Source organism: Lemur catta, chromosome 16, assembly GCF_020740605.2.
Source record: "Lemur catta isolate mLemCat1 chromosome 16, mLemCat1.pri, whole genome shotgun sequence".
Taxonomy (NCBI): Eukaryota; Metazoa; Chordata; class Mammalia; order Primates; family Lemuridae; genus Lemur; species Lemur catta.
This window is the reverse complement of record NC_059143.1, coordinates 13,910,653-14,140,398: the sequence shown is the minus strand read 5'-3', so window position 1 is coordinate 14,140,398 and position 229,746 is coordinate 13,910,653. Positions and strand designations below refer to the sequence as shown.

Below are 229,746 nucleotides of genomic sequence, written 5' to 3'. Positions count from 1 at the left end.
TCAAGAAGACAATACAGAGGGTTCCCCCAAACCCTGCACCCAGTTTCCCCTATTATTAACATTTATGAGAACTCCACCCCACGACCTAAGCACCTCCCAAAGGCCCCACCTCCTGATACCATCACCTTGGGATCCAGGATGTCACCATATGAATTTTGGGAGGACATAGACATTCACACCACAGTGCTAGGCTACAACTCTGTGGCCATGTTGGATGTGAGGCTTCTTCATAAGACTTGAATTCTCCTGAACTACTTCTTGGGAAGCAGGTTATGGTCTCACTGGCCCTGGAGGCCTTCTAAGGTCATCTGGGGTTTTTCTCTCCCCTTCTGCCCAAGGTCTTTGATCCATGGAAGGGCCCCTGTGCAGGGCACTTCTTAGAGACCTAAAATTTGGCTATAACCACGCTGATCCTTCTTTCCACAATCATTGAACTCTTCTTTTTAAGTAGAGAAAAATGTTTTTATATCATCCTATGTTTTTTCCCCTTTTCTTTAGTTCAGGGTGTAAACTCCGCTGAGTCCTCCAGGATCCTAGTCTGTTAGAAGTTCAATATTTTTTGCAAATATTTTCTTTCTCAAGTCCCTTGCCTGCTGCAGCAAAAAAAAAAAGAAAGAAAGAGAAAAAAACTTTGTTTTCTAGCTATTGTCTCCACTCTAGGCTCTAAATAGTCTAATTGGGAACTCACAGGTGAGCAGTGATTTCTTTGATTTCAGCATGTTTGACTTTCCTCTGAGAACAGTATGTATAGGAAACTGCTTTCATTCTGTTTGCTCATTTCTCCCTAGAAATTAGCATTATGAAAAGCTCGAGATCAGATTAAATACAGATGAGTTTAGAATTCTGTTTGTTTTTTTGTCTAAGTGACAAAGGAAAGGGAAAGGGCCCAAGAAAGCAGCGGGAGATGCGGCTTAGATAACATTTCAAACTCTTATCCATGCATCTTCACCTGTGAGCAAACGGGGTCCTGTGAGGCCAGAACGGAGCCTGAGACCACATGGGGGTGCAGCCAGGGGGCTCGGGGCTCCTGCCGGGCTGCCTGACTCCAAAACAAACACTGGGGCAGCAGGGAGTTTTAAAAGGAAGGAGTTTTTGGTTTTAGCAGTTTCAAATGCTGCGGAGAGATGCAGAAAGACAAGGATGAAGACAGAGATTTTGTGATCAGGGGTCTCTGGTAGCTTCTGCCAGGGCTGTGGTTTGCTCCAACGCTGGGCTGGGTACGACGCTGGACTTCCTCCCACCAGCACAAGATCGCAGGCTGAGAAGGTCTTGACCCCGCGGCCAGATGCACCACTATGGTGTTGCTGATTGTGAAGAACTCCCAAGGAGTGGTGTGTCCTAAGGACATTTTATTCTGAGTGTCCAGTAGTGGAAGGTTCTAAAGACTAGAACATCAGCAAGGACATACAGTACTTGACCATTTCAGGAGATGCCTGGGTAGTGGAAGGTGCCGACTGGAAGAAAATAACAAAAGAAGGTGTTGATTGAAGTGAGTGGATAAAGGGGTTTGAATGAGGGCATGATGGTGCCCCCAAATTCCTATAGTGAGAAGCACCCACAAAAGAGGAGACCCACAGTTGAAAGGGCTATTGACTCTGGAGACAGGGCCACCCATGAAAGAATTTTTTGTTGTTGTTGTTTAACTTTTGCAAACTTTTCTAAATAAGTGGTGTAAGTTTGCAAGCCCTCCCTAGCTGTCTGTGCAAACAGTGCCAAGCATGCAGTCTTTGTTATCTTACCCTGGGAGGGCTGGCTGCTGCCTTTGTCTTGGAGCAGTTGTCCCCAACCTTTTTGGCACCAGGGACTGGTTTCATGGAAGACAAGTTTTCCATGGTCGGGGGTATGTGGGGGAGATGGTTTTGGGGTGATTTATTATGCAGTCAAACCTCTCTGCTAATGATGATCTGTATTTGCAGCTGCTCCCCAGCACTAGCATCACTGCTTCAGCTCCTCCTCAGATCATCAGGCATTAGATTCTCATAAGGAGCGAGCAACCTACATCCCTCGCATGTGCAGTTTACAGTAGGGTTCGTGTTCCTAGGAGAATCTAATGCCACCGCTGATCTGACAGGAGGTGGAGCTTGTGGGGTGATATGAGCGATGGGGAGCAGCTGGAAATACAGATGAAGCTTCACTGGCTCAGCAGCCCCTGCTCACCTCCTGCTGTGCGGCCCAGTTGGTAATAAGCCACAGACTGGTATCGGTCCATGGCCCCTGGAGGACAGATTTTATTTTATTTATTTTTTTCTTTTTTTTTCCCCTGAAACTGTCTCCTAAATGCCTTCGGGTGAAGTATTACCCTCGCAGGCTTTTGGACAAAGTCTGCCTTCTCTCTCCCTATCCCTTTCCCATCTCTTCTGTCGGTGTTGTGGCTTTGGGGTTTTACTAGATGTGAGTGTTCTGCTGCAGGGCCCGTAGGGCAAGGCTGAAATCTTGCACAAAGGCTGCGGTCTGCGTTCGTGTTACTAACCTGAGACAGGTGCATTCTGCGTAGAAACGTGGACCTAGACGGGCAGGAGAGGGGCGCTTCTGGTGGGTGCTAGATGCATAAGGGGTGCTCCTGCATGGGGGCTGAGCTTTAAAGGTGACATCTGGAGGCAACTTGCAGCTAGGAAGGGATGAGTCCGAGAGACCTTTTTGTCCTGGGGTCCCCCCCAGTGGCAAGCTCTGGCATACTGGGTGCTCCTTACGACTGTTTGCCTTTTCCTGTGTCCCAGCCGTTCGTGCAAAGCCTTCTGCAAACCGCTAACCTTATCTCTGCTGTGCCTCAGAGAATTAGCAGGAAGGGATGCAGTCGCACTGGGGTGTGAGTGTTGAAGGATCGGCTCTTGGCTCCCTGCCTATGGTGACGGCGGGGATTTATCGGAGAACGTGACGCTCAGGGGATTATGGCAGGCCATGTGGTCCAGGACATTGTTCCTCAAGTGCTAATCTTGGGGATTGATATTTTTACTTATGAGAAGTAGCATTTTCTTACTTAGGAATAACACGTGGAATCCCCCACACTTGGCACGAGATCATTTCTCAGAAATAGCCAGGGGAGCTGGACCCGCAAGGATGAGACTCCAGGGCTCATGCAAACCTGGCGGTGTGGAGGCGGCAGCAGCAGGTCAGCCTGGCCTGCATTTCCGTGGTGCCGAGTCCCTTCTCACGGGGGAGCTCCTGCAGGGAGGTGCGTGTCCGACCCGTGTTTGGACACCACCAAGCACAGGGCTCCTGGCTTCCCCTGCTCTGTCTCTCCAGGTGCCCTTTTACTCCCGGGTGCCCATCCGTGAGCTGAATTACAGAGGGAGGAAAACTGTCCCCCGCAGGAGAAGGAAAGCAGCAGTCCCGGACATCAGGGCCAGTTGGCCAAGGAGCTAGTTCTTACTGCAGACTCCGGAAAAGGCAATGCGTGGGACCTTGTTGCCTGTGATGGAAAATGAAAAGAGGAAAAGTAATTTCTAGGGCTCTACAGTTTCCAACCATCATATTAATAGGTACAGAGTGGAAAAGTGAGCACAAATGATCTCGAGCAGGTGATTTTTTCACACCCTAAAAAGAGCGTGTGGTGTGGAGTCAGCTCTTCCAGATCTGTCGCGTTCTGAAACTCGGGCCCAGGAGGCAGGGGAGGACTCGAGTCGATTTCGAGGCAGTGCTTTATCCATCAGAAGAAGAACTCTTTCAAATGGACTCTGGGTCAAAAAGTAACACCTGCGTTCCTAGCTGGTCCTCATTCTCTCTCTCTCTTTTTCTAGGCTCTTTTTCTTTTTTGAAGAAACGCCAGGGCCTCTGTGAAGGTTCTGGTAATTTTTCCTTGTGCCTGTTGATTCAGAACTCTTGGTATCCTTCATCCAGTGAAGTTGAAACAGGCGAAGTTCCAGTATAAAATGGTTATCTCTTCACAGAGCTTCGATTAAATGGCATCATATAGGACCTGAAATCCTGTCTTATAAAATGGACCCCGAACTAAACATGTGCAGAAAGAACAGCTTCTTTTCGCATGGTATTGTCCAAATGGAGGCACAGCAAACAGTTCTTTAGAAACAAGTTCTCAGCACCATAAAAAACCAGGTAGTGGGAGAGCTACAGCACATATAATGTGGTGATTGCGTATGCTGATTAAGCAAGAGAAAATGATTATTATTATTATTTTTTGAGTCCCTCACTCTGTTGCCTGGGCTAGAGTGCCGTGGTGTCAGCCTAGCTCACAGCAACCTCAAACTCAAACTCTTGGGCTCAAGCAATCCTCCAGCCTCAGCCTCCCGAGTACTTGGGACTACAGGCACGCCACCATGCCCGGCTATTTTTTTCTATTTTTAGTTGCCCAGCTAATTTTTTTTTCCTATTTTTAGTAGAGACAGGGTCTCATTCTTGCTCAGGCTGGTCTTGAACTCCTGACCTCAAGCAATCCTCCTGCCTCAGCCTCCCAGAGTGCTAGGATTACAGGAGTGAGCCACCATACCTGGCCAAAAATGATTATTTTATTCATTTTACTGTCTATGAATGTGGTTGAAGATTGGAGGTAGGAAATCTTTCTTGGGAGGGGTAGAAATGATAGGTTTTTAAAACATGGTTGCAAGTCTACTGGGGACTCTTGCTTTCCGTGTGTTTGAGCATCACGCACTTCTGTGCCACGTCCTTTCAGGTCTCAGTAGGAGGGATTTACAGCTGCCAAGTGGAGCTGAATCCAGCCACTCTGTCCCACATCTCTTACGCCCTTCAGGCACCATTAGTTGGCCTTTTAAAGTTTGGTTGGAGTGCCAGAAAAGAGGCCGCCAGTGGGATTTGTGTAGACGCTGAGAAGTGGGCAGAACCGGTGAAGAAACTGCATATGAGAACCTGCCTACCTGTCCATGCACCCATTCATGCATCCGTCCGTCCGTCCTGCTGTCCTTCCATCTGTCCATCATTCATCTGCCCGTTACGTGCCCTAACAAAGAGAGAACATAAATTCCTTTATTTGGAAGAGATTTAAGTTCCTTTTATTCATTTTGGGTAGAAAAGATTTATACACATAAAAAGTTAAACATTAGTGTGCTGCATCAAAGTTTTCAAACTTTTTTAAAACGGTGAAGCTCAGATGAAATCACATATATGAGATAAATATGTCATGGTTCTGAATAGTGCCCTGGAATTCCACCTGCTCTGCAGGTACTCTCCTCCCAACCACTGTGGCGCCTTCTCAGGGTTCTGGGTCTCTGTGGGCACAGTCTGCAGCCTGCTGTGCTTTTGGATGACACAAAACCTTGGTGATGAGGTGTGGGTGCCGGATCTTGGGGAGGCTCACTGGGTCCTGGAGACTTTGGAGGAAATGTCTTGGAAGGGGGAGGCATCAACTGTGGTTTGAAAGGTGACTCACGTTTGGACTCATGAAGAGGAGGGTGACACACCACGTGGCAGGGTGGAGGCCAGGAATAAGATGAGCAAAGGCCCTGGGGCCAGGGAGGTGGGGGCGGGTGGAGGGGGGTGTCAGGCTCCAAGAAAAGGATGGCACGCTCAGGCTGGGTCATCGAGGAGAGTTTAATAAAGGGGCAACTAACAAGGGTGTGGGCAGAATTTAGGGACAACAATAAAGGGTCGTGCAGAATCCTGGGCTAGTGGCAGCTGTACGCATTCCTAGAGACAAGAGGAAGTTGCTCCTCCTGGAGCCAGAGAGTGAGTGAGCTGTTCAACCTGCTAGGAGATGTGGGTTTTGGAAGAGGGATGGAACCTATCCCTGGTGACCTGCAGGGAGGGAGCCAGGGAAATAAATACCCCAACTTCACTGCCTCTCCTGCCAGTGCATCTCACGGTCCAAACCCAGCTGGAAGCCAGAAGCCAACGGAGCCCATAACAGTCTATCTCCCAAAGCCCAGAGAATGGTGGGGCAGGGTGGGGAAAGGACTTGGAGGGACAAATACAAAGTAGCCATGTAGAGAGTTTCTGGGCATCAGACCCCAGTACTGCTGTGTAACAAACAACCCCTCACCTCCATGGAGTAGATACAGCACCAAGCATTTATTCTTTCCCAGTCTGGGGGTTGGCTGATCCCGGCTCGGCTTGGTGGGGCGGGTCTGCGCAGGCTCTGAAGGTCGGGCTGGCTCTGCTTCTCGACACAGGTCTGGTTGGGAGACATTTCATTCCCCTCCTAAGCCTACTGCCTGGAACGTGGCTGTGGTGCTGAGCCCTTTCAGACCGTGCAAATGAGGGTGACAGCCAAGGGATGGCAACAAGAGAGCAGTAGTGTGGCTCCCTGGGATGCTTGTGCACCTCTAGTTAGGTGCGAGGGAAAGACGCCTCCATCTTATTTAGGCTGCCATTAGTTGGGGTCTTTATTTCAGTAGCCAAACCTATAATTCATACAGATTGGTAGGAGCCTCTACTCTGATACCTAAGGAAGGGACGACACACAAAGAAGTACAAATTAGGGTTTTTTTTTTTTTTCAGCATTTACTGTACTAAAGGAGCAGAGATATCATGATTTTAGTTTATTCCCACATCACCCCTCTCTGCTATTTTGAAAGGAAGTGTTCTCAGTGAGATAATTGTCAAAGCAGTCTCCCAAAGGACATCAGGACAAGCAATGCCAGGACTTGTTCTTTTTGTGGGCAGAAGTCCTGGGGGAAAAGGAGAGAAAGGAGGGGAGAAAGATATTTGCCACTTGTTTGAATACAACTCACAACTGGAAGGAAGAGAGCAGGATTCAAACATGGGCCTGTTTGGCTCCAAAGCCCACGCTTCATTCATTCTACACTAGTCAGATCAGAGGACTGTGGGAGAGGCCCAGCGACCAAGAATCTAGGGTGGTTTCTCCAAAGCAGACGTCTTAGGACGTCCATGGCCTTGGAAGCTGAATAGATTCTTTCCCCTTTGCTCACTGACAGGGAAGGGACCGGTCTAGCGCTTCTGTCTGCAGTGTGCAAGCCAGGACTCCTACATGACCTCCCTGGTTCTGTTACAAAGCAAGGGTATTCTTGGTGGCTCATCTGATTTCTTGTGGTTGAGAAGAACAAAATACAATGCATAAAACCCAGGCAGTCTGTAAGATGCCAGTTAAAGCACAGGAGACAGCATGACAGAGAGGAAGCTAGAAGGCTATGGGTTCAAATCCCAGTTCTTGGGAAAATTATTATATTTAACCTTACAGGAAACTGAAGGAGTTATAGATAATATATGTCAAGTTCCTGATGTACAGCAGGTGCTATAATAGCTACTCTAGAGCCAGCACTTTGTACTTATCTATGTCGTGCCTGGCCTAGCTCCTTGGCTCTATGGTGTGATTAGTGGGGCACGGGCAACGAGTGACAAAGAATACAGCAAGCCCTGGCAGCAAGTGTTGGAAGACTGGGCAATGGACAATTCTCCAACCCTGGCCAAGACGACTAAATGGAGACCCTTTGGTTAAACCCATGTAATGACCTGTCTGGATGAACTGTTGGAAGGAGCCCCTGCCCTGGAAGCTGACTCCTGCCCAAGTTGCTCAGTGATCCCTGCTTTGCAAACCCAAGGCTAATACATCCTTGGAGGAGGCTGGAAGCTGGAATACAACCCTGGCTATAAAAGGCGGGGCTGGACAGACACACTTCATTCTTATACTCACTCACTGAAAAATGCGACACCCAGGTGAGACCTCTTGAGAATTAAAATTGGTTTTCTTAAGCCTGCTTTCTCCTGGCCCTTTGCTGGCATGCCACATACTTATTTGAACAAGGGCATGTAGGAGGAGAGGAAGAAAGATGGAAGAGTGGAAGAAAATGTTGTCAAAGTCTGCACTGTGATTTAAAAAATAAATATGCCATGCCATTAAGGCATTCTTCCCAGGAAAATGGAATTATTATACAGAGAAATAGCTTCTTAGAAAGACTGAAAAGCTTGCCTGTATTTCTAAAATTGTTAAATATGACAGTAAGAAACGAGATGCCCCATCACACTGCCATTTAGAAAGGGTTCTAACACTTTTCCCTGACTCAGGGCCGTGTTTTGGTAAAGAGAATGAATCTAGTTTACCATCTGATTCTTTTACTCAATCTTCTATCCATACATGTATATATATATATTACACTAACTATTAGCAACATGAATGCCTTCTTTTCTTCTGCTTGGCTTCTTTCACCTTTTAGTTCTTTTAAGATTTTGCAACTGACCAGCTACATTGACCTTTCTCTCTTCTAAATTCAGTATTTGTTAGGCCTTTCAACTACTCTGTAGATCATCGGGGGCAGTGGAGGAGCTGCCTCCTGTACTACCCAGGGCACCAGGTGCAGAGCTGTCGGCATGGAAGGCTCGGTTCTACCTTCAGGGCGGATTTGCTGGAAAGGACACGGTTGAGAAGTGATGTGTGAGCTGAGTCTTCAAGGAGGTAACTTCCAGGTCAGTAAGGCAGGGAAGGAAAATCCGGGTGGAGTGTGGAGGTAAGAGTGAGCTTGGTGGCAGGTGCAGGTGCCATGGTTCGGCTGTTCTAGTGTGTGGGTGAGGGAGGGTGGGGTCCCAGCTGGAGGGAAGACTGGAGAAGGTGCTGGGAACCAGGCATCATGGGACTGTCGCCCCTTCAGGCATGTCCTGCAGCCAACTGGGATCTTTGGAATATTTTAGGCTGGAGGTAAGGGGTAGGATGGACTCGGATTTGGGGCCATAAGAATGGGGAACCTGATCAGATTTGCATTTTCAAAAGCAACTGTGGGGCAAAGGACGTGAACAGAACCTTTTCAAAAGAAGACAGAATAATGGCCAGCAATCATAAGTGCTCAACATCTCTAATCACCAGGGAAATGCAAATCAAAACCAAAATGAGATATCACCTAACTCCAGTGAGAATGGCCTTTTATTAAAAAGTCCCAAAACAACAAATGCTGGCGTGGATGTGGAGAGATAGGAACACTCTTACACTGCTGGTGGGACTGCAAATTAGTACAACCCCTGTGGAAAGTAATTTGGAGATATCTCAAAGAACTAAAAATAGAAATACCATTTGATTTAGCAATCCCACTACTACCCAAAGGAAAAAAAGACATTCTATAATAAAGAAATTTGCACTTGAATGTTTTATGGCAGCACAATTCACAATTGCAAAGATGTGGAAACAACCCAAGTGCCCATCAATACATGAGTGGATTAATAAAATGTGGTATATGTATACCACGGAGTTCTACTCAGCTGCAGAAAACCATGGTGAACTAGCACCTCTTGTATTATCCTGGATAGAGCTAGAGCCCATCCTCCGAAGTGAGGTATCACAAGAACGGAAAAACAAGCACCATATGTACTCGCCATCAAATTGGTACTAACTGACCAACACTAAGGTGCTCACATGGAAGTAATATTCATTGGGTGCCGGATGGGGGGAGCAGGTAAACTCACAACTGATGGGTGTGGAGCGCACTGGATGGGGGAAGGGCACACTTGTAGCCCTGGCTTGGGTGAGGCAAAGGCATTATATGTAACCAAAATGTTTGTACCCCCATAAAATTCTGAAATTAAACAAAAAAAGCAACTGTGACAGGAACATGAGCCATGGGCAGTTCTTCAAGCTGAGCCTCAGTTTCCTCATTTCTCAAGCAGGGACAATAGGTTTGCATGAAGAGAACAGAGATAATGTATGTGAAAGTGGTATAATATATTTAAAGTATTACTATTATATGACTTTGGGTCATGAATGTTAACATGCTTACTCTCTCAAGAAGAGATGAGTTTTGCCATGTGAGGCAAAATCCGCATGCTTGGTATTGTTACCTGATCTACACAGCTGTCCACAGCCTTAAACATGTTGTCTTTTTCTTTTTCTTTAAATGGGAGCAGTTATACTATTTGTTGTCTGCTTCAGCTTAAACTTTAACCGATACAAATTGGAAGGATGGGCAGGGGTGAGTTGATAAACATTGATCACAGAAGAGGAAAAGAAAGTTGGTTTTTTTTTTTTTTTTTGCCTACTTTGCATTCATTCTTGCAAAAGCCATTTAGAGAGAAAAACGTTTTCCAATTTCCCATAATGCACAGCAAGTCAGGTGCCTGAAGCCCTCATCATACTTTACTAAAACTCTCCTGTCCAAAAGACCATCGGCTGTGACTAGGTGAATAGAAACCTGGCGTATAATAGCTAAGCATACAGAGACGTACAGGAGGCATCTCACAATGCGTGATATTCATCCGATTCTGTTCAGTGTGTGATTAAGAAGGACCCTGGTTCCTAAAGAAACTTAGAACATTTCCAAAGCTTGGGTATGAATCCTATCTCACTACTCAGTGGTGTTGTGACCCAGGAAATCATGTCACCTCCCAGAGTCCCAGACCCTGTGAAGTGGGGAGTATAGTAAGACCCACTGAAGAGGACTGTTGGGAGGATTACATGAGATAAGCAGATCGAAGCATTCAGTCTCAGTGTCTGATAAATAATAAATTATTATTAGGGCTAGGAGAGGAGCAACCTCAGCTGTGAAAGCTAGCACTAGTCTATTCTGGTGATGGCATCAGATATTTACTTTCAAGACAAATCTTAATTGACACTTGAAAAACAGGAAGAGCATGAAAAAGAGGACTGAAGGCATCTACAAAGGTTCTTGGGGCTGAAGAGGCATTGGAGTCCGGTGCCTGCCTTGTGTCACAGGCCTCAGCAGGGCAGGCCCAGATGACCATGGGTCCTGCCTGCCTGGCCACGCCGCGGACAGGCCAGCAGGGCACAAAGGAGCTGAGGAGATGGCCACGCCTGGGCTGCAGAAACGGCATGGACGGGATCATGGGCAAAGCAACACAGTCCACGGGGCTGCAGGAGTGAACGTCCAACTCTGTCTTTATTCTTTTGCCATTTTATTTGGGACAGGTAGCAGCATTGCCTGGGAAGACCCTTGGGAGGGAGGAGAGGGAATCTGTCAATAGACATCTTACCTTTGAGCATCAGTTATATTACTGTTTAATGCCTAATTTCAGCCCTTTTCATATTTGACTTTTCAATGGCAAGTCAAGGAGTAGAAGGAAGATGGGCTCAGTGGAAAGGTTCTTTGAAAGAGTTTAACAAAGCATCCAAAAGTTTATTCTTGCATTTTATCATGAATGTGCCTTGAAGTTATGTTTTTGAAACCTGACTTAACAAACTTTCCAGGTGGCATATAGCCGGTTCCCATCTTTCTAGCATCTCTGCCTTTGGCTGATGGGACGCCGTACTTCCCTGACAGTTGACATCAGTTCTGGTGTGGGTCCGATACCAAGCATAGTACGGTCGTATCTCAGCCATGCAAGGGGGCCTTCGAGATAGCCAGATTCAGGGGCTCTGCCCTTCCCAACAGACGCCTCTCCACGCCACCCCTGACTCCACCAAAATGAAGTCAAAGCACATTCTGAGTTGACCACTCCCCTGGGCTGGCCCAGCACACATCAACAGTGCTGGCTGGAGGTGGGCTCAGGGCACAGCCCACTTCACTGAGCCACGTATGTGCTCAGGCTTGATCGACACTGGCAAAGTCTGGATATTTCTAGATATTTCACGTGATTCACTCCTTTGAGGAAATGATACATTAAAAATATGTATATACACATGTATATTTAATTATTTTTTCAAAACCATGACTGAAAAAATTCTTTGCCACTGATAGAATTAAATTTGACAAAAAAACCCTATGAATTTTTATTAGTACCATTATTGTTTTCTTTGGCTCCATGTATTATACTGGTAAAATGAAAAAAAAAAAAAAAAAAAGGAAAAAAGGAAAATAATTGTAAAAGGCAAATATTTTGTACAAAAATACAAAGTTTTAAAAGCTCTTTAAGTATATTTCATATTATTACTAAAAGTTGGTGTATATATCTGTATGTCTGCATATTTTTCCTACATTTGGGATTTTAGAAATGTAAGGTACTGTTTACACAGTATATGCTTAAGTTCTTCCTATAGCTCAACAACCAATGATGGTCTTTTTCTGATTGGAGCATTCCATACTTTGGAAGATATAATTTGTATAACTGCATGGTTACTGGCTGAGAAAAATCCATGTGATTCAGTCTGTGTGCACACCAAAAGTCAGCATACCACACTGGGGGAACCTTTGAGTTCCCAAGTCCTTGGGTAATGGCAGATGGTAAGAAACACTGGTTGTCAATTTTTTTCAGTAATTGGTTTTCAGCGCTTTTTTTCCCCAATCTGGTGAGAAGGCGATGCAATCAGAGAGAAGTATCCATGGCTTTTGAGAGCCGTCTGAAAATTTGTTCATGATATTATATCATAGTCCATTATAATGTAGATGATAGTACTAAAAGAGAGGAATAAGGAAGGACATTAGTTTTTCTTAAAGAAAAAAGTGAATGTACAGTTCAAAAAAAGGACACATGTATTTTTATAGGGAAGATTCTAAAATATATCATTCAACAATGCTTATTTTTCAAAGCATTTTTCAAAGCAATGTCTAAAAGTTCTTATTCAGATTAAGCAAAAGCTAAATTTCATTTTGAAGGAGCCTAATCTGGGGAAGTCTAGTCCCTACTCAAATTCAGGATGGCCAAAAAGGGCAAAAAAATGACCAGTCAGGTTACTCGGCACCATCTATTAAAATCTCTTGTTTAGGTATCTGTGTTTCTCCCTCAACTGACCCAGCTGTGAGTTCCTTACATGTCTTGAGATTCCTATCTCCAGCACTTGGACCGATGCCCAACACGTCAAAGGTACTCAATAATTGTTTCTGGAATGGATTTAGGGATAATTTGTGCCCCAGTTACTTGAGGTTTTTGTTTACTACCAACTTTTTTTTAAAAATGGCTTTACTGTAATATAATTCACAAATCATACAATTCACCCATTTAAACTATATAATTCTTTAGTATATTCACAGAGTTGTGCAATTTAGAACAATCTAATTTCAAAACATTTTCATCACCTTAAAAAGAAACCCCATACCCATTAGAATTCATTCCCTATTTTCTACCTCCCCCGCCACAAATGTTTAAATCTAGTTCTGATGAAGGAAACTAAGATGCCCCATTCCATAGAGGGTCATGTATTAAATGCAGGTTTAGATAAGTATGTTTTGAAGGCAGGAAAATCTCCAAAGGCTGCTTTGGCTTATGAGCTTATAAGGAGCAGAGACTGTATCCCTCCAGTGTATGTAGCTCAGCATGTGGCTTTTGGTAGATGCTCAATAAATACGTGTGGAATCAAATGCCTGGCTGCCTGAATTGGCTGTGTATGGAAGTCTATGAGAAAGATAGCACTGGTGCCATATTTTAAAGAACAATTGGCTGCCAATTTTATAAGCTACTGACTTGGGCTGGAGTACTTCCTATATGTTAGGCACATTTATTAATTAAGTCCTCACCACAACCCCATGAAGAAGATACTATTATTATTCCCCTGAGGTTAATAACTTGCCCAGCTACTAGGCGGCAGAACCAGGACTAGAATGCAATTGCAGAGCCTGCACCCAGAGCCCTAAACTCACCACCTCTCACAAAGCTGGGACAGAAGCTCTGCAGCGCCCTCGTAAATCCCATCTACCGCTTACCGGTCTCCCTGTCTTTTTCGCAAATGAAGTTATTCACGTCTTCACATTGGAAATCGTTCCACTGCCCGGCATAAATCAACCCAGCGCAGTCTTCTCCTGGCCCATGGCCGTGACCCCAGTTATCTGGCTGTCCAGCTTTCCAATTTCTTTTAACAAAACAGAAATTGAGTATTACTGGCACAGTAATGCAGAGGTTTTCTTTACTCAAGAGCGGCAGAGAAATGTAAAAAACAAAACTGAAGCATGTTATTTGGCCTGGAATGAAAAGCAGTGTGCGCCCTTATTCAGAATAAACAGCAGCTGTTTTGCAGAGCGATGCATGATGAAGCATCTCCCCGCAGGCTTGTGATCTCTGCCACGAGGAAACCAACACATCGGGCTGCTTCATCACAATGCAGAGGGAGAAAATCCTCCTTTGACATCGTTAGATGAATGACTATCTAATGTCTACTGGAATGTTGACTTCTGGGCACGTGTGTGAGTTTATATGCCTTGTAAGGACATGAAATACACACCCGCCCCCCCCCTCCACACAGACATATACACACACTTGTGAGGACCCAGAGGGATCTTTGTACATTTTAATTTCTTGCCTCTAACAAGTAAGTCTGAGTCAGGAAGAGAAAGTAAGAGACCCTTTATACATTTTTAAGAACCTACAATTACAAACAACTGGTTATGACTGTCTGGCTAAGTTGTAGATGGTTGATTGCTCTAGAAAGAAACCGTAATTTAATCTTACTGAAAATGACTCATACATTTCACTGCCTTTTTTGGGAGAGAGATTCTTAAAAACAAGTTTTCTTTAGGATGAGTTCACTCGGGGCTTGTTAACGTGGATGCTGCTGCTCCAAATGGTACTTTGCCAGAGGTAACAGTTCTTGATTCTGTTTCCATGCAATGAATTAGATGTGCATCCAGACTCAGTTCTTGAAGGCTAAACCTTGTGGAGGAAGCAGGTTCATGCACAGAAGCTTGTGGTTACGGCCTGAGAGGATAAGCCTGCCTCGTGCAGGGTCTGGAAGAACATCTGCGGCCGGAGGTGCTTCCCATAAACGATGACTCATTACCCCATCTGCCACAGGGTATCCTCGGGTCACCCGAGGAGAGCACCCATACTGCCCTACATCTTTCGACGGTAAGACCAGCAAAACCAGAGGGCTGTGAGAAAGGACAGTTGAAGTCTATACTCAAAGGGTGAGGGAAGCAAGGTAGCATGGACTCCTCCACACCCAATGTGTATTTGGGCATTTTTAATAAAATGAATAAGAAGGCACAGGGGCTCACGCCTGTAACCCCAGCACTTTTGGAGGCCAAGTTGGGAGGATCACTTGAGGCCAGGAGTTTGAGACCAGCCTGGGCAACATAGCCAGACCCTCTCTCTACAAAAAATAAAAAAAATTAGCTAGGCATGGTGGCGAGTGTCTATAGTCCTAGCTATTCAGGAGGCTGAGGTGGGGGGATCGCCTAAGCCCAGGAGTTGGAGATTACAGGGAGCTATGATAGCACTACTGCACTCCAGCCTGGGCAACAGAGTGAGACCCTGTCTCATTAAAAAAAAAAAAAGAATATGAATGGAAAGACCTAAATTAAATAAATCTAGTGATGAAAAAATAGAGGAAACCATCAATTGATGAGAGTAAAAATGAGATAATATTTTGAAGGGAGTTAAAAAATGTTCATTCACTCACCCACATATACTTGGAGCACCCTATGATCTAGGACCTCTGCAGTCCCCAACCCCTGTGGGCTGGGGACTGATACCAGTCTGCAGAGCTCTGCCACCTTCCCACCCACTTCCATGGAAAAACTGTCTTCCATGAAATAGCAGGGGTAGGGTACACAGCAGGAGGTGGCAGTAGGCAAGTGAGTGAGGCGTCATCTGTATTTACAGCCATTCCCCATTGCTCGCATCACAACCTGAGCTCAGCCTCCCCCTCTCCTCTTGGCCCACCCGTGGAAGAACTGTCTTCCATGAAACCGGTCCCCGGTGCCAAAAAGATTGGGGACTGCTGATCTAGGTGTTAGCAGTATAGCAGTGCAGAGAACAGAGTCCTAACTCTCATGGAACACACATAACAAACAAGACAGACAAGTTCAAAATCTCAGGCTGTCACAGCGATGCCAGATAGAGAAAAAGTAGGAAGGAAAAATACTTTCACATATACTTTTCTGTCCACCTTGCAGGACTCCTCTGGAAATGTCGACAATGCCTGAGCATCGTTTGATCTTGTTGATGTATATTTTGTTCACTGCTGCCAGTAATATGAAGGGGTTTGATTCCAGTTTTGTTTATAAAATTTGATATCTATAATTCCTAAATGTATGATGGAACATTTGATATTCTTGATTTGCCAGCTAATTGAGAAATTATATAAATATGACTTCTTAGGGTTTAGAAGGCCTGCTTAATATTTTCTGCTTGCATTTCAAGTCATTTTAAGTTAAGTAAAAGAGACTTATCAGCTAGACAGAAAGATAACCCAGTGACAAGAGAGGAGATTATCACCTTTCTCCATTTGTTTTTCTAGGTCACTGGAACTTTTCACATCATTGCTCAAGGCTTTCCTTGGGACTAAAAGCAAAATGCAGGTCTGTGGCTGTGGGTGACTGGGGGGAGGTGGGGCGGCATGAGTGGGAGGTAGGTAGCCAGCCTGGGGCTGGGCTGCAGGGGCAACTCGGCCTGGAGACCGAGGACCCAGAGTCTCAAAGCGTCTCTTTGGCAAGGTAAAATCACAGGGAGTGACTTGTGGCAAAACCTCTCAGTCTGTGTGCTTATAATCAAACAGCAAAGAACATGTCAGATAAACAGAATATATATATTTTGGAGAAAAATGTCAGCTTAAATAGTGCCTTAACCTCATTCACAAGTAGATCCTGGCAAGAAGAATGGCTGAAGCCTGGGCTGAAAATCCCTGAATCCCATATTATAATATACACGTCACACTCTAAGTACACCAGGGACTTTGGGAACTCTCTAACTGATTGCTCCAGTGAGCTGGAAACACACAAGCGCATCAGCTGTGGGTGTGGAGCTCCTTCAGGATTTTGGGTTCATCCTAATGGAGGCAGAGGACATGCTCCCAATCTTGGAAACAGCTCCTCCCAACCTCGCAACTTGGTACTCTCTCAGTGACCACACGATTGACTGATGCTTCGTGGCCAAGAGACTTCTGCTCGTGAGGCCCTGGCTTAAAACAGAAAAATCTTAATAGTGAGTATGTCTTGCAGCAAACTTTTCTTCCGCTACAAGGGTCTGTATTGTAGAAGATTTCCTCCTGTGGCCTGAAACTAAGTGTGGACCAGTGTGGGTTATTACTGAATCAGAGGTTGCCAAAGGTTCTTTTCTGGTCCCCTCCATTCTATGGTCCTATATTCTGAAAACAGGAGGTGTAACACATGGAGCAGTCTGCATGGACAGAAAGGCCCCCTCATTTTATCTTTGTCAAGACGACATCACAGATGATATCAACTGTTACTTGACAGCGTCCTCCCACCAAATGACTTCCTGTGGACAGAACAGAGGAGGTGCAAGTGTGTTTGGGAGAGTCTCAGGAAGACTTTCACATCTCTAGGGATCTAAGGTGGGCAACTGCAAGGAGGATGAGCAAGAGGGCCCTTAGAAAGCTGCCCTAGAGCTCTGCTCTGAGCAGGTGGGCAGAGCCTACGTCTCATATGTATCCAATTCCCAGGCCTAGCCGGCTGCCTCCATTCACAGTGACAGTCTGCCAAACAACACACCGACACTTATTCTGTCAAGAGTAGAAAGATCGGCTGTGACATGCTCCTGGTTTCACAGATCCTCCTGATTGTTTGCCCGTTTTCTACTTCATTGCTCTCTAGTCTTTATTTCTTTCCTCCTACTTACTTAGGGATTAATTATTTGCTCTTCTTTTTCTACCCTGGTAAAGTAAAAGCTTAGATCATTGATTTCCAACCTTTAAAAAATGTTTCTAATATGTGTCTTTTTTTTTTTTTTTTTGAGACAGAGTCTCGCTCTGTTGCATGGGCTAGAGTGAGTGCCGTGGCATCAGCCTAGCTCACAGCAACCTCAAACTCCTGGGCTTAAGCAATCCTTCTGCCTCAGCCTCCCGAGTAGCTGGGACCACAGGCATGTGCCACCATGCCCGGCTAATTTTTTCTATATATATTTTTAGTTGGCCAGATAATTTTTATTTCTATTTTTAGTAGAGACGGGGTCTCGCTCAGGCTGGTCTGGAACTCCTGACCTCGAGCGATCCACCCGCCTCGGCCTCCCAGAGTGCCAGGATTACAGGCATGAGCCACCCCGCCCGGCCTTTTTTTTTTTTTTTTTTTGAGAAAGACTGTTGCTCTGTCACGCTGGCTAGAGTTCAGTGGCATTGTCATACATAGCTCACTGCAGCCCCAAACTCCTGGGTTCAAGTGATCCTCCTGCCTCAGCCTCCAGAATAGCTGGGACTACAGGCACGCGCCACCATGCCTGGCTAATTTTTCTAGTTTTAGAAGAGATAGGGTCTCGCTGTTGCTCAGGCTGGTCTTGAACTCCTGACCTCAAGTGATGGGCCTGGGCCTCGCAGAGTGCTAGGATTATAGGTGTGAGCCACCGAGCCCAGCCTAGTATATGTCTCTTAAAGCCATAAAATGTCCCTCTTTAAACACTCTTTTAGCTGAATCCTACACATTTTGATATGTTTTCATTTTCTTTGAAACATTTTCAGATTTCCTTTGTGATTTCTTTTTTCGTCCATGGATTATTTATAAGTGTGTCATTTAATTTCCAAATATTTAGGATTTTACAGATTATCTTTCTGTTACAGATTTTTAATTTAATTATTTTGGCCAGAGAACATACTCTGTATAGTTTCAGTTCTTTTAAATTTATCAAGACTTGGTTTATGGCTCAGCAAATGGTTTATCTTGGTGCACTTGAAAAGCACGTGGATTTGCAGTTGTTGGGTGAAATGTCCCACAAACATCAACCAAGTCAAGTTAGATGATAATGTCTACTGAATCCCTATTGACTTTTCTATTTGTTCTGTCAATGACTGAGCAGGGAATGTTGAAATCTCCTTTAAAGCCCTGCTCTTTGATGTATCTGCATTTAGGGGTGGTATGTCCTCTTGATGCTAACACGATCCTGGAACCCAGAGTTTTTTTACATGAGCCCAACAACAACCTCTTACTCACACTGCCACCTCCTAACTCTAGAAAAGTTCCCGCAGGTGGGCACCCCAGTGGGCACCCCAGGTTAATTCACTGAATGTTATTACAGGTCTGTGGGCAAATGGACCCCACTTTCCAGTCAACAGGCTGGTGCTGGCCAAGAATGAAGTTTCACAGGTCTGTGTGACATGCAAAGAATAAGGACAACATGTGTGTTTGTTTTGTGTGTATGTGTGTATTATTTTTTTAATGCTGAGATTTGCTGACAAGTGGTTTTTAAAAAACATGTCCTTAATTGGGAAGTAAAATCTTGACAGTGTATGTCAGCCCTCCAGTCTTTCTTTTGCACTTGCATTGGTGTGTAGACCCAAAGTATCTGAGGACCTGTCGCAGGCACCATCCTGAGCCATTGCAGATGGCATCTCATGCCATCCTTTTCCTTAGCTGGTCCCGTCCTGCTTCAGTGCAGCAATAGCTGTAAGATTCAGTGAGTCAGGATGCAGGTTTTATGGGACATAAACCTGAGTTCAGTCTGTGTGTGCCCTGAGCCTTGGCAACTATTCCACGTCACTGCTGCTCTCTGTTTGTTGTAGCGCTGTTATCTCTCCTCCAGGTCTCAGCATGACAAACGAGGTGAGGCCGAAAAGAGAGTCTGTTATCCCTTGTCTATTTGTTCTTTAGCAGTAATCATAAAACCCTTAATCAATTTGGAAAGGGCTGTGTGTGTTGGGGGAAAAGGGTAAGAGGGAAAGCTGTGGCACTTAATCCTTCTGTAGAAGAAGGAAGTACAAGGCAGGGGATGGCCTACCTACTTGCATTTTTTGGAAGAGTTTAAGAAAGTTTGGTATTCAATCTTCTTTGAATGGTCGGTAGAATTCAGCTGTGAGCCATTTGGTCTTGGGCTTTTCTTTTGGGGAAGGTTTTGATTAGTATCCAATTGCCTTATTTTTTATTGGCCTGTTCAGGTTTTCTATTTCTTCTTGATTCTGTCTTGGCAGGTTGTGTGTTTCTAGGATTTTATCCATTCTTCTAGGTTATCCAATTTGTTGGCATATAATTGTTCGTAATAGTCTCTTAGGATCACCAGCTCCAGAAATCATTGCTGGTGGCAGGGAAAGGAAGGTGGATGGGCCAATGCTTGGGGGCCACAGATGCAAAAAAGTAGAGGGGAAAAGGTGAGTGTGAAGGAGAAGAATTTGGGGTGGTTTATAATGATGAGAAACCCCTGAGACCCCGAAGCCCAGTCCCCATTCCCAGGCCACGCAGAGAACCTTTTTCTTGTCTTCTTCACAAACCGATTGTGAGACTTGAGTGAGACACTGTGTGTGACATCCCAATCAAGGTACTATAAAACATATACATTCTAGGTAGTATTAATCTGTGATTACTTACTAGCAGGACAATAATTATGACAATAATTGTAGCAGTAATACCAATACTAGCAGGTAATATTTCTCAAGCACTTCCCATGTGCCAAGCCCTCTTCCAAATGCTACATGTATAAACAATCTCATTTCATAACACTGGCGCAGGTACTTTGGTAAAATTCGTTTTATAAAGGGGGACATGGAGATTTTGCACGGGTGAATAATGCACATGAGGTCTTGCAGCTCTGAGTGTTGCTGGGTCAAGGCCCGGAACTCAGATCTCACTGACACCAGAGCATGTGCTACCCCCTCTCGACTGCACTGGCTCTTTTTCTAGTTTGTGCAATGTTTATTATTACATGTCAAATTAAATTAGCCTTCAGTTATTGAGACCTCATAATACGCCTGCCTAATTTATTCCTGCTTTTAAAATTTGATCCTGGGGATTTTTACGCGCATATGTACTCCTCTGGGTGGAAAATGAGAAGCATGTCTGTGGCTGGGGTGCACAAGCCGAGCCTCTCAGGAGGCTCCAGGGTGGCTGCGGCTGGGGACTGAGTTCCCAGGGAGGTGTCTGGTGACGTTGTCTTGCTCAGGTCCCATGTGCCAGTGCTGGCGCTCTCCTCCCAAACCGCGTCATTCTTGCTGGACTGCGTGGAACGTGGAAGAGGAGAAGAGTCTCCCCTTGGGAGAGCTGGTGTGAACAGTCCTGTTCCAGCTCAGTCCACTCCATAGGGGCCAATCCAGTTTTGTCTTGGGGGAAGGCTGAAGATTGAATTTCTCAGTGAGTCTAACCCAGACCTTTTGTGCATTTACAGCAGTGAGAGAAGTGGAGAAGATGGATTTTTGTTTAGTTCCCCTAACTCGCTTACAAAAAAAAAAAAAAAAAAAAAAAAAGATCCCAACACTCCAGACATTAAAAAAAACCAGAAAACCTCTCTCCCTCTCATCCCCACCTCCAACCCTCCATTGCTGCTATTTTAGACGCCAACTCCCCAATAGTTTTGAGTCTCCGAAGTGCATTCCTGCCGTGCTGGGCGCTTTCCTTGAACCTGTCAGGGGCGCTCCCGAGTGCCAGAGTGTGCCAGGTGTAGCCTCCTCTCCCCCAGGACAGGGGCAGAGGAGCAGACGGCACTGACGGCCCACAGCAGATGTGCACTCGCCTCTTGGGGGCAGTCTGAGCCTGAGCTCCAGCACACCTGAAATCTTCAAACGTTCCACCTCAACATTTGGCCACTGTTTTTTTTTTAAAGAGAGATGGCCTCGTTCAGGTGTTCATCAACATCCTCTAATCCTGCTTCTCACATGGAGAAGTACAGAGGAGCGTCTACCCATGTGCACACGCATGCGGAGAGATTTTAAAACTTCTGGCCAGGTGCGGTGGCTCATGCCTCTAATCCTAGCACTCTGGGAGGCCGAGGTGGGAGGATTGCTTGAGCTCAGGAGTTTGGGTCCAGCCTGAGCAAGAACAAGACCCCATTTCTACTAAAAATAGAAAAAATTAGCTGGCAGCTAAAAAAAAAAAAAATAGAAACAAAAAATTAGCTGGGTAGGATGGTGAGCTCCTGTAGTCCCAGCTACTTGGGAGGCTGAGGCAGGAGGATCATTTGAGCCAAGAGTATGAGGTTGCTGTGAGCTAGGCTGATACCATAGCACTCACTGTAGCCCAGACGACAGAGTGAGATTGTCTCAAAAAAAAAAAATTCTACCTGGCCTTTCCATTGCCTCTGACTACTCCCCTCTCCTCAACTGATACAGGTCTGTCCCTCAGACCTGTGAGACGGCCTCAGACCTGAAACACCCTCATTTTCTCCTCTGCCAGGACCGAACAGCCTCAGAGGCTGCGCCACGGACCCTGCGCCACTCTGGGAAGGCGCTATTGATGCTGGGATGCCCTCACACCTGGCAGAGCCTCTGCAGGCCCTGGCTTCTCTGCCTCCAGCAGACTAAAGTTACTCAGAGGTGGGTTTTTATAAATCCTGCTCCATTTGGTACAGTTTATTGCATAGTTTCACATCCATTTGAGGCGAGGCCAGAGTAGAGAGAAGTAAAATTCTAATGGGTACAATTTAGTGATCTTCAGACTTTGGGTAGGATAGAGGAAGGAGCTGACACCCCTGGGGTAGGATGAGGCGCTGGAGATTTCTGTGTCCCTACGAGGTCCAAGAAGGTACCGCCAAGTGCTTCTATTCTTTGACGCTGCTTTTATGGAACTCAGGTCACATCGGACTTATGGAGAATCTTCAAACCTTTAGGGGACAGTAATCCAAACAATGCAACCTTTTTGACGGTGCCCAATGTGTAGGAGAATCGTCAATTAGTAGTTGACAATCATACTCTACCCAGAAGCCCTGCCAGGGTCAGGGGCGCCCACAGTGTCATCCTGGAGGGAGCTTGCCAGTCCTCAGAAACTTGTCTGGGGTAATCGCTGAATGCGCACAAGGTTGTCTGGGCTCTGTTGTCCTTTGCTGTAGCATTTAAAGAAAGCGCCTTGGCCAGAAGTACCGTGCCTTGTGGTTTTATCAGACTTGTGATTTTTTTCTTACAAATGAAAAGAAATTCATTCCACGAAAAGAAGAAAGACAAACCCTACCGGATAGCGTACCGCCTGTCAACCACAATTTCCCCAGCGGGAATACACAGCTGGGTACGAGGAGCAGCCTCTGGGACACAAGGTCATTAAGGAAGAAATCGTAGGGAGTTGGACAAGAGGTGAGAACAGAACTGTGAGCGTCTGACTACCAATCTGGAAGTTTCTGAGTACTCACTTGTAGTCAGGAGTCGTCCCATCCAGCCACTTCCATTCGTTTTCTTTCTCGGAGTCCGTGAGGCCGATCCAGTGGCTGTCTCTGCCTACCATCTGCTTCTTTATCCATTGCTGAAAAACAAATTGGTGACGGTACGTTACTGTTTCTCAGAACAGATGTCTGCGGGACTATTTTTGTTTTTTTAACATTTGGAAAAAAAGAGGAACATTTCAAAGAGGACGTCAGTCAGAACTTGTATGCTGCTTTTGCTGTCTGCTTCTGTATTGCACTCGTTTTGTTTTGCACTGTTTGGGGGGCTTTGACGTTTTTCCCTCTTACAAGTTTCCAAGGGATGTTAAAGTGATGCTCTTCCTCCAAATCACTCAGACAGCTCAACGACTTCCCCTCACCCATTTCCTCCTACCACGCGTCCCTCCCACGTGCTAATGGCAGCAACAGCCACAGTGCTGTCGAGCTCCTCAGGGGTTGCACGCAGCGTGTCTTTAAGCCTTTGCAGCAACCCACGTGACAAAGATGAGACGTGGCTGATCTGGGTCTGGGCCAGGGGCTGTGCATTCTGAAGCCCACTCTCCTCCGTGTGCTCATTCCAGTCAGTTACTAAGGGAAACATCTGGTTTCAAGGTTGTGTCTGCTGCAGATACTTAGGGAAAAGGAAGGAGGTCGCCAGAACAGTGTGGCACCGAAGAAAGAGCATTGGCACTGTTGCTGGAGCGGCCTCGGTTTCAGTCTCAGCTCTACATTTACTGCACAGACCATGCTGGGCCTTAGTTTTCTTATCTGTGAAATGGGTTATAATAATACCTATGCTCTAGGGTTGCTGTGAGGTTTAAGGGAGAAAAATGCCTTGTACAGTGCCTGGCATATAGGAGTGGTCACTGTCATTATCATGTGTGGGCTGTGGCCTGTGGGATTTCTCTGCTCTTCCTGACCACACGTCTGGTCCTTTGGACCCCACACCAGCCCTACAGTGCTCACACCTCTGCCTCTGTGTCCTCTGTGTCTCCTGGTGGCAGCCCTGGAGCTTCTCCCCTGCGTTACAACTCTCCTGACAGCCACCGGGAGAAGCCACACATCTCTGAGCTTGACGAGCAGTACCTTCCAGGGGGAAGCATGAGGATATAATTCCAATGCCATGAATGCTTCTGGCCACTGGATAAAGCCCAAATCTCATAATGTCACCTTCCATGTTTATGTGACTAGGAATTCTTGATATCTTTGAATCCCCAAGAAGTATGCAATTTCCAGATGTAAAGTATCCTTAAATTACAGTTTTCACCAACCAAGTGTGTGGCAAACATACCTGTTCTTCTCTCGTGTTTATGAAAACGAGATGTGAAGACTTGTCTTCACAGGAAAGTTTTGCATCCTCGAAAATTTCTTTCTCAACCGAAAAATAGTAGCATTTGTCTGTGAAGTTCTTCCAGTGAGGCGGGCAGCCTAGGAATGCAAAAGTTTCAGACACTGATTAAAAAAAAAAAAACCAGAAAGCACTTGCCTTTCTTCAGCTACATGTAAGAGGCCAAAGCTACGGCCCTGCCGGGAGCAGCCCGAGTGTCCCTGTGCGGAGAGTCATGGACGTGCCCAGAGCACGGACTGGCCCAGGTGACTGCAGGCTTGGTTGCTAATCGAACATTCGAATTTTGCCTAAGGCTTAATTATCAGAAGACTAGAAGACACCATAAGATTTTGTGAAAAAGAAACTACATCTGGGCACCAACAGCAGAAAGCTCCATCTGCACACTGATGAGGTCACCTGAGGGCAGGGTCTGTCCCCAGAGAAAGAATATAAAATGAGGAAAAGACGGGTTGGGGACAGCCTGCTGCAGCCTTCCATGAAGGAAACGTTTTGGGATGCGTTTGTCTCCTGAGGGCCTGACTCCTCTAAACAGAAGAGTGCTAGAGAACTCACGGTGTTCAGAAACGTGCCCCTGCGGAGGCGGGTACGGGAGCTGGCCGTGTGCCACCCCCGGGGCCTTCACTGTCAAATGAATGGTGGGGGTGAGGCCGCTGGGGGCTGGCCCAGCCATGGGCACATACACTGCCTCGTCCCCGGAGGGAGGGAGGGTAGGACTTACCATTGGCCTCCGGCGCTGAGGTCGGCTCGTTCTGCAGGGCCAGGGGCACCACTGCCCCCGATGGGCCCGGGGGGCCGGGGGGTCCCTTGGGGCCCGGCATGCCTGGCACCCCAGGCAAGCCTGGCAGCCCCCGCGGTCCGGGCACCCCAGGCTCCCCCACTGTGCCCTGCAGTCCCTGGAAGCCGGGAGGGCCCTGTGGGCCGGGCAGTCCGTCCTTGCCTGGTGGGCCTGGGGGGCCTGGGTCCCCACTGGGGCCCTGCGGGCCGGGCTTCCCGGGGGACCCACGGGAGCCTTTGGGGCCCTGCGAGCCTTTGGAGCCTTTGCCGCCGCGCTCTCCAGGGGGGCCGACGGGTCCAATCGGGCCTCTCTCCCCGGCGGGGCCGGGAGGGCCAGGCTCCCCCTTCTCTCCTTTCTGTCCCTTGTTGCCAGTCGGGCCAGGGGGTCCCTGGGATCCTCTGTCACCTTTTGGACCCCTGGGGCCAGGAGGACCTAAAAATAAAAAAAGTAAATGGTATAAACATGAAATCAATTGTGACTGACAGTGTGTAAATAATTTAGCTTCTTTTTTTTTTTTTTTTGAGACAGCGTCTTGCTCTGTTGCCCTGGCTGGAGTGCAGTGGCATCGTCACAGCTTGCTGCAACCTCAAACTCCTGGGATAATTTATCTTCTTATAAAATCTCCAAATAAAAAAAGTCTAGCATACAAAACATATACATGAAGGAATGGTTATTTGTTTATTCTACTATTGTTGGCCGTTGCTATGGGCTGAATGATGCCCTTCCCCAAATTCATGTGCTGAAGTCCTAACCCCCAGAAAAAACCTCAGAATGTGACTGTATATGAAGACAGGGTCTTTATAGAGGTCAAGTTAAAACAAGGCCATTCGGGTGGGCCCTACTCCAGGATGACTGGTGTCCTCAAAGAAGAGGGGATTAGGGCACAGACACACACGGGGAGGACCTTGGAGGACACAGGGAGAAGACGGCCAAGCGCGAGCCAGAGAGACGCCTCAGAAGAACCACCCCACTAGCACCTCGCTCTCAGCCCTCCAGCCTCCAGGACTGCGGGGAGGTAAATTCCTGCCATTTGGGCCCCAGTCAGTGGTGCTTTGTTACAGCAGCCTGAGCAAACCGATACAACCGTGTGGCTTTTATTTTAAACAAAAAGGTTTCTTCAATCAGTTCACCCTTCCCGCTCCAAGCATTGAGAATGTATCTTAACCGTGTACAACTCCTAGCACCCACTGATGTCCTTCAGGTTGACGGTGGTGACAGCGGGCAGCTCACTAGTCACGGTGACTCACACTATTAATGTGGGTTCTCTGAGTCGACAGGGCCTATTTTGTCACCAGCAGAAATGTTGTGCAGGCTGGGGTCGGGCTTTCCTCTTGTTTATTTCCTGTTTTCATTAATTTGACCAATATTTATTAATGACCTCTTACATGGCAAGCACTGTGCTAAGGTGTTGTGGGATAAGGAGCTGGATGAGGCCAAAAAATGCCATCAGGTGTTGAGAGGCACTGACCCATTAATTCTCTCACCGCAACCAAGCCCCGCCTCTTCCTCTCTGTCACATCCCATCTTGCATTCCCGTCCCCTCCACCAGAGCTGTGGGGACACTGGTGTCCTTAGGGCTGAGTTTCACTCATGCATGGACCAGCTCAGAGGGCTGGCAGGTCTCTGCTGGGAGGCTGGGTGGGGCTTCACTGCCCGTCGTGGATGGGCCGGGACTCTCGGGGCTGTTAGTCTAATAATACAAATGTGGAAAGTGGCCTAGAGAAAAACATTAGCTGGCCCATCTAAATGACAGGGGTGGGAAGGAAGGCAAATACCTTCTCATCCTCATCATCCCATAAAAAGGCCCACTTAACACAGAATTGTTTTGTTTTCTTTAAATTCTCAAGGGCAACAGAGATCTTCACACATACATTCCAGAACCAGGATTTGTATAGCAAATGACAGTTTTCAAGGTACTTTCATCACACACATTATGTCATCTGACCTTGCCTATGACATATTATTCGCATGGCACAGACACATGTAGGCCAGAGACACCAAGCAGTTTGTTCAAGGCTACTTAGGTACTAGGAACAGATGTACCAAGGAGAATAAGACCTGGACAATTTCAACTGAGTAGCAGAGCTGGGCCATGAATCAGGTCTTCTGACGTTGAAATGAACATGTCTTAGAGTTTCTGAGATCTCACAATTCTATATGAATAAGAGGCCCACCCTGCCCACCATCCTGTGAAGACACCCTTCTCAGCTCTGCAGGGGGATTGCCCTCCACCCCCGCCCCACCCCAGGCCTTGACAGACATCGCCACACCCTCATTCTATCAACGGCCCCAAGTCCAACCCACCTCTCTCTGTCCTTGGCAGAAACCCGGCTCTGCACTTAGCTTCCTTACTCAAGGCCACCCATGATGTTGCACACAGATTCATCAGCAAAACCCTCCTCCAAGTTGTAAGAAAAGTTTATCCTAACAGCCGGGACTAGCTTAAACACATTCTTTCTAGGTTTATCTGCTCCATAAATGGGAGACTTTAGAAGACTTGGGGAAGACGCACGCTCTACCTGAACCCATCCCAGTGACCCCTGCCCACAGCTCCTGTTGGTTTCTGCCTGTGTCCAGCTCTCCTGGGCTCTGAGTCCTTATTTCCGTCCTCTAGTTGAATGGTCAGTTTTCCCCGAGATGTTCTGCCAGCACCTCCAACCCAGTATCTCTAGAACTGAACTTCTCATTCCTTTGCTGTCCATTTTCCTTCCATCATCACTCCTCCCACCATGTCGGCACAACCCTCTTTTCCCACCCATTACCCCTGTCAGGACCCCGGTGTCGCCTCTCTCCCTCCCACCTCTCAATCTGTCTTTTTTGGTGGATTTTTAGGGTAACTTTTTAAACTGACCTTCCGACCCATGATTCCTCTCCATTCATTCCACCTGCCTTTGTTTTCCTTAAGCCCAGCTCTCATCTCCACTTGCTCAAGAATATTCAGCCCCTACCTGATCAGTTGCTATCAAGGCTCTTCACCACCTGGTCTAATGCATGTTTTATTCCATCCTCCTCTGCACTTTCACATGTCTCTTCTCTTAGAATTTCCTCTGTCCATATCCTGCTGTAAGACCTGTCATCCTCTGAGGTCACTCCACATTTTCCCTCCTTCTCTAATCTTTTCGTCCTTGTTTGTTCTACAGGACCCTTCCCCATCCAGCACCTCAAGGGTCTGGCCCACAGTCATCACTCAGCAAGCACTTACCAAATACATGTGCATCCCTGTTAGAAAGTCCAGCACTCTCATACTAAAAACTTGGGCTCTAGAAGAGAGATCAGAAGAGACAGATTTTGGGGAAGGGGTGGCCTGCCCAGTGACTGTCACCTTATTCCAAGAGGAATAATCTACATATCAGGTGGGCTGTGGCTGCCAGTATGGAATAAATCATGAAGGGATCTGTCTTTCCTGACTCTACTGACACGAGTTGATGCAATGAGTCTCCTCATCGGCAAGCTGACTTTTTTCTGTTTAACCTAGGGAGGCTCACTAATTGCCCAGGCCAGTTGGTAAAGATAGGGAAGGTGGATTTTTCACAGCCAGATCTACCTCCTTTTAAAAATCAACTTAGTTCCTTTGTGTAGTTGAGAAATAGCATCCTAGATATTAATACTGGGGAAGGTGGCTGTGCATTCCCCCATAAAGGATGTAGCATTATGGAAAGTTCTAGTGAAAAAATACAATTTAGGCCAAAACAAAAAACCATATTCTAATATATGTAGAATAACAGCAAAATTAAAGGTAACTTTTCTTCTCAACTATTTCTGTTTAGTTTATGTTCTATTCAAGTCTTTTAGAAATTTTAATCTTTATTGTTTTCAAAAATTTTTGCCAATAATTAGTGTTTCTCAATCACTCCCCTCTGGGGTTGGTGCTCTACTCACAAGTTAAGGGAAGTGAGTTTACCTGCGACCATAAAACAGTGACTGTTCAGGGGCTTGTGTCCCTGTTCCAGCATATTGATGGACAGTTGGATTTCTTCCAGAACACCTTCCTCTGGTTTCTGACTGAGTTCCAAAGACATGCAACTCTCTCTTCCTCCTCTGCCATGAGTCTAAGACCTCCTTTGCCTGGGGTGACAGCTTCTCATTCATCTTCTTTCTTTCTGGGGTAGTTGATGGTGTCCAGCTATTTCCCTCTGGACTGGAAGTGGTTGTTGAACATCCCCACCCAGTCCACACGTAAGCCGTGGCTTATCTGAAGAGTGGTAATCAAACGTGGATCCCACAGACAGCACAAAATGCCAGCAGATGCAAATTTCCAGATCTTGTAAAGGAAGGGAGTAGATAGTGGGAGAAGATGCAAGTTTCTGCTTTTGATAATGATCTAAAATCCTACTTGTGGCCGGGTGTGGTGGCTCACACCTGCAATCCCAGCATTTTGGAAGGCTGAGATGGGAGGATCACTTGAGGCCAGGGGTTCAAGAACGGCCTGGGCAACAAAGGGAGACCCTGTCTCTCCCAAAATGAATGAATGAATGAATAAATAAATAAATAAATTCCTACTTGTGATGGATTTCCCAGCTGGATTAGTATAAAAACCAAATTTCCCCATACAAAGTATTAATACTACCATCCATCTTAAATAGGTTACCTGTCTCTCTCTTAATGAGATAGAGCTTAGCATTTATGGCTGGGGATAAACCGGCCAGCACGCTGTCACCCGTCTTCCTTCACAGCTGCCCCAGCTTTGCAAAAGCCACCAGGGAGCTGGCACTCGCTGCCCTCAGATGCTGGGTTACGGGAAAATGTGTGTCCTGTAAATAAGGCGGTTCATATAATGTACTTTGCTCATTAAGACAGGCTAGAAAAACAAAAAAAAGACAGGCTGGAAATTTGCTGTTTGTTTTTTTCTTTCTTTTAAAAAAATCATTGAGAAAAAGCTAGAGCCATTTTAAAAGTCAACACTGGATCCTCATAAAAAGTAGATTATTAATGCTAGAGTACATTTTCCTCTGGGACCTCGGGTACTGGTATTGCTTATTGGCATCTGGATAATCTCAGGCTTTTAGGTCTTACTTGAATCTTTTATTGGGCAGCTATGGAAGTGAAAATAAAATGAAATAAAATATAAGCTACCCTTATTGCCTTAAAACCAAAGAAAAAAAGAAAAGTTGTAGTATTAATGAGCTTGTGCAGTAATAACTTGAATTCAGGGTCGAGAAAATAGTAACGACACATGTGGAGGAGCATGTGGTGTCCCATGTGGAAGGACATTTGAGATTTGCTTTCAAACTGGCTGAAATTTTAAATGTCAAGGCCAAGTAGGTGGCTCGCTGGCTCAGGATTCTGAAATGCCAGGATACCCAAGTGGCTGGTAAAGCTGTCACAGGCCCCAGAAATGCCTGAATACGACCGATACCAGAACTCCGGGCAGCCCTGGCTTTGCACTGCCAGCCAAAGCCCCACCCTGTGTTCCCCACGTCCCCCTTGCTTTGGGAGCCTTGAAAACCTGAATTCTCTAAACAAGCAGTTCAAAGAGGACGGAAGGCTCTAAATCACTGTGCTGTTTCTGCTTTGGCAAACCAAACTGCAGGCCTTGACAAGTGCCCGGCCCTGTTTCCTACCCAAGATAAGTTTCAAATTTGTTTTTCAGCAAAACTGCTGGTGCTTAAGAGAAAGTGGAGAAACCGCTTTCATTCTTATTGCCATCCAGTAAGATGTTAATGCTCACTGGTGGTAAGACTGGAAGATAGACAAGGTAGGAAAAAAAAACCAAAAAACAGTGATAAAAGCCTCCTGCCGGATCCCCTGTGTGCTGTCCCCTGTCCTGCCAGCCTTCCTGTGCATCTTTCAAGCTTCAGCTCAAATGTCAACCCTTGTGGAAGCCTTAACGGTTGCTCTCCTGTAAATAAACTCCCTGTCATTTCAACCTCCCAAACATGTTATCTGTCCACGGTGTGAGCAGGGATTTGGGAACTAGACAGACCCGAGTTGGGCACTGTCTACCACTGACTAGCTGTCTGACCTTGGATAAGTTACTCAGGCTCTCTGTGCCTCAGTTTCCCTCCCTGCACATGAGGAATGCTAATAATTCCTACTTTAAAGAGATGTACCAATGAAAGCAGACAATTTCTCCAGGTGCTTAGCAGTGTGATCTAGCTGTCAGCAGCACTGGAGTCTGATTCATCTCCAGGGCTGGGCACGAGAAAGCCAGCATAAGTACTTTTAGGTCCAAATCAACCTTAACCCCATCTGTACGACTGTATTCTTTGTGTACATGAAGCTCTGTTTTGTTTTCCACCACAATGTACTGGCTACAGCTACAGCAGAAGGGAAATCTTTGATAGGAACTGAACTTATTCACACTTGGGTGTTACGCTGACCCCGTGCTAGGCACTGCCCTAAGTACTTTATATTGTCTCTTTGAGTCCTCATAGCTCTAAAGGGTACACACAGATGAGGAAACTGAGGCACATGGAGGATGAGGAACTTGGTACACAAATCCAGGCCTGTCCAATTCCAGAGCTCTTTTTCTTACTCATTAAATCTTATGCCTCTCTGGCTGGGCACAGTGGCTGACACCTGTAATCTCAGCACTTTGGGAGGCTGAGGCGGGAGGATTGCTTGAGGCCAGGAGTTTGGGACCAGCCTGGACAACACTGCAAGACCCAATCTCTAGAAAAAATAAAAAAAGTAGCCAGGCGTGGAGGTTGAGGCTGCAGTGAGCTATGATTATGCCATTGCACTCTAGCCCGGATGACAGAGCGAGATCTTGTCTCTTAAAAAACAAAAACAAAAAACGTATGCCTCTCTCAAAAGAGCAGAGAGGGAAAACATCTGATTGTACAGGAAGGATGCAACTGACACTCTCCCCAGCTTGCAGAGGAACAGCTCAGGATGTGGAGTAAACCGCCTATCCTGGAGTGTGTGTGAGAAGTCTTCTGTGTACCTAATTAGGACAAAAATCTTCACATTGTTTGTAACAGAAAAATAAGGCTTTCTTAACAAGGTTTTTTGGTTGGTGGATGTAGAGATGACTGTTGCCGGAATTCAACATGCAACTGAACATCTATTTCCACATTATCGCCCACCCCAGTACAGTCAGTCCACTTTGGCTCCCACTTCTGAGCAAGGCAAATGTCTCATGTGGCTGGACTGGACAGTGGGCACCGGTTCCTAAGCCAACAGGGATTTCCTGGAAAGCAGAGGATTCTGAATCTTGCAGAGGCCAGCCCCATACAAACTAATCCATCCTGTTTTGTCCCCCTTGCCCTCGTCCTCAGGGATGAGATCTGTACGTACAGAAGGAGGAAGGCGCTAGAGATGGAGAAGTGTGGAAGGAAACACTTGCATTCGGAACGGAGTTCTTCCCCTCAGTCTCTTGTTCTCTTGGAACACCGCGGGCACCCCTGCTCCGGGGACAGTTGAATAGACCGAATAGAAAGGGGGTAGCTTGGTGGGCTTGGGGAGTTTCTTACATCAACTCACAGAAAGTGCAGTGAACAAGACCAGGGATCAATGTAACATGGGAAAGCACAAACCAAGCTCTTAGGTGGTTCAGAGACACTGAGTCAGAAACCTCATTGTAATGGACACCCCCCACTTAGTGTGTCTACATGGGCCTTTTTCTGAACCTCCCTGGTCTTTACCAACATCCGTCTAGCTGCTCATGCCAACAACTTAGGAGACATCCCGTTCTTCTCTTTCCCTCACTCCCACAGGTGATCGGTCAGAGGGTCCTGCAGATCAGTCCCATCCAGCCACAGCCCCACCCCACACCCTGTGTTCCATTTCTGTCTACACCACCCCCAACTCCTCTGGCACACAGGTGCCTCCTGGCCGCCCCTTTGCATTTGGCACACTGGGTAGGGAGTTCCACAGCCCTGGGCACCAAACTTGGATAAGAAGGGGTTGGCACGGCCCCTTGAGTCTGTGCACCGCTCACCTCGGCAGAGGCTCGGCTGGAGGAGGCCAGTCAGGACCTCCCAAAGCAGGAGTCCTTGTTGTCAGGGCAACGGCAGGGCTGCCCTGGATTCCACGTGTAAGACTCCTCCTGAATGAGGAGACCCACCTCTCCCATGGCCACCGCTACCCTTCCATTCCAAGTCCCCGACGTCTGGTCCGTGCTCTCACTGCACCCCTGCCTCCACTGTCGCCCCCTGCAATCTACTGTCCTCCCAGCACCCAGAATGACCTTGTGAAAATACAAAGCAGATCATCTCACCACCTTGCTTCAAACTTCCCCCTCGCACTTAGGACAAAATCCCAACTCCCTGACCTTCGAGGCTCCTTCAGGGGTGGCCAGGTGCAGGGAGGAGGGCACACACTTTCAGTGACCACCCCCAGCGTTAACAGCACGGGCTTTGGCCCCAGACGGCTGGGCTCAAATTCTGTTTAGCTACTTTTTTTGTGTATAAACTTGAGCAAGTTACTTAAACCTCTCCAAGCCTTAATTTCCTCATCTATAAGCAGGAGATGGTATTATAAGTACCTCCTTCATAGAGTTGTCAGGATTCCCTAGGATGGTTTGCAAAAAGCACTCAGTACACTCACATTCCACATTAGCTGATAAAAAGAATCATAGTAGAAACATTAACTAATTTAAACACCAGGGTCTAATCTTCAACTACATGTACTTTTCTTGGCTGTAAAGCCATGTACTTTACTTAGCTGTAAAGCCATGCTGTCTACAAACTAAATATGTCAGAAGTTTCTCTGTAGAAGACAAGGTAACCATTAAGCTAATGGAATAATAAAAGTATGAAATTAACAGCTAGAAAATATCCAGAATACCATAATAAGATTGTCTAAAGGATCACAATTCCAAGAGACATTTAGAAAGCTCGTATTTTATGAAGTTGTACATCTGCTGCTGTCTGCCCTCCTTCTGAATTTAGATTGAGAAAGAATAGGGGAAAAAATCAAGCATGGAAGAATTTCCTGATCACCGGAAGGCCTATCCCTTATTCAGAGTATGGCTCATACCTACAATATCCCTGACCTGCAATTGTCTGGCCCCTCTAGAGTCGGGCACCTATATCACTCAGGGAAGCCATTATATTTTCAGGTAACATCCCTTTTTATAAAGAATATTCTATAAAACCAAAATTAATCTTCCTTTAACGAATACCCAGTGGTGATCCACAGACGGAGCAACTTTAAACAGTTGCAGACGGTTGTCCTGTTCCCTGCTAAGCAGGTGCTCTGATGGGTTAAAGCTCCCAGGCCCTCAACCCTTGTACATGGTTTCTAGACCTCATCACTCTGATCCTATTTTTCTGAGCATGCTGGTCTGTGAAAGTCTCTCCTGAAAGGGGCTTTCCAGAATAAACATTATCTTCCAGGGTTGGTCTTGGCATACTGAATGGAGTCAGATGTTACTTCCTTTATTTTGGATGTCAGATTCTTATGAACACACTTAAAGATCACATTCACTTCCCTGGAAGACACATTTAACTGCTTCCAATCAATTAAAACCATCATGCTTCATGCACGCTGCCTTCGGGCCATGTTCTCCCATCAACATTTGTCTGTTTGGTCTTACCCATTTATGAGCAGGGTTTTACATATATGCCTTATCTATTTCATTTGGTTGGCATCTTGTTACTATTGCAGCCTCTCTAGATCATTTTGGATTATGATTCTATCACCCACTCGTTAGCATATACAGTTTCATGTCACACAAGCTTTGGATTATCAGGTCATCCCCATCGTCCTGCTGTCACTGACAAAGCTGTGGAACAGAGTCCTGCCATACACCATCTGGACCAGCCTTCAGATTCATGGGGGCTCATTAACTAGCCACTCTCTGTACTTGGTTGTTTGACTAAATTGGCTCATGCTCTTGTGAATTCCTTCCCTTTGAATGTGGAAGCTATGACTTGCTTTTAACCCATAGAATCTGGCAAAGGTGATGGGCTGTCCTCTCGATTAGGCTGCAATATTTACGGCTCCATCTTAGCAGACTGGAGTGAGAAAGACTTCTTCGCTGGCCCTGAAGAAGCTGCAATATTGTGGGACGGCTGCATGGCAAGGACCTGGGGGTGGCCTCTATGAGCTGAGGGTGGTACCCAGCTAACAGCCAGAAGGAGAACAGGAACCTCAATCTCAGTCTTAAGAAGGTGAATTCTGCCAAGAACCTGAATGTGGAAATGAATCTTTCCCCAGTCGTGCTTCTGATGAAACTGCAGCCCCTCGATGAGTCTGCAGCCTGGTAAGACCCTGAGCAGAGGACCCCCCTAAGCTGCGCCTGAACTCCTGACCCACAGAAACTATTTGATAATAAATGGGTGTTGTGTTAAGCTACTGGGTTTGTGGTAATTTGGTATGCAGCATAGAAAACTAATACAAATAATAAATTCCCCAGCACCTACTTCCCCTTCTTGTTCTTAAGGGTATTGCTGACAAATGCCTTGGTGAAACCCAGACATGCTGTTTTTCATTCTCCTAGTTTAGCCAATTTAAAACTCTTCACATAAGGAAATAAGATTAGGTTCACCTGCCTTCTTAGTGAACTCATTCTGATGACTGCAGATTTCCTGAAAGCTCACAAATGACCCTTTGAATAATCTCTTCTCAAATTTTTCTTGGGCTTAAAGACCAATTTCCCATCTTATTTAGTGTGGAAAATCCACTTTAGCTTCTTATTTGAAAATCAGCACTACATTTGCTTGTAGCCTGTCTTCTGATGCCCTAAAATTCTCTTTATTTTAAGCTACCTAACGACAAGGACCAGATAGTCATCATTGTATACCCCAGAGTGTGAGCACAGCATCTTCCACACAGTACTTTCAACTTAAAACCTGTGAAAATAGCTTCAGGCTGAAAAATACTGTAAACATGGTTGCTGCAAATCCTGAAAAGGAGATGTAAGGCTAGGCATGGTGGCTCACGCCTGTAATCCCAGCACTTCAGGAGGCCAAGGTGGGAGGATTACTTGAGGTCATGAGTTCAAGACAAGCCACGGCAACATAGCAAAACCCTGTCTCTATAAAAAATAGAAAAATTAGTTGGGCATGAGCCTCTAGTCCCAGCTACTCTGGAGGCTGAGGTGGGAGGACTGCCGGAGCCCAGGAGTTTGAGGTTAGAGTGAGCTATGATCATGCCACTGTACTCCAACCTGCTGACAGAGTTTGACCCTGGCTCTAAATAAAAAAAGACAGAGTCAAGGACTTTCAATTTATATGGATGACCTGGATGATAGTAAAACTCAGATTTTATGTGCAAGTCACATTGTTTCCCTCCTCTGTGGTCTTATAGTTACTATGATGGCCATCCATCCATATGCTCATGACATGTGGAAATAGGACACCTTTAATGGTAGCTTTATGACCTAAAAGAATTAATCTTGCTTTCAGAGGAGTCCAATTTATATTGGCATTGAAATAGCTCAGGTACTGAAAAAATCCAAATAAACCAATCTTTTGTTCAACAAATAGGTGGAACACACTTGTTCTGGAGGTAGCCAGCTGCCATGTTGTCAGGATACTCAAGCAATTTCACCTGGTGAAGAACTGAGGCCTCCTGCCAAGAGCCATGTGAATAAGCCACATTGGAAGTATACCCTCCAGCCTCAGGCAAGCCTTCAGATCAGTGCAGCCCTGGCCAGTAACTGGACTATGAACTCATGAGAAATACTGAGTCAGGACCACTTGGCTAAGCCACTGCTAAATTCCTGATCCACAGAAACTAAGAGATAATAAATATTTAATGTTTAAATTGTGAAGTTTTAGCATAATTTGTTATGCAGCAATAGATAACTTATACAAACACAAATTCAGAATTTTGACTTACCTTGGAGTATTGTAAAATTCTTGATGAGCTGACCATGCTTGGAGTCCACCAGCTTCATTTCTTCCATAATCACCGATAAGTTGGCCACTTCAGTGTCTAACCTCGACCTCATCATATCTTGCTGCATCCTGAGAGAAACAGAATCCAAACGGATGTTGGCCAGTGTGTTATTCAAGAAGGTCAGATCATCCGTGTGTTTGGTTAGGGTATCCGTGCAAGTGGTCCTGACTTCATTCAGATTGCTGGTCAGCGTCCGCAGGTGGTGGGCTGTGTAACTGATGTTGCTAATGATGTTCACGATATCCGTCTCAAAGAGCTGGAAGCGTTCCTCCAGTTGGCTGAACTTGATGGCCGTTCTATTCTCCGCATCCTTGTGTGAGTCCTGAAGATCTTTCAGGTTCTGCTCGTTGGCCTGAGAGATAGTGGTGATGTTGTCCATCTGCCCTGTGAATGAGCTGAGCTGGCTGTTCATATCCTCCAGGGTGTCGTTGTTGGCTTTGGCCAAGGCGGAGTTGTTGGCAGCCAGCGTCTGCAAGCTCTGTACTTTCTCCTTCAGCCAATCGGTGTCCTTCTTGGCTTGAAGGAAAACCTGCTGCAGATTTTGGAAGTCGTTCTTGATTCGCTGGATAGCCTGACTTGTGTCATCCACAGACCGTTGCAGATTAGTGATGATGTTCCTCTGCTGCACCTGGGTCAGGTTCAGATTGTTGAGGTTCATAATGACCACGTTATGAGAATACATTTGATTCTGCAGATTGCCCTGGAGCACGCTGGTATCTTGCTGCAGATTCGTGACGTAGCCGTTATACGCCTGGAGGGTTTTGTTTACAGCGGTGATGAGGAAAGAGTTATTCTCCAAAGTTTCTTTCAGTTGACTCTGCCTGTCCACCAGTGCGTCCCCACTGGCCTGTAACTTCTCCAGCGTATCTTTGTTCTTGCTGGTTTTCTCTGTAATCTCACGAAGTTGCTGACGGAGGTCCAGAATGTCTGATCTGAAGGTGGAAAGTTCTGAATTGGTGCTTATAGCTTTCTTTCCAGTTTGGTCCCCTGGAATAAGAAATGTGTGTTACTTAGGTTGGTGGTATGGAGAAGTGTTCAGGGCAAGGTCAAAGATCCCAAAGACCATGCACTGTATTACAGATATAAAATTTGTGGTATTTGCAGATGGCTGTGCATTAGCAAAGTAGATATGTATCTATTAAAACTTACTGGTTCCTGGGAAATCAGAAAGGGTGCTCAGTACTAGGACCAACAAACTTGGGTGAACATTTTCTCAAAGAGGGAGGGGAAATGGACTGAATTCCCGGGCACTGGGCATGGTATCAAGAAGAAAACCTTTTAAATGTACTAAAATTCTTTTTTAAAAAGTGAAAACAAAAATCAAGGAAGAGAAAAGGCTGGGCTTTTTTATTTTTATAAATTAATTTCTACAATTCTTTCATGTAGTATAAAATATTTCAAAATAGGAATTTATTTGTGACTTTTTTTCAGTCAGGATTGATATTCAGATTTTATTTGGCCCATAATAGTTTTTTGGTTGGGATCTAACTCCAAAAATTGGTCCTTAACTTTGAAACGTAAAAGTCTGAATTAAATTGTGAGGGAAGGCTCAACACACAACAGAAAAACGGAATGTCCTTCTGGGTGAGTGGGAGTTTACAGCAACATCATTCTGAAAGGCTCTTGTCATTTACCCAAAGTAGAGTCAGGGGGTTCCACTTAAGGGTTCACTGTTATCATATTACCTAATTTCTTCAGGTCACTTTCCACAGCTGTGAGCTTGTCATCATAGGTTTGGCGAGATGTCTCCATGCCACCTGTGACATTGTCCATTTTCTCTACAACTAAGATTCGGAAAGTGATGCATTAGTACACATACCTGCTCATATTTTATTTTTTAGTTTCAAAACAGGAGATCATTTCACTACAGAATAAAGGAAACAGATTGAACAAAATGTATAACTGAAATCAAATATGGAAAAAAGGCCATTCTTTTAGAAAAACAAATAACTTACTTGTTACAAAGCCCAATGGCATAATTTACTTGGTGGAGAATTGTATGTTTTTAACTGTTCTTATGATTCTGTAATGCCTTGGATGTTTCAGAAATGGTTCGAAACAAATTTTAAAAACTTGCTGCATTTAGAAGTCCTCAATCTGCATTATTTCCTATGTTAATTTCCATGAATGGAGGCATACCACACTTTGATCATGTGTAAAACCTTGGCACTCACCATCCTCCCTCACATTCCTGGCAGGTGGGACTCAATCACCTAGACGGGGAGCCCATTGGCAAAGCACACCTAGCTCAAGTCTGTACACAAAGTCATCATAGAACGGACGCCAAGGGATGCCAGGAGCATTTGCCACTTTCTGTCACGAGTTCCACCAGGGGGCCCTGAAAATCTGCTTTTTGGTAGTGATAACTGAATCTGTGCCTTATCAGTTCTCAAGTAGATGCCTAAGTGGTGTTTCCAAACAACGATTTACCAAGTAGGTTTTTTTTTTTAAAAGCATTTTCTTGATTGTACACGATAGGGCAAGTTAGTGATGCAGTGCTCCATAAAAGCTTCATTCTCATCCATCCTGAGAAGGCAGTAAATCTCAACGGTTAAGAATTCAAGTGTATGTTTCTAAAATGTCTAACAAGAGGCTATTTCTCCAGAAGTGACTCCTGTGAGATCCAACTTCTAGCAGCCTGGGATCAAATCTGACTGTCCTTCTTGGTATCAATAAGTTTTACGAAAAAAAAAAAAAAAAGACTTTTTAAAAAGTGTGAATATGCTTTGCATATTAATTGTGAGCTAATGGATCCAATTTATTTTATTCATCAAGTGTTGTACCCACGCATGATTGTGTGAGAAGATTCTCCTGGCTCGTATCAGGAAGAAGAAGTAAGTTCCCATGTGTTTGTGTGACCCAAGATGAACCGGCTCTGTGGATCCTGGAACTGTCCCTAGAGAAGCTATGTTCTCCCTCAAGCATCTACATCCTGGCTGTCATGGAATGTGTGCACTGCACCAAATGTCCCCCCCCTCCCCCCCCCCCGAGCCTTCCCACGTGCTCTTCTCTGCACCTAGAATCTTCTTCACTGGCCTCTTCACCAAGGTAAGTCCCACTTGCTCTTCAACACTCTGCTCATCACTGGGCGGTCACCAGGACACTCTGCTGAGGTGCATCTTGCAGAATTCTCTTGGCAAGTAGTCCTTTCCCTGCTACGGGACTCACTGAACTGTGTTGTTGTGGCTTATTTACTATGAGACCATTTAGGGCAAGAAAATTTGTATTCAGTTTTATCTCCAGCTCTTAGCTCAGTGTGCAGCACTTAGTAGGTGTTCAAGGAATATTCATTTATTATGCCATTTATTCCAGTAAGTGACAATCTGCCTGCTGGCTGCCAAGGCCTGTGAAAAATCAGCTCAGCTGGTCATGCAAACGTACATACTAACCAACCACCACAGGGAGGCCTCAGCATTGGCAATGAGAATGACATTGAATAATTATTATTTTTAAAATTATTATTAATATAAGGACACAGAGGTATAGTTACAATAATCTGTACCCTCAGGGTTGTTTGACAGGCATGCATACTCCTAAATCCCTGGAAACCCTGAAGAATAAAATATTTTGTATATGTTTTTAGCAAAGCTAAAATTTTTAAAACCTAAAATACAGAATGTTTACAAGTTTAGGTTCAGTTTTGATTCTGAAATCAAAACATATGCCTCAGCCTGTCCTCAAACCACACACAGGATCTAAGTCCTGCCCTTCTTTCCTGGAAGCCAAAGAAACCTCTAAATATGCTGACACTCAGTCATTTTCTACCCTCTCTAATTTTTTCAACCATTTTTGTTTTAAAAAATACAGAACTGTCACAGACAGATAATTCAGGTTTGCATAGAACAAATACAAAAGGAATATATACATTCATTAAAAAAAGACCCAAAAGACCTGTTTACTGTGTCTTCTGTGCAGCAAAGACACTACCTACCCTGCCCACAAGTGCTAATGAACTAGTTAACACGTGCCGGAGTGTGTGTGTGTCTGTTTAAAATTAGGACCTGGATACAAAGCTGCACACTTTCAGGTTGCAATGCTCGAACTTGCACAACAATACCAGACGGGTGGAGATCCAGAACTAACACTTGCTGTGATAGCACGCTGCATTTTCACTGGGTTTTTTTTTTGTTTTATTTTTCTTCCTTTTCCCTCCTTTGTTCTGAATTTATTAGCACAAATGCTCAATTCGGAACACAGTGGCAGAGCCATCCTGTCTCATCCTGGAACTCCCAGTCTATCAACACGGACTGCGGTTTGTAGATCATTCCCGTCTGAGGACAATGAACAGGAGACACAGGGGTTACCAGCAGTCTGGTTCCTCATGGGCTCCCTTTCACTAGAAACTGTTTCTTGACATAGAATTTTTCTTCAGAATATCAGAATTTCAGGCATTATACCTGAAGAGTTGTCCCTCTTCAAGTACCCAAAGTGTACTTCTTCTCTAGGCTATTCCGACAATGACACTTTTCCTATAAAAGCTCTTAGCTGTTATCCCTTGGCCTGGGCTACTAACCTCCTCTTCCCTTGTCTCGATTCCACTCGTCCTTTAAGGTCCACTCCATGGCTCAGCACCCCATTGTACTCAGCCTCGGCTACGATTCCACCCCTTTGCACAGCAGCTCAAACTTTCTTTGACTAATGATAATAGCCTCGATTTACTGAGTGCCTGCTCTTTGCCAGATATACTGCACCACCACTGCAGTTAATCCTCACAATTGCAATTTTACACATGAAGAAATTGGGGTTTCCGCATCTATAAAAGAGATCTTCAGTGACGAAGTAGGAGGATACCAGGCTGGAAAATCCAACCCCAAAATCCATGCTCTTTCTACAACTTCACATTGCCTCATTTAGTACTTCCCCCCGCCCCAAATCTGGTTTCCTCCAATAAAGAATCTCTTGAAGGGAAAAATTATGCCTCTTTATGTTCTCTGTAAAGTCATCACCAGATGTGCCACTTAGGGGGCATCGTGCTAGACTCTGAGGATATGAGAGACTCAGGCTGTGGTCTCAGCCCTGAGGACAAGGAACAGGAACAGAGCACAGAGCTGCTACCTGGTGCTCACAGGTGTGTGTAGCAGACTGATCACGGTACTGTGGGATAAACATACCCTCTCACTGGTCCCTGGGACTTCCCGGTAACATCAGTTACATGCTTCTGGAATTTAGTAAAGGCATTTCTACCTTGAACAATATTTTAGGTTTTCTTACAGAAATACAGATAATTTGGTTGTAGGGTGTTACCCTGGATCCTACAGGGCTCTACATCGTGATGCGACGTGCACTTTGAAAGCCTATTTGTACAGTTGCGGCTGGTACCTTGGCAGAGGGTAGCAGCAAAGCAGCTATTCTATGGCTAGAAATGAAGAGTTAAGGGAGATATTTACTCAGAAAGATTCAGATTTCTGTCTTTTTACCTTATCCTAATTCCCTGACGAAGGCTGCCTGCTGGGCAGGGCAATGGAGTAGGATTTTCCTACTGTGGGAATATTCCGGAGAAAACATGACCCATTGAACTTAAGCCATGGCTCCTGCCGTGGAAGCTCCATCACTAATGATAAAAGCCCAGGGCAGAGGACGTCCCAAGCTGTAACCGTCCCAGAACATGTTTTCTGCAAAGTGGCTGACGTGCCTCACGGCCACCACCACCATACAGACCCTGTCTGGGTGACTAAGTGATTCTCTGGCTTGTTCAGCCAATTCTCTAGAAGGTACTTTGTTATATTCTAACTTGTAGCTGTGTAAGTGACATAAAAGGAGAAGAACAGTTTTGAGGAAAATGGTATAAATAAAGGAGTTTCTGTTCATTTCCTTTCAACTTCTCCTTCAGAGAAACACCTTATTGTGCTTCTGTCACTGAATATTCTCTTCTGTCTTTCTTTTCTTAATGGAGAGAGACTTCAAAGCGAGATGTGTGAAGGGAGAACGGTCTTATCTTTGTGTCTCTTACAAGGTTGGGTTACTAGAACCTTATCAGCAAGAGAGAGGAGTCAGGGTATAAGAAAGAGAAAGCACATCTGGAAAACATCAACATTTTAGTTCATTAATGCCGTGTTTGGAAACCAAAAGTGCATGTTGTATTATCTTCTCTCTGTCAGCAGAGGCCTGCGGGAGGGGGGCGCTGCAGGAGAGGAAAGAGGGACATCAGCTTGCCTCCTTGCACTGGCTCCCGCTTCTCTTCTCCCTTTGTTTTGGGGAGACTGCGCCCGCAGGGCAAGCCACCCTCTAACATTTTAGGTTTCAGGAGCAGCAATCCCCTACATGCAGTTGACTCAGAGGTCCAGGGGCATCTACAGTTTGTCTTAGTGGAAGTCATCCCTAATCCACAATCCATGCTCCATCCATCCTCCCATTACTTCATTCAGCAAACTTTCCTGGGGACTTGTTAAATGCCATGCGGCTAGGTGCTAGTGGGAGATATAATAAATAAAAGATAGTCTTCTGTCTTCATGGAAATGTATGGTTTGGGTGGTGAGGCGGACAAGCCCACCAGCCCTCACGATGCAAATGACAGCTCGGAGTCAATAAAGGCTGCCGAGAGAGCAAACAGGTGGGGCCTTCGCTCGGCCTTCAGGGCCTTCCTGCAGGACATATGTCCAACGGGACATGATGGGCAAGGAAGAGGCAGAGAACAGGTGTCTAGGCAAATGGACCAGCACACCCAAAACATGTCAGAGCTGCGAAGGACTTTCAAAAGTGGGTAAAAATGGAAGAAATATTTGTACCTTAAACAAACAAACAAACAAGGCCCTTTTCTTTGGATCTTTCTACATAATTCTGAAGGCATAAAGGTCCTGGATCTTATTTCCTAGTACTGTGGTTCCCAACTCCCAGTACTGGTCCATGGCCTGCCAGGAACTGGGCCACATAGCAGGAGGCCAGTGGGGGGTGGTGGCAGTGGGAGTGGGGGGCAAGCAAAGTCCCACCTGCACCCAGAGCTGCTCCCCATCACTCCCATCACTGCCTGAGCCCTCCCCGCCCCCTGTCAGATCAGCAGTGGCATCAGACCCTCATAGGAGCAGGAACCCCACTGCAAACTGGGCATGGGAGGGATCCAGGTTGTCCGCTCCCCATGAGAATCCAATGCCTGATGATCTGAGGTGGAGCCGAGGCGGTGACACCCCCACCTTCCCACCCTCCCACTCCCATCCATGGAAAAACTGTTTTCCATGAAACCTGTCTCCAGTGTCAAAAAGGTTGGGGACCACTGTCCTAGCAGAAGTAAAAATTACAAAATGTTATATATTCACCAAACCATTCTCATCTCTCTTTTAGTAGTAAATGTTATCACATAGTATAAGCCTTAAAGGTACTTATTAAATGGCTGTTTGATTTCAAGCTTTTCCTTTACGTTGGCTCACCAGGAAAAGTCATGGAGAGGTGAGTAATGACCTAAATAATCTACTAAAGGAAGAGAGAGAGTCTGAATTACCTGGGACATAGAAAACTGTCCTTTCCTCCACTGGGTTCCCACCCACCTCTCTGCCCAGCCTTAATCATGATTTAATAACCTTTCTTAATCACATACTGTTTGCTGCTTCATCTGAAAATGTAAGACACTGCAGGTTATGTTAACTCATCACAAACGAAGAAAATGATCTGGTAATTTTCCAGATTTCCATTGCCCCAATTCGTCAGTCAACACACTCTGTGATTCACATTGTTTACCATGTATATGGCCTTAGCGATGCGGGTAAAAAGCCTTAACTGTTCTGAGGATTTTTAGCATGTTTTGCCATTGTGACGGCTAGAGCTATGTAAATGCAATTAAGAAGCAAGGAACAGAGAAATATAGCTACTATCTACTGGGACCAACTATAGGACAGGTAGTTCATTATGTCATCTTTGCTTATCCACACCACCTTGAAAAGTGGCATTATTATTGCCATTTTACACATAAGAAATCAGAAAATCTAAGAGGTCATGAAGCCACATAGAAGACACAGCATGATGCCTGGCATGCTAGTAAGCACTTACTAAGCATGCACAATTGTATTAAAAATGGTAGGATCAGGAATTAAGCTTGGACTGTCTGGCTCTGAAGCCCATTGGGAATCCACTTTGAATCTGTCTCCTCCTAGGTCAGGCCTGTGAGCCACGGAACAGAGAAGGGAATGTGTGGGGAATTCTCCACTTGCGAATCTGTCAATTCCGAGGACAGGCAGCTGAGGGAAGACCGTGACGATCCGCAGACTCCACGCCTGCCTCTGTGCGGAAACCAGACGGACGTGTCTGTCTCCTGTGTCTCTGACAGCGGGGGCTTCCCCGGCTGTTTCTATAAAAGGGTTTATGTAGTTTGGGATTCTGAGTCATGACACCTTCTACCTGTGGTCTCTGAAAGGGGTGTTGGAGGCAGGGGAACCTCCTTTGTCTGCATGTCTGGAGGAATCAGGTGACGACCCTGCCCCTGCCATGAACCAGACACTTTTAGGAATTAGATGGCCAATCTCTGGGTGAAGTCGGTCTTGTGTTTTGTTGATCCTCCATCAATACGGGTTTTCCTGTGTGCTCACTCCAGGGTTTCCATAAAGCCTCATAGACATAAGATGGAAAAAAATACAAATAAAGGAAGAGGGAGTAGTAGCTAGAAATAGGTAGGAAAAAGCAGCAAAGAGGAAAAGATCTTTATAACTCTTAGAGGACCATTATTATTGTTGAAATGGATCAAAAGCAATTACTATTTCTCCCCTTTCTGATCCCATAGCTATAAGAATCTCAAGACACAGAGTTTATCATGTTGCTAAATTTTGCCTATGAGTTGTATGAGTGAAGTATTTCAGACTTGTAAAGGTGAATTTTTTCATGCTTAACTTGATAGAGGAACACTTGCTATTTGGAAGAAAAAAGGACAGCGTACTTACCTTTATATCCCAAAATGGCTACTGTGATCGTTAGCAAGGCACACAAAATATACAATAATATGATAGAAAACTTCAGCGCCCAGTTATTTTTACATTTGGTACATTGTGTTCCTTCCTGAATACCTGTAAGAAAAGTCAGATTTTAGTAATAGGAAACAAAAACACCATTTCAAAAAGTATCTTTTTGCATTTTGGTTCAAATACTGTGACTAAGAATAATTTTTAGTTATTCCTTACTATACTATAAGAAGCATTTTAAAATCAAATATATGACTTTAGCAACATGAGCACTTTAAGCATTATCATGTTATTTTAATTGGATTTAATGACTTAAAAATAGCACATAACTTTGTCTCATGAAATACAGTCATGTGTCCATTAACAACGCAGGGATACGTTCTAAGAAATGCATCCTTAGGGGATTTTGTTGTTGTGTGAGCATTATAGAGTGTACTTATACAAATCTAGATGGTATAGCTTACTACACACCTAGGCTTATGGTACAGCCTCTTGCTCTCATGCTACAAACCTGTACAGCATGTTACTGTATTGAATGTGGTAGGCAACTGTAACACAATGGTAAGTATTAGTGCATCTAAACGTAGAAAACATTCAGTAAAAATATAGTTTTATAATTTTATAGTACCACCATCGTATATGTAGTTCATTGTGGACTGAAATGTTGTTATGTGGCACATGACTGTAGTTTCAAATCAAATTCCATTATAACTGCAATTATTATTTCAATAAAAAATCTTTATATGACAAAAGACTTAAAACACCCAAATTTACTTGTTTCAGACATTATTGGACCTATGGAAATTCAAAGACAACCCCCAAAAATATGATTTGTCCCTTTATGTTTGTTTCAGTGGTGTGTTGGAGCTGGTTTCTACTGGCTTGTGAGAGCCAACTGTTAAAGTTGTAAGAATTTTGGGAGCTGGTTGTTAAACTACTAGTAGCCTGAAATCAGCCCTGGAGGGAGTATTTACACCATGGAAATTGGCAAACACTACAAGTTAGGACAACCTCCTCCCAGACAACTGGTTTACTAGCATGTCACTGGCTGCAATGTACTATATGAACTACAGCAGAAAATACACGTAATTTTATGATTAGGTGCTCAATATATAACCATTTTTGTGCATTACATGTATACAAAAAAAACAGACACTGACCCTTATTTATCACAGTGATTTGAATAATGACTATGGAACAAACAGAAACACCAGACATTTTTGATTAAGAGGAGGTAAATTTTTACTGCTTACAGTTCAACTTTCCGAAAAACATTCAAACCAGCATCATTGCTGCAAATGATTCCAAAAAATAACCCACAAAAGGGGAATTTCCATCTGATTGATTAGAAACACAGAAGACAAAGACCGTGGACATTTTGATGTGAAAATCACATTGCAGGGAGTATCGGGAGACTCCTGTTTTCCTGCGCTGTTTCCCTATCTGTGTCTTGCTAATAGCGTCCCCCAGGAGCAACAGCACATAAAGGACTGATCTCCTGTAATTGTGCTCAATAACTTTTGATGGGTAAGTCATGAAGATTAAGCCACAGTTGAAGTTTCTCTCCTCTGGTTTGTAATTTTACGCATAGTGCCCTTCCTCAGTGAAAAGAGTTCTTCAGCTGTGTTTAATGCAAAATGATGAGAGAAACAACATATAACAATGACTCGAATTTAGCTTCCAGGGCTCAGCCAATCCCTTTGGCTAAAGACACACGGGGAGGGGGTCTGCTCTGTCTGTTTCATGACTTAGAGCAGCGCTTCTCAAACTTTGAGGTGCATCAGAATCACTCCAAGAGCTTGTTAAAACACAACTTTCTGAACTCAGGAGGTCTGAGAAGGGGCCTGAGAATGTGCATTTCTAACAAGCTCCCAGGGGATGCTGAAGCGGCCGGTCGAGGGACCACACTTGAGAACGGTGCTTCTCAAACTCTAAAGTGCTTACGAATCACATTGTTGAAGGACAGGTTCTGGCTCAGCAGGACTTTGCAGACCATACTTCCAGGAGCAAGGGTTTAGTTTAGAAGATGGTCATGATGGATCAACCTTGGGTTAGCTGATTCCTTGAAGGTGACGCAGTAAAATCTCAGTGATCACACAGAGTAAATCAGCTTCTTAGTGTTACAATTTTCCCATTTTTTTAAACTCCCTTTCCTTTCTGTTCTACTTTTTTTTTTTTTTTTTTTTTTTTGAGACAGAGTCTCACTCTGTTGCCTAGGCTAGAGTGCGGTGGCGGCAGCCTAGCTCACAGCAACCTCCAACTCCTGGGCTCAAGCGATCCTTTTGCCTCAGCCTCCCGAGTAGCTGGGACTACAGGCATGCGCCACCATGCCCGGCTAATTTTTTCTATATAATTTTAGTTGTTCAGTTAATTTCTATTTTCTTAGTAGAGACGGGGTCTCGCTCTTGCTCAGGCTGGTCTTGAACTCCTGAGCTCAAACGATCCGCCCGCCTCGGCCTCCCAGAGTGCTAGGATTACAGGCCTGAGCCACCGCGCCCGGCCTGTTCTTTAATAGCCACCTGTATGTCTCGGTGCCACCTCTTATGTCCCAAATTGACCTCAGCACTAGCCCTGCCAAACCAGATCTCCAGCTCCCACCAAACTTTCCTATTTCCACCCAATTTAAATACTACTACCACCCCAATCCCGCAGATGGTTAAACTCAAAAGACACCATGAATTCTTCCCTCGTACTTACTCTCCAATTCAGTCACCATTCCCTGTTAATCTCCTGTGGGCTGTTTATCATGATCGTCATCACCTACAGTTTACCGATGTTCACTGACTGCCTACACTGCACCAGGTTCCAAGCTAGGCACTCCACACACAGCATCTCTCATCCATAAAGAACCCTGCAACCAGGCAAGTTAGTGGGAGCCGAACTGACATCCTATACATGTCACAGCCAGGATTTCGGCCTATGTCAGCCTCCAAAGGCCATGATTTATCTTTCCACTAGGCCAAGGTCCTCATCTCTGGTCATCCTTTCCCCTCCATTTCCACTGCCACCACCCTATTGTGAGATCTTTTAATCTCAATGGAAGCTTCCTCTTCCATTCCCACTGGAATTTAGCCTCACCCTGTACTAAAATACTGCTGTCCTCATGACATTTGCCAAAAAGGAAAAAGCAAAAACTTTCAATGGCTTACCTTTAACTAAAGGATGAAAACATACCCCCGCCCACACACACACACACACACACACACACACACACACACACACACACACACACACATTAACTCTTAAGCTCTTTACAATCTGGTGGTTTAAAATGAAACAAAGACCCCTTTCATTGGCCAGGCAAGGTGGCTCACACCTGTAATCCTAGCAGTCTGGGAGGCTGAGGCGGGAGGATTGCTTGAGGTCAAGAGTTTGAGATCAGCCTAAGCAAGAGAGAGACCTCGTCTCTACTAAAAATAGAAAAAATTAGCTGGGCACAGTGGTGCACACCTGTAGCCCCAGCTACTCGAGAGGCTGAGGCAAGAGGATCGCTTGAGCCCAGGAGTTTGCAGTTGCTGTGAGCTATGATGATACCACTGCACTCTAGCCCAGGAGACAAAGTGAGACTGTCTCAAAAAAACAAAAACAAAACCCTTACATTTAATAAGGGTGAAAATATTTTTTAAACTTGGAGAGGGAAAAGTATAGGTAGACCCACAAACATGACACGTTCCATGTTGAGAAATAATCAACTCATGGCCGGCACGATGGCTCACACCTGTAATCCTAGCACTCTGGGAGGCTGAGGCAGGAGGATCATTTGAGCTCAGGAGTTTGAGATCAGCCTGAGCAAGAGTGAGACCCCCGTCTCTACTAAAAATAGAAAGAAATTAGCTGGACAACTAAAAATACATAGAAAAAATTAGCCGGGCCTGGTGGCGCATGCCTGCAGTCCCAGATACTTGGGAGGCTGAGACAGAAGGATTCCTTGAGCCCAGGAGTTTGAGGTTGCTGTGAGCTAGGCTGACGCCACGGCACTCTAGCCCAGGCAACAGAGTGAGACTCTTGTCTCGAAAAAAAAAAAAAAAAAAAAAAAAAAAAAGAAATAATTGACCTGCTTTGAGGCAACTGTAAAACACAGAAGGGTGATAGACACGTGGATGCCAGGCCAACCCCCTGTTGAAGGACTGGGTGACGCTCTCATGGGCCATGAGGGGTTTCGTTCCTTTTGGATTTTGGCACTGTGGTCGATGATTTCTTACATTCCACCAAAGAGCCTACGAAGATCTGGTTGGAGCAGACCATGCAAGATAATAGAATCCGGCTAGAAGGTGGTGTACAGGTCATCTGGTAAGTGTCACTGTGTTACTGACAGGAAAAGCGAGGCCCAGTGAGGGAGAAACAGGATCAGAAGCCGTGTGTCCTGACTCCGGCTCATGTGCCTTTCCCTCCCATCCTTCTCTGGGCATCTTGTGCGTGTGGTACTCATGCAGATCTGCTCCCAGACAGTTGTCACTGGCTCCCATTCCAAAGAGCAGAGGCACTTCCCCACCGTGTGCACTGCCCACCCCCGACTGTATCAGCATTTAATCAATATCAGACGACACTGCCTGCCCTCCTTTTCCACTGCACACACTTTCTCTGTCTTGTTTCCTCCCTCCCCTGACTTATTTTTAATAAGAATTCTGTTTTATCTTTCCTCTCTGCCCTCCACTGGGAGGACATCTGGCCAAACACACAGATGCCTACTACAAAGAGACCCCGCTGGCTCACGTAGCTGGGGGACCCCCTCCCCCTTGAGCCTAGATGGTCACGAAAAAACATTCAAGAGAGATATCCCCCTGTTACCAGCCTTTGTAGTGTTTGTTTTCTTAGCATTACTTTCCAGAGCCTGGGGACTTTGTTCCCATGGGGGGTGGGGGTGGCAGGGAAGGAAGGGCAAGGGTACCCATCTGCAGAGCGCTGCAGCTAAGAGATTCCAGGTCAGGAGGTGAAGCAGTGTTGCCCCTTGCCCCCAAGAGATCCAGCTTCTCAAAAAACCCGGCCCAAACAGCACATTTGTAATTCAGCAAGCTACAGACAGAAAGGGCTGAAGGGTGCATCCCTTTCTGCTGGTTTTCCCTCTTCAACTGTCTCTTCCCGAACGCCATTCTTGGCTCATGTTTTGAATGTATTTTCCAGTGTCCAAAGTCTGTAACACAAAAGAGTCTGGGGGCCTAGCGAAGCCAGAATCGCTGTGGTTAACTCCTTGGTCAGTCCACGGAGGCTGACAGTTTGGTTCCTGGTGCCCACACTCAAAAGTTCCCTGCATCGCCCTGTTTCCAGTAACATGTTTCAAGCAAGAGGAGTAGGGGATGGGGTGGGGCTGGAGACCCAGGAGCCCTTAGCTGATTGGAAGGAGCAACTGAAATGCTCCAGGAATGACAGTGAAAAGGGCCAGAAGGATTCACCAGCAAAGGGGATTCCTTTCTGCTGTGGTTCTCCATGAAAAGCCCTCCCAAGTGCTGTGGTTCAGGCTCCAATCCAGTTTGTTTTTCTCATCTTTTTGGAGAAAAAAAATGTGTCTCTTTTACTATCAAAGTTTTCTTCCATGTATATCACCAAAGGTGGGCTCATCTGTTAAAATGGATCCATGCCGATCAAGCCCCTTTCTTGGTAGGAGGAGGCTGGCTCTGTGGGTAGGCATGGGGCACTTCTGGGCTGTCTTAATTATTGCAAATGTCTATAGCTCTTTATGGTGTTACCATAAAGATCATGTTACCAAAGAGAAGCTTTAACAGGCTGGTAGATTGCACAATCCAGAAAACCACAGGTTTTGATCTGAGATTTGCAATGACCTTTTCATGTGGTTTTTTTATAGTTATTAATCTACTGCTTGGTGGCATATATTCCCATAAACCCGTAAGAATGATTTGGCTCTAACAGTAAAACTGATGATTCAAATAAATTCCTATAATTAAAATGCCCTCAAAAGCAACAAAACAATAAGAGTTAACATCCTGGTTAGTTGCTTGAATGTTATGCAACATCATCAAAACAAAAAAATACATAAACTACTTTATCCCCCAAATAACTAGCGTTTCCTTACTATAAAGGCCATGTAAGTAAATGATGGGATATGGATTTAGTTAGTAAAAAAGAAAACCATTTTATTAGTGAGTAATTTAGTTCCCCAAATACGAATCCCAGCCCTGGACACCTCCTTATGCCAAGTTTCCTAAAAGATGTGGAAAACCATGAAAAGGGAATCAGGACAAGAACTGGAAATGAAATTACTTTCAAAATAAGTGAAACCTCACAGCAACCCTGTATTGCTAAAGATGTGTTCAAACCAGAAAAGTTACTTAGAATAGAGTTTTATGAGAGTGTGAACTCTTCAGTGTTCATTCTGAACTTACATTAATATTCTGCAGTTACTAAGGGTATGGTTTTTTTCCATTAAAATTTTTTCATGTATATAAAAAGGTAGTTAGTCCTTGTTTGGTTTTAATGTTTTTTTTAAAGAATATGCATTATTTATTTAAAATGTATAATTTATACTCTGCCTACTAAAAAAGAATTGTTGTAGGCAAAAACCAGATGTAATGGTCCCACTCAGAACATGCAGTGTCTGCCAGAATATATAGTGTCTCAAAAGAACGCCATTATTTTCTCTTTGTGGTTTTCATAAGAAATCCTTTATTATAGGAACTGTCCACAAATGCTTTCAATTCCGAGGAGAGGAATCCTCGCTCACTGGGGAGCTCAACCATCACATCCCTTACAGTCGCCCCTCCTAGCCGGCCCCCTTCCCCTTGGCTCCATTCCTATCCATTTTGTTCTATGGGCACCGAGTGAACTGTCAACATTTCGGCAAGCCTGACTACTTCATTATCTGGCACTCCCATACAATGTCCCTCTGTGATGAAGCACTGAATCTTTTCATTAAAAGGACTCACGAAAGTGCAGCTCCCGCCTGGGTCATCAGTCTGCTGTATAATTGAGCCAGATGCTTGCACTGACAGGCATTTCAGGAAGACCACTGGACGTTTCTTTAGCGGGGGAGAGTTTGCTGTTGGTGTGAGTTCAAAGAGGAATCGCTGAGGATGAAGGCCCTTACTGAGGCCCTGATACGGGCCAGGCACCCCCTCCTTGTGACTTACAATCCCTTTAATAACCCTGCAGAGCAGGAATTCTGACCCTCATCTTATAGATTTTTAGGAAAAGTGGGAGGTTAAAGAGGTTGAGTACCAAAGCCATTGAGTAGCTGAGCTGGGAGTTGAACCCAGATTTTTCTTTCTTTCTGTTTTTTTTTTAATTTAACCAGATACTGAGCGAACAACCCAGATTTTTCATGTGTTGCTTCTCCAAGTTTATATATCTCCAGAAATGAAAAACAAAACAAAGCAAGATGAAAGATGCCCAAAAAGATAACCTGACAGGTTAGACTTGCAGTAGAAATATTCTGTCAAAATAAAGGGGTGCAGAAACATCCTTTCACATGTCAAGAAGCTTTGCTCAGAAATGAGCAGTAAAATTTTGTCTCCAGTAAGTTAACTATGATAGGCCTGAGGATTCTACAGGCTGTAATTTCTCTTTTCCTATTCTGCGGTGACATACTTACGCAGCACGTTAATTCCGCCCTAAATAAATGCTCATTATCTCCATGAGAGGTCAAGATTGGCTTGGCGGTTTGGCTGGTCAGGCTTGTTAGCTCTGCGGGGGAATATCCCCCAAGGGTGATGGAATTTTGGGAGTGGGGTGGGAGAAGGTATCTTTATAATTTCAAGGCACAACTATGGGACGTGCAGAGCCCTGATCAGTTTAAGCCTGAAGCCATAAAAAGTTGGTTTCCCCTATCGAGTTTTCTTTTGAAGTTCTAGCACACTGAACTGGGGGCCTCAAAATTCAGTCTCCAAAGGCCCATTTGTCTACAGACCGAAACAATTGCTGGTGGTTCAAGCGTGCAGGAGTTGGGCGAGATAAGATAATGGAAAGGAAGAAGGTGAAAGGAGAGTTTATCAAATGGTGATAAAAATTAATTTATCTCTAGCCTCTTAGCCTTGCTCTAAAAAAACAATCTATCTGGAGTACACGGGCGAAAAACAGGTTTTTTTTGTTTTTTGACCAATACCACCTTGACCCTGTGGTTCTGAAATCCACAGTAATTCTCCAGCTGCTCCAACGCCTTAAAGTCAACTTCAAGATGCTCACCACCTAGCACCCTCTGACCATGCTGGTCCTCAGAACCTGCAGCCAGGAGCACTGGCTGTCATCCTGGCCAACGTCCATCTTACCAGTGAGGATACGACGCCCAAGGACCTCCACCGCCCATCACAGTTTACACACCGGCCAGCCCTGGCTTCAGGACTCAGGCTCCTGACTCCCAGCTACAGTTCTTTAGAGCCCAGAACACACTGCCCACACCACCACACTCTTTTCTTGCTACATCCGGTTTGTTCATTTATTTGAGAAATAAGTATGTGCCAGGCACTGGGTGTAAGAGTAAACACAAGAGACAAAAATCTCTGTCCTTATGGAACTTATACTCCAGTGGAGACTCTTTTAACATGTCAGAAGGTGATAAACGCTGAGAAAAAATTAAAGCAAGGAATGGGCAAAGGCGCATGGAGAGGAGGTGGGTGGCAATTTAAAATAGGGTGGCTGGAGCCTGCTTCGAGGGGTGACACCTGAGCAAAAGCTTGAAGGAGCTCGAGAGAGAGCCCCGGGCACCTGTGCTAGCTGCGCCCCCCCCAACCCCCTGGTCTGCTCATTTCTTCTTGAGATTTGCCCGTTTTCTCCCTGAAACACTCTTCCCTCCACCAAGTTGCTTCCTTCGAACTTACTCACAGATTCCCTCCTTAATGAATCCTTTCCCAATTAGCCTTGAATACCTCGGCCCCTATATAGTCCACACTGCACACGTCCACACCCGTTGGTGTGTTTCCCAGATCATTAAATGCCAGCTTCACGGCTACCTCCTCCTACAGGTACGGAAATTTTATTTTTCTGTACTATTGCATTTATGTTTCCCTAAACAAACCAGCACTCTCTAGTACACTGCCCATCATGGGCTTAACAGATCCACACCCGGAGTGCAGATGCTGGCAGTGGGAAGGAAGGGTCCCGTCGCTCCCCACATCAATCTCCTTCACAAACTGGAGCCTGCTCTCAGGTGCGGGGATTTCACAATCTTCTCTCCCACCTTTGTGCCCGGTCTTCCAGGCAACTTGCTGAGCTCACTGTCCCTCCAGCCAGGGTGTAGACATGCTGGGAGAGGCCCGTGGCTCAGGGGCCTGACAGTCAAAATGCTGACACTCCTGAGTGCACCTTCCTCCCACACTGTCAAGGCTGATGTCACAGGAAGCCATGGACTCAAACCTCAAAGGAAGAGTTTTCTTTTCTCCACTGGAGGTGGGGAGTAGGCTGGGGGTTACTGATTGAGGGAATGTAGAACGTGCCTTTAGACCCCTTCCCAGGCTGAAATGAGTCCCAAGACTCTAAAGTGGCCAAGCATTTCTACATTTTGTGGTTCTTAGCACTCACAAAACTCAATCTGCCAGAGAAGCGCAAGTGCACAGTCCAACACTTGCCTTGAGTGTTGCTGCTTTAAAAAGTGTCATTTCCGAGCAGCTGAAGGACTACAGTAATGATGATGGAGAACGGTGCTGAGCAGGACAAGTCTCAGTTAATGACAGGGTGTTTGTTGCTTGTCACTAAAACATTGCTGGGGCATGCGAAAATTATGCTGCAGAACAGGTGCTGGGAAAAAAAAGCCTACATCCACTATCTCTCACATCTCTCCTTGATTTTTTTTTTTTTTAACTAACAAAACTAGTGTTTTGAGGAAAAAGGTCGGGGCAGGGCTTCAATGTAAATGCAAGTATCAATCAGTCTGACAGACATTCCTCATTCCTATATGAATATGTGTTTTTCCTTTCTTCAAGTGAAGACTATAATTGAGGACACTCAGAATTAAGGGAAAAGGGCCAAAACAGAGTGACAGATTTCACTGTCAGTGTTTCAAAACAATCATTCTATTCTGCACCGAATGTAGCCTCAGTTCTGAACCTTCATGAGAACTGAGTCAATCAACTTGAAATGACCCAAATGAGGAAAAGTTGGCAAATAAATAATGAGGGAGATGGGGGGGGGGACCTAGTTTACAGACTGCTGGCCAGGAAGGCTGTGTGGGGAGTGCGGCCCCAGACTGAACGAGGAACATCCCATTTTCCAGCCACACTTGTCATTAAAACCGGACAAAGGACAGAGAGAGGAAGAAATCTTTTTATGAGGCAGACAGCTATGGTTTTAGAGGTCAAAGGAATGAAACTGGAAAACAAAAAGGAAAAACCACTGAACAAAAAAGTCAGAAGGCACGCAACGAATTATGATTGAATGGAAATGGGAAAATGCATGCTTGTTCCATTTTCCATGCTTTTGTAAAGAGTTCATAAATGACAGTTCAATCTAGACAACTGTTTAAAACTGAAATAGATAATAGCATACATCTGTATATACACGCACAGTTTTTTTCGGACAGTAGAGGTGTTTTGAAAAAGGATTTCTAAGGCAAAATTCAAATTTACAATTTCCCACAGCTTTATCCAGGGTGTGGCTGGAGCCAGCGTATACTGACCAGTGACAGCCAACTGTTTTTCTCTCTTTACAACTCCATGTTCAGTGACTTTATATTGGTAGCATGAAATTGGTCAGGCTGGGAGTATTTACACCATGGAAATAAGCAAAAAGCTCCAAATGAGGGGTTTGGTCTTCTGGAGATCTGGTTGTTCAATGTTTGCCAGCAACGCACTCAACGTACTGCCACCAACCCATCACATTTAAGCAAGTCAAACAATTGTTCTGTCCATACAGAGTGAGCCCTTGAGAAGTTCAGGGTCATGGGCACAACCAACCTGGACATGGTGATTATACTGAAGCATCACTGCTTCCCTACCCCTCGAAGTTATAGAGATCTTATATGCGCTCCTATTTGTGATATTTGTATACATTAGATATTTTGAATTCAAAATTTCCATGGAAACAAGGGAAATTTCAAATTCATAATCTCTGTGGGGGGGGGGAGCTAATTTTAGGTTCCTAGTGCAACTGACAATGTTTAAGGTTCAATTCCCACATGTCTATTAACTTCATTCCACAGATACAGGTTTGACTTAACTCTGCCCAACTTCCCCGAAAGCACATTTCCTTCTCATGTGGAAAGGTACAGAAGGACTGCCCTGAGCTGTCACCCACCTGCCATCAGCAAGGCAGAGTTGAGAGGTGGCGCTCAGGGGAAACCGCCTAAGGACAGGCAGTTGTGGGGGACACATTTGGGTTCAGATGGAGGAACTGCCGTAGGCGATGGGATTTCGAATGACAACCCTCAGTCTGGAAGATATTCTCTTTACCTCCTAAAATGATGCAGGATTAAAATCCTACCTACTAGGCAGAAAAAAAGTCCAAAGAGTCCATAGGACACCAGAACTTCATTCACATGCATGAGATGCACAAATGTTCGTGATCACAACAAGCAGACCCAGAAACAGAAACAGGAAAACATCAGAAATACGCCAGCTGAGCTGTTCACAGTGGGGGCAGAACGCCTTCTGAACTTCAGCTCTTACAGCGGTGAATCATAAAATTTGACCAGGGGCACATCAACTCCGGAAACAAGAGAATCGTGGAGATCAGAGAAGCAGAAAATATAAACACAATTTCATATGATAAGAAAATTCTCAGGGTAAAAATCACTTCATTGTATTTCATGCTCAAAGAAATGGATTTTATTTCCCAAATGGCCAAATGGCTCCTCACTAGGGTTGTAAACTGGTTAAACAGGCTGCAAGAAGAGGCTTTGGATGAGGCCTTAGCAACACTGTCCAGCTCACACTCAGCTGATGTTCTCCACTGCCCCAGTCCATGTGGAATCTGGAGTTAGTATCAGAGCCACCCACTAGGGATCCACTCATATATTTTATATATAATTTACAGCATATATTTGTTGACATTAGTTCTTAGTAAACTGCATGAAGTTTAGAACATAGTGTGAGTTTACTGCTTACTATTCTTTAAAATATTCTATAGTAAAAGAGTCCCTCCCGTTAAGAAGAGGTCCTTGTCTTGAGAGGGCCACTACACAATAGGATCCCAGGAATGGGCCCGGCTCAATGGATCAAGACAGCACACCCCTTCCAGAATGGTGCCTGAGCCAGAGCCCGCCATGCCCGGGGTAGCCAGGCCTCCCACCCCTACTGCTGGAAAGGCAACTTGAAGCTCCGGTCGTACCGATGACAGGCCAGCAGTGTCATCTTTGCACACACAAAGATAGCACTATTAATTACCTTCACAGTACGCAAGGCACTTAAAAAGAAGGATTCAGCAAATCAGAAAATGTCCCTTCCTCAATGAAGAATAAAATCAAGTCAGGACTTCTTAGGTCTCACTACTATGCAATGTTCCTTCCTGCCGGAAGGCACTTGTCTTATTACAGCAAAGCTAGTCAAGACAACCAACCACCTGTAAATACAACCCACTGGTCGCCCTGAAACAATCTGTCACTTTCTACAGCACTTAGGGGAAACAACACCTAATAAACAGCACCTAGTAAAGCAAAAGAACATATAAAGATCCATTTTTCAAAGGAAAAATCCCACGTACAACCGTGGTTATGACAGTGCTTATAAAATTAGAAGCTCTACTTTATTAGGGTATACAGAGCCCCAAATGACGGTGTGATTATATGTTTACTAAATTTTATCCACAGGACTGTTGCGTAGAAGTCAATCTTCTTGGTTTTGAGCTTGGTGGAAGATCCATCTGTTTCCACTCCTGCTTTCTTCCCAGACACGCACCACAACTGGGCACAAATCATAGGAGAAAAATGTTTATCCAAGTGGAGCTGGAAAAGCCAGGGCTCCAGGAGGGCCCGGGGCCCAGGGAGGGCTCCTTCTTTCAAAGGCTTCTGCTGCACAGGCCTCGGGTAGCATGGAAAAGATCACAGAGTAGGGGATAGAAACAAATTTTTTTTTCAAGGAAGAGCAAAAACTTGTGATTATCTAGACAGGACAGAAGAAAAAGGAGAGCTGCAGCAACAGGGAAATGAAAATAAGCAACAACAGGCCCCGTGACATAGATTGCAGGAATGTCCCTGCTGTCAGGTAACTTGTGTCCTGACAAGCTGGAGACCCTGAGGTGGAGGATCCGTGCTTTGCTCACTGGAACCTACCAATGACACAGACTGTCTCTGTTAGTGATTAGGAACAGGTTCTAAAGTGAAACATGAGACTAATATCTACACGAGTCACGTAAAATCACTTGGACATCTAGGACTAAATTAATCAAGTACATCAGGTAATGCAATGAATGCTGATGTAGCCTCCACTGTGGTGATCCTTACTTCTGAAACGGCCAGTCTGCTTCCAGTGCTCAGGCTTTATATCTGCACACCTGGTCCACAGAGCAGTTGCCTTCATGCGGCACCAAAACTAGGAAGCAAACGCTGTGACCCCACCCACCTGTCCCACATCCCCTACTCAGGGGCACTAGGTTTGGATAATGAAAGCATTCTTCTTTGGTAAATGCATTTCAGAGTTCTTCTCCAATATCAACACCCCTTCCTCCACCCACTCTCATGGAACACAAAATAGGCAACAGATTGAAGAGACCAAACTGACTCCATTAATTTTTATTGTACCATCTCACTTCTATTAAGTCAAGTGCCACAGTCATGACATCCCCGAGTCAAAGTAAATGACCCAAACCCTTGAAGTTGGTGCAGAAGTAGGGGCAAGATAGAGCTTCCTGTAACATTTTGGAGGGTATATAAGAAAGAGTGTTATTTACCAACACTGGATAACATAATTCACACAAAAGAGAACATTTAGTGATTTGAGGGTGTACCTAGAACATTCTGCCAAGGGGACATTTGATGCTGTGACATACGAAGTGTCATGGTGCCTCATGAACAGGGGATCCATGTTTAGTCTGATATTCTAGCAAAACAATGCTTCTGGCCAAATAGGTTAAGCCTTTCCCCCATCTTCAAAGGAAACAGAGATTACAGCTCTGTAGCAAAAGACAATGACTCAGAGAGATCGCTGCATTCAAGTTAGAGAGGAGGACAGCCCACAGCTCCCCGTGCCTGGGACAAACTGAGACGGTGGTGGTGGCAAGGAACACAGGCTGAATCTGTGGGGAGAGCACTCATGGCATTCCTCCTTTTCAGTTTCCATCTTGGTGAAAAATGAGAAATTTGTATGCAATTGAAGAAAAACATACATAGACTTTTGTGTCATCATCTTACTGCTGATCTTATCTACTTATCAAATGTAAGCTCGTCCTATTTGATCACATTTCTGATGGTCATACTTTCCTCCCTCCACAGTGGGAGCGGCTCTGTGTGGCTTCTCCCATGATGCTTCCCGTCCCGTTGTGAGCAGCAGATGTCTCCAGTGAGACTAAACAGAGGGGGAGAGGCCATGTGGACACATGGACACTGATGCAGGCAGGACCAGAACTATTTCCTTAGCCACACTGATGAAGGGTTTTTACCAGTTCCTTAGTGAGGATGAACTGGAACCTGATATCAAAACCCACTCTATGTCCTTTATAGTTTATTGTATATAATTATGTACCATAAACTGTGCGTGGTTTGCATTCCAGGGCATGGGATCAGTCATTCTCAACAAATCCTTCTGTTGATTTCTGTAAGTCCCAGCTAAGAACCCCTTACAGGCTTATCTAAACTGGGTAGAACTGACTGTTGTGACAGAATCCAGGGCCCAGGAGCAGTAGCCCCCCAGAATTCTGCCTGGTGTGCTTCGTGGTACATCTATCTGCAGGTGACCATCAGCTGACAGATATCCTGGGCTCAGGACCAAACAATGCCAATAGGTGCCAATGGGAAGTTAGAAACATACATTGCTATTCACTGTACCGCTGTGAAGTTGCTACACTTCCCTGTTAAGTTGTTCTCTTTGTTCCCCTCCCGAGCTTGGGCCTCCTCTTGCATGTAGGCCCTGTTCCATGAAGGACCCATGGGGACTGGGGGCTTCCAAATACCTAAGGCCGAGGTTGTTGTTTTAAGCCACTTGGCTCATGTGCACGTCTGTAAAGCATTGCTAGAATTGGAGGTGTTTCAAAGGCAACGAGGGGCATGTGAGAAAAAACGATCTAATAGAGGGTGAATTCCTGGTGATTTAAAACTGCTGAGCAAGGAGGCAAAACAGACCTTGAGGGACAGCATACCTCAATGTCCTCACAAATACATTCCTTAATTTCTAAGAGACCGTAATTTATCTTTCTATCTTGGGAATGCTATAAGTAATATTTGTCAAATGTAGATATTACGGATTGTTAATATTAGGGAACTAACAAGTCCCTTTAAACTCTGCTTGGAAATTTGTACGTTTTTCGCGTTCGCACATAGGTTAACGCGCTAGCATATCCAATGTTGCAAGGATGGCCTGCGGTTGTGATAAAGCCATTCAGGGAATAAGCCACATGGGAGTTATGACCTCACCCCAGAAAAGCATTCATGAACATACATCTGGACGTGATTTCAGGAGATCCATGGGCTCCAGAAGCCACCCATGGACCTGAGGCACAAAACTTGTGATGCCTGGCCTCTCGCGGGAAATATGAGGATAGCGTCACTCTTTCCCATCAGACTTTATAGTTGCGAGCAAGTTTTCTGGTTGCCTGTTACACTGGCATACTTCATAGCGTCCACTGAGGGAACAACTGCATTTACAAACATCTCCTCCTCACCCATCAGCCCCATTCATTCTTGTGATTGCCTGGCCCCAACCAATACTTGTCCGCAAGTCCCTGGCCCCAATAACTAACTCAACACAGCAACACATCATACATCACTAGTGTAGACCACAGATGTCTATGCAGACAGCTAAGTAGCATCATCGAGACAATCCAGTGCAGAGCCGAAGCAAAGGACAGAACCGTCCAAAAGAAGGGAGGAGGCGGGGCACAGATACATGGGAAATTGGAGAAAGTTCATCTCTTGTTAAAATCAACAAGTACAATGTCCACCATGGAGGCCCAGATGTCCCATTAAGAAATGTCCTACTTAGTCTCAAAAAGTTGGCAACCGTCCTTATGGGAACTGACAGCAGGAGCAGCAGCTGTAGTGAACAGATCAGAAGTGTCCTTCCTCACATCTGGCTTCACTGTGGTCATGTCCCTCCTCTGCTTAAGCCCCCCCGGTAGCTTCTCTTCTCACTGCGAGAAAGAGCTGAGGTTCACGAGGCCCTGCACTGTCTGCCCCAACCCTGCCCTCCTCTGGCCCCCTCGCTCCTCCTACTCCAGCCATACTGTACCTTGAACACACTAGACATGCTGCCGCAGGGCCTTTGCACTTGCTGTTTCTGCTGCCTAGGACTCTTTCCCTGGATACCATCATGGCTGTTTCCCTCACTCTTTTCAGGTGTTTACTCACATGTCACCTTCTCAGAGAGGCCTTTCCTGATCATTCTTTTGAAAAATAAGAATCTCCTCCCCACCTTATCCATCTCCCTTTTCTGTTTTATTATTTTATTTATTTTGAGACAGGGTCTCACTATGTTGCTCAGGCTGGAGTACGGTGGCTATTTACAGACACAATCATAGCTTACTGCAGCCTTGAACTCCTAAGCTTAAGTGATCCTCCCACCTCAGCCTCCTGAGTAGCTGGGACCACAGGTGGAAGCCACCATGCCTAATTTTGTTTTATTTTTCTTTATAGTACTTATCACCATTTGACATACTATCTATTTTACTTATTTTCTGGCCTCCCCAAACAAGAATGTAAGTTCCATGCAGGCAGAGATCTTCGTTGGTTGTACTCCCTGTTGTATCCACAGAGGCTAGTACCTGGTGAGAACAGTGCCTTTGGCACCAAGTTGTTGAGAAGATTAAATGAGTTAATACATGTAAAACACCTGAACAGCACATGGCATATACTAAGAACTATGCCAATGTTTGCTATCATCTTGATTTTGTTTTGAACTTCATGATAAACCTAATGGGCAGTTATTATTATATCCATTTTACAGATTAGGAGCCTGAGACGTAGAGTAATTTACTTGGGGTTTCAGTAGTGGTTGGCAGAGCCAGGATTCACACCCAGATCTGACTCCGTGTTCTGTGCACTGGTTCCCCTTGCTCTGCTCTGGAAGTCCTGGGATGGAATAGAGGCAGAAATCCATTCATTCTGGAATAAGCTCACAACCTGAGAAGGCTGATCCAGCCCAAGGGACGGGAGGTGGGGAATCCAGTCTCCGGGATCCAGGGAGCATTTACGTATAGACCTTAACACTGCACGAATCTGAAATGGCGTGTGGCATTCTGTTTACTTCCTAACTTCACCAAAAAAATGTAATAGAGCCTGCCAATTAAAAAATGTTTTCATGACCCCAGAAAATCCGTGGATTGGAGTCATTTACTTTAAACAGTCGTTCCACCATAACAGGAAAAGAGGTAGAGCAGAGGAGTTTATTATAACAGCTGCTTTCATACCCCAAACAAGGTTTGGCTGTTTTTGGCAGGTTGTACTGTAGTAGAGTTGGCAAAGAGCTGACAGACTGTGTGAGTTTCCTTTCAAAAGATCGTTTTGCTTCCTTAAAAAACCCATGACTGGACTATCTAGTGTGAATGGCAGATGTTTGTTCCTCCTTTGCTCCTCTGTCCTCCTGGGGGTCCCACCCTACCTACGCCTAAAAGGGGGCACGAGTTTGTAGAGCAGAAAGAGCTTGGAATTGCAAAGACCCGGGTTAGAATCCAATGTTCCTTTTATTGGCTGCTTAACTCTCCTGCAGTGTCCTCATCTGCAGGGTTATCGGAAGGATTAGAGTAAGGCAAAGAGAGACCCTAGCACTGCCAGGTACAGTTACAGGCAGCTATGACTATGACAGTCATTACTAAGAATGTAGATGGTTAGGGGCGGGAGTCCCAAGCCCTTCTCAGGGCTCTCCTGAAACATTTCATTTTACAAAACATGTGCAACAGAGAAAGTAAAGTACCGCTCTTTGCCTTTGGTGCTTTTTAAGAAGTGACTTATCTGAACCCCCTTCCCTTCAAGCCTACAAAGTGGGCTAGAAATAAAATAAGGATAGATGCCAGGGTCCCCTTGCAAGTATCGTTGTTCTTGGGGTCCAAAAAAGGAGGACAGGGAAGGGAGAGAAGGGGACCTGGTGGTGGCCCGGAGGGCAAGGCTTCACTGGGTTTTAAAGTGGAAATCCTACAGGAAGTGAAAGCTCCCGGCTTCTAGGCCCCAGGCTGTGCTGGGCTGTGCCTCCTGTAAAACCCAGCGCTCAGCAAGCAGCTGAAACCGTTTCAAGGCTAATGGCTTCCAGATGGCAGAAGAGAAGCAGCAGCATGATGCACTCGACACGTGGGAGCCCAAGCGCTCTGATGCCCATTGGTCAGGCTGCTGACGGAAACTCATAAAGAACCCATATGAATTAGGTCTGCAACCCCCAGCGAGCTTGCATCCCCTGGCTAGATTCAAAAGCCTGTGCTGGAATATGCCAGTGTCTCTGCAGCACAGAAGCCACTTTTCCTGCCCGCTCCAGCCACACTTGCTCCTCAGCATCCAAGTCAGAGACCCACAGACAGCACAGGCCTCGTGGCTCAAAGGAAAGGAGGCTCCCTAAGCATTCGGGAGACGTGCGCTGGGCTGGGGTTTTGGACCCTGCTGTGGCGGGGGGAATCCTTGGCCATTGCTGGCAGCTCTGAAGGCCTATTTTTGATTTCCAAAGCTTTTAATCCTCTGTCTATCCACAGCTTGAGCTTGGAGTACTTGCTTTCCACAAACAGACAGGGAAGCTGGTGAGCAGCCCAAGAAAGCGACGGGGGAGGATCCAAAGGGACAGCACCACTGGGCACACACACAGCACTCAGTCCTGGGCTCCAGCCTGCTGAGGAGCAGGGTTGGGGAAAAGTGGGTGGGTAGGTGGGGCCCGAACTCCTTCCCCACTGACAGGGCTGCGGTTTCATTCAGACATTAAAACCTCCCACATCCCAAATACCAACACAACCAAAAGGAGAATTTGGAATTGTGCACATCTTTGGCACTAACCCAACATCTAGGGGTGACACTGCAAATGCTTAACAAATGCTCTGGCACTGATCAATTAGAAGGGATACCCCATGGTGCTCCCTGAATGAATATCAGCCCTGCCTGCACCTCAACAGAGACATTTAAAAGACACCCCAGCAGTTACTTGTGGGTGGAATATCCCGGAGTAGCCAAGACACTTTCCACTGTTGACGAGGAGCCTGGCGCTTTTCCTGGAGGGCACCCGGCTCCGTGCTGGCCAGGCTGCACAAAGAGTTGTGAATTAAAAGCAGAAAACCATCATAAATAAAAGTAGACAGTCGAATGGCTATTTTAAGTTGCTCCACTGTTTAGGTAGCGGCAAGGACAGGTGCCAGGGCTTGGAGAATATTCTTTCCTTCTTGTGAAACTGTGTAAAATCATCAAGTGTATTGCTTGGTGAATCAAAACAGTCAGATGCAATTGCCACTTGTTGTTTGGCCGACGTCAACATCAAGTCCCGCAAGGCATGGCTAGGGAGGGAAACAGAATGGGGCAAACAGCAATCCCTGCCCTCCAGGCCCTTCCAAGGAGGTCTTTGCAATTGATTTCCTAGCAATTTCTATTAAAAGTTGTAGGTAGCTACCTAGCGCCTTACACACACAGTCTGTTTTGCTTTCTCTGGGGATATTTTGAGTGCCAAAGCATATGCTAAGAAAACAGCATTTTTGTCTTGTCCTTTGAAGACCCTTCTTCCTACATGGTGTGCTTCTTCCCAGTTTATTTTCCCTTTCCTTTCCACTCCTACATCGTTCCCCTCTCAATTCTCACCGGTCTTTCCTTCTTCTTCCCCACACATCTGTCCTCCTCTGCCGCGCCCCCAATTCTCAGCAGTCCTTCTTCCCTCCAGTTCTTTCTTCCCACCAGTGCCCTGTAGAATTTTACATCCAAACTGGCAGAAATAATCCCGAATGCCCTTGGGTGAGGATGGAGCAGGACCTGGTGGCAGTGTGTAAGGTGGTTTCCGACAGCCATGCCTGCCCGACAAAGGGTTCACTCTGTTTGGAAGACAAGGGCTGCAGAGATTGTTCAATCTTTTTTTTTTTTAATCACAACACTTGATCCTTATTAGGAGAAAAAGTTTTAACAAGCAGAAAGGTTCACTTGTTCCAAAGCAGGCCCATGCAACCTAAAAGCTTTGGAAAAGTGAAGGAAATAGAGGACAACACAAAGGGGAAAAGGAAGAAATAAAAGGAACAAAGAGCAGAAGAGAAGGGCCCAACTTCAGGGTGATCACAATTTCTTCAGGTCAAAGCTCAAAATACTAAAACTGCTTCTAATGTTCCACTAAGTAGCAGCTTCTCGGTGCTCTGACAAGTGATTTAGAGCAAAGTGCTCTGCTCCCACGGGGCTCCTGAACCTCCATGCGTGACGGTTCAATCGAGAGCGCCGGCGTTGCCCGGTTGGGAAGGTGGCTGTGCAAAGGTCAGATGTACAAGGGAGGAGTTCATTCATCAACCCGACAGGCAAGCACGCCCGGGACAGCACCGGGGGACGAGAGCCATCTGCTAGCTTTGCTTGCAAGACCAGATTAAGAAAGCACCAGCACAAAAACCACAAAGGAGAAGATGAAGCTGTATTTCCGGAGGAAAAAGGCCAAGATTTCTACCCAAAGCTGAGGTAAGAGCTTTATTATTTATTTATTTTTCCAGTGATGAAGAAAGAATCCTACTTCCCTCTGATTTGGATTAATTTTAGCACACAGGCCTCAGCATCGGAGCCCAACACATCTGGCTGTGTCTTTTCCCCAGCTTGAAATTTTTCAGTGGTTTCCCACTGCCTAGAGTGTAAAACAGAGACTCCACAGCACAGCACATAAGGCCTCGGTGATGGGACCCCTACCTAAAGCCTCACCTTCAGCTTCGTTCCTGCATTCCTTGGAGCACTGGTAGCTTCCAGAGCACATTGGGCTGGCTCTCCCTTCCTCCGTATCCTATGCTTTTCCCTCTGCCCAGAGCACCTTCCCCTGCTTGCTTCTCTGGCCAAACTCATCCTCTGTAACCCATCTCAAAACTCACATTCTTCTGTGAAGCCGGACTTCTAAGGGGTTCCCTCTCCTAGATGCCCACTGTACTTGACTTCTAACCCACTGCACTAATCATCTCATTGTCATAGAGATAAGAACTGTATCTTTTCATCTGGTTGTCACCAGTGCACAACACAGGAAGTGCCGCAAACATATGTGGATGATTCATGTAACATTCATTTGAATTCTACCTACATACACACTTAACTACACACACATACATACACACACACACACACACACACACACACACGCGTGCGCGCGCGCACACTACGTCATAACCTTCTGCATCTCTAGGACTGTGGGTTCTAGCTGGGACCCTGCCATGAACTTCCTGACTATGCCCAAGCAGTGGGCTGGATGCGACAGAATGAAGTGAGCTATGTATCAGAAATCAAGTTTGAAACTTTGCAATGGCTTCAAGTGCCTAGAGACCTCATCTGCACAGGCCTCAGCTTTCAACTCAGGCCTGAGAGAGCAGAGTAGGTAAAACTGGGTGAGAGCAGAAAGAGAGATGTACAGGGTCTTGTGCAGAGTCTCCCACCGGGTCCACTTCCCAGCTCCCTAGAGAACTGGCCCCTACTGAGTGGTTCCACTTGGAGAGCCATATATTATTTCCATAAATGTTAATTCCATTTTTAATGATCCCTTTCCCACAAAGCCACAAAATGTCAAAGGTGCTGGGATAAGAAGTTGAACCTTTTATAAATGTCAAAACCAATGGAACTAGACTCAGAGAAAGCGGTGTAAGTGCAGGAAGGGACCCCTTATATTGCAAAGCAGGTGCAGAAAAGTACAGAAGTGGGTATTTATGTAGGAAGAAACTTTTGAAACAGCCAATTGTACAGAGACACAATTCTGCTCCAAAACCCCAGTTTTCAATGTCTGGCATGACACTGGTAGGAGTAGAGAGGGCTATTGAAATCTCAGGTGTTCTTCAGTTCTGAAATGTGGTGTAATTTGTGTTCTGTTAAAACAGTCCATCTCAGCACAAAGAAATGATAAATATTAGAGGTGATGGATAGGCTTATTATTCTGATTTGATCATTATATACTGCATACATGTATCAACATATCACACTGTACCCCATAAATATAATTATTATGTGTCAATAAAGAAAATGCCAATTAAAACAAAATGATAATCCCTTTTTACCACACATTTTCTTTGGAATGTAAATTGTTATAAAGTTTTTGGAGGGCAACCAAAATTTTAAATGAGTATATCCTTTGATATGGCAATTTTACTTGTAGAAATAAATTCTACTAAAATATTCAAACAACTATACAAAGATGTAGAAATGAGAATTTTCACTGAAACATTATTTGTATTGGAGAAAGACTGGAAACTTTTATTGTTCATCAAAAGGAAATTACATAATTCATGGAGTATCACAGTATGGAATTCTGTGCAGTGGATAGAAAGAACAGAATATATCCATATGCAATAGCATGGAGATATGGATTTATAGATATATATATACAGTTTTAAATTGCTGAATGATTTTTTTTTAAAAGTTCACCTCTCAACAGGAAAATAATTACTGGATTTATAAATGCAAAGAACTCATTATTTGGGCATGTTACACAAGCATTCAGACCTGTGATTTCCTAGAGACCTAAAAAAAAGCTACTGCCTCCGTGGGGGAGACGGAAGCCTTGCTAGGAATTAGGAATGCACTGATATAGTAATCTGCAATGCACCCAAGATGGAGTTGGAATAGTATTTTTATTATCAGACATTAGGTACACTATGTGTTAAACAGGTATTGCAGATGGCCAGAAGGTCTGATTATTAACTAAAAACATTATTCCTAGGGCAAAAGATATCTTTAAATTATCAAAATCTGCCTTACAAATAATCTTTCCTGTGTTAAGTTAGGAACTACCTTCAGATAAACTGATGGAAAAAAAATCTCTTTTTCTTTCTACTTTTCATGCATAGAGTCAAGAATATAGGATCAATTAGTTTCACAGGTATGTGGTTTGACCTACTACTTTATATACTAAATTGCTCAAAGGTAGGAAGAATGTCTTCTAGGTGTTCTGCACCTCATCACATGCAGTAGGTTTTCCTAACCCAGCAAACACATGTCACACAGAAAGAAGATTTGAAAAGACTTTGAAAGACTAGGACTCAGGAGCAAACCCAATATAATGCAATTCAACAGGGATGAAGTCCTTCCTTACCTTAGGCTCAAGTTTCCATCCTGATACCCCATTTATTAGCATTTCAGCCTCTCTGAGCCCCAGTTTCTTCACGAGCAATATGGCATCATTACAACTACATCATAGGATTATAGTATAGATTAAATGAGATCATGCATTTACAATGAATATGATAAATGTGGCACAAATTGGGCCAATGTATAATAGTTTCCTCTGTTTTTAAGTGACACATAATTGTATATATTTACAGGGCACAGTGTGATGTTTCAATACATGTATACATTCTGTGATGATCAAATGAAGGTATTTAGCATATCCATCACCTCAAACATTTACCATTTGTCTTTTTTTGTGGTGAGAACATTCAGAATCCTTTTAAAATGAATTTTTTGGCGGGTGTTGCATGCAGACAGAGAACGCGAATTCTGGCCTGCACCTCCAGGCTGTCCGTTTTACAAGGGCAGTTCCCCATGGGGAGTCAGTGTTTTTCCAGGACCACCTGTGCCTGCATGGGTGCACCTGTCTAATTCTGGAGTCCAGGGCTGGGAAGCTCATTGTTGCAGCACACCTAAGCCATGTCCTCTCACCTAGCATTTATCAGGACTAACGGTGGATTTTTTTTTAATTTTTAAAAAATTGCCAAAGTATAAAAAGGGGGTTAGTATCTTATGGGGGGCCTAGTAGTAGCATGAGTAAAAAAGACTCAGGGGTTTAAGAGAGGAGCACATTCTATGAGTTATTGATGTGGTGCAGTCAATATGTAGCGTGATGGGGGCAGGAAAGCAGTGACGGCTCAGGAGGGAGATGTGTCACCATAACATCTCAGAGGTCAAAATAAAATAGTATCTGCCAGAAACATGATAAAACATGAGCTTAGTTATCCTAGCTATAGAACTTGCATTATGATTATATGGTTTTGAATCAATTAAAAGAAAATCAAGAGAAAAACTATGAACCAAGAAATAAATAAGAGTTCTAGCTTATGGACAGATCTATCCATTTAAGAACAGGTAACTTCTTTTTCACCCTAACCCCCACCCCAGGCAGCCATCAATACCTCAGATTAGTAAAGAAAGAATCCAGGACAGTGGTTTTCAACCTTGGCTGCAATTGCTATACCCAAGAAACTTCTATAAATCTTGAGGCTTGGACCACACTCCAGGTCAATTAAATCAGTATCTCTGCTTGTGGGACCCAGGTGTGCATCCAGGTGATTCCACTGTGCAGCCAGGGTTGAGAACAACTGCTCTAGAGCTATTTCCACTCGCACCTGGAGGCTGGTCCCTCTAGTTTGGACCTGAGGAAGGTCGGAGTGAGACCAAGATAGAGAAAAGTCTGATGTCTGACATAGGGACAATTGGCAAAGAACATGGAGAAGGAGAAACTCGGGGGAGTATAGCTGTTACCTGCAAATACTTAAAGGACTGTCAGGTGTAAGACGAAGTTATTCTGCTTTCCCCTGCATTGCTATCAAAGGGTGGGAACTACAGGGAATTGGATTTCAGCTCAACCTGAAATAAGAAATGAGAACTTTCTTATAAGGAGAACTCTTCAAGCAGGGAGTAGGAGGTGCAGATGGGAAAATGTGCAACCTACCGCTGAACACTGTGAGCAGGAGCTAGAGGGAAGCCCCACTGGGCAGGGATTCGGCAGAAGGAGGTCAGGCACTGGACACAGGGAATTGGGCTCGGTGACCTTTAAGGTCCTGCGTGACTCTGTGATTCCAGGTGTCTTTGATTCCAGGGGCTCTGTGGCTAGTCACGGACTAATACCTTTTCAGAATGAAGAAAAAGATTTCTAACTAAGAGAACAAATCCATCATAAACCTTAGCAAACGCATGAGCGTGAGTGGGCTGGGACATAAGAATAAACCCAAGAAGACTGAAATGCCTAAAACTTCTTTCCACAACACCATACAGTTTATTAGAACAACTCAAAATACAGCAATAAAAGGCAGTCACAGTAAATGGCCTTGCTGTGGCAGCTCTCTAGAAGGATATCTGATTTAAGGAGGCAGACACTCTGGAGGAGACCCCTGCTGTTTATATGGTTGTCCAAGTTAATTATCCCTATACTTTCAGATGAAGTGAATGGTAATCTGTTTATCTAGGTCAAATATTTGGAGCTGACTCTGTCCCTTGACAGTCGTATGAAAATACATACTGTTGTCCTTTGGGGTATTGTAAGAAAAGAGCAGGTTAAAAAAATAGCATCCACTTCTTTATAGGCACAACATAGTAAGCCTTTATTTCTAAAGTACTCTAATTAGACCCAACGCTAAACAAGTGGTTTAAAATAAGATTTTTTAAAAAGATAGAAAAAAAATTTTAGTGGCCTATTATTTCCGTTTCTTGAATTCGTGGCATATTTTTGTCTTGAGTTTACGGAATATATTTCCCCATGGAGATAATGAAAATTTGGCTTCTGACCTCTGCAATCATTCCTAAGGATAATAACAACTACTGCACGTGGAAAAAAGGATGGTGCTACCATAGAAGACTAGTAAAGTGCTGATACTGGTTACCAGAACAAAGAGGGGTGTTGGAGTGAAGGAAGAAACGTTATATGTCACAATGTATCTGGGGAGATGTGATTTAATCTGCAAAATAAAATCTTTGGGAGAGTGAAGTGCTTCCTAACAGCATTTACCAGATGTCCTTAAGGTTGACCTCATTTTGGGTCAAATCAGTCGGAATGCCCTGAGGGTAGAGGGAGGGTAGATAAGCCCACTGTGGGGAAAGTTAGCATTACCAGGGAACCTGCTGTGGGTAGGGGAGGGGGAGAGGGCCAGGCTCTGGTTTAGCCCTTGAGGGATGGTGTCCTCAGGAAACTGCAGAATCATCATGCTTCTGGAGCTACAAATCCTTAGACTGTGTCCCTTTGAGCCACTTATTCTGTACTGACTAAATCCAATGTATCTAATACTACGGAGCACCAGCTGTGCAAAGCACCGCACCAAACATGAGCAAGGAGCGACGATTGGAGGACTAAGATGTGGGCACTGCCATCTTGGAATCCCAGAATGCTAATGCTACAAGACCTCACTACTCAAAGTGCTGTGTCCAGCAGCATTGGCATCAGCTGGAAGCTTCTTAGATACACCACCTCAGGCCTCTCTCCAGACCTACTGAATCAGGATCTGCATTTTAACAAGATCCCCAGGTGATTCCTATGTCCATTAAAATTGGAGAAGCACAGCAATAAGAGATCTCAGCGTCTCTAACCTCTGGTCTTTCAGATGCAAAGGAGAGGCTCCTATAAGTTAAGTGGCTTGCTCAGTCACACCATACATTCATAGCAGCCAGGTCTAGAACAAATGTTTCTTGATGCTTTATCTAGAAAAACATACTATAGGAAAAGAATGGATATAGGAGCCAAGGACATCTGAATTTGAAAGCTGTGTGGCTCAGTTTCCTCACCTATGGAAACTAGGTTTCTTATACTTCACTAGTAGCATAACTGTGAAGATTTAATAAAATAACATGTGAAAATGCCTGAGATGCTCAAAAAATTTAATTTTCCAAATTTTTTTTCTGTTCCCACCAGCACCTTCTAGGCACTCCTAGCCTCTGAAGAGGGCAGGTGTACACCTGACTAGGGACTGAGGGGTTGTTCAGGTAGTAAGGAGTTTTGTTGGGCAAAGAACGCAGAACACTGCCCTATCTTCTAAAGGGCAGGGTGCCACATTGCTGCCCCATGTTCTTTAAGACAGTTGTCTATGCTTTATATAGATCCCTGGATGTTTCCAGTCCTGTTTTCTAACACAGTGAAGTGCTCACTTTTGGCAGATTAATTGGTAGCGTTGTCAGCACAGCTGCCTTTTATTGCCAATAAACTTGGGTCCCTGAGAGCTGTGGCCTTAATTATTTATTTCTTTTTTCCAAGAGGGATAAAGTACATCCTGCTTTTTTAAAAAAGTGTCTCTTGCATCAGGACAAGAACCTGAAGAATTCACTGAGGATTTATCATATGGCAGTGCCTGGAAGTGCCTCAGAAAAAGCTAAAAATTAACAGAGGCTGCAGCACCCTATACTAGCCTTTTACCTTGCTTTTCTTTACCCTCTCACTCCCTTTCTCACCTCCCCCTCAACAAAAATTTCAGGCTTAATGGCAAGGACTCCATTTCTCTTAATGGCAGAGATTCATCTGCTTCCAGTCTAAGTCTTATGATGAAATTTTCCCCCGTAAAATACTGTGATTTCCCCCTTCCTGCTTAAGAAATGTTTGAAGGCTTCAATGCCACAGTGCATTCCTTCAGGGATGTTTTCCTACATAATACTTGAGAATTGCCGAATCTCTCACAGCACCACTGATTTAGATACAACCATATACAACTGTGTATTTTCACAGCTCTTAAATAATGTGATCTAGGAAAATTCATAATCGTTGTTGACAGGATTTGAAGTTAAACAAAAATCATTTTGATGAGTTTAATCACTGCATAAGCCAGTGTGTAATTTTAAAAAGCTTTACTATCTTGTTGGGCTTATCAGAGTGTTTTTCCTTTTGTGTGACAAAACTATTTAATACTTTCACATAAAGCAGAATCCAGCTGCCTATTTTTTGCACTTCCAAGAAATATTCAGTTCAGCCAAATACTAGCTCTCTCTAATATTGTGGAATTTAGGAAAAATCAAAGGAAAATTTAATCCACGGGGAACACAAAGGTCTGTTTTGGCCAATAGGTGCAGTAGTTTCCCCACAAAATAGTTTGTGGGGTCATCCAGTAGGTAGACAGATGTAAGTTTCACCTGCTTTCACTTCTGCCTTCTAGTCAAGGGGCTAATGAACTGCAAAACAGTCCCGACTGGACAGCAGGAGGGATAAAGAACAGAAAGAATTTGGTAATAAGCCATCTACATAATTGCTCCTTGAATAAAAAAATCAAGTTTAAATAGTAATTTTTAAGGCTGTTAGTAGACCTCAGCTTCCACAATGGCAAGACACAGTAAACTACTTATTATACTATTTTATTATAGTCAAATACCACCTCATTTTAAATAGAGGCCTTGTAGAACTGAACTAGATTGATGTTTTAATCAGAGTTATCTGTATAATCTCTAAATCCGCCTAATTGGATCATCTGCAATGGCTCCTGCGGCCATTAGTCTTAATTAACATGGCGCCATGGTTACTGCGCATGCTCCGGGCCTCAGCGTAGGAGCTAACATCATCCCCCAGCCTCTTTATGAAAAGATTGACTTGTAAAGTTTCTGTATGTGTGTGGGTCTCCCCAAATGCCAACCGCACATCAGTGAAGTTTGTAAACCCCAATTTTAAAACACTTCAGTTAATTTATTAGCTATCTGTGGCCACCCACGTCCCAGAGCTGGTATGGCACAGAAATGGACTAAATAGACATGTTGGGGAAACAACAGAAGGTATTCATGGCATTGAAGAAGTTGATCTTTGGGGGGTCTTCCTTCTCTGCACTGCTCTTCCTTCTCCTGAACCTCCTTTCCCTATCCCCAAGCGTACAAGCCTGCCAGCTATCAAAGCTCTTCCCGTGGTGCCCTCCTTCCCAATTCTCCTGGGTTCAAAGTACCTCTTCCTCCTATAACAACACTCCTCCTGTGGCGTGTCTAAATCAGGTGTTAGAAGGAAAGCAACCTGATTGCATTATTCACAATTTAATGATAATATTAACAATTGAAAACATGAGTTTATTGATACACTTGAAGTTATAATTGATAGAATTTCAGCCAGTGTAATTTTTCAAGGAAAGTTATTTCAGGCAGAATTAGAAAAGAATATTTAAAAAGCAGGATATATATAGGTATATTCATTATATACACACACACACACACAGCCATGCTATAGAATATTGCGCAGCAATATTCTTTTAAAAAAGACAGCACAATATATGCTAAAATGGAAACTCTCCAAAATACAGTAACAACAAACCCCCTTTGGACTCCTCAAAACCAACCACAAGGTCACAAATAAGGTTGTCCTGGGTCTTCCTCCACTAATTCAGAATAATCCTCCCCTCCCCTCCCCCTACTCCCTGAGAGAATCAGGCACACAGTACCACCCACAGACTCAAGCCTGGAGGACGGAGCTGGAAACTTGGCAGCGCAGCACTTCTGAAAAGTTGCTAGTCCCTAAGCCCAAGCAATGAATATGGGAATCTTATTCGTGGGCAAAATCACACTCACAGATCTGGCCACAAATGTGAATTCATTTTCCGCTGTGGAATCCACAAACCTCATCTACAGCTTTCTGATGACTGGTTTTTGTTCTAATTTTTGTTTTAATCTAAGGCCAAAGATAAGACCCTGATGGAATTTTTCTTCTTTTATAGTAAATGCACAAATAAATAAAAACAAAGCATTGAGCTAACATTGTGAGCCTTATTTCACAGGTACCTTCTCAGCTGAGGCAGTTCCCAGGCCCTGGAAGTGCTCTTGCCCAGCAGGGGGCTATGCCGGCTGCACTTCCCAAGAGCAGGACACCAGTGTTCCCAAAGCCAGGGGAGGAAAGCCAGCCTGCTGCCCAAACACTGGTTTGTTATAGAAGCAGAGATGGCCTATGCCTCTCCTCCCATGAGCTATTTCTGAAAAAGCACGATGACAAACTTGAATTAGACTCCTTCAAAGCAAAAGCTACTCGCTGGGACTCAGATTTTCTTTTTTCTTTTTTTTTGGTGGTGTTGGATATTCCATTAACTATTTCAATGCACTGTCAATTAAAAAAAAAACATGAGGTTTATATTTTTAAAAGAAGAAGAGCTTTATTTCTCCTGATCTCAACCTGCAGTGGCCATTCTGACAGGCGAGGAAACAGTACTCCGGCCATAAGCCAGGAACATGTGTTTTAAAGGACCAAAGGGAACAGGATCTTATACTGAGTGGGCTGGCTAAATATATGTATTTAACAAGCTATAAGGAAGAGTCATGAATATTTATGAACAGAAAAACACGCATGCGTAATTGTGCTTTACACTTCCCATCCCATCATGGTTGGGAGCCTAAAACTCAGTTTTAAGGCTTTTTTCTGGGGTCCCCTCGGCTGAAAGGGGTCCGTTCAGTGAGTAGGGGGCTTAAGATTTTAATTGTAGTTCACAGCACTAAGGATCATTCGGCAAATGATTCTCTTCTGTGCTAAAAGATTAAAGAGACAGAGGAAATGACTTCTTTGGTGCATGCGCTGTAATCCCTAAGAGCTGAGAAGGCCCTGTGTTCCTAATGCTGTTGTCTCTGTTTAGCAGCAGTTCACATAGGCACCAGGACAATCCTGGGCTGCTCCTCTGGTGGGACAGACATCGTCCCCACAGCAGCAAAGCTGCGTTTGTCAGGAAGTAACCATGCAGCAGCTGTGGGCAGCTGTGTGTCCAGAAGGAAGTGGTTCCACTCTTTTTGCTTTTACTTTTTTTTTTTTTTTTTTAAAGAAAACCCTGAATTTCCAGTTTTATTACAAAGCCATTTCTACAATGGGTTTTTCCAAACGAAGGTCTCAGGTTTGGCTGTCAGAGACTTTTGTTCCCATTGTCCTAACAAGCCCTATAACTACATCTTGTAAACCCAGGCTCTGTAAACTTCCAGTGTTTGGGGCTGAAAGAGACCTAGGAGATGACACGTTCTCTTATTTTAGGAGTGTCTGCAGGTGCCAGCTGGAATGGGGTGATTGGTACTGTGTGTGCCCAAGCAGAGAAGAGAATAGGAAAGAACATTCTGAAACCTTTTACCCTGCTCAGTTTAGGGATGGGCTGCTTTAGGAAACCTTTGGCAAGTAATCACATCCAAGTGTCTCAGTTCCTCAGTGGATACATAACATGTGTTGTGTTAGCAGGTCCACTTACTATACTGAGATCTGGAATCCCCTCCCTGGCTATAAATTCGGGGTTTTCTGGTGTTATATTGAGCACACGTGGCTCTCTTGTTACAAGTGCTCTTGTTGATTGGAAGGAGAATCCTGTCTTTTAGGACACTAGTTTACAATTTAGTACACTATGACAGCAGAGGCATCAATGTCTGAATTTACCTCCTATCTGTGTATTTTCAGGGTGAACCAAAGAACGGTCCACTAATTTGCCATTGCACACCAAGTTACCTTTTTAGATCTTCAGTGAAAATGTAGGCAAGAGGCTGGGCATGGTGGCTCACACACCTGTAATCCTGGCACTCTGGGAGGCTGAGGCGGGAGGATTGCTTGAACTCAGGAGTTCGAGATCAGCCTAAGCAAGAGTAAGACACTGTCTCTACTAAAAATAGAAAAAATTAGCCAGGTGGGGTGGCACACACCTATAATTCCCAGCTACTTGGGAGGCTGAGGCAGGAGGATCACGTGAGCCCAGGAGTTTGAGGTTGCTGTGAGCTGTGATGATGCCACCACACTCTAGCCTGGGCAATAGAATGAGACTCTGTCACAAACAAACAAAATTTAAAAATAAAAATGTAGGCAAGAGGTGGCAACAGTTATTGTTACTCAATTACATTAATAATACTCAGAAAGGCAATCTTTACAATCTACAGAGTTCAAGTTCATCCTTATATTTATAATGAGTAAGAAGCTTTGGGAATATCTGGCCATTGAATATCAACAGGTAAGATTTAAAGTACCTACAATATTTGTGAAACTAATCTTGCATTCTATTGAGAAAATCCACATCCACACACTCATAGGTGGCAACATACTCTGTATATTTAGTATACAAAGGGTGGAAAAAACAAATCCTTGGATTGTTGGATTTGGCACTCTAGCCAGTGTATACCTGGGGCCATTGGTGGGGTCCAGGAACCAGAGTGTGCTTGTCTTCCTATGAATAGAGCATCACTGGAGCATTCCTGCATATCAAGTGGACACTTTTTTCTAAGTTAACTGCAGGGAGCCTTCTCTACCTACAGTATTTGGAATTTTCCAGCAAGTGCTACAGTAGCCTTGTGTCTGCTGAGCACAGTTATCATGACCTACAATTCACTATTCCTTTGGATAACTCAGGGAAGGAAGCAAACTAACTGAACTAAACCCAAAAGACCTGGGTTGCAATCCTGGTTCTCCCACTCAACGTCCACGTCAACTTGATTGAGCCTTAGTTTCCTTATCTGTATGATGGGTAATCACATCGGTTTTTGTGTAATTCAAAATAGATACTGGATGGGAGTGATGGGAATACGATTTATAAATTATACCATGTTACATGGATATGTGGAATTTGTTATTTGTATTTGGCAAAATTTGCACTCTTTTATCCCCCACCTTAGATGTTACTTGGTGAATGCCACAACCTTGAGACAAAAACAAAACAAAACAATCACACACCCCATCCCTAGCTTTTTGGACCTAGGTCTGTGCTTCACACAATTTCATCAGCTACTAAGGGAAAGGGCCAAATCTCAAAAGATGCTCAGCCCACAGCTTTACTTCTTGGATATGAGGGTTTCTATGGGCCGTCTGTAGCCTGGAGTTCATAGCAAGACACGTGCTGTCAGGTCAGGGAATTTTACTTAATGGCCCAGCCCTAATGCCAGGTCAGTTTGTGCTGAGCCATTGGATTGCACTATTGGTCCAGAATAACCAATTACTTCCCTTCCATGATGAAACATCTTCGGAAAAGATTTTTTCTTTGTTACATAACCCAAGGTTCAAACTTCTTTGTTCTTGGGGTCTTTGCGGATGAATGGAAGCTCAAGTTCACTGCCTGCTGTCTAGTACTTTTAAAGTGCCCTGTTGCAAGAAATAATATTCATGGCTGATTGCCTAAAAGATATGAAGAACATCTATTCCTCTAGATATCTTAAATTGTATCCACACATCGAGCCAAACCATCAAAAAGCAGCAGGCTTAGGCTGAATTCCTCCGGACCCGTGTAGAGCGGCTTTTACTGAATTACACTTTGGCAGTCTGCCACTGGCTTGCATTGAGGGACATTACAAGAAACAGTCCTATAAAAATTGCTGGTGTAGGGATATTGTTGAAGATATTTCCACTGTATCCCATATTGAGCCTTTGATGAGAATCAATGGAGAAATTTCCCTTGGCTCTTAGTTTCAGAAGAAGCCTGTTTCTCTTGAGCAACTGTTTTTTTCCCTATAGACACAGCAAATTTTGTATTTCTCTTTTTGCTTTGGCATCTAGGAAGCTCAGAGTCAAATCTCCTTCCCCTCTCTAACAACTGTACATGAACTGTATATGAACAACTATTCATGGTTTTATATTATTTTTCATCTGTTATATTTCCTATGCTTCAAATTTCTTTTTTTAAAAAATTTTATTATATGTATTTAAGGTGCACAACATATAAATTTATTCTTTATGTACTGAGTGATTCTGTAAATTCCCCTGGATCTTTTGAGAATGAACATGTATCTAACTCATCAGCCCCACATAAGGCATTTCTAGATCCAACCTGCATTTCCAGCTTCGTCTTTTGCCACTTTTCTACCATGCACCTGTGATCCAATCATAATGACCTTCAAAATTCCTTGAATATGCCATGTACTTTCATGTTGTTCTACATCTGTCTATGTGAGGTTCCTCTGCCTAAAATACCCTTTGACAAGTGAAATCCTGGAATAATTCATAGCTCCTGACTCTGTTCCTAAATAGCTTTTCATCCATATCACCAGTGTAGCATTTACCATAATATATTTGAGTAGACTCTGTACACATCTGTGTCCTTTGCTAGACTATAAACTCCTTTTAGGCAATGCTATTTATATTTATCTTTGTATTCTTGGTTCCCGATACATAACAGGTACTCAACAAATATCTGTAAAATTAATGAATAACTCAATACTCCTGTTCCAGCACCAACATGAGGAATTAGGATGTTGTTTGTTACCAAAATTGATAACAAAATGCATTTCAGTCTTCACACAGGCTTTGAGGTGGTGGCTGCTGGAGGCACAGTGGTGTCTGGCTTAGAGCAGACCTCAATCCTTAAACTGCCTTCTGAAGGCGGGAATACTGGGATGCTTTTATTCAATGACATTTTCTTTATGGTATTTTATACTCAATTAAATTCCAGTTGTTTATCCATTGATGAAGCCAACACCAGAACAACAGAACAGCAATCAAATGAAGCCAGAGAAATACAAAAAATTGTGCCTGATTCTATTGTTTCACAGGACAGAGGAGAGGAGTCCAGGAAGGGGAGTGGGGGGGCAGCCTGGTCCTGGAGCATGGGGAGTGTAAACACATGAGTGCTAGGGAAAGTTAACACCAGCAACCAATTAGTCAATCAATTTTCCAAACCCTGGGGTGGAAATGATGCTATCACAGCCTCCCTTGTTCTTCCAGCGCCAGAATAGTATTTTTTGTTTGTTCAGGAACTGCAAATGTCCACTGGATGATGTAACAGAACATGAAAATGGCATCACAGTGTTTACAGCAGAACGTGGTATCAAAATATATTGAAAGGGCACTGCAGAGCGATGTTCATTCAATACAGTAAGCTGTACCTTTCTACCTTGCAGGTTTCCCACTCTTGCTTCTTGCTCTGGTGCTTGCTTTTTTGGAAACTGCGCAATAAAACTAATGGGATTATTACTGTTTCAACACACAGCCCACTGAGTAGAACACTTTCATTTGACAATTGGACAAGCTGAGCCCCTGTCAGATACACTGACTTGCCCAAGGCTACACAATGAGTTGGCAGCAGAACCAGTATTATCAGCTTTCTGTGCTCTTCCCATAAAACCAGCCAACTATGTAGAAATAATGGGAAGCTTCCAGGAGAATCAACCAGTTGCCATATTGATGCCAACTCAGTAAAAACAATAACAACAACAACAACAAAAACAAACAAACAAACAAACAAACAAAAAACCCCAAAACTTGGCACTGACGGCCTAACTGACTCAGTTAAAGGTCTGAGCAAGTGATTAATGGGTACAGGGATAGGGACTAGAGTTGTGACGAGATGTTATATCTTGAAGCTTGGCATCTGGGACTGGTTCTGCCAAACACTCCGGGAAAGCCTGACATCTGTTAATCCAGTTGCAGGAAGAAGGAGGCGAGGTGAAGGAAAGCCAAACGTGGAAGAACACGGCAGAAACCTAGGACTCAGACCTCACGCTCTGAGGATGAACGTGTTGTGTATGTCACTCGGTAACCGCCACGTGCCTCGGCAAACAGACGCTCAGGGTTTTTATAGTTGAGTTGGGAAGGCACAAGCCCTCCAAACAGCTCATAATTCAGTTGGGAGCAGTCTAAGAAAGGCAAGAGTGTTGGTGCCTTGTAGTCTGCATTCTGGCACACAGGCCCTCTCGTCCCATTTTTAGGGAGCCCAGTGTGCCCGGAATCCCCAGGCGTGCCCGGCACACGGGAAAGGCTCTCGAGAGGCTCTACCGACTCAACCGCTGAGAGAGGACTGGACCTTCTGGAGTTTCTGATTGCCTTTTCAAACAATAAAAACGTGGATAATAATCCTTCCCAGAAAAATGTGAGGTTAAAAGTTTAATCTGAGTTCACAGCACATGCATTCCAAGAGGGTACTGTACTCGGGGAAATTACTCACCTAGAGTTTATATAAGTTCTGAGGCGATTAGAGTCAGCCGACAAATTGGAGCCAGAACACGTTTACATTTAAGGCTTAAAATGTAGATTCCTCTTATGGAAAGAAAGAAGAGGGAAAAAAAAAAAAAATCACCCGCCACTCCATGTTTCTTGTTAAGGGACCAGGCCCCATTAAGTGTCAGTCCGTCGACTCAAAGAGTGTGGAAGATGCCAAGCCCAGGTTCCCCCTCTGTCTGTCCTCTTGAAAAGCACATGTCACATCTGCTTGCCATCAGCATTTATCTCGCAGTGTGCGTCTGACTCATTTGGAAAACTCAAAGCACATGTTTATTCCTGCTGAGGACCCAGCCATTACTGTGCGTTTACAGGCCCTCTGCGACCCAGCGCACACAATGTGGCGGAGCGAGCTGCCAAGGCGCTGCCCCGGCTCTCGGTGCTGCTACGTTTTCATTACTTTGCTACCAGCTTTGCACATGGAGACGACACCCTCTTCAGCCTCCAGCGAGCGCTTCTGTCCCCTCCCAGCCTGAGTCATAACTAACCCCTTCCTTCTTACCCAGTCTGGGAGGGGAGGACCCCGACACGGGCGTGTCTCGGAAAGAGCGGCGGCAGGTTAATGAATAGGAAACACACGGCTCGTGAGTTGCGGGCGTTTGTGCAACAACTCAAAAAGTCTCGGTCACAAAACACAACTATGTGCTCTTTCTCCAAAGCCCTGCAGTCTCAGGGACGGGTCTTGGTAACTGCAAGACACCTTTCGCGCTGGGCTCCACTCCACCACCCAATCTGACTTCAGGGGGTTTCTCTAACAACACTGAACCTACTGACTGGGGCCTACACAACCTACTCACCTACGAAGGGGCTTCTCTGACTACATGAAGCTATTGTATCAGGGCTTACACAGCCATATTCTGAGTTGAAAAGTGAAAATTCATCAGACTTAGCATTTTGTCGTGTAGATCATTTTTTCTGATGTTGGCTCTATTTTGCCAAAATTCACAGCAAGGCCACGACCACGGCCAGTCAGCACAGGTGTCTGTGTGAGTTAGAAAAAGGTGCCCCCTCCAGGCAGACCAGCCCTTCTGGGAATCTTTCTGGGGAGCAAAACCCCACGCAACTGAATGCAGTCGCCCTGGCAAGAGCTCACAGGCTTTTTCTTTCCAGAAAACTTTAAAAGTGATGGAAACTCTAAGGTTTGTTTGCCTTCACTGGGGAAGGCCACACGTGGAGGACTAAATGTGAAAGGCCAAAGGTTTGAATCAAAACCTCCTCGACACCTTTGTCTGTGTTCTCTGAATGCTGAGCGACACAGAGGGTGGGCTGGAGAGGCTGGCATGGGTCACGTATACCACCGGTGCCACTAATGGGGCTCATGGCCATCTGGCCAAATGACTTGGCATACTCAGTTGGCTCTGGAACCAGCTCCTGGATGGAACTTGTTGTTTTGGTGAGTTTGTGTCCACTTTCCCTGAGTCCTTCCTTAGTTCTGTGTATCTCTGGAAAGATAGATTTCCTGTCCTCCTGATCAGAACAGTATGTCCTCCAAGTTCTTGCTTTCTCATCTGTGGCTCTATCATCCCTTCAGACTTTGTTTACAGGAAGGTCTGTCCTCTGAGGCCACCACCTCTACCTTTGCACATGCCACCAACCTTGGCATATACATCAACCTTAGTATATGCCACTCGTGAGCAGTGGGTTCCAAGCATTTTGAACATATATCTCCCCAAATCCCTATTTTTTGTTAACTTATAAATTACCTACACAGGCCATTATCATTACTTAATGGTTCGAGGCACAAAATATACTTTGAGATGTATTATTAACAGTTATATATATTTTCATCCCTGTTTCCCAGTGAAATTTTTATAATTCTGTAGAGTTCCCTGCCCCCGCCCGGCCGACAGCTTGGCAAATCAGATTAGATCATTGTTCTTTCTACCTTGTAATCATGGCTGGCCAAGCCTTTGCAGGAGGGGTAGCAGCAGTGCTGCCTCTGCCGTTTTTGTTGGCTTGGTTTTCTTGGAGCTGGTGTTATTAGCCCATCTTTAATCCGTGGTTTCTTCATAAGAGTCTTGTTAAGCCATGTGTCCATTCTGTGAAGGTTAAAACCAGTAAATCCATTCAATCAGGTACAAATAACCAGCCACAGTACACTCTCTGCCCTTGGATTTGAGAACCTGGAGACAAAAGACTAAAGATTGGCCCATTCGATGAGGGTTAACACTGTGTTATCCAGCCAGGAAAAACTGCAGAGGGTTTTGGAGCTGCCAGAAAAGGATAATTTCACAGTTGATTCCATATCTACATCATTTCTGGGTTAGAGAACTTTTTAAAAAGGGAAGGGAAATTACAGACACTAAGTATGTCCAAACATCTTGAATACTTCCAAAAGGAAGCAGGTCTATGACCTAACTTTCTAGGTTACCCTCAAAAAAGCAAAAAGCAGAGCCTGTTTTCACACATATTTACCCTGCAGGCACTTTCAAGAAAGCATGGGAACTACAAGAAATTGGAGAGGGATGTGCTGTTCCTCTTCCCATTACTTCACACTGCTGCTTGTTCGGCAATAATAATATCCATGGTCTTAACACCTTCAGTAAATTGATTTTGTCACCTCATTCTAGATTTGAAAAAATTAGAGCTCTTACATACCTTTTCAATATCAAGGGTCACAATTTCTAGTTTGAGAGGAATTTTGTGACTTTATCCAAGAAAAGCAACCACCATCAAGATGAAAGGAACTAGCAGCAAATTCCCCTTTCCACCCACTTTTTTTTTTTCTTAGACATGGTCTCACTCTGTTGCCCAGGCTGGAGTACAGTGGCCTCATCATAGCTCACTGTAGCCCTGAACTCCTGGGCTCAAGCGATCCTCCTGCCTTAGCCTCCTGAGTATCTGGGACTACAGGGACACGCCACCACACCCGACTGATTTTTTAATTTTTTGTAGAGACAGGGTCTCACTATGTTGCCCAGGCTGGTTTTAAACTCCTGGCCTCAAGCATTCCTCCTGCCTCAACCTCCCAGAGTGCTAGGATTATAGGTTTGAGTCAACACATCTGGCCTGCACCCACTTCTATGGTAAAACCATAAGATCAGTGCATTTCTCCAGTGTGGCCAGTGAAGGCTTTTCTGGGGCCATTTCTCCAATGCTTGAAAACAATTGGCCCTTCTGACCCCCATCTCTTCACCATACATGAGCCTCCCTCTGAGGGCAAGAAATAGCTCTGTACATCCAGTGGTCCCTGATATAGGAGAAGGACGGGTAACTGATTGTCACAGGGTCAGTCACAGGAAAATCTCATGGATAGGAAAGAAGGTTCAAGCTGTAGAAGGGATAGAAGAGTTAGCTTACAACGTGGAACTACCTGACTCAGTGGTGTCCACAATGAAGTTCAGAGAAGTCAATAACTATATAAAGAACGAGAAGACACCATTAAATTGGAACCAATCGATTAGCACTATGCACTGAGAAAAGTAAAACTCAATAGAAGTCGTGCAGGTGGGAGGGGGAGGAGGGGATGCAAGACATCATACCTAACAGGTACAATGTACACTATCTGGGTGATGGGCACACTTACAACTTTGACCCAAGCAGTATAAAAGCAGTCCATGTAACCCAACCATTTGTACCCCTGTAATATTTTGAGATAATAATAAAAAAAAAAAAAAGAAAGAAGAAAACTGACATTGTGACCAACTGAAGACATGGGCTGAGACATCTGAAATCTCCAGGCGTTTCTGGGGGGAAACGTGTGAGCTGACAGCTTTGACCTCATGTTCTCCATGCTGCTTCTTTTCGTGCTACTTGGAGTTGTTTATATACTGATTCTAAGTGCCCACGGACTTAAATACCACAAGAAGGAAAGAAGGAATTAAAATCCGGTCTATATGTAGTATCTAGACCCAAATCCTAACCTAAACACATCCAAATTCCTCTGATCTTGTTACCAACATAACACAACAGAATAGGTCCAAATAATGCAAAACATTCCAGGGCCACCCATGTACACACCAGGCTACTCTGTCAGCAGCTCAAGGCACTGTTTAAAAAGCAAAACCAACAAAAAACAACACAAAAAACCCCAAATCTGAAATATCATCCAGAAAATGCACAGCAGTGTCTAAGGTTGAGGAGGTTGTTCTACCATGCTGGTCTCAGGTTCAACATAAGATGCTGCTGACTTCAGATGACTGGGCCGGGCACCACGAGCAGCCCAGACCTTGTGTGTGTGGCCAAGGGGGAACCGGGGCAGGAGAGTGGGCCAGAAGTGCAACTAACTCCAAAGGGTTTCATCACTTCCCTGCGGGCAGCCCTGTGCCCCTGCCCTGCTGTTCCTGCGGGCTGGAATCCTTTCTTGTCAAACCAGCTCAAATATGATAGCAGTCCACACTCTGCTGTTTCATGTCAGGTCATTCACTAACGTATTTATGCATTTAGTAAATATTTATTGACCTCCTCCTAAGTGTCAGGCCCTGGGGATCCACTGGGGAAGAGAACACACATGGTCTCTACTCTCACATGAAGCCTTTCCCTGAGTCTCCCTGGCAGGTTGTTTGCTTGACTTTGAATCCGGGTTAAAATGCAGATGCTCTGGGGAAGAACTATACTTTGTGCTGTTATCAGTTGTTAGTTCAGTGGAGATGTTTAATTTATGGTGGGTGCTGAGTGTTTGCAAGGAAACACTCCCCCCACTCTCCACTACGACCATGGAAGGAAGCGGGCAGGGGACAGGTGTGGTGAGGACTGTGGAGGAACACTGGGCAAATGTATTTTGATCTGCTTCACAGTTTGCTTGGGACTATGACAGACCCCAGCTCTTAGCTCAATCCCCAGGCAACCCTTTTTAAAGGGTGGGGCAGGGGTGGGTAACCGAAGAGGCTCTACTTACTTGGAGTGTACAGAAAATCTCAGGGCATAGTTTTAGCAAGGACTTTCAGCTTTCTCTTAGTGTAAATGCTTAACCCTTCCATCTCCATTCGTGTTCCCAGTGCAGGTCTGCTGGTATTGCTAGGGAGTAACGAGACTGCAGGAAGCCAGTGGCCAGTGAGCATCTAGGGGACAGAAAAGGCCCTGACAAATTCTAATCGGGATAACTTCTGGGTACTGGACAACCAAGCACTGGTGTGCTCTGAAAAAATGGAGCAATGCTTAGTCCGAAACATGCCAACTGTGTGTGTTCAGTAGTTTAAAGGGCAAATAGATCCTTTCAGGCTGTCGTAAGTTCATGCACTTGGAATGACCAGTGATGTACACTTAATGATACGGTAAAACTTAAGGGAAAAGGAGGTCCGAGGCCTGCAGGGGAAATGAGCGATTACTTCTCTGGCAAGGAAATGCCATCGTATTTCATGTATGATTTGACTGCGCTTCAGTAAAATGATTTTAGCTTTAAGTGACACATTTCCTTTCTTCTTTATTAGGCATCCTGAAGGGTTATTTCACCCCTGGTTCTTTCTGACACCGAGTAGCCTTTCAGCTATATTGTGCAAACCCAGAGATTGTGCAGAGGTCTCAGTAACACTTGATATGTCACTGATGGTCAGCAACTGGCAGGCTGTGGTTTTGGAATCCCGAGGTGCATACTTGAATCTGTGATGAATGTTTACGACCGTCAGAAAGTGTCTTCAATCATCACAGAAATGCCTGTGCACGTGGCTGTCGGTTATGCAATGGAAGACGTGACTGACTGTGTTTGTAAGATGTGCATGTGTGCCATTATTTATTATTGTTCTGGTAACATTTACTATTTTGGAGGGTTTGTGTTCTGTCTTAAAAAATAACAATTTGAGTTGTTTTTTTTTTTTTTTTTTTTTAAGAAGTAGCCTAAACCTTTCTCTGAGTTTTGAAGCAAAGCAGCATCTGGGAACATATGGTCCAGCGTCCTAAAAAGTAAACTTTCCTTCCTCATTTTGTTAGGATGCATTCTGAATCCCTAGTGAAACCAAGGCTAGATTAGTTAGGGGACTTTTTTTCCCCTGTGACTTATCTACATGGAAACACCAATCTCATTAGAGCATCGGAAGGCAAGGGCTGAAGGGAAGGTGGACTTTGTCTTCCACGTGAACATTTTCTGACGGAAACTGACAGTTCTCACCCTGGAGCTGCACATGCTCTTTTCTTACTCTGGACCTGGAGGCTTGCTACAACCCTTCTGGTAGTTAGGAATCTAAAATTAGTTATTGATGAGTGAAATCAAAGATTTTTATTTGCATTATAGTTCTTCAGATTCGTAACCATTCATACTGGCTGGTCTTTTAAATAATTCCTGTGTCAAATCTCCAACAACTTTGCCACTCAAGGCAAGGCAGTTACCTTTGGCTTCCTTACAAGGATTCAATCCTTATTCCAAGGGAAACAGACAGGATTTCGAAAGGCCAAACAGGAAGGCTTGTTAGAGCCAAGGCTCCTTAGTTACTCATGAAAGTACAATTACTATCATCAGAAAAGACACTTTCTAATTGTCACCAAGGACTCATCCTGAGTGCTCAGTAATCGTCTTGGACTAAAAGTCTGGAGATGTAATAGGGAGGGCCCGTGTCCTGTCCTTAGATTCACAATGTATCCTCTTGGCCTCTCAGTGTTCTTGTTTATGAAACTGGGCTAGTATCCCTTGCAGATACATTACAGAAGTATGCTCACAAACTCGCCGCAATATAGTTCCTGGGGGCACGGCACTGGCCACACATATTCCATGAGGCTTCACAGCAGGCTTCCAGCCTTCTCTCTCCAGCGTCCAGGGACAAAAAGGTTGAAAACCAGCTGTCCTATATGATAATCTGGAATTCAGAGGACCCAAAAGGGCCAGGTGGCTTCTGGAGGAGTTAACACTTGGCTCCAACAAGCGCCTCCATTTCAAACAGAAAGAATGATACACTATAAGGCACAATGATAGGACACTACCATGGTTTATGGTTTCCTCAGCTGTAAAATGAGGGTATGGGAATATTCAGTAACCTTTAGAACCTCTTCTAGCTCTAATGTGTGTGATTCTGTAATTCTGTTCTACTCAGAATTACACCCTAGCGGAACATTGTGTAGTAAAACTGCAATGCAACAGTCTGAAAGAAGGTACTTTTAACAGGTAAACGTGGCTGATGACACAAAGGCTAACCAGAAGTATGGTGAGGAGGTGACTTCTCCTGTCTCCTCTGCAAAGTTAGGAAATCTAGCAGTGATCTAAAAGATCCAGAAGTCTCACCTTGTGACACGTTTGACCGTCACAGACACAAGGTCTCAGCAGTAGCTAAATCAGGGCTGGTCATCTCCATGGCTGGTATGACGGTCCCAGCCCATCCTCCCACCTCTACCTCCATCCCCGGCAGCAGTGGAAGTTTGTTCCTGGCTTTCAGGCACATGCTCTGGAGTGTCTCAGTGGCTGCACACAAGCAGGAAGTACGTAAAATTGGGCTGAAGTCATTAAACAGTCAGGACCTCAGTTACCACCTTGGTGGAATATCTGAAGCTTTTCACAGAAAGCATCACTGTGTCCCTGTTCCTGACACTGAGCCATCCATAGTCACTTCTCCTTCAAGGGTTAAGTTACTATCCACTTCAAAAGGGGTTTATCCACTCCCCATCTGGAGCCTTAGCCTCAGAAGAATGCTAATCCTACCAAGAGGACTTTTCAGTACTTGGTTCTTAAGGACTAGATTTTAGAAACAAAGGCTAAGAGCTATGCATGACCAGCTTATTAAAAATCTTGAAGTAAGAAGTGCGAACCAAATCAAGTGGGACAAGATTACGATAGAAAGGACTTAGCCTGTGGCCACAGATGAGTCCTCACGTTAGTGAGACGGAACTGGCAACTAATGTCAGTGAACTATGCACGGACCTAAGTGAATGTGTAAAAGGGCTGTAACCTGCTCTTGTGCCAGTCACCGAGTTTTGGCCAATCAAAGGCAGCCAACTGTTCAAACCATGTTCAAATAAGGCAAACGCTGAGCTGTAACCGATGCAGCTGTCCATAAATCTTCAACCACGTGGCAGTGCTGGAGTCTCTCAGAATCTACTCTGGTTCGGGGGCCGCCCAATTTGTGAACTGTTCTTTGCTCAGTTAAACTCAGTTCAATTTAATTTGTCTTAAGGTTCTTCATTTAACACTACACAGCATACAGACAGCCCGGGGTGCACTGACACTGACAATACACACTTTTATTCACAAAAGAAAAGCACATGAAGCAAAGTGTGCTTTGTTGGTGGCATCTGTTTTCCTTTCAGTGACCCATCACTGTCCAACTTTTTGAAATGACAGCTGTGACTGAGAACACATCCATCTAATTTCTTCTGGGAATTTCTATTCAAAAGATCAACAGAGTTGATTATGAAAGTCATACCTCCCTTAGCTAACCAAAGTTGAGTGTTGAGGAAATGATCCTCAACTTTTACTTCGGGCCAAAGTGAAAGGAAAGCTCTTTTCAAATCTAAAATGTCCATACTGTCTCCATAGCCAATTTTGCCAGGTCCCTGGGCAGCCTCTGATTCACCTGAGGCCAAGTAAACATGAAAGAGGGGTGTCCTCGCTGTTTATTCCCACATACCTACGACATGAAAACAGGGTCAGAAGAGGCTTTCTTTTGCTGCTTTCGAACTGGAAGAACTCCAACATATAACCCAAGGCATCTTCCTTTTTTCCCAAAAGTATTCCTGGTTGGTTTATTTATTTTCTTTAAGATAAAATGAAGATAGTAAAACTAAGCATGAAATGGGAACTCTGATGCCTTTATCTTCCCACATGGCACCCCCGACATGCTAATGTAATACAGTAACGAAAGCACTGCTTGATGAATGTTGGTGACTTCTTTTGATCCCTTGAAATCTGTTTACTCTCTTGAACTGAAATAATTCCTGTGGTTTTGTTTGTTTGTTAGCAATTGTTTTTCAAAGTTTGGGAAAACGTAGCCAAAAAAAAAAAAAAAATGGTTAAACAAGAATATCATCATTCCTCTGCCTGCTATTTACAAGATACTAAAATGAATTAAAATTTAGTTTAACAACACAGAATTCCAAAGTGCTATTTCATATGTTTAAAGATATTATCAGTGTGGTAGCCATTTATGGGGAACTAGCTTATGGTGTTGTAAGCCAAGGCTTTTTTCGCAAAGTCATGAACTTGGGTACTGAATAAAACAAAATATTCAAAAGACAGGATGGAGCCACACATGAATTTAAAGTGGGGTGGAGGATGGGGCTGTATAAAGTGAATGAAAAATCAGCTGCCCCAACACAGGCCTTTCAATCAGAATGATCCACTCATGGCTGTATGGCTGGTGGTCAACACAGATGAGTCACAGATACGAAACACTAGGGGCTTCTGACTTCCCTTGCCATCTCCCTCTCATCCACCCCATCCTGTTCTCTTCTGGTTACATCTATTGGGCTTCTGACCCTCTGACCTTGCCCTCTCTCTGGCTGCCTACTTGTTCCTGGGACTGGCACTGGGCACTAGCCTGGCCATCAGTGCTCTCTACTAGTCTGCACCGCACTTTGGTTCATCTTACTCTTGTGTTTTTGGGTATTCACCTCCTCACTTGGTGCTGGGCTCTAGAACCCAAGTTCAGCTTTGGCCATCTGGCCAGCACCCTGAGCAGACTGACCCCAGACACCAGGAGGGACGGCTGGACAGTGTGTGTCAGCAGAGGGCACCTTTACTCCCTAGGCTGCTCTTCCTGCGACTGGACCACTTCAGCCAGGCGGAGGCTTGGTAGCAGGGTAACGTGCTGCTTGATCTCACAGCTGCTTCTGCTGGATAGGCACAGGCAGAGAGGCAGAGTCAGGCCTGGGCTGGCTGAGAGGAACATGGGGGCAGGAATCTGAGCTTCTAGATCATCTGCCCTGGGGCAGTGTTGAGGTGGAACCTCAGAGAGGGATGCCCATCTGAGCCCCATTTTAAAGGAATTTTCTTTGATGATGTCTCTGGGGATATAAAGATAGCAAAGGTGCCTAGAAGTCTTAGTTAAAATGGAAACATATAAAGGAAATGTATTAGAGTTCTCCAGAGAAACAGAACCAACTGGAAGTGTGTATGTATGCTGAAAGAGGTTTACTATAAGAAACAGAGTCTGGCAAGTTCCAAGATCTGCTAGCTGGACACCATGGAGAGTTGACAGTGTGAGTCCAGTCTGAAAGCCAGCAGGCTCAAGACTCAAGAAGAGCTAGTGTTTCAGTTTAAGTCTGAAGGCAGGAAAAAAAAAATGAGGTCCCAGATCAAAGATAGTCAGGTACGAGGAGTTCCCTTTTATTCGGAGAAGAGTGAGCCTTTATTTTATTCAGGTCTCCCATTGATTGGATGAGGTACACCCACTCTGAGTAAAGCAGAGGGCAATCTCATTCTTTACTCCTTCTACCAATTCAAACGTTAATCTTGTCCAGAAACACCTTCACAGATACACCCAGAATAAATGTTTGACCAAATATTTGGGTACCCCAAGATCCAGTCAAGTTAACACATAAATTAACCATCACAGGGAGCAATGGCAGAGATCAGGGGAAGCAAGGAGACACAGCGTATCAATCCTGGCTGCACATCAGAATCACTTTGGGGACTTTAAAAATAGCTGCCTGGACCCCACCCCAGTCCAATTATCAGAATCTCTGTGGAGTGGGGCTTGACCTGAATATTTTTTAAAAGCTCCCCAGGTTATTCTGATCTGCAGTTAGAATTGCAAAATTCTGCACTTGAAGGAAGGAATACAATAAATGGCTGGATGAATGATGAATATGACTCATGAACAGAAGGAATCCAGTTGGCACTAACCTAGGAAATGAATTTTTAATAACTCTTGTTTACAATGCAATTGGTTAAGTCAATGTCTTTGGTTCCCAGCATGGTGTGGGGACAGTGTACTGGGAATAGCTTGGGCTTTAGGTTCAATCCCAGCTCTATCACAATGGTTATGTAACCCTGAACCCCTAGTTTCCTACTTGGGAAACTCGGTGTGATGATACCTGAGAAAACATGATTAAAAGGTCAGCACAGTGCCTGACCCCTGGTAGGATACCTGCAAATGCCAGTCTCTTCCTCCTAACTCAATCAGGGATCAGGTATTATTAAAATTTGAGAATCAGAAACATTCTTATCACACACGTAAACTCATCTATGTTTTCAATAAATAATACATCACATACTGCATTTCCTTTGGCAGTCATTCTTTTCAATCACTATCTTGTAACAAAAACTCCTGTGGTTCATAAACAGAAAAGAGAGATGTCAGATTTTGAACTTGGAAAGGAATGAATGCAGGATTAAGCTTGAATTATTCATCATTGTCTCCAAGTTGAAGTCCTCCAGAGAATTCAAGTATTGCCAAATATTGAGAAAAAGAAAAAAAATAGGGGGAAAGTAAAAGGGAGAGAGGAAAGAGATTTAAGATTATTTCTTTAAGTCAAATTTCAGAGACAAGAAAAGGGTCTGAACTCATTAATATTTATAGAGCTCCTTAGGAAAAAATTCTGCCACAGCAACGTATTTCACACTAAAATAGGCTTGAAATGCTAGATTCAGAAAATGATTATTTACCAGAATTATTATCAGCCTATTCATCTTAAATGAAGCCAATGAGTTTTTACAACTAAAAGAAAATTATCTGGATATTCTGCATGCAAATGTTTTAGGCTATAAAAGCAATGTCTCCTTTCCCAAAAAAGCAAGCATTCCTATAAAGTACACCAATGAATTGATTTATGATTTTGTAGATATTTATTCACTGACGAAAATCAGTCTATTATATATCGTCGGCATACTTTATCTAGCAATACTGGAGCATGTTAATATTGGGGACTCTTTTACTAATTGATCCCATAGATATTTATTAATTACCTACTGTAAGTATAAGGCTCCTCTATAACTATGCAGTTATACCTATACTTATAAGACTATGTTTTACCTACCTGAAAACCAACTTAGAGTTGCACAAATTTCCAAGGCACAGGCATGTACAGGCAGCAGGAAAGATCACCTCTGTCCTCGCTAAGCTAACATCCTGACTGAGGCACGTCGTGGGGAGAAAAATGTGGGCAAAACTGGCTTCAAGTCCCGGTCCTGTCAATTACTAGCTGTGTGATCTGGAACAAGTGACTCAATTTCTCTGAACTTCAGTTCTCATCTCTGTAAATCAGGGTTAATAATACCCTCCTTGTAGTGTTCTTTGGAGGATTAAGTGAAATTATGCACAGAGTGCCAAGCGTGTGGTAGACACTTTTCCTCTTACATAAATCCTAGAAACAAATGTTTCCTGCAGGTGGTTTGGTATCTTCCTTGCTTGCTAAGTGGTGCAGCATGTTCAACTTGAAAAATCAAGTTCACTGAAAATGAAAGCTCCAGGACTTCCACTTCTGGAAGATGAAGTGGATGTGCCTTTTCCCCACTTCCCCTGGAAAGGGAAAGAGAGGTAACATTTCTACATTTCCCTTGAACTAGTGAAATGATAACAGCAATATACGCTTTGATAAGTTAGATATATAATGTAGCACTTAAAGCAACCATTACAAATGTTATGCAAAGGGATACACTAAAAGCTACTATGAATAAATCAAAATGGAATTCTAAAAAAGGTTGGAAGGCAAGAAAAGCATAAAAATCAAATAACAAAGGCAAAAAATAAAATAATACATATGAATAATTACAAGAAATTCAAATGGTCTACATAAACCAATTTAAAGATGGAGAATAGCAGAGTGGATTTTTTAAAAAACTCATTTCAGTCTGGGCGAAGTGCTCACACTTGTAATCCCACACTTTGGGAGGCCAAGGTGGGAGGCCTGCTTGAGGCCAAGTATTCAAGACCAGTCTGGAAAACATAGCAAGACCCTGTCTCTACAAAAAATAAGAAAAATTAGCCAGATATGGTGATGCATGCCTGTAGTCCTAGTTACTCAGGAGGCTTAGGTGGGAGGTTTACTTGAGCCCAGGAGTTTAAGGCCGTAATGAGCTATGATCCCACCACTGCACTCCAGCCTGGGCAACAAAGCAAGACCCTGACTCTTTAAAAAACAAAACAAAACAAACCTGCTTGTTTCAAATATAACAATACAGGAAGGTTAAAAGTAAAAGGATGGAAGAAGATATATCATGTAAACATTAATCAAAGGAATCAACTGAACAGTAAAAAAGCAAATGACCTCATTAGAACGTGGGCAAAAAACATGAAGAGGCATTCCACTGAAGCAGACAGACAGAAGGCAAAAAAAAAAAAACAAAACAAAACCAAAAAGAACATGGAAAGATATCCGACATCATTAGCCACTAGGGTAATGAAAATTAAAGCCATGATGATATGCCCCTACACATCTATCAGAATGACTAACATAAAAACCACCAAATGCTGGAGAGGAAGTAGAGAAACTAGATCACCCATACATTGCTGGAGGGAATGGAAAATGGTACCGCCACTCTGGAAAACAGTTTGGCAGTTTCTTAAACAACTAAACATGCAAGTATTATATGACCCAGCAATTGCACTCCTGGGCATTTATTCAAGAGAAAGGAAGACTTACGTTCACACAAAAATCTGTACATGAATGTTGACGGCAGTTTTATTCATAATATCCCCAAACTGGAAACAACCCAGATGTCCTTAGATGGGTGAACAGCTAAACAAACTGTGATACATCCCATGGAATACTATTCACCAACAATAAAAAGGAAGGAAGTACTGATGTATGCATCAGTCTTAATGAATCTCTAGAGAATTATGCTCAGTGGAAGGAGGGAAGAGGGAAACCAATCATAGAAGTTACATACTGCATGATTCCATTTATACAACATTCTTGAAATGACAAAATCATAGAAATGGAAAACAGATTAGTGGTTGCCAGGGATTAAGAAGTAGGGAGAAGGCAGGGGAATTAGTGTGTCTCTCTATACAAGGAACATATCCAGGATCTTTGTGATAATAGACGTTTTCTGTATCTTGACTCTGTCAGTGTCAATATCCTGGTTGTGATATTGTACTATAGTTTTGCAAGATGTTACCACTGAGGGAACCTGGATAAATGAGATACAGGATCTCTCTGTATTATTTCTTACAACTGCATGGGAATGTACAATGATTTCAAAAATAAGATTTAATTAAAAAATGTAATGCTCCAGAGGTAACTTGCAAACCGGTAAAGAAAGTAAAAGCAAAACAAAACAAGCAAACAAAAACCAAACTCTTATGCAAACACAGATCTTTAAGGACAGGAGAGCCCTTAATTATCAACTTGTTTGACTTCTTAATCTGAAGTTGGGAAAGGGAGGTCCAGATGTGAAGTGACTTGCCCAAGGACAGAGCTGGGCCTCTGACCCCCAAACAGGCTTGTTCCCTGACATCCAGTTTGCAGGCCACAGCAGACAGGTGCAGCTTCTTTAGAACTGCTGATTAAGGTCTAGTGGTACATGTGTGAGGGTAGCCAAGAGATTTCATGCATTATTTTAAATGGCACAATCACCTGTCTAGCTAGGAGGGATTGCAGGACCTATTTCCTTGCCTGAGCATAGAATATCTCACTTGGAATATTTGACTGTTTCTCTGCATCTAATAAAACTACTACTGTCACAAAGACAAAAGAGTAACCTGATTTTCAAAGGTTAAATTAAAAATGCACCTGTACAAACTTGGAATGATGCTATTATTTATAACATCACCAGAATTACACACACTGTAGAGTCAAGGTGATGATAAACATTTGCATGAAGCTTTACAATTTATTAGCATTATTTCATTTAATCCTAGCAATGATTTTGTTATGCAGGAATTAACACCACTTTCATTTTATAGATGAGGCAACTAATCCCCATGATGCGAATGGACAACCCAAAATCAGAAAACTAGCAAATTGCAGAACTAGAGCTCCTACCTAGATTTTCTATCCTCAGATGTTGCTGCCTTTTCCTCATATTGTTGTGATATTCTGTTCTCCCAGGACTAGGGGTGAGATAGCACCTAAATCCTTATGAACCTAGCTCCATCACAGATGTGAATTCCAGTCTCTAGACCAAAGTTAGGTCTCACTCCTTACTACCAGCCCCAGACCCTCTCTGCACCACCAAATCATTTTGTACAACAAGATGCTGTTATTTTTTATGGCTTATTGAATTACAATTGTCATAGACTAATCTATTAAATTGACTTATTTGTAAATGTTGCCTCTGTTGTCATCTATGTACATTGGGCTGTCTTACCTGGTGACTTCCCTGAAATTTAACAGGCTTTATATTTAGATCTCTAGAAGTTCCTATAAGGCACCGGCAAGCAGGTATGTGTCACCAGAGAAAAAGAATCGGCTCTTCCTAGGAACTAAGAGAAATGGAATAAGTGGTTTCACAGCTTTTCTGGCTAAATGTGCAATAATACCGAGGTTTATTCAGTTGCCTGTCATAATGACATATGAACCTAATTACATTGTAATTCACATCTGTCTTTCTTCAACTACTCAATACTCTGGTGTTGAATATGTTAGGCTTAAATAAGTTGGACAGAAGAAAAATAACGAGAAATGATAATCAATAGCACCAGTTCCCAGTCAGGCTACTGATTTTCACTACCCTCAACTGAGTTATCATCATGCTAGCAGATGTGGGTGAAATATTTGTAGGATGGGGAGATGAATTTTAAACCTCTTTGTCTGGATTCTCCAGTTCCTATTTTCTCAAAGAAACCAAAAAGTCCAACAGATAAAAATACAAACCCAACATTTTACACGAGCTGACCATCCCCCCCAAGAAAAAACTCAGTTTGGGGATTGTTTCAGCAAAAAGCAAAAGCAAGCTGAAAATAGTAAAGACCAGCCAGGAACATCTAGTGAAGTACTTATCACACAGGCTACTGTAGGTGGCTGAAACATTAAACAGAACTGGGTTTTATGAGAATACCTGATGTAGAGAGAAGGAAGAAAAGAAAGATGAATCAGGTCAGAGGTTGACAAGGGATACCTAACAGGAGAGTCATGCAATGCTATCTATGAGTTATGGGTCTCTTTAACTGCTCTCTCAACATTTTGGTTAAATGTCTTGTTATGTTCTAGAGGAATTCCACCACTCATTGAAAATGGCTTCTGTGCCTCCTCTCAGGCAGGGAATCTCTCCCATTATGATGAGCAGGGAGGTAACTTCAACTTTGCATTCACATTATGAGGCTTTGGAACTCCTCTGTGGCCCTGCTGGGCTCCCTGTCACAGCACAGACAATGTTCAGATCCTTCCCACCAGCTCTAGGGAAGATTAATGTCTGATAGGTCTCTGTACTTAAAGTTTTTAAAAAAATAATACAATAATTAAAGTTAGAAGACCTGTCTTGCCCTACATTCTGGACAACAAGAAATGAAGCTTGGCAAGCTAAGGGGAGGGGAAATGTGCAGGTTGAAAAAGAAGAAGGAAGGGAAGGGCATTCCAGGCAGAGGGTCCTGCATGTGCAGAGGCACGGAAGTGTGGCAAAGCACGCCAGGTTTACAGAACTGCAGTAACTAGGAACAGGACGTTAATTTTACACATATATAGACACACGTATATCCTTTCATGTGTCACTTAACAATGGGGATACATTCTGAGATGCATTGTTAGGCAATTTTGTGGTTATGTGAACATCACAGAGTGGTACTTAACACAAGCCTAGATGGTAGAGCCTACTACATAGATAGGCTGCATGGCATGGCCTATGGCTCCCAGGCAACAAACCAGTATAGCACATTATGGTACTGAATGCTATAGGCAACTAAAACACAGTGGTACATATTTGTTATCCGAACATATCTAAACATAGAAAAGGCACAGTAAAAATACAACATAAAAGATAAAAATAATGCACCTGTATAGGGTACCTCCATTATAATCTTATGGGACCACCATTGTTGGCCAAAACATTGTTATGCAGTGCATGACTCTGTGTTTGTGTGTTTGTGTATGTATTTTTGGCACTTGAGCCAGGCATTGTTCTAAGGGTCATAGTGGTAAACAACACAGACAAGGTCTCTATCCGTAATGACCACAGCCAAGCCACATTCCTAAGGCCATCATTAACATGTCTGGCTAGTGACTTGAGCAGAGACCTGTCTTGCCCTGCCTTCTGGCCAGGAAGAGACCACGATGGGGAGTGGACCAGGCCGAGGTGCTGAAACGGCAGAGCCAGCATTAGAACGTGATTAACAGGAGAAATTTCAGTCCTAAGGCCTGTTACTGTCAGCAAGCTCCAAGAAACACTGGGCATTGCTGTAGCAACTGATTTCACATGCATCAGGAAAAATCCTCACAGTATTAGTTCTTCCTGGAGACAGTTGGACGAAATTGGAACTGCGGGCGATTAGAGTGATCTCCATTTCCTCTAATGATGCTGGTGGTGCCTTGACAATTTTGCCTTTCTCTAAGCACTCTGGGTGACTCAGTCCTCGGAGGCCTGCCATTTTTGTCCCTGAGGAGGACTGTCCTGCGCCGTACAACTAAGCCAAGTGTGTGCTGCTCTAAGCCTTCAAAGGCCAAGAAACCAGAGCGCGGGAGGGGTGAAGACCAGAGTGAGAAATGACAAAATTCAGCATTTAAAGTTCCAGGCTTGGGCCCTGTGACCCATAAGCAGTGTAGGTGACCTCTCTGCCCCTCTGCTTTCCCGTTTGAAAGATCGTATTATTAATAATACCCCTTTCGTGGGATCAGCATGTGACACAAAGCAGATAATCGGTGTGAAGATACTCAAATATGAGAGCCATGCAAACACCAAGTATTTGCCTGAAACAAGGATTTTTTTCTTCATTCTAGGAGATGAATATCCAAAATGATGATATTTCTAAAAAAGTCCTTACCGTGGTCTTCAGCATACTTCTATCTATATTAAGGAATTCAAGGAAAACACCAGTGAAAGTATAAACTAATTCTGAGCCCGCCTCTGTCACCACTGGCAGTCAAGTCATGTGATCTGGGGTGAGTCCCTTAACCATTCAGAACTGCAGCTCCCTCATCTACAAAATGAAGATAATAATACCCAAGAACTGGTGGGGAGATCAGATAATATATCTCAAAATTCTCTGGAAAATATCCAGTAAATGTAAGGCACCATACACATATGTATATATTTTAAATGATACAGAGTCATAATTTGAGTTTGAGGTCAAAATGTTTCTATCAAAACTTTTACTGTTAACAATCTTTATACAGTAAGAATTCTGAAATGGACTGCAGGAATATCCACCTTCTTAAGGCAAGTGCAGAGTGAGATTACATAATCTCCTTTTGTAGATGTGCTGAATGTAAGGAATTGTTGATTTATCATCTATGGTAGATTAAAGATAACCACAAATTCTTTGCCATTCCCTCCATTAAGAGGTGATGTCTATGTCCCCTCCCCTTGAATCTGCAGGGTAGAGGTGTGGGGGGGTGGTCTCTGTGAAAACTTAACCAATAGAATATGGCAGAAAAGATGCTGTGACAATTTCCAGGCTAAGCCTTAAGAGACTAGCAGCTTTCACCTTCTAACTCTTGGAAGATTGTTCTTGGAGCCCTTTAAGACGTTCGATTGCCCTGAGGCTGCCATGCTGTGAGGAAGCCCAAGCTGGTTATTTGCAGAGAGCATATAAGGAGAGTTGCTAGACCACCCCCATCAAGTCTGACTCCCAGCTGTTCCACTGTGGCACAGAGGAGAGCTGTACCTCCTGTACTGTCTGAACTCCTGACCCACAGGATCAGAGATATGATAGCAACAAACTGCTTTAAGACATCAACTTTTACAATGGTTTGTTTCATAGCAATAGATAACTGGCAAAGCATCCAAGCATTAAATGATAAAATGTATGATGGCAATTTATGAATGTGTGGGTCACTAAAATGAAATTCCAGCCCCAAAGTTGCTTCAGTCTTAGAACAGGGAAAATTTTCCTCTGGGTAGCTGTTGGTGGGTATCTGAGAAATTATAACCAACTGGAGTGATTCCTTAGTATTTCTGAGTATACTGCAAAGGAGAAAAGCCTCATTTGGTTTTATAAATTAACAACAGATATACAGGCTAAATCTCTTCTGCAGAAATAGAAAGGGGAAAAGACTAAAACTCTACAAAGCCCTTATAAAGTTTCTGGGTAAGGGAAAGGGGGTTCTGGATTACTCTTCCCCTCAAGGTAGAGGTTAAACTCCTTACTGGACGGTAAATTAAGGACTGTACAACTAGAACATATTTGGCAAATGATTGCACAACTCCATGAGAGGTGACCGAAAAAGTTTCAAACAAATATGTTGGGATGATAGGCATGACCCACCACCGAGCCAGGCTTGCTGTGTTTTGCTGGGGAGAGACTACCCCTCCCTATCTCTAGCCAATTCTTAGACACAGCAATTGGGAGCATGCTTTTGATATGCAGACTAACCCATCCAGAGCCATTCCTATTCTGTCTGGCCCTAGGAACCCAGAAGGCAATGTTCCTCCACCTTAATCATTCAGGGCCAGGTACCAGGCAACTCGGGACCATCCTATAGTTTAGACATCTCCAAAATTATTCAAACTAGCCAATCCTAACCTGTTTACCCTACTCTGCATTATCTTCCTGCAGAAACCCTAATAAAGGCCGTGCCTAGCCGTACAGCTTTAAATTACACAGGGATACACATCTTCTGAGCATGAAGCCTGTCTCTATTGCTGAGTTATGAAAACTCTAGATTAAGGTTATAAACATATGCTTAATAGAAAAACAAGACAAATTGGAATCTCTTTGCCTGGTGATATAAACCAAATATGTTTTATTAAAATAGCCCATGTTAGTAGAGAACAGATGGCCACACATGTACAAAGGTATGACTCACTTCTCTCTTGAAATACTTTACTATTCTCTACGATCAGCAGAAATCAGATTTCCTATCTTCTGAACTTCCAAACGTGGTGCTTTTATTTTTCTTGGAGAAAAGCTATAGTAAAAATAAATGAGTTACAGCCTTTCATCCCTTTACAGATCCACCACCTTCACTGCTGCATGTTTTCTGCTGCCAGGTCGATGTAGCAAGAGGCAAACATGACCGATTCAAAAGAATGTAGGAGAAACATGAATGTGTAATTAAAAGAATTACATGTCTGCCTTTTGTGCCTTTAATTTAGGAAGTCAGTGGCTTAAATCACCTACTTCACAGCATGAGTAATGCACAGAAAGTCTGGGCTGTAGCCACATTTAAAAGGACCCTGCCACCCAGATTGAGGTGGAAGGGCACTTTCTTTACTCTGACAAAATATTGAAGTGATTCCAACAATTGATTGCTGATGATAATCTTATCTAGACATCCTGGCCATTGGGATCTTTCAAATAGACTCCAAGCTGCCATTCAAGCATTTGTAGATGTCTCCAACTCATTTCCTAGAGAAGGAGCCAAGAAAGGGTTTCAGGCATTTGGGTCACACCAGCTAGACTGGGGCTGAAAGTTCTTACCCATTATATCAATTTTTGGACATCAATCCACAGGGCAACCCAGGCAAATGACTGGTGGGTGAGTCACTGGATTGTTGTCCCCTTCCCAGGACAGCCTCATTAGGCCAGTGGACAGTCTAGCAAACCAAGCGCCCCCTCACATGGCTGTGAGCACAAAGGCCTCTCAGACCCTCATGCCTGTCTAGCCCCATCGGGTGAGCAGGTCATCAGGGCTAGTCAGTGGCCTTCTTGCCAAGCTACTGGCCTTTGTTCATTCAAGAGATGAGTGCATAGGAACACCTATGATTAGGACTATATTGTTTGACAATTACAATTAGGTAGCTAATTTGGGATAGTTTTTAAGAGTAGAAAATATGCCGTTTAGCAATGGCAGCCCCAAACTATTCCTTTATTTCTGATGGCCTCTTCCTGTGACAGAACCAGATGATACTCTCTTTCCTAAGTCCTTGGTTTGATTTCCTTATCATTATCCTTCTCCTAACCCTCTCAAAGTCACACATTTGAGTGTAACTTTTATGCCATTCAGTTGACTGATTCACCTATTTGTTTAACACTGAATGAATGTTCATTAAGTGCCAGGCCATGTGTTAAGAACTAGAGACAGACAAATGCACATCCATTAAAATTCAAACAATCAGAAACATATAAGGTAAAAAATGTGGGAGTTCCCTTTATCTTTTCCAATTTTACTCCCCTCCCTAGAGATAACTACTATCAATAATCTGTTTTCCATAGCTTCACAAAATACATATATATGTATACAGACATACACACAGTCCATGCATTATATTCTAAGCCTGTACACATGGCAGTGTTGGGAGGAGTATGTGCTCTTGTACAACATGATACCTAGGAAGTAAAAAGTGTAAATTATTAAAAATTACACTAAATGCTCTTTTCAAATTCCCACTTTGATATTTTTGTTTATATAAATTTCTCAGAATTTGCAGAAAGACAACAAAAATGGATCCATAGCCAACTAGGCCAGAGGCTTTTGCCCTGTAAATATTCTTCTCACTCATTTGTCCAAAACAACATTTATTGGGCCCAGACCATATGCAAGACACTGTGCTAAGTAGGAATACAAAAATGAAGATGTGGCCTCTCCCTCGAGTCCAGAACAAAAAGGATTTAAATTAAAATAGGTATTATTTTTCCAAATAAAATTATTTTTTTTCCAGAATAACATCAAAAAATCCTATTGGTTATAAATCATTTTTTTCTTCTTCATATTGTAAAACTATCAGGAGCTATGGTGGTAGCTGCTCAAATCTGAGCTTTCCCAGTGTCAATGCCTGTCATCCCACAAGAGACTTAAGAAGTGAATCTTCCTAGTGGAAACGTCAGGTAACCTGAAAACACAGCAAGTGAGACTTTAAGGGAAATAGATTGGACTTTTGGTAGTTTTCATATCACACTGACCACACATGCCCAGGGCTGGTCTTGTGGTAAGGACAGCTTTGGTGCACTCTGTTTTTACATTCATTAATAACTGAGGTTGGCTCAGTCAATGCTGATGTGGTCCCTGGTTCATGGAAGGGGTAAGAAATGCTTAGAGACCAGTCTCTCCTCCTCAGGAGATAATTTTGCAGGTTGACAGAGCTGAAGATTCATCTGATGTCAAGCTCTAATGCCATGTCTCTTATCTTAGTAGAAGATAGTCTCTTGCTCCTTCTTCCAAATGGGATGGAAAAGAAAATGACTTTGAAATGTGCTACAGATGAGCATTTGTAGCTGCCACTAAACTCAGCTTTTCAGAACAGCATCTTCTAGAGAGAGAAAAAATTACAGAACCAATGTCCCTGTCATAAATTACACTGAAGGCTTAAATCATGGCATGACCTACAAGTGACCCTTTTGCCTTACATCAGTCCAGCCAGCCTGGTGACTCCCCAGGACCCCGTCACCATGGATGCTGCATTACAGAAGGAATGAAGGTTGTAGTGAGACTTACGTAAGCCGCAGGCCCGTCTCCATCCAGCCCTCTGCTCAAATTAACACTACGCAGTATATAATTTAGAAAGGGGGAAATGCGATCATAGCTTTTGCCCCCACACTGCTATGAAATTCCATGCTTTTATGTGCAGGAAGCTCCATGTTGATCTTGGCGTCCCCACGGGTTAAAAATCTTGTTTAAATGTTGCAGCCTTAGAATAGTCTTTGAGGTTTTTCCTATGTTGTTTTATAAAAGGCTTCTGCCTGATTATTTACAGATGCTGTCTCTGAGAAAGCTGAAAATAGTCTCACTACGAATGCTGAAATTTGGACTCAGGCTTCCCTTACTATTTTATGGTGAACAGCTCAACAGAGCTCAGGCCCAAAGGCTGGCCTGCTAAACCGGCTTTTACGTGGGATTTCTATCGCTGTCTCAGGCACTACGTGTTCGGCTGACCTGACCTCAGCTGGTCAAGGAGTCATTAACCAATGCAATCGTTCAACAAATACACAGAGCCTGCTACATGTCAGGTCTGCACCAGGGGCTGGGGACACGGACATGGAAACCAAGGCTCTGCCTTTGAGGAGCTCAGTCTAAGGAAAGGCAGTAAGTCAGCCAAGAACCAGAAGGCAGGGTGGCAAATGCCACGTCACAGCTGGGGGTGCGGTGCTGGGATCAACTCACAAGAGGCGGGAGGAGAGGACATGCACAGGCAGGCTGGCTCCACTGCTCAAGCTCACCCTCTCCCTGACTCACAATAAGCAAGGTAGGACAACAGAGGTATGGTTTTTTCCTTCTTCAGATCTGAATCAGGCCTCTGCTTCTAGGGAGGCATGATCTGCAATCTCAGATTGAGAAGGACCCATTCTTGTCCTTCAACATCCCTGGGAAGAACTTGGTGCAAACTTCTTAAACATGTCCATTGTATTTGCCAACTTATGCAGAAAGCTCTTCAGTCTCCATAACCCAAACTCTTGAGCTGAGGTCGAAGCTACTCTCCCTTGTGCCGGCCTTGGTGGAGAGCCGGCCTCCTGGATGCACCTTCCTGCAGGTAGTTCCTGCCCCAGCCTCCCTCTTCCAGGCTGAGCAGCCCACCCCTCCCAACCAGGGCTCATTCCTCATCTCCTTCCAGCACTCTCAGTGTCATGTCCTGGACTCTCTCCAAACCCTCCTTATCCCTTCTCAGTTACAAAACCCAGAACTAGACCAGGAAAGGAGTGTGCTGCGCCAAAGCTTTCCTTCCCAATTCCTACAAATTCCTGAGAGTCTCCACAGGCTGGTTAAATGAGTCTCTTTGTACAAGATAACCAGGAGAGACTCCAGGATGACAGCACTGGGGACAGAGGTTGAGGAGAATAAAATATAGTCTGTACAGGTTTAATTAGGGACACACGGCCCCCGTGGTCATCAACATTACCATTCCTGGCACTAGGAACCTCTCTGGAGCCATCAGGACCTGTGGGCGAATATTGGAGAAGTACTTTGGACTAATAGTCATACCATAAATCACTGTTACTGAGTTAAAGACTTCTCCATGTGATTTACAACTTGCAGTAATAATGACCTGGTGAGTTTAAGAACTTGCTACCCCATCTCTTGTTCCATCATCTCCTCTTCTTAAAGAAAAATGAACCCAAATCTAAGCTGAGAGCAATAATATAACTACATCTCATCATGGTGTAGCATTTTTTATTTTCCCCAATACTTTCCTATATATCACCTCATCTAATACTTACAGAAACTTTGTGCAGCAAATTTTTAATACACTGACTTACAGCTAAGAAAACAGAGGCACAACAGTGTTAAGTGACTTGCTCAAGGTCCCATAGAAAGTATCAGACGTAGGACTTCTACAAGTCTGCCTCACCTCTCTTTTATACCATCACTACTATTCGTAAAATCCACTACAGCTTCTACAGCACTTTTTCATATATATTATTTTATTGGTTCTCGAAACATTCCTAGGATGTAATTAAAGAACTAGTAATAATAAAAAATTATGTAGGAAATAACTGTGAAAAATTTTGAAATGGACCAGAATGATTAATGGGTGTTGTCTATGGAAAACTAAGCGTTGCCTAGGACACCCTTCTGGGTTATCTAACTCTATGAGATCTCTGCGGGTTTTGTGGTCTTTGAGCAATTTTACAACTCTGTACGTCGTAGATAACTGAGAGCAATGTAAATGATTTTTACCCATAGACATGCAAATAAATTTTGTCCAACAGAAGTGCAATTATTATACTTTCCCTCTCCCTCTGGGGAGAGGGAAAGTATAATAATTTGCTTACATCTACTAAGCAAATTCACTTCAGCATTCCTGACTGCCTCTTTATGTGCCTGCTCTTTGAGTTTTTCTTTGAATTGGTTGTAACACCTTACTAATTATTGAGTTAAATAAATCCTTGACACATGCTCATTTGCTAGTTGTATGAGTCATGCTTTTTCCTTTAAAAATAACAATCCTTTAATAACAGCTAACATTTATTGAGCACTTAGTGTCAGCTCTTACTAAGGGCTTTATGTGTACTTAATTCTCATGGTGGCCACATGGCAGGCACTCCTACAGCCATTTTAGAGATGAGAAGACAGAGCTTCAGGAGGATTCAATAACTTGCTCAAGGTCCCACAGTCAGTAAGGGAAGGGATCACTTCTTTCTCCCTTCTCTCTGTGGCCATCACTATTTATTTTTCCTTGGGGTCTACAATATCTGGAACTAAATAACTCCCTAGGGCTGCAAGGTCCCTGAAGAAGGTGGACACATGCATCCTTGTTAAGCAGTTGTGTGTAGCAGCCTGCAGTTCCCCCCTCTGCGATTGTAATCATCCCCATTTCTGATGTTGACCAACATCCCACTGACAGGCACTGTGGGGAGTATTCAGTGTTTTCTGTCTCCTCCACGAGTGAGTTGAGGGGAGTGAGTTCAAGGACATAGCATTGGCCTCTGAGTTAGAAGACCTGCATCCTTGGCCTGGCTCAGCTACTGACAAGCTGTGTGATCCTAGGCAAGTCACTTCATTTTTCTGGTTCTCGCCTGTAAAGTGAGGAAGATCCAACAGACAGTAGGGTAAGCTGAAGGATAAAGAGGACAGATTCAGCTGGGAGAGCAACGTTAGCAACGATGACTCTCACCGAACCAGATGAGCATCTTATGTGTGTCCCTGCCCCTTCTGTTACTAAACCTGGGCTGCAGGAGGAAGATCTGCATTTCAAGACTGGTAAAGGAGCATTTAGAATTGGAGGTCATCAAGTCCAGTAGGTGGACATGCTCTACATGTTGCCCCAGTGGGCAGAGCTGTCGTGGCTGACTCCTCAGGCCTGGTCCTTTAGAGGCTTCTTCACTGGAGCCCCAGGGGAGGGGCTCACAGATGCAGCCCTCTTGGAAGAAAAGCAAAACTCTGTGGCTGGGACTAACAAGATCGAAGGCATATTTATGCACTCTTTAACCCCGTGAGGGAAAATGACCTTGTCTGATTCATCTTTGTGTCTCTCCCGTGACTTGCACAACTCATAACTAGTTCTCAAATGTGCACTGGATTGAACTGAACGCAAGTCTATTAACTGCATGTATCGGGCAGCCTCCACATGTCCAGCATGTCCAAGGATAAAGGAGATCCTGAGCCCACCCCATGGAGCTCCCCAGATTTCGCTCTCCTCTCTGGCTTTATCTGGGGGCAACCTCTTTCCCTTTCAACATTGTCTTTGGTGTTTAACTATCCTCTTTTTAAAACACGAAACTCTACGCACTGTATTTGCCCCCAAGGAGGTCCTACTTAAAGAGCTTTTTCCACCCAATACTGATTGGGTGTTTACCATGGGCCATGCCTTGTGCTGTGCACTGGGAATAGAGCAGTGATTACAACAGAGAAAGCCCCTGCTTCTACAGAGTTTACTTACATCGAGGTGAGATGAGACTAAAAAAAAGCAGATCTTTTTGTTAAAAATAGTGGACTAAGTGGTTATTTCATGTTACTTATTGGGTAACTAAATCAAATGGACCAAAATATACCCATAGATGGCTCAGAAATCTGCTTTATGGCTAAAAAAAAGTAATTGATTAGAAATTATATCCAGGTGATATGTATAGACACGTCTGTAGAAGCTCGTTACAAAAGAATTACTTTAAATAAGGTATCATTCTCCAAATGAAGCAGCATTTAATTTAATTAGGTGACTAAAAATTATCTTTTTTTTGAGACTTAAAAATTATAAGTCAATATAATTTGGAAAAATAATAATTAAGACACCAAACTATATATAAATGTAATGTCCTTCCATGAAGATTTCATTAACTTAATCCTTTTCTCCCTTTCGATTAAATTACATCAGGTCAAAGTGAACTTGCCCAGGAGCAAATTTTCTAAGGAATGAATATAACATTTACTAAGGAACACAAACACAGCAAAAGGGCTTTTTAAAAAGATATTCTTTAACCAGATGGAAGGCTTTACTTTAAAAATGTAAAAGGTCATAAAAGCCCACCCTTTTCTGGGTAATCATAATTTTTTAACAGGCCTCAGTGCATATTCTTAACATCCAAGTGAGACTTTTCATTCTTTAAAATGCAGTGGAGAGTGATTTTCCCTAAACAGTAAGGAGGAAAATGCCCCAGAGATTATGAAGTCACAAAACCTGACACTAAAAATTTGCTTGCATCAAGACGCTGTTAGTTGACCATCTGCTCTGTGTGTGTTTGAATGTCTTTTTTTAACGAAAGCAATTTGTCTCCCCTGTGGTAATGATGCAGATTTCAAAGTATTTAAACTATTATCAGAACAATGTTCATAACACTAGACAATCTCTATACTTGCCTGATCTGATAGTAAACAATGCAAGCTATTTTTTCATGCAATTCTTTACCAACACAAGCTTGCAAAGAACAGGCACCAGAGTGACGGTGAACGCATAACTGCAGGATGATAGATGTGGACTTCAATGGCTAATTCCAGGCCTACGTGAAATAGCAATAAAGAACCAAATAGGGGGAACCCCCACAATGAGAGAGTCTCCAACCACCTCATTTATCTAAACTAGCACCCTTTACTCTCTAATCCTGATTGCCCTTATTTTAATTCCTAATTCTTACCACGGACTCATTTCCATCTCTCCAAATGCAATGTAAGCTGCCCCAGGGCAGGGACCCTGCTCTGCTGACTTCTGCATCCCCAGCTCCCAGAACAGGGCCTGGCAGGGGAAAGCTGTTCAATAAACATTTGTTGAGAAATGAATAAATCCTTTGGAGAACTGCAGACTACATATCTAGATAACTTTATACATTAATTATCCCTGTTTTGGAAAATTATACTTTTCTAGAGCTCTTTCCTAATTTATTAATAGTATACATTGTGAAAAATAATCTTCCCCTTGCATTTATATGGTAAATTTGAAACTTCCAATGAATTAAAAATCTCTTAAGGTTTTATTTGTATAGACAAAACTGCAAGGAATATAAGTATAAATGGATTGAGCTAAATTTATAAATCCAGCCTAATGTATAAAAAGTAGTCTTTTTTTCCCAATGGACAAGTCAATTTTAAATTATTTTCAACCTACCTTTATATCACTTACTACAAAAAGCAATCATCATACAGACATAAATCCAACTCAAGGGTTGATTATTCTAATAAAGAGGAAATCCATTCCATGTGAAGTCATTGTCATGTGAAAGAACATTTTGAGGACCCAAAATATAGAGATAATGAGTATTAAAATAGTTTTCCAGACAAATATGTTTTGTTAACAGAAGGGGCCAAAATTTCAAAAACATAAAATGATTCCATGATTATACCTATCATCAATTTCACATGTAAAATGCATGTCTACTTTGTATTTAAGTGGGTGGCACATACAGGCACAATGGCTGTATCATGTGGCCTCTTACGGCTGGTCCACACATTTTCTAATGACCGACGTGGGGTTTGGATCAGGCACTTCATAGTTTGCATCTCCATCTTATGATAGACTTAAAGATTCTTCAAGATGAGGATCATGTCTTATTCATGTTTATTTCTTGAAGCACTGTGGAGAGGACCTGAGATCCAGTTGGTTCTCAATAAAATCATAGTTGAACGCATGAATAACCTATAGAACGTGGAGGAGGAAGGAGAGAGCAAAGTGCAGGACAACTGAGGTGCGTGTCCTGGGTTAACAGGACACTGGTGGCAGTGTGGATTCATGAGGAGGGGCACAGTGGACACAAGACAGTGAGTCTGATGTGTTGAGGCTGAAGTCCTATTACACAGCTGGGTGGAGATGTCCAGTAATTAGGGGGGAAAACTGGGCTGGAGCTCAGGAGTGCCAGGCTCCCCCGCCCACATCTACTGGCCCTTTGTTCCCTTCAACGTAAGAGGACTATATTGGAAAAGCAGCAGCAGTAGTAATAGTAATAATAAGTGTCACCACTTACTGAGCTCATGCCCTGTGCCAGGCACTGTGCTGAGGGTTTATATATATACATATATTACCACATCTAACTCTTGGAAATACCCAAAGAGGTAGATACTAGCATTATCAAGGGAGGTTAAATAACCTGCCTGTGATCTGTCAAAAAGCCCACACTCTTAATCATTTTACTAAAATTCAAGCCAACCCAAGACGACTTGAGTAGTATATGGAAAGAGTACCACCCGCCGTCCTTAACTTTAAATATGTAATATATCGTCTCCATATTTCCATCTACACACTTAGGCCTGGAATTGGAGCCATGATGAACCTGGACTTGATCATATCCATTTGCTAACTTCATTAATTCATTCATTTACTAACCCATATTTATTGAGCACCAGATATTATGTTAAGTGCTTGTATCTACATTAAAGAGCTAGTTCTGAAAGCTACATTAAAACAATTACTCCAGTACTTATCATCAGCAATAACTATAATAATAGCAGGAATTTATAAAAGACAGCAAAAGGGGAAGGAGAGTATGGCAGACACTTCTACTGGGAAAAGAGCCTGATGTCCAGGAATCCATGCTCGGCTCAGCCACTAATCTGGCTAGGAAACTCCATTTCGTCTGGCTGGGGTCTCGGTTTCCTTATATAAAAATTAAGGGGTAAGACTGCGGTCAGTTCTGCTATATCACTTATTTTGAAAATACAAATTTGTTCCAACTCAATTGATATATTAGGGAACAATTTGAGCATATCACAAATTTTGCTTTTTTGCTCATGCATGATTTCTTCTGGGAGAAACATTAAGTGAATGCAGAAAACCTCACCTGGCTGGACTGATCTACACTGGAATACACAAAATGCATGTACACACACTTTTAAACACCCACTGGCTATGCCAGTTCACCATGTGCTGTGAGCCACAGCCATCCACCTCTGATGTTATAACTTTCCCTCTGATCTCGGACTACCTTCCTTCCACCCCTCCACAAAACCTCACGAGCTACAACTCTTCTGGTGCCCACTGCCCCAAGCAAACTTTTCAAGGTAAAGCACTGTATTTTTCGCAGTATTTATGTATTACTTAACCATTTAACATGCGTAAAACTGTCCTAACATTTTTATCAGATTCTTATCTCTTTTTTTTAACATGTCACTGATGAAGTTTTGAGGTCCTGTGCCCCATACTTCACTTTCCCATTAGCCTGTGGTTTTCATGGCATGATTTTGCACGGCGTGATGATTTTTGGAAAGGCAACACGTTGCATTACAGAAGAATTGACTGGACTGAGATCATTTTCAAATGTAACATCAGTTCTGCCCAACTTTACTATGCTGTTCCTAGATGGTTTCCCTTTAAACAAAACTTAACATGCCGAATCACACCAATGGGAGGCCGAAGATAAGAAGTAGCACTTATTTCATCCTGAGCTTACTTTTTCTTTTTCCTATAAGGAAAAAAAGGATCAAGTCATGTTATTAAAATGATTGTTTATTTGCCACCAATTTTGCTCCACCGTAGAGGAAAATACCTACTTCTTTGCATTTGGAAATTCAGCACTTTAGAAAGGCTGCCCCTTGGTTTCTTACCACAACCAAGGATGCTCAGGGCTTCATTTGAGGCAGGAATGCTTTGGCCCAAGAAAATAATATAGTCTGAAGGATATTTGAGTGCCACTGACAGTCTCTTCTTTGAGACTTCCATGGTAACTGAACAATTCGTTTCTTAGAAGATGCTACAACTTCAAGAGGCCCTGAAGTCAAGCTGTTGCTCAGCCTCAAAGCCAATCAGCTCTAGGAGTTGCCACTCAGAAGACAACAAAGGCTGCATAAGCCTAAGCTGCTCATCCCATCCTGGACCCAGAGTCTGCCCTACTTATTAAGGCTTAGAAGAGACTTGCTTGTGGCAGCTAGCAATCTTCTAAGTATAATTAAGAGAAAGAGAAGAGGAAGGCTAAGTACCCTGCAAAGTCAACCATAAAGATCAAACTCATACCTCAAGTGGGTCATCACACAAACGTATGAGGCTGTCGCTATTATCATTAATACAGCACTACCAAAATATTATCCATAAATCATTAAGCCATTGACTGGGAAAAAGATATGGGAATTATCAGAATATATGTGTCCTACTTATAACAAAATATAGTGGAAGAATATGCCAACAATTGAAAAGCGGTTGAAAGCATGATTTGAAAATGCAAGAAACAAAAAATGACAATGTTTAAAATTACAGATATTTTCAAAGCTGCAAACTAGTAACAGCTTAAGATAATGCAGAAAGATACATGTGGTAGGTACCCAGTATTTTTGTGACAACTCTCCATAATTAGGGTGCTGTTTGCTTCCATAATCAACTGTGAGCCAGACCTGGTTTGGAGTCCATGTTTCCATCACCCCTGCATCGCACGAGCAGCCACATCTGGCCCATTCCTCCTCTGCAAAGCCTCTCTTGGCCACTCTTCCACAGGACAGTCCTTTGTCACTGTCCTGATTAGCTCAGGTTGTCACCAACTCCTGCCTGATGTGATGCCATAGACTGTCACACTCAAATTCCCATCTCAGATACCTCCTCTAATAATTTCCTGGTCATGCTGCCATCAAAATGATCCTCCCCAAAGCATGTATTTGAAGTCATTCTCCCCAGCTAAACCCACAGTGGCTATGTTTTCCTTACAAACTCCTTCAAATGGCTTTTAATGAAAACTTTATCCCCAGTGCACCCCGTGATTTAGCCCAAACAACTTTTTCCTGCTTCATCTCGCATTCTGGCCATCCGCACACCCTACAGTTGAACAAACCACTTGCCATTCCCAAAAGTGCCCTGCCAGGGCTCACCTGGAGACCAATGCTAACATCATTTGCTCAGCTTGGAATGTGAACCCCCTCATCCCTGCCTGTTGTCTCAACAACTTCCCTGATTCCGCCTAGCAACTTTCTGGTGTTTATTTAGTACTTACTTTGATATTATAACTCCCTTCATTTGTACTTCCCCAGCTGGAGTCTCAGTTTCTTAAACATTTTAGCACCCAGCACACTCTCTTGTACATAATGAACACTCTATTAATGTTCACTAAACTGTAATTGACTTGAACTTCTAATTAGTGAAAGTTAAATTCTTTGAAATATGTGTATATGTTTGTACACATATACATGTGTATATGGCTGACCCAAGTTCAAGGTTTCCTTTTTATACATTGGCTTTTTCTGAATATCTTGAGGTAGACAAAGCATTCAGAATTTTACCTTTTTTAAAATCCTGGATATATTAAATCTTGATATTAGCATTATACTGAGTAGTAGCCTTCTACATATAAGTTGAAGAAGTTCATTTGTTTTCAAAATGCAAAAAGTGTTGAAAGATAATGACTATTATTTTGATGGGTCAGCCTAAAGAATTTCTTGGAACTTTGCCCTGTTATTTCCAATAACACACAACAGAACTTTGGACTGGAACCTAGACTCTTCATCTACTCACAGAAAATGTCCACAAAAGACTCTGATTGTGTTTCTGGCAGGCAGATATTCTTAATAACTGTTCACCTTTCCCCTTTTGTCTTCCACGTGTCTGTGCTGTCTCTGGAGAGAATTTAAGTCAGAATCCGTGACTAACGGGCACAGCATGTCAGCCAGATGATTGCTACGAAACAAGTAACCTCCAGCTAGCCATCAACTCTTTGTCATAACACTGCTTCTTGGTCAAGTTACTTGGCTTCATAAAAGAGCCCTACTTAGTGATTAAAATTCTGCTCCAATAGGCCCTGCTCTGCCAGGGAACTGACCAGAAAAAAGGGTCTTTCTCAGCTGGAGATTTGTTTATTTTGCAGGCAATAAAGGAAAAAAAAGGGGGGGGTGGCTTCGTGGAGTTTAGATTTGGGGTTCTACACTGTAAATGTGGGTTTGGTCTAGACATTACATTGATCTCTTCTGTGTTCAACTGGGATCTGCAGGCCTTTCTTCCAGCCTATCTGGAAATCACCTGAACCAAAAGTCACAACCAGAAGTAGATGTCACAAGGAGCTGTGTGGTTTTCCTCTAAACCCCCAATAGAAAGGTTTTGTATTGTTCTCTGAGGATCTTCTATGTGTTAACCTTTCTTCCACAACCAAATGCTAAGTTTCTTGAGGCCAAGGTCCATGTTTTATGTTTTATTTGTACCCCTCACGTGGCTGATAGTCACCAATATTGAATACTTAACATATGCTCAGTAAATATCTGATAATGAGTTGATTTGGCCATAAGAAGATAAATAGCACAATGCTTGTGTTTTTCAGAAATTTCTAGCTCATAACTAGAAATAATCACACAATAACATGAACTGGGAGCTTCTAAGGGAAGAAGCAATTCTCTGAGGGGCATAAATTGGAGATGGGGTGAAGAAGGTAGAGGAGGGAGGTGGGAGTCACTGAGGAGACATTAGAGGGTAGAGTGGGTTGTCTTGGCCCAGAGCAAGGCCCCTCTTACTGGGACGCTATATTTTCAGAGAACAGCTCCATTAAATATTGATGATTGGACTGTGACGGCCTAGAATTAAATTCCAATCCTGTTTTAATTTTATGGGCTATACCACATAAAGACCGAGGAAGAACATCTGGGCCACAATGCACATGTTCACAGCTGGAAGAGATCACAGATGACCCAAGTTAAATTAGCTTCAGGGTGGCCACCTGCACGGCATTTTCATTTCTCTAAAATTCTTTCCCCTGCCCATTTTGACCTGTCCCATGACTCTCTACTTAAACTAAATTTTTTTTTCAAGTCTGTTTCCGTAATCTCTTTTCTCTCATAACTCTAAAGTTGGTTTTCATTGCGTTGGTGGTGTACGTGCACACACATGGAATGAGGAACTTGCAGTCATTTGCTCAGCTGATAGCGGGTTGAGTTATCTCTCTTTAGGATATTCCTAAGTACAATTAGAAAGGACAGGAAATGGCTCCAGGGCTAAAAAGTTTTATTCTGATTTGGATAAGTGGCTTGAGTCAACCCAGATGGTGATACTTCATGTGACAGTATTTGAGCTAAAAGAAAAGTCTTTGGAGAAATGATACTAATGACAATAGGCTGCATTTACTGAGCCCTTACCAGGTGCCAGACACTTTCCAAAGCTCTTCTGTATCTATTAGTTCGTCTAATGGACTGAGCTGCAAAATTGTGTTAAAAAAAAAAATTCTTAACATTTCTCTGTCAACTAATAAACAGACTAAGGAAAGGAGTATTTAAAGCTTTGAGCTGTCATCTCATAGCACACATAGTTCTGAAGAAATATACTTTTTAGAAATTTACAGTCTACACACATATGTTACATGTATACAGTCAATTATAATTCAGCTCTGAACTCCTAGATCTATTTTGAGTTTAACCTTTAAAGAATTATAAAAGGAGTAAGATGACATATGTGCTAGATTGTAATGTCAAAGCCATATTCTTGAATAAAATGTAAAAAAAGGAATTAATTTGGTCATTGAGATACCATAGGATATAAAAAGTAGACATGAGTGATTTCAGATGTTGTAAAGTCAGTGTGCCAGCATAAACCTCATGCTATTACAACCCAGGCGGACAGATGAATTAATGGTTTACTTTTCCTAACTCTTATCTTCCAAGTTGATAGCTTAGCCTCAAATATAAAGTGGTACTATATCATGCAGCTAAAATTCATTCCAAATTTTAATATACTCTATATTTCTGCCAACTATTTATTATTTTAAACATATTAAAATTTTAAGTGAACATTTATCATTTTACTTTCAATACTCTAAAGATTTCTACGTCAAGTTTAGCTGCACTTTATGAAAAAAAAAGTATATCCGAGATACAACGGAACATCAACAATCCTCATTTCACGAAGTCCCAGTTACCCCATATCTGCAAACTTTCAAAAGCCACAGAAGAAATAAGACCAGACCTGAAGTTAGGTGATGGGGCCATGATGGTGGGAAGTTAAAGGCGCAAAAAGGAAGGAATAATAAATAAAGGAAGCAGGATTAATGATTCAGGATAGGAACTGGCTGTCCTTACATGCCTCCTCTAACTGGGAAGATCCAACTGCAGCTTCTCTCTTTGCCTTTTTCCAACAGTACCTTGCTCTGAGAAATCAACAGCAACCCATTGTTCTTTGCTCAAACTTTCACAATGGCACATTCCTTGCTGTTTCATAATTATTTGTTTCCAGGTCTGCTCTTTCCTCAAAACCATGAACTCCTTAGATATTCTTTGTTTTCTTCACTGTCCGTAGGCTTATACCAACCAAAATGGTATAGTATCTTCAGTGCTATTTGTCAGATGAATGAAAACACAAATGAACAGAGACATCTAGGCCAGCAGAGAGCGAAAACCTGGAATAGAGAGGAGGGAATCATACTGTACCCAATATCCATAACAATATAAATTTTCTAAACCTTATGGTCTCCAGGAGCATGGCCTTTTTTCCCCTTCACTTTTCTAATTTATTTATTCAACAATCTTCATTGAGATATAATTTACATACCATAAAATTCATCTATTTGGAATCAAAACCACAAGGAAATGTCACCTCACACCTGTTGGAATGGCTGTTATCAAAAAAAGAGATAATAAATGTTGGCAAGGATGTGGAGAAAAGGAAACTCTCTAACACTGTTGGTGGGAGTGCAAACTGGTACAGCCATTATGGAAAACAATATGGAACATCTGCAAAAAATTAAAAATAGAACTACCATCTAATCCAGCAATCCCACTTCCAGGTATATACAAAGGAAACAAAATCAGTATCTTGAAAAGGTATTTGCAGTTCCATGTTAATTACAGCATTACTCACAATAGCCAAGATATGGAAATAACCTAAATGTCCATCGGTAGAAATGTGGTGTGTGTGTACACACACACACACACACACACACAGAGGAATATTATTCAGCCATAAAAAGGAAATCCAGTTATTTGTGACAACATGAACGAAATTGGAGGGCATTATGCTAAGTGAAATAAGCCAGACAGAGAAAGACAAATATTGTATGGTACCACTTATGTACAGAATCTTAAAAAAAAAAAAAAAAAAAAGTAAGACTCACGGAAATAGAGAGTAGAACAGTAGTTGCCAGGGGCTGAGGAAGGGTGGGGGGAATGGGGAGATATTGGTCAAAGAGTACAAACTTTCAGTTATAAGATGAATAAGCTCTGAGGATCTAATGTACAGCATGGTGACTACATGTAGTTAATAACACTATAGTGTATATTTGTAATTTGCTAAGGGTGTAGGTCTTAAGCATTCTCATCACACACACAAATGGTAACTATGTGAAGATATGGATGTGTTAATTAACTTGATTGTGGTAATCATTTCACAATGTATACATAAATCATCACATTGTATACTTTAAATGTATATAATTTTACTTGTCAATTATACCTCAATTCCTCTATCTAGAGAATAGCACATGCAGTAATAATACAGTCGTCCCTTGGTATCCTCACAGGGTTGGTTCTAGGACCCCCCCAGATACCAAAATCCGTGGATGCTCAAGTCCCTGTGTCCATGGGTTCCTCATCTGCTGATAGAGAGGGCCAACTGTAATTAGGAAATAGTACTAATTCCTTACATATGTATACAGTTTTACATAAAAGCATTTTCACATATGTTAATGCACTGGATTCTTCCAGCAATTCTGTGAGTTACGTAACTCGGATTTTATTGTCCCCATCATCCCTTTCAGACACCTGAGTTTTGGAAAGGTTAAACTACTCACAATCACAGATGATTTGGGGAAATGCTGGGTTAGACCAAGCTAAACAGGCTCCCCTAGAGGGGGGCTTCACTTCTGAAGTGCTGTGCACACCGTACATCCTTCTCTGTGGAACACTATGCTCTGCAGCTTACGTGACCATGGGACTTTTTCTTCAAGAATCGTCTTTGGAGACTATTTTCAAGGAATACACTTTGAGAAACATTGGACTTAATCATTCAGTGTTCGTTTGGAAGTGTTCATCATACTATACAACGCTGAGTAGATCATGGTGAGCAAAGCAGACACAGTCTTTGGCCTCTGCAGACTCTAGTTGAGGGCATTCATGGCAATGGGCACCATGAGGACATTGTCCACATGCCTGTCCCAACCCCAATGGTGTCACGTCTACCTCATGCTGGTATTTTCCCTTTGCCAGTGAATGTACCCCAATAAAAGTTGCAGCTGTACCCAGCTTAACAGAAAATTATCCAATAAAGTCAACTCCTTTAGTATTTTAATTGGCCAAACACTTGTAAACTAAAAAAAATCACATCAGAGTTTTTAAAAAGCAATTTTATCTCTGTCAATGGGTTTGAAAATCAGGGATTTTCCTTATCTAGGTTTATAACAAAAAGAAAATATATCAGGGGGTGAGAAGAACAATCAGTCAACATTTACTGAACAGCCACCCTATGTCGGGTACTAGCGATAAAGATGAATGAGACAAAATCTTTCCCCTCAAGTTGTACACAGTCTATGAAACAGACAAGTATAACAGACATTATCATCTGATAAAATTAATGTCACAGTAAAGGGATGGAATGAGTGATATGTGAGCACCAAAGAGGTGGCACCCAGACTTGCTGGAGGTGGGGTGGGGGAGCTAAAGTGGTAGAGAAATGTAGAGCTTACACTGAATCTTGAACTATGAGTAGAGGTTAATGGCTAAAATCCCTCCCAGCATTACCATTCTGATTTCTTTTACCATTCCACTTTCTTAAAACAAAGTTCTAGACTCTAATAAAAAATATATATATATTGCTTCTGATGACCATAGTTGGGGACCGAGGGCAGTTACAGGCAGGGATTTCCATGCCTGTGTCCAATGTTATAGTCCTCAATGACAGGGATGCCTGAGGAGTCAGAGAATGACATATAAGGAAAAGAAAAGGTTACAAGGGTGTGAAACATAGGCTGTTTTCTTGCCTCCACATTGCTACTGTGGCTCTCAGATTTTCCATCTCCACAATATTTCCTTCAGAGATGGGTTATAAGTTCAAGTCTTTGATCGCGATGTCTATGCTGACAGCATTTGAATCTTTCTCCTTAGCGCTGACTTCTCTCCTGAGCACTTTATTAATAGGTCCAACTCCTTGTGGATATTTCTACATGGAAATCTTATTTATCATCACCTCACCTCCCACTTTCATTGTCTAAAGTAACATCATTTGCCCAAATCAGGCTTCTCCTTAGGACTCCTGGTGTTCTAGGGGCATCACTGTTGTTGTGGTAACTGTGCTGTAAGGCTAAAACATCCAGAGTTTTCTCTGCCATTTACCCACACTCTTTCTGCATGACTCTCCTTCCACCCTTCTCTTTAGCCACTGCTGCCTCCCTAGCTCAGGTCTCTCTTGCCTACCCCAAACCAAGTAATAGCAATAGCTTACCTCACAAGCATTCCTGATGCAAATCTTTCCCTTCTTCAATCCTTTTTATACACTGCAACTGAGCTAACGCTCCTAAAACAGAAGTTCCATTATGATTTCCACTAGGTGACAGCACCCAGATCTTCTAAGCTCATCACTAACGACTCCCCTGTCTCACCCAGGCAGGACCCTGGCATCGTGAATGAGCGCGTAGGCAGAAAGCCTGCCTCTGGGACTTGAATGCCATGACCTTGGGCAAATAAGGAAGCCCGGCCATGGAGCTGTTGGGAGGCCTGAATGAGCAAACCCATGCCAATGCTTAGCACCAAGCCCAGCCTTCGCCCCCTCAGTAAGGAGGGCTTAGTAGTTGATTTTGTGTATTCCTGCCCTTTGCACATAGTGCTACCCCTATGTGAGTTCCAGTTTCATCTTGCTTGTGAAACTTTCTCTCAGCATTCTAGCCCAGAGTAACCCCTACTTTCTCCAAAGTCCTAGGAGCTTTCTACCGGCTCCTCTAAAGAATCCTAGAGGCATCTATCTCAAAGCTACAAGCCACTGCAAGGGTTCATCCGGTCTCGCCACCTGCTAGCAGGAGTCAGCTCTTTTTGCTGATGAATCAAGGCTGCCTCATATACATTACTGACTGTTCACATGGAATATATAGTATATGATATCTGCATATTCTCTTTCCAACTACTTCATAAGCTCTTAAAGGAGAAATACCTTTCTGATTCTCACACAGCACCTAAAACACCGTATGAACTTGAGTATTTAGCTGACTTTAAGTATCTTCAGATTGTAGTTAAATTATTGTTCAAAATCTCCAAATCTGGAAAAATGGACATACATTTTTCTCATGGCTGAAAGAAACCAAAGATAAAATCTGAAAGAAACTCAATTAGCTTCTATCTTTTTCATGCTTTTTGGTTAATAAAGTGAAACCATTCTAACTTTTTGTTTAAATATCCTCTTGGGTCTTCTATTTAAATGGTGGTTAAAAATAGTTGGCTCTAGAAGTGTGGCTGTCTGCTCAGGTTTTCATGGGAATGTGTTTGTTCATGAACTCTAAGGTACTCTTGGCTGCAGATACGTGGCTGTGTTCCCTAAGCCTAAGAGTGTAGGGTGAGGGGAAGGAGAACCAGTGGAAATCCATCATGTGGCCGGAGCAGGAAAAGGGTTATGTTAAGATGGGAAGGAGGCCGGGCACAGTGGCTCAGGCCTGTAATCCTAGCACTCTAGGAGGCCGAGGTGAGAGGATTGCTCGAGGTCAGGAGTTCGAGACCAGGCTGAGCAAGAGCGAGACCCCGTCTCTACTAAAAATAGAAAGAAATTAGCTGAACAACTAAAAATAGAAAGAAATTAGCTGAACAACTAAAAATATAGAAAAAATTAGCCAGGCATGGTTGCGCATGCCTGTAGTCCCAGCTACTCGGGAGCCTGAGGTAGGCGGATTGCTTGAGCCGGGAGAGTTTGAGGTTGCTGTGAGTGAGGCTGACGCCACGGCACTCACTCTAGCCTGGGCAACAGAACAAGACTCTGTCTCAAAAAAAAAAAAAAAAAAAGACGGGAAGGAGAAGACAAAAAATAAAGAAAAGTGAGCTTCCAACTTTCTGATTAAACAACCTTATCAGAAACAAAGTAGTGGGCAAGTATCCTTCCGTATATAGGTATTTATTTATAAATTATATACATACACTATGTTGATTGATACATTAAACAGTATTACAACTTAAATGTCCTTCCCTTTTTCAGATAAAAAATAAACATATTTATAGCACAGTTTGGAGACCACTGGGATAAAGTCTAGATTCCATAGCTAAAGGCTGATCCAGTGAGAATGCAGTGGCAGGTGAAAATGCTGACATAATTGGAGTTAAACCTAAAAATAATATGCCATCAGCCCAGGGAATAAAACCATGCAAATAGAGACTATAAGCCCATATTTACATTTCAGCATAAGATATAAGAAGCCATTTTCATGAAATTAATTTACTTTTGAGACATGATATCCCAGAAATGGCTTCTAATCCTGATACTCTCAACTTTTTCTTTTTACTTTTTTTTTTCTGTAGCAATGGGGTTTTTTGTTTGTTTGCTTGCTTTTTTGGGTGGCGGGGGGGATGAGGTAGAGAAGAAAAAGTTTAGACTATAATTATGAAAACAAGAAAATTATCTTTCCCCAATGTGAAATTTTATTTGAAAAAGACAGATCTGTATATAAACAAGATAGACACATAATATTTCCGTATTGCCTTAAAGCAACATGGATTGTCAGAAACAGTAACTTCAAATCATCCCACTGGGCTTCAACCCATGGGACCTGCACCTTTCTAAAGGGTGCGCACGACGGACAAAGGGGATCACATGTGCAATGCTTGCCCAGGCCTAGGAAACGCTTGGTTTTTGGCGTTTTGTGTTTGTCAGTTTCAGCTATTTCTATTAATATTTATTAAGATATCTCTCCTTATGTATTATTTTAAAATGAAGGTCAAGTCTGACTCACTGCCCTCTTCTTACGATATTCACAGTTCATTCCTTCCAGTTGAAAATGGTTTTCCCACATGATGTTTGGCACTCTGGGGTAAACATGTAATAAAATAATCAAACCTGACCAGGGCAGTAATTTTCATATGGAGAACTGAATGAAATGAGTGCCAGTGAGTGCAATAACAAACACTGTTCTTTCAATGTGGCGCAAAGTATGCACCAGCAGATTCCATTTAGCGTAGATTTCAGAGCACCCTGGAAAAAACATTATCAATCTCTCCTAGGTTATATAGCTACCATTTCTCAACCTTGCTCCCTGTAACTTGCAGATGCTGCCTACATTACAACATGAGACCTCATTTATTTCAATGCCAATTATGCAGAATTATGAAATTCTGATGGGGTACCTGACATTTGCCTTTGTTTTTAAACATAACAGTTTCATTGAGATATAATTCACATACTATACAATACACCCATCTAAAGGATAAAATTCAATGGTTTCTAGTATATTTAAAAAGTCATGCCACCACGACTACAATCAATTTTAGAACACTCTCATCACACCAAAAAGAAACCCCATACCCATCAGCAGTGCCCCAGACCCCCAGGCAACCGCTAATCTATTTTCTGTCTCTTTAGATTGGCCTGTTCTGGACATTTCACATAAATGGTATCATAATATGTGGCATTTTGTGTCTGCCTTCTTTCTCTTAGCATAATACTTTTGAGGGTCACCCATTTTGCAGCATGTACCAGTACTTGTTATGACTGAATAATATTCCACTGTGTGGATATACAACACTTTATCATTCATCAGTTGGTAGACATCTGAGTTAATTTCACTTTTTGTCTGTTATGAATAGTCCTATGAACATTCATACATAAGTTTTTATGTAGATATATGTTTTAATTTGTCTTTTGTATATTCCTAGGAGTGGAATACCTGGGTCATACGAAAATTTGATATTCAATTTTGAGGAACTGCCAGACCACTCTAACATTTACCTTTTTACTATCTATGCAAACAATTTTTGTGAACAAACTGATGAAGTAAACAAGAATGCAAAAAAACAGAATATTCTGACATTTCTCTAAAACAATTTCCAACCCCTCCAAAAGTTTCAGCACTATTTGCATAAAATAATTACCTTACTAACTGCAAATTATTGTCTTATTAACATGAGTACAGTTGATATTAATGTACAATGTCACCTTTTGTCAGCTGTTCATTTGTAATACTGAGCACCCCTAAAAACAAACAAAAAATTTTATTCACATTTTCCATCTGCCTTCTCCTTAATTGTCCTGAATTACTCTATCCATTTATCTTTGGAATTTAAACGTTCTGAGATACATAAACACATCAATATGCTTTTCAAAAACATGTATATTAAACTCTTGACAGTTTACCCTGAGTGGTCAGTGCTACCTTATTAGTTATTCTCGATCATTTATACTGTTTTATCTTTCCATGTTCAAAATGCCGACTGTTTTTGGGCTCCTCTGGCTCAGATGATTGGAGAGTGATTTCATCCTGGGAATTACATGACCTTTAAGTAGACAGTCACATGTTGAATCCCTCCCTATCAAAGACTAGTCACACTGTGCAGATGATACATACATTCAGGCTTTCCTCAGCTTATAGCCTTTGTTAACCAACAAAAATGGTATCTTTTAGTAAATTCCCTTTTCTATACCTAATTCAGGATCATTCATGGTTGTACCATCTAAGACAGTGGTCCCTGACCTTTTGGCACCAGGGACTGGTTTCATGGAAAACAGTTTTTCATGGACTGGGATGGGAGGGGATTGGGGGAGGAGGTTCAGGATGATTCAAGCACATTGCATTTATTGTGCAATCAAACCTCTCTGCTGCCTTTTTGTTACAAAGAGAGGCTCATTCGCCATTCTGTGGCAAACGTATCTTGCTTTTACTCTGTAAACCTTTTTTTTTTTTTTTAACTTTTCTTTCTGGAGAGCCATACCCAAGAAGACTTGAGCAAGTGGTCTCTGTAAACGTATATTATCTGTCCTCAATTAACTTCGTTTCACGCTAAAAAACAAAACAAAACAAAACAAACAAACAAAAACCACCTCTCTAATGATAATCTGTATTTGCAGCCACTCCCCAGCGCTAGCATCTTCGCCTCAGCTCCACCTCAGATCATCAGGCACTAGATTCTCAGAAAGAGCAAGCAACCGAGATCCCTCGCATGCACAGTTTACAGCAGGGTTCACGCTGCTATGAGCATCTAATGCTGTCGCTGCTCGGACGGGAAGCGGGGCTCGGGCAGTGATGCCAGCCATGGGGAGCCGCTGTAAATACAGATGAAGCTTCCCCATCGCTCACCTCCTGCTGTGCAGCCAGTTCCTGACAGGCCACTGCAGCGAGTACCAGTCCACGGCCTGGGGGTTGGGGACCGCAGGTCTGAGAGATAATTGTGTCAGTGGCATGTTCCTACGTGGGAAGAGACTTTGCTCCTTGAGCAGCATCTGACTTCATCAGAGGTAACCAGACATCCCTTCAGCTTCCTCTGGGGCAGCATGAACCTTCTCTGCTTCTCAAGGAGGCAGAGAACAGGAGCGCAGCCTGCTACTTCTGGAAATTCACCCACAGTTCTTGCCTGGTGTGCTGAGCAGAGGCCACCCAGTCTGGCTTCACAAGCAGTATTTGACTACTCCGCCAGACCAAGGGAAACAGATCCACCACAGAGGCACTCCAGGAAAAACAGCAGCTCCTAACCTCGTGTGCTGAGAATCTAGTATATTGCTCTTTATGAGCCACTGTAAAAAGGGGGATAGGATAATCTCAGTTTCTTCTTTTGTGAAATTCACCCCTCCACACATACCTGGCAACATTATAAGGAGAAGTAGTTTCTAGTGCTTACATCTTTTGCTAACATGTAGTAAACATAAAGGTAAAACCATTCAATTGCAGGTCCTATCCTCTCTGATTTTATCACAGATCATTTTTCCCCATACCAAAAAAATATGAATAATATAATTGTGTGGGGAAAAAGAACTACCAACCTTCACTTTTGGTAATGGTCAAACTCTTTTAGAACTCTTTTCAAAAATAGCCAGTAGTCAAGGTAAATTGTAATTTGGGGGGGAGGGAATCCAACTTTTGGGAATAGTAAGCATGAAAATATGTATCCAAAAAGTTCAATGGGAAACGTTACACTCCTGTGACTGAAAAACAATAATTGTGCTGTTTTCAAATAGCCAAGTGGTGGCCACAAAGTTTGTCTTTCTCTAAAGCCTGTCTGTATCAGTCCCTTTGTGTCTCTCTTGAAAATATACTTTTTGTAGTAATCTTCTTTTTTAACCACTTTGTCATGATCGTGGGATAAACAGAGTCTCCAAAATGAATCAGGGAGGTTGAGGTTGAATAGATAAAACATGACTCTGGCAAACGAGTGTTCACTACAGTCTGATCCTGTAATCTTTGTGTTGGCAGAACACTGTTGTAGTATAACTCGGTTTGGCAAACCTTGTGCAAAAACAGGACCCTTGACTTAAGATACAGTGTAAACATACTGACTTCCTAAAGCCCTCAATGGGTATGCGGTGAACGCACGCTTTGACCCAGACCAAATTAACTTGAAATGTAATTTTTCTTTTCTAATGCTTTTCATAATGTAAGGGCAGCCCAACCTTCATGCCCCTGCCAAAAACTTCATAGTTATTGTCCAAATTCCTGTGGAGTCCAAAGGGGAGGTGGTATTCAAAGGAACCAACTGCTGGTGGACTCTGAATGAAATGAGATGTCTGTGAGGCCAATTAGGTTGGTCAGTGGACAAAAATAAGCATAAATTAGAGCAATTAAGTAAATGAAAATGATGAAAAGGAATTCGTGAGGAGAATTTTTTTTGAGCAGATCCATCTCCATTATATAGGTACAAAGACTATTTTAATGAGTTCTAATAATTTTTAAAATGACCATGCTGTACCTAAACCTCATGAAAATAAAGCAATACCTTTTGTTCTACTGTGTGGAGGAATAAATTCTGTAGCTTTTATCAAAAAGCTATTTTCACTGAAGGAATATTGTACATTCAGTATATTCACAGAGAGTAAAAAGAATTGGTGGCTATATATACAAAATGAGGCAACTTTTCTGTTCCCAATGACATCTGGAGGGAAAAAGAATAAATGCTGTTTACTTGAATTTATCTTTCACTGAAATCATATCAAAACCTATGTAATATTATAATTAAAATGTAACAAAAAGTTACACATTTCTATAAATTGTTATAGCAAGTATGCATTATTTTAGTAATCAGAAAAAAGCATTAGCTAAAAAATAATTCTAGTGTGAGAGATTATCTCTGAGGCTGGGTTGAGAGAAAATAAGCTCTTCCTGCTGATGTTTACACTCTAAACTAGGGATAGACATCAAAAGTACCAGCACTTGTTTTGAAGCGGACCTGCAACATAATGAAAAGCTCTGCAATGCTGCTAGACGCCTCATGGCCACCATAATGAAGCTTCCCGCAGCAAACTCTCTCAGGGCTTCCCAAGCTGAGCGGCTCTCCTAGAGTACAGGAAACCCGCTACGCAGCCATAGAGGAGTGCCCCTCAGGAATCCCCTCAAGAGATAACCAGTGGCAGGAGATGCATAGCTAGCTGACAGCCGCCAGCAGCCACCCCTTTGGGATCTGCCACAGTGATTCCTGCTGCGGCCATGCTGTCCTGGGTCTGCACCCAGCCAATGACTGAGCATGGCAGGGACGCTAGACCCAGGTCACTTCTGCCCAACATGGAGCCCTTCTAACAGGTGACCTCTGCCCCACGGCATCCACGTACCTGGCTGAGACTTTTTCAGAGCTGCACTGCACTCTGAGACTCTTCCTACTCTACCCTCCCTCCTTCCTCCTTTCTTTTCAAAGGTGTCAGACCTGTATGACTGACTGAACGCTCTCCCTGGTCATCTCGGCTCCCTCACCCCAGTGTCTCCCACAGGCGTTTCCACCACCAAACCTCTCATGCTTCTAATCCTGCCTTGGCTTCTGCTTTCTAGAGGACCCAAACTAACGCAGCCACCTTGGACTGTAACCCGTGTCCTTGTAGGAGAGATGGGATGCTGAGCCAGCCTTGGAATCCCTGATGCAAATACCGGTGATCTTAAAATGAGACGTCTGGGTCACCTTAGCAAAACAGCAGGAGCCCTCTGCTCAGACCTGGCTCCCCCGCTCCACTGCAAAGTATTTCATAATACCTCAATACTAACTCTGGCTTAGGTCTAGCCAGGACATGGTCTTCTTTTTAAACAATGTATCCTCAGAAATTACACACCATTTTAAAAATAATGTTGTTACTGACAGTAGTAATGTTACTTAAAAATTTGCTTCCGGTGGGATGTTTCTTAAAATTTTAAAAACCTTTTCATTCATATAATTTTCTCTTTTATTCTCATGTCACTCATGTGTTAGGTAAATCATTTATTAGAATAGTTAATGCAGAAATTAGGCATAGATTGCCTTCACTTGTATTAGTAGACATTTATGTTCTATAAAGGGACAACAGTTGACACAGGACAAAATTACTGATTAAAATACAAGGACTTTCTTACGTTAAACTCCTCTCTTGGGTTCCATGACATTACACTCTCCTGGTTCTCATCCCACCTCTAAGATCATTGCTTTTCAACCTACTTCACTGCATCATCTTCCTCCATCCACCTGTTTCAAGTGATCTCCTGGGTTTCTGTCCTCCACCCTGTATCCTGCCTGCCCCCCGTGCTGATCATATCCACCCATGTGGTTTTCACTCTCTCACATGCTCTGACCATTTCCCCTCCTGTGGACCAGACTCACATCGCACTAGTCACTGGACATTTCCACCTAGATGCCAGAGTACCTGTGGTAGGCTGATAACAGCCCCCAAAGATACCAGCTCCGAATAAAGTTACCTTATTTGGAAACAGAGTCTTTGCAGATGTGATTAAGAATCCTGAGACGGGGAGATTATCTTGGATTATATGGGTGGGCCCTAAATGCAATTATAAGTATCCTTACAAGAGAGGAGCAGAGGGAAATCTGACACACACACAAAGGCAAATGCAATGTGACCACGGGAGCAGAGCTTGGAGTGATGTGGCCAAAAACCAAGGAATGCCAGAAGCCACCTGAGACAAAGACCAGATTCTATCCTGCAGCCTTCAGAAGGAACTCGCCCTGTTGACACCCTGATTTTGGCCCAGTGAAACTGATTTTGGACTTTTGTCCTCCAGAACTCTGAGAGAATAAATTTCTATTGCTTTTATCCATGGAGTTTATGGCGATTTGTTACAGCAGCCACAGAAAATTGATACAGTACTGTGTTAATTTCCTTGGGCAGCTGTAACAATGTACCACAGACTGGGTGAATGAAACAACAGAAATTTATTCTCTCACAGTTCTGGAAGGTAGAAGTCCAAGATCAAGGTGTTGGCAGGGTTGGTTCCTTCTGAGGGCTGTCATGGAGAATCTGTTCCATGAGTCTCTCCCAGCTCCCGGAGATCTGCTGGTAATCTATGGCATTCCTTGGCTAATGCTACGTCAGCCCCCATCTCTGACTTCATTTTCACATGGTGTCTCCTTGTGTATGTGTGTCCTCTGTGTCCAAATTTCCCCTCTTTATAAGGACACCAGTCATACTGGATTAGGGCCCACCCTAATGACCACATTTTAACTTGATTATCTGCAAAGACTCTATTTTAAAACAAGGTCAACATCCACAGGTACTGGGAGTTAGGATTTCAACATTTTTGGTGGTGAGGGGTGGATGTAATTCAACCCACAGCAAGTACCTCAAATTCAACATGCACAAAACAATTTATCTTCCTTAAAAAATGTTGCTCTTTCTATATTCCGTTTGTGAGAAGACAGCACCACCACCACTGATCTAGACAGAAGTCTTGGAGTTACCCTTGACTCCCCGCTTTCTTCTGAACTGTATAATCAATCCTGCTTACCCTACCTCCTAAGCTTTTATTGGCTTTGTCAGCTGCTCTCCATCTCCCCAGCTAACGCCATTAAGTTAAGAGTTTAGGTTCTCATCATCTGGGTTATCGCAATAGATTCTTACCTGGTCCCCCACCCTCCAGTCTTGCAGTTCTCACATTTGCCCTCCTATCTGCTGAGTTCTTTGATTACACCAACCATTTCTCATTCATTTCGGAATCCCAGCAGTGCCTGTCATGTGGATGATACTCAGTAAATGTTGATCATTGAACTTGTTCAAGAAACTGCATTATATATACAATAGCAAAACTGTACCATTTGGGGTTGTCTATGGGATTTAGAAATAAACTCCCTTACTTAAACAAATATTATAATAATTTCTTAGAATGGTATTTTACCAATAAATGTTTCATTTTGGTAGAATGTACATCTTGTGTATTACTCTGTTTTACATACTATGAGTTAAAGAAATAATATATCATAAAGGAAAGATAACACCTTGACCCTTGTAACTCATGGTATTTTGCTTTCCCTGGAGCATCTGTAATATTTGCTGATATCTCTGATTACAGATTTCATTAGATACTGCCTTAAACTCTTCCAATCTTTTTTTAAGATTATGTCTTCTCTAACACCTAGATTATAAGTTGCTTGAGAAAACGAATAATGTTGCATATCTTTGAATGTCCAACTATGCATGATCTAGTGTTAAGTAGAATAGATACTGTTAAGTCAATAAATTTCATTGACATCAATGATCACTTATGTACACCGTGTTAGGGGAAAAAAACTTGAATTATGCACCAGTGTGTCCAAGATACATAATTTAGATTAAGAGCCTGGGTTCTGAAATCAGACAGACTTTGTTTCAAATTTCTACCACCTGCTAGCCTGTAACTTTGGGCAGTAGATGCAACCTCTTTAAGCCTCAGTTTCCTCACTGATAAAGTGAGATAGCTCCCTTTAGCATCTCCCTTATAGGGCTATGGTACGAATTAACTGAGATAATGCATGTAGAGTAATAAAGCACAGTGGCTACCATCATCGTCATCATTTTTTATTTCTTTAAGGGCTTTGGTGTCTGCTCTTCAGCAGCAGCATCCCTTCCTCCTCCTCCTTCTAACGATCACCACCATTAAAGAACATTTTTTAAGAAGCTTGGAAGAAATCCTCTCATAATTTTGTACTTCCCAGTGTTGGCTCTGGCAGGATTCTGTGGGAGTACAACAGATCAGCTGCTATTATCCCTGACAAAACCAAAAACTCTTTAAGCCAGGACCCAAAGATTAGATGTCCAGGATTGACTTACAGATTTATTTTTTGAAGTTACTGTGTTCTGCCAATATCCTTCCTTGTTTTGTATTTTTTCTCCACTGAACTTCACACCTATTCCTCCTGCTACACAAGTTTCTAAAAGCTTTGGCAACACACACTTCCAACCACATACGGGAGTGCTGCGGAGGTAGGTATGGATGCTTTGACTTTGTCCAACTAAAGAGCACCCCTCAGGGCAACAACGTCAGAGGTCCTAACCCACGGGAATTCGAAGTTAATATTTTACAAGTTGAAAGAATGTAACCAAAAGACATCATTCTAAAAACCAGCAGGAAACTAGTCATATTTTATTACACACTGCCAAATCCATCATCTGATACACAGGAGAACTTCTGAACAACAAAGGGAGGTCTCTGGGGTTTAGTAGTTTATTTTTCTTCCTTCTCCCTACCAGTCTAACTTCCCTTACTAAGAAGTGACAGTGTATTGCGCAAGCAAAAATTCTGAATTACTGTCATAAGATCCATGTTCCTGGGCTTGTGCTGGAGAGCACCAAAGACAGGAACGTGCTAGGAAACACAAGGACAAGATCCACTTCTGGCCAGGTTGGGGATCTCTAGAATTTGGGAATTAAGAAAGGAAAGAGGAGGGAGAAGGAAGAGGAAGCAAGAGAGAGGAGGAAAAGGAAAATGAGAAGGACGAGGAAGGAGGATGAAGCAGGAAATTGTCAGCCCATCTCCCTGCCCCTCAACACACATGAAAAGTACGTAGCTGTGTTTGTGAGAGTGAAGGAAATGGGCACACAGGATTTAGGTTTGTCAGAGTTGAGCTTTCCAGAACAGCAAAATGCTAAGTTCTTCCTCCTCTTCTGAAACTTTAAGTAATGCCCTGGAACTCGGTCCTCAGCCCTCATCTTCTTGGTCTACACTCCCTTCTTACCGTGGTCTCATTTAGTCCGTGGGCTCTATGCCAAAGACCCCCAATTTTTATCAGCAGCCACAACTTCTTCACTGAGCTCTAGACTCATGCAATTATTATATTCCACTGGATGTAGAATATGCATCTCAAACTTGACATGTTTTTTTTTTTTTTATTTCAGCTCATCATGGGGGTACATAAGTTCAGGTCATATACATTGTCCATGTCCCACCCATCCCCCGAGTCAGAGTCCCAAGCGCGTCCGTTCTCATTCTCCAGACAGTGCGCCTGGCACTCATCATGTAGTCATACCTCCATCCCCTCCCCCCCCACCTCCCCGGGTCTGCACCTTCAAGCATGACCATTCCCCAGAGAGTGTGCAACGCACTCGTCATGTAGGCATACACCCATCCCCTCCCCCCACCCCCCACCCCCATCCCAGTCTGATATCCAATTGGTATCCTTCCCTGATGTACATTTAGGTGATGATCAGGGAAACCAGTTTTCTGGTGAGTACATGTGATGCTTGTTTTTCCATTCCTTGGATACTTCACTTAATATAATGGGTTCCAGCTCTCTCCAGGAGAACCAAAGAGATGTCGTATCATCGTTATTTCTTATAGCTGAGTAGTACTCCATGGTATACATATACCACAGTTTACTAATCCATTCGTGGATTGATGGGCACTTGGGTTGTTTCCACATCTTTGCGATTGTGAATTGTGCTGCTATAAACATTCGGGTACAGGTGTCTTTGTTAAAGAATGACTTTTGTTCTTCTGGGTACATGCCCAATAATGGGATTGCTGGATCAAATGGTAGGTCTACTTGAATCTGTTTAAGGTATCTCCATATTGCTTTCCATAGGGGTTGCACTAGTCAAACTTGACATGTTTAAGACAAAATTCAAAATCTGCTCCTCCCTTAGTCTTCACAATGTCAATAAACGTACCCCTAGTTCACCAAGATGCTTAGATCAAACACCTAAAAATCACCCTCAATCCCACTCTTTCACTGATACCCACATCAACAAGTCCAGTCAGCTCTGCCTCTAAAATACATCCCAAATCTTATCATTTCTCAGCATCTCCAGGACTACTGTTCTAGTCAAAGACGTCATTACCTGTCATGTAGTCTAGGGGCACAACCTCCCATGGGTCTCCCGGCTTCCACTGAAGGTGTCAGAGTGGCTTACATTATGAAACACGTCACCTCTCGACTGGACCCTACAAAGGCTTCCCATAGGCTCTGAAGTCCTCCCCATGGAATAGCAGGTCTTAACATACTCTAGCCCCTCCAATTTCTCGACACCATCTCCTCCATCTCCCTTCCACTCTAGTCCAGCAACATCTGGTTTAGTTCTACTCCTAGAACACTCCAGGTTGTTTCCACCTCAGGGACTTTTTACTTACCATACCCTGAGGCTCTAATGTTCTTCACCCAAATCACAGCATCTTTCATTCATCCCTGCCTCTGCTCCAACACCACCTCCTCCCAGAGGACTTTCTAAAACAGCCATGCACCTCCAGCACTCCCTAGCCCTCTGTCCTGGGTTTTCTCCATAGCATTTAACACTATTTGAATTGTGGGTGTTTTTTATTATTATTATTTTATTGCCTTTCTTCCTATCTGCCATGAGGGCAGAAATTTTCTGTCTCATTTTCCACTATATTCCCCAGAGTCTGGCATATAACAAATACTCAGTAAATATCTGAACAAATCAATGTCCAATCATTGGGAATGGCTAGAAAGAGCTTCCTGTAATCAGAATTTAGAGTTTTATTTTCAAAGAGATGAAGGATACATGTTGGCTGGAATCATACTTGAGGATCACTAATGCTCCTGATGTTACTCCCACCACAAGGATTCCCGTCTATTATCATGGACCACACGTCGTCCTTCAGATGGGGCTCGTACGCCAGACACAAGTAATGCTAAACATCATCGTTTCCTATCCCATGACTACACTGTAGCTAAGCGGAAAGATAAATAGGAATGAAAGGCACTGTGACGCTGTAATGTTATAAAAGCAGCAGCACAATGTATTTTAAATGACACAATACTTAAGTATATTGGGCATAACCTGGGCAGGGTGTGAAATGAGACCACATGTCAGCCCTCAGGTAGCGTCACAAAGCACACGGCTGGAGGCTGGCTGGGTTAAGAGGGCCTCGCAATACCTTATACAGAGCATTTTCTCACTTTTCTGAATCGAACTTAAGCACAGAATTGAGGAAAACCATCTGCCGTCCACATTTACCCTGTCTCACAGAGGTAGGCGTGACAGCATTAAAATCCAACAGGCACATCGTAGCTATGCTCATTTTGAGTCCTCAGTGAGGACCAAAGATAGTTTTTGGCATGATGCTATCTTGTCTAAGTGATGGAAAGCGCTATGGATTTCCATCTTGCACACTGCTTAGCTCTGTAATTGTCATACCAAACACAAACCCCTTGCTGGTTTAAGAGTGCCAGAAAGCGCTGGGGAGTCTGGCCCAATCATGTGCTGTGAGCAATTTGTGCTCATAAACCAGGCCCACACAGGCGAACCGCTTTACACAGGGAAGGAAAAGCTGCCCAGAAACATCCTCTGGAGAAATACTCAATTGGCCGGGCTCTCCCTTCAGTGCGGGAACAGCACGATGACTTCTGAGTTACCACTGGAGCCTTCCCTCACCTCCGCTTACGAAGGTCACAAACCCACTTGGGTTAAACGCTCTCGCAGCTTACAGGAAACCCACTGGCGGCTGATGTTGTGTTTTGAGAATAAACTATGTAATCTGCAAGATTTCCAAAAGGTACATTTTCTTCTCCGATGAGCAGCAGCACACTGCCTGAACTGTGGACCGTGGGCACTGTGAACCCCTTGGCTGCTCACGCCTTTGAGTCTGGGGAGACTGCCCACCAGGAGCAAAGGCTGTTCCGATGGCAAGATCAGCTTTCCACCCAGAAAGCAAAAATAAAATACAGGTGGCAGGGAAGAGCTATGCTGACATGCCTACATACTACACGACCCTGGGACCGGGCTCCCTCTCCTTGGTCAAGTTCAGCACTTCCACTTCTCAGCTTCCAGTTCTTAAATCCAGTATTTTACCGCTTTTCTGCAGTGTTTTCAGGGGCATTTCGTTAGGATGGTAGTTTGTTCATGTCCCTGCAGAGTTCTCCCTTGGCAAGGATCAGCTAGGTAACTGCTCTTCCTCTTAATTAGTCTTAATTAGATTATATGTAATAGCACGGAGTGCACAGGGAGGCCTGCTGATCTGCAGACAAGGAGTGGCTTACCCTGTAAATTAATAGGCCTGACCGGGATTATGGGAGCTAGCTGTGTAAACGGAATGGAGCCCCCTAAGCCAATAGTCCTTGGCCTGCTGACACAGCTGCACAGAGTACCCAGTCACTGCAGTGCCGAAGGATATTCAGTTACAGTGAAGAAATCATAACAAAGACAGGAAACAGATCAGCACACTCTGGATTTAACACCCTCCCTGGGGAGCTCTGCTGATTTCTAGGCTGCAGATGTTTTTAACCCTGCCTTGAAGAATGTCCATGTTACATGCTCGAGCTGATGAAGGCGAGCACAGTATTTAAGCAAAGCATACATGTTCAGAATATGGACCAAAATTATGTTGATTAGAGCTCCCCATCTCTCTCTGAAAGGAAGGTGATGCCACTGTTAAAATCTGTAAAAATCTTTTGGTGGTGTTTGCAGAGCAGTTGGAAAATGGATGCCCACAAAGCCTGGTGTTTATTTACTTAAAATCAGGTGTAAATGAAGTGAACTAGACTCTTCCGTGAAGATCTTGCTAGTCCCAACAGTTGCAAAATGTCTCAGCTGTTTCCTACTTTTCGCTCTTCACAGCACTCTACACAAAGTGGAGTAGAATGAAAACAAGCCTTCCTCATTCAGCATTTTTAAACACGACTGCCAACGAAAACTGGATCCTTGACTGTTTAGAGTTTATGATTAAGGAGATGGCATATTCTTACTGGCAGGGTATAGGTAGTTTTCCCAAAGTTACAGTAAGTTTGCAGAATTGGAAATTTATATTTTTAAATTCTTCTGAGTTACATAAATATGTTTAAGACTGCATAAAGATGTGGTTTGCCTGAGGCACAGCATTTTCTTTGTGGCAAAGGGACCGACCATACATTGCCAGAAAAAGAGTTCAGGCAAAAGGAGGACTAGAGCATTAGATAAACCTCAAGCCCAAAAGTTGGAAAAAGAGAAAAACGTTCAGCTCATTTGTGATCTGATTTTGTCCCATTTGCAATTACTTTACTGTTCTTTATCTACAAATGAGTAATTTTTTAAAGAATGCACTGGGAGGACCCTATCAGGACCAGAAACTCTATTGCTAATTTCCTAACTTACCCCCTGGAACCTCTCACTGAGGACATTTTTTTTTTTTTTTTTTTTTTTTTTTTTTTTTTGGAGACAGGGTCTCTCTGTGTTGCTCAGGCTAAAGTGCAGTGGCACAATCATAGCTCACTCAGCCTCAAAGTCCTGGGCTCAAGCAATCTGCCTGCATCAGCCTCCCGAATAGCTGGGACTATAGGCACGTGCCACCATGCCCTGCTAATTTTTGTATTTTCTTATAGAGATGGAGTCTCATTATGTTGCTCAGGCTCGTCTCGAACTCCTGGCCTCAATCAAACCTACCACCTCTGCCTCCCAAAGTGCCAGGATTACAGGCAGGAGCCTCCGCACCTGGCTGAAGACGTATTTTCGCTTCTCTAGTGTTAAGAAAGCAATGATCATTTTAACTGCTACTGAATTGAGTCTCGTGTTTGAACAGACGGATTTCCGGTAATTTAGAGCAACTCTCCTTTCCCCACCTGAGCTGGCTAACTTATCCAAACAACAGAAGACATGAGGCTGGGATGAGGAGGGCAGTGGAGGAGAAGTGAACCTACATGAGGTGGGCCCTTTCCCCTCGCCTCAGGCACCGGCAAACTGCTGCTCCTGGCTGTGCAGACTGACTTTCCGAAGCCTTTGCTTCTGCAAATCGGCGGCCGCTCCTGGCCCAGGAGTTGATGAGGACTAATGAGGCAGCCTCTACCACTGCTGGATGGGTCCACCTGTTAAAAAGCCCCTCCTTATTTTGCACCCCTCTGTCTAAACTGCTGTCTGGCAGAATTTATCTCATCACAGATTCTCTCTCCCAGATGAAGCCGTTTTCCCCAATTTCCTCTCTGTTCCGCCACCACACCTGGTCGAGTTCTCATTTCGCACAGTGGGTACTCAGAGAACTTGCTGTCTAAATAAACAACCGGTGGATAGAGCTGGATCACCCAGACTCTACTGAGGGGTGTGGACTAATGCAGGACAGAATGGCTCTTAGGTACAGGCAGAAAAGCTCTCCTTGTCTTCAGATTTGAAAGGTGCCAACAAAACGTACTCGGTCCAGCCAGTCTGCCGTAAGTCTGCAAAGTCATCTGTTGTGTGTTCTTCTCGGCAGTTAAGCGGTGCCCGGCACAAAGGTCTACTTCTGAATGAATGACCACCTGGAAGAGTCGGCATGCACAGTGCCTGGCATATACGTGTAAAACAGGCTTTTAAGTGAAATCATAAATCAGACAGCTCCCCTCCCTGGATGAGCTCAAACACAAAGACAGACGGTGGGGAGGTGGCAGGGCACAGGCACGTAAAACCTGAGCAGAGATATGAGGGGTGTTTATGATCGTTTTGTCTACCTTAAAACTCTACTAAGGCCAGGTCCACATCAGGAGACCCCAGAGCAGCTTTCTCTGCACACACAGTGCAGCACGTATCCTCTGCATGCTAGAATGCCTTTGTCTAAGCCTCTCCATCTTCCAGAAGCTTCAATGGTGGACATGGAGCCAGGGCCACAATACAATTTCCTGACCCTCCCATGCCTCTCAGCTATGAGGTAGAAGAATATAGGAGGAAAAATGATGCTTAGGACCTTCTCAAGGGAGAATTGTTGCTCATAATGTTAACCCCGAAATCAACCTGGAAAGCCAACAAAACACATGTGTTCAACACACATATTAGTTTATCAGACTGTTGTCTCTCCCTTAATTATCTTGTTTTTCAGTAAACCATAATGACCTCAAAGGACTTCCCAGGGGGACTGCCCTGAGGTTCTTCCTTTAAAATGGGTAAGTGATGAGTGATGATTGATTAGCCTGCCAAATTCTTCACTTAACTCATCAAGAGAAAGAAGAAGAAAATAGACTTAGCTATTTTGATGGTGCTACGAGCTCAAGGAAGCAGCATCAGTCAAACAGCAAGAATGTTTTTGACAAGAGACTTCATTTAAACACACGTGGAGTCCCTCTGCTATCATCCAAAAATAAAATCCTGGCTGGCTCGGACCTAATTTTTATTCTTCTTCTTCTTCTTCCATGGTCACTTGGGATGGGCCACAAGAGAGAGAGGATTTTTCATTTACTATATATGCCTAAGGTTTTATGGACTTTGTCTCACCTTTTGAATCCTCCACCCCCACCCCAAGTTTCATTTTACGCATCAGTGAAAGCCTCAGCCAAGGGGAAAAGGTTTTCTTCCCAATGGAGTGGAATTCAGGAATTTATCTGTCTTAAGGTCTTGAGTCAAGCTAAATTATGCTACCTGGGGATGTTGCCAAAATACAGGTCTGCTCTGTTTTGAATCATGAAACCACTAGTGGTAACCTTATGTCCAGATATTTGAGATTAAAAACACCAGTACCTTACATGTGTTTTACAAAAGATGGTTGCCAAGTATGCTCTGCCTTCAACATAGCTTTCCTGACAATCTGAATATCGGCCCTCATCAAAAAGGCATGTGAGAAGCCCAGGGCCAACTCTCTCCGATTAAATGGTATTCACACATTAGTTGAAGAAGGATGACCCAGTGACCGACCTCCCCCAGTATCTCCCCAATAGTTTGCCACACGCATCTTCTTTTCCTTTCTTTCTGGGTCTGCCATGTCCACAGGTCACTCTCCCAGGTTACACAGAGATGGGGCACTGTCTCACGCCAACCCTTATCAGCTATACACATTACTGTGAGGATCAGAGAAGAGCTACATCCAATTATCACAGGATGCTTTGCTTTAATGTCTTTATGGCCTTATTTCTATTTGTCAAGGTTTTGTCTTATTTCATTTTGTAGGTGATGAACTAACTTTGAATGAAGGTTGGCTGGTCAGTCAGTCAAGGCTCACTGCTGAGAACTGGCTGGCACATCTCTGACTCACATTCCCCCTCAAGAAGCAAATGGATTCCTGCTTTTTCTTCAGTAATAAAAAAATTTGTTAGGTCAGGCATAGTGGCTCATGCCTGTAATCCGAGCACTCTGGGAGGCTGAGGTGGGAGGATTGCTTGAGGTCAGGAGTTCGAGACCAACCCAAGCAAAGGTGAGACCCTGTCTCTACTAAAAATACAAAAAATTAGCTGGCATGGTGGCATGCGCCTGCAGTCCCAGCTACTCGGGAGGCTGAGGCAGGAGGATTGCTTGAGCCCAGGAGTTTGAGGTTGCTGTGAGCTAGGCTGACGCCACGGCACTCTAGCCTGGACAACAAGTGAGACTCTGCCTCAAAAAAAAAAATTTGTTAAAAATCATCTGAGTTTACCCAAAAGATATTTAGATTAATCAATTTTTTTCTTCTAGTAGTTCAAAAAACAAGACTTTAAAATCACATATAACAGTACTGTCCAATAGAAACATAATGCAAGCAAGTGTAATTTACATTTTTCTACTAGTAGCCACATTTAAAAAGTAACTGTTAAAATTATTTTTAGTAATATATTTAACCCAAAAGACACCAAATACTATCATCTCAACATTTAATCAATATTAAAAAATTATTATGAGGGATTTTCTTTCTTTTATATTGCCTTCCAAATCTGGGGTGGAGTTGAGACGTTTCAATCTGAACCGGCCACATTTTCAGGTACTCAGTGGTCATATGCCGCTTGTGGCTACCACACTGGCGAGCTCAGGTGTCATGTTGCCCTGCACCCACATTCACTTAAATGGGGACTTAGGCAAAGGAGAAGAATAAGAAAGTTAACCAGGACTTCTTTTCTACACGGCAGCAAATTGAAATGTATAGATATTGAGATGTAAATATCTAAAACTACTCTTAAGTCATTTCAATCCTAACCGTTTTTAGTGAAGTACGCATCACCTGTGTACTATAGTAAAATAATTCAAGCTGTTTTTTTCCCCTTTTGGGGTAAAGGGAATGGGGATACTTAATAATGAAGCGACGCAGCCACTCTGGAATACAGTCTGGCGGTTCATCAAGATTAAACAGAGTCACTATACGACTTAACAATTCCGCTCCTAGGTATATACCCAAGAACAGGGAAAACACAAGTCCACACAAAAACTTGTGCGTGAATGTTCATAGCAGCATTATTCATAATAGCCAAAAAGCAGAAACCACCCAGAGTTATGACACCATGGCACTCTAGCCGGTGCAACAGAGCAAGACTCTGGCTCAAAAAAAGGTGGGGGGGAGAAGTATTGCTACACACCACCACATGGATGAACCTTGAAGACACTGAGCTAAGTGAAATAAGCCAGACACAAAAGACAACATATGTATGATTCCACTGATATGAAATGTCCAGAATAGGCAAATCCACAGAATCAGAAAGCAGCTTAGTGGTGAAAGTGCCGAGGGTGAGAGGGAGCTGGGGGGAAATGGAAAACAACTGCTAATGGGTACAATGTTTCTTTCTGGGCTGATGAAAATGTTCTAAATTGATTGTGGTGATGGTTGCACAACTGTGGATATACGAAAAACTATTGAACTGTATACTTTAAATAGGTGAATTGTATGATATGTAAACTCTTTCCCTATAAAGCTGTTATAAAAAAACACTAACGAATGAGGACTGCCGCCTGATGTCTGAGGCCCCTCCCCCCACACGCATTTGATCAGGTCTACCATTGCATCATGAGGTTGAGCATGGGACCACAAGAATATGGATTTATGAGCATTCTACCAATGCAAACAAACAATGGTTCAAACACTGAAGCCTGTATGTTTTATTTGAAAAAGGCAAAGTTGAGCAGCGCCGGTTTAACTTCTCCCTGGCCAGAGTGCAGTAACAGAAGCAAAGTGCAAAATCTCAGCCCTCCCAAGCTACAGTGGGAGACTCAGGTCTTCTGACAGCTGTTTTCTCAGGAGGCTGGCAGGGTGTGGGGAGAGGAAGAGAGGGTGGCAGGTTCTGTGGAAGCCCAGGCTGAAATTGAGGGGATCCCCTACATGCTCTCTCTGTTCCCACTGCCCTCCTCCTCCTGCTCAGCTCCACCCCACTCACCACTTCCTCCTCCTCAGGATTCATCCCCCAGATGAGCTTCCAACCTCAGAGCTGGCTTTCAGCATCAGCTCTTCCAGAGAGTGTTTTGCTGACCCTTGGCAGAGTACTCACTGATTTTCACTTCATACTCCATTTATAATGTTTTATTTTAGGCCTGGTTTATTGTTGTTTTGTCCACCTCCCCAAAATCATAAATGTCCCCAATTTTTAAAAGTTATTATCTGTACCTGAATATAAATCATTGCATTTAGGACATTTGGTGGCCAGATGCGGTGGCTCAGGCCTGTAATCCCAGCACTTTGGGAGGCCAAGGTGCGAGGACTGCTTGAGCCCGGGAGTTGGAGGCTGCAGTGAGCTGTGATAGCACAACTGCACTCTTGCCTGGGTGACAGAGTGAGACCCTGTTTCTAAAGAAAAAACAAAGACATTTGGTAATAACCAACCAATCTAAAAGATCTAGATCTTTTAAAATCAAGAAAGTAATAAACCCGCGAGGGGCGGGGGGGGGGGGGGGGGGGGAGAAATAATCAGTTGCCTGATCATCTCCATGCAATGAAAGGTGTCATAAACAGGAGTGTGCCTGGGACTCCTGCAGGAGGCTGGGAGCTGAGCTGGCTGTGCCTCTGCAGATGGCCCCCCGCTCCAGGCTCTCCTTCCGTGACCCTCAATCTCAGCCAGCAGATGCTATCAGTTACACGGTAAGAGTCAGCGACATCTTGGAGTCACAGATGTAAGTGTCTTGTCTTTCCTATCTCTTCTTTCTCACTGCATTCCTGTTGTCACAAGTCCATCATCAGCTTATTCACTGGTGACAGCTACAGCTCTCTTCCCCTGCCCCTCAACTTCCACTTTCTCTTCTTTCTGCATAAAGCTATGTTGTAAATCAGACTGCTCTGTTAAAGCACTTTCAGAGACCAGTCATTTTAACAGAATCAAGTCGAAATTCTTTTGTCTAGTTTTCCAGCTTGCCGGCCTGGCCCATCCCCTGCACCTGAGCCCTCCAGCTCCCGGCAGGAAGGTTTTTGACTGTTTCCCTGTCTGGGGCCTTTTCTCCCCAACCCCACACACACACACACTGAGCTGACTCCTGCCTCTCTGCCTGTGCTCACCCAGAGGCCCGGGTTGCTGCAATGGTTCTCCTTTTCCTTTCCTCATTTCCTCTTACCTGGATTCATCTTCACTGTAAATCTCCACTGATACTGACTTGGATGATCTGCTGTTGTTTCATGTGAGTACCTTTTGTCCTTGGAGACCAGGATCATGATTCACTACTCTGGATCCTCCACAGCAGCTACTGCATCTTAGGTGCCTACCAAACACAGCACCTAGTGACTACCCTTGAGGTTGGATCTCAGAGGTGGGTGTATATGTGTTTTCCTCGAACAGGCCCCGGTCCTCATTTCTTATTCCTGTTGCCAGTTACACCCTTTCACAGAGCTTGGTGAGGAGCCCCAGCAGCAAGGCCAGAGAAGCTGCCTCACTGCAGAGGCTCTGCAGACTCCTGACACTTTGGGGACTTCTATTTAAAGGCAGTTTATCCTGCAATCACATTCTCCTCCAAGCCCCTTTCAAGGGGACTCCTTCTTATCTGCTTTCTGGGAATAAAGGGGAGATGGGAACAGACCTAAACAAAACTGTTAATTATGAAAAGTTTTTGTTTCACACTCTCCTTTCTGAGTTTCTACCCCGTAACTTGAAACTTGTCTTTCCCAATCCCAGGTGCTGAGACCTAAAGCTCCTTGAACCTGTCATCTCTCTGAAATGTGAATCTCTTTAAAACAACTCACTGATCTCAGCTTGATTTTACAGGAAGAAAGCAATCTGATTAAATAATTCACCCTAAACTACAGGTGACTATTACTAACCACCATCATTCTAAAACTGCCTAGTGTATTTGTACTTCAAAAGAGGCCTGTTATCTTAATTAAGTTTAAGAAAAAAATCAAATAAATTGAAGCAGGGCTACTACTCTGAAGTAAAACGACCTTCCCAGGGTCTTTCAGAAAGAGCAGACACGTGGACCTACCCCCTCAGTGACTTCCAGAACCTTCAGAGCAGTGACTTGCTTCCTCAGTCTGCTCCTCTAACTGGCACTAGAAATTTTCTGTCCCTCCTCTCCCCTCCCCAATGGCTCTAACTTGTCTTCTTCCTTTCTTAGATCTATCTGTGCTGTTTTTTACTTTTCAGGATTTGAGTCTGTGTGCTGTGACTTACTGCTTCATTCTGAGTCTAGACTTCTGTCTCTGCAGAATTCAACTATAGAAAATGTTCTCAGCCCACACACAGGCACTTTCAGGGAGAGGCCTCCCCGATCATGACCTTTGGTCAAAAGTAGGGAAGCACCATGCGTACAATGCATATTATAAGCACTCAAAACTCTTCCTTTCTCAAATATATGTTGAGCCAAGGAATTGTCCTACGTACAGCAGTAAACATTAGACACGATCTCTGTCCTCATTCAATTTACAGCATGGCAGGGGAAACATACATTTCTTTTTACAAAGTATGTAACTAAATATGCGAGGGGCTGCTCACTCCCTTCTTCCTACATGCCTGCCCCTTGACAGCAGATTCCTGTGCACCCCATCCCACAGCCTGCAGAACTTTCTGCCCCTTCCAGCCTTCTTTCTCTTCTCCTCCCCTATCTCATTTTCTTTCTCTCCTTCCTTCAGTGCCTCAGAAACTCCAAATTTTTCAGTTCTCCCCAGCTGTAGGTATACCTAAATTCACCCAAGTGCTCAGCAAGGAAAAAAAAAAAGACTTTCAATTTTTCGGAATTCACCTTTTCTAGGTGTTTGCAATTACAAATAGGCAAAAAAAAAAAATTCTAATACTCTTTTCTTCTTTCCTTCCTTCCTCCCTTCCTCCTTCCATTCTTCTTTCCTTCATTCTAATGCTGACTCACAATTTTCAAAGTGAGGTTAACTATTTACAAAAAGGCAGAGAGAGAGAGAAATGACCTAATAATCTTCCAGCTGGGAAAACGACTAGCTCACAAGCTTGTTAAACACGTGTGTTCCCACTTTACAGAACCACATCTTGGAGGAAGAAAAATAGCCCCAAGACATGGAAGACCACCTGATATCCTTTTTGTGTGTGTGTACAGGTCAAATACTTGGTCACTACCCACAAAAGGGGAGAAAGTCACAGCTCCCCATGGGCAATCTTCTCAAGACTGGGCACAGCTAAACTGATTTTCTTCCGTTGGTAACTGGTAGATTTATGGTTTCATCCAATATGTCTTTCATTAACATAAGAAGCACAAAGAAAAATTCCATAATATGATAAATATAAACAGATTACTGAATTGAGAGAAACAGCCAAATTTTCTCCAGATTAATGGAAACATTATGCTTTCTATTAAATTTATAGACACCTGCATTTGAATAATTACCAACTGACTTTATAAAGCCTGCAGAAAATATAATCTTCTATATTTGAGTCTAGGGATCTAGAACAGAGTTGGTTCAAAACATGAAAGCCTAAAAAATGCTTCAATACTTATGAAGTTACATGAAAGGGACACACAACCAAAATGGAAAAACCAATAATCTTGAGATCACTAAGATTTTGAACAAAACTAATGAGAAGAGAGTTTTCCATCCACCAGTTTTTGCCAACTAAATTTTACTTCAGGTACCTGGAAAAATATATTTGAAATGAGAGTACAAAATATTTATTTTGAATTGTTGGAGGAAGGAAAAGGAAGAATATATTTTAAAAATCAAATGCAGTGGCAAAATAGATGCTTGAGCCTTGAATCACATTATAGATGCAAATCCATAACATTGTATGGCCTAAAGAAACCTTTGAAATCTACTCCAACCCCTTTATTTTGCAGAAGAGCTTATTTGAGACCCAGAGAGTTTACATCATTTTGCAAACATCACAGAGCTAGTTAACATGTAGCAAAAGAAATGCTATAATTCTGATCTCCATTCTGCCAATTCAGAACTCTTCAAATACTCAGAGTATATACATACATATATATTCATATATATATATATATGAGAGAAAGAGTGAGTGTACAAATTAAATACTGAACTGTTAATTTTTTTTGGAAAATCTGGTTCTCTCTCTTGATTAATAATGAGCATTTATGGAGTACCTTTTAAGTGCGGGCATTGTGCTAAGCACATCACTTACACTAGGTAATCCTTACAATGCTCTGAAACACAGGTAGTCTTGTTATTCCTCATTGTGTAACAGGAATACACAATAGCTAAGTCATGGAATCAACCATAGTGTCCATTAACAGATGACTGGATAAAGAAAGTGTAGGGCGTGTGTGTTTTTATACACACACACGCACACACACACAATGGTGGAATACTACTCAGCCATAAAAAGAATTAAATCATGTCTTTTGCAGCAACATAGATGGAACTGGAGGCATTATCCTCAGCGAAATAACTCAGAAGCAGAAAGTCAAATATGGAATGTTCTCCCTCAGAAGTGGGAGATAAACAATGGGTATGCATCACAACATACAGAGTAAAATAATAGACATTGGAGACTCTAAAAGGTGGGAGAGTGGGAGGGGTGTGAGGGATTAAAAATTACCTGTTGGGTACAATATACACTACTCGGGTGGTGGGTATGTTAAAAGCCCAGACTTCACCACTATGCAATATATCTATGTAACAAAACTTGCACTTGTACCCCCTAAATCTATAATAATAATAATAAAAGAATATTAAGACCTAATGGTATAAATTTACTTGTTTAAGGTGGTTATTTGGGCCCTCTGAGGCCCTTACCCAAGGCTTATGTACCTTATAGGAGTACATTTTGGTCTATCAAAAGTGGAATACCAAAAGCTTCTGAACCAAATTATTTTATTACACACTTTGTGAATTGCGCTCTAAACGAACATAGCGGCTGTCAGTCAGCAGAGTGGATTCACATGGCAGCAGTTTAGCAACAGCTGCAGCTGAGCGTGCGCAGCACGTGGAGACGGATATTACCTTCCAACCTTCTTTTATGGGCTTATATCAAACAAATTCCCACACCTCATCCCCAACCTCCTCCGTGCGGCAAAAGAAAGGCACTTCGTACATGTTCTCTTCGCTTGCACAGGCCGGGAGAGGCGGGAGCCCAGGGAGTCCCAGCCTTGTTCCGAATCACTGAAGTTTTGCCGATACTGAACTTATAACAACACTGGAGACAGAAAGAAGAGGCGGCTCACATTCCATCTGGCATGTGGTGCCCTCTATTGTTCTGCGGGTGGGAGGGGAAGCAATTTGTAGGGTTGGCTGATATTTTTCTTTTATGCAAATACACTGTTTGAAAAAGCCATCTGCTTCTCATTACGTCTGAAATTCCCAGAGGCCAAAAGACCATGCCTCCTTTCTTTCTTGTGCACGATGCCCAACACATTACGGACCGTTAGTAAATGTCACATCGTTTTCATATTGCATTGACTAAGAAAGACATTTTCCCAAGAGTCTTGCTTGCTTCAATTTCTCAGCATGTCTCACAAAGTACACACATTTCCCAAGAAAAGGGGACTGCTTAAAGCCAGTCTCCCCTGCCCGCATCTCCTCCCCAAACTCCCATTAATGCTCACTCCCCCCTCCCCCACCTGTTTCACTCTTTTTCCACTTGCACCTGCAGAATTTATATGTGCATCCAGGACACCCTATTTCCTATCACTTCCTGCACAAGATGGCAGCTTTATGACTGTTTTTGGGAAGCCTTTGATGAGGCATCACTACTGGCATGGACACTTCTAGAAAAAAAAATTTTGCCTCCATGAAGATTTTTTGTAACTCCTGTTTTCTGAGAAATTGAAAATAAAAGAATTATAAATGTTGATGTTGATGAGTAAAATGGTTGCGAGCAGGGCCTTTGTTGTATTCATCTTTGTACTTTAGTTCATGGCACACAGAAGGTGCTTGGTGAATACTTGCCAGAAGTGTAAGTATTCATGTTTCCCCTCAATTATTTCCAAAAGCAACTCAACAGTAAGACTTCCCTGTAAAACATGAGGTCGAACAAGCATTACATCTTGATATTCCTTATCAAATGGCCCAGGTAAGGCACTAAATAGGGGATATTATGAGGACTTCCTCTTACAAACACAAAATAAAATAAGACACCCAGATGTTTTCAACAAGAGGGAAGAACACAGTTATCTTGCACTGATTTATACTGCTGTGGACATCTTGAGCTTAGAGTGAAGATTCAAGATCTGAAATGTCAGCAATGATTTTACTTATACATTTTCCTGTTCCACAGAACGAGAAAGATATGTTAGAAAGGTTACTTCCAATATTACAGGGCAACCTCAGGCACAGGGAATAAGAATGAAGCCTGGATTTCTGCCAGGACCTTTGTATACTTTTGAGTTTGATTCTCCTGTTTTCCTGACAAGTCTAAATTCCTCCATCATCTGCAGCATGTGAAATAAATTGATCTGTGCATGGAAATATTCATACTCATCAAAAAAAAAAAACCAAAACACAGTAACTACTTGAGTGTATAAAAAGAGAAGCATGTGTCAATCAGGGCCAAATGTCAGCATTCAAAAACCCATAAAAAGAATAAAAATAAAATATCAGAAGAAGCAGAAAGTGTTTATAGTGATGACTCAGAACAGGAGACCAATTTCACAATGTTTCATGTGGCAAGAGTTGAATTCACCAAAATTTAGGACTTTCTCATTTTTTTTCTTTTTTAGTTCCTCTTCTGAAAAAAAAAAAAGTTTCTTCAAAATCTACTTAACACTGCAGAGAATACTAAGTTCCAAAAAACAAAATAATTTTTGTTCATTCATTCATTCATTTCTCTATCATGCTGATTTGTTTTTGATGTCTTCTCTTTTTATAAACTGTCAAAAACTAGGAACCTTCATTTCTGAGAGTTCACCACCTTGTAGCTCCATTCATAACAAAATTACAATTTGAAAGTAAACTTGGTAATTATTTTATGAATAAACTGAATTTGTAAATATGTTACATGATAATTTTACAAGTGGAACAAACTATAAATAATAATGTATTAGATTATAATTAAATTATATTGTTTAGTGATTATTATAATTTGTTATATTCAAAATGTATTATATTACATATTATAGATACTATTAAGTTATAAGTAATAATAGTGCTTAATTCCTCACCATATATTCCACCCCAAAGGATTAGCCCAAGCCTGTGGTCCCCAACCTTCTTGGCACCAGGGACCCGTTTCATGGCAGACAATTTTTCCATGAAGTTGGGGGAGGCTGAGCTTAGGTGGTGATGCACAGCCCAGTTCCTAACAGGCCTTGGACCGGTACCAGGCTGTGGCACAGGGTTTGGGGACTGCAGGCTCAAGTAAACCAGAGTCATCCTGTTCCCTCTGTCCATAACTAACTTTGGAAAAGATCTGTGACTCAATGTTGGTCAATGAGATCCGAGGGAAAGTCTGCTGAAGGCCTTCTGGGAAAGATTCCTTGCCCCCAAAAAGAAGACAGTGAAATAAAGCCTGGAATAGTTACAGCCACCTTGTGACCATTTGTGCCACTTTTTATAATACATACAATACATACATTTAGGTAGATCTTTCTTTTTTTTTTTTTTTTGAGACAGAGTCTCACTCTGTTGCCCCGAGTAGAGTGCTGTGGCATCAGCCTAGCTCACAGCAACCTCAAACTCCTAGGCCCAGCAATCCTCCTGTCTCAGCTTCCCGAGAATCTGGGACTACAGGAACGTGCCACGACACCCAGCTAATTTTTCTATTTTTAGTAGAGAGGGGGTCTTGCTCTTGCTCAGGCTGGCCTCAAACTCCTGAGCTCAAATGATCCTCCCACCTCGGCCTCCCAGAGTGCTAGGATTATAGGCATGAGCCACTGTGCCCGGCCATAGGTAGATCTCTCTAGGTGCAAGGCACTGCTCTAAGTATTAACTCATCCAGTTCTGATAATAACCCCACAGGCAGACACAAGAATTATTCCCATCTTTTAGATGAGGACACTGAGGTAGTGAGAGGTTGACTTGTCCAAGGCTTCTCGCTAGTAAGTGGCAAAGCTGGAAACTGAACCCAGACAGTCTGGCCCTAGCATACATTCTCATAGCCATGATGCTAGACCAGCTCTCCGTGAAAGCTGCTCTGACCCCCCTGTATGCTACCCTCCTTAAAAGTATTATTCTTTGCTGGTGGCCACCAAGCCTTTAAATGTTAAAAAAGCCCTGCAAGAAAACAGACTCCTCTGATATGCCCTGAACGAACGGTGGGGCTGATGCGGGGCAGAGAATACAGGAGTGAGGGTAGTAAGATTTTGATGGAGGGAGGAAATAAATGGGAAGGGTCAGAGTGCACGAGAGCTGCTGAACCTTGCAAGGGGAGAACTAGGGCAACACCAAGCAAGGGATGCTGGGGCCTGGAGAAGGGTCAGAGAGTAGGAGGGTTGGAACAGTTGGAGCAGTCAGCAGTTTAGTGCAGACCTACTGTATACCTGGCTCCTCATATATATTATACACAGGTTTTATAATCTATATACCCTGCAAAGAATATAGAATAATATATTTTTGCCACTCTCATTTCACAGATGAGCAAAGTGAGGCTTAGAGAGGTTGGATGACTTCCTGGTAAGGGGCAAAACCAGTGTGTGAACCAGGACTACTGAGTCTGTAGCCTTGCTTCCTAACCACCCGCCATACTGTAGACTGAACACCAACAGCACCAGAGAGAAAGTGAGAGAGAGAAAGAGACATTCTAGTTCACAGCTTTGCTGAGTACCGTGGTTTTTCCTCAAAATTCATGGCCTGAAGACAGCTTTCCTTTTCCCAGGGGGCTTCCAAATGAACAACTCAAATCTTCTAAGGAAAGTTGCAGATTTCATCAGTCTTAAGTTGCTTGGAGTTGCCACCAACAGGACCTACCCCCAATGACCAAACACACTGGAAACAACCTAAATGTCTTCATGCTGTCTTAACAGAAAAAGAGCTGAGTAGATTTTTTTTCTTTAATTTTTCCAAAAATAAAAACAAACCACATTCAGCTTCAACCCAATTGTTGGAAAAACACATTATTCCCCTTTCTCTCCCTCCCACAGCCTTAGGAGGGTTCATGAGTGAATGAAAACCAGGAAAGCGGGGAGGAGTGTTAAAGTGGTTGGAGAATCCAGGGCTCCAGTGTTCAATACTATACAGATTAGGAAATTGTGGAATATTTAAGACCCATGTGTAAACAGCTGCTGATTTTGTCCAGACACATCTACGATGACTTACTCTCCCATCGTAATCTTGGGATTCTCTGAGAATCCCAAGAATTCTCTGTGCTTCTCAGCCACGGTAGAGCGGGAAGAACACTGAGCCTGAAATCAGGTTTAACTCCAATGTTGGCCGTGCCACCAACCTTTTGAGTCTCATCTGTAAATGCAGATAATTCCCACCTCAAAGGATTTCTGGGAAAATTAAACAAACTAATGGTGGGAAACACAATAAATATTTAAAACAGGAAACTTAATGGTTTCTTTCATATATTCACATGATTTTTTTTTCACATGATTTTAAAAAATCACAATCACATGGGAATGTGGTATTCAACAATTTTTTTTACTGAGGAGCAAGAAAGATGAGGCAGAGAGGATCTGGCCTAACCAGTGAGACGTCCTCTGGACAGGACAAGAAGGGAACCCTGACTCGGCCTGAGAAGCTCTTTTGCATCAACTTTCCCAAATGTCATTTGACACCATGTTCTGATAAAATCAGAAATACCAACTCCATTAGGATTTGCAAAACCGCACAAATAAAACTCTCCCACTAAGTGATGCAAGCGGCTTTGAACATTTCAAACCCCACGAGGGGCACCAAATCAAGCTCTGCTCCCTTGCGTTTCCCCTTTCTCCCAGTGTCAGTCCTGCGCCTCATGTCCTACCCTTTCCACTTAGAGATGTTTGGAAAAGGTGCTGCTAAAGGGACAGCCTCACGCTGGGCTTATTTAGTCATTCCCCACAGGAAATGATGGAAATTCCTAGCATTCCCATCAGGGAACGGGTAAACTCTGCTGGTGTCAGCCTTCCTTCCGAGGGGCTGTGGTGGGAGGGATGCCTGGAGCCCTCCTTGTTGCTGCAGACAGACAGCTTGAAATCGACGCCTTCTTCAAACCCAAAGATGAAGCCAGGCTTCCAGGAAAGAGTCCTGGGAGAGGAGGGACAGGCAGCCTGCTTCCCCTAAGCCCAAGCAGCAAGAAGTGAGGCATCCACATGTTTATCTTGAGCAGCTTTTGAAAGAGAGCTCAGCATCCTCTTGGTAAACTCTTCCAATCTCTTGGCATTGAAAGCAGAAACTCACCACGTGCTGCAGAAAGCAGCTTTCTTTCTGGCTATATGGCTACGCTCATATGTGCTGTGATTGTTCAGAAGCCTAAGTGGTCCTCTATGCATTTAGACACTCAGTTTCTCTAAACCTCTTGGCAAGAAACAGCTCAATGATTTAACCAGAGCCATTGATTTGAAGTTTCAAACGTATACCTATTGGGAGGGAGGAGGGGCTTGGAAGGAGAGGGCAGTGAAGGTAGTGGGGGTGGGGGTTGAGGGGCAGGGATCAGGGCTGGGTTCTATTCAGTACGTATTTCTCAGGCTGCTTCAACATGCCCAGGGCTGTGTGGGTCAAACTGTTAAAAATATACTTGCTAATCCACAACTATTTTTCATGGAAAGAAAGGGAAAAAACTTAAAGCCTGGCTTGTTTGAAGCTATAGCTGCAGAGAGGCCTGTGAAGTTATGGGATAAACAAAACTATGCAAGGATACATTTCAAAGATACGTTTACTGACCTGAAAGGAAAAGGCATCCGAGAGCCCTTTTTTTGGACTGTAACCCCTAAATGATTTTTCAGTAGTTCCCTTAGAACTTTTCCACTTAGTTTTTATGAAAACCTTGAGTTCTACTCCATAGAGAATGCTTTTACTTTTTTTGTTACTGTTTCACAGTTCGTGATTTTTCAGATCTTTTTTTGAGCCCCAAGGAAATAATTTTGTCAAAGCTCTGTTTGTCAAACGCAAACAACAAATGTTTCCAGCTGCCCACAGTTGCTCACTGTAAACCCTTAAATCCACCCGTGATTCTCACAGGCTGAACTCTGTATCTCTTGCTCCTTCATCATTCCAACTTTGGGCATCTATCCTTATACCAGATCGTATTCCAAAAAAACACAAGAGAACCCACTGAGACCAACTAATGCAACAAAATCAGTCTAGTGCCCACAGCACAGCAAGGGGGCAAAGCAGGCTCCAGAGAGAAAGCCCACCCGGGACATCCAGGGTGGTGCTAATTCTCTTTCCCTTTCTGCTAAGTATAATATTAAAGGATTCTAGACCCAGGGGTGATATTTTTAAAGAACACAGCAACTCGGAAATTAGTAGAAAACTATCATTGTACTATATATCCCATTCTATCTATACAAAATAAAAATTAATGTACTGGTATAACTCATATCCCAGAAAGCGAACTCTGCCAAATTGTAGCTATAGTTACGTCCCAATTAGCTCTGCATACTGAGGCCAAAAAAAGCTGACCCTCAAAGCCTGATTAAAGCTGGGAAATGCCCACTTAATTAACCCTTCAAAGTCTCTCCTCATTGAAGCTTTTGTCAGAGGAGCAAAACCATCAGACTTAACTCGATCTCTCCTTTAGACACCTGCCCAGATCTTTGGGGACAGGGCTACCAAGCTTGACACATGGAAAGGCTGAAGAAAAACAGGAGACCTGGCTGAGACTAAGACGGAACAAGGAATCCCTGAATAAACAAGGGATGACTGTGCTGAATGCCATACTAGATAACTGGAAGAGATCACACTTTTTGCTTTGTTGTAATATGCACTGAATGTGAAAAAGCACAATAACGTTATATAAACAGCCTTGACTTCATGTAGCAAATGCTTATGAATAACTCCATATGAATAACTTTGGAAACAAGCCTACCCAGTAACGATTTGCTAAAACAATGCCCCCTGTGTCTTGTGAATAATTAACCCTTAGCTCATCTCTAGTCTAAATTCAGGTTATGTTCATTGTATTTGCATAAAGACATACCTAAAATTAGATAATAGTGAAATGCTCTGTTATCCAGTCTACTTTTCCAAAAATAAAAGCCTACAATATTACCATCTTCAGAAGTAAATCACACTTTTACATCTCTCCAGAAATAAGGTTTCAGGCCTGTCACACTTTGATATTCTGCAGTGGCTGCACCAAAATGTCCCGAGAGCACTAACAGCCCCAAACTTCAGGACAGCGACATGACAGCCTTGTGTTTTTATAGTGCTGTACCTTCAAAGCACTTGTCCATCTGGTATGTCTCTTAACCTCACCAAAGCCCTGTGAGGTAGGTAGGCTTCCCTCCCTTGGCAGGTGTCACTGTGCTTATGGGCTGGTGCAACATCTGAGGCCCACAGAGTTTAAAGTAACTGGTTTCAAGACACAAGAGTAATTGGGGGCAGGGCCTCGAGGGCTGCCCTGTCTCCAGACACCTTCACTACTGACCTGCTGCATGGAAGAGACTTGGTTTTCCTTTAATGGTTAAAGTTTAACCAGGCCTGAAGGAACGGGTTCTTGCGTTCTGCTGGATTCAACAACAGATTTGGTCACTTCTTACTGAAATTGAAAAACCATTTACCTTTTAAAGAACCAGGTCCGGAGTCCTAGGCCCTATAAAAGTGGCAAGGCCTCCCCAGTGGGGCCAGATTGGGTGTCTAGCCCACTTTAGGGTTCCAGAGCTGCAGGGTCCCCCTCTGGGACACAGAAGTTGTGAAGTCATCCCAACCTCACTGCTGGGTCCTTCCCCAAAACTATAGTGGCCTGAGAATTAGGAGATCCAGAATCTTCTAACCCCAGCTCCAGCTAACTTGCTTGAGCAAGGACTTAATCTATCTGGGCCTCACCTCCCTTACTTATAAAATTAAAGGCTGATTTAAATCATCCCAAAGACTCTTCAATCCGCAAAATTCTACTTAGCCCTACACTGGATACCCATCACCTTGCCCAGAAGCTGAATCCAAGGAGTCTCAACATCAGGCATAGACTATTCCAAGGTTCCCCGCTTTGTTTTGTTTTGTTTTGTTTTATTTTGTTGTTTTTGTTTGTTTGTTTTGAGACAGAGTTTCACTCTATTGCCTGGGCAAGTGCCACAGCATCAGCCTAGCTCACAGCAACCTCAAACTTCTGGGCTCAAGCAATCCTCCTGCCTCAGCCTCCTCAGTAGCTGGGACTACAGGCAGGTGCCACCATGCCTGGCTAATTTTTTCTATATGTATTTTTAGTTGTCCATATAATTTCTTTCTATTTTTAGTAGAGATGGGGTCTCATTCTTGCTCAGGGGGGTCTAACTCTTGCTCAGGCTGGTCTCGAACTCCTGAGCTCAAAGGATCCACCCGCCTCAGCCTCCCAGAGTGCTAGGATTACAGGCATGAGCCACCACGCCCGGCCGGTTTCCCGTTCTAAGTTCATCCCTCTCTTCCATTTGTACCACTTGGTATCATTCTATTCACGCCTGTTTATGTTCTCCAATATTTGTAAGTTGTTATCATATCTCCTCTGAGTCATCAATTTGCAATTCCCATGCATAATTTAATCATCATAAATTAAAATCTTTCCAGCAACATACTATTTTTCATGTCTTTCACCAAATCCCCACCCAGCTAGCTAGTAACATGGTTGTCAAATGTACAAAAACATCTTCTCCTAAGGTCCCCCTTTTTAAAGAAACTTTTTCTCTTGGTTCTACTCTCACATTTCTACTGATTTCCAAAACATGCAGGCATCTCAACATTTATTTAGCCTTGTTTGACAAGTTTCATTTTCTTCTTTACTTTTGCTTTCCATGTTTTTTGTCTGTTTGTCTTGTTTTCCTTTATAATTCTTGGTTTCAGCTTTACTCCTACTGCTGTCCTCAGTGACTCCCCCATGGGAAAGCAGAACACACCAACCCAGAAACACGGAATAGCGTAGGAAAGGAGCAGGAATACAGGGGAGGGGAGGAAGGACTGAGCATGGGCTGCTCTGCCAGGGTCGGAATAGAGGAGCTGTGGGCTTGCTGCCACTGCATTCCCATGTTAAAGCCCTGTGTTCTCCCAGAAAGAAATGCAGAAGTGTGTATCCAGAAGGAAAAATGCTAAAGCAACTCAGGAGCCAGAGCAGCTGAGGGTTGTTAACTTTCATCAAAGTCCGGCCAGGAATTTTTTTTTAAGCAACAGGAAGTAGTTTCATTCTCTTTCATATTCTCTCTCTCGCACTCTCTCTCTCTCTTCTCTCTCTCTCTCTCTCTCTCACACACACACACACACACACACACACACACACACACACACACACACACACTCTCTCTCTTTTCTACTCTATCCTTCTCCATTTCCTCTGGCCAAGGCACAGAAACAAGCTGGTTGGAAAAACCTTAGTTTCCTTGAACTGTCTTTGAAACTTTGCAACGTCCACTGGCATTGCAAAGTCAAATTGCAGAGTCTGAGAAGCACAGTCAAAGCAGAGAAGAGCACCTGTGTGCGGCGGCCTAGGAGGCGGAGGAGCATGTATTAGTTCCGTATGAACTGTAAAAGATTACCACTAACATGGTGGCTTAAACACTGCAAATTCCTTCTCTTACAGTTCTGGAGGCCGGAAGTCTGACATCAGCTTTACTCAGCTAAAATAAAGACATGAGAAGGACTGCTCCCCCTCCACCATTGCCTTCCCTTTTTAAGCTTCCAGTGACCACCTGTATTTCTGGACATGAGCACGCCACACCAGTCTCTGCTTCTGTCATCACACCTTCTCTCTGCAGTCAGATCTCCCTCTCTCTCCCTTCCTCTTATAAGGACACTTGTGATGGCCTTTAGGGCCCGTCTGGGTAACCCAGGATCATCGCCCCATCTCAAGTTTTTCAGTTTAATCACATCTGCAAAGTCTTTTGCCATAAGCTAAAATTCAGGTTCCAGGAATCAGAGCGTTGATGTCTTTTGGGGGTGTTATCAGCCTACTCCAGAGCACCTGAGTCTAGGTGAGTCCCTCTCGCTCACCCACTAATGCTAAGTTACGAGCACAAGGCCTGAGCAAAAAGTTAGAGATGAGAAAAAAGATGTTTCTAAATATCAAAACAGAGAAATCTCATGTATTTTGCTCCTATCTTGCCACAGATTTACCTTTCCCACCATATTTCATCTAGTAAGCCGTCTATTTTATGTCCGGCAGACCCAAAAACATCCCGTCATTTCCCCATGCTTGGGCCCAGCTCCGGTTCCACGGCCCCTCAGAGTTGTGAGACATCGTCCTCCTCGTAGATAGAAACACAATTTCCAGCCAACATCGGACCTCAGAGCCACAAATGTCCGTGTGTGTCAAGGGTCCACCAGTGGTCTTGGTAAGGTCTCTGAGGGTCTGTCACTGTATCTCAGATTGCGCATGGAGACAGAACACAGCTTTGCTAGGACTCACCAAACCGCTTGTAACCGAAGGACTGCACCTCCTCCTCCTCTGCGAAGTCGTCTGTAGAAGAAAAGACACAACGTTAACCCTGGCAAAGGGCACTGAAGCACAGGGTCGGTGCAGGACTCAACTGTGCCAACCTGCTCCGCCCCCACCTTTGCCCATGATGCTCGTCACAGTGGCATTCCTGATACTGCTGGATCACACCAGGCTTTCTGGGAGAGACCACAGGGTCTCCGCACTGCCTGTTCCCACTGCTTGGGATGCTCTTCCTCCTGTTCTTAATGTGACTCCTTCTAATTCAGATCTCAGCTAAAGTGTGACCCTTCAAGATGCCTTTCTGAACCACCCAGCCACTCCTGTCACCCCACTTTATCCCAATATTACTCTCTGATATCTCCCTCGTTTATGTTTTGTGTGTGTGTGTGTGTTTGTGAATTTATTGCTGTCATCATGCTTCCTATGAGTAGAGGCTTTGTCTGTCTTGGTTCACGAATAAATCCCCAGAGCCCAGAATGGTGCCTGTCAGAGCAGGGGCTCAGTGAATGTCGGACAAATGACAGAATAATCAACAGTCCAAGGGGTTAAGTCATCTTCATGTGACCCACCCTAAAGCCCCTCCTTTCAGATGTCTGGGCTCTAGGGTCATCTCTGTCACCAACTGTCGCATCTCAGGAGCCCAGTCTAACTCCTGCAGTGATAACCAAACCCTTCTCCACCCTCCTTCTGTTGGAAAATTGAATCCGACGGATGGTTTCCCAGTAAATGCGTTTCAAAAAGTGCCCTTGCCAAGGGAATTCCTAAATGTAGAACTACCATATAAATAAGAGAAATGTCACGTTAGCCAGGCTTTCTACTAAAGGGCCTAAAATCTCCCTCCTAATGTGGACATGACACGATTCCTTATCACATTGATAAAGAACTTCTCATTTTGCAGTTCTGCCAGGCAAGGGTCTAGAAAGGGCAATAACTGTGCAGACACAATTTCATATTACCTGTACGAGTAAAGGACGCTTTTGACGACAAGTAAGAGGTGTCAAGGCCAGGCCTTTCCCTGGAGCCCTGCCCATTATTCTTTTTTTCCTATTTTTCTATTTTTTAGTAGAGATAGGGTCTCACTCTTGCTCAGGCTGGTCTTGAACTCCTGACCCCAAGCGATCCTCCCATGTCGGCCTCCCACAGTGCTAGGATTACAGGTGTGAGCCACCGTGCCTGGCCCATTATTCTTGAGTTGGCCACCATGACCTCCCCAGCACTCAGCTTTTTCCCCATGGGCAGCTCAGCTCAAAGGTATTTACTCAGCACTTACCATGGATCAGAGACTGCCAGGCTGTGGGCTTCAGAGATGAGTAAGTCATGGTCCCTCACCTTGGCTTTCAAGAAAGAGAGGCATATAGGGAAAAAGAGAGCCTCTGTGGTGGTCTCTTTCAACCCCTAAATGGGACACGACCCAGCTATATCTGAACCTTGAAATGTTACAGAGAACCCAAGATGCGTCATATCTATAACACAATGTGGTGACCCTTAGAATGCTAGTTTGTGATAATGTGTTTATAAAAACACACGTGACACAGCAATTATTTCTAACAGAAAATAGAGAGGTGTGAGATCTTTGCATTTTGCCATTATCTCCTCATTCTGACGACAGGGAAGAGATCTTGGTTAGGAATCTAGAAGGCCAGATATTTATAATCAAAGCAGACCGCTTATGTCAGAGATTAAATCTTTGGTTCTTTCTGCAGGGAAGAACCTGCTTACAACCAAGAGAACAGCACCATTCTCACTGTCTGAGTGACTGGTTGGCCCAGCAGGTACAGATCAAGCCCATACTCCCGCCTGCTTTACTTAGGAATCTATCGCATTCATGGCTGAGGCCTGGTCTAGTCTCAGTTAAAGAGAAACCGTTATTTGCAGCTGCTTCTTAGAAATATATTCATTTGTTCATTCATTCATTCAATAAATATATGCTTGCAGCCCAACAGAGCTGATGAGACGTGAATATCATTACCGATGCCACCCCGACACCAGCCACCCCCACCCAGCTCTATCCCCTGCACCAGCCCTGCAGCAGAACCCACTCACACTCAGACCCTGTGGGGCATGGAAACATCACTGAAGATGTCACGCTGGAAACAAAAGAGCAGGTTTGTGCTGCGCCCCTGACAGCAAACAGCTTAAAATTTCCCATTAGACCTTTCCGTTCTCCCCAAAGCTTACTTCAGCAGGCTACCATTAGCCTGTTTGTTTGTTTGTTTTCCTTTTCCTCTCTGATCTTTTTCCCATGCAGCATTTAGTCTGACTGACTCCTCTCTCCTTCCTGAAATTTCCCTGGGAACTTCAAATTTCTCTTTTTGTTATGAAAGCAATTCAGCTCTGCCCCTGCTTCTACCTCCAAATTGACGTATTCAAACCCATGAGGGCCACACATAACAAGGCTGGGGAGGAGCCCCCGCTTCTTGTCTTAACACTCACCCCAAAGGACTAGCGATTCTTATAACAGCTACTAGGAGAATAAAAATTTCTCTATCTCATCCAACTCTAAAAGTAGAAATAAAATTATATGAGACAAAAGGGGTACAAGTAAGGCACCCCAGATAACTTCGGCCTGGAATTATCAGGGAAGGTTTCATAGAGAGTGCTTAAATCAGTCTTTCTCCATGGTTTTTTCTTTGGGGGAAGAGGAGAAGAGACTGGAAAACACTGCATATTATATCTCTTTCTTGGAAATTCATAATGGTTTTCAAACTATCACATACTCTGAGAAGTACTAAGAGAAGGAAAAAAGCTTGGTGCACACACAGTTCCTTGGCTTAGGTGGTCCTCCAGAGCCCACTCACAAATTTTATCAGCTGCTCAGTTAACAAACGGCTCAGTTAACTGGTGGTACAGTTGGGCAATGAGGACTTGAGGAGGAGGAAGAGGGCAAAAGCTGATAGGGTTGATGGTGATGGGGATGACCTAGATCCAGCTATAACAGCCATAGAGAAAGAATGAGTGGTGAGTGTTCCTAATGACTGAACGGGCCCACAAGGGCTGACAAACAGGTTGTAATTAAGACAACTAGCCTGTTATTATATGCGATATTATATTCTGTTCTCAAAACCTTTTCCTCACTCTGTGTAGATCTGAGCTCAATGTGTCCCAGATTGTCTTCATAGTATCAGGGCCTGCAAAAGTGATGCACTCAGAGAAGGAGATTCTTCCAAGACCAATCTCCTTAGCAACTTGCCACTTCCAAACTCTGTCTCTGACAGTCAAAGCCACTGAACTGCTACACTCCTACATGAGTAAGGATGTGGTTAAGATTTAAGACCTCTAAGTTCTGTGGTGGCCATAACTCAATCCCTGCTTCTGACAGCAGTTTGTCTACAAGGAAGAAACAACCTTAACATATTAAATAACAAAAAGTGTTTAAGACTTGTATCTATAAGCAAATATTTTCTTGGCTTCCGTAGCTGGACTTTAGCATTTTCCTTTTAATATCTATGGGCTATGCTGTATTTTGCTTACCTATTTTGGAATGTGATTTTTATTTTTTAATTTTTTTTACTTTCTTTGGTAACTGGCATTGAGCCATGTTGGCCAGAAATTTCGTGATAGAGAACACTGAACAGGACTGGGCTGCTGGTTTATTCTCTAGCTTTGCTGTTTCAGAGTACCATGAGTTGAAGGGAAGGTTAGTTTAGTCGGCTTAAAGAGTTGAGAGTCATACATACTAAAATGTTCCAGTCAATCTGTGGACCCAGTTGTGGTACACTCCCTTTGTGTCGACATGACTGACAGTACTGAACCCAGTCTGCATTATGTTCCAGTTCTGGTTCTGATGCCACCAGATGGAAAGCCATTTGAAAACAGGAAACTTGTCACATTGTACCCTCAGCAACTAACACATTTACAGCACATAATAGGCACATAAAAATTAAGCAAATTAGAGATATACGTCTCTCTTTCTCTCCCTCTAGCTCATGAATCCCTGAAGACAAGAGATTAAGTCTCTTTTTGAAAATCCACCATATTTGGATATGATAAGAGAATTAATATTTAGTCAGTACCTACTGAATGCCAGATACTTCACATTTTGTTACATTTCTGTTTTACGGATGAGACAACTGAGGCTCAGAGAGGTTACGTTAATTTGACCTAAGGTCTCATGGCTTGTGAGTAGCCAGACTGGAGTAAGACCCAGGTCTGTGGGACTCTGGAGTTTTACACCATAATGGTAGCTGACCTGCAGGCCCCAGAAACTGTACCCTGTGCTAGCAGTAGAGAAAGCTAAGAAGCAATGATTGATACTGCAGAATCCTGAAAAAGCTTAGGAATTTGGGACATAGGTAACTCTGAAAAAGAAATAAAAGTGTGGCTAAAATAGGAGGACTGGCTGAACATATGTTTAAGAAGCAGTTAGCTATAATCAAAAAGACAGATAATAAGCTTTGGCAAGGATATAGAGAAATTAGAACCTCACACACTGCTGGTGGGAATGCAAAATGATGCAGTAGCTGTGGAAAACAGTCTGCCTTTCTCAAAAAGTTAAATATAGAGTTACCGTATGATCCAGCAATTCTATTCCTAGGTATGTGCCCAAGAGAAATGAAAACATAGGTCCATACAAAAACTTGTACATGAATGTTTATAGCAGCATTATTCATAATAGCACAAAAGGAGAGATAGCCAAATGTTCAACTAATAAATGGATTGTGGTATATCCATACAATGGAATATTATTCAGCAATAAAAAGAAATGAAGCACTGACACATACTACAATATGGATAAACCTTGAAAACATTATGCTAAGTGAAACAGCCAGTCACAAAAGGCCACATATTGTATGATTCCATTTATATGAAATGTTTACATTGGGCAAATCTATAGATTCAGAAAGCAAATTAATATCTGCCTAGGGCTAGAGATCTTGAGAGAATATGGGGAAGGACTGTTAATGGATATGAGGTTTCTTTTGGGGGTGATGAAACTGTTCCAAAATTAATTATAATGATGGTTGAGGCCAGGCATGGTGGCTCACACCTGTAATCCTAGCACTCTGGGAGGCCAAGGCAGGAGGATCACTTGAGCTCAGGAGTTCGAGACCAGCCTGAGCAAGAGCGAGACCCCATCTCTACTAAAAATAAAAAGAAATTAGCTGGACAACTAAAAATAAAAAAATTAGCTAGGTGTGATGGTGCATGCCTGAAGTCCCAGCTACTCAGGAGGCTGAGGCAGGAGGATTGCTTGAGCTCAGAAGTTTGAGGTTGCTGTGAGCGAGGCTGACACCAGGGCACTCTAGCCTGGGCAACAGAGCCAGACTCTGTCTCAAAAAAAAAGAAATGATGGTTGAGAAATCTGTGGACATACAATAAAAATTAAAAAATCACTGAATTGCACACTTTAAATGGATGATTTCTATAGTATGTGGAAACAAAGAAGCAGTTGGACCCCCAGGCTCCTAACAGAGCTGGATAACTGATCCCTGACCACAGCAGAAGATCAAAGGTTTATTATTGGGAGATGTTAAAACAAAAGTTCTCCTGTCTAGTGGACACCAAGACCAGGAGGTGGGGGGAACTGTACTGAAATCCAGGGAAAGGTGAAAGTTCACCTGCTGAATGTTCAGACCTGGGTCCTCTTCTCACAAAGTCAACCAGACTGTCCCCTCCAGGCTAAAGATTAGAAGGTTCTTCTCTGGGGAATTTGACCAGCTTAGAAAAAATAAATGGTTCCAATTTCAGGAGGTCCTCAATGGAGCAGCCCAATCAGATCAGCTTAAAATGATGGTCAGAGTTCACAAAACCACAAAGATAAGGAGGTTTCAATTAACCTTTATAATGCTCTGCTCTTAAATATGACAAGACAGCCAAGGGTCACCAGACAAGTGACACAGTCTCTGACATGAAAAGACAAATATGAAAAATAAATACCATTAGAATATCTACAAAGAGAAGAGAATGTATCCATAAAATAAGAATGGGATGCTATAAAAAAAAAAAAAAAGGCAACCATCAAGCCAGGTGTGGTGTGCACACCTGTAGTCCCAGCTACTCAGAATGTTGAGGCGGGAGGATTGCTTGTGCCCAGGAGTTGGAGACTGTAGTGTGCTATGATGGCACCTACGAATAGCCACTGCACTCCAGTCTGGGCAACATAGCAAGATCCGCCCATCTCTAAAATAAATAAATAAACAAATAAATCAACCATCAGAGAAAAAGAAAGAACACTTAGAAATTAAAAATGTGATCACAGAAATAAAATCTCAGTGGAAAGGTTGGAGGACAGAGTCAAAATATTATAGCAAGTGGAAGAAAAATAAATAGAAAAGAGTAAAGAGAAGAAAAAATTAGAGATTCAGTTTACGGGGTCCAATATTCAAGTAACAGGTGTTTCAGGAAAAAGAACAGAGAGAGGGAACCATTGGAGGAATAACAGAACCACATTTTCCAGCATTGAAGAACATGAGTCTCCAGAATGAACAGGCCCATCACTGCCCAGCAGGAAGAAAGGAAAGAGAGCCACTGTAAGACACATCCCCGTAAGATTTCAGAACACTGAGGACAAAAAGAAAATCCTAAAAACTTCCAGATGGGGGAAAAAAAACCCAGAACACTTACAAGAATTAAAAAAAAAAAGAAAACAAGAACAGCTTCACAATTCTCAGCAACAAAGCTAGAAGCTAAAAGCAAATACAGCAATGCTTTCAAAATTCTAAGCATAAATTATTTCTAATATAGAAAGCTCTCAGTTCAATAAGGTGGTAGCATAATGACCTTTTCAGACTGACAAGAGTCCCCAAAAATGTACCTCCCATGCGCACTTGTCTTGAGAAGTTACTGGAGAATGTATTCCAGTAAAATAAGGAACAAGCCTAGTGTGTATGCATGTGTTTGTGTGCATCTCCATGTACGTGTGTGTGTGTGTGTGTGTGTGTGTGTATACACCCTAACCTAACCCTAACCTAACCCTAACCCTGAGCCGGCCAGAAAGCTCCAGGACAAAAATGAGAAAATACCTGATAAGTCTGAACACGCTGAGGGGGAGATTTGGGAACGCAGAAGAGACCCTAGGGATGAATCATTATGTGCACACTGGGAGCTCAACAAACAAAATAGCAAGAGGATTATTAATTCGGGGGGTGGGGGGGAGTTATGCAAGAAAGAAATAGGACTTGGCTGTGAATAGCAATGGCATCACCATAATAATATCAACACTGAATACTGACCTAAGCGAGATTACGCTGTAACTGTATTGGGAGGATCGAGGGGAATAGGAGGTATATGTGAGGGTCGTTAGGTGGAGCTGGAAGACAAAAGAGAACTAAACCCTAATTTGCTATACAGGGAAGTCAATATATAATGCCGAACATTAAAAAAAAAATGAAGCAAGAGCACCATAAACTTGTCTCAGAGAGAACAGAGGTTGTGGGAGATCATCCTATAAAGGGCTACTAACAATTAATTATTTCCAGCCCTTCACGTTCAAGTCCAATTCCTTCCCCTTGAATCTGGACTGGGCCTGTGACTTGCTCTGGCCCATGAATGTGGCAGAGGAGTCAATGGGTGACTTAGGGGCTCAGGCGGCAGAGGCCTTTCAGCTTCTGTTTTCACACCCTGCCTACCCTGCTGGACTAGAAGCCCCCTGGAGAGAGAGAATCACTGGGGGATGAGAGATTCTTGAGAGACAGAGAGAGAGAGAGAGACAGACAGACATCAGGCAGCCCTCCCCCATTACAGCCACCCCCAGTGATTCTCCAGACTCCTGAGGGAAGCCACGCATCCAGCCCGGCCTGACTCACAGAATTGTGAGCAAAAAAACAGCTGCTGTTCTAAGCTGCAGGGTTTGGAGATAGTTTGTTAGGCATCAGTCCGTAAACAGCCAAAAGAAAACAGTAAAAAATTATCAAGAGGCTGCCGCTTGGAAATGGAAAATGGTGAAATGAAGGTGGCCTGGGCAGGAAACAGCTGTTTTTCATAATAAACCTGTGCTACTATTTGACTCTTCAAACTACATACATCAATAACTTTGATAAAAAATAAAGCAAACAAAGGAATGTGAATAGAAGATAAGTCAGGCAGACAAAAAGCAAAGTATTCAGGTCTGAGAGATGCTGATGGCGAGTCAGAGTGTGGAGTTCAACCTGAAACAACAGAAGGAAAAGTTTGAACTCGGGGCCTTAAATACATGGCATAAAGTAGGTTTCCAAAATGTGCCAAATTGAACAACACAGTAAATTCAGACTTCTTAGGAGCCAGGCTGAAGGACTGTGGACAGGGACCAGGCTGAATTTAGACTCCTCTTCCAAGCTGGGCTCAGTGGTGCTGTCTACATACATGTAGCCAACAGCCACAGTTTATACCTGGATGCATCTGCAGCTTTCGTGTTCTGTATTTGTCATTACTCTTAGAACAAAACAGTATGGGCCCATTGGTTGTTAAAATATTTAACTACTTCCAACCAACTTGGTGAGCAGCCTCTGTTCTGAGCATTCCTGCAAGTTGCCCCACGTGTCCCTGCCGTTACTACTCATTGTCATAGGACATTATCCTTACACCCCTGAGGCCAGATGCCCAGTGCCATCTGGAACCCTGAGTCTACAAGCCACCCTCCACTGGCCAGTGCTCCATGGAGTTCCTTTCACGTGGGAACTGTGGTTTCCATAGTGTGTCACCAAGTTGCTTAACATTTTCAGTATCCCCTTGATGGTGCTGTGATATTCCGGAAGACTTGTTTCCTTCCTAACACCAGAAGCTGATGTAATTAATGGTGAAGCTCAGGCTTTGGAATTCAAGCACCTGGGTTTGAAGACCAGCTTCACCTTGTAAGAGCAATAAATTTGCAACAGCCTCTCAGTCTCCTGTAAGATGGAACCTATTAATATAATTCCTCTCTTACATATTTTGGGGAGGGAAATGTGAACTGATAAATGGAAAACACCTGACACATATTAGCTGCTTAATAAATATGATTTTTCTTTGAAGTAACAAGGCAGTAACAAGCAAGTAACACGCGCAGTAACAAGCAAGTAACACGCCCGTAATCCTAGCAGTCTGGGAGGCCGAGGTGGGAGGATCGCTTGAGCTCAGGCCTGAGCAAGAGTGAGACCCTGTCTCTACTAAAAATAGGAAAAAATTAGCCAGGTATGGTGGCACATGCCTGTGGTCCCAGCTATTCGGGAGGCTGAGGCAGGGGGATCCCCTGAGCCTAGGAGTTTGAGGTTGCTGTGAGCCATGATGACACCAAGGCACACTAGACAGGGCAACAGAGTGAGACTCTTTCTCAAACAAACAAACAAAAAACGCAGAGGTAATGATAACAAGCTACTGTGCTTTAAGATCCAAAACAAATATCCCAGGACTTGAATTTTCATGAAATGCAGGATAGCTTTAGGTTTTATTTTAATCATTTGGTTTCAAAAGATACAAAAATTCCAGACTAAGGTGACTACTTAGGGGAGGGGGCCAGCAGGAAACTTTGATTAGCAAAATAGTAATACATGGGGTGGGTTCTATTTGGGCTTCAGCAAATTGGCTCTGAAGTATCTATTTGACATTGAAGATGATTAATCTTAACGTATTCTGGACTGTCAAAACTGAGGAAAGACATCTTTAATCTTGATTTAACCCTAAGTGCAGTATTGGTAATATTTGCCCTGGTTTTATGGCTTTACAAGTGCAAAACTTTATCTGGCTCCCCGCATAGTTTCCTTTCCCCCTTACCCACCTCCTACCCCACCCGCTGACATTTCTGGAACATAGTTATTAAGTATTCTGCAAGTGAATGAGCTCAAAGCAGTGTAATAAAGTGTCTCAGCTTCAGGATATTTTGAGGAGTAATTAGATCTGCCTTCCATTCAACTGCTCCAAATGGATGAAGGAATGTGTAGCAATGTAAATACTTGTAGATTATTCACAAGTATTACAGGAGGATTTATTTCAATTATTCAGCTGCTTTATGAATTTTATGTTTTGTAATAATAGGAACACTTTTTGATTCAGTGATACAGGTTTTTGTTTAAATCAAACTTACACACACAGAATGACTCCAATTTCTGGCACAACTTGCCATTCTGATGCTTGTAAAAACGGTGGATTTTAGGATAAAGAGACATAGGTACTTTGTTTCTTCCTTTACAGTCAAACAAAATTGGGGGAGGGGTGTTTTTGTTACTTTTACCCCTAACTTGGTAGTGGGGGCTAAACCAGATTTCCCCACAGCCTTAAGAAATAAAGAGCAAATACGACATTCAGAACCTTGACACCTGTGTCCATCATGCATAGGTAACTACAGCAAAGGTGATGTGCTTCCCTTTCTTCTATGAGGAACATTCTCATCCAATCGTGTTAATCATGTTAATAAGAGAGTCAGGATGAGGACTTGAATTCCTGCCTCACATTTCATAATGGCCTTGAAAGGGCCTCAAATACGTGGGCGACTTGGCAGGAAAAACAAATGCCATCTATTTCCCTGGAGGCACAAAAACATAAGTGGTCTTTGTTTACAAATAACAGCACTGATACATCTTTTTGTTTTGAAATCACTTAACTGTATGTTTAGATTATCTAAACAATTATGGCAAAGGAATATACCACAATTAATTAATTACAAATGATGGAACAAAATTTTGAGTTTAATAAAGTTCAAGAAAACTTTGGGCCGGGCGCAGTGGCTCACGCCTGTAATCCTAGCACTCTGGGAGGCCGAGGCCGGTGGATCGCTCGAGGTCAGGAGTTCGAGACCAGCCTGAGCAAGAGCGAGACCCCGTCTCTACTAAAAATAGAAAGAAATTACCTGGCCAACTAAAATATATATAGAAAAAATTAGCCGGGTATGGTGGCGCATGCCTGTAGTCCCAGCTACTCGGGAGGCTGAGGCAGTAGGATCACTTAAGCCCAGGAATTTGAAGTTGCTGTGAGCTAGGCTGATGCCACGGCACTCACTCTAGCCCGGGCAACACAGTGAGACTCTGCCTCAAAAAAAAAAAGAAAACTTTGATTTCCTCTCACCTCCCACACTAAAATGCCACATTTAAAGGTCTCATGGTGGCCCTGATGCACCCTTTGCCTCTCTCTTAAAATATTTTTCTTTAATGATGTTTACCCTATTAGCATAATGTAATCTAAAATATGAAATATAATTCAAGATAATGAATTAGCTCAAATCTGGAGAGAGGAGCTAAATGAAAATGTCCCTGTGTTCAGGTATCTGAACCTCAAATAGGGCACTTTCTTCCCTTTCCCTTGGAGTCTGGCGGTTTACACATAAATCTTTTCTGCCTATCAGACTGCAAGCTCTTGGGAGCACAGAGGCTATATTTTACTCATTTTATTTGATGTTTCTACAGTGCCTTGCACATAGAAAGTAGATACTAAGTATTTGTCTAATAAAGAATACACGAAAGCTAGTTAGGACTTGATGGCCCAATTGTAAATAACAAATAAAACAGGAATAAGACAGCTAAATGGAAAATTAACACTACCAATGAATAGACATGATGTCATATGGTTAAAAAACATATTTATACATACACCTGTCCAAATGTTTATTTAGAGACAAATTTGCTTAATGTTGTGATTCCTTGATGTCATGTCCTTACTGGATAAAACTCAGCACTGGATTTGAGAGACAGGTCTTTAAAAACAGTATGTCATCATCAGTAGGCACATGAACAATAGTGGTCCTAAAAAACTTAGTGCTCCTAGGCGAATATATTTACATATATTTATCAATTTCCTACCACTGTGATAACAAATAGGAAAGCTGTACTACCATTACTACAATTACAAACTTCACTGTAAGTATGGTCCCTGCATTCTGTGTAGGGCTGATTTTTGACTACCATCCCGACGATGACAAGGACAGGAGTGATGGCACCTGGAACTAATACTAACGCTGTTCCCCACATAGCACACAACTCACTCCTCCTGCCCCTGAGGTCAGTTTTAACACATCTGCAATTTGAAAGTTATTTTAATTTCAAAACCAAAAAGTTGCCTTCAGGGTCTAAACTATATCACCTGATTAAATTAACACAGATGGTTGATGATTGGCAATTAACTTCCTGTCTGGAAGAAGCAGCAGGTTATAATAATACAGTATTACAAGACTAAAACATCTTGAGTTCCTATTGTGTGCTAGACACAATTTAAGCAATTGATCTACGCTAATGTATTTAATCCTCAAAACAACCCTATCAGGTAGATGCCAATATTATCCCCCATTTGACAGATAAAGAAACTGGGGCCCCAGGGAGTTAAGTAATTTGCCAGCAGTCCCCAGGCTTGCCAGTTTCAGAGCCCCCACTTCTCACCACCACACAGAAATGATCAGCTTCAACGCCTGGGATCACTGAGCATAAGTGTATTTTATGAGACGGTTATATTTTGAAGCATATATTATCTACTTTAAAGGTGGACTATTTTACCTTTGAATAATAAATAATTTTATAAACATCAGCTAGTTTCTTAACATTTCTATAAGAAAATGACCGAAGTGCAAAGAAGTGTGGCTCCTTCCATAGAGCTAAAGACAAGTTAGTTTGTCAAACATTCATCTCCTCAGACTACTGAATAACACCTCATGTGTTACTGAGTTATAAAACTGAGCCATTCAATAAGCGGGAAGGAATCATGATTAATCAAAGTCTGATAAATGTATTTAAATTTAAATCTCCTTTTATGCTGAAAAATACATTTATTTTATATTTTTTAAGAGTACTGATTATTCATGATAAATTCTGGGGTTAAGAAAGCTCCTAGGATCTTCTTGGAATCTTAATTTGGGATTAGGAATTTCTGTTCACATTGGTTTCACTGCTATATGATTACAGAATTCTCCTTTCAGGGTACTATATGGGTTTTGGCTCTTGAAATGTCACTCAAAAAGAAGTCAAATCAATGCTTTATTGAAAAGTTACTTCCCTTAAGCTTTAGATGGTTGGTGTAGTTGTCAGCATGAAAGAATGAAATACTTTCCACTCAGAATGTCTATACCTCCCTGTCCCTTGTTTAAAATATTAATTTACTATTATTATTTTTACTAATCACCCACAGGAGTTACAGTCTGTTCTTGAAAATGGCACTTCTGACAATGTTTTCTTGTCTCATGACAAACCTATCAGCAAGAATTGTGCAGGGACTGTTTTGGGGGTTGATGGTGACAGTGGACCAACCACATGCATTCAATCACCGATAAGCCAAACCTGGAAGATAAGCGACACAGGGCAGTAGCCCTGGAATCTGCTTCGTCTTTGCAAGAGCTCCAGTTGAGAGCGTCTCCTCTAGTGGCTGGCTGCAGAGCACATCAATTCCTCAGCCCTGATGTTATTACAGTTATGAGTCCAGATGGTCAGACCTTATCTACCTTGCTCACCCAATATCTAGTAGAGTATGGCACACAGTAGGACTTAACAAAGATGTGTTGACTGAATGAATTATTAGGCTGTGGCTAGGAAGAAGCCTGGGCTAGAGATTCAGGCTCTGGTGTGATGAAACCCAGGTGACCACAGCCAGCAGGCGGTGGAGCAGAGTCCTCGGAACTGCCACTCTGAAGGGTCAGAGTAGATCCTCCTTAACAGATGGGAAAACTGAGATCCAACATGGTGACATCTTGTAACTGGCAAATATGGGATCAGAACCCACTTCTGGGCTGATCATTCCTAAAGCAATAGGTTTCTGGTGGGAAATCTATCCCTTACCATTTCTCTTTCCTAAATGCCACCTGGCCCTAGAGCAAAGGACAGACATCAAATCTCTTAGTACCCTCATGCTTTAGAAAGCATGTGTTGCTGGCCAGTCTCCCGCCTACCCCAACCCTTCTCAGCCTCATCGTCTGATTTGAGTCTTCTGTGGGGCACCCCTAGTCCGGCACCAGCACCAGCAGATGAAGTGCTGAAAACAACAGCTCCCAGGGCGCTGCCTCTGTCAGGGCCATCTGCCCCCATCCCTACCCCCCATCAGCCACCTTGTGCTCCCAGCCTTCCAAAGTCCCAAGTCCGGCCCAGAGGTAGGAAGACACCTAAATGCCCACTAGTTGGAGGCTCTGCAGGGAGACGTCTGGATTGAGGAAGGAGTCTTGGGACCAGCCTGCTACCCCTTGGCAATGTCTCAGGTTTACTTGAGCGCTCTCGCCTGACATGTTCCAACTCTTGACTCTGCTTACATGGTCAGGGGGTAGTCTAAGACTTTGTAGCATCCACCCCTCTCTGATCTCGACCTGTTCACCTGCCCCCTCGTGGGGCAGAAGCAATTACCCCACGAAGGGTGTCTTATCACAGGGCCTGATGGCTGAGGCCACTCACTCATCAATCAGCAGGGCTCTACCTCAGATAGGAACCCCCCAGTCTCTCTTTCCTCGACACCCCAAAGTCCTCTCCAGTCTAGGAAAGTGTGTGTGTGTGTGTGTGTGCACGCGCGCGTGTGTGTCTGTGTGTGTGTGTGTGTGTGTGTGTGTGTTTGCAGGGGTGGGGGATTGGAACATCTTCAGGTGCATAAAATCCCAGAAAAGTCAGAGGCAGGCTGGGACTGAGAGGGGGGATATGGTCCACCCCTCCCCACCAATAAGGACGACTGTTTATCAGATTCAAACAGATTTGCGCGAATTTTGCATCGATCCCTTCTCTTGCACTTGCCTTTACAGAAATAATATTGTTCTCTTTGTCTTTGTCTAGACTCTTTGGTTGCCCTTCAGTTTCCTCAAAAATGTAAAACAACTTAATAAAACATGTCAGAGCAGAGTAATGCAAAAGTATGCAGATAAATGCGAGTTGCCTGGGTTTCCCCAGGCTTTCCCCCTCCAGTTTTATCTGTTGGGGAAAAAAAAAAACAAAAACAGAAATTTAGGATTTTGGAATCAGATGGCCTAAATTTGAATACTGATCCTCCAACTGACAGCTGGGTACCCTTAGACAAGTAATACAACCTCACTGAGCCTAAGTCTTCCCATCATAAAATGGAGAAAATAATAAGGCCTGGCAAGACAGGTGCTCAATAAATGTTAGCCATTATTAAAGGGAAAAATAATAAGTCAGGATATTAAGTGGCCCATCAATAATATCTAAGAAGTTGTTTGTGAGCACAAACCAAAGTATAGATCAATCTCATCCCTGGTATTTATCTTCCAACGCAAGATGCTGTCCCCTGCCTTGTTGCCATAGACAGGTATCCGGAAGCTGAGACAGCCCGTGCCCTCTGTGGACACACACCGCCTGGCAGGAAGGCTGGGCTCTGCCACCACTCTAAGCTTTCTCTCCTGGGATCCTACCCTTGTTCCCACCAGGGAGAAATAAGTGTCTGACTTGCCTCCCGGAAAGATTACCCACACGCTGAGTTTACCAAAGTGAAACATACTTTTCCTATCACAAAATGTGTGTCTATTTTCCCATTTGAAAGCTAATACTTCAAGGGCCATTTAACTTACTTTGGCAGTGGCTGCATGAGTTGTTTTGAAGTAATATTTTAATGAGAATAAGCATTTATTAGGGAAAGGAGACACCCCGTTATGACACTGCTTGAGAGCTATCATCTGCTAGCTTTTCTTATTCACACTATTTTCAGCGGATGAGCCACTTAGGGACAAGTTGGAGGGGGAGGCAGGGAGACAATCCTGAGAAATTGCATAGGAGACCACAGAGAAGATCTATACTTAGCAATAATTAAACCTCAGATTAAGAATGCCAAGCATCCCCAAACTAATGAAAAGTCAAAAGTATAATTAGATTGTAAATTTGCCTCCCAGAGGTAAGGCAGTCCTGATTCCCAGTCAGTGAAGGGAAAGAGGTCTCATTTTCTTTCCATTTCCCTTTAGAAAACATGATTCTTTCAGTGTTCAATGCAGTCGCCCTACCACACTTGTTTGCTTACACCAGAAATCTTAGAAAGACACCCAAAAGCAAGTAGTCTGAAAAACAGAGGGTGGGAGAAATATACTGCTTACTAGTACATTTTAAAGGTGTTATTGCCAAAAAGTATTTCAGAGATGTTTACACCAAAAATATAAAAATAAGCTACTGAACACTATGTTTTAATGGCACCAGCCTCCTCCCTGTGTTAAATTAGAACAGTGGTTTGGATTTCTGTGGTCTGGAGTGGTGGTGGCTGTTGTCGGTCATCTCTCAGGCAACAAGTGCTGCTGTACTGAAACTCACCAATATCCCCAGCGTTCAGAACCAGGAATGTGATTGAGTAATAACACATCTAACTCTAGAGGAGTCAGATTCCTTCAGAAAGAATGTGAACATTTTATCCAAAAACCATGAGATTTATGGTGTAGTACAGCTAATTGAAAATGAAATTGGAAAAAAATTAAAGTAAACGTCATGTTTTAATAAGTTTGGGAGACTTTAAGTATCGCAGCAATGGGGCATGTAATTTTCTTCTGGAGAATATATAAGGATGTCATTATTTTGGTACTTGTGACTCCAGGGAAGGAGGCAATAGAACAGAGACAGATGTTTGCAGAATGCAACAGATAGGTGGCGCCAAGGCTCACAGTAGATGAGGGATTACACTCCCAAAGCCTGGGTCATTACAAAGGCCATGTCCAAGGTTTAAACTTTAAAATTAGAAAGTCAAACCAGTACCCTAAAAAGACATCTGACTTGCACAGAAGCACATGCTTTGTCAAATGAATTTCTATAGCTTCTACGGTGTCCACTGATTTTCTGTTTGGTTAAAAAGTGTTTCATCCTGAGCAAGAGTGAAACCCCATCTCTACTAAAATTAGAAAAATTAGCTCAGTGAGGTGGTGACCACCTGTAGTCCAGCTACTTGGGAGGCTGAGGCAGGAGGATTGCTTGAACCCAGGGGGTTGAGGTTGCAGTAAGCTATGATGAAGCCACTGCACTCTAGCCTGGGCAACAAAGTGAGACCCTGTCTCATTAAAAAAAAAAAAAAAGTTTTAGGTTAATGCTTTAATTGTAAACATTTGCAAGGCTTGTCACTGCCTTCTATCATTTAGGAAAGTCAAAGTCTAAGGAAACATTGGCTTTCTGAAACAATGAGTTAACAACTATGTGATAATCAGGAACCCAGGGAAAACCCTGGGTTGGTTACCTATGGCAAATGGTCAAAATCATCCCACTTGGTAAAGGCAGCACGGCTTTAGCCACTTCAGGTGCAATTGCTTGGCTCCACCCCTTCCTGGCTGCAGCACCAACTTTGGGTTACTTGCCTACTTAGTTGTCTGAGATCCACTTTTCTTCTAGTCTACACCAGCGGCTGTCATATGTGGTATCCTAGGGCTTTCAACCAACACAGAAACTGGCAAAGCTTATCTTTAAATGCCTACCCCTTCAGCCTAGTTGCAGTTCCTGTTTTTTCCAGATCTAGTTTCCACATCTATAATGTAGTAGTTAAAATACCTACCAAAATGGTTCTTGAGAGAATTAATCACAGAGTGCTTGTAAAGGGTATTGCACAGTGGCTGGCACTTAGTAGGTACTAAGAAATTATTGCTGTGTCCTCCTTTCCCCTCCCTTACCAACCAGACAAATGAATGCAAATTATGTGGCAATAGTTGGCAAGCAAACCTCTTAATACAATATTTTTATAAGAGGCCTTCAAAGTGACTAGTCTACCCAGGGGATTCATCAGTCTCTGGATCAAACTCTGGTGCTGGGGCAGAAGGTGGGGCCTTTAGGCAGTGCCCAGACCACAGCCGGTAAACCATAAGCCTCCCCACAGGTTGGAGAAGGCTCACCTTCCAAAGCTCACCAAAAATGTGTTTAGGACTTTTAGGTGTGTTTTCCATTTCGGATCTGAATTAACAACGAAAAGTACCCACGCTGCAATAATGCTCCTTTACTCAGTAAAAAGCACAAGGAAAGTTTCAAGGTTTAGGATCCCACGTGGGAGCAGATGGAGGGAGTAAGTGGCTTATCTTTCCAAGAATTCAGTAACTACTGGCCTTAATGGCCAGCAAAGAGAAGATTCACTTTTGGCTAAAAGGTTAGCAACTGAGCCCCAGAGTAACTTAACCATGTGAAACTCTTTCATTTCTAGGGAGGATCCTTTAATTAGAGCTGGCTAAGGAATGTGCATGTTTCCTAAAATGTAAATGAGAGGAGAGAAACTGAGGTGGAGAAAGAAGGAACACACAGCATTGCATTTTTAAATTCTCTAGGCAGAAAATCGTATCCCATCTTTGGCGGTCAGTCACCTCCCTTCCAAGGGTCTCCTGATGTGGAGACATAACGCCTTTGGAAGGAGGGTAAATTGGTAGGACGTTATCGCTCCGGATAGTTCAGCGCGAACTGACTTTCAGAAAAAATTTTCCAGAGCCAAAAGTTACTTTCCAAGCGCGCGGGGCTCCCCGGGCACCTCCCTCGGACAGCAACCCTGGCAGGTCACAGCCATCGCGTTGCATGGTTTCTGGAGGCTGGAAACTCGGTCACCGCGGTCAGATGGCATTTCGCACCCAGCCCTGGACCGCGCAGGACTGTCCTCCTAGCACAGAACTGGGAACTCGTGTGTGAAGTCCTGCGTAAACACCACGCAGGCCCGTCTCTAAACGACCCCCTTTGATCCCTCGGCTGTAGTTATTTATCTCACGTATAAATCAGGATTCTGCTGACAAATCTCCGCGTTTCCACTAAACAGAAGGCTGCCCTGCAAAGCCCTTCTCCTTGTGATTCTTTCTGAAGTACGATAACATCTGACACTTCCATAAAACCGCCCGCAGAGGACACCGCCCCGGGAGAGATTAACGGGATGATTTGTGTCACCCCCTGAACACATGCGGGCACACGAACTTCGCAGGCGGCACGCAGAACGGAGGGCAGTTATTTTCCAGCCAGTGCATCTGATGGAAGAAGATGCCAAATGCACTTCCCGAGCCAGCTGAACTCGGCGGGCACCTAATCACTGCCAGATGTGGGGAGGGCGCACGGAGAACATCCCGCGTCCCAGCGAAAACACCCGGCCGCCAGCACCGGGACTGCCCGGACCGAGGAGCGGCAACGGGGGGGGACAGAGGACGGGGCGAGAGGAGGGAGCGCGGCAGAGCGGAAAACCGACTGGGAGGGATGATGATGCCTCCACTCTCCTCGGCATGTTTTTCCAATTAAAAAGTTGGAAACTGAATTCCGTAAACAACGACTCAGGGCTTCCAACTACTTTGCAAAGACGCGATGGGGAGGAGAGTACTCGCGCGCTTCAAAACCCCAACCTCGAGGTCTCCTGAGGTGCCCGGCGCCCGAGCCGGGGAGCGCCCCCAGCGTCCGCGCGAACCCGGCGCCGGCTCCCCGCGCCCGCAGCCCCGGGGACAGTTCGCGCCCGGGGCACCTCCGCCGCCGCCCGCGCGCCCCGGTCCCGCCGGCCCGCAGCCCCGCCAAGCCCGCCGCCGCCGCCCTACCTTTCATGGTGACCGAGGAGACGCACCGCCAGCCAGGGAGCTCCGCGCGAGCGCCGCGCCGCCGAGGAAGTCGCCCTGAGCGGCCGGTCACTGCACGCCCATGGCAGCCGCGCCGCGCGCCGGCCGTCTGCGCTCCAGCTCGCCCTCGCCGCCGCCGCCCGCCCGCGCTCCCCTCGCCGCCCGCTCGGCTCTGCTGCCGCGGGGCTGCCGCGCGCGCCGCTCTCCCCGGGCGGGAGGCGCCGCTCCCGCCAGCGCCCCTCCCCCTGGCCCGGCCGGGACGCGCGGGCGGCCGCGCCCACGCCCCCCTCGCACCCTCCCGCGCCCGCCCCGCCCTCGGCCCCGCTCGCCCTGCCCGCCACTTTCCCCGCTTGCCTCTGCCGGGCGCCCGCGCCCTCGCTCCCCCGGGCTGCCTCTGTTTCCCGTAGGACCAGAGTCGGAACGGAGTCGGGAGGAAAGCGCCTCCCGGGGCGGTCCGGGGTTCACCCTCCGCGTGCGCGAACGGTGCCGCTGCTGGGCTTGTTTCTGGACCCCCAACTATCTACAGAGTGTGGGCAAGGGGGGTGGGAGCGGCAGTGCCCAGGGGGCGGCGGGCCAAGTCTGTCTCTTCCCCAAATGGCTCTGGGGCATAGAAAATTAGAGAACATTCTAGCGGTTCAAAGTTTCCAAGTGCGTGCGCTTGTGGACGCCCGACAGCGCGCGCTGTCACCCAGGGAGAGCCCTGCGTGGCTAGCATCCGAAGTCACCATTAGACACTCTCCCTGCAGAACACGGAGCAAGATCACAACTCTCGCACCTTCCAGAGAGAAACTCATCACACTCTGCCTTGGCTGGAAAAGTTACGCGTTCGCCCACCGCGCCTGAAGTGCTCAGGCTGACGCCTGCTCAGCTTGGAAAGGAAGCGGGGCTGTTGAGAGGTTCATAAGCTCCTTTCATGTCGCCCATCACGTCGCCCCACCGTGTACTTAATTAAGAAAGCCCGTGTTTGCCTTTCCGTTTAGAACCCCCCCTAAGCAGACCCCTTCCTTTATTGCTTTAAAACATAAACTGAGTGGTGAGTGGAGCTGTGGGGAGGAAGGTGCCGAGGAACTTTCTTCAACACGTTGAAATGACAGATCGCCACTCAAACGCACTAGCACACCGAAAGCAGAGTGCTGGCTGAGCAGTAGTTGCAGCTTTTCGGTTTGCCCTCCTGAGGACTTGGCAACACGGTGTAACCCACCCACTGATTCACTCTAAGTAGGGGATTCTTTGCTCTAGCAAAAGGCAGTGCCCAGAAATGAATGCATTCTAAAACATTTCATAGATGTTCCATTCCAGAAGCTTTCTGTTTTGAATGTAAGGGGGGAACTTGGTCATGACTAGCAAAGAAAAAGACTGAAACTGGCACTTTTTTTTTTAGGGTTGACGAAACTACAGGGTCCTGAAGGTCACTCTGAAGCGTGTTTTGGATCTCACTGAGGTACCTGCCTTGTTTGGTGGGGCCAGTGAGGGTCCCTGAAGGGAGTCCAGGGTGTGGCTTCTCAGCCCAGAGTTCACTAACCAATGGTGGGAGGGAGAAAGCTAATCGATCTCTCTGCTCATTAGTCTCTCCAACTGTGAAATGGACAGAATATTGGCTCCAATTTCAACACTTGAATTGAAAAAAATCCTTTCTAAAACCTAAATAATGAACATGACAACAAAAATACAGGCAACACAAGAAAAAATAGATAAATTGTACTTCATAAAAGTTAAAAACTTTCGTGCATCAAAGGACACTATCAAAAAAGTGGAAAGGCAACCCATGAACAGGAGAAAATATTTGCAAATCATGTGTCTGATAAGGGATTAATATCCAGAATATGTAAAAAATTCCTACAACGCAGCAACAACAAAACCAAAGAACCCATTCAAAAATGGGCAAAGGACTTGAATAGACATTTCTCCACAGAATATATATAAATGGCCAATAACCACATGAAAAGATACTCAATCATTAATCATTAGGGAAATGGAAGTCAACCACAATGAGATACCGCTTCACACCCATTAGGATGGCTATTTTATATACACACACACACAGAAAATAAGTGTTAGAGAGGATGCAGAGAAATCGAAACCTTTGTGCATTGCTGGTGGGAATGTGAAATGGTATGGCTACTGTGGAAAACAACATGGTGGTTTCTCAAAAATTAAACAGAATTATCATATAGTTCAGCAATTCCACTTCTGGGTATATACCCAAACGAATTGAAAGCAGGGTCTTAAATACATATTTGTTCATTACTCACAATAGCCAAAAGGTGGAACAACCCAAGTGTCCATCATTGGATGAATGGATAAATAAAATATGGCATATCCATACAGTAGAATATTATTCAGTCTTAAAAAGGGAGGAAATTCTGACATGTGCAACAGCCAGTCACAAAAGGACAAATATAATTTTGCTTATAAGAGAGACTTAGAGAGTAAAATTCATAGAGACAGAAAGCAGATTGGTGGTTGCCAGAGTCTGAGGGGGAATAGGGAGTAGTTTTGTGGGTACAGAGTTTCCATTTGGCAGAATGAAAAGAGTTCTGGAAATGGATAGTGCTGATGGTTGCACAACAATGTGAATGTACTTAGTGCCACTGAACTATACACTTAAAAATGGTTAAGATAGTGAATGTGTTACATATACTTCACCACAATAAGAAAAAATTCTAATAGAAGAAATGTAAGGTATTAATAAAGAGACCCCCAAACCCCCCTAAACCTATGATGTTAGCTGTGATAATGAACCAGACTCACAGATCTGCTGATAAGAGAACAGGCTTGGCAACTCTGTCAAGGGTCCTGGAAGGTGGCTTTCTCCCCGCAACACATCATCCAACACATCACCTTCACCAGAGTGGACTGGGCCCCGTGCTTGGGTCCCACAGGTCCCTAGTCTGGTCCGTCCTCTGAGCCCCACTCTGGAAGATACAAGGGCTGGAGGTTGTGGTCATGTGCAGATCAACAGCTGACCAAGATTTCTCTGTTCAAGAGCTCTGTGAAGCTTTGGGGATTCAGCTGGGGCTTGGGGAGAGGAGAAGGGAGAGAGGAGAATAATGTGATTGGAAAGGACTGAGCCTTGTAGCTGAAGACGCTTTGAACTTCTCAGAGGAGCTGGGCTCAGGGCCTCCAGGTGGTAGGCAAACTTCCCACCCCAGAAGCAGCTGCCAGGCCCTCACTCATGCCACAGTTATAGAACCTGGAGGAGGCATAGTCTCATCTAATCCTCACCCCAACCCCATATTGGTATTTCCTTTTTACAGATGAAAAAAGCCCAATTACCCTTGATTCCCTTTCCCTCAACCCTGCATGCTCACCAAGCTCTGCTTCTGCCTGAGAAATATATCTCAAACTTCTCTGCTGCTCTCCACCTCCACTGCCCCTGCCGTGTAGAGACCACCAGAACCCATCTGGATGGCTGCACTAGCCCTCTGCAGGGCCTGCCACCCCACCTCTGCTCCTTCTCACTCCAGGCTCCAACATACAGCAGCCCGCGTGGCCCTGAAGGACAGATAAGAGATGAGAAACAAACAAGCTGAACTCTGCCGTGTCCCCAGCTTGCCGCCTTGAGAGAGTTTCCAGACTGTGAGACAAAGAAGGTGACCCAGGTAGAGCCCAGTGGACCCCGTGAGTGGAAGAGAAGCTGACAGTCCGTGGAGACCAAGGCAGGACAGAATCCTGGAGAAGAACAAGCCTCAGTCAGTGTATGTGGCCAGCTGGGATCACTACAATACCTTGATCTCTAACAATCTCTATCCTTCCACTCCAGCTGGCCACCAGAACATTCCAGTAACTTTCATGGCCACCACCCCCTCCCATTTGCTCACTCATTTCTCTTCCCTCCATATGCAGCATCTTTTGCTCCATTCCAGCTGGGCTATTTAGAGTCTCCCAACATATCACGGGCTTATTCCAGCCATGAAGCTCTGTGCCTTGCATTCCACCCTCCTTTCTCCACTGTGTCAGTGCATGTATCCATGTTATCATGTCAGGTTCGAACCAGCCTCCTTGTGCTAACTCCGCCGGGGGTGGTTGCTCCTCTTCTCCCAGCAGAGCTTCCACTGCCAAATAAGAGGAGGCTTAAGAGTTCTCATGTAAAGAACTTCTGCAGGCTTCTCCACCATGGTCAGTTTCTTTACTGTTTTTATGACCCTCCACAGCAGAGTCTATGGTCATTATCTCAGCCACCTTTTGGCTTCACTTTCTTGTCGGGTCTGGGGATGCCTGGCCACAGCAGGTGTTATCTTATCACCTCAGTCCACCATACATATGCTTATCACTTCCAAGGGTCAGCAATTTCTTGCTTGCTTTTTTTTTTTTTTTAATGTAGTGACAGCTGACCATTTAGTAGAAATGAGCCTTACCTTTACATAGCTTTGTGGTCAGCAGTTTCACCGTGGCCTGAGTCACTTGTCATAAGTGACACCATTTTGAGACATTTAGGATCATAAAGCATTATTATATATCACATGTCCACTTTAAAAATACAACTCTCTATTTAGAAATAGACCCCTTCATTCAACAAGCATGACTTACATGATTACTATATACAAGGCACTGTGTTACGTGCTACAGAGAATGCATAGTCAGGTCAGACGCAATGTCCCTATCCAGAAGTCCAGTAGGTTAGACCGGGCTTTCTAAAAAGGATCTGTAGTACAAGGTAGAAAGTGGGAGGTGGTCAGTGTCCTGAGAGAGGCACCAATTAAGTGCTAGAGAAGGAAGGAAAGTGAATGATGACTAAGCCAACGTGGAAAGCTCTGCTGGGACTGGCCCCTGAAGGATGGTTGGGATTTGAATGAACATGGGAAAGGACTGCTCTCCCTCCAGACCAGTGGGTTGAGGATTGGGGCCTGGGAACCACCTATATCAGAATGACCCAGGGATGTTTTTATAAAGTGCTGATCTGTTTTGTATCACTCTCCAGATGAGTTCCATGCTCACTAAATTTAGAATGTCATCCCAGTAGACCAGGAGCTTCTGAAAAAAAAAAAAAAAAGGACCAAGTCTTCTTCTCTTGTAACAACAGCTTTAGCAATTAACATTCAGTGAAAAGACTGAATAGAGAGAAATGGGATTAACAATGGAGGGGACTGCCTTAAAAAGCAGAACGGGAGAAGCAATATGTATGGAATACCCCTTGGGACATGTCACTGTGACTCACCAAGAGGTTCTGTCGTGATTTTAGCCATCAAAGGACCCTACCCTAATTCCCTGAAAATCAAGCCTTTGAGTATGGCAAGAGAATGAGCTCATTTTCTGAAAAGGATGTTGGCTTCTACAGCTTGATCATATGGGTTACTTTATATCCCATCCATAGATGACAAAGAATAAACTGTGTGGCAGAGTAGCCATTGCGCTGTTGTGCATGTCCACTGAGATGTTATGTACCCCATGAAGACATTAATGATGTCATATTGGGCACCAGGTGTGACGTCTCCAACCTCTGAGACAGGATTATGCTTATGTGAGAAAACATTTTTTGGATAAAGAAATAGCTTTTAGGTCTCTAAAAGCTTATGGTTTTTTGGTCAGTGTTTCATTTTCTTTAGTTTTTAAACAAACTTAAGAATTTTGAAAGAGGGCTCTGATTGAAAGCTTCTTTCCTGTTTGTCCCAAAAGGCCAATATTTTATTCCATTTGCTGTGTCCCAGTTTAGAGGAACAGTCTGAAATAGTTCCTCCAGCGCTTCTTAGGGCTGGGACTGGAGGCTCTTTTTAAGTTCCATGGAAAGGCACAGGCCAAGGAAAATGGAAACACGGCTTCTGAGTCTCAGCTTGGAGACCTGGGCAAGTCCTTTAACATCTCCGGCCACAATGTCTTCATCATGACATGGGAAGTATAGGGTTGTTCCAACTCCAAAATGTTAATGATTGTTTTCCTATTAGGCTTATCATACCTGGACATTTCAGGCTATTGACCTATATAATGAAAGGGTTTTAGAGCTTATTTTTGCTTTTAATAAGTTTTTTGCAGTGACATAGATGACAAGGGATCTATTTTGACTTCATCTTTTATTTTGTTTTATCATTCATTTGTTATGGTAGATATGATGTGAATTGATGTGTACAAAGCCAGGGTCTGGTGGTCAGTAGCCTCTGACTGTGGGCCCGGGTCCAAACTCAGGTTCCTCTCTGACAGAGCACAGGCCTCTCACAGCTCTAGGCCTAAGTATTAGAACCTATAAAATGAAAATTTAGAGCTGGTTTCCAAGGTCTTTTACAGCTCAAAAACTCTAACATGAAAAACATATAAACACTGTTTGAGTACAGAATAAACACATAGATAATGTGAAAGCTGGAAATTCAGACATATTTTAGATATATGTATATAATCACTTGGAGCTGATTACTTTTAAAAAATATTAGACTAGCTCAAAGGTAGTAGATCTTTGTTCATATGTCCATGCTGGTATTCCCAGTGCATAATAAACATTCAGTATATGTTTGTTCAATGAATGAATATTCATGTGCAACTGAAACATATCCAAAAGACAGAGGAGCTATTTTTTTGTCCATCAGTTCTTACCTACCTTTAAAAAGAGACTTTATTTTATAGTAATAACAGTAGCCATAGGTGGCATTTATTGAGTGCTTTCTATATTTTAGACCCTGATAGGATTATCTCACTAGTGAGATTCAGAAAATACTTGGGACCTTAGGAAAATTTCTTCAAGTATCAATTTTCTCATCTGAGAAAAGAGGACAATAATATCTATTTTGTGGCCAGGCACGGTGGCTCACAGCTGTAATCTTAGCACTCTGGGAGTCAAGGTGGGAGGATGGCTTGAGCTCAGGAGTTTGATACCCGCCTGAGCAAGAGCAAGACCCTGTCTCTCCTAAAAATAGAAAAATTAGCCAGGCATTGAGGTGTATACCTGTAGTTCCAGCTACTCGGGAGGCTGAGGCAGAGGATCACTTCAGCCCAGGAGTTTAAGGTTGCTGTGAGCTAGGCTGATGCCACGGCACTCTACTCAGGGCAATGGAGTGAGACTCTGTCTCAAAAAATAAAAATGAAATAAATAATATCTATTTTGCAATATTTGGGATGAGCAATTAGAGATAATGTTTTGAAATGCCTCACATATTGCCTGTCACTTAATAGAAGCTCAATAAATTACAGCTATTTTTATCATAATTAATTTATTATTTTTTATTTTGTTTTTTAGGTAAAACAGAAGACCAATTGAAAAAAGGTAAATAATTGTCCATTTATTTTACATGAAATAACAATTTGGTTGGGTAGGGAAGAGCCTAAAGTCTCATGGAATATCTTTAAAGAAAGAGTTTTATTTTTAAGACCAAACAAGTACAAAAATAGTAGAGATTCTGAAGAGAACTACTTTAAGGCATAGATTAAAATGTTTATAATTCACATGTAAATTGTTACTAAGTATGGTATGCTCAAGATATTTAAACATAATTTGTTCTCTAAAGTAATTTAAACATTAACTTTATGAATATTGTTTATTCTACGATTTGATTAATAATGGTGAAAAGGTAAACTTTTGCTAAGCTTTTGTCAAAATTGTCACAAATTCCAAATAAGTATATTAAGATTGGTGAAGTTTCACAGTTTGGTTTTATTCCTATGTGTATTATCTGTTGATATTATACTCTTTGAAGCTTGGCAGAATTTTACTTTCCTCCTTACTTCTTGTAAATAGCTAGCAGTTTTCATTAAAGTTTTTGACTCCTATAAATAACTTACACTACATTTTTTGTTCATGGTCAAGATCCAATAATTCTTTCCACTTCAGTTATTTATATCTTTCATAAAGACTATATACTTTGAGCTTAGATTTTCTTTACCTTGAGTGTACTTTTTTAGCACATAAGAATATCAATATTCTAAAAGATTTACTTAAAAATAAAGTGCACCACAAGTGCAGATAATTTATTAAATAAGATCTTATCTTTTCATAGACTTTTTGCTGAATTTGAAAAGTGTTCACTGTTGATTGCTCCTGTGCTATAGTGAATTCTCACATCACCCATTAAGTTTATTTGCTTTGTGCATTTTATGTTGTGGTTTTCCAATCACACACAATAAAAATATAGTCATCCCTCCACATTCATGGGTTTCTCATCTGTGGATTCAACCAACTGCAGATGGAAAATATTCAAAAAAAATAAATAGAAGGTTATGTCTGTACTGAACATGTACAGACTTTTTTTCTTGTCATCATTCCCTAAACAATACAGTTTAACAATTATTTACAGAGCATTTGCACTGTATAAGGAATTAAAAGTAATCTAGAGATTATTTGAAGTATACTGGAGGATGTGCATATCTTATATGCAAATACAAAACCATTTTATATAAGGGATTTGAGCATCCATGGATTTTGGTATCCTAGAGGATCCTGGAGCCAATCCCAGATGGATACGGAGGAATGACTGTATTCAGTATTCCATATAACGAAAGCTGAAGCCCAGATAGGTCCCACAACTTTTGTAAGCCCACAACTGTTGAAAATAAGACTCTCTTAAGATTGCTATTGATTGTGTCCAAAACAAGTACATCTCAAATTGAATATGAGTTTCTAGTAATTGCATTTTTATACACTGTTTAACAGAAGGAAAAACTTGAGGCTGAAAAGAAACCATGTGAATGTTATAACTAAACCTACTATGCTGCAGGAACATAGAAATGTGAATAACTGAAAGATCTCTCACTTTCTATTTAATATCTCCTATGGAGGAAATATGGCTAATAAAATCTTTATAAAATATTAAATTCCTAGCTTTTAAGCTGCTGTAAGGAAAGTGCTCAGAAGTCAGAACCCAGGGTTTTGGTCCCAGTACGGCTCACAGCTAGCTCTGCAGCCTCAAGAGACAGCTGAGGCTAAAAGTCGGTCAGTCATCCTTGCGCAGGAGTAGCCGCTGGGGCAATGGGCTGTCCGGAGCATGTTGGAGACACACTGAGGACCTTGCTCAACCCCACCCTCCTACTCTCATCAAATGATCTCATCTCCGCTCCTACAGGAGACAGAAGTTATCCGGCTGGAATCTCTGCGAGTTCCCGCACTCTGCCTCCACTCCACCCTCCTCTACAAAGATCCCGCGCAACTTCTGGCCTCAACACTTCCTCCTCATCTTCACAGGAAGAGGCATTTGTCTGCCATTCAAGGCCTCTCCTCTGGCTCTGTGCTCCACCCGCATCTCTCCCTAATCTCACGCTCCGCCCCCATCTATTATCATCCCTCTCTCTCTCTCTCTCTCCCTCTCCCTGTAGATTCTTCTTTTGCTTCCTACACTCTTCTCTGTTCGGCAGAGCCAGGCTGCTCACGTACTCTGCCCTCGCGGGGTGCACATCCAGACCTCCCGTCCCCTGCTCTAGCGCGGCCCGCGTGTCTGCGGCCACACGGTGGCGCTAACCCTGCTCTCCCGAAGGTCATTCCTGGCAGTCACACCGCCACACCCAGGGGGCACTTTGCACTCCTTCCTTGACTCATGGAATGTCTCTTCCGTTGATCACTCAATTTATTGAACCTCTCCCCTCTCCCCCACACCCCATAGGGGGCCTCACGTTTCTCCGACTCTTCCGCGAACTCTATTTATTCTTGGTGTTCATGACCGGCTGGCCTTCATCTGCCTTGCTTCAAAATAATGATACTCCAAAGGATTCTGCCATCAGTTCTGCCTCCAAGACCTTAATAACTGTCCGTTTCTGATTACCTGTGTTTCCTGCCAGGACTTTTCTGAGGGCCGGGACACAAACATCCAATTGCTGACTAGATGTTTTAAAACCTTTCCTTTTCATCTAGTTTTTCAAATGTACTGGCATGAAATTCATAGCACTCACAGTTTTTTAAAAACCTCATTTCTGTCTGTATTTATATTTCTTCTTGTTCCTGATATTATTTGACCTCATCTGCTAGAAGTTTGCCATTTCAAAGACATGCTGTCGGCCTTGCTCATCTCTATATAGTATTTTTATTTCATTTTGTTTCTCTATTTTATTTCTGCTCTCACCTTCATTATTTTTTTCTTTTTTCTTTTACTGTGTTTTTCTAGTTTTTTGAGATGAATGCTAACTTATCTATAATTTTCTTACTTTTTTTGTTGATGGAGTGAAGGATTGTGGTAGGCATTTGTTACTGTTTGGGGTGTCCCCCTACTACATTTAGGTGATTTCCCACCACATGAGTCTTAATGGGAGGCAGAGGCTTCCTGCCACTAGAGGAAAAAAAGCTATATGTTTTGCTTTCTCCACTTATCAAGGTATGAATTTTAAGTTGCCAATTATTATCTCTCAACAAATTTAGCTTCTGACATATATTGTCGCTGAAGGAAGTCTGATATCACTCAGACCTTCCAGTGGGACGAGATGTGGGGGTGGAAGACAGTGATATTGATGATCCTGCCCCTGTGTACGCCTAGGCTAACGTGTGTGTTTGTGTCTTAGTTTTTAACAAAAAAGATTAAAAAGTAAAAAAAAAAAAAAATAACAATTTTAAAAATAGAAAAAAGCTTATAGAATAAGGATAAAAAAAAAAGAAAATATTTTTGTACAGCCATACCATGTGTTTAAGTTTTAAGCTAAGTGTTATTACAAAAGAGTCAAAAAGTTAAAAACAATTAAAAGGTTTATAAAGTTAAAAAGTTATAGTAAGCTAAGGTTCATTTATTATTGAAGAAAGACAAAATTTCAAAATAAATTTAGCATAGCCTAAGTGTACAGTGTTTGTAAAGTCTATGGTAGTGTACAGTAGTGTACAGTGATGTCTGAGGCCTTCACGTTCACTCACCACTCACGCAGAGCAACTCCCAGTCCCACAAGCGCCATTTGTGGTAAGTGCCCTATGTAGGTGTACCATTTTTTATCTTCTAAATCATAGTTTTGCTGTATCTCTTCTATGTTTAGATTTGTTCAGACACAAATCGTTATAGGTAATTGCCTATAGTATTAGTACAGTCAACTGCTGTACAGGTTTGCAGCCTAGGAGCAATAGATTACACCATGTAGCTTAGGTGTGTAGCAGACTGTGTCATCTAGGTTTGTGTAAGTCCACTCTATGATGTTCACATAAGGATGAAATTGCCTAACGATGCATTTCTCAGAAGGTATCCCTGACATTAAACTACATGGATCTGTATTTTGGCCTTATGGTGGGTGGAGTGGTTTTCTGCCCTTTGGCTTTGGGCTTGTCTATATTACTTGCTTTGGCCATTGTGATGTTGTGAAATATGTAGTTGGTCTTCATCCTGTTTCCTGGCATACAACTCCCCAAATCCTTGGAATCTCAGAGTGATAAGAGTGCCTTTTGTAGGCTAATGAGAGGACTGGTGGCTGGTGGCAGGTCACCTGAAAGACCAAGACACAATTACAGGGTTGGGACTTCCAGCCCCACCCCCCAACCTCTGAGAAGAGGAGAAGAGCCGAAAGTCAAATTGATTACCAATGGCCAATAATTTAATCAGTCACACCTAGGTAATGAAGCTCCCATAAAACCCCCAAAGACTGGGTTGGGGGGCTTCGCTGAACTGGAGGGTAGTGCACCTCAAGAGGGCATGGAGGCTCCAGGCTCCTTCCACATACCTTGCCCTGTGTATCTTCCATCTGGCTGTTCATCTGTGTCCTTTCTAATATTGTTTATAATAAACTGGTAAATGTAAGTAAAGTGTTGCCCTGAGTTCTGCGAAGTGCTCTAGCAAATTATCAAACCTGAGGATGGGGTCGTGGGAGCCACAATTTACAGCACGTTGGTCAGAAGCACAGGCCACAACCAAAGGGCTTGTGATTGGCATCTGAAGTGTGACAGCCCTGTGGGACTGAGTCCTCACCTGTGAGGTCTGATGCTGTCTCCAGGTAGATGGTGTCATAATCGAATTGAATTAGAGGACACCTGGCTGGTGTCTGCCGGACAACTGGTTGCTTTGTGTATGGGGAAACACCCGCACACATCTGGTGTCAGAAGTATTGAGTGACTGTGTGAGCGTAGAAAGTAGAAAAAATAGTTTGGTTTTCTTCTCATGGCCATATTTGGAGTGACTTGAAATACGCCTGTGCTGTTGGGCTTACCCTCCTGCTCTCTGATCCGTCATGAAAAGAACATGAACCAGATATCTGCTGTCCCCAAAGCCTGGGCCCTGAATGAGAAATCTGAAGCAGACCACATGCCCTAGGTGGCATTTGGTCCCAGAGGGATTAGACACACATGGGCCAGGATTGAAACCGCCCTGGAGCCTGGAGCCCAGTGGTGAGTAGCTGCAGCCTGGAGTGCAGCCCAGCCCTGCCACATGACAGCACGCCAGCAGCCTCATGCACTTGAGAATAAGTGGCTGTGCTTTAAGCTACTGAGTTTTGTTACACAGCATTGCCGTGGCAATAGTTGACTAATACCTTCTACTTAGTTTTGTTCATGTGTTGAGATTTTTGGTTTGCCGGCTTATTTTGAATGTGAGAGGTTTTGTTTGTTTCCTGTTTCTTCTTCTCTGTGCCTATTCACCTATTTGGCAAATCTCAGAAGCCTCCATGCAGGCCTCCTGGGCCCGATATCCAGAGCCAAGTCTTGCATTAATTCTGCACATCTTATCCGGGGGTAATATTGGGACCAGTCACATCTGCTCCTTGAGCCAGAGGGTATCTTGGCCCAGGTACTGATTGTGAGCTGTATTTCATCTTCCTCTTTCTCTCGGTGAGGAGCTGACAAAAGGTGGAGGCCCAGGTGGCAGGTGGTGGAAGCTTTTCTCAGTTTCCGTGCCCGCAGAAGTGAGAGCCAGCCCCTGCTTTCCAGGAGTGAGCCTGGTCACTTTTCCTGCCTTGCCTGGGGTTCTTTTAGTCCTCATCATCCCACAGGGCACCAGCCACTTTCCACCCATTCCCAGACCCGAGCCCAGCAGGCCATAGCTTCAGTTCTGTTTGTCACTTTATCCTTCTCTTCTGTATTTGGTCCAATGTTCTATTCACCTGGCTCTGAGATAGCAATGTCTTTTTTTTTTTTTCAGTTTTTCTGTGTACGTCTTCCCCATCCTGTTGTGTGTTTGGAGTCGGGAAGGGGCGCTCCACCCATGAACTCACAATGCTGTCCTGACCAGAATTCCCCTGGTCACTTCTGTTCTGTTCACCGAACACTTGCACTTCATATACTCAAAACAAAACTGAGGTTCCAGTCATCTACTTCCCATAAAACCACTACTTCCTGGATTCCCCATTCTGATTGATATTATCATCTTCTGCCCGTTTACTCAAGTCAGAGTCCTTGTTCATTCTTTTTTCTCACCTTCCCTAGGAATCTGCTTCCAGTCTGGCCACCAGCTCGTCCCCACACTGCTCTTCATCCCATCTGTGATGTAAGCTCACTAACACGCTCATCTTATTCTATCACTCGCAGCCTGAGCATTCTCAGCCAGCTGGAGAATCAAGTCCACACCCCTTAGCACAGCACAGAAGGAAGGACAGGCACGGCTAGGCCCTGAGTCGCTCTCAGCCCAGGCTCCAGCTACCCTGCCCTTGGCTTTAATGAAACTAATCTATTGACAGTTTCTGACTCTGCCGACCTGTTTCTGGCTCTGTGCATCTTTTCATGCTCTTTGCTCTAACTGCAGTTCCTTTTCCTGGACCACCACTCCCACCCTCTGCAGCCTGCACTCCCCATTCTCCCACCGGCCCACGGCTCATCTGGCAAATTTTCAGGACTCACGAACTGCCTAGTCTAACTGTAATCCTAGCATTCTGGGAGGCCGAAGCAGGAGGATCGCTTGAGGTCAGGAGCTGGACACCAGCCTGAGCAAGAGCAAGACCCCGTCTCTACTAAAAATAGAAAAAAAGAGAAAAATTAGCTGAGTGTGGTGGTGTGTCCGTGTAGTCCCAGCTACTCAGGAGGCTGAGGCAGGAGGATTGCTTCAGCCCAGGAGTTTGAGGTTGCTGTGAGCTAGGCTGACACACCACGGCACTCTAGCCCAGGCAACAGAGTGAGACTGTCCAGAAAAAAAAAAAAAGAACCACCTACTCTATTCACCCCTCCTTCCCCAGCTGACTGATCCCTACTTTGTGCCCTCGAGGAATCTGCTGTTACACCTCGATGATAGAACCTATCACACTAAGCAGCATGTGTTTTTATACCTTTGTTTTCCAACTAGGCTATAACACATCTTTTCATATCCCTTTTATATCGAAGTCTGACACACAGCACGTACCCAGTGAATGTTGTTGTATCGTTAGGCTGGATGAAACATAGTGGAATCTTTCCCACTAGGTCTTCTGTTTTCTCTTTGGTAAATGAAGGAGCTGGACTGGATGACCTCTAAGAGTTCTTTCCCATTCCTCATTCTACCATTGTTATGCTTCGAATGTATATTCTAGCTATAATTCATGTAAATTACTATGTATAGATAGCATTAGTAAATCTTTGATGTTTCAGGCCTCAAAATATGATGGCAGAAAAATTGATGGTTGCTTTAGTAAATATTTCCAGTTTATCCTGGTTTGGAGGTTTTTTTTTTTTTGTCATTGTTGTTTTAGGCTAATGAAAAAACACAAAAGAAAACGATCAGGTTAAAGATGCCTTACTACAAGTTTATATTGTGTGCAATTACGTTTGACATTTTAATGTAGTATTTATATTTTTGTTTAAAGTACTTGATTATAGTTTTATTCCAGTGGGAGTCTTTTGTTTGCCGTTGTTTGGATTTTGTGGTGGTGTTGTTTTTAAAGATTTAAAAACCTATTCAGTGGAGACCTTAGCTAATGTAGGTACAACTGAAATATTTTGGAAATCAGAAAACTCATTTCAATCTCTTTTCCTGTTTTGGCTGCCCCAGGTTCAATTTGGAGATTTCGAGCACCTATAAATGACATGAAATCTAAGCAAACTGAAAGTCACTTCAGGTCACTCATTGCTCAACAGAATTTGCTATTCTGGGAAGGGAATAGTGGCAAGATAGTGGTGGTTCCTGCTCTCAAGAAGCATAGTGGTTTTTTCTTTGTTTTTTTTTTTTTTTTTTTGTGTGTGTGTGTGTGTGTATGTGAGACAGAGTCTCACTCTGTTGCCCGGGCTAGAGTGAGTGCCGTGGCATCAGCCTAGCTCACAGCAACCTCAAACTCCTGGGCTCAAGCGATCCTCCTGCCTTGGCCTTCCAGGGTGCCAGGATTATAGGTGTGAGCCATCATGCCTGGCCAAGGATCATAGTGTTTATTGAGGGGAAATAAACAATTAAATAAACAAGAAAAATACCATGTGCAAATGCCAACGTGTTAAGAAGCTTTTGGGTGCATGTAACAGAGTACCCAATTCCAACGGTGTTAACAACAAAGGAAATTTACATATACCTATGAAATTCAGAGGTAGGGCCAGCTTCAGCCAAGACTTGATCCAGGCAGCTTAAAGCATGTGTGACCAGACCCACCACTCCTTTCTCTTTATTTCTTTGACATCAAAATGCTCTATGATCACAAGATGGCTGCAAGCAACTCCTGAAGTGACATCATTCACATAGAGTGGGGAAGAAGGAATCTGTGTCCCAGCATCCCAACCAAAGACTCAAGATTTATTCGCACTGGGCCAGCCTAGGGCATACCCTACCCGGAAATAATCACTGGGAGCAATGGGAGGGAAAGTGTTGATTGGCTTAGCCTACATCCTGTGTTTCACCCTGGGGCCAGGGATGGGGATTGTCTAAGGGATAGAAATAGAAAGCTGTTGGGAAGGGAGCGGGGAGATGGGTGCTGGGCAGGCAGTCCGCTTGTCATGTTTATTACAAGTGCTGTGAGAGTAGAAACACAGAGTGCTTTCTTTGGGAAGCAGGATAGTGTAGAAGTCAGGAGCAAGGACTCTGAAGTCCCATTACCTGTGTTTAAATGCCAGGTCTGCCAATTTACTTTCCTGCTCAGCCTTCTCAACTACAAAATAGAGATAATGATAGTAACTTGCCGCTCGAATTACTTTGAAGATTAAATGAGATAATGCATGTGAAGAGCCCAAGACAGCGCAAAGCACTCTTAGCAGTTATTATTATATTAAATACTAAAATATTAAATATTATTATATTATATTAAAGTCACCTAAACCGTCTGGACTAGTCAGGGAAGGCTTCTGGAAGGAAGTGGCATTGACACGAAATCCCAAAGGATGAGGAAAAGTCATCTAAGGAAAAAGGAGGATTTGTTTTTATGAGAGGGTAGCACTGGCCCCACAATTTCAGCCCTAAATGGAACTTGTACTACCTCAGAAGGTATGTATTTCTCATGTCTCATTTCCTAAATGAAATGTGTAATGATTTTACCAGACGTATAATTTCGATCATGACCAGAGAGAACTAGCTTTTGAGAAGGCGAGAGATGTGAAAATGAAGGTCAGTGAAAGGAAATTTGGAAATAAAAATGTTTGTGCAAATTATTTTGAATTTTGCTTCCTCTTTAAAGGGTACATGTATACAAGCTCTTTAGATTTCTGAGGGGATCCATCCATCTATGTTTGGTAGATTTATAGAAAGAGAAGGTTAAAAACAAGGGAGGGATGATGTAGTTTGGCATTTGTTCCCTCCAAATCTCAGGTTGAAATTTGATCCCCAGTGTTGGAGGTGAGACCAGATGGAAAGTGTTTGGGTCATGAGAGTGGGTCCCTCACAAGTGAGTTCTGGCTCTATTAATTCCTGCAAATCTGATAGTTAAAAAGAGCACCTCCTTCCCCCTCTTTCTTACTCCCTCTCTTACCATGTGACGTGCCTGCTCACGCTTTACCTTCGTCCGTGAGAGGAAAGATTCCTGAGCTTCCTCACCAGAGGCAGACGCTGGTGCCAGGCTTCTTGTACAACCTGCAGAACTGTGAGCCAAATAAACTTCTCTTCTTTATAAATTACTTAGCCTCAAGCATTACCTTATAGCAACACAAATGAACTAAGACAGGGGATTCCACAGTTAATGCTTCATAGGTCATTGAAGCTAATGAGAGGTTGGCCCCAAAGACACATAAGACACAGCGTGCAGAGTCTACGATTTATGCGACCTAAGTCAGGGAAGTGTGAATAACTGCAAAGCAAATCCATAGAAAGGAAATGAGGCATCTTTAGGGAAAAAGCAAATCCCAACCTACTGATGTAGGTCACTGAGGACAAACTAGCCTTTCCCAAACCCCATTCCTTCCCATACTCAGATTCCACCTCAGCTGTGTTTATAATTACCAGAAGACAACCAGAATTCATTCGGTAAACCTTCATTCAGTTCCTTCTCTGGACAAGGTCCTCTTTGGAAAATAAAAAGATGTATCAAACACACGCCCTTCTAGGAATAATCAGGATAGCTAGCTAACATTCGCAAATCACATACCATGAGCAAACACTCTGCTGACATGATCATCCGCATTTTATAGATGAGGACAGTGAGGCTCTGAGAAGTTACTAACTTGCACAAGGTTCTGCAGGTGATCAGGGTCAGAACCAGGACTCAAACTCCTGCCTGTCTGACCTCAGACAATCTGCTTTCCACCCTGTCCATGTGGTCCGAGCTGCAGAGACTCACCATGGGGTTTGTGTGGGAGGTGTGTCTGTAGACAGTGGTGCTCTAGCTTCTTTGCCAGGCAGAGGAAATGACGAGAAAGCTAGAGTTCAGTTGGCTGGTGCGAATTGCCAAAATAAATTGTTTTGACCATGCTCTCTCTGTTGCTCTCAAAGGTGGTTGAGATCCCTTTGATTCCTCATGGTAAATATTCTCATTTTCTCTTTCAAAAGTATGATATTGGAAATTTTAGTGTCCATTAGAAGTGCTTTATTGGTCTTCATATATATGCACTGAGTTTTTTCTAACCATATAATTTAAATTCCAATTGTTTTTATCTTTAGCCCTGGGTACAATTTTAGTTCTGTTAGCTATAAAACTATAAGCTTAATAGAGGATGGTCATATAAGTTTCACCAATTAAATGTGCATTATTTCCCATTGTAAGTCATATTTCAAAAGTGAGAATTTTTAAGACTGTGTGTGTGCACGTGTGTGTTCGAGAAAGAGAGACTTTCTCTTCCAGTAAGACTGATAGCTATAAAAAAAGAGAGAGAGAGAGAGAGAGAGACACTTTCTCATTGAAATGTGTTTTTGTTTTTGAGACAGAATCTCACTCTGTTGCCCGGGCTAGAGTGAGTGCCGTGGCGTCAGCCTCGCTCACAGCAACCTCAAACTCCTGGGCTCAAGCAATCCTCCTGCCTCAGCCTCCTGAGTAGCTAGGACTACAGGCATGCGCCACCATGCCCGGCTCATTTTTTCTATATATATTTTTAGTTGTCCAGCTAACTTCTTTTTATTTTGTTAGTAGAGACGGGGTCTTGCTCTTGCTTGGGCTGGTCTCAATCTCCTGAGCTCAAACAATCCACCCGTCTCGGCCTCCCAGAGTGCTAGGATTATAGGCGTGAGCCACCGCGCCCGGCCTGAAATATTTTTAAGTCTGAAATTTTTTCTGAGTTTTCTTGAGCACAAAAAGAGTCCTTTCTCCTCCCTCCTTTCTTTACTTATATTTTTAATAAATCAGTAAATTTATTGTTGCTAAAAAACACTTGAAACATTTTTTCCCCTACTTCAGCAGTATTTCAACAGAACCATAATCTTCTTGATAAAGTGAAATTGCACTGGTTCTTAAGGAAACATACCAAGGACAATGTTAAGAATGTGTAAATAGTCTTAATCTTATTTCCTCACCTACTTTAAGGAACAGAGATTCATTTAGTTAAAACCCCCTTTGGCAACCATTTATGCAGTTTCTGGATCTTCCACTATAGAGACTTGATTTCTTTGGTTGTTGGCTGAATACAGGGATGGTTCTCAATTTTTTGTGTGTTTGCTGAACATTGCTGAATATACATTTGGGGTGGTGCATTCAAAGTGAGTAAAGTACAAGTATCTCACTGACCTTCTGTCTGTCTGTCAACAAAGTTGTTATTTGAATAAATCTATTGATTGATTGCCCTTATTCTGCCTTCCAATAGGATCATCAGGACGTGAATCTCTGACACGTTAACATACCTTTCTTTGGCATTGGACTGACAGTAGAATATGGGTCTTACTATTTGTATTTTTTACTACAACAAGTTGTACCTACCAGACATGCTATTCCACCACACTGTGGAACCTTGGGCGCAGGAGTGCAGAGAATGAACTTTGCAATCATGCACCCCTGAATGTGAATCCCAGTTACGCCGTTTATCAGCTGAATGACATTGGGCAAGCTGTTTATCCTCTCTGAATCTCACATTCGTCCAGTGTAGAATCAGGGCAATAATATGTCCCTTATAGAACTGTTGTGAGGATCAAATGAAATGATGTATGTAAGGCACTTAAAACACAGTGACCTCTCAGTAAGTGCCAGCTACTGTCAATATCAGTCTTTCAGATGTTTTTGAAAGTCTCTTATCCTTGTGATCAATAGAACTGCCTGTGTCTAGAATGTTGACTATTCCAATGATCTCCACCAGAGGCTTCCGTGCCTGTCTCCCAGAGCACTCCCTAATAATCTGCAGTCCCGGATTAGTTACGGTTATCGATGATGTTGTCTTTCCAACAAAGTTTTCAAACCTCTGACTCATGCACATCTGGGCTGAACAGGTCTGTTCTTTGCCACCCTCACTCATGTCTTTATCGAGGGCTCCCACTTCCCTGATTCCTGAAGGCCCAGTGCAGATCAAGCTCTAGGTTTAGTTTCTATTCTAGGTGAAAATTTCAGGAAGCTTCTCCTTGGCACAGGAGTTTGCTTCGAAATCAAGGGCTCCATCTGAAGGCTCGGGTCTACCCTGTAAAGGGCCAGTCTTACCCCTTAGTATCTGCTCGCCTCTTGCTGACTCAGCCGGCTCATCATGGGCACCAGCTGGGGACGCTGGACAGGGGATCTGTGCTTGGATGGACTTTGTGACCCTTTCAGCACTGACAGCCTGGACCTGCCTGGTTTTATAACCCACTGCTTCTCCTAAACAGTCAGCTCTTAATTGCTTCTGCACCAATCTGCTCAGAGGTGCACACCAAATCCCATCATCCCCCGGTGCTCTCAGGTGGGTTCCTTGCCCTGACGTCATAGCCTCTGCCACCTTCAGGACCCTGGCACCGACACACACCCTTCTTTGCTGCTCCAATGTCAAAGTTGGAGCAGCCGTGGTGGTACAAATCTCCACAGGTGGAGTCACCATAAACCAAAGAGACAAAAGCGTGAATCATTTTGTAGAAAGTACCTGAATACAAGACTAGAAATTCTGATGCTGACTTTTGGATTGAAGAAATTTCAACACATCAATATTAGTTGGATAGAGGGGAGAGATGATGAATGATGATTTTTTTTTCAGTATTTGGCTATAGTCCAACAGGATGACATCTTGGTTATCAGATAAGAGGTGTATATATCTAAGCGTAGCTTCAAAAGATGTTATTATTTTATTTGTTGGTCTTAGATTGAGTTAGAGATAAGACAAAGACTGCTAGACAAACCTCATAATGGAATAAGTTTACTCAAATAACAGTTGCTCATTGTCAGGAGTCACTCATTCATTTGACAAACCAACACATTTTTCTTGACTATTTTGTGCCAGACAGCATTCTAGATGCTGAGGATAGCTCCAAAGCACCTGGGAGATTTGATCATTCAGTGGCAGAGACTGGCAGGTGACAGGTAATCCCAACATAGCCATGCTGCCAGGGAGATTTGTAAGCAGTGCTGAGGAGTGGGGGAGGGAAGGAGACAGTCTCCCTGGGGAGTCCAGAAGTCTCGCCAGAGGTGAGAACACACCATGCATGAGATGTAAGTTCCCTTTGTGTTCTGCCTCTATGCAGAATCTTTCCCTCCTGGCCATCTGGAAGTTCCCAAGTTTGGAGAATTATTTGGACTCTAAATAATTTTAATATCTTTAAATTTTAGGGACATTCAAACCAAAGTATTGACACTCTCTGGAAGAAAGCCATTAGTAATAATAAATGTAGTTACTTCTAGTGGGATACACTCAATGAATACAAGATTGAAATCGTTTGAACATACCTGAAAGATAGCCAAGCTTCAGAACTTTCCCTTAATGACTCTGAAAGACAAAAACAGGCATCTGAAGTCAGTCCCTCTTAGACAGAGTTTTGCTAGTTCTTCTTGTTGTACTCCAGAATCCTCACGGTTTTGAAAGATAGCCCATGAGAACCAGAGACCTATACATTAGTCACATTTTCGCTATTGATAACATTAGTAGGAATCTGAGTACAAACTATGAAAAGTTCATTACAAAACTAAAAAGAACTAAATCTTAAATATGAAAAAAAAGTTAGAAACAAATAATGCAGGAAAGGAAAACAGATTCCGTGGCAAACTCTCACTTCCAAAGAACAGCCTTCCTTTCCTCCCGTTCTCCCCCACTCCCTGCCTCTCTCCTTCCTTCTTTCATTCTCATTCTCTCTCTCCTTCTATCTCTTTCTTTTTCTTCCTTTCTGGTGAATACTTCTTTCTCTTGGTGTAACTTTGATTCTTCAGATGAATCAAATTCCTGCTCTTCATGGCTTGCTCTTGAGCCAGGGGGTCAATCTTTAGGAGTGACTTGAGGAGTCACTCAACAGGAGTGTATCACAGGACATATTCTAACCTGGCCACTGCCTTTAATCTGCACATTTACTACAACTATGAACCATAATTCATTGAAACTATAATTTTTCAAAATGCATATGGAAAGCACCATTAAGAAGGCAGAAGGCCCCACCTGCTGCCCACTGCCTTTCCCACATCTTCTTCTTCTTCTTTTTTTGAGACAGGGTCTTGCTCTGTCACCCAGGTTAGAGTGCAGTGGTGTTATCATAGCTCACAGCAACCTCAAACTCCTGTGCCCAAGCGATCCTCCTGCCTCAGCCTCCCGAGTAGCTGGGACTACAGGTGTGTGCCACCACGCCTGGCTAACTTTTAAAAATTTTTGTAGAGATGGGGTTTCACTCTTGCTCAGGCTGGTCTCAAACTCCTGGCCTCAAGTGACCCTCCTGACTTGACCTCCCAAAGTGCTGGGATCATAGGCATGAGCCACCATGCTGGGCCCTTTCCCACTTCTTTATCACCCTCCAGCCCTGCCCCCTCCCCACCACTCCCCACTCTGGACTCCCCTCACCTACTCCTTTCCCATCCTCTTCATCTACTAACTACCTGCTGCTTATTTGGACGTTCCCTTCTCCAGGAAAGATGTCCTTAAACCTGACCAGACCAAGCCAAGTACCCCTCCTTGGGGGTCCAACTTAGCCCTTTCCCTGCCTTGTAATGACCTGTTTTTATTAATTAATTAATTTATTTATTTATTATCATTTTTTTATTTTTTATTTTTTTGAGACAGAATCTCGCTCTGTTGCCCAGGCTAGAGTGCCATGGCATCAGCCTAGCTCACAGCAACCTCAAACTCCTGGGCTTAAGCAATCCTACTGCCTTAGCCTCCCAAGTAGCTGGGACTACAGGCATGTGCCACCATGCCCGGCTAATTTTTTCTATATATATTTTTAGCTGTCCATATAATTTCTTTCTATTTTTAGTAGAGACGGGGTCTCGCTCTTGCTCAGACTGGTCTTGAACTCCTGACCTTGAGCTATCCTCCCGCCTTGGCCTCCCAGAGTGCTAGGATTACAGGTGTGAGCCACCGCACCTGGCCGACCTATTTTTATTTTTAAAGTTAATTGTGAACACACTCCTTTTCTTTTTTCTTTTTTTTGAGACAGAGTCTCAATAGGTGGCCCAGGCCGGACTCGAACTCCTGGACTTGAGTGATCCTCCCACCTCAGCCTTTCAAGTAGCTGGGACTATAGGCTTTCGGGCACTCTTTTATCTTCAGTGCCTGGTACAGAGAAGCTCAAAAAATATTTGTGAAATGAATGAATTTGGTCACAATATAAATCAATAACTAGAATTATAATAATGGTGACTGTCTAGTATGCATGTGTAATATGTCAGGCACTGTGCAAAGCACTTTACATGTATTTAATCTCATTTAGTCCTGGGCTCGATGAGGTAGATATTATTATTCTCATTTTATAGAGGTAGACATGGAGGCTTGAGGGATTAGGTACTTGCCTAAGGGTAGGACAACAGAGGATCAGAACTAAAATTCTATTGGTTTGACTCCAGAGTTCATGCTCTTTACCTACCATTCAATTTTGCAGCCTCTTCAACAGATGTACAGATGTCATTTTTTTTTTTTTTTTTTTAGAGACAGGGTCTCACTATGTTGCCCAGGCTGGACTCAAACTCAAGGGCTCAAGTGATCCTCCCACCTTGAGTAGCTGGACTACAGGCCACTGCTCCTGGCTCAACAGATAACACAGCCTGTTCTTAGAGATTGCGTTCTCTTGAAACAGGAGCCTTTTTGATGATCTCTTTTTGCACTTATTTCTTCATACTTCAGAACAAAGGCTTGTTTAGATGCCAGTCAAGTTGACTTGGTAATATCTTTCTATAACGTTACCTCTGACATGTTATGTTTTCAGGCTCAAAATTCTTTTTAACTCAACGGGCTTTGTGATATAGTAGAAAAAAAAGAATAAGTTAAACAATAGCTAAAATATGGAAGCTACTCAACTGTCCATCGTCTATTGAATCGATAAGCAATATGTTATTACTTAAAAAGGAAGGCCGGGCGCAGTGGCTCACACTTGTAATCCTAGCACTCTGGGAGGCCAAGGCGGGAGGATCACTTGAGGTCAGGAGCTCGAGACCAGCCTGAGTAACATAGCAAGACCACGTCTCTACAAAAAATAAAAAACTTAGCTGGGCATGGTGGCACACATTTGTAGTCCCAGTGACTCGGGAGGCTGAGACAGGAGGATCGCTGGAGCCCACGGGTGAGGTTGCAGTGAGCTATGATCATGCCACTGCCCTCATGTCGAGGCAACAAAGGGACACCCTGTCTCCAAAAAAAAAAGGAAGTTCTGACATATTTTACAACATGGATGAACCTAGAAGACATCATGCTAAGTGGTATAAGTTAGTAATAAAAGAACAAATATCATATAGTTCCACTTGTATGAGGTACCTAGAATCATCAAACTCATAGAGAGAAATTGGAATGGTGGTTGCCAGGGGCCAGAGGGAGAGAAAATGGGGAGTTAGTGTTTAATGGGCACAGAGTTGCAGTTTTACACGATGCAAAGTTCTGGCAATGGATGGTGGTGATGGCTACACGACATTATGAATACATAGTATTTAATTCCATAGAACTGTACGCTTAAAATGGCTACGATGGTGAATTTTATGTTATGTGTATTTTGCCACAATAAAAAAAGATTTGAAGGAAAGAAAAGAATGAACTGGTCATGCCGCTTGCTGGCTTGGTCTTGAGCAAACCGAAGGCTTTAGGCAAGTCTCTCAACCCCTCCAGACTTCCACATCCTCCTTTGCAAAGTGAAGAGCCTTTCCAGCACTTATATTTTTGGATCCTGGGAGCTATTCTTCCAGGATCTCCAGCTTTCTCCATTCTTACTCTTGAAAGGCCTCCATAGAATAACATGTTTTGTGAATTTAATTTTGGCACTTTTCTTTTTCAGAATGCCTGCCTAAGAAGATGAAATAGAGAACTCAGTTAACGGCCTAAGATAGTTCAGACCAAAAAGAAGTGCTAATAAGTCCATTTTTTTGGCCTTTGCCTGTCCACACTGGCTTGTCTGACCTCCCTTAACCAAGTAGTGCGGTCTCTGAGGTCCCACTGTCCTCTTCCAGTGAGGACCCAGCTAGACATAGTCAGGTCCTTCGCCGTCCAGATAGTCATTGTAACACAATGTTCTGGCAACCGCAGGAGAGAAGACAGACTTTGAAGCCAAGTCCCAGAAGACAGAATCTTAATTGGGAACAGCAGAAAGAAATCCTTTTCAGTAGAAAACTGTCCATAGTGCAATGTGGAGTTGTCTGTGATTATTCCCAAGGGATTCTTTACTTATCGAAGTCATTGTGCCTAACATAGATAAAAGTCGTTTTTCTCAGAGAAACAAATTGAGAAAGGAAAAGACCACAGTAAGGTCAGGTCTGAGGAACAGCTGGCATGGCAGGGGCCGCTCTGGCAGGGGTGGGAATGGAGGGAGCTGAGTCCGGTGATTCATTCACAACGGGAACAGGGTTTGTCAAAACTTCAACATCCGCCCTGCCCCGAGCATGGGGTTCCTGTTTCCTCAGAGCCTGTAATCGAGGGTCTTCAGCTCTGGGTGGTCTGTTGTTCCAATCTACAGTGCCTGTCGGGTTGTCTTATCCCACTTCCCCTTCCCGATTTCCTCTCCCGCTTCCTCCTCATCCTCCCTTCTTCCCCTCCTCCTCTGCAAACACTGTCTCCCAGATAGCCCTGGACAGACAAATTCAAGACTCAGTCTTTTATTAGACGAGAAAAACTAAAAACAAGAGTGAAACATCAAAGGTGACTTTCTAACAATAGAATTTTCATGTTGGAAGTGTCTTTAGAGAGTCCCTAGGCAAACCTCTGCATGTAACCATTGAGTGGACCCATTGTCTCTGGTAGTTAGACAACTAGAGCAGGTATTAAAACCTGGGCTCCCAACAACCGGGCATTCTCACTATCATCTGATTACAGTAACACCTTAGAGATTTATAAAATTCTGCACTTTACAAGGCATTTTCCTATATGGGACTCAGCCTGGAAATTAGGTTATTATTATTCAAACAATAAGGCTAAAAGAGCATCTTCCATTGGGTCACCTGACTTAAGTGGCAGAGTTGGCCCCGAACTCTGGAGTCTTGAGCCATCTGCTTCCTACACTGTCTTCCTGTGCAAGCTCACACTTGTATTTTATTTTATTTATTTAAAAATTTTTTTTTATAAAATTGAAACAGAGGGTCCCGCTTTTGCTCTGGCTGGTCTCGAACTCCTGAGCTCAAGACTTGTATTTTAGAGTCAAAGTTGTACCCACAAATTTAGAAACAGTAACAGAAATGATCGGGCTTGAGTGATAAGCTCCTGAGAGTGAGATCAGCACCATAAAAATGATTTGGGAAAAGTCTGTTTGCTCAGGTGGTGCTTCCTGGCTCAGTAAGCGCCATGACCAATCTGGATACATTCACCCAAAGTTTTCTCTTAAGTTTAATACTCTGTATTTCGGGCTTAAGTATCTGTTTTATCATCAATCTCATCCTGAGACTCGGGATAGAAAGAGCACAGTTACATTCTAGGCAGGAACAACAAATACATGAAAAATACGAGTTAGAGCTGTGGTTTCTGGTGTCATGGTGACACTAAAGTGATACTCAAAGTTGTCTGGAGACTTATGTTGTAACCTGCTCTGTTTTCACTTAGTACTACATCATGAATGCTTTCCATGCCCACAAATGTATCTCCATAACGGGATTTGTAATAGGTACATAGATTCCACTTTATGTATATACTGTACTTTCCCTTTCTTTTTCTTTCTTTTTTTTTTTGACACAGAGTCTCCCTCTGTTGCCCTGGGTAGAGTGCTGTGGCGTCAAAAGCTCACTGCAACCTCAAACTCCTGGGCTGAAGCAATCCTCCTGCCTCAGCCTCCCAAGTAGCTGGGACTACAGGTGTGTACCACCATGCCTAGCTAAGTTTTTCTCTTTTTGGTAGAGACGGGTTCTTGTTCTTGCTCAGGCTGCTCTTGAACTCCTGACCTCAAGTGATCCTCCCCCCTCAATTTCCCAGAGTGCTAGGATTACAGGCGTGAGCCACCGCACCCAGCCCATTATTATTTTCATTTATAGTGAAAGAAACCTCTCTTTCAAGCTTTCTGAAATTTTGAAGAGTTGCTATAAATAACCTATTTATAAACTGAATTAGCACCCAGACAAAATTAGAATGATAGAATCTTAGAGCTAGGAAAAGCTTAGAAGTAAGATTCAAGGCTGCCATGTAGATTTATGTTTGTAATGAGGTTCTGAGCACCATAAATTCGGGCATTGATAAGGGAGGAAAAAAGTTTGGTCCAGTGATATTCAGTACACGATTTGCTAGGCACAGATGCGAGACAAGAAGGAAGAGATCACAGCCTCTTCGGTCTAGCTTAGAGAAGGAACTATACGTGGAAGTTAATGGGGTGAGGGGAGGGTAGTGGCTACACGATTTGTGGGGCCCAGTGTGAAATGCAATGTGAGACCCCTTTCAAAAATTAAGAATTTCAAGATAGTGATAGCATTAAATCAAGGACAAGTTGCCTGCCCGTGAAGCCAGCTCCAGATAGTGGTTAACCGTTGTCCTGTCCCACCAAATTCAGGTGCTGGGGCTTTTCCCTCCATGTCCAGAAGCTCACCCTTTATTTCCCATTACTCACAAGTATTTCAGGCTTTAAAAGGGCAATCAAGGCCTACATCCTCACCGGCAGATGTCAGGACATTGGTTATCCAAAGGGGAATGAGCACAGCTGCAGTGTAGGTCCACATGCCACACTGAAGAGAAGTCTGGCTTTATGGTTCCTTTGTCTGAGTGACTCACTGTGTTCACTTGAATAGCAAGAGTCTCAAAGAACCTTCCAGCAACGGGAATAAAACAAAACTTCTTTGTCACATCCCTCCCAGATGCTCCGTGGCACAGTGTTTGCATAGCTTAGCAATTCTGGGCCCTGCCTTAGAAGTCCCACCCAGCCCACCCACCCTCACATACTTTGACTTTGCAATTCTCTCTCTGAAATGTTCAGGCTAGAACCCTGTCTCTAAACCCTGGCGCTAAAACTTCCTCTAGGGAGGAATGGCACACGCCAGTGAACCGCTTTGGAGGGAAGGCTTTGGGAAGAGACCTTGTTCAGGAAGCTTGTTGCAGAATAACGGGTACATATGCAGCATTTGGGCCACGAGACAAACCACCCAAGACAATCGCACCTGGGCCTCCACGATGTTATGTGTCACTTGAGAAATGAAATAGGACATAACCCCTGCCTCGGGCAGATACCATCTGACACCAAATTGACACATGGCTGGGATGGGTTTGAATGCGTGGTGGTGGGACAGGGTGGTGAAACGGATATTAAACTAGAACCTAAGGATCCTACTTTATTGATTTGACTCAGCCTCTTCCTACTGTGTGAGTTTAGGGAAGTTGCATAATCTCTCTGGGTCTCATGACCTTGTCTCTGTAATAAGGAGGTTGGACTATCTCAACTGCCAGGTGTTTTCCTGTGGAGGAAGAGAAATTCTACACACACTTAGTTAAAAAGGTGTTCAGAGAAGATAGGGTATAAGGAAAGAGGAAAGAGCCTGTTCAAGGGACAATGAGTTTGTTCATTGACATAAACAATGAAATACCCAGGGAGGATGAATCATGTCCAGGAAACCGGAGAAGACAAGAGAAAGGACTAATATTTAGGGATTGAGATAATTTGCTACAGAGCATGTCAGGGTGGTGGGCCAGAGAGTTGAAGTATGTTCAAGGGCAAGTTCTTGGCTTTGTGTAATATAAGAGGCGGGGAGAAAAGGCTAGATGGGATACAGATTTTAATTTCAAACTCCAAGAGGTTATTATAAACAACTGGAGAGAAGGTTGTTTTAAATCGTGTTTAATGTGAGTATTCACTTGCTGGCAGTGATCAGCGTTTCCTATAAATACCACTTCCATCTCCTGGAATGAGGCTGTAACGGGTAAAGTGTAAGAAGAGGTGGAGAAAGAGCCAGGAGGGAAACTTGGAGCCTGAGCACTTGGCATGAAAAATTGGGGAAATTGAGCTCCCCTCCTTTTTATTCTTTTTGGAACTGATGGCAAACAATTGCCTTTTGAATGGCTGTGATCTTATTAATATACATTTTTTTTCCTTTGCTTTGGGGTATTTAATGTGCTCTCCAGAGAGCGGTTCAAAGCATTTAAAATAGCACTTGCCAATTTCTCCTTCTTCTAATTAATACCAAGTGATTTCATTCAAACCGAAGTTTCAAGCTGATTCTACATAGGCAAAATTAAGTGTAGGGTTGAGCTTTGGAGCCAGAATGATCTAAGTTCAGATCGCCGCACTGCCACTTGTTAGCTCTGTGACCTTAGGAAAATTATACAATCTATGAGAATTTCAAATGTATCTTCTTTATAATGAGAACTATTATGATTATTAAATAAGACAAAATAGGGAAAACACCTAACACAGTTCTTGACACATAGTAGGAACTCAACAAACAAGTAGCTATTCCTGTTTCCCTACCTACGCCTCCCTCTTCCTGAGAGTAGATGCATGTGATTTTGGGGGTCTAAAGTACAGTTGACCCTTGAACAACTGGATGGTTCCCCCACCCCCACCTTGACCCCGAGGCAGTTGAAAATTCAAGTATAACTTTTGACTCCCCCAAAACTTAATTACTATTGACCCAAAGCCTTACCAATAATATAAACAGTCGATCAACACTGTATTCTTACAATAAAGTAAGCTAGGGGAAAAAATGTTATTAAGAAAATTGTGGCTTGGTGCGGTGGCTCATGCCTGTAATTCTAGCACTGTGGGAGGTTGAGGTGGAAGGATCCCTTGAGTCAGGAGTTCAAGACCAGCCTGTGCAACAGCAAAACCCCCGTCTCTATAAAAAATTTTAAAAGTTAGCCAGGTGTGTTGGCAAGTGCCTGTAGTCCCAATGACTTGGGAGGCTGAGGCAGGAGGTCTCTTGAGCCCAGGACTTTGAGGTTGCAGTGAGCTATGATCCTGCCACTGCACTCCAGCCAGGGCGACAGAACAAAACCCTGTCTCAGGAAAAAAAAAAAAAAAAAAAAAAGGAAAGAAAGAAAGAAAAAAGAAAAAGAGAAGAAACTAGAAAGGAAGATAAAATATGTTTACTATTTATATATTCATAGGGTAAATCGATCATCATAAAAGTCTTCATCCTTGTTGTCTTCACATTGAGGAGGAGGAGGAAGAGGAAGGGTTGGTCTTGCTGTCTCAAGGGAAGCAGTTGCCAAAGAAAATCTGCATATAAGTAGACCCTCACAGTTCAAACCCATGCTGTTCAAGGGTCAACTGCATTAGCACTGACACTTTGGTTACATTACCCAGGATGACCACTCACCCTGCTCCATTTTGTGCCTGCAGACAAAGGCTTAGGCAAGAGCCCCTCCTAAACATCTCAGTTTCGTATTTGGCTCTGGTGGGTAGCTCCTGCATGGCTCAGTAGTCCCATGTGCCTGCAGTGCCCATTCAGCCCTTACCCCCCAAGCCCACTCTCAGGTTCCTCCCAGCATGGAGCTGATGCAGAAACTTTCCCCAGCCCCTTCAATTATGGGTCCCCTCACACTACACTGTGCATATACCACAATGGATTTCCCTTGCCATATTGTGTTGTTATTATCTGCTTATGTGTCAGTCTCCCCAACTGGTCTGTGTGTCCTGAGGGCAGGAACATGGTATTCGGCACAGGATGGGCACCCAACATTTGCTGAATGGAAGAATAAAAATCATCATATCTAAAACCACCTTTTGTCATAAAGTTTGGCTTCCTTCTGGCTTTCCCATTCTGTTGATGCCAGCCAGTTCTTCCAGAAGTTCCCTCTACAAACCAGAGTAAACCTTCCCTTGCTTCTATTACCTCAAATAGGGTCCCGTGACAGTCCTTGGCCAAGAATCGTGGCCAGAGGCTGAGATTATGTGACCGCTGAGCCACACACTCAGTTCTTCAATGCAAGGATGTAACGGTTTCCTCTAGAGCACACAAACCAGCATTTGGGTGGGGGATACTTAAATTAAAAGTGGGATAGTACCAGCAAAAATAGGAATGGATGCTGAGGAGACAACCACAGTATCCAGAACATCAATGGGAAAGCAACGGAGATGAGGCATATTCAATTTTGTCTTAGAATGTCGTTGTTTTTGTATTTCCCTTCTTGGTATGGCACATTTATGTAATTTTGGTTGGGTTGGGTTACAATCTACTGAGGCCAAAATTGGGGAAAATATGTGTGGACCTAAAGTAATGGCTTTGGTGCCAAGATACTATGATTACTTGGTTCCAGATTGGACTTGGCAGTGTTCATGTAGCAAATGTGTGAAGCTAAGAGTCCCCAAGATTTACACATTACTGCATGCTGCCTATAAACACAAACGTCCCCTAACTGGGGGAAGGTCGTGCGGACAGGCTTGCTCCTCCTGTCTCTTTGGATAATTCCACTGTGACTTCTCATGCAGATGGGAGGATGAACTGAGCGCAGATTTGAAATTGTACACTTAGAGAATGGGATTATATTACATACGATGGTTTGTCAAAATGCACTTCTTAGAGTTGAGGTTGGAACGTTGCCTTGCTTCCACCTGACTTCATGAAACCAGCATGAAATTCCCTAAGGTTCTTCATGTCAGGCCGGCCTTCCATCCTCAATGTTCAAAGGAGCCGTAGTGCTGGAGAAAGGTGTCCTAGAACTAAGGATACATCTTCACCTCTCTGATCAAAAATCTACGATGGATCCCCACCGCCGACTATTTGAAACACAAACTCCTGGGCCTCACACTCAAGGGCAGCTGCATTCTGGTTCCAACAGTCCAGAGTCCCAATTAGACATTTTTACACACTCGACATTCCAGGCAGCCTGGAGATACATGTGTGCCGCTCTGTACCCGCTCTACGCCTTGACCTGCTTCCTGCCATCGGCCATTTCTTCAGCCTTGCAAGCCCTCCCTCCTCCATCCTTTCTTACAAACCCCGCCTACCAGGATCCCCCGTCTTCAGCCTGAAGCCATCTGTCCTGCCTCAGTGATCTCCTTGCTCTTTTCTATGTGCCTCATGTGTCCGGTGCTGAACATGTGAACAGAGGGTAGATCTGTGCTTGTGATGTCTTCCTTGCATCCCTGAAGGTTACTTTTGTTAGAAAACAAAAAAACACCAGAAAACTATTTCCGAATAGGTAATAACAGTTTTTAAAATTCTGCTTTATTATTGAGAAAAGTTCTTTACTAGAAAGATTTTTGTGAGTCAGTGTCGTATTTAATCTGTTGGAGCACATTTGTGAGAGAGAGTGATAATTAAGATCCAAATTTGGCCGGGCGCGGTGGCTCACGCCTGTAATCCCAGCACTCTGGGAGGCCGAGGCGGGTGGATCGTTTGAGCTCAGGAGTCCGAGACCAGGCTGAGCAAGAGCGAGACCCCCGTCTCTACTGAAAAAGTAGAAAGAAATTAACTGGCCAACTAAAAATATATAGAAAAAAATAGCCGGGCATGGTGGCACATGCTTGTAGTCCCAGCTACTTGGGAGGCTGAGGCAGGAGGATCGCTTGAGCCCAGGAGTTGGAGGTTGCTGTGAGCTAGGCTGATGCCATGGCACTCTAGCCTGGGCAACAGAGTGAGACTCTGCACCACCCCCCAAAAAAAGATCCAAATTTATATTATACTTTCTTTTACTTCAACATTCTTTTCTTTCATGATATTGAAAGACTTACATTGCCAACCCCAAATATCAGTTTGTGGGGCACAGTGCTGTAATAGGGGTAAAAGATGAAGTGCTGATGTATATACTACGTCTTGATTAATGAGAAAGCAGTTCTCTTTCCCTTCCCTTTCCATATGCCCCCTTCCCTCGTTTCTATTTGAATTGGCATAGAACCATGGTGTTTTTGCCAAATGAGTAAGTTGACAGGAGAAAACTCACTTTTTTCAGCCAGAGGAGTGTGAGTGTTGATCCAGGGGGAAAGGGTGCTGATATGTGTCCCGGCAGATCCTATCACAAGGCAAGCACCACGAGTGTTTGTGGGAACTCCAGCGTGAATAAATGGATTGCCTGACAGTTTAAATAAATGTGCTCACACTAAACTATCTAAATATGGTTGTCTTTTCAAATGAAGCAAGAGCAGGTCTAGATGCATGACAGTAGAATAATTCCAAGCCTGTTCCGATTCGAAATCTTAGTTGAACGTGTCTACATAGGTGCATACACAGAAGTGGTCATAGTTCTGACTTGTGCAGTTTTCTACATAGGCCGTGGCTAATGAGCTCCATAAGAAGGGAGTGAGAATGGCTTGTAACTATTTTGTCACATGTATAGACAGCCAAAATCCTTCCAGGTTGGTCCCAGCAGGAACTTTTCCACCTACATCAATTAATCTTGGGAATTTCTAGCAATTTTTGAATGATTCTCAACACGGACTGCAGGCAGTGATTCTAGGGGCATTTTCACTGAGAAAATTCCTACTGTACATCCTGACAGAGGTGCCCCAGGAACACAGAGCCTTCTGGTATATTTGCTTATGAGAAAGAAAGGAAAGTGGATGAACTCACAAGCTATTTGGGGCTAAGTGTCTGGTATACCAGGGGGTAATGGGACCTGAGTGATTAATGGGAGTGGGTGGTGGACCCAACTGAGGAAGACGGCACAGTGCTCAGGGGAGGAGGCCTGAACCCTTCCCCCCACGTCCCTCTGTGGTTAGTGACAACTGCCCAGGCTAGAGAGGGCAGGACAGGCAAACCAAAAATCAGACTCAGGCCCTCACCCACCTCCTCCCTGCTGTGCCATCTAGAGCAGGGGTCCATTGGTGTATGAGGAGAAAAAAAATTAGGACTCTTGGGCATTGCTGGTGGAAATGTAAGGTGGTGAAATTGCTATGGAGAACTGTATGGTGGCCCTCAAAAAATTAAACATAGAATTACCATATGATCTGGCCATTTCACTTCTGGGTATACACCCAAAAGAAGTAAAAACGGGGACTCAAATAGATAATTGTACACCCATGATGACAGCAGCATTATTCACAATGGCCAAAGGGAGAAAACAGCCTAGATTTCCATCAACAGAGAAATAGATACACAAAATGTGGTGCACACATACAATGGAATATTATTCAGCCCTAAAAAGGAAACAAAGTTCTGACACATGCTACAACATGGGTGAACCTTGAAGACATTATGCTAAATGAAATAAGCCAATCACAAAAGGACAAAGGTACGAACCCACTTATATCAGGTACTTAGAGTAGTCAAATTCATAGAGACAAAAAGTGGAATAGTGGTTGCCAGGAGCTGGAAGGAAAGGGGGATATGAAGTTATTATTTAATAAATACAGATTTTCAGGTTTGCAAGATGAAAACACCCTGGAAATGGATGATAGTGGTGGCTGCACAATATGGATACACTTAATGTCACTGAACTGTACACTAAAAAAGTGACTAAAATGGTAACTTTTGTGTAATGCATATTTTACCACAATAAAAATAAATAGGTAAAGAAATAAAAATAAAACACTCTTCCTCTGTCACTTCATGATAAAGGTGACATGTTCACAATGAGTGAGAAAGTAAATATTGTCTGAACAAAATTTATGCTGTGGAGAAAGTATTATGAAACTGGATGTCTGGAAATATTTCCAGAATTCTGGAGTTCTGTTGTCAAAAATAGTATGTGCAGCTATAAAAATTCTGATATCTGCACATTTTAAAAACTTGGAAAGAAAATTTTTAACTTCTTTTTGAATCTTCTATTTCAAGAATTTTAATTGGTTTTGAATCCACAACACAGAAATGCCACACTTTTTAATTAGCTTGCAAGAACCAACTGATTAACATCAGACAATATGTGTTTACTGGCTGAATTTGAACAAAAAGCTTTGCTTAACTGGTGGATACAATTAAAATCACATATCATGTTTTAGAAAGTTTAGCCAATGATGCAATTCTTCAATTATTTGTAAGAAGTCTTTTTCTGTATTGTCCATTAAAAACCAAGTGTCATGTGCGTATACATGAGTTAGTATACATACCTCTATGTGTGTGTGTGTGTGTACCTTAGTTCTACCCACAGAATAAGCCTAGAAGCAATGATATCCCAGTAGTAACAAACATACCCAGTGCTTGGATCTTGGTTTTCAAATACCATCCTCCAATAAAGGAACCAGGACTTCTAGAAGAAATGGCTGATTCCAGGCCTGGGGCGGGGAAAATACAAGATGATTCTGGAGCACCTTGTGGTACAAGAAAGTAAGAAATTGCAATGTGGGCCCCTGGGTAGGACCCTGGAACAGGAAGGGGACAATATTGGAAAAGCTGGTGAAATCCAAATATGTGTGGAGTTTAGTTCACTGTAAGGTCCCAATATCAGTTTATTGGTTTTGACAAAAGTATCATTGTAATGTAAGGTGTTAACAATGGGGAAACTGGGCGACTGGTATACACAAGTCTGTACTCTCTTTACAACTTTTTGTAAATCTAAAATTATTCAAAAACAAAAAGTTTATTTTTTTAAAAAAGGTATCAAAATATACTGAACTGAGGCCGGGCGCGGTGGCTCACACCTGTAATCCTAGCACTCTGGGAGGCCGAGGCAGGAGGATCACTCGAGATCAGAAGTTCGAGACCAGTCTGAGCAAGAGCGAGATCCTGTCTCTACTAAAAATAGAAAGAAATTAACTGGACAACTAAAAATATATAGAAAAAATTAGCTAGGCATGGTGGCACATGCCTGTAGTCCCAGCTACTCGGGAGACTGAGGCAGTAGGATTGCTTAAGCCCAGGAGTTTGAGGTTGCTCTGAGCTAGGCTGATGCCACGGCACTCCAGCCTGGGCAACCGAACAAGATTCTGTCTCCAAACAAAACAAAACAAAACAAAACAAAACAAAACCCAAAATATATTGAATTGAGGACCAAACTTGAAAATCACTACATCACAAAGTATTAAATCAAGATTTTCATAAATACTGAAGTTTTGACTATCATAACATCCTTAAAAATAAACTTTTTTTTTTTTTTTTTGAGACAAGAGTCTCGACCTATTACCCTGGGTAGAGGGCAGTGGTATCATCATTGCTCACAGCAACCTCAAACTCCTGGGCTCAAGCAAGTCTCCCACCTCGGCCCCCAAAGTGCTAGAATTATAGGCATGAACCACTGCATTGGCCAACATTAATATTATTTATAATTGTGGTATGAGTAAAAATACATTTTAATTATAAATAAAATGAATTCTTTTATAAACATTTATTTCATCTTTTTCTGACCTGTTTAAAACATCTGTTTTGCTGTATGTTCTATGACACACTTAGTATACTAACATGGTCCTATGTTTTTCAATCTATAGATGAATAAACATACCTATATTTGGAGTACAGCCTCAAACATTTTCACAGGAATATGAGGCTGAAAATTGTTTGTCTATGAGTGGTTTAAGGATATAACCACCAAGCCATAACAGAAATCAAGCCAGAATGTCTGGGTATAGGTAAGTAATCATGCATGAGTCACTTCACTTCTCCAAGTCTCATTTGTCTCATCCATGAAATGGTAATAGTAACACTACCTACTGTTAAAGTAAAGTGCCCCATGACAGCGAACAGGAATTCAGACTTGCAAAAGTGATGTCTATGGTACCAATGCCGAAAGCTGAAATCCAAGGTCAGGAAGGGTACAAAGTGGAAAAGTGATCGCTAACTGAAATAACACAAGGGGGTTAAAAATGCAGCCCCTTAGTCCCTCCCTGGGCACTTGAGGTGGCTGGAGTTGGACCGGCACCCCTTCATGTCAGCTGGGGTCTTATGAACACCTGCAGTCATGGGGCCACAGAGGCCTGGAAGCTGGGCCTGAGATTTTATCTTTGGGTTCTAAACCTTGTTGTGATCCGTCATTCAGAGGTGTTGGAGCCTGGGGAATGTCCAAACTTGAGAAAATTGGTTTATAAACCAGTTAACACCTCTCTCCATTAGGATAGCTGATGTGTTTTGCCGTGGTGAGGGTAATACTTGGCCCACCGGCCAGGGAACACCTTTCCATATGAGTGCTTGGACCATGGAGGATTAGAACTCAAGTTGCTGAGATCTTCATTCCACTGGATGTTCTGAACAACTTGCTGCACAAATGGGAATTCCTTGGTGTGCTGGACAGAGGCTTCCTTTTCCAGGTTCCCTGGTGGGGACCTCCTCTTTCTGTTGCCATGACAACATTCCTTCTTCTTCATATCATCCAATTTTCACTGTGGGTGACCATCCAGGGACAAAACGTTAACAGAGATGGTGCCCGCTCCCTCTAATATCTATGGAGGCATGCTAATCTCATCAGTGGCGTCTCTAAACCCCACAGCGGGGCCCTTTCACTCTGAAAGGGCTTCAGACCATCTGGACCTGTCTGGGTGAATTTCAATAGCTTCAATCTCAGAAGCTATTGCTGTTGTAGTGGTTGTCATTAAAATAATTTAAGAAAATAAAAAGATGCTCAGAGGGTGGTATTTCCCTCACTTGGGCGTCATATCCTCTCTTGACCTTCCCAGCAGATGTGTCCCATCTTAACTCTCAGGGCCTTTCTTGGGGCTGTTTGTGTTTCCTCTGCAATGAGTAAGACATGATGATGATCTTGTGTGTGTGCATCAGGGCCCTTCTGTTTCCCTCCTCGCTGATCTTCAGAGATTTGAGCCTGAAACCAACTGCTGTGACTTCCTGCCCAGTGACTTCCTGTGTAAACAAAAACAGCTTGTCAAGATCCAAACAAAAAAATACAAACATCTCCTTTTGTAGCACAGTTATACCATTCATTGCTCTTGGAAGAAGACTTTACATACCCCCATAAGAAGCCGGATACTCCAATCTATGATTATTAAGATTCTTATCACATAAGGTTTTGAACAAAGGTTGGTCTCATTAAAAAAAAAAATTGTTGGTGCTGCACAAAACACAACCATCTCTTTCATCTAAATGTTTTGAAAAGAAAAGCTACAGAAGTTATGGATTCCACTGTCAGAAGGAGATTCCTTTGATAGAGGAATGTTTTTAATTATTTAAATACTTGCACAGCAAGAGCTCACGGTGGGATGATTTTTAAAAGTATTACTGGGGTCTCACTGCAGGTACCCGTGTAACTTTGTCAAAGCCACTGATTAAATAACGTGGCATGAGGTAAAGTAGCGTGAGGGTGTGCATCCCACATGTAAACATGCAGCGCTGAATAGTAGCAGCCATTTATTTGCTATGCTTCATTCACTTTCACCCCTGAGTAAACTGAAGTCTTACTAGATCCTATCCCACCACGGACTTGCAGGGTTGAGGCAGGGGGAACTACTCCAGCCACAGACATCTGTTGGCTTTTTATCTTTTAAACGACGGTTGAAGAATAACATCAAAGACAAAGGAATATTTTCCAATCCATAGGCAATTAGGAGTAGCCTTGAGACTCCATGAAAATAGAATTTACTATTTCCTCTATCCCTTGGGAAAACATTTTCACATATAGAGAGGTAATTTCTATCCCAGGAATCTTTTTTGACTGCTCTCATTAAAACTAAGCACTGAAAAGGCTTTAAGTAAGGTCAAAGTTGAACTGGCCAAACCCACTAAGCATTCCTTTTAACTGAGACATCCAGATAAGAGCACACAGAATTCTTCTCTTTCCTCCTTTCTCCGTTCCTACCCTCCTGTTTTCTTTCTTCCCTTCTTTCCAAAAAAACTCTAGCACTTATTATGTGCAAGGATTACACTGACACTTGGGATACAAAGATAAGTAAGACCTGGTCCCTAAGTTCAGATAACTGTCTAAGGCAAAATAATTAGGTCATTCATTCATTCACCCAGACATTACCTATTGAGTGCCTACTATGTGTGCCCTGCATTGCAATTACAATGCAATGCTCAGTTACCTGGGGATGCAAGTGAATGCTAATGCCACCTGGGTTAAAAACAAAAGGATGATGAATATTCACGTTCTCAGTTTCTCTACCTGCTTGTGTATTTGAAATATATAATAATAGTAAATAAAAATATATGTGTTTATATGTTTCACTATCTAGATCTTTGACATAAAAAATTGTGAATAAGATTAAATGTAATAAAATATCCATAAGGCACTAGAAGGTATCAGCTGAACTGAAACTTAGTGAAATAGTAATACTTTATGTCAAAGATAAGAAACTGGAGAATAGACCCTCTTTGTGGAGTATGTTTTAGAAATCTTCCCATTATTATGTATGCTTCTTGCCTGAGAGAGGTGTCTCACCTATTAGAATGTTTGTATCTGCCTACTTAGACTTGAAAAAAGAAATTTAAAATACTATGTAATAATATTAATATTATATAACTTTTTGCCAATAAGTTTCAAAATCATAAAGGAAATATGCAGGTCACTAGAAAAATGTAAATTACCAAAACTGGTTCAAGAAGAAACAGAAAATCATAATGGTTCTATATACATGAAAGGAATTGAATCATAAAAGAAATCATTAAAGAAATTGAACTCATAAAAGAAATTGAAGTAATTTAAAATCTTTCCTCAAAGAAAATACCAGACTGTTAAATTCTACCAAATATTTAAGGTTTAAATGATTCCAAGCTTTATAATATTTTCAGATTACAGAAATAGAGGCACTAATCTCAAATTCATATTATGATACCAGCTTAACTTTAATGCCCAAACTGGTCTTAGCCAATACATTAGATTTTTTTAAAAATTAATAGAGTTGGAAAGGCGGAAAAAAACTGCCATTCAAAGATGCTATAATTGTTCACAGAGAAGACCAAACAAAACTTACAATTAAAATGAGATTAGCAAAATTCCCAAATACTAAATCAATATGCTACCATTTGCCTTTCTCTTCACCAGCTACTATCCATTAGAATATTCAAACAAAAGTACCATTAACACTAGTAATAAAGAATATAAAGTACCTAGGAGTAAGCCCAAGAAAAGATGTATAAGACATATGTAAAAAATCATACAAATTTTTAAAGAAGTCATTAAAGAAAAATTTTTTAATAATAGATGTTTATGGATAAAGACTCACTATATAATAAGCACCCCCCCCCCAGTGATTTATGGATTCAGTGCAAAGCACTGGGATTACAGGCATGAGCCACCACACTTAGCCCTAAAATTTATAAGGAAGACCAAACAACCAAAAATATAGCCAAGACATTTTCTGCTTGTGATATCGAAACTTATTATACAGTTGTAATTAAAACAATGCAGTACTTGCACAGAGACAGCATCAAGACAGAATCAAGGCCAGGTGCGGTGGCTCACGTCTGTAATCCTAGCACTCTGGGAGGCCGAGGCAGGAGGACCGCTCGATCTCAGGAATTCTAGACCAGCCTGAGCAAGAGTGAGACCCCGTCTCTACTAAAAATAGAAAGAAATTAGCCGGCCAATTAAAAATATATATAGAAAAAATTAGCCGGGCATGGTGGCACATGTATGTAGTCCCAGCTACTCAGGAGGCTGAGGCAGAAGGATTGCTTGAGCCCAGGAGTTTGAGGTTGCTGTGAGCTAGGCTGATGCCACGGCACTCTAGCCTGGGCAACAGAGCGAGACTCTGTCTCAAAAAAAAAAAAAAAAAGAGAATCAAGGGACCAGCCACAGACAGACCTAACATACGAGGAAAACTGCTAAAGCCTTTCAATCTATGGTGCTGAAACAATTATCCAAATGGAAAAAAATGAAAATGAACCTCTACCTTACCTTACTCAAGGTGGATTAAGGAATTTATGAATTCAAGATAGATTAAGGAGCTTAAATATGAAAGGCAAAGTTTCAAAACTTTTAGTATCAAGTTCAGTACCTTAGCTCAGGGACAGACTTCTCAAATAAGACATAAAAAACACTAATCATAAAAGAAAATATTGAAAAATTAAATTATACTGTAAGTTACAACTCTTGATAGTCAAAATATACAGTATTCCTCCCTTATCCATGGGGGAGAGGTTCCAAGACCCCCAATGGATGACTGAAAGTGGGCATAGTACCAAACGCTACATATACTGTTTTTTTCTTGCATATACCTATAGTAATAGGTTAATTTATAAATTAGGCTTAGTAAGACATTAACAACAATAACTAAAAATAAAATTGAACAATTATAACAATATACTATAATAAAGGTTATACGAATGTCGTCTCTCTCTCTCTCTCTCAAAATACTGTAATATCTTTGGACCACTGTTAACCGTGGATAACTGAAACCTCTGAAAGTGAAACCACAGATAGGGGAGACTACTGTATTATAATAAAGAGAGTAAAAAAGCCATACATTGGAATATGATTTTTAAAGCACATACAATGAATTGTTTCTATTATTTATAGTTGTATAACAAACTACTGCAAAATTTTCTGGCTGGAAACAATAATTATTTTATTACCCATGATTCTGTGAGTCAGGGACTTGGGCTGAGCTCTGAGGGGCAGTTCTGTCTCCTGAAGCATCAGCCAGGTCACACGGGCATCCAGCTGGGAGCTTGGCTGGACCCAGAACTTCCAAGACAGCTTCAGTCAGATGTATAGAGCATCAGCTAAGGTAGTCGGAGCGGCTGGGGGCTGCCTGGGCCTCTCCTTGTCTCTGCACAGTCTCTCTCTCCATGGCCTCTCCCTCCAGCAGTAGCTGGAACTTTCCACGTGGCAGCTGGCTTCCAAGATGACGAAATGGAAACCGTGAGGCCTCTAAGGCCTCAGCCCAGGGATCACACAGCATCACTTCTGCCTCATTTTGTTGATCAAACCAAAACACAGGGCCACCTCTCATCCAAGAGGAGATGGGATAAATCCCACCTCTTGATGAAAGGTGGCTTCCACCTACAGGGATGGCAGGAATTGCTGGCAGCTGTCTTTGTAGACATTCTATGCACTAAATTTTAATATATAAAGGAAAGAAACAAAGTATATAAAGAATTCCTAAGAATCGTCAAGAAAAAGACAAAAACATAGAAAAATGTGCAAAACCACAGACATTCATAGATGAGAAAACACAAATGGCCTGTAAACATGTGAAAAATGTTTACCCTCTTTATTAATCAGGGAAAAATATTAAATCTACTAAAGAGAAGAAATGTAAAAGCCAGACAATACCAACTATTGGTGTGAACTGTTATATAGAGCTAGTGGGAGTATAAAATTATACAGGACTTTATGTCTTTTTTCTTCCTTTCTTTCTTTCTTTCTTTTTTTTTTTTTTTTTTGAGATAGGTCTTCTTGCTCTGTCACCCAGGCTGGAGTACAGTGGTGTGATCATAGCTCACTGGAGCCTTGAACTTCTGAGCCTAGTTGATCCTCCTACCCCAGCCTCCCAAGTGGCTGGGACTACAGGTGTATGCCACCATACCCAGCCAATTTAAAAAACAAAATGTTTTTAGAAATGGAGTCTCACATGTTGCCCAGGCTGGTCTCGAACTCCTGGCCTCAGGTGATCCTTCCTCCTTGGCCTCCCAAAGTGCTGGGATTATAGCCACCATGCCTAGCCTTACACTTGACTTTAGAAAATGATTCTGCATTACCTAGCAAAGATAAGTATGTGTATGTAGCAATTCCACTCTTGGAAAAATTCTTGTGCGTACGCCCTGAAGACCAGTACAATAATATTCTTAGGAGTATTTGGGGAGTGGGTGGGGACCACTAAAAACAACCCAAATGTCAATCAATGATAGAATGGATAAATAGACTGTGGTAGATTCATATCATAGAATACTATAGTGCAGTGAAAATGAATGATCCACAACTAGACATGCGTCAGTGTGGATGAAACTTGAAAACATTATTGTTGAAGTGGAAAAAGAGTCATAGAAGACTATTTCGGTGTGATTCTATTTATATCGAAAGTTCACAAACAGGAAAAATTTAAAAATTTGTAGTTGAGAGGTCCAAACTTACATATGGTAAATACACACACACACACACACACACACACACACACACAGGTATGTGTGGGGGAAATGATTAGCCCAAATTTCAGGACAGAGGGTAACTGAAGCAGGGAGGGAGAAGCAGCAAACACAGGACTTCAAAGACACCGGTAATGTTCTCTCTCTCTCTCTCTCTTTTGAGCTCAATCATGGTTACACAGGTGTTTGTCCTGATATTATTCTAATATTTTCAGTCCTAATATTATTGGTTATATACACATTTTGCACGCAGAATGTCTTTCTTAAAGTGGCAAATGGCCTTTCAATCAATTGCTAACTAAGAACAACACCCTGATGAACAGAAAAAATAATACTTTTTACACGTATCTGACTGAGGAGGGGGACATCAGATTGGCATGTGATTCAAATCTCTCTTATTGCCCCAGACTGAAATATTTAGCGACGAAATGTCAGGGGTTAGCTTCCATAAACTGGGGATTGCTGAAGCCGCCGGCGATGGGCCCTGGGGTTCATCTGTGCCGCTCTCCCCGCTGCTGTGTGCATGAGGAGGGAGAGGTGGAGAAATGTCACCAGAAGAGACCTAAAACAACTGAGGGTACCTGCTGATTGTGTGAATGTTAAGCATTCCCTGTTAGAAAGCATAAAACAGAGGAGATTAAAAAAGAAAAGGAAACAAGATAAAGGGGAATTTGCTAGCTTTTTACATGTGGGGAAGAGTCTGGTTGGCCTGAACACGGGAAGTGTGCAGGTGTGAGGACACGAAAGTCCAGCCGGGCTGGCGGAAGAGCTGGGGAACAGGTGACATCATGAAGGCTGCTGTGGATGGCTCCCGGGCTGTGCAAGAGCCGCCCCTCTGCTGCTGCTGCTGCTGCTGTGGGCCTTCAAGCACCTTGCGCTGGCCCTGAAGCCTGGGGCCGGCTGGAGGAAACACACAAACAGGACACTGTGGTCTCCCTGTTGTGCTGCACCGGCTGTCAGCTGCCTGACTTGGGTGGTCTGTCACAGAGAAAGCCGCACCCCCACCAGACCATCCCCTTGTAAGACTCTGACTCACTGCCAGGATTTCTCATTGCCATGACTGCCACCCCGGTGCCCACCATACTCGGAAACCTGGCAGACATCCACAGGGCTCAGGCTACCCAACTCCCGCCCCCCGGGTTCACACGCTTAGTCCTACACTTACTCAGATAGACCACCTGCAGCTCTGAATTTCCTGCTCCCTTTCTGGCTTCCACTCCTTATATGTCATTGTCTCTCTCTACAAGTCTGCTCCTGCCTACTTACTCCTTGTCCTCCTGGCCATTCATATCCACCCTGCCAGAACAGGCTCCTCCAGGGAGGCACCTCCCGGCTGCAGGGGCCAAGCAGAGCTCTTTCTCCTCTGGGATGCAGCATCGTTCTCCTCCTGTAATTATGGGCAACGTGGAGGCTCCCTCCACCCTGTGGAGCTTTCTCTCTGCTGAATACCGCAGACTCTTCTAGAGGACTCTGAAGATGAGTTTTCAGCTCTACCTTAGGAGGGACTCATTGGAGCCAGAAAATGAAGGAAACTGTTCTCTTCCAATCTCTATGACCACCATTTTATATAGAGAAATGGTCTCAAAAAGCATACATTTGGGCTGGGCGCAGTGGCTCATGCCTGTAATCCTAGCACTCTGGGAGGCTGAGGCAAGAGGATCGCTTGAGGTCAGGAGTTCAAGAGACCAGCCTGAGCAGGAGCGAGACCCCGTCTCTACTAAAAATAGAAAAATGAGCTGGGGGTGGTGGCATGCACCTGTAGTCCCAGCTACTCGGGAGGCTGAGGCAGAAAGATCACTGAAGCCCAGGAGTTTGAGGTTGCTGTGAGCTAGGCTGATGCCATGGCACTCTACTTAGGGCAATGGAGTGAGACTCTATCTAAAAAAAAAAATTAAAATTAAAATAAACATCCGTCATAATCATGGTACCTGTTTTTTTAAATGACATTATATATTTTTATCCAGCACTGTTCTACTTAGCATATGATGTTTTAACACGTACAATGTTTTGGATCGTATCTAAGAGACAGAGGGCAATCACTCTGATTTATGGGTGATCCCAGTTGTCACTTCCCCCAAACAGCAATGGAATTTTTCAATATCCTCAGAATAAATCCCTCCTCTGGAGCAGTAAACATAATATGACAGTGTGTCAACCATGGATTTGTTTCAAGATTATTTACTTACAATTCAACAACACTGCTGGCCTGCAGAGTGCCCCATCAGCAAAAGCTGCATTGTTTGAAATAGCTTGGGGAAACAGCCAGGGTTTCAGAATCCAAAGAATGTCGTTTTCCTAAATACCTCAGGATTACAAGATGCTATAGAACTAATAAATTTGCTCCTTAAAATAGTCCAGAAGGAATCCTTAACTATTCCTACATGTTTGAAAGTTTAGGTTATTGATGGGGAGAGAGAATGCAGTCTTGTCCTTTGGGCTCACAAAACGAGTGTCCTGGATAACTATTTTTTCCACTTTCTTCTCTTCATGATTATTTTTAAAAGGATAAATTCCAGAGGTAGATAACTTTTTGGGAGACAAGGAAATAGTGATGAAATGAGGATTATCTGCAAGAGATCCACTCAATGCAATCTTTTTTCTTTTTTTTTTTTTTTTTTTTGAGACAAAGTCTCACTCTGTTGCCCAGGCTAGAGTGCCATGGCGGCAGCCTAGCTCACAGCAACCTCAAACTCCTGGGCTTAAGCGATCCTTCTGCCTCAGCCTCCTGAGTAGCTGGAACTACAGGCATGCGCCACCATGCCCAGCTAATTTTTTCTATGTATTTTTAGTTGTTCAGCTAATTTCTTTCTATTTTTTCAGTAGAGACGGGTCTCGCTCTTGCTCAGGTTGGTCTTGAACTTCTGAGCTCAAGCGATCCTCCTGCCTCGGCCTCCCAGAGTGCTAGGATTACAGGTGTGATCAATGCAATCTTTTAAGTCACAAAAATGTTCAGCATTTCGCAGGATGGTGAGCTGGGCAATTTCGTTCACCAAGGGGGTAAATTGGATTGTGCTCTGTAGGTGTAACTGTCTGGTAATATAGTAACAAAATGGAATTGAATGCTCTACAACTGGTTTATTACTTACATATAGACAGTAACCAAATCTAACCTGTATTTACATCATAGTTTAAAAGTTATAAAGTGCTTCCCCATCTGTAATCTCATTTTGCTCACAACGACTCAGAGAAAGAAGTTATAACTGTCATTGTTTTACAAACAGGGAAATTTAGACCCAGAAGACTTAAGCAATTTGCCTAAGTTCACATAGAAAATGGGTGGAAGAATGTGGACAAAAACTCAGGTCCTTAGTTCAGTGGCCATAACCTCTGATCTATCCATGATGTATTTAGTTGTGCAAATTCAAATTTGTCTAAATAAGAGAAGCATGTACAGGAAGCATATGCAGAGATTTTATCCATAGGAATGGACATTTTTTGTTGTTTTGGTTTGTTTGTTTTAGAGACAATGCCTCGCTCTGTCACCCAGGCTGGAGTACAGTGGCATAATCATAGCTCACTGTAACGTTGAACTACTGGGCTCAATCAATCCTCCCAACTCAGCTTCCTGAGTAGCTGGGGCTGCTATTGCTGGTTAAGAGGCCTGTGGTGGCGAGCCATCCCGGACCACGTAGACAAGGCAAACCACCCAGGATGGCGGGGGAAATAATACAGAAGGATCTCGGCACCCTGGGGATATCTGAGTAGTCATATGAGCTTGTTCTGTACAAGAGAGAGAAATAAATCTATTTTACTTAATAAAATAATTAAATCTATTTTCCAACTGTTAATTTGGAAACTAGTAAAAAGTAAATTTGATAAACATAAGGCACAAATATCAAACTGGGGAGATTTGTTTAGACAGTGAATAAAAGTTTCAGGTGTCACTAAACAGCAAAGCTGTAGGTGAAAAGGGGAAGCTTCCCCTTCACCCTTGAAAGGTTTGCTGAAAAATTAACTCACAAAAAGGCAGATTAATAAGAGAAAGAGCACATAAGTTTATTACTACCGTGCATATGGAGAGAATCACAGAGTGATTGCCCAATATCCCACTGGGGTACAGATGCTTATATACCCTACTTTTTAGGGGAAAAGGAAATGGGGAAGTAGGGATGATTTTAGGGAGATAGTAAATTATTTTTAGAGGAATTCAATGACTTGAAGAACATACAATGATCTGGGATAAAGTCTGTTGGGCCTGCAGAGCAGACAATGGTTTGTGACAAGTCTGTCCAGGTTTGTTGACAAACTTTATTCTTCCTTCCTGCAATATGGGTTCAGTTAATGAAAACTAAGGGATTTCAACTTGTGCTTTGGGAGAGGTAGAGGATGAAAGACGGGGTGTGTGGGGGTGGAAGGAGATCAGAGAGGCTTCTTTTTCAGTTCAGCATGTCAAAGCACCATATTTTGGGGATGCCAGTTTCTGGGCCCCAACAAAGCTATGGTCTACATGACAATGACATTGAAAATCTTATCACCATATGGCTCAGTCCATGATACCAAAGAGTTCCAGTAATTGGGACTGAATTATTGAATTAACTAGATGTTGTTGCCCCTCCAAGTACTTTATTAAATATACACATTCTTGCCACAGCAAATTGTATTTTAAGCTGATGCAATGTAAAAATGGTAATTTTTTAAACAAATATGGTTATTTTATAGCACTGTATCATACCAGTTATTAAGGAGAATTGATATACCTTATAGAACAGTAAATATATCCGCCACTGAATAATTAAACTTTATAGCTAATAAGTAACTAAACTTGACAGAGTCTCAAACGGGTTGCATTAAGGAATATGCCAACTGCTTTCCTTCAAAGTGCACATACTGACCGGAAGGGAGGACTGTGCCATATTATGGTGGAGGAAATAGGTGCAAAGAGTGGGGTAACTAGACCAAAGGGACACAACTCAAAAGGGGTAGAAATGGGATTTGAACCCAGGCATTTTTGGCTCAAAATTCCGTGCTTTACCCATTATACTAAATCTAATTGAATAAAGCTTTAAAGTTTGATATTCTCTGGGACTCCAGGACATCTAAAATGAGTAGTTCACCTACCTTGTGCCTAGAAAGAAGGAAGGGCCTTAAAGGAAGAGCCTGGGTGTTAAGATCAAAAGATTAGTGTTACCGGGCGCAGTGGCTCATGCCTGTAATCCTAACACTCTGGGAGGCCGAGGAGGGCGAATTGTTTGAGCTCAGGAGTTCGAGACCAGCCTGAGCAAGAGCGAGACCCTGTCTCTACTAAAAAATAGAAGGAAATTAGCTGGACAACTGAAAATATATAGAAAAAATTAGCCGGGCATGGTGGCGCATGCCTGTAGTCCCAGCTACTCGGGAGGCTGAGGCAGAAGGATTGTTTAAGCCCAGGAGTTTGAGGTTGCTGTGAGCTAGGCTGATGCCACGGCACTCTAGCCAGGGTGACAGAGAGGGACACTGCCTCAAAAAAAAAAGACTAATGTTGTTCACTGTGTGAACAGGAAAGTGGCTGAAAGTGTCTGACTTCAGATGTTTCCTGGATAAAATAGGAAGAATAAAATCTCCATCACAGGCTTTTTGAGATGTTAAATGAGATTATGTGTATATAGAAGTGCTTTGAAAACCATAAAGTTCTGGATGTACTGAGTACTTACTGTGGGCCAGGCACAGTATTAAATGCTTACGTGGATTATTTCATGTCATCACCACTGCAACCCGATGAGCTAATTGCTCTTCCAGCTGTTTTGTATTAACAGGAATGTGAAGCTTAGTTTGCCCTTGGTCAAGTAACTAGTAGAGCGTGGGGCTGGTGTTCAAAGGCAGCGCTCAGGGCTTCTAGACCCACACTCGAGCCCCCACGTGCTGCTGTCCCATGCACATGTAGCATGGTCACCATCTACGTATTACATACCCCTTACATAATGTGGACACCCCGCCTTCAGATTAAAATGTGCCTTATAACTGCAATATCTCTGCCTTGCCCTCATTAGGGCCACCATAGGTACTGGGCAGGGGAGGGTGAAATGCCCAGAGTCAGAGGAGAGACATTTCTGTCTGCGAGCTGCTTTTCCCTAAGACCAGGAATACAATTCCTGAACACATTCTTAGTCTTATCCCATTTATCTAACCATTAATCCTAGTCTGGTAAATTTCTGGAGTCCCCTCATGCTAAGTTTAAATGATTTATTTTTGCATATTCTAAATTAATCCTTCATGAATCAGGCATTCCATGGTACCTCTTTATTTTAAATAGTATGTAAGCATTAAAAAATACAGCTATGCTTTAGTCCCTAAAATTTGACTCTGTCAGGAAATTAAGATGTTCACAGTTTTAAAGCCAAAAGAGAGGCTAAATAATGTCAACCGTTTTCTTAGGATTCACTAAATACTCACGATTTTGATAAGCTCACAAAGGCAGGTCTGCAGAGAGACACTTATTCCCCCTGTTTTTCAACCCAGCTTGATAGATGGGTCTGATGTGTGAGTTTATTTTGGGAGCTAACTTGCTTCCTCTTTGCCCCTGGCCTTATCCCATCTGTTATCTGTAAAATATTACTTTTCAAAGTGCCTGTTTGAATCTGTTCTTAGAGAATGTGGGGAGCTTTAAAATTAACTATGGACTCACACTAATGCAATGTGGTCTGAAATCATCCAGGCAGGCGAACACTTTCTTTGCACGAGGTATAATTGAAAACAATATTGTAACTAAATGACCCAGTTTACATTCTAAGCTTTGTCCCCTGCATGGCATTCTGGGCAAAAGAAGCTCTGACCAGGGTGACATAAAAAAAAAAAAAAAAAAAGAAGAACATGGATTTAAGGTAAGAATGATCCAGAAACCAAAGGAATTTGGAAAGGACTTTGTAGATACAAAGTAGCAAAATGCAGAACATGAAGGAAACTAAAAGCGCCAGCAGTTCTGAGTGGTGCAGCCACTGAGTTTCAAGACACTGAACCAACATCTAAATGAAAAACCTCCATGGCGATGGTCAGTTGCCAGTTCAAGAGGACCAGGGAGACATTGTCCCCTCCTGCCTAACTGCACCCCCTTTCCTACTTAGAGGCTTAGCAGGAGGGGGCTGTAATATGATTACTTGTTGAGAAAGGGATTTCTAGTTGCTGCTTCAGAGAGACTAAAATGACCTATTGGTTTCCTTTGATGTTTTGTTTGCTGACACAACTGCTAAACTTTGAAATTCAGTAGAGCTCTAATTTAGTTCAGAAGCTTGTTTTCAAATGTATATTTCAGTCAGAGAATTGATTTTTATCCAAAATCCACTTCTCGGAATTTTTTTAAATGCAAATCTTTTCTTCATAAAAGGTATAAATTTCCTCTATCATCTCCTATCACTTTCCTTTGGCTTCTCCTCTGAGCTGGGAGCAGACTTCTAAAAACATGCTGTCTGGAGCGTGTGGGAGAGAGTCCTAGCCCCCAGCTGTTCCGTCCCTTCACTGTGCCGTGCCCTGGACCTCCTGGGTGGCCTCTAGACATTCCTAGATCAGCCTCACTGCCAATCACAGGGGCCCTCCAGGCCCAAAGAGGTCCCAGCGGAAAGGACACAGGGACAAGGTGGGCAGAGTGGGCTCCCCTCCTTCCAAACTGATGTGGGGAGGAACATCAAACAGCTGAATGGCTACCTGTGCAGTAGGTCACTTTCCCCTATGGGCTGGGCCTATGATATGGTCTATCTTTCAGTAAAGACATCTGTGTTGTACTAAAGGAACTAGGCGAAATGCGCTTTAGTCTAGAATTCCATTTTCCCTCTGTCTCTGTCTTTTACTCTGAGAAGCATCATTACTACTTGAACCCCAGCAGAAGAGTTGGTTGCTCGAGGGCCAATCAAGCCAAGTTCTTCCTGACCTGTTTTCTTGGACCTGCACAATTATTTTGTTTTTTTTTGTTTTTAATTTGAATTTCAATGTCTTTCAAAAGGGCACAAACTCTCCAGGTCACTGCTAATCCCTAAATACACCCTTCCCAGGCAGCCCACTTGGCTCATACTGTGTTACCTAACAACCCTCTGGGCTCCTGACCTTTCAACCTCTAGTGAACAGAAAATTCTCCTTAACTAACACCCTCAGAGTCAGCTTTAGATGCTGAAGTTCCAGGGCCCTTGGAGAATGAAAGAAGGTGGATCAAAGAGTAACCAAGAGCTCAATCTATGAGATATTTTAAAAATCCGACTAAGCCATTCCTGGGCCTCCTGGTTCTGCATTTTCTTTTTCTTTCTTTCTTTTCTTTCTTTCTTTTTTTTTTTTTTTTTTTTTGAGACAGAGTCTTGCTCTGTCACCCAGGCTAGGGTACAGTGGCATCAGCCTAGCTCACAGCAACCTCAAACTCCTGAGCTCAAGCAATCCTCCTGCCTTGGCCTCCCAGAGTGCTAAGATTACAGGCATGAGCCATCGCGCCCAGCCAGTTTTGCATTTTCTGTCAGACGCCTGCACCTGGTGGGCCCTCTACAGGCTACTAACAGGCTGGTACAACTGCCACATCGCAAACCCCATGAGATTCTGCTTTGAGTTTATATCAACATAGATCCTGTCTTTTCTCAGCTTGTTTTCACCAAAACAATACTTAATTTGAGCTGATTTGGGCTCTGGGAAGAAGAGAGGAGAAGGCAGTCATTACCTCACTGGTTGCATCTAATTTTATTCCACCTCACAAGTTCAAAACGCTCTGGAGATTCATTCATCTTCCTTCCTCTCCTTCTCACGCTCTTCCTCCCTTTCCCTTCCTTCTTTGACTCCCAACCCCAAATGATGTATAAGTGGAGGGCATCTTGGTTGGGTAGGGGTGAGAAACATTGTGGGTGTTTATTTTATATGGCACATTAAATGCCACATCTGTGTTTGCTAAAACATAGAAGGTTCTGTAACGCCTGGTTGTGTTCCTGGAATATATTTAAAGTCACAAAATGAGTATGGTGCATTTTTTTTTGAAGGAAATCACATTTGTTCAATGGCCAATCATTTAAAACTGTAATAAAACTAGCAAATGTGTTATGATGAAACAGAAAGCAAAACTCATTTTCTTAAAAAGATAAAACACAGGATTATAAAGACATTTCATGCTTGTCGCAGGCTTTTTGCATGTTTCCCTGGATCCCATGGGGCTGCTTTAAACTCTCCTTTGCTGTTAGGAGTATTTGGGTGAAAGTTTGAGAAACTGTGAAATTCTGGCAAATTTTTCTACAAAACAGTCTGCTTTTATATGTGAGAGGAGTATTTCTTTATTTCTGGGGTTCATGGAATAAGAAATCATGTAGCCTTTGGCTGGACACTGAAGTCTGTTCCTGGGCTTGCCAAAAAGGCGTGGGTTGAATCACTGGACTTGATTTCAAATTCCCATTCAGAGACCAATGGGATTGTAAAACTTTTGCTGCTGAGCCCATTTCTTGTAAATGTCTCCACATATTTAAGAATAAGTAGTTCAGCTCTCTTAGTGTTGGTTTTGGGGTTCCGCCTGCACTGCCCCAGCACAGTTGTCCTGCTTATATAGGAGCAGTGTCAAGCATTTGCATGTTCTCTGTTCTGCATTTGTTGGAAAGTAAATAAGCAGCAGTAAAGAAGCTTTATTATGCATGTTTTCTGCCTTGGGTGGCACCTGGAATTTGCTGAATTGGCTGAGTGCAACTTAAATTTTAAAAGGCTCCTGAGCCTTACCTTTTTCATGCCGTGCAAGTCAAATGGAAAACCAAACAGTCAGCATAAGCAAATTGGTGGGTCCTTTCTCTTGGTCTCAACTGACTCCAGACCCTGTTGTGGAATTCCAATACTTCTTTTTTTCTCCCCTTCCAGCTGTTAAGTCTCCAGGACCAGACTTGAACAACCATCTCCTCTCCTCCCCTCAGATAATAATCAACAAGTGATTTTGCATATTACCTAGGATATTGTGGCATAAAAATTTTGCATGCCAAAAAAAACCCCAAAACAAACAAAAAACACTCATATCCACTGATTTTCCAGGACATCTCATTTACTTTATATCAGCCTTACCAGAATTTGAAAAATGACTTTAAAGTAATGGTGCAATTTTCACGTGCCTTGTGTAGACTCTCACTAATGCCAACCAAGGGCACTTTGCCCAGGTTGCCTCCCACTAGCTTGTACATGGAGTTGAAACAGGGAATGGAGCGAAGCAGAATGGAAGAAGAATAAATGTAAATATTAAATACCAAGCATATTGCACTTTCTGTCAGTGACTCACCCCAGAATAGGACTCATAGATCCCGCAAATTCCTATTAAATCTTTCTAGGCGAGAAGCTTAATTATTGTTAGGTTTAGGGAAGAAAATCAGTAGCGTATCTTCCCAGCAATATACTATGTTTTGGTAATAATCTCAACTTTTGGAAAAGGCAGCATGGCTCAGTGAACAAAGCCTCAGCACTGAGCTCAAACAGGCCAAGGTTTAAATGCCAGAGTCACCATTTATTGGCTGTGTACAGTCAGGTATGTGTTACAGACCTCTCCTTTGCCTCATTTTTTTCATCTGCAAAATGGGAAATGATTGCAAGGAATAAATGAGATGGCAGATGTGAGGACCAAGCCCAATATGCTAGGCACACAATAAATGTAAGTTTCCCTTCTCTTTTTAAGTCAGGAGTTTGGATTAGAAACATAAAGTAACTCCCCACCAAGCGCTGACTCTGAGGACACTGTTGCTACAAAGGGAGCTCTTGGTGGCCCTTTGTTGTGACTGTTGATTGCATACATCTGGAAACTCTGACAACGGTTTTGCTTTGAGCTCAGCTTGGCCCAAATGCAGCTCTATATAAGGCAGCTTCTATCCTTCAGTTTTTCCCAACACATCATAGCTTGGCTTGAATTTGGGCAGAAGGGTGGGTGCCAAAAGAAATGTACAATGTCTGGGAAAAATTCAGATTCAACTAACAATTACCCAGACCTATATGGCCCCACTGGGACACTGTCCCTGGATCTTTTATGTGTATTCTCTCGTTGAAAATGCATTAGGAAGCTTTATTATGATGCTTACTTTGCAGATGCTGCCAATGAATCTAGAAATGACTTTCCCAAGGTCACAAAGATAATATGGCATGGAGTTGGGATAAGATCCCAGGAAAAAAGCAGGGCAAGAGGATTTGCAGTGTTGGAAGATCAGCAGCTATAGCATCTGCATGCCAAGTCTACTTTGAGTTGATACCATCTGCCATAAGTGCTGGACGGTAAGAGAAGGGAGGTCGCAGGTAAGTTTCTTTGGGCTTTAGAAACCCTATGTCAGGCCCTCTGTCCATCAAGTCACATGTCAACTGGGGCAGGTGGTGAGATAATGTGCCATGTAAACAATATCTGATCACTAATTTTGAAAAACAGTTGGCAAAATACTTGTGATTGGGGGGGTTGTTTGTTTTATGTTGATGATTCAGAAGATATTTTAGGACCGACATTAATTGTCATACATTTATTCAATGAATATTTATGAATCCACTTATGTGTGTCAAACACTGTTCTGGGTCCTTCGGATACAATAATTCTTGAACAAAATGCTTCAAAATGCCATCTGTTATAACTGATCAAGTAGTGATAAATTAAGAATTTGAAGGGAAAAAAGGCTAAAAAATAAAAGCTCGTTTGTTAACTGTTTAAAGAAATACAGAGCAATTCTAAAAGCAATTCCTTTGTGGACTTATTTGGCAACTTTTTTCTTTCTTTTCCACTTTACTCTTGCTCTTTGGTTAAGAGGAGGATCCCTTTGTTCCCAGGAGGCTGTTCCTGTGACCATCGCCAAAAGAGGGCTACCAGAGCATAGTGAGTTTCAGCACAGCCCGGACTGGATGATAAACAGTGAGAGTAATAATGCTGCTAGGGGTTAAAAAAAACAACGGAAAAAGCCCTAGAATATCAGAATGTAGTATTTCAACTTCCCTCCCTCCAAATCGAAAGCCTAGTGAATGAAATTATGACCATTACTCAAGTGCAATTATACTGAGTATGTAGAATTGAAACACTGAGAAGTAAATCATACATTTGGATATCACATTTCATATTTGAGAACATGCCAGAAAAAATTTATTATTGTTGAGTGGCGTGTCAGCAGACAAACTTCTACAAATTTTCTACATAACTTTTTCCATTTTATCTGTTTCCCATTTACGTCAAGTTGAACACATGGTGTGACTTTTAATATTCTCTCTTCCTTCTCCTTGCCCACATTTAATGCCAAGTGATCCCAATCTTGATTATCCTAAACTTACCCTTAGGTAACGTCAGACCAAGAGGACTTTTTAATCAGGATGGAAAAGAAAGGAGGAAGAGCCTCCAAAGGAACCCATAAAACCGGTCCTATGGATGCTAACAAAGGCCTGGAAAGAACCGCGAGCACCAGTGAATTATATGAGAACTGTGAATACAGGCTGTTCTTGCCGGCTCAGGTATCCACTCGTGAAAAGTGGGTAATAAACCGAGGGAACCGTGGATTATAGGGTAAATACGA

At 43.2% G+C, this 229,746-nt stretch overlaps 1 protein-coding gene across 2 annotated transcripts; it reads right to left on the bottom strand.

Moving 5' to 3' along the window:
* Nucleotides 1-11,476: 11,476 nt before the first annotated feature.
* COLEC12 (collectin subfamily member 12) lies at nucleotides 11,477-175,102 on the bottom strand. Of its 2 annotated transcripts, XM_045527979.1 has the most exons (10): nucleotides 174,884-175,102; nucleotides 155,557-155,607; nucleotides 45,506-45,628; nucleotides 38,330-38,428; nucleotides 36,585-37,631; nucleotides 24,798-25,286; nucleotides 24,023-24,159; nucleotides 22,723-22,832; nucleotides 13,443-13,588; nucleotides 11,477-12,197 (listed from the first exon to the last, which is right to left on the bottom strand). In XM_045527979.1, the coding sequence occupies exons 1-10, from the start codon at nucleotides 174,888-174,890 to the stop codon at nucleotides 12,178-12,180; spliced, it is 2,229 nt and encodes a 742-aa protein (XP_045383935.1). In that variant the 5' UTR covers nucleotides 174,891-175,102; the 3' UTR covers nucleotides 11,477-12,177. The 2 variants fall into 2 exon arrangements, with proteins under 2 accessions (XP_045383935.1, XP_045383936.1); XM_045527980.1 differs by lacking the exons at nucleotides 155,557-155,607; nucleotides 174,884-175,102 and adding an exon at nucleotides 83,129-83,168.
* Nucleotides 175,103-229,746: the final 54,644 nt, after the last annotated feature.

Excerpts from the sequence above, each read along its gene's own strand:
- COLEC12 (XM_045527979.1), bottom strand. Across the intron at positions 38,429-45,505 it reads AGCCATTTTGGGATATAAAG|TTGTAGAGAAAATGGACAAT; the intron begins GTAAGTACGCTG and ends TCCGAATCTTAG. Across the intron at positions 22,833-24,022 it reads TAAACACGAGAGAAGAACAG|CAATGGATAAAGAAGCAGAT; the intron begins GTATGTTTGCCA and ends TTTGTTTTTCAG.